At 39.6% G+C, this 243,793-nt stretch overlaps 1 protein-coding gene and 1 long non-coding RNA gene across 3 annotated transcripts; one reads left to right on the top strand and one right to left on the bottom strand.

The window, feature by feature from the left end:
* Positions 1–426: 426 nt before the first annotated feature.
* LOC140485157 (uncharacterized) lies at positions 427–20,924 on the bottom strand. Its single transcript, XR_011962335.1, has 3 exons — positions 20,776–20,924; positions 1,099–1,249; positions 427–989 (listed from the first exon to the last, which is right to left on the bottom strand). It is a non-coding gene; the product is annotated as an uncharacterized lncRNA (long non-coding RNA).
* Positions 20,925–21,141: 217 nt separating this feature from the next.
* Positions 21,142–234,074, top strand: LOC140485131 (ephrin-A5-like). Of its 2 annotated transcripts, XM_072583625.1 has the most exons (5): positions 21,142–21,293; positions 198,119–198,411; positions 226,386–226,451; positions 226,784–226,864; positions 231,401–234,074. In XM_072583625.1, exons 1-5 carry the CDS (start codon positions 21,175–21,177, stop codon positions 231,517–231,519), a joined length of 678 nt encoding a protein of 225 aa, XP_072439726.1. In that variant the 5' UTR covers positions 21,142–21,174; the 3' UTR covers positions 231,520–234,074. The 2 variants fall into 2 exon arrangements, with proteins under 2 accessions (XP_072439726.1, XP_072439727.1); XM_072583626.1 differs by lacking the exon at positions 226,784–226,864.
* The last annotated feature ends 9,719 nt before the right edge of the window (positions 234,075–243,793 follow it).

Genomic DNA, 243,793 nt, shown 5'->3' with positions numbered 1-243,793 from the left:
CAGAATTTGACCCATATCCCTCTAAACCCGTCCTAATCGTGTATCCATCCAGATACCTATTAAATGCTATAATTGACCCAGTCTCCGCCACCTCCTCTGGTAGCTCATTTCATACACAGACCATCCTTTGCCCCTCAGGTCCCTTTTATATCTTTCCCCTCTCACCCTAAACCTAAGCCCTCTAGTTCTGAACTCCCCCACCTTGGGGAAAAGACCTTGTCTAGTTATTCTATCCATGTCCCTTATGATTTTGTAAAGGTCACCTCTCAGCATCTGATGCTCCAGGGAAAACAGGCTAAGCCTATTCAGTCTCTCCCTACAGCTCAAATCCTCCAACCCTGGCAACACCCTTGTAAATATTTTCTGAACCCTTTCAGGTTTCACAACCTCTTTCCTATAGAAGGGAGACCAGAATTGAATGCTGTTATCAAAACCTGCAGTCCTCACTTACCTGGTGAAATTGGCTGGCCATATTATACATGTTAACTTGAGATGTGCATGAGTTAAGATCGAGTAAGCAGGTCACTACAAGAATTGTTTATGTGCCTTCATTATTTAATCGGCTGTTTCTCATGTAATCCTGCTTCATGAATGTCATTATTCACATTCATTATTTAGATTAGTTTTGTACAAAATGACTGAAATTTCAAAAAGAGTCTGGAAAACATACTAAATCAGAAATCAGCACTGATTTACACTGTCTTCAGCTCTTTAATCTTTCAGCTAATTCACCAGGCTGGGCTTCAGGGTAGAAAGTTGTCCAGTAAGAATAAACTTTCCAATTTCTTCCTGCTAATCTCTGGCTGTCCACTGTGACACGTGATTATGTATCAGTCAGTGGATTCAAGATTAAGTCGTCTTCTAGTCCACTCAAATTAAAAATGAGATTATTTTCTGTTTCTTTTTCCTTACGATTTTGCAGTAATTAAACTCCCAATGCGAGTGAAAGTCTGTCATGTTTTTCTCTGGAGCTTGCTGCAAGTGAATACCTAAAGAGTTAAAAAAAATGACAATCAGAGTCTTTAAACTTAAATTTATGTAGGTTATAATTCTGGCATTTAACTAGGATTGTACACATCAGTGACTTCCAGTACTGACCTTGTCAAAATCTGTGCAGTTAGTGAGAAGACAGATCATTTCTGAAAGTAACCATCATCCACATCACAATGTGCTCGTCTCATAGTTGGAAACATCAGTACTGACTGCCATCCATGAGAACCAAACAAATTTAGTCCCTTTTTTGTAGTTTCTAAATGAAGAAAAGGGAAGTAAGTTAATCCATTTTCTCTTTAGCCCAGGGATACCACAATTAAGCTAAAGCTCCTATAGCTGAGCTCAGTGAACGTAAAACATTTGTTTTAGAATCCAATTTTATTTGGCAGAAAATGTAAGATTTGAGGATTCACAGCAATACAGCTCTTGCCAATTAGATTTGTATCACTTTACTAACCATGAACTTTATTCTCTTAAAAATGAATGGTTTGGGTCAGATGACCTATAAAATTAAACTAAATCTCAAAACTGTTGTCAACCTACTTTTAATCTGCTCATTTTCAGCTTTAAAGTTCAAAGGGTTATTGTTTGGAGGCACCAGTTTCCTGGAAATATTTTTAGCAGCCCCTCCAAGTAATTGACTTTGTTTCAGTGCAGTGCAGAGGTTCGTAAGTGGAAACATGGAAGATACAACATGGATAAATACAATATTTATCATTTAAACTTTATAACATTTTAACACTGTTTCATCTTTCAGGTGTGGTTATTATTCTAACATCAGTTAAGACTAAAATTGGGCCCTTGAAGACAGAAACAGGGGAATATATTACGGGGAACAAAGAAACGGCAGAAGAGTTGAATTGGTACTTCAGATCTGTGTTCACTGGGGAAGACACAAGCAATCTCCCTGAGGTAACAGTAGCTGAAGGACCTGAACTGAAGGGAATTTATATTTGCCAGGAATTGGTGTTGGAGGGACTGTTAGGTCTGAACGCTGATAAGTCCCCGGGGCCTGATGGTCTACATCCCAGGGTACTGAAGGAGGTGGCTCTAGAAATCGTGGATGCGTTGGTGATTATTTTCCAGAGTTCAACAGATTCAGGATCAGTTCCTGTGGATTGGAGGGTGGCTAATGTTGTACCACTTTTTAAGAAAGGTGGGAGAGAGAAAGCAGGAAATTATAGACCAGTTAGTCTGACCTCAGTGGTGGGAAAGATGCTGGAGTCAATTATAAAGAATGAAATTACGACACATCTGGATAGCAGTAACAGGATAGGTCAGAGTCAGCATGGATTTATGAAGGGGAAATCATGCTTGACTAATCTTCTGGAATTTTTTGAGGATGTAACTCTGAAGATGGACAAGGGAGATCCAGCAGATGTAGTGTACCTGGACTTTCAGAAAGCCTTTGATAAAGTCCCACATAGGAGGTTAGTGAGCAAAAATAGGGCACATGGTACTAAGGGCGAAGTACTGACTTGGATTGAAAGTTGGTTGGCTGACAGGAAACAAAGAGTAGTGATAATCAACTCCCTTTTGGAATGGCAGGCGGTGACCAGTGGGGTACTGCAGGGATCAGTGCTGGGATTGCAGCTTTTTACAATATATATTAATAATATAGAAGATGGTATTAATAGTAACATTAGCAAATTTGCTGATGATACAAAGCTGGGTGGCAGGGTGAAATGTGAGGAGGATGTTAGGAGATTACAGGGTGACCTGGACAGGTTAGGTGAGTGGACAGATGCATGGTAGATGCAAGGTAAAAACAATGACTGCAAATGCTGGAAACCAGATTCTGGATTAGTGGTGCTGGAAGAGCACAGCAGTTCAGGCAGCATCCAAAATGTATGGTTATCCACTTTGGTGGCAAAAACAGGAAGGCAGATTACTACCGAAATGGAGTCAAGTTAGGTAAAGGGGCAGTACAAAGAGATCTGGGTGTTCTTGTACACCAGTCAATGAAGGCAAGCATGCAGGTACAGCAGGTAGTGAAGAAAGCTAATAGCATGCTGGCCTTCATAACAAGAGGGATTGAGTATAGAAGCAAAGAGGTTCTTCTGCAGCTGTACAGGGCCCTGGTGAGACCACACTGGAATATTGTGTGCAGTTCTGGTCTCCCAATTTGAGGAAAGACATTCTGGCTATTGAGGGAGTGCAGCGTAGGTTCACGAGGTCAATTCCTGGAATGGCGGGACTATCTTATGTTGAAAGATTGGAGCGACTGGGCTTGTATACCCTTGAGTTTAGAAGACTGAGAGGGGATCTGATTGAGACATATAAGATTATTAAAGGATTGGGCACTCTGGAGGCAGGAAACATGTTTCCGCTGATGGGAGAGTCCCAAACCAGAGGACACAGTTTAAAAATAAGGGGTAGGCCATTTAGGACAGAGATGAGGAGAAACCTCTTCACCCAGAGACTGGTGGCTGTGTCGAATGCTCTGCCTCAGAAGGCAGTGGAGGCCCAGTCTCTGGATTCGTTTAAGGAAGAGTTGGATAGAGCTCTCAAGGATAGTGGAATCAAGGGTTAGGGAATAAGGCAGGACCAGGATACTGATTGATGATGATCAGCCATGATCATAATGAATGGTGGTACAGGCTCGAAGGGCAGAATGGCCTACTCCTGCACCTATTGTCTATTGTCTATCATTCTAAAGTTCAAAAAAGCTTTGGAGTCCATAAATGACTTGGTTCCAAAAACTCTGGACTGGAGAAGTTACAGTACAATGTGTTTTCCAGTTTTAAACCTGACTCACTGAGTTTCTGAGGCCTCAGAAAGTATTATAAACATGTAAGGAGAGCACCCATTAAAGCGCATGCCTCCACCAGCCTGAGTTGGCTCAAAATTATGACAAATTTGCACATTTTTTGTAAGGATTTTCACTGCCTGTTTCATGTTTTGTCACTACAAGGCAGAAAAATGAAATATTTTATTGAGTTTTCATATCATTATGGAGGCTTCAGGCCAAAGCACATGCAACAAACTGCTCTGGAAACTCTGCTGAAGTATTCACTGCTGTGACAAATTGCAGTACAGAATTCAGAGGAATTCACCCTAACTCCCAATATCAAACATCAATGTTTTAAGAATTTCCAGGATCTAGATCCAGATTTGTATTTTTGCTGAATATTGTGGACTTCCACCGCTGCCAGAAAATACAGCAGTCACAAAATTAAAGCCAGAGACATGTCATCATGCAGTCCAAGCTCGTCAAAGAGTTCTGAAGAAGGGTCATCGGACCTGAAGCGTTAGCTTTGAATTCTCTTCACAGATGCTGCCAAGCCTCCTGAGCTTTTCCAGCAACTTCCATTTTTGTTTCTGATTTACTACATCCATGGTCTTTTAGTTTTTCTCTTTAAATACTACTTTTTTATTGTATTTGTTCTTAGGATGAGGGCATTGGTTGGCTAATTTAACGTATATTCCTAATTACTCAGAGAGTATTAAAGAATCAATCCATTACTGTGGATATGAAATCACATGAAGGCCAGATCAAATGAGGCTGATAAAGATCCTTCCCTAAAGGACAATTGGCACAGTTGCTATCAGTCTCTTCATTCTAGATTTTCTTGAATTCAAATTTCACCATCTGTTATTGTGGACTTCAAACCCATTCCCCAGAATATTAGCCAGGAGTTGTGGATTATTTATCCAGTGACAATACCATTATGCCAACACCTCTGCCCATATGGGTTGCAAGGGGTTATTACTGAAGAGCAAAGTAAGCACCACCCACAAAGATGAAGTCAAATGGACTTGTGGACAACATAGCTTTGGATTTAGAAGGAATAAGCCGTGACAACCAGATCCTCCTCATAGTTTCTGTACCACTGTCTAGCACATTACTGTTGTCTATAAGTAGCTACTAACATGCAATAAGCTACTCTTTGTTCAGTACAAGAGCCTCTCTTGGTTACACCAGTTGCTTTCCTCTATCACACATGAACTAGCAATCCATGTAGATCTCTACATTTAAAGAGGATGCTGGCAGAAACCCTACCACATGGTGAGGTCCAAACATGATTGGACTGTGTTTTTCCCTTTCTGACCAATTTCAAGTCTAGTTTTCTATCTTCCTTGAAGTCCTTACTGTTATTTTGTTGATGTCCACATTGAACCTCTTCAAAGGTTTTCCTACAATCCATTTACAATCTGTCCACTGTATTAGTTCAATGATTGATGTTGCTGATTGTTTGACTGGGTTGATAGTTCTGAGATTTTGACTGCCATCCTCAACTGGGTGATAGGCCCTGCAGCAACTTGTTAATTCACTGCTACCAGAAAATGACACCCAAGGTCCCACCACAGTCACCTCCCAATTTTGTTACCAACAGTGAGAATTCTCTACTTCTGTCATTTGTCAGTTCATAATCTTCAAAGTGGTTGCCATTTTCTGAATGAATTATATTGTTGGGCATTAATAGATTAACTTCTTTTATCTTCACTAATAAACATTACATTTTAATTTTGCGCTATCATAATATTGCTGTTTGCTCTCAACAACTTAGAAAATACATCCTCTCTGATATCCTTCTTTTTGGTAAAATGTAATACGAAGTACTTTTAACAAAGAACAGTACAGCACAGGAACAGGCCCTTTGGCCCACCTGCAATTTTTGAAGCCAACAGATGTGCAGAACTAGAAGAAAAGAAAACAGAAAGTGAGGCAGCAATAACCAAAAGCCCCTTCTGCCATCTGGAACTACTTGTCCTGAATGCAGAAGGAGTTTCAAAGCAAGATTCAAGATTGGACTCATAAGCCACCTGAGACCCCATAAATAGATCAACAGAGTGAAGACCATCATCCTCAAACTCGAGGGATAGCCAAGACGATGACTGTTCAAACCCATGATGCTCTTCTAAGCTTAAAACTTTTGCCTCTATGTGGTCTGTATCCTTCTACTTCCTGTCAATTCATATATCTTTCAAGATGCCTCTAAAACATTGCTGTTGCCTCCACCACCTCCTCTGACAGTGCATTCCAGTGAAACAGGTTGCCCTTCATATTTCCTTTAAACTTATGCCCTTTTACCTTAAATCTATGTGTCCCAGTTATTGATATGTCTGCACTGGAAGAAAGACTCTGACTAGCCAGTCTAACCATGCCGCTCATAATTTTGTAAACTTCTAACAAGTTGCCCCTCATCCTTCGATGTTTGAGTGAAACAGACTAAGTTTTTCCAATCTCTTCTCATTCCTAATAGTCTCCAAATCAAACATCATCCTACTAAACTATTTTTATTCCCTCTCCAAAGTCTTTAAATCCTTCTGGTAGTGTGTCAATATTCCAAATATGGTCTAACTAAAGTCTATGCAGCTGCAACTTCATTAGCCAATTTTTATACTCTATGCCCCAACTGATGAGGGCAAGTATGCCATATGCCTTCTTGACCATCTTATCCACTTATGTTGCCACTTTTGGGAAATTGTGGGTCTGTTTGCCTAGATCCCTCTGTATGTTGATGCTACTAAGGGTTTTGCCATTTACTGTACACTTCTCTCCTGCATTAGATCTTCCAAAATGCATCACCTCACATTTGGCAGGATTAATTTCTATTTGCCCATGTTTCCAGCCATTATTTCTATGTTTTCTGGCAATGCTAACTGTCTGCAGCTCTCCCAATCTATGTGTTGTCTGCAAATTTACTGATCAGGCCACCTATATTGACTTCCAAATCATTTATATGCACTATAAACAACTGGGGAACCAGGACTGATCAATTTGGAACACCACTGGTCACAGATTTCCAGTCAGAAAAACAACCTACTACGGCTACTTACTGTCTTCTGTGAGTAAGACAATTCTGCATCTATCTTACCAGATCACCATAGATTCCGTTTGACTTCACCTTTAAATCAGCCTGACATGAGGGACTTTGTCAAAGTCCATATAGACCACAACTATTACCTTGCCCTCATCAATCACTTTGGTGTACAGAAGAAAGACATATTCTGTTGAAGCTTGTTGTATTTCATGTTTATACGACATGGGCAGAATGTGCTGAATGATCAGCAAGTGGACTCTAAACATGAACAGGTGTTTCCATGGACAATGCACCAGTTCAATGATGACTGACAGTTAACTGTCAAACTTTGTTGACTATGATCGGTCAAGGCATTATCCTGAGGAGTACAGCATAGAAAAGCTGTGACTTTATTTCCATCTGTGAATTAATATTATAACAATTCTAGTATGTGCAAAAATGCCACACTGCAAGCCTGGCAAACAATATTAAATTGATTGTTAGCATAATTTTTAACACACTCAGGGTTATTTGGCAATTGTTATCTAGTTGCAGAATCACATCTAATGTTGGATATTGTGTGGCATGTTTTCAAGCATGGGCTTTTGGGCTTGGTCAGTACCATGTTTAAAGGGGCAAGCTTTAATATGATCTGCCAATATATACCTGGCATCATACTGCCATTGAAATTCATATACCATATTACTTATTTGTGTGATAGGCAGAATATCTTTTTGGCTTGATGGCAGCATCGCACAAGTGGGAAACACCACCTTATATTTCTACTACATAGAATATCTTAAAACAGCAAACTTCTCTTGTGGCTCAACGTTTTGAGACATCTTAGCCTTCATGTTTAGAAAAACCATGCAGATTGATAGCAACATTGCGTCCATGTACCATATTCACCTAATATGCCAACTAAGGAAACTATAGACATTTACTCGACAGCACAATATCACAATGGTCTAGTCCCTGCCACCATTATATAAGTCAGTAATCATTGAATTTATGAATTCAGAAAATCATGCAGTTAAACTCAGATTAAGTGAAACCATGAATGCTCAAATAGATGGTGTTGCCATGGAATCATCACTAGGCCTAGCTTTCACTAACATCTTTGTTAGGTTTTCATGAGAAACATGTCCTTAAGGAAATTACAGTAAACCTTCTATCAGTTGCATATTTTCAAAAAGTAGATGATTCACATTTGATTCGATGGTTGCTTGCACTTCTTAGTGGATTGCATCCTGTACTCAACTTCATTTTTGCAACGTAGTAGTCAAATTAGCTTCTTTTCTTGATGTGCCACTTGAGAAATCTATGAGGAGTCTTCTATTACTGTATACTGGAAGACTACTTCCATTGGGCAACATAAGCATTGACATTTCTTATATAATAATATTGGCTTTAATGGCAACCTCTTAAAAAAAAAGGTGAAAGCCATTTGCTCCCTATCCAAGAGGAAGTAATGGCCTAACAGTATTAGAACTAAAGTATTAGTACAGAAACCCAGGTAATGTTCTGAGGTCTTGGATTTAAATCCTCAAGACGGTGAAATTTGAATTCAATAGAAATCTAGAATTAAGTGCCCAGTGATGACTATTGTCAGTTGTCAGACAAATTCATCTGGTTCACAGATGTCCTTCAGGAAAGGGAACTACCATACATTCCTGGTCCTGCCTACATTTGGCTCCAGATTCACATCAATGTGGGTGACTCTTATCTGGGCAACTGGCATAGGTAATAAATGATGGCCTAACTGGTGACATCCATACCCAAGAATGAATTTTAAAAAAGCTTAATGCTGAAATAAGGCACATCAAAGCCATCCTGTGGAATAATGACTACCCTGATCAGATTGTTTCTTCCTGTATATAATGCAAAGTTATTAATGGGCTAAAGGTCACAACCTCCAATTGTGAAAGTGCTTAGTCTACTTTAGATTATCCTGGATCACCTCGTAAGAGTGCACTTACCGACCAATCAGCATGCAATATAAAAATATTGTTCCCCTTTATATTGGCATTCTTCTGAATTGTCCTGATTAATGCAAAATGAACAGTTTTGACAAAATGTGTCTTTTCAGCAAATGAATTATTTGATATCTCTGCCATATTTTTGTTTGTCAACAAATTGAAAAACTTCATCCCTCAGAGTTCTTATCTTTCTTTTCACAATTCAAACAATGTTGTTACACATATAAAATGCTGTACCAATCTTTCAGATATTTTGGTGTATCTAATAATATGCCTTTCTTACTTCTGGTTTCCTGCTTTTAACCTCTCATTTTCTCAAATTTTCCTTTAGGTTGTTCATTATTATTGTTCTTCAGTCATCAAAGGTTTCTTCTTCAACTTCTTTGGTTTTCTAATCTCTTTATTTATTCAGGGCATTCTAAAATTAATGGCCTATTCCCTTTTTAATAGAGGCATTTTTTTTCTTTTAAAACAACCCACATTACATTAAGTTTCCATGCTACATTCTCCTTCCATCTTGTCTAGCACACTTCTAATCCTCCAGTTAGGTTTCCCTTTATCTAGTTGGATCTTAAATCTTAAACATTAACACTATTCCCAAGGTGCTTACATAAATTAGTTCATCAACCTTATCTATGCTACTATTTATAACAAGATTTAGGAAAAGCCCCACTATTATAAATCTATATGCAATCCTTTGGAAATTTTTCATGTGTTCTAGGGAGTCAATTACTTTAATCTATTGCTTCCCCTATGATCAACTGCTAAATGGATAGCAGTTTCAAATACAAATTCACAACACAATATTTGTAAATCTTATTTATCTTTCTAAATGACTGCAAAGTTCCTCTTCCCTATTTTCTTCCTACAATTTGACAATGTGTAATATACTCTGGTAATGAAGCAGCACTTTTAATTTTGGGTTCCAATCGCTTTGACTCTGTTTGCTCTTCTTTCTTCTTGTTACAACCCTAATCCAATAAGACTATTAATATTTGACTACCATTATTGGATTTTAATTCCTAAGAGTTTCATGGACTAAAGGTGGTTTTAAAAAGGACACTAATGCTGTGATCATCTAATAAGCCCAAATAATTAACATATAATATAGGAAACCTCTGCATCAGAATTATTATTTTAATCAAAAGATACTGAAATTCTGTGAGGTATCAAGAAATTCACTTTTGTTTTACTAGCACTTACATGATAAATTTACATTTGAAAGATGAAAGGTCACCTCCAACTATCCAGCTTTAATTCAACAATGACACAGAAACCAGAACCCACAACCCACAAAAGACCTGCGTATCAATAATGACCGTTGTGCACAAAGAAGAGAGAAAGCGACTTGGACTAGTAACAGGAAGGATACTGAAAGCTTTTCTGTCCTTTTTTCTCTAATTTTTGGAAATGAGCTCTGGTGAAAAAGCAACTTGGAAAAAAGATACTGAGAAATCCAGGTAATCAACAGCTACTTGAGGAAACAGGACAACAGCTGCACAGTTGGGACTGGAGTTTTGCTCTCACAAATCAATGACTCTCAATACTCTAAACTGTAACTGCCTTTACTTTCTTCTCTGCACAGACAATCTTTCACTTTCCTTTTAAACCTATTACCTGTGCTTGTGTGTGATTGTTTGATGTCACATTTTATTATTATTTCAGGCAAAATGATTTCTCTACCTTTCAGTCAATAAAACCTTACAATTTACCATTCATTTAATCTAGTTAACTAAGTTTTAAATAAAGTGTAATAACTGCATTTGTTGTGACCAACTAAGAGAGGTTGAAAAGAGCTGCCTCAATTACCTTTCCTTCTTTGATTCCAACACTGTTTACGGCAACTCTTTGATGGATTTATTTTGGTAAAAGATAAAACACACTTCTGTGGAACACCCCAACTTTTGTCAAGCCTGTTTTCATGTCAGACAAGATAAACAGGGTTTCAGAAACTAAGAGTGTCCCAGGGACCTACTTTACAATTAGACAGCCTTTTAAATATAGTGATTAGAAGGAAGTAATCTAATCAAATGGTTCAGATGACATCACAAACCACAAGACTGGAGCTCCAAAGGTTAATGGCTGTCATCCAATTCTGGGATTTGATTACATCCTTGAAATCACTTTGCGGTATCTGCTACTGTTTGGAAAATATACTGTTTTGATTTCGGGTGGAAGTTTTATTCAGTTTTTGAGTCTGCACTGGCCTTCAGTTTAAATGCCAAAAGCCATTGTGCTCCATGTCCCTCATCCATGATGACATTTATTATGGACAGTGAAATAATCCTTACAGAGATGTCATGAATAGCCAAAAAGCACTATGCCTCATATCTATTGTCATTGGTTAAAATTATCCTGAGTAATATAATTACAGAAGACTGAAGCAAAACCTGTACTAGACACTTGCTTTAAATTGAAGACTTTGATCTGATTACTGCAATGTGAAAATGTTTGGAGTTTTGATACCTTATACTGACAGGGCTGCTGAATCTCCAGCCCAATATCTTTAATATTTCATGAAAGGAAATTATGCATTTTTTTAACCAGATCCTACCTCACAATACATCCAGTTATTTTTGTGCAGTAATTGTAAATACTGCTCTTTTCTGATGGTCACTCATCTACTGCTCCTTATTAGCTGCGGGTACCATCAATAGTGGTCTTATTGGTGGGTAGAAAGTTATGGGTTCAAGGCTGTGGGCTTCAGTTCAAAAACCAAGATTAACATTGCAGGATTTCACTTTCAGTGATGGTGTCTTTTGGATAATACGTTAAACTGGAATAGTATCTATCCTCCCAAGTAGAGTAAAAATCCCAAGTTACAGGTAGTTACAACACAAAAGCAGATTATTTGTTTACTTCTTTCATCTCCCTTTGTGGGACTTTGCTGCATGTAAATTTGCTACCATGTTCCCGACAAGGACTGAATTTCAAAAAAGTGCTTTGAGTTGTTAAGTGGCTATAATTAGAATGTTTTACTCTTCTTTATCCTACACATTCACTTAGCTTCAACTCAATAAAATGTAGAGCAATTAAAAAAAGAAGAAATGACAATAAGCATCAAATGGAACAGAGCCACTCAAATTTACATTACTAAGCATCAGCTTAGAGACTGACTCTATATATACAGCAAAGGATCAGCTCCAGGGATCTGCATTGGACGCTCAGCAAGAACTAGTGCATAGTTGCACTCTAGAGAGTGAAGGTGAGATACCCCAACAGCTTGCCAGAGAGCTGTGCTGTAGTTTCATACAAAGCATTAATAATTATTATACTGATTATTAGTAGGCATCATCAGTAATGTGAGACCACATGTAACTGGAATCTGAGGGACTACAAGCCCTGCTAAAATCTGTTTCTGTAAATCATCAATAAATGTTCACTAGCTGGCACTATTCTATATTCCAGCTCTCTTCTAGTCACGTAGACCCCAGATATTGTTTAAATGCAAAGGAGGCAAAGTGGACTATTTCAAGGATGAAACCTACATTCAAAGATTTATCCCTGTATGCCACTAACTTTAAGATGCAGTGAGCACCCTGCCTATGAAATTCTTTATAATGGCACATCCATATCGAATGTGTGTGGTAACACCAAGCATGGTGATGAGATCATGCAATGGGTGTCAGCTCTATGACAGCTGCAGTGGGAAGTGCCAGTATCTTTTCTCCTGAGCCATCTGCTTTCTGTTGCTGAGGAAATTCTTCCATGGACACGTGGCTTTAAAATGAGAAATGTAGTCAGCGGGATTTGAACCTACGTAGGGATTTAACCACTCAGCCAAAACTACATTTACATTGAAAGAGCAACATAATTAAGTCCCAGTGAAACTGGATACTTATTAGTTGACTCAGATAAACCCTTTGTTTGGAAACATAAAAAAGTAGCCAACTTAGTGAAACTGAGCCTTCGAATGCAAATTACAATAGACTGTTGGAGTAAAGTGATGAAAGCAGAAAGATTTGGGGTTTATTTTGCTCGAGGAAAGCAAGTGATTGGCAAGTATTTCTTGTCTTCAATGTGGAAGTTCTTCAGTTGATAATGGAAGAGAATCACAATAAAGTTAAGGGTAGTGATTCTTTATATGGAAAGATCAGGGATACTAGAGTGAATTATAATCTGATAAAAATGGATGGTGAGATGACGTGTTGCAGCTGAGGCAAGTGGGAGCTTCTGGACATAACTATAGTAAATGTTTGCAGTTGGTGTAACTTCAGATCTGAGTTGAAGAGATGGAGTCTGAGTTGAATATATTTTAGTGCACTAGGGAAGGCAAAAGTTACCTGTACACTTTGTTCCAAGACTTGATCATGCCCCTTAGATTAGGTAATTCAAATTTGACCTGTGATCAAGGACAGGAGGGTGTGATTGTAGATGCAGAAGGAACAAAGATCCAAAGGTAATGGAGGTATGAGGGATATGCTGGATCACAAGGTTACAGATTGTGGTTGTATACAATTGCAATGCTGCTGATGAGCCACATTTATGAGTACCCAGATTTGATTTGCCAGATCTGTTTGAAATCTGTTCTATCTAATATGGTGGCATGTAACATTGTGGAGCACACCCTCAATAAAGATGGGACTTTGTCTCCACAATGTTTATACAGTGGCTAGGTTAGGTCAAGTAAGTTTTTAACTTCTTGTCACTTCTCTCTTACCACCCTCTGTAGACCCAGTCTAACAGCTATATCTTTTAGACCTCAGTATGACGGAGATTGAAGTCCCACAACAAGAGTACAGTCTGTGCTATTGCTACCCTCAGTGCTTCTTTCCAATGGTGTTCAACATGGAAGGGCACTGATTCGCCAGTTAGGTGGAGTGGGGATGGGGAGAGTGGCATGGATTGTGATGTTGACATTGGTGGGAAACTGTGGTCAGCGAAAGGTTTCCTTCGCTTTGTATTTGAGAATGCCATGAGACATCATGGGATTCAAAGCCCAAATGAAACCAAATTTGAACAAACTATATAGGTAGAAGCCCCTTCAAGTGGTATTGCAGCAGAGGACAAAATCTCAAAGGAAAGTTGATAATCTTAATTAAAATGTCACTTGACGGGTTGATGATGCATGCTTTCCGTTGTAAGGTTCACTTGTCATGGAAGCCTTCAAGCACAGCAGCAAATGCTTCAATATATATGAACATAGATGAATCCCCAGTTAACCACCACCAAGTGTGTACCATTAAACACCCAATTAATAATGATTCACAAACAGTCCACTCAGAAATTCAGTGTGTGGAACACCTTCTTGTTGTAAAATTTGGTTGGGTCTTGAAGGTGACAGTGCAGATCAATGTTTAAACAGTCAACAAAATATTGTAGCAATGATGAGGGCAAATTCGATATTTCTCTTCTCCTGGTCAGAATCCTTTTCTGTCAACTACCTGATAGTTGCATGGTCTGCAAACTGACTGCTATTAATATTAAGTTTTACACCCTAAATTCAGACCAAAGTATAAATGCTGAGCAGCACAGTTATCTTAACAGTCACAGTTTTTATACAATCATATAGAGGCCCATTTCCCTCTCCACCGTTTCTATTCATATACTCATCCAAATGCCTTTTAAATTTTGTAATTGTACCAGCCTCCAACACATCCTCTGGCAGCTCATTCCATACACGCACCACCCTCTGTGTGAAAAAGTTACTCCTTAGCTCCCTTTCAAATTTCCCCCCCCCCTTACTTTAAACCTATGCCCTCTGGTTTTCTAGGACTCTCTCACCTGGGGAAAAGACCTCGACTATTCACCCTATCCATGACCCTCAAGATTTTGTAAATCTCCATAAGGTCACCCTTTAGCCTCCAGTGCCCAAAGAAAACAGCTCAAGCCTATTCAGATTCTTTGTATAGCTCAAACCCTCCAACCCTGGCAACATACTAGCAAATCTTTTCTTAACCCTTTCAAGTTTCATAACACTCTTTCTAAAGCAGTGAGTCCAGAACTGCACGCAATACTCCAAACGTGGCCGAACCAATGTATTGTAAAGCTGCAACATGATTTCCCAACCTCTATGCTCAATGCACTGACCAATAAGGGCAAGCATACCAAAAGCCTCCTTCACTATCCTATCTACCTGTGACTTCACTTTCAAAGAAATATGAACCTGCACTCTAAGGTTTGTTCAACAACCCTCTCCAGGACCTTACCATTAAGCGTATAAGGTAAAAATAATGACTGCAGATGCTGGAAACCAGATTCTGGATTGGTGGTGCTGGAAGAGCACAGCAGTTCAGGCAGCATCCGAGGAGCAGTAAAATCGACGTTTCGCGCACAAGCCCTTCATCAGGAATACAGGCAGAGAGCCTGAAGGGTGGAGAGATAAGTGAGAGGAGGGTGGGGTGGGCAGAAAGTAGCATAGAGTACAATAGGTGAGTGGGGGAGGGGATGAAGGTGATAGGTCGGGGGGGGGGGAGGGTGGAGTGGATAGGTGGAAAAGAAGATAGGCAGGTAGGACAAGTCATGGGGACAGTGCTGAGCTGGAAGTTTGGAACTGGGGTGAGGTGGGGGAAGGGGAAATGAAACTGTTGAAGTCCACATTGATGCCCTGGGGTTGAAGTGTTCCGAGGCGGAAGGTGAGGCGTTCTTCCGCCTCAACCTGTCTACCTCCTTCCCCCACTCCAACCTCTCACCCTCACAACGCGCAGCCCTCCAATCCCTCTACTCCAATCCTGACCTCACCATCAAGCCAGCGGATAAAGGGGGTGCAGTGGTAGTCTGGCGCACTGACCTCTACACCGCTGAAGCCAAATGCCAACTCGAGGACACCTCTTCCTACTGCTCCCTCGACCATGACCCCACCCCCCCATCACCAAACCATCATCTCCCAGACCATACAGAACCTCATCAGCTCAGGAGATCTCCCACCCACAGCTTCCAACCTCATAGTCCAGGAACCCCCCACTGCCCGGTTCTACCTCCTTTCCAAGATCCACAAGCCTGACCACCCTGGCTGACCCATTGTCTCAGCATGCTCCTGCCCCACTGAACTCATCTCTACCTACCTCGGCACTGACCTATTCCCCCCCTAGTCCAGGAACTCCCCACATACGTTCGAGACACCACCCACACCCTCCACCTCCTCCAAGACTTCCCCATGGATCTTCACCATGGATGTCCAATCCCTCTACACCTCCATCCGCCATGACCAGGGCCTCCAAGCCTTCTGTTTCTTCCTCTTCTGACATCCCCAACAGGACCTTTCCACTGACACTCTCATTCGTTTGGCTGAACTGGTCCTCACCCTTAACAATTTCTCCTTCGAATCCTCCCACTTCCTCCAGACCAAAGGGGTAGCCATGGGCACATATATGGGCCCCAGCTAAGCCTGTCTCTTTGTTGGCTACGTAGAACAGTTGATTTTCTGTAATTACACCAGCACCAATCCCCACCTCTTCCTCCGCTACATTGATGACTGCATTGGCGCCACCTCGTGCCTCTCGTGAGAGGTTGAGCAATTCATCAACTTCACCAACACATTCCACCCTGACCTTAAATTTACCTGGACCATCTCTGACACCTCCCTCCCCTTCCTGGACCTCTCCATCTCCATTAATGACGACCGAATTGATACCGACATTTTTTGCAAACTCCCACAGTTTCCTGGATTTCACCTCTTCCCACCCTACCTCCTGCAAAAATGCCATTCTGTATTCCCAATTCCTCCGCCTCCACCATATCTGCTCCCAGGAGGACCAGTTCCACCACAGAACACACCAGATGGCCTCCTTCTTTAGAGATCACAATTTCCCTTCCCACATGGTTAAAGATACCCTCCAATGCATCTCGTCCACATCCCGCACCTCCGCCCTCAGACCCCACCCCTCCAACCATAACAAGGACAGAACGCCCCTGGTGCTCACCTTCCACCCCACCAACCTTTGCATAAATCAAATCATCCGCCGACACTTCCTCCACCTCCAAACAGACCCCACCACCAGGGATATATTTCACTCCCCACCCCTTTCCGCCTTCCACAAAGACTGTTCCCTCTGTGACTACCTGGTCAGGTCCACGCCCACGCCCCCCTCCCATTGTGGTACCTTGCCCTGCCACTGCAGGAATTGCAAAACCTGTGCCCACACCTCCTCCCTCACCTCCATTCAAGGCCCTAAAGGAGCCTTCCACATCCATCAAAGTTTTACCTGCACATCCACCAATATCATTTATTGTATCCGTTGCTCCCAATGCAGTCTCCTCTACATTGGGGAGACTGGACGCCTCCTAGCAGAGCGCTTTAGGGAACATCTCCGGGACACCCGCAACAATCAACCACACCGCCCTGTGGCCCAACATTTCAACTTTCCCTCCCACTCTGCCGAGGACATGGAGGTCCTGGGCCTCCTTCACCGCCGCTCCCTCACCACCCAACGCCTGGACGAAGAACGCCTCATCTTCCGCCTCGGAAAACTTCAACCTCAGGGCATCAATGTGGACTTCAACAGTTTCCTCATTTCCCCTTCCTCCACCTCACCTCCGTTCCAAACTTCCAGCTCAGCACTGTCCCCATGACTTGTCCTACCTGCCTACCTTCTTTTCCACCTATCCACTCCACCCTCCCCCCCGACCTATCATCTTCATCCCCTCCCCCACTCACCTATTGTATTCTATGCTACTTTCTCCCCACCCACACCCTCCTCTCACTTATCTCTCCACCCTTCAGGCTCTCTGCCTGTATTCCTGATGAAGGGCTTTTGCCCGAAATGTTGATTTTACTGCTTCTCGAATGCTGCCTGAACTGCTGTGCTCTTCCAGCACCACCAATCCATTAAGTGCGTAAGTCCTGATCTGATTTACCTTTCTAAAATGTAGCACTTCACATTAATTAAATTAAACTCCCTCTGCTACTCCTTAGCCCTATTGGCTAATCTGATCAAGATCTCTTGGTACCTCTTTGCTCTCCACTACACCTCCAATTTTGGTGTCATCTGCAAACCTACCAACCATATCTCCTGAGTTCAAATCCAAATCATTTATATAAATGATAAAAAGCAATGGCACACCACTGGTTACCGGCCTCCAGTCTGAAAAGCAACCCTCCACCACTTCTCTCTTCTACTTTAGAGCCCATTTTGTTCTTGTTCTTAGCCTACAATTGTTGTTGAAACAAGAATCAAAGATCAGTGACTGTCTTTATAATAAAGCGTTGCCTCCTTACAACTCCAGTCCTGTTGTGAAATCCGGTTGCAGGATGCTCACTTGCTGAAACACCTTTTTGGTCCTTGCCTCCTTCACCACCTTCTTTGACGTTCCAGAAGACGTTACTGCCAGGTTTGCTGTTTACTGTTGCAACCTTATTAGGAATCCCAGCAACATGCCCATCATTTCCAGAACTCCTACAGTTAAGAATGTCAAATGATTGAGCTACAGCCAAAGTCAGCTCTCTAAAACCTCAGGTCCATATAATTTAGAGCACTGAAATTGAACTTTTGACCAAAAAGCTACATGTTGACATTTAGGTCCCCATGAGCTCTTTTCCACCTTTCTTTCTTGCTCGTGTCCTTTTCTAACCCCCTTAAATGAAATAAATATAAAGTGAAAACAACTAAAACTTGGTTCCAAAAGTCTGTGCAGCTTAAAGTCTCCCACCACCTATTGACTTCAATGGAAATAAAAATCAGGAGATGTGAAACAGATCTCTGCTGAATAAAGTCCAGATCTACCACAATGTAACCAGCTCTGCCTCATTTGTCACTTCAAACTTAGCAACAAAATGTCTGCTGACTTGCTTATTAAATCAATGGCTTTGCAAACATGAGGTTCTCTGTCTCATTGTTTCACCTACACTATCAATAAGAACTTTTAATGCATGACGCAGTTGATCTTGCTTATCCAATGGAAAGTACGGGATACAATTCAAAAATAGAAACATAGAAAATAGGAGCAGGACTATGCCATTCGACCCACTATATATGTTCATGGATTGTTTTCCTTAGAACAGAGGAGGCTGAAGTGTGATTTACTCGAACTGTACAAAATACTGAGGGTTTGCTTCCAGTGGATTTGGAATAGACCTGTTTTGTCGAATGAAAAGGTCAATGAGCAGCGATCACACAGACTGGGGGTCATTGGTAGAAGAATTACAGGGGACAAAAGGAAAAACGTTTTCATCCAAAGGGTGCTAGGTGTCTGGAATTTACCAGGAGACAGTGAGGACTGCAGATGCTGGAGATCAGAGAAAAGCACAGCGGGTCAGGCAGCATCGGAGGAGGAGTAGAGTCAACGTATCCAGCATAGGTTCTTCCGATGCTGCCTGACCTGCCGTGCTTTTCCAGCACTACACTTTTCGAATCTGAAATTTACTGCTCAGTTTGGTGATTGAGGTGAAAACCCTCAACTCACTTAAAATCAACTCGCATCTGCGCCAATAGTATTGTGACTTGCGAACCTACAAACTAAGTGCTGGAAAGTGGGATTAGAATAGAGAACTGGTTTATTCAGCCGTAGCGGACACATTGGGTTGAATGAGCTCTTTTCTGTGCAGTATATTTTCTATGGATCTATCTACAACATTTGAAGAAAACATACTAAGTATTAGAAATGCACAATATTTGATCGAAAACGCTAAACTGAGTAACAATATATTCATGTGGTGCTTGTGTGCCTGTAGGTAAGTGGTCGCGCCACCAGGAGGAGTATTGGAGCTGTGTGTAACAAGAGTTTCCGATCTGTGAACTAAATCCTGGGGAATGGCTGATTTCGCCAAACAGCCCGGAATAAAGTGGAAAGTAGGAAAAGCAGACACAGCCTGAGAAACACGGGCTACGAGTCATCTTTGGAGCAATTCGACAAACTGCAGATGGGGTGGGGAGCAAAGCTGAGTGTGACCTGATGAATGTTTTGGGTGAAAATCTTTGTATAGTTATGCAAATACTGCCTCGGAGCACTCCTGGGTTTGGTGCCGCTGCATTTGTAACCAATAGCCTGGGGCAGTGACACCAGGTCTCTTCCAGCAGGCGAAGGACTGACCATTTATTTTTACACATTACTCACGCCCGTTGACTTAATCTGATAATAAAGCCACATGACTGAATCGGGGGTATTATTTTCTTCCCTAGTTTATTTATTAGCAGATGGGTTCATCTGAAACATTAATCTATCATTTAAGACATTGTCAGTTCTGGGAGAACCAGAGGGTGAGGGGAGGCCTGCAATTATTTTCGACACAATGACTCGACTTGCTGAGAGATTCTGTTGAAAGTTAAGCCGAAGCTGTGAAGCGTGTTAAGACAGGGAGAAGGGATGTTGCAGGCGCCTGTACTTCTGGGGGAAGGCTGTGAGTAAATACGGCGATTGGTGGGAGGGAGCCAGAGGGCAGGGCGAGAGCAGCCTATCAGCCTTTGCGAGGGGACGGCTTCCATATGCCCCACCCCTTCAACATGTGGAGGGGGGTGAATTTCCAAACAGCCCCCACCCTCCCCAACAAAGGCTGGCAGATCCGCCTCCAAAACATCACCGAGCCGCCAGACTGTCAATGAAACGGCGGCGCTGCTGATCTGTCGGCTTTCCCCGCCCATCGGCACCACTCGCTCAGTTAGTCACCCGACCCGGATTTCTCTTTCGGATCCCGGCTGCTCGCTTTTCTCATCCCGAGAGGAGAGGAGAGGAGAGGGAGGGGCGCACACACAGCCCACCCCAAACAACAGCAGCAGCAGCAGCAGCACCACCCCCTCCCTAAACCTGGAGAGACTTGTTTTGCATTCGGCTGCTGTTGCCCGGACCGTGTTTGCAGAGCGCTAACCAGGACTGACTGACTGTGTGTGTGTCTGTGAGTGACTGAGTGCGGACTGCAGCGTCTACTTTGTGTTCCAGCTCCTCAAACCACATCTTTTCAAAGTCTGTCTTCACTGGGGGCGGAGAGGGGGGGATTTTATTTTGTCAGAGGGGGCTGGCCGGAGAGAGCAAGAGGAAAGGATGCTATGACTGACTGGCTGCCGCCTCAGGAATCTCCAGCTGCCCTTGTTCTCCCCCCGTCAGTAACTGAATATATAGATACATATATATAATTTAAACATATTGATCTCTCGCACACATTACCCGCAGCAGCAACAACGCACCTGGGCCCCTCGTTTCTGCTGCCAATTGCACACAGATTGCGGACTTAACCTCGTTTTAAAGAACCAGCCCAGAACTTTGCGCTGATCCCACTCTCCACAGCGGGCTGGGAGATTGACTTTTGAGTTCGCCGATCACATTTAGTGTTCAGATGCCTCTGTAATTCCTTCCCAAGACTCCGCAGTGTGTGAACAACACGAACTGCCGGCATTTCTGTCCTCACTTCTTGTTCGAGCTTGGACTTTGCCTCTCCGATTCCGGGACTTTGTCACTTCTTCCCCCCCCCCCCCCCCCCCCCCGCTCTTGCCCGGAGGACAGTGAATGAGAAGACGGGTCATCTGAAGCTGCAAACTTTGGAGAAAGAACGAGGCAGCCGAGTTGCTCTCTTCCTGTCTGCAGCGATGATCAACGTGGAGACGGTTGTCGTCTTGGTCGTCCTCTGGGTGTGTGTTTGGTCGCAGGAGCCCAGCAAAGTGGTTGCCGACCGGTACGCCGTCTACTGGAACAGCAGCAACCCGAGGTGAGGCGCGCCTGGAGCGGCGGCGGGGGGAGGCCGGTGGTGGGGGGAGTGAGCCCCGCTTTCCTGGTCCCGGCTGAGGGGGGGAAGACAGGATTCCACCTTTTACTGCTCTCGCTTTTTAAGTCAAAATACAATGAGAATTATCTTGGGTTTAGATCATCCTGACATTATGACTTCACCAATGCAAGAAATAAATGAAGAATGGAAGGGGTTGGGTGGGGGAGAGAAATAATTTAAAGCAGACGAGGCCGACTTGGGTAATGCATGATGTGGGCAAGAGGGTAATTTCAGGTGAACTGGTGACACTTGAACATATACTGGCTTGGTATTGGGAATGTATTGAAATGCAGCTCACTGTCCAAGTTACAGACACACAGGCAGCACATGGTCCAGTTGTTTGAGGTGGCCGCATTTTCCTGCCACATCTCCCCCCCCCCCCCCCGGTCTGTGCGCTGAAAGCTGCAGCCACTGAGTTTGAAAGCGGGCCCATGATCAGCCGATGTGCCGCCGAATTGAAAGCCGCCTTCCTGTGGCGCCGGGGGCCGCAGCTGAAATTCAGGAGGAGCCCCATCAAACTTAGCGAGGCAGCAGGCTCCTCCACATGGCTCCTTTGCATTTATGCAGCGAAGTTGGATTTTTATGGTTGTAAGATCGGATAACAATGTGGCTTCTCGCCGGACTGTCCGTTCTCCAGAAGCGTGTAAAATATTCCTTTTTTTAAAAAAAAATAACCGGGCGGTGATTACATTTGGGAGTTTTCTAAACGAACAACGTGCAATATTTAATGAAATAATCAGACTGTATGTAAATCCCGAGGTTGTGCGAGCTGGTTCCTAGGAGCGGGGTAGAAGAGTTAAAAGTTTGGGTAAACTTGGGAGTCTGCTTCAGTTCTGAGTCTGTGACCGGAGTCGGCACACGTCCAAACAACATCAGGTCAGGACGCTTGGAAACAGCTTCGCCTTGTTTTATTCCAAGTTTCACTCAGTGATCTGTACAGTTACAGTTACTTGCAAAGTTGACCATTTATCATTTCTTCAAATTTCCTTTGCCTTAAATGCACTGCCTCTCTGTTTTCCTCTTTCTGACACCGAAATTACAAAACATTTCTTTCGTTTGGGGAACAACATCTGGATTTGGAATAGCAGCTGCACCCGTTCACTAATCTCTTATTATTGAGAGGCTGAAAGTTTTAATTATAAACGTGAACTAGAAGTGCAAGTCGATGTGTTAGATAATTACTAAGCAATTCGAGGATTTAAAAACAAAAAAAAGTAACCTCTTTCTGTGAGGGAGACTTTAATTACAAATTATTAGGAATTACCACATTTTGAAGTCTGGTGCTGTGCCGCAACCTGGTCACCAATTGTCGCCATACATTTATTATCTACCGTTAATTTCTGTCACCCATTGTTTCTTTTTCAGAGATTTATATGACACATGGCGAATTTTGATTAAAATAACCAAATATTTCTCTAATTCAATATTGAGAGTTTGTTACTGAGCTTCCAAAACTGAAAATGTTTTGATGCTCAGTTTTACAATAGGATGCATAAAGACTTTTCACAAGAAACAAGAACTACTTGCTACAAACAAATGAGACACTGCGTTAAATTTAAATCTAGGTTGAATGATCATCCCTAAGTTCATTCATTTTATTTGAAAACACTTAAAGGATTTGGAGCGAGTACAATTTAAAAAAAAAGTTGCTTTATTGATTCATTAAACCTACAGTTAGTGGTTTGGGTTAGTATTCTTCTTTTGGTCTCTTTTTCTTGTACCATTATGTTGCTCCTTCTCTGTCTGTTGCTCCAATTGTATATGTAAGCCCTCTCCTGAATGATTTTACATGTGTTGTTCTCACATTTATATGTTTCTGTATTCTGTGTGTATCACGTTATTTCTCCACTTTGATTCTTTATTCCTGTTTCCTTGAATTAGTTTAGTAACTTTTTCCCTTCTTTGTGGCTACATCTCACTTTGACCTCACTCTGTCTTTTTCTTTGATTACATTTATATGTATGTTTCTCAATATTTTTAGTCTTTTTGCTTCTATATTCTCCATTGCATGTTCTCCCTTTTTTGGTACTATTATTTATAAATTTGTGCAAGTGTCTGTCTCTGTTTTCCTATAATTATCCCACTTTGTATATTCTTTCCTGAGTAATATTCTCCCTTGTTTTAAGTATATCGGTTTTTTTCTTGTAAAGAGGTGATGTCCCACTTTAAGCTGAGATGAACAAATGAATTTGGGTCACAGGGCATGTTTTTTATGAATTTATTACACTGTCAGGCAAAAACCTGTTTCTAATTTGCAAAGTGGATTTTAAACTATTGGGAGAATTTCCTCACCCGGGTTGAAATGATTGAAAAACCAGAATCTCTTTCGCGTGTCTAAATTTGATGAATTTAGAATTAAAAAAGCTAAATTTTGTTATGATTGCTAGATATTCTGTATATCGCTGGATTCAGTAATTATTTTTATCGAAGAAAATTATGTCTGCACTGACACAATACGTTATCGTCTTTTATGAGTTAGAATTATCTTTCAGCATTTCAAGTAATTGAACAGATTAACAATGTGGGATTCTGTTTTGAAGGCTGTTTATATAGAAATAAATTGAATGTAATATTCTACAGTGCTGATTTAAAAATCCATTGTTTCAGTCTTGCCAGTTGTGAGCAATGGAAAAGTGGGACTCCAGTTCTCTGGACTGTCGGGTTATGACAGTAGATAACCTTTACCTTCAGAAAACTGGCTCAGGATAATATTCCTTGTTAAAGAAAGGGTGCAGAATGGTAGCAGAGTTCAGGATTAGTAAAATTGCATGTTGCAAATCCAAATGCCATCTTTTCGGCAGAATAAACATTGCTGCATTTTAGGGCTTTCACAGACCCTAACATACCCCAATGGCATTGGTGAGTGCACAGTCAGTCATTATCAGCCATTTCCACTGACCTCTAAATGGCCGTAAATCTTCTATTTCCAGCTGAGCAAAAGTTGTGGATAAACGACAATGTAACCTTTCTTAAATAAAAATTAGGCAGCTTTTATTTGAGAAACATGATCAGGTTGTATGGATAATAACTGTAGTGTTTTAGTTTTAAGCAGTTTTGAAACCTGAAAATATAAAGAAAAAATTTATAAAATTTCATAGTATAGGATGATTGGAACACTCAAGTTCTTTATGATTGAATATAAGTTTTTTTGAATGCAGTAATTCCTCAGCATTCATTATTGAAAACAGATCTATTTTGCTACTTGTTGCCTCTGTTTCAATTTTATATTTCTGTCTCAAAAGATTTTTTTTAAAAAGTTGAAAATAAAAACACTGAGCAAGGAAAGAGCACACAATACAGCTCTCTAGGTTTAAATCACTCCATGCCTGAAGGGTTAATATTACTTATTAAGACTCAGTGGTTGCCAGAATTTTATTTGCAAGAGAAAGTTCGAGTTTACTATTTACATACTCTCTGCACTCACAGGGGGTGAGGGAAACTGCTGCTGCTCATAAATGTGTCCGGGTTTCGGTTGTAAAATTCAACAGAAAGGGGTTTTGCAGTTCATTATATAGTGCTTAGTGAAAGTTAATAGCATCACTGCATCCAGTGACTGCTTCAGCAGGAAACCCAGCTTTTCAATGTGGTCCCTTTGTGTGAGCTTGAGAGAAACCAGGATCCAGCAAGGGTTTCACAGACTGCTGCCTCATGAGGGAACGTACTAACAGGCTACTTATTAGAGGTTAATTACCCCACTCTCTTTTTTTAAAAAAAAGGATAAATTCTTCTCATTCAAAGCTGCAAATACCTATATTCCATCCCACCCAGATGCTACGTCTCTAGTCGGTGAGGTGCACCAAAAGATGAGTTTTATCGCCTATCTGTTGCTATGAATCTAGTAATCTAACAATACCATGCTGTGCTGAGTCAAAAATCGTACGACACCAGATTATAGTCCAACAGGTTTATTTGAATTCACAAGCTTTTGGGTGTAGCTCCTTCATCAGGTGATGAAAGTTGCCCTAGTATCAAACATTCAGGGAAATGAGCTTGTAAGTAAAGCAAAGTGCTAAATTGCCTGTAGTGTTAGGTAAGGGGTAGATGTAAATGTAGGGGTAATGGTGGGTTACGCTTCGGCGGGGCGGTGTGGACTTGTTGGGCCGAAGGGCCTGTTTCCACACTGTAAGTAATCTAAAAAAAAATCTAATTAATTCTGGAATGAGACACAAAACCTGAAAGCATTGTGCCTACTCAAAATTTAAAGTATTCTGGTGTTATCAGGTCACTTCACCTGATGAAGGGGCTATGCTCCGAAAGCTTGTGATTTCAAATAAACCTGTTGGACTATAACCTAATCTTGTGCAATTTCTGCCTTTGTCCACTCCAGTCCAACACTGGCACCTCCACATCATGCTGTGCTGAGTTGGTGAATATATGCAATTAGTCCTTCAGGAGTCCTGTGTTCACTGTGTGGGGGATGAAAGAGAAAATTAGGAGAGAAGAAAGGGAAATGGAGTGATTCATTGGAACACATAGCTTTAGTCATGCACACAGGATAGAGATCTTAGTAAAGCTCATACTCGTACCTCAGGAACTTGGAAAACATAAACTATTGTTTCACTTATCTGATATAAGGAAATTGACTAACTTCTCTAATTTCTGTTCATTAATAGTTGTGCAGCTCCCAATTAATGGTTAAGTCCAAATTTTGGGTATAATTTCTTTGAGTGACACCAGTACAAAATAAATAGAATTAAGATATGTTCACATGTTGCCCTGTAGAGTAGGTTCCCTACAGTGTGGAAACAGGCCCTTTGGCCAAACAAGTCCACACCGACCCTCCGAAGAGTAACCCACCCAGACCCATTTCCCTCTGACTAATGCAGCTAACACTGCGGGCAATTTAGCATGGCCAATTCACCTAACCTGCACATCTTTGGACTGTGGGAGGGAACCGGAGGAAAAACACACAGACACTGGGAGAATGTGCAGACTCCACACACACACAGTCACCCAAGGCTGGAATTGAACCTGGGACACTAGTGCGGTGAGGCAGCAGTTCTAACCGCTGAGCCATTGTGCTGCCTTTAGTTTCTAGACAATGAAATAATTTATATTGAAAAGAAACTGATTCCTTTGCTTCATGTTTGTGCATGTCTGCCTGCAAATACTGTATCAAAATGCGATTGAGCAAACATTTCTGCAACGTCTTGATTTTTTTGAGGAAATTTCAGTCCTGCAAAGGACAATGTCTGGGCTGACCCTCTGATGGAAGATTTCAGCTTTTTCTTGCAGTTGTGCAAAGGTTAAATATAAAGTAGTCAAAATGCAGTCATTCACATAAACACATATATTGTTTCCTAAAGAAAAACTTTAAATCCTGAGTAGGCACAATACTTTCAGGTTTTGCATCTAATCCCAGAATTAATTACTTTATTTACAAGCTCGTTTACCTGAACTTTTGATACTAGGGCAACTTTCGCGATACTCTTCACGTTTTGTGCTTTTCTCCTTATATTTAGCTATGATAAAAGTAGTTGCAATTGCCGAATGAAGCAATGACTGCTCAGAGCAACTGTAATAAAAGGAACATAAACTTATTTAGGTTCGTAGAAAGTTGCTTTATGTAAATCTATGCACCAGAGGTAGGAATAGAAATCTCCTCAGTAATCGCTATCCTTTTTATACAGTTTTACAGTTAACTTGCGCAGTCGGTTTTGGTAATCTCAGTTACTTTCGCAGGCTTCAGATATACATGCACCCAATTGTATTTCAAATAATAATTGCTTCCTAATTAGGAGCCAGACAGGTCAATAGAAAGAGGAGCGTTTAATGGCATTGTAAATGTAATGTTTCTTGGACATCTTTTTTCTCCAAAATTGCTGTCATGACCTTCAAGGCCACCACACCCCAAAGAAATACTGTTGATTCTTTTATTCTTGTTAATTACTAGCTCTGTGTCAACCTCCCTTTTCTTTCCAAAGTCAACAAACATATTTGTTGCTTCTCAGAGCTTTACCTATGTTTTCAGCAACTACCTATCAGAATCTGTATAGTTATATTTTGTTTTCCTCCTATAGTGCGGCAGTTCTATGGAAAAGCACAAGTAGCATTATAGACCCTTCTTTGAACTTCTCTGACCTATTGTGCTTCCTTCCCCACTTTACTTCCCCACTTTGACCACTGTGCCCTCAACTTCTTTGAATTTCCTGCCTAAACTTCTTTGCTTCTTCACAGCCTTCCACTTTTGACTTTCCTTAATACTAAGCTCTTTTACCAAGCTTTGATCCATTCCCTCATGTTATCTTTACCTCCGTTTTCTTTTAACACTGTGCACTCCAGAGCAGTACATGTTTCAATGCGACAAATACTGTAAATTCAAGATGATCATTCTGTATGGCTTCGTCAAAGACAGGAACAGCATTCCTGCCCATTGTTACTGTTTATGAAATGAATGTGGCAGTCAGTCTTTCCTTTGCACCCATCATGACCTGTCAGCACCATAGAGTAATTAAATACTTGTCAGTGGAGCATTTTCCACAATATTTAAAATAGCAGTGACAAAGTCCTTTTTTTGAGCAATGTCTGTCAAGGGAACAATGAAAACTAATTACACACATGGATGTCACTTTTGTTAAACTTGTCAATTGGAGGGAGAAAGAACATGACAAAGTGTGTAGTTTAGATGGCAGTTTATGACAAGGAAGCCAGAACCAATATTGCTTTTTTTAAAGTCTCAATCACTCCCTCATCCACATCTAAAGATTTGTTTTAAAATTGTATCATCACAGTCTAATCCAGCCTTCAGTTGTGTTTCCCATTTTGACTGCTTAATGTTTGCAGTGTTTTGCTCATAAGTGCCTGAGATTGCACAGGAGAATAGCTGGAAGTAGATTAGTTAAAATTAACCTGATTCTCAAATCTAGCCCCACACTTCAGCAAGTCTGCAGAATGACAGACACTAGCTCTACATGTTAGTAAATAAGATAAAGCTCAACATTCAGACAGTGGTCCCACACAAGAACATTGCTACTAATCAAAACCTCAAACAGTTTGTGCACGTTTCCTGACCTTATGGGTTTGACTATCTTGAATTGACCCCAGGCAATTCAATCACTCCTGCTTTAGTTAGCACATAAATTAGTACATTTATATTGCATCTTAAGTCAAACTTGACGGAATCAAGTTTGCATTAATCTAGTTTCCTAAAAATCAATTTATACTTGATGAGCATTCTTAATACAAAATATTTTAAACAGTGGTTCATTTCTTAATTGAATTATGGGTATATTTATTTTTATGAGAACTTCAGAACTTTTTAACTCGTGGACATTTCATTTCCTGTTTTGGTGCAAACAGGTGCCTCCTCATATATAACCAAAACCAACATAATAAGAGCATTTTTGTATTGTGAAGGAGATTGTGAATGCAAAAAGCTCATCAGCTTAGTTCCATTGGTTAAGTCCCAGAGGAAACCAGAGAGTTTTTATTTGATGACATGAGGAAGGGCAATGAAGAGAATGATATGGAGTCCAAAGTAAGATGTGGGGGCTGGCGGTGGGTGGGTGGAGGAGGAGGAGAGAGAAGAGAAAGGTGGGGTTAAGGAATTCAATTTAAAATTGAATAGATCTTTTAACAGTTGGATATCATATAAAATTACAATATTAATGTATTGAGGAAAGGATCTGCTCTCTTTGTTTTCAGACAGTGAAAATTTACAACACAATCTCAGAGTAGTTTCGTAGAACGATCTTTGAGATGCATTCATTCTCAGAGCTGGCTAGGGTAACTCTACATGTGAGTGCATATAGTTAATAAGATTTACCTTCAAAATGGATGTTGCTGGAAAGTCTTGAGAATAGCAGATTGAAACATTGAAGAATCCCTTTCCACCGGTTGGAATTGACTCTTGATAAGCTTAGCATCTCCCTTGTATGATGATTGAAGGTAATATCCCTCTAAGCCAATAAATAATCACTCTTGATTAAGTACAAGGATTAACATGAGTATTGAAAGGATGCTTGCTGCTGCTGACACAATTAAAACGATACAGATGGTCTGTCTCTGAAAACTGGACCCTTTTCAAAAGTTTATATTTGTTAATTTACAGGGTGTTACTCAGGATACACACTCTTGTGCGTTTACAAAATAGCTCTCAAGTTGCAACAACAAAGATTGCTCATTGCATTTTACAACTTAGAAATTAAGTATCACTTGCAGATGGGTGAAAACAGTGGATGACTATATTTCCAGGAAGAAGTGATGAGTGAGAACTGGCAAGTTGTAATTGAACATACCAAAAGAGCAAGCTGCAACTTGCAGTGGTATTTAATAGTTCTCGAGTGGTCAACATCATTGTAAGATGCCTGAGATTACATTGCTGTCACCCTTGGCTCAGATGGTAACAGTATTGCCTCTGAGTTAGAAGTTTGTGAATTCGTGCCCTGTTTCAAGATATAAATTATCAGATTGTTTTCTGACATCCAGTACAGGATGTGTAGACATTTCCTCCAGTTAAGTCTTGGGGAAGCTGGAGCAGTGGTACGTGGTCTCTGTTCCAAATTCCATTTGCCAGCTACCAAGTCCGGCCCCCACCCTGGCAATAATCTGAGTCTAAACCTGTCTTTAGTCACTTTACTACTGTATTTGGCTCCATGGGACAGCTGTCTCAGAGACTTGTCAAGCAACATCCTGTTACAGACAATGCCACAGACACCACCATCACCATACCAAGACAGACCCAGCAGAGGTGGCGGCACAGTGACATGCAATCAAGAAGAAGTTGCTCTCAACATTGTCCTCAACATTGATTCTGGACCTTATGAGGTCTTGTGGCTTCAGGTTAAACATGGGGAAGGAAACCTGACCTCCCTCAACTGATGAATCGGCGCTCCTCTATGTTGAACAACACTTGCAGGAAGCACTGAGGATGGTAAATGCACTAGGTGTACTCTGGGTGGGGGATTTTAATGTCCACCATGAAAGAGTGGCTGGGCAGCAGTACTATTGATTGAATTGTTTGGGTCCTAAAAGATGTAATTGCTAGACTGGGTCTGCGGCAGGAAGTGAGGGAAAAACTTACTTGACTTCATCTTTACCAACCTGCCAGCTGCAAATACATCTGTCCATGACAATATTGGTAAGAGTGACCACCGCTCAATACTTGTGGAGATGAAATCCTGCCTTCACAGTAGAGGTGAGAATAACCTCTATTGTGTTGTGTGGCACTATCATCATGCTAATTGGGACAGACTTTGAACAGATCAATTCAAGACTGGGCATCCATGAGACGCTTTGGGTCATCAACAGCGGCAGAATTGTACTCGAGCACAATCTCATGGCCTGGCATATCCCCCACTCAATCATTGCCAACAAGCCAGAGGATCAACCATGGTTGAATGGAGAGTGCCAGAGGCCATGCCAGGAGCAGCATCAGGCATACCTGAAGATGAAGTATCAACCTGGTGAAGCTACCAAATAGGACTACCTGCATGCCAAACAATATGAACAGCAAGTGTTAGACACAAGCGATTCCACAATCAAAGAGTCAGATGTAAGCTCTCAGTCCTGTTACATCCAGTCATGAATGGTGGTGGATGATTAAAAAGCTCACTGAAGGAGGAGGCTCTACAAATATCCGCATCCTCAATGATGGAAGAGCCCAGCACAAAAGATAAGATGAAAGCTTTCACAGCAATCTTCAGCCAGGACTGCCGAGTTGATGATCTGCCTTGACCTTCTTTCTTTGACCTTAATGCCCAGCATTAAGATACCAATCTTTAGCCAATTTGATTAACTCCACATCATATCAAGAAATGGCTGAAGACACTGGATACTGCAAAGGCTTTGGTCCCTGACAACATTTCGGCAATAGTACTGTGAAGACTTGCTGCTCTCCTCGCCAAGCTCTTCCAGTACAGTTACCACACTGGCATTACCCGACAATGCGGAAAATTGTCCATTGGTTGCGGTAAGTATAGTATAATAGGGTAGAGGAATGAGTCTGGGTGGGTTACTCTTCGGAGGGTTGGTGTGGACTTGTTGGGCTGAAGGACCTGTTTCCACACTGTAGGGATTCTAAATCAAGTATGCTGTGTACATAAGCAAGATAAATCCAACCCTGGCAATTGCCGCCCCATCAGTCTACTGTTGATCATCAGCGAAGTGATGGAAGGTGTCATCATCAGTGCTATCAAGCAGCACCTGCTCACCAATAACCTACTCAGTGGTGCCCAGTTTGGATTCCACCAGGCCCACTCAGCTCCTGACGGCATTACAGTATTGGTTCAAACATGGACAGAAGAGCTGAATTCCAGAGGTGAGGTGAGAGTGACAGCCCTTGACACATAGGCTGCATTTGACCGAGTGTGGCATCACAGAGTCCCAGCAAAACTGGAATCAATGGGTATCAGGGGAAAATTGTCCAGTGGTTAGTCATACCTGACACATAGGAAGATGGTTATGGTTGTTGGAGATCTCAGCTCCAGGACATATCTGCACTACCCGTTCCTCAGGGTAGTGTCCTAGGCCCAAAAAAACTTCAGCTGCTTCATCAATGACCTTCCCTCCATCATAAGGTCAGAATTAGGGATGTTCGCCGATGATTGCACAATGTTCAGCAACATTTGCGACTCTTCAGACAGTGAAGCAGTCTGTCTCCAAATACAACATGATGTGGATAATATCCAGGCTTGGGCTTGCCAGTGGCAAGCAATATTTGCACCACACAAATGCCAGACTATGACCATCACCAATAAGAGACAATCTAAGCACCACCTTGACACTCAGTAGTGTTACCGATACTGAATCCTCCACTTCCTGGGAGTTATCATTGATCAGAAACTCAACTGGGCTCACTACATAAACACAGTGGCTACAAGAGCAGGCCAGAAGCTAGGAATACTATGGCGAGTAACTCGCATCCTGACTCCCGAAAGCCTGTCCACCCTCCAGAAGGTACAAGTCAGGAGTGTGATGGAATACTTCCCATTTGCCTGGATGAGTGCAGACCCAACAACATTCAAGAAGTTTGACACCATCCAGGACAAAGCAGCCTGCTCGATTAGCACTGCACCCGCAAGCATCCACTTCCTCCACCTTAATGCTCAGTCACAGCAATGTGTACTATCTGTAAGATGCACTACAGAAATTTACCAAAGATCCTCAGCCAGCATCTTCTAAACTCACGACCACTTCCATTTAGAAGGACAAGGGCTGCAGATATATGGGAACACCACCACCTTCATGTTCCTCTCCATGCTGCTAACCCCCCGACTTGGAAATATATCACCATTTTTCCATTGTCGCTGGGTCAAAATCCTGGAATGCCCTCCCTAAAGTTATTGTGGGTCAACCCACAGCAGGTTCAAGAAGGTACCTCACCACCACCTTCTCAAGGGCAACTAGGGATGGGCGGTAAATGCTGGTCACATAAATAAAAAGTACTTCCAAACGCATTTTTGTGCTGTCACTAAGACCTCTTATCACCACCTCTGTTATATCATTTGACTTCACTCCTGTCTCCGTACGTTTATCCCTGAAGCTCACATTCATAACTTTGTAACTCAAGACTTGGCTATTCCACTATACTCCTGATTCATAGCCCATATTCTGCACTCCTTACATTTGTGGTCATCAAAATCTGTGTCAAGTTTTGTTCATGTATGTTATCATTGATCTGTCATATAATGTTAAAGGTTCGACATAGACATAAGTAAGTATTGTTAAACTTTCCAACTAAGACTGATATTCCATTGTAGTCTTGACAAAGTACTGTCTGTTGGAGGAGTTTATTTTACTGGATATTTAATTAAACCCTGCCTTCTTGAATAGATGAAAAAGATCCCATGGTACAGTTTTTAAGAACAACAGACAAGTTATCCTTGCCCTGGCCAATAACTATACCTCAACTGGCATGAAAAACATATTATCTGATCATTCTCCCCTTGTTGCACGTGAATTGGATGATGTGCTTTCCACATTACATGTGAATACATTTTAAAAGTACTTCCTTTGTGCCAGGTATGACTCCAACCAGCAGAGAGGTTTCCTTTTGATTCCCATTGACTGTAATTTACTTGGGTTCCTTGATACTGTCAAATGCAACCTTCATATCACTCTCACCTCACCTCTGCAGTTCAGCATTTTTTGATAATTTTGATCTAAGGCTATAATGAAATCAGAAGCTGAATGGCCTGGACAGATCTCAAACTGAATGTTAATGAGTTGGTTGTTGTTGATCCCATTACTTCATTGAGCAGATCGGTGGTAATTGCCTGGGTTGTTTTTGTCCTGCACTGTATCTGGGCAATGGTCTGCGTTGTTGGGTAAATACCAGTGTTGTACCTGTGCAGGAATGTTGTCAGGCAATATTGAGTGCCTGCAGCTGATTTGACATCATGTGGAGTGAATTGATTTGGCTGAAGACTGGTACTATGTGGTTGGGGATGTTTGGAGGAGACTGTGATGGATTATCTACTTGAGTACTTCTGGCTAAAGATCGTTGTACATGCTTCAGCTTTATCTTTAACACTGATGTGTGGGTCTCCCCCTTCACTGACAATGGAAATTTTTGTGGAGCTTCCTCTCGTGAGTTGTTTAATTGTTTCCTACCATTCAAATTTGGATGTGACAGGACTGCAGGGCTTAGGTCTGGTCCAGTGGCTGTAGAATTGTTTAACAGTGTATATTTATGTTGCTTGTTATATTTGGCATGGCAGGTAGTCCTGTTTTGTGGCTTTGGCTGGTAGATGTTTGATTAGATATGCCTGATGCTGTTCCTGGAGTGCTATCTTACAGTCTCTGGTCCCCTGGCTTGGTGGTAACAGTGGAATGGAGGATATGCTGGGCTACTACGATATGAGGTGGCAGTTTGTGTTGGAGAATAATTCGACTCCTGCTGATAGCCCACATGCTTCATGGGTGCCCAGCGTTTTGTTGCTAGATCTGTTTGAAATCTGTTCCATAATACAGCGGTAGTGCCGAGCAGTATGACGGATGGCATCCTCAATGTGATTGTGGGATAGATCATGTTCAGTAACATAAAATAAAACAAAGAATTATGGTTGATGGAAATATGAAACAAAAACAGAAAATGCAGGAGAAGCACAAAGGGTCTGGCAATATCTGTAGAAAGAAAAACAGAGTTAATGCTTCGAGTCCAGTGACCCTTCACCAGGTGTATTTGCAGAAGGTAGATTAGTGAGAATATGGTGAAGTCTATTTTCCCTCTGGTTTCTTCACCACCCACTGTGTCAGTAGTTTTTCTTTATTGGTCAGTGCATTGAGTACAGGAGTTGGGAGGCTATATTGTAGTTTTACAGGGCATTAGTTAGGCCACTTCTGGAATACTGCATTCAGTTATGATCTCCCTGCTAAAGGAAAGATGTTGTGAAACTTGAAAGGATTCAGAAACTATTAAAAAGGATGTTGCCAGGGTTGTAGGGTATGAGCTATAGGCAAAGGTTGACTAGGCTGGGGTTGTTTTCCTTGGAGCATCAGAGGCTGAGGGGTGACCGTATCGATATTTATAAAATCATGAGGGACATGGATAGGGTGAATAGACAAGGTCTTTTCCCTGTGTGAGTGGAGTCCGTAACTAGAGGTCATAGGTTTAGGGACTTGAGGGGCAACGTTTTTACACAGAGGATGGTGAATGTATGGAATGAGCTGTCAGAAGAGGTGGGTGGAGGCTGGTTTAATTACAACTTTTAAAAGGATAAGTATATGAGTAGGAGGGGTTTAGAGTGATATGAACAAATGTCTGCAAATAGGACCAGATTAATTTCTCGTCATATGGATGAGTTACCATGCTATACATCTCTTTCACTCTTTCTAGTGGTGTTACTGAACCATTCTTGGTGTTTGACATTGAACTCTCCCACCTAGATTACTCTGTGAGTCCTTGTCACTCTCAGTACCTCCTCCAAGTGGTGGTCAATATGGAAGAGTACTGATTCATCAGCTGAGAGAGTTGTAGGTAATAATCATCAGGGGTTTTTGTAGCCCATGTTTGGCCCTTTGCCGTGACACCTTATGGTGTCTGAAGTCAATATTAAGGACTCCTATTGTATTCCATTGTCTCAACACCTCTGCTGGGTTTATTCTGACAGTGGGACAGGACCTTCCTTGGGATGGTGATGGTGTTGTGTGGGAAAATTTCTGTAAGGTACAATTCCGTGAGTATGACTGTGTCAGGCATTTGTCTGTGAGACAGATCTTGCAATTTTGGGATTTCCTCCCAGATGTTGGGAAGGTGGACTTTTCAGGAATCACAGGGCACAGCTTGCCATTGCCATTTATGTTGGTGCCAAGTGGTTCATTTTCAGAGGGCAATAAAGAAGCAATCACTTTACTGAGGATCTGGAGGCACATGAGTCTGACCAATTAAGGATAGCAGTTTCTTTCTCGAAAGGACATTAGTGTAGTAGATAATTTTTAGGGCGACCATCAATGATTTCATTATCATTCTTAGACTTTTAATTCCAGGTTTTTAATTTAAATTCTACCATTTGTTGAGATTTGAACCCATATTCCCAGATCATTATCTGTGCCTCTATATTACTATTCCAGTAGCAGTACTTCCACATCATCACTTTCCTACTTTTTCTACTATTTGTTTATGAATTTCATCCAAAATACTCTAATTTTAGTTGATTTTGCTGGAGTTGGTTGATGGCACAAGACATGATTTCAATGGGTACCAACACTCAAATTGTTTAATTATTGATTAAAGGGCAGTATGTGAAAACTTTGGCTAACATCTATTATTCTTCCCTTTTAAGAGGAAACTCCAATTTGATAGTATAATAAGTACATTGTATAACTGAAAGAATCACATCACACATTGATTCATTCGAACATCAGAATCTTGGTTAGTTCCATGTTTGAAAGATAGACCACAAACTGCTGAACATCTCTACCAGAAATTACAGTATCGCAGTGTGGGAATCTTCGTAGAAACAAAGCTAACCTGTGATAAAGCTATATGTGAAAGAGTAATTCTGTTTACAAGTCTTCTCATAATTGGTGCACAGCAGAACATGCCTGTTCATATTTAGCGAAGCTGTCACAAAGCACTTTGAGAGCATTGCAAACAAAACAAAGTTTGTTCGGGCATCTGAAGGTAAAACAGATTTGCATTCATGAGATTAGTTTAAACATGTGAACTAACCTTGGCTTTTCATGCAGTCACTGTTAGCAGCCAGGAACTGAATTAGTTATTCTCTTTGATTGTAAAGAATTAGTAGCTGCAGGGGGTACATTGACAGATACTTACAGGTGAGTGAGGCCATTTGATTCATCGTGGTTCTCAGAAGATGTTTTCTTTATATGTTCTTGAAGTCAATGGAAGTAAAAATCTGGAGTAATGTAAAACTGGCTGCTGACTTGTCACTGTCCAATTGACGATACTGCACAATGTCAAAATCTAGCTGAAAGGGTTTTATTATCTTCCAACAAACCTCAGTTTATAAAATAAAAAACAATTTTGTGCATGAATTCTTCCTGAATTACGGTTCCAGAGATTGCACAGCGGTAAATTATTTCTAGAATGCTAAGATTTCTCAAATTGTCAGTGAATTACATTGAATATTTCACTGTGGCTAATGGGCTCCAACTTTTAGCAACAAATTATTGTTTTAAAAATGTTTATTGTCTCTTTCCATCTGCGGGAGGTGTTCACAGTTTATGTTTTGCAGCATTTTTCAAAATTGTTTCTGAAATGATTGTTTTAAAAGTAACAACTCCCCTTTTCAGATCCGCAGTCCTCTGAGAATTAAAATGACTGCAGTAGGCACGTAAAACTGTTCAGATGCCACTGATGTTTGATACTGGATTTGGCTCTCTTGTTAGAATGCTGCAATATAATAATTTGTTTTAACAGCTGACATTCCAATCCAGTAGATTTATTGAAGAAAATTATTTTGGTTTGTACAGAGTCACATGCATGAGAAGTTCCTGACAAGTCAGCACACAGTGTTTGTGATGTTTCTGCTGGGATACTAAATCCTTCAGCGTTTTTCTTCTCATTCTAGATTTTTTGATGGTGATGGGAGTATCACAGCAGTATTTCATTGAGATAGTATTTTATTTTTCGCATCTCTTTAAAAATTCTGTTTTAATGCTATAAGCTAATATTTCTGGAAGTCCAGGCCCCTTTCATGGCTCCCTGCTGCTGAGTTCCAGCTGGAAGGAGCCTTAAAATGGTACTGACAAATTCAGTAAATATTGACTGGGTGACCACTTTGAAAGTGGGAACCAGCAAATTAAAAGACTGCTGTTGTTCTGTCCTGAGTCAGTTCTCCATGACCAACACCAGAGCATTTTTGTGATAAAAGCTAAGAATCAACATAAGGAAGATAGAAGAAAAGAGGCAATGAGTGAGAGAATTAAAACAAGCATTCCAAACATTGGAATCTTGAAGAACTAGTGTGAAGGAAATTAACATACACAAAAGAGCACTGACTTGCGCTGAATTACAGACACTTCCACAAGAGCCAAAAGAAAACACTGTCTGCCTTTATGGAGAGGTTGGATTTATGATAGACGGAGCTAATTGACGCACTTAACATTTTGCCCTTTGTGTGCTATTGGGCAAGATCTTAACACATGATATATTCATGGTATATATAGATTCAGCTGAATTTAATATTTTCTATCTGTTCAGAAAGCAAATTCGAAAGCATCTCTGGACTAGTTTGTAGCAGAGAAAAGAGAGAATGGGGCTTTTCCAATATATTCAATAAAAGTTAACTTGTAGTTCTGAATTACATTAGTTATGAATTTACAAATAATTTGATACACAAATTGAACCCAGATCAACAGAGAATTATGAAGCCTAATTGCAATTTTGGTAGTGATCAAGTGGACAGATTTAAGAGTGATGTAAATTAAAGAATTCACTCAGCGTACGTACCAAGGTAAATGTATAACCCTGCCATTGATTCTAGGCAAAAACACTGTGCCTGCAGTGAATGCTAATTTAATACTGTCGGCCCAGTATTATGCTCTGAGCCGTGAAATAGTGTTTGTTGGGCTTACTGGCACAAACTGATTCAGTCTATCACATTTTATCTCTCATTGAATGAGTAACTATAATGGGTGTTACCCCATTTAGTTTAACAGATACCTCAAACGAATATTCTTAACAACGTCCAAGACTGTTGGATTGGAGCCGGTTAAGTGCTTTTAGCGAGAGGATCAATTGAGTTAACATTTGACTTCAGGGCATGTATACAAGTTTAGCAGTTATTTTAAAAACTGTTTAGGTATCATTAAGCTTTCAACATGCATACCAGTTTTATTCAACAGTCACAAAAATAATTTTCTGCACATTGTGCACACCAATTGCATGCAAGAGAACTTTACAACAACTAAAGAATAATGTCAGCTATGTTAAGATATACCACAGACAATTCCACAGGAAATTGCAATTTGATGGGTCATGGTTACAAGGAGATTGACGGACTGCATTGCTGTTTGCATTTGTGATTTTCATGCACTCCTGATGCCTTTGTATGTTATCATAGCCTGTGCTTAATGCTAGGAAATAGTCCTTTAAGGATATATGCTATTTTGGGATGCATACTTCCCACCTCATCTCACTTGCGTCTCTGCCTTTGCACAAATTACAGCTAATACCAAAAGATGGGTGAAGAAATGGTTCCACAACCATTGAAATTCTTGTCTTGTCAGTTTTGAAATCCTACTATTTCTGTTTGATCTTTTTGTGCTGCAGTCAGCAAGATAAGACAGTGTTATGGCCAGTCAGGATCAATGCCAACACACCAAGGCTCTGTAAAGACACCAAAAATTCCATTTCCTACAGCAGCAAAATGTATATTTGATGAATTCACAAATGTTCAATGCTGCTAACAATTATAAGTTACAAACAGATCTCTTTTGCTTTCCAGCTAAAGAAGTTACTGTAGCATAAACATAATTAACAGCACTGTAAATGGAATTCCATAAAGCAGTGGTTTGAATCTCAGTTGTTATTAATATTATTCATACAATAGTTACTCAAAGGTGAATACTTTCATTTTGACCTGGTGTATTGACTGCTAATTATGTTTTTCAATGTCTGGTTGTTAGATTGTTTTAAATACTTACCCACGCTCCTTTAAATTTACCTTGCTCAATTTTATGCAGTATCCTTTTGTCTAGATGTGAGATGTTTCCTGTACGAACGATTTCTGCCTTTGGAAATCAAGACCCATTTTAGTGATGGGGGAAACCAATAACATTTCGGGTTTGAGCATATTCCATAATTTGTCTTGAGTGTTTCTCTTTTTATTAGCATTTCAATACACTATGACATTTCCTCTTTTGTACCTCTGAAACTTCAGAATTGCCATTGAACATACATTTCCTCTTCGTACCACCAAAAAAATTTACAAATTGGTTCAAAACAGTTCTTCTAGAGTTTGAAACTGGTGCCGCACAGATGTGATCATCCACCCTCCCACTCTGACTTTTAGAACCTAAGCCTGTTGTCACATAATCACTACTTTCTAATTTTCCCCACCCACTGATTTATGACATTCAGCAGTGCCTTGCACGATAGGTCACCCTTTCCTGTTGGTTTCGACGATTGCATAGCAAAAGCACAGATACCTATTAATGAACATAGAACCCGGTGTAACTTACAAGTGCTGTGTTTCATCCTTTTTGGAGAAAGGTGTGCAGTAATCACTGACCGTTAAATACCGCATTCCTAATGCCATTGACTTTTTTTATGTTGGTCATTTGTTAATACTAAAGGTTAATCTGATAGTATTACCAGTATTTTCTTGGTTTCAGTGCTAGGATTTAATAAGTCACAGCTAATTCTAATTGATCTAATATTTTTATTAGACCCAGCACCTCAATTATGAAACAACTACAATTTGGTATTTGATGTCAATTCACAAATGAGTAATGATATTTTCTAATCAACTTGTTAAAGAATGTCATTACACATTTCTGAGGCATGTGTGACTTCTACTCAGGCCTCCTGGCTCAGAAGTAGGGCACTACCACTGCACTGCAAGTGGCCTCACACAGTTGGGGCCTTCATCAGAATTGGACTTGCTTTCTCACCACAAATGCTGCCAGGTCTGCTAAAGTATTTTCCCAGTAATTTCTGCTTTGTTTCAATAGTTGAACCGAGTTTGCTTTAAAATACCCTTGAAGTGAAATAGAATCTCATGGCTGATTTTTGACTTCCTTGTATCATCGAATAGTCACAGGTGAGGTGCTGGAAGACTGGAGGTTGGCTAAGGTAGTGTCACTGTTTAAAAATGGTGGTAAGGACAAGCTAGGGAACTATAGACCAGTGAGACTGACGTCGGTGGTCGGCAAGTTGTCGGAGGTAACTCTGAGGGACGGTGTATATGTATTTGGAAAGGCAAGGACTGATTAGGGATAGTCAACATGGCTTTGTGCGTGGGAAATCATGTCTCACAAACTTGGTTTGAGTTTTTTGAAGGAGTAACAAAAGATTGATGAGGGCAGAGCGGTAGATATGATCTTTATGGACTTCAGTAAGGTGTTCGACAAGGTTCCCCATGGGAGACTGATTAGCAAGATTAGATCTCATGGAATACAGGGAGAACTAGCCATTTGTATACAAAACTGGCTCAAAGGTAGAAGTAGGAGGGTAGTGGTGAAGGATGGTTTTTCAGACTGGAAGCCTGTGATCAGTGGAGTGCCACAAGGATCGGTGCTTGCTCCACTAGTTTTCATCATTTATATAGATGATTTGGAAGTGACATAAGAGTTACAGTTAGTAAGTTGCAGATGACACCAACATTGGAGGTGTAGCGGGCAATGAAGAAGGTTACCTCAGATTACAATGGGATCTTGATCAGATGGGCCAATGGGTTGAGAAGTGGCAGATGGAGTTTAATTTAGATAAATGTGAGGTGCTGCATTTTGGGAAAGCAAATTTTAGCAGGACTTATACACTTAATAGTAAGGTCCTAGAGAGTGTTGCTGAATAAAGAGATGTTGGAGTGCAGGTTCATAGCTCCTTGAAAGTAGAGTTGCAGGTAGATAGGATAGTGAAGAAGGTGTTTGGTATGCTTTCCTTTATTGGTCAGAGTATTGAGTATAGGAGTTGGGACGTCATGTTGCGGCTGTACAGGACATTGGTTAGGCCACTGTTGGAATATTGCGTGCAATTCTGGTCTCCTTCCTCTCAGAAAGATGTTGTGAAACTTGAAAGGGTTCAGAAAAGATTTTCAAGGATGTTGCCAGGGTTGGAGGATCTGAGCTATAGGGAGAGGCTGAACAGGCTGGCGCTGTTTTCCATGGAGCATCGGAGGCTGAGCGGTGACCTTGTAGAGGTTTATAAAATCATGAGGGACATGGATAGGATAAATAAACAGTCTTTTCTCTGGGGTGGGGGAGTCCAGAACTAGAGGGCATAGGTTTAGGGTAGAAGGGGAATGATGTAAAAGGGACCCAAGGGGCAACATTTTCACACAGAGGATGGTCTGTGTATGGAATGAGCTACCAGAGGAGGTGGCGGAGGCTGGTACAATCATAGCATTTAATAAGCATCTGGATGGATACATGAATAGAAAGGGTTTAGAGGGATATGGGCCAAATTCTGGCAAATGGGACTAGATTAATTTAGGATATCTTATCAGTATGGACGAGTTGCATGCTGAAAAAGGGACCTAAGGGGCAACGTTTTCATGCAGAGGGTGGTGCGTGTATGAGCTGCCAGAGGAAGTGGTGGAGGCTGGTACAATTGGAACATTTAAAAGGCATCTGGATGGGTATATGAAAAGGAAGGGTTTGGAGGGATATGGGCCAGGTGCTAGCAGGTGGGACTAGATTGGATTGGGATATCCGATTGGCATGGACAAGTTGGACTGAAGGGTCTGTTTCCGTGCTGTACACTTCTATGCCTCCTTGACTCTATCCCGATAGATCTCTACTCAGTGCTCATATGGAATCATATGAGCATATGGAAGCAGAATTAAGCTTCAATGCAGTTACCTCCTTGATATAACTGCTGACAGACAGTGTGTAAGTTCACACTAGTAAAATGGTGACTTAGGTGGAGGTGTTGATTCCACAGGCCTTGCTGCCACCCTTACAACCATGTGCTAGTACAAGGTAGTTTCTTCAGAAGATGAGAGTAAAAACCATGGTGGAAAAATTATATTCTGCTTCAGTCATCCATAGTTATATGAGGGTGGGTATCTCATAATATCAAATTTGACACTATTCATCAATGATGATGAAAATGAGATAGTTTCTGTAACATGAGATGGGAATAGATGAACTTTGTAGGTTGGTAATATAAGTGGCTCTAAAAGTCTTGCAAACTATTGTTGCACTGAATTTTCTGCAAAGCAGAAAGAAAAAGGTTTAACAAGTGCAGACCTCCAAATTTTTCGGAAATTATTGGAGGAAGTTAAGGCTTCCCTGATCAACTTCATTGCCGTAAATATCTTACACAATGTGTTTATTTTTCACTGTGCAATTGCTGAATTCTACAGTAATGTGAAAAATATGCTCTGCGACAAAAGTGCATCATATCCTTCCATGCAAATACAGCATTCTTTATGAATGATATTCTTGTCTTGGGAGATTTTGATTTTTCTGACTATACTTTTGGGAGTCTATCCACAAAATGATGTGAAATTTAGAAATTTGGTTGTATTGGCTTATCTGTTACTGCAGTCTTGTTGCAGCTCTTATTAATTGGTAGCTTTACATCTGTTGATCGGTCTCATTACTGGATATTGTGGCTAGGTGCCCAATATTTTTCTCATCCTTCCCCAGCACCAGAACATGTGCTGAACCTTTTACACAGGGTTCTGCATCTGAAAGCCTGCTGTGCAGTTTTACCCCTTTTTATTTGGAGTCTTTTGTACTATGCCACCAAACCATCCCCTCCTCATCCCACTCCCAAACAAACAATATCAAAAAACTTTCCAGTCTCGTGGGAGAAAAGTTTCAGTAAGGCTGGTGTTTGCGGGTTTATGTGAGAAGTTGTTTCATGCTGAGCACAATTTATATTTAAAGTACAAAAATTCAGAATCACAAAGTCTTATACTTAGAAAAAACATCTGAGAATACACAATAAATTGATTGCATAAAGAACTCAATTTGACCTGCTCCAGTTCATTTGAATGTAGACTCCCTATCCCAATAAGAGTGATGAAGGATTTTAAAAAAAAAAGCACCTTATCATTGTCCTGAACACAAAAGCCTTCCGTTGAGATCTTTCAGCTAGCTTCTTCACTTCTTAAATATCCAGAGGGCAAACTGGCCATTCTTATTAATCGGCTTAAAGCTAATGAGATGAATAGATCTTAAGCAGAACCTCAAATTGTCCTAAGCCCTCCATGTCAGCAGTATTGAAGGGAGTTTGAGGAGGGTGTCTGCATGTGCGGGGGCAGGGGGGGGGGGGGGGGTTGGGATGCAGAAGAAATAGATTGGACTTTAGAGAATAGATCGCTCTTGTTTTTCTATGATGTCAACACATTCTCAAGTTTTTCCTCGGGTATTAGTTTGCCCCCTCCCTGTTCAATCATATTCTGACGAGGCTTGCGAAACAATGAAGCAAGGAATTAGTTCGCTGTTTTTGGTGAAAAATACCATGGGAAAGGCAGGAAAGGCTGAGCTGGTTACTGGGGACTTAGCTACTGACTTGTTGTCAGTGAAGTCTATTTGAATAACCTGCCCCTTTAGCCTTCATTTTCCCCTCCTTTGTCCACTCCAGTTCATAAACGGTAGCAGCTGGAGATTTTTATTCATGTAAGCTGCTGCTTAATATCCATGAAGATTTCTAACTGGGTCAGAAGAGCAGAAGGATTTTTTTTTGTTGTTTTTCTTTCTGCCCCCACATCTAGTTAAGGCCAAAACTCCAAATGTCCCTTTATAATCCAGAAGTACTCACCTTTTGTGTGATCTGGGCTTTGTCTTTATCACATTCTTTCTTAACAGATGCTCGATACAAACCACATTTTCTTCAGCAGCAAAGTCCTCAAGCTCTCTCAGGATTAATAGGCTGGAGTGGTTGAAGTGCTTGTTCTGGTACAGTGTGAGAAGCTGGACACAGTACTGTGGAGGTGGTGGCAGCTGGGAGTCAGAAGCATTTTATCCAACCATATGCTTATGGGCTGAACAAGTCACAGTTGTCAGCAGTTGTAGAACACATCCTCACTCTGTGTAGATACAGCAGTTATGGATTTTATGTTGACAATGTGAAGTTAGAGAAGTTATGGAGCATACTTGCATACTGTGCAGTTACAGCAGGCACTTATTTTAACATTGTGTATACAATGTGAGGCTGTGATAGAATATGATATCAGATCGTGTAATGCCATTCTGATAGATTGTATATCATTGATATGAGGTAAAACAATGACTGCAGATGCTGGAAACCAGATTCTGGATTAGTGGTGCTGGAAGAGCACAGCAGTTCAGGCAACCTTCCAGCACCACTAATCCAGAATATCATTAATATTATACCATTGCACCATGTAGACCCATCAGTAATAGATTGTGATTTGGCGCCTTATAGACTGTAATGTCGTATTTTGTGGGTGCTTTAGTGATAAATTGCAATATTGTTCTGTGGAGGTGAACTATGACATCACATTGTACTGATGTGGTTATGGTTAGATTGCATGGTGCAGGATCATTGGTGCTCAATCATTATGTCACACATGCATGAGATATAGAGTATAATATCATACTGTAGTATGGAGTTAATGATGGACCCTAAAAGCACATTTCTGAATGTGCATTAAGAAATAAACAAATTGTACTTAGATTCCATCTTTTACCATCTCTGAATGTCCCAACATGTTTAATGTAGGACAAAATATTTTTTCACTGTGGTGTCTTTTGGGAAACTTGGTAGTCACCAATGTACAGTAAGGTTCCATAAGTAACAATGGGAGAAATCACAGAAGGGTCTGATTTTTGATGGCTTTGATTGATGAATAGTTACTCTCTAGGACACCATGAGAATGCCTCTCGTCCTCTTCAAGTAGTGCTATGGGATCTTTATGTCCACCTAAGAGGTCAAATGGGGCCTTTGCTTAATATCTCATTGCAAGGACAGAACCTCTGACCGTGCTACATTACCTTGGAGTGTCAGCTTGGATGATGTGCTCAAATGTCTCAGTGGAACATGGACACACAGAGCCTTCTGGCTCTGAAAAGTGTGCCACCACTTAACTAAGGCTGACAATACTGATCAATTGCTATCATTACACTTGTAGATGCAAAGTGTATTTTTTGGTATGTATGTGTATAGGAGTGACGTGTTATCACTCTACAGGTGCAGTAAAGGTTAGGCCCCAACCATACTGTGCAAAACTTTGAGTTGTGCAGACACAAAAATCATAGTTTATTCAGGATTCAAATAGAGGATTTGCAATTTGATCCGGAGCTCACTGAAGTAAAAAGGAAAGTATTGTGGATGTTGGAAATCTGAATTCAAGGTACAGGGGACCATGACGGCATGGATCCTTGGCATTAGATGGAAGGTTCCGAGCTGAGTTTTAACAATTGTTTAGCCTTTCCATTGTACACCAAGGAAACCTTGAAAATTTACATTTTGAATCGTTCTAATGTTAACTAATACCTCACATTCTCAGCAGAAGTTGAAGACTGCCTTTTGTTTACACAGCATCACTGAGGTTGGTGTAAGGCTCAAATGATATGTAATCAATGACTGATGAACTTTCGTCTTACTTTTCAGATTTTGATTTGAAACTGTAACTTATGTAGTGCCTTTAATTATCACATACAGTAAAATAGTGTAAAACAAATTTCAATTTACAAGGAAGATGTTTATTGTCCTTTGGATGATTCAATCTTAAGTTTTTTTTTAAAACATTCCAAGATGTACCAGCTGATTAGATTGTAATAGTTTGAGTAATATAAGTTATTTTATTAAATCTTGAAGTCATTTTCATGTCTGTTGGAAACTTTAGTTCATGCTCGCTTGAAAAGCTGGAGTTTAAACATTTCCTGCATTGTGCTTGTCTGTACCGTGCTAATAGTGGCAAGGGGGACATAGAAAATGATACCATTGTTGCTTGAAGAAAATATTCAGCGATAAACTTTCTATTGAAATATCTAGACTGGAGATTTTTCAGAACCTTGTTTTGCAATGTTGTATGTAATGGCGTGTTTAGTCAGGAATGGATATTATAATGTCTTGATTAAACTAATCAAAATGAATGCAGTGATACTTTATTAGAACGAAGTAGTTCCTTGTTGTCATTAATGTAAAGAACTCATGCTTGGGAAGTTGTTACATATTGTACAATAATGATGTAGCTTCTGAGGAAACAGGCAGTGTTTGGAGAATAATTATACAGTGACTTAGTTATTATTTAAATACAACTTTTTCTCTGCTTGAATATGTCATCTGGCTGTGGGATACATTCATAGATGTATAATATTATATATCTGGCCAATGACGACTCCGTGTTCTTGACAGACTTTTGTTTAGTTAACAATAAAATCTCTATCCGAAGCATTGAAGGTTTGGGTTCTCTGTTTATATGTTAGTAAAGTTGGGTTGGAAATTTAAACAATGCAGGTTGGCAGTTGTCTGTAAGTGCTTACTTTAAGTACAATGCTTTCCTGGTCTGTTTATAAAGTTTGAGGTCATTTTATTTAACATTAAAAACCTAAGGGAATAATATTTATTTCTTGTCTTTTCAGACCCAGATCCAGCAAAAACTTGCATTTTACCTAAGTCATTTTATTTGCTTGTTTAGTGGGGCTGTGTTTTGGGAATTGGCATTTTAAAATATATTTTAGAAAAAGCATTAAGATTTGTTCATCATTTCCTAAACATTTGCTGTGAATTATGTTTGGTTTAGAGTTCTGATGGATTATTAGTCTGTGAGGGAAGTGATAACGCATTTCCTTGTATTGAATTTCGGCACGCTCAAAACTTTGTGGCAAATGAACAATTAAAAGATGCCCGTGAATTAGTGGCATAGCAAAGCATGAAAATTTCGCACGCACATGAAAGGACATTTTGAGGAAATTGTACTTCCTATATTTAAACAATAATGTTTTGCACTTAGCATTTTGTACAAAATATATTTTCTTGTGTTTGCATAATGTTGATCTCCCTTCAATACATTTTTAAAAAATTATATTCAAGGTAACCAATTTTTAGAATATTGCGTCCTTTTCTGTTGCCTAGATCATTTTTTTCTGTCTGTACGATGATAGTCATGTGGGGAAAAAAAAATCGCCATCTTGCTTCAGACTACTTTAAATGCTTTGGACATAGTCACTGTGTATTGCTCCCACCTTTGTGAATTTTCCACATTCTCCACAGGTACAGTATTTTCCTGTATAGTGACTGAATTGCGATTGAAGGAATTGAAAATAGCCTTCAAAATCTATTTTTGTGCAGATAAAATTAGTATTCGCTGCCAAGAGACTACAGCTTGGGTGGAAGCAGAAAATGTCGGCATCTGTACATTAACGTTTTCGGTGCAGTCCCTTTAACAGAATGTTAGCTCCTATGATGGGTTTACATCCTAAATGCTACCCTATAGTTACTCTTTACACGTGCTGATTAACCTACAGTGTATTTCCAGAATAATCTTATTATTATCTCTATAGTAATAATTGTACAGAAAAATACAAAGCACATTTGAGTATTCTTCGATTTTCTTTAATACTCTGAAAATGAATTCTGGCTATTTTTGACCTGACATACAATTCTAATTGTTCATGGTGGCTTTACTTTCCTTTGATATATAACCATGAAGTAAGTGTCTGGTCATCTATTAAAGGACCTTGGAACTGTCATATTTATGTGAGTCTCACAGCAAAGGATCATCTGTGGGAGTTTTTGTGTTAAACTGAATGTACACAGAAGTAGGATATGATTTCTCTTGCAGTTGTTTTCTGTGTAGGAGATAGCTTGTCCTCATGAAATGGAAAGGTGATTGTTGATGTTATTTTGACCGCTTAATGTGCATATGATTTTACATCAGGATTAATAAACCTCAAACAGTCTAAATCTGTTATTTTTATATTTGAAGCACTCCTGCAAATGTACCCCTTCTTAAACAGTGTAACACTTAAAAGGCTGCTGGATGGATTCCAGTTTAGGTGGTTTTGGAATCTGTTTGAGATAGCGTGAGAAATACTGATATTAAAGTGATTTAACTACACGGTATGACCCCAGCTCTGAATTGAAAAAAAAACTGAGAGTTGATCAGTGGCACGCAAGTTTCCCATTAGCTTCAATGACGTGAGTGCAGCTGCGTTTCATAAGCCTGGGGAGACTTGAGGACCTTGCACAATGGGCATGAGGTTTTTTTTGCCCTGTTAACAAAGAAGGGTGCTGAATTTTTTAAATATAAATTGCAATAAAAATCACAAAGATCACCTTTGTTTTTGACTTCATTATTTTTTAGAAAAGATTTGTGCCAACCATTGTTTGCATCTTTGCCTCTAAACTTAGGGGAGGGAGGAACTGTGAAAAGAATATCCTAAAATTCATCAGTGACAAGAGACCGCTAGCTGAATAATGCAGTAACTTTCTACAGACTTCAGAGTAAACGGGGAGTTGTCAGTACATTAGGAGGAGGAACCTGCGCTGTCAGTACCTTACTTGCACTGGGCTAGTTTTGCTGGTAAAAGGAGCATGGCACGCAGGTGTCTAAATTATTTACAGTCATAATCGTCCTTTATGTTACATCTCTAAGCCATGGCTCTGTTATTCTTTTGCATAATTGATGGTGCTCAGAACTGGAAAAGTTAGAATAGCAGAAGTAATGTGATGCGAATGTGCATTGAGCCAGCAACTCAGTCAGCTGGCATTGCGCTGCAGTGATGTGTGGGTACAGTAATCACTGGTTTGCGTGTATAACCCAGTGCATGCACAGCTAGAAGCAGAGAAAGGGGCCATCTAAATATAACAGGACTTGACACTTAACAACGACTGGATGGCTGTCAGATCAGAAGGTATTGGTTTATAGTTATAAACCATCTGTACTGGGGCAACCGTTGATTGCAATAGCGGCTGTCTGAATGCCTCAGGGCACAAAATGAAACAAGACCAAAATTTATTATTTGTTTTTTATGCAAACCAGTTCCATTTTGCATTGGGGTGGGGGTGGGGGGGGTGGGTAATAATTATATAAGCAAGAATACATCATTGTGAATGAATCCACATTTTAAATTATTCGTTTTGTTTAAAAACATGATGGAATACTGTATCATCTTACAATTAAACAGACTTAAATTTGAGATAGCATAGCCAATTTTAAATTTTACTTTTCTGTTGTGTTTTGTCCAAGACTCAGCACAGTAAAATTCCATTAAAAAGTGACCATCAACAAATAATGAGAAAATATATTTGTCTAACAGGAATTTATAGAAGATAAGCAAATGAACCTAAAATAGTTGTAGATTAAAATCAATTTGTTTTCTATCTATTGGCACACATGGAGCTTGCTTATCAGCATTTCATTGTGTTTGAAACCTCCGCTACACTGGGATGCAAACACCTTTGTACAGATCTCTGTAGATTATTATTAACTGATACCACTTGGAGAAGGTAAAGAAGGATCGGAAACTACCAGAACAAGAAAAAACAGTTCCCTTGTTTTGTTTTTTAGTACGTTTTCCCTATTGCTGAACATCTTTTTTTTCTTCTGGCTGTATTTGCTAATTTTGAATGTACAAGGAGGAGAAAGATGCCTTTTTGTCCTCTGTATGTTTAATTTAATTGACATGAGCATTTGAAGCAGGAATACTGGATTGTCATGATATATCTTTCCTCTTACCTGAGATAATTAAATATAGGGCTATTTCCATTTTAGTGAGGTGTGGGTAGTGTGGTTGATTCTCATTCACTGACCCGAAACACTGGATTAAGCTGGAGAGGGCTCGATCTAGGGTTTGATTTGAAAAAGTCATATTGGCGTCATGTTAGACTTCAAATTTCAGTTTTATTTTTAAATATAAGGAGATAAGAAAAATATTGAAGCTTTGTCCTGCATTATCTTTACCAAATGCTGCAAATAGTACAGTGGAATATTTTGTCACTGCTCATAAGAGTATATTATATGTCAAATTGCTAATACAAAAATGCAATCCCATTTTTATTGGTAGCTAACTCTAATTGTTCAGTCTAATTGTTAGTTATTTTATTCTTGAGTTTCTGAACAAAATATTGTTTTAGTTACTCTTTGGAAAATGCCTGTGCAATTATCGTTATTATTACAATAATCTTATTGCGGTGGTTTGAAAGTGAGAAAGATGCTTGCAGTTATGCAGTTTCCAAAAACAGCATCTTATGTAAACCACCTTCACTATTTTAAATTATTTCTTGATTAGGAAGGAATCAATAACTACAGAGCAGACCTTTGCAAATCTCTGCATCTTTATCGCCATATTTGACAGTATAAAATGCAATTTGGAATGCGAGAGGTTGATATAGACAGCCAGGCAATAGCTAAACCAAGAACAAAAGAGCATCTTTTGCAAAGATCCTGTGATATGACCATCTGAGCCTTGAACTGCAGATGCATTTTCTAGCGTATTTCCAGTATGATCACTATTGTAACCACATACTCCAGTACCGTTTGGTAGGACAACTGCAGGAGGCAAGCAGCCAAGTAGCATGACTGTTAGTTGCTGAAATAGAGGTTTGTCTGCTTCACCATCTTGTTCAGCAGCATTGAATGAAGTCAATGCAATATAAAAAACTGCAGTACTTAAGAAGCTTGATACGATAAATAAAGAATAATCTAAACATATATTTGTTCAGATAAGATCATGCTCTCTGGTAAATACTAAGGATCTTCACAGCCTTTCTTATAAACAACATATAGCTTATTATTTTAGTTAATGAACTTCCAGTAGATGTATTTTTCTTTAGCAGAAGAAAAACCTTGATTTTGCTTCCATTCGTTTTCTTGATTTAAGAATGAAATTAATTAATGATATATGGTAGGCTTCCTGTTAATTTAAATCATTAGCATGGATTTAAGCAAATGATGATGAGTGAAAGTTGTAAAGTATTTCACTTCAACCAATCTTGTGTTATTTAATGAACCAATGCAGAAATATTAGTCCAGTACTTTGAGAATTAAATAGACCATAAAACAATTTTCCTCTGCTTTAAAATTACAATTGGCTGAAAAATCACTACAGCCTAGCAACCATCACAGACAAGCAGATAATTAAGTTTTGGGGAGGAGGATCTGAGTTGCTGCCATTAATGTGTCACTTTCTGTGTATTCATTTTCATTTTGCACTTCAAAACTGGACTGTATATGTTTGGTGAGTCAGTAGGGGGTTAATGAAAGCACTGATTAATGAATCATTATCTGCGCTCAGAGAATGACTCGAAATATGTTTTATAATCAAGTTTCTGTGCAATGGGAAATCAAAATCACTCATCTATCAGGGCAGATTAAGCCATTTTAAAATTTGTTTCAGACAGAGCGATCGATGCCCAAGTTGCCATTTCAACCCACTGAAGCGTTCACGTTTCTCGTGCTATAAATTCTTGCCGTGTGCACGCAAGTGGCGAAATGGGATGCATACTCAATCCTGACAGGCTTCAACCCTGAAATATCAATGAAATCAGCATTCATTCAACAATACCCCTAACTACAGTGAGAAGGGACTTACTACTAAATGAATTCCTATGTTCTTTTAGTGATGGGTGGAGTGGCACTTACAATTATCTTGTAGACTTGGTGTTATACAACGCTCTGAGGTAAACCTTTGAAAATTCCATATTACCAAAGTTAAAATGTGAATTTGCCATTATTTTGAAATATATTTTTGTTGACCTACAGTACATACTGTAAGAAAAAATGTTTTTTTCCAATTTACTTCATAATTTTTTGCATATTTAAACAAATTTTAAACATGAAATATTATTAGATTAGATTACTTACAGTGTGGAAACAAGCCCTTCGGCCCAACAAGTCCACACCGCCCCGCCGAAGCACAACTCCCCCATACCCATTCCCCCACATTTACCCCTGCCCCTAACACTGTGGGCAATTTAGCATGGCCAATTCACCTGACCTGCACATCTTTGGACTGTGGGAGGAAACCGGAGCACCCGGAGGAAACCCACGCAGACACAGGGAGAATGTGCAAACTCCACACAGTCAGTCGCCTGAGGCGGGAAATGAACCCGGGTCTCTGGTGCTGTGAGGCAGCAGTGCTACTGTGCCACCGTTACATTACATAAAGGCATCAAATTTTCAAAGAAATTAAAATAAAGGAAATCTTTGATCATTCTTGAACTCTAATTTCAAAAGCAAGAAAGAATGGCTGATTGTAAATTCAAGTCTATTTTTCGACTTGGTGTCAACCTCTGGATGTCTGAAAGTATCTTACTGTTCAACCTTTTGAAGAATAGTCACTCTTTTGTAATGTAGGAAATAAATATAATGTTTTCATGTAAGACGATGATACATAGAATGCTGCTGCTATTCATTATCCTTCTGCTGAAACCCATCTACAACTAATGTGTAAAATTCAGATGAATTGCGTATAATATAATTCTTTAATATATCTGTCAATAAACAAAATTCTGTATTAAAATATCATGCTGTATAAGTATGTTCTTAAAATATAACAATCTGAAGAAGAATAGCATGGTAGAAAAGCCTTATGTGCAATTTATTGAATGTGATTGCTGAACAAATCACTGAAATATTCAGATAACTCCAGAATTCAGAACTCTTAGCTTCAGCACTGATTTGTTGACTATAATTAATTACACAATTTTAAACTCCAGTTGCAGACCTTGTTTTGAGGATAATGAGATGATACACCGTTATGTCAAACATATTAATTTAATGGCTGAGGCAATAGCTTGGTTTTGAGCAGAGCTCAGGTAAATATGACTTACTGTCCATTAGAATGTATGGCCACCATACCCAAGTGCTGTATGTTGTACAATTAACATTGTATACTGTATACACATCATACTTTATTTCCTTTGAATATATTATGCTTTATGTATCAGTATTTTAATCCATCAATAAAAAGCAATAAAAAAAAGTAGAATGTTTTGGAGTGGCATTTGTGATTGGAGAGACTGCAGACACAGCAATGATCCATTAAGACAGTTTAACCTAAAGTACTATGTGGCTTGCTTGCTATTAGTACTGTAGCACACTGTGGAGTTTATTTAAGAAAAATGAATAGTCTGATTTAAAATGTGTCAGTTTTTCTCTTTTCTTTAGAATTCTATTTAAAATTTTCAAATTACTTCATCTTCAGAGTTTGTAACAACTCGTCTGTAGGACATTGTAACCAAATCATTAGTATCCCCTAATCGCTGTTTTTTTACATACTTAACTTCCTGTCCTACTCACTGCTATTCTCCATTTCACCTTTAAGCGTACATCTAGGTGTCTTAAGCTGAAAATAATTGTAACTTAAAGGTTGAAATAGAAAGCAGATGCTCATAATCGAATTTAATGATGATGCTGAATGAGAAGGGTGAGTTAACTGTGCAGGAATCAACATTTTGACAGTGGGTTAAGATTGAAAAAGTAAGTTGACAGTGTGGGAGGAGTGCATGGCAGGTTCCTGTCAATGCCATGAATACTCATTATCTTAAAATTTTTTGAAATTAAGTTCCACCTTTGAGTTTGAGTGAATAGTGTATAGGATTCTTCAAACATCCACTTGATATCTGTTTTAAAGGTGCTGTTCACGTCCTGTCTTGATATAGTAATATTTGAGATGTGCACTTCCCATCTTGGTGTAGTCATGTTTGAGATATGCATTTGTATTTGAAATCTGTGGCAACTTGGTTATAGGTTCACGACCAGGAATGAACTGTGGTGAGGAATATTGGAAGTTTCTGGGTGGTCTGTGGAGAACTGGAAGATAGCTTAGAGGGAAGTCGCTGGGTGGGGTCAGGGCAGAGATGTGTACAGTAGGAAGGAGCCTGATGTCTTGGGTGTGGTCAGTATTTGTTGGGGCCGTTGGTGGAGGTCCGAAAGGGCAGGATCAGTACTGACCAAAGTAGGGTCTTTTGGTTAAAATCAGGGTGTTGATTGGCAGGGGGAGCGTTCATACTGGCAAAGTGATTTGGATTCAGCAGGGTGTCAGCTTCCTATAGTTGCGTATGTTTTCAAGTGCCTGATACTGGCCCTTTTTGCTTTCACGTGAGTGATGTGGGCACAAACTCTCAACTTTATACCTCAAGTAGTGCCCGCTTCAGCTCACTTCAGAGGGGCCACTGATTAAATTTTGCTTTCAGTAAAACAAATTAAAGACTTGAAGAATAATTCTCCAGAGTTTACTATATTGCTTAAAAACTTTATTAATTTTAATGCTGTGTTTAATCCTTTCTTGTCAATATATCAAAATAGTAAGGATGTTGGAGTGGGGAAGAGATGTCTGCTACATAGCCCAAGTGAGACCCAACTAGAAGCACAAAGATATCTGTTCATTTAGCAACCTTGTTCTCATTATTTTCATTTTAAGATAAGGTTATATAGATCAATATAGATTATTTGAAAACTATTTTTCACTTATTTTATAACTACCCCTGTAATTAGAGTGAACTATATTTTTGCTTGAAGAAAATTAACGATTTGTTGAGTGATATTGAGAAATCTGTGAGGCAGTAGAAAACCGATAACTCCAGTAAGGTTGGAGATGTGATACTTAAAATTTTAAAAACCTCTCCAATCACTAAGAAAAACAACAGAGGACAGAAATGTTTATTTTTAGAGAGTCCTCTGCCTCAAAATTGAGCAATCTTTTACACACCTATTTGATTTTAGAACAATAACTGAATTTTAAACAAAATTGCATTTAAAAGGGTCTCTTTTTAAGTGAAGCTACGTTAGTTCAACAGTGAAGAAAATAAGAGTTATTTTTCTCATGGTAATTGTCAAATGATGACGGATGCCATTGTAATTTGCCACATAGGAGACTGATTTGAAACAGAGTTTAATATTGGCAGGGAATCGGAAACACAGAGACAATAAACTGCCGTGATCTTAATAAGTACTTTTCATTGCGAATTAATTTGAAACAGGCAGCACGACTGCAGGTGAGTTATTCGTCCTTAGTTTCTGACTGGAAAATATATCCTGTCTCTAAACAGACTGTAACCACAGCTGTTGTACTGTGTTAAATCTGGAATTTCAACCACTGCAACATTTCATAGAAGAGTTCCACTTTGTGGTTTCCACTAAATATATTACACAAAATAAATACTAAGAGAAGCAGCATTCTAGCTACAAAAGAAAAAGACTTTTTATACACCATAGTTATGTACAATGCTGAAGAGCAACAGTTTTATTAGATTTGCTGTGTCATTTGAATTCAGACTCTTGCCCAGTCATGTATCTCGAGAGCTGCATCCAATTGATTCTCAAAACTTTGTCTGTATTTTCCTGTGGAGTCCCCTATCTGTCATTTTTCTTTTATGCTTGTATGACTATGCAAAAGAATTTCAGAGAAAAAAATGTGTAGGAGTGGCCAAGTAGATCAGTTTTCCTGGGCTGTGACTCTGCATATGTAGCACCATTAAATTCAATTATTGCTCAGTTCTGATTTGCCGGTGACAGCCATGTTGACCAAATGTAATGCTAATATTTTCAGACTGTAAATATTTTTAAATCTCCAGAGACAAAATCCTGCCCTGTAACCTCAAGATATGCATTTTCCAATACCAGTGCAAAATGCATTTTGACATAATTGTGATTCTATTATAGCCTGCAAAAGAAGCTGTTTCACAAAGACTGTCTATTGGACAGGGAGCTGTAAGCAATGACCACTACACTGAAGAATGCATAATGAAGGCTGATCTCAAGTAGATTATTTTTTGCTTTCTATAATGAAGGCTGGAAAAGGATAGATTGTTAAATGTTGCAACAGTTATTGGATGTTAAATATTCTATTAATAGTCTGAGACATTCTGTGAACAACCAAGGAGCCAATTGATGGTATGAGGAAAAATTGATTAAACGTCACTTGAGGAAAAGAGGCTGGAATTACTCCCAAGCGCATCCTAATCACCTGACTTATCCCTCGGCTAAGTGACATATTCCATACCACATTTTTATTTAAAAAAATTCAATTCTTAAGCACAACTTTCCTTTCTATTTTGTTCCCGCTTTTCCCTAAAATAAATTGTGAACAGTCTCACCTTTCTTCATCTTGTAGTCTTTCAAGAGCCTGAGGGTTAACAGATATAGATACTGTTGATTCATTCCAGTACACGCTAGAAATGTAGTGCCTATGTAAAAGAGCTCCATGCTGTGTGGAAACTGAATTTTCTCTCCGAATTTGTCCACCCCTGTTAGATTCAGCAGTTTTATTCTTGCCATTAATGTTGATAAAATGGAGAACAGATGAAAGGGTTGTCTGTTTTCAAAGAGTGCAAGACACACGATTTGAGTAAAGAACTCTCTAAGAGACTGGGGCATCTGTTAGAACAGGTGTTTCTAAATTAGGGCTTCTCCTAGCTTGGTTTGTGTGAGGTGTGTCATTCAAAAAGATAATTTCTTTTTGTAATATACTGGCACATTATAGGACTTTTCAATAAAGCTGCTTTGTACCGCACAGAGTAATACATTCGCATGATACACTTCATTACCAGACTTACGTTATAGTTGCGTTTTGTTTTAAAACCTTTTAACTTTTGATCATTTCGTTGCTTTCAGGTTTAATTCCAGGCTCAATGACTTGAAACTGCTATCACAACAATTGAGGTTGAGTGTGGTTTTAAAGCAAGCTGTGCTTGAAAAGTCTTGCCTTAGCATGGAAAAAAATCGGAAAGCACCGACCCCCTGTTCTAAACCATACATATAAAAGCAGTTAAAATAAAAGCAATTCTCCAGCAATTTTGTGTTACATAAAATAGTAGCTTCATTCAGAGAGCTACTGGAATTGGTCCCTGATTTTCTCATGCTGTGGTGAATGTTAGTGTGGAACATCCAGTGTAGCACATGCCTCATTAAGGTACAAAAACACTTGAGACTTTAATTTCCTCTTGTGTGCTATTTTTTGGACTTTGCATTAAACTCCTGTACGCACTGTTTAATGCCATTTTAACCCATTTTGTTTTAAATGAGTTAACAATGATATTAAAACAAGCTCAGTATGGACTTTGCAACACATTATTTAAATTGTGAAAATAGCAATTGAAAATGATTAATAAAAGCAGAAATTGCTGGAAAAACCCAGCAGTTCTGGCAGCATCCAGAAAACAAAGTTAACATATGAAGTCTTATGATCCTTCCTCAGAACTGAGAATAGGTAGGAGAAGACAGGGGTGAGAGGATAGGAGAAGTGAGTGGCTAGGTGAAGGGTTAAGCCCAGAGGGAGAATGACAGTTTGGCAGACAAGGGCATGGATGATAGTATGCCAGTGACAAAGAAAATTTGGTAATGGTGGCCATAAGTACATGAAAATGGGTTGCTTATGCTGAAAGCAGCCCATGTGGGACACGGTCTGGAGTGCGTTTACATTTAAAATGCGTTATTTTTCATTCATATGAAATTCTGTACTTTGCTCATGTAATGAAATGTTAATTTATTTTAAATGCATTTGTTAATATAGTGGACAATAATTTCATACATTAGCGGGTGGTACTAATATCGCAATGCAATTTCAATCAGTTGATTCTGGAAAATAAATTTGATGTCAACAATTCAGTGTACCTATTATGTTTATTTTTGAACCGCAATTTTGACCTCAGTGACACATTCTCAATTACTCCGTGTCAATACAATATAAGTGATTGAATAGGTAATGGTGCTGTAGCTTGTACTGGCAGTGAGAACACCTGGAAGAGTTATCTTTTAGATAACTGTGCAGAATAATGCAGCTAGTATGAATTGGTCCACTAATGCAAGTTAAAGAACCAATCTGGTAACTCGCAATGTTACATTTCCAACCTGAATATTTGAAAAACGATGAGGATCCCATGAATTCTTTTCAGTTGATTAGAAAAAGCATTGGTTGGTAGAGGTTGGCAAACTGATGTCTATGTTTCAGTAGGTTAGTCATACACGTGTAGTCCCCACAACATTAGCTGATCACATTGCTTTTTAAATGCATCTGATGTTTAAAAAATGAAAAGTAGAAAAAAAATTTGAGGTTTTTGTGGAGAAGTAACAAATTTCAGAATATTGCATTTAAAAATTAAATCCCTTCTAAGTAGAATTGAGCCAAACAACAATTGGTCATTAAGAATCTAGGCACATCTTATGCGAACCATGCTACATCCTCTGTGACCTTGTCACGGACCCTTCCAAAGTTCACAGGATGAGTGGAAGGACTCCTGCTATGCAGGCCAACACCAACATATCAAAATTGGTTGCGAGGAGGACTCCTTGAGAGTGCAATTAAGTTCTGAAAAATGTATTTTGTATGAGCACTGAAAATTTTCTTCACTTAGCTTTTAAATGCTTTGTAGACAGCTTTTAAATTCTTCATAGACCAAGGCTCTATTCAGCCCTGGACTTTTACAATAATGGGATTGACAAATGTATTCAAAAACAAATCAAAGAAATCTTCATCCTTCGTCCTAAATCCTTATCAAGGAACTATCAAGTATCTACCATTTAATCTATACTTTGGAGTTAACAATGTCTAAACTTGGTGTTTCTTATAAAAAACAGTTCAAATTTTATTAATATGTACACTCCCAACTGCACTTCAAGATTCACACAACAGAATAACCCTTTCTTGCAAATAAACAAATAATTCAGATGGCAATAATGAAATGATCTTCATTAACTATAGAATCGTAAAGGTAAACACTGTGTGAGAAAATAATTAGGTAAAACATTAATATGTTGAAATAAGATTTTAGAGTTGAAGCATATGCCTGAGTTGTTTCTGGATGATGTTACATCATAATTAAATTATCAGAGGACACAGCTGGAGTGCAACTGCTACAAATTCTTGATATTCACTAAGTGTGGTCAATTTTACCTGTGCTGCTGCTCTTTTAAATATGAACTAACAGGACATTTGGAATCTACAGCATCCTTTCAAAGGAGACCATGCAGCTGCAATGAAACAGAACGTCCCTGAAGATTAGAAATATTTTAGAGAATGGGATTGAAAGACCTTGGAAGCTCAAGGTAGTGGCCTTGCAACAGTCTTTTGCTCCACTCCATTGCATAAATGTTGTGTATTTATGAGTAGATTCCTGGAGTGAAGATTTATCAAGCTTACACCAAAATGAAATTAGCTGCAAAAAGAGTGTGTTCGTGATATCTGGGCCTCAGTTTTCAGTGTTGTCACTTTTGAAATGGCTCCATATTATAAAACAACAGAAAAGATGGATCTGCTGCTTCCTGCCACCTTCCTGCTTGCTGGTTTATGGGCACTCACTTTTATAGGTCCACATGAATGAATTTGAATGAGTCCCACTTGAACCTGAAAGATAACATTTTATTTTAAAACAAAAATTACTTTTTTTTCAAATGCCCAGGAGGAGAATAAATCCGTTGCTTGTGCAATTTATTACAGCAGTATGTTTTTATGATGTCATAATAATGACAATTTATAATGTGATCCTACCAAGGGAGGAAAGGAAATATGCAACAAGCCATTATTACCTGTCCATTTTCTTCAAGAGTACAGAAATCTCCACTTGCTTCTAGTCAAAACCTCCCTCAGGAAGAAATCTGAACAAAATGGCATATAAAGGGAGCTAGCTTCCATGAATGATATGCAGAAGTTCTTCAACTGTGCAGTTTAATGTGAAAAGCAAATTTGTTTGCCCAGTATGGTGCCTGCCCATAATGGTGGAGAGAAAGGCAATAGCCCTGAAGTTAGTGGAGTGTTCCATATTGTGAATATTCACAAACTGTCAAGATGTGAGGAGTGCATTAATTTGTTATTAGTAGAATGAATTAAATTGCACTGAGTTAAGAATTTTTCTGATCAAGACAAATGTAAAGTAGTTAGTGAACAACTCTTTGGTTTTTCAAGGGAAATAGAAAAAATCAATTTATTGTAGTGTAATCCTGAGATGAGTTTTGATATAATTTATGACCTCCCTAAGACCAACTATTTCAACTTCTATTACATTGCTTGACGTTGCTCCTCTCTTAGCTTGTGGGCTACTGAACTGTGGTCCCTGCCTTCATTGTTTCTTGGCTACTTCCTATGGGCCCTTACTGAGTTTCCATATTCCACGCTTTGTCAACTTGAGATTGTCCAAACTCTGTCGGTGTTGCAAGACCATAAGGTATAGGAGTAAAAATAGGCCATTCGACCGACTGAGTCTGCTCTAACATTCAATGAAATCACAGTTGATTTGATAACCCTTAACTCCACTTTCCCTCCAGTTCTCCAAATTCCTTGATTCCCTTACTGATTTTAAAATGTCTATCTCAGCCTTGGATATACTCATACCTCAGCTTTGACAGACTTCTGTTATAAAGAATTCCACAGCCTTAGTACTCTGAGAAAAGAAAATTCTTCCTCATCTCTGTCTGGACTGAGATGGCCACTTACTCTGAGATTATACCCTTTGGTCTTAGACTCTCTCATAAGGAGAAGCAACCTTTCCTCATATAGCCTGTCAAGTACTCTAAAAGTCCTTTATGTTTAAATAAGGTTGCCTCTCATTCATCCAAACTTCAGTGAAACTACTCGATCTCTCCTCATAAGACAAACCTGCCTCCAATGGCAATATATTTTTCCTTGAACATGGCGTCCAGAGCTTTCTCCTATACCTTATGGTCTTGCAGGTGTGTTCTAACTAGTACCTTGTATAGTTTAAGTAAGACTTAGCTATTTTTGTACTCCATTCCATTTGAAATAAAGACCAGGAGCCCATTTGCCTGCTGAATTTGTATGCTAAGTTTTTGTGATGTATGAATGAAGACTTCTAACTATCTGCTGTATTTTTGCGCAGTTTTTCTTAATTTAAATAATTTTCAGCTCCTTTATTCTTCCTCCAAAGTGCATAACCTCACATATTCCCACATTGTATTCCATCTGCCAAGTTTGTACCTATTCAATTAACCCGAGTATATCCCTCTGCAGAATCTGTGTCATCTTCACCACTTACCCTTCCATCTACTTTGTAGCAAAGTTGGCTACAGCACATTCACTTTCCTCATCAAAGTCATTTAATTTATATTGTAAATAAAAGCAGGCCTAGCCTGAATCACTGTGGCACTCCACTAGTTGCAAGTTGCCATCCTGAAATTGCCCACGTTAGCCCAACTTTGTCTTCAGTTAGTCAGCCAATCCTTTATGCATTCTGATAGATATTTGTAATTAACCATTTCAGACATGTTATGACACATATCTGGAGTAGGTGGACTTGAATTGAGGCCTCCTAACCCAGAGGTAGGGAAACTACTACTGTGTCAAAAGCCCTTTTCTATCCATGCTAATATATGACCTCCAGCATCATGGATTCTTTATCATATGTGTAACTAAATGTGTGGTACCTTATTAAACTGCTTCTGGAAATCCAAATACATTTGCATCCAGGGTACTGCTTACCTTTTTTCAGTCCTGGTTGTTACCTTCTCAAAGAATTCTAATAAATTTGTCAGACCGGGCTGACTCTGCTTGATTATATTATGTATTTCTAAATGCTTTCCTGTACATCCTTTATAATGGACCACAATATTTTTGCAATAACAGGTGTTGAGCTAACTGGCCTACAGCTTGCAACTTATTCCATTCCCTTATCACCCTTTTGTTCATGACTTACTTTGGCTCCCAGTCAGATAGTGCCTTGATTTGAAAATCCTTCCATGGCCTTGACCCTCCTTATCTCTAATTTCGTGCAACCTCACAATCATAGGACCACAGAATGATAAAGTAGAAGAGGCCCTTTTGTCCATCAAGTCTGTACTATCCAAAATATAGTGCTGTCTACACCAGTCACACTTTACTGCAGCAGGTCTATAGCCTTGAATGTTAATGGCACTTCAAGTGCTCATCTAGTACTTTTTGTTGGGAGGTTTCCCATTTCAACTATTCTCCCAAGCAGTGTGTTCCAGACCTCCTCCACACTCTGGACAAAGTTTTTTCCTCAAATCCCCTACTGCCCCTTATTATTGGCCCTTTGATGAAGGGGAAACAGCTGCTTACTATTCACCCTGTCCATTCCCCTTGTAATCTTATACACCGCTATCAGGTTTCCCCCCTCAACCCTCTCTTTCCAAAGAAAACAACACAAGCTTGCTTCGGCTCTTTTCATAGCTGAAATGTTTCAACACAGACACCATCCTGATACATCTCCTTTGCACCACCCCCAGTGCAATCTCAGTTCTTTAACATATCTGTACTCTTGTAATTCTGATGTCTTGTGCCTCCCTGATACTAATTATTGCCCCTTTGGTGAGTGTGCCTTCAGTTGCCTAGGCTCCAGGCTCTGAAATTTACTTCCTAAACCTCCTTTGCCTCTCTGCTTTCCTCCTTTGAGACACTCCTTTACAGCTTTCTTTTTTGAACAAGCTTTTGGCATCTGACCTAGTATCTCCTTATGTGTTTCAGCATTATAATTTTATTTTCTAATGCTTCCATGAAGTACCTTGCTGAATTTAATTATTTTAAAAATACTGCAGGAACAAATCTTAAATATATGTTGTTTCAAATAGTGTCTGTGAAAGATATATAGGAAAACGAAAAAAACAATTATTTTCTGGGGGGAAAAAAAACAACTGCTAGCCTGAGTGTTGTAGAGAGAGCTCTTTGGTGAAGTGTCTTACCTAATGATCTACAAGGAAAAAAGTCCATGGAATTGTAAAATCATTTGTTATTCACAAAATAGACTTTGCTAATCACCTATTCATTATTCATCACAGTAGAAAATGCTGGACCTTGATGGATAGCACTTGATAATCCAGTTTGGATCTGTGTCTCATTCTCCATTTTGCAATTCAATGGAAATCTTGTTTTGTAATGACTTCCACATTCTTGCTTCAGTCTGCCTGGATTAAGAAGAGTTTTCCACTGTAAACTAGACTGTGTGACAGGTTTCATCTGTGGCTTTCATTGGAAGGGTAGGTGGCTGGGGAGGAGGGTTGGGAAAGGTCTACACCTAAATAATAGCAATTTGAATTGGGCCTATTCTTCAGTAACTGTTTAGTTTGCATCATGTTAAATTTGGAAGGAAATGGTGAACAGCACCTCAGGGAGTGGGAATCACGTGGGCTAAATTAGTAGTTGAAATGCTTTTCTTGTTTGAAATGTCTGACTGGTATTGGTGAAGAGTGGCTGCAAAGTAATTGTCACATCTAACAGAAGTCAGAGTTGTGAGGAGTGCAGCAGGGTGGGAAAGGAGGTGTGCAAATTATGAATATCCAGTTGTCTGTCACTGTTGTGCCATCAGGGCTACTTAGAATCTTAAATGCCTCACAGAAAGCCAGATCTGACCTTAATGACCTGAATATTGCTGTATTTTTCTCCACTTTGCAGTCATCTGTTGTCATTTCTGTTATAATTCCTATTTATTTGAAATAAATTGAGTCTTATGGTAACCTTAGTGAGTAGATTTGTAGAAAAGTCATTGCTGAGATTTACAGATGCACTTTTGGGAATCTCAGTATTTTTGTCCTTCGTGGGAGAACTAAACATCTGTTTAAATAGGTTTCGATCAGCTTCCTGTCCTTTAAGACAAAGAAGCACCTAGCTCTAGCCATACTTCAATTGTATCATAAGAAAGAGAACATCTCCAGATCTCTTCAGGTGAGCTTGTCAGATCACCTGATCAGAAGAATCTGGTTAAGCTAAGGAGTAGGCAATAATTTTGTTGTATGTACTCTTTTAGCTGGGCTGGCTAGGTCAGTTTTCTTAGTGAGAGGTGTACAGAACCCTGTGAATAGAGTCTTAATCACGTGTTGTTTTCTACTTGTATCTTTTCTACCCATGCTATCCAATTCTTCTCCCCTCCTGGAGCTTAGGGACCGAAGTTCAAGAGTTCTTGAGAATGAGTGCTGTGATCCTGATGCAGAACTAACCCATGACAGTTGCTTCCATTGAAGCTACATCAGCCAATTTGTGTTTCCTGGCAATGAACATGATTGTGTTCAGCCGTCACTGACTGGCTACTCACCTCAGCAGAAGCCAGAATGAAGTAAAGCTTAGCTGCAATACTTCACGCCAGAAGTAAAATAATTGTGGGTGAGAAGGGGAGGGAAAAGTGCATTCTGACTGGTGCAGGTAGTGGATGGCAGTGGGGAACCCATTTTAAAGTGGAAAAAGATGTAATCATGGCACAACATGAGACAACAGCTGCTCCAAGATTTTTTTGAAACTGCACTGAAAGCTTTTGTTGAAGGTAAAGTGTGCAACAGTTGATAAATGAGGAATTGGAGTTTCCAATTCAGTATTACCTACCTCCCCAATATACTATCTTGCACAATATCTAAAGCTTCCTATTACCCAAAAAGTGGGGACAGTTGATTAAGATTTGAGCTACCAGAGTTTGTTGTGACTGCATATGTAGTGATTAGTTTTTAATCATTCAATGCAATTTGTCTTTGTTCACATATGAATAATCCCTACCTATTTGGCTGCAGATTTCTTCACTGCCTGTTTTGGCTAGATGCCGAAACATTGTGGAGTTATTTGCTATTTTCCCTCTCCTTAACTCTGCTGCAGAAGTTACCACAATGCCAAGGTAAGCAGCCAGTCAGTGCTACGAATAAATTAAGATTGGAATGTTTATTTTGTGATGGCTTTTACTTCTGCAGTAATGTTTTGAGATGAACAAGCTCAGACATGTGATCAGTGCTCATTTACTCATTCCAAGCTAATCATTCCAATTTCCGACCTGCTGAGAAGTGAGCACATGCCTGATAATTTGCCTGTGATGAACCCTAAATTGACAGTTGAAGAAAGCGGTCATGCAGCTGGCAGCAGGCATGTTGTTTGGGGTGAACTATTCTAGAAATTCAAACTACGAACAAGAGATTTCAATCTAGATTGACTGAGAGCTACGGAAGTGGGGGTGGAGTGAGTGATGTTGGTACAGAGCGGATACAGCTACTTATACAGCTTCATGATTTATTACTGTCCTGCCATAAAATCTCAGATCTCTGAGAGTATGGTAATGAGATTGACAATAGTGCAGCAGAACTAGGCTTGAATCGTTATTTATGAGCAATCTCAAAAATACTTCCTGACCCTTTTTTTAAAAAAGGGAAGTAACACAGCCAGTCTGGAGGTTGGTAGACTTTTGCTTTACTGTTTCTTTCTATACTAGGAGTTTTGAAATTATCTTTGTAGTTTTATAAACCTGTTTGTTTAAGTCTGATTTGAAACCCAACCCTTAGAGACTCAGTGTCATGTGGGGAATTCAAAAGGTGAACCAGCTTTTACTTTGCATTTGTTACCTGGATGCTGTTTGTAATTTTCAATGATTGCATATTTCCCTAATTATAAATTATCATTCAAAGCTTTTAATTTCTTTCAAAATCCCTCATAACTGTGAGAAGCTCTATGAATACTCAAAGGTTTCTTCATTTTAAATGAATTATAGATTGTTCTGGTATAACACGAGATTCATCAACACATATTGGCTATAATGCAATTGACGAATTGTGGACACTGTTTGGATAACACAGACTTTCTGTTAAATGGGTGTAGTGATTTTTTTTTTAATAGCAATCTTCTGCAGTGCGATTTTCTGTAGCAATTTTCCATAGCGCCGTTTTCTATACCACGAGGTTGCAGAGGAACACAACCATTGCTTTATGCCAGAATTCCCTACATGTTTTGTGGTAGATTTGAAGCACCAGAGTGATTAAGATAATGCTATCTTCAGAATATAGTAAACAATGCATCTCCTGCCACTGCAGTGGAACAGGATTTCTGTACCACTGACATCATTGAAGAATACCTGGAACTGGAACTCAGTGCATGTGCGGTGCTATGGACTCCCAAGAAACCTCTGTGACCCTCATTCTATTTGCTGTTGCCATGAAGTAATGCTTTCTGACTCTTCACATATCACTCCATTTGCTGTCTCCTGCAGATGATGAGCAGGCAGGAATCAAGTAAGGGGTCAGGAGCACAGCATACTGTTGTTGGGAGTGGGGCAATGAGCAGATAATAATTTGAATTGATTTAAAATATTTGGAAACTGCTCAGTTTTGTTTTTGGCCCTGTTCTTTGGTGCAGATAACTAGCTGCAGCATTGTGTCAGGGACATCGCAGTCATTGTGACTACTAGGCTGTGAGTGCACCTTGAGCAGTGCCATTGGCAGCATATATTCAAGAAATCAACTGACCCAGGCATTATGTCTGCTTTTGGGCCTAACTGGGAAATAGGCATTTTAGCTGAGTCAGTTCCTTTGTAGGTAGGATTCAATGATATCAACATTAAGTATATTTTAATATTCCACAAGTCTGTTTAAGTGCTGGAAAACATTTGATCTTTATTATATTACCCATCACTATCCTGTTATAAAATTCAGTAAGTAAACATTCTTACAACTACTAGCCCAAAACTCCACCCCAGTAAAATGTTGTTTCTGCATAATTCATGGCTTACATTCGTCTATTAAGTTTTTATTTATATCGTGTAATATTATTCAATTATGTTCTTGCCTCTTCAGAAGAAATAACTTTAAATTTTTTGTCAAAGATATTCAAGCTTAAATCTGTTTTCTTCAAGATTTCATCTTTCTTAATCACTTCATCAACAAAATAATTTTTTAATTTGCCAAAGCCATTTCTATAAAACAAAAGAGTAGAAATTGGACTCTGAATGATTCCTGCCTGATATTAGGCCTGTTTGATATTAGGCTTGCTTGATATTAGGCCTACCTGATATTGAGGTCTGCTTGATATTAGACCTGGGACATTGGCTAGCTGTAGACACCTGCTCGGCCTCCTTTGTTCAATTTCTGAATCGTCTGGAGGTGAGTCAGGGTGAAGCATTTGAAATAGATGACCCCTGAGCATGGTATTAGAGATAGCCTTCAACGTTTCAGTGGATTTTGGAGGAGCATTGCTGTATATCCACATTCCTCAGACAAAGGTGTACCTTTTTTGTGGTGACTTCCAGTGGTCACTTTAAGGTATCCTAGTTATACTGCCTGTTTTGCTGAGTGCAGCTGTTCTGCACTCAGGGTGGCTGCATTTTACAAAGAGACCTCAATCAAAGCGTTGTGGGATTACTGACATCTGAGGAATTATATTCTTGAGTGTTTGACCTGGATAAAAAGGGACACTGTGCCAATCGAGGAGAGATAAAGAAGTGTGATTAAAAGATTTTCTCGAGGATCTGAAAGGAGGTAGGTTAGTGCAGGATTAGGGATCTTGGGAGGGAACTACAGAGCTTTGAGCTTTGGTGGATCATGATAAGATGTGTACAGTGTATGAGTAGTGGGAGCCACGTGCACTATCACCTAGCATGGGGGACTAATTGGAAGTGAAAGCTTACATAAAAATCCAGCATTTGTGAATGGTGGTGGAATACCATAGGTAGAGCCCTGAAACTATCTGCAGAAATAAATTAATACTTTTAACCAAGTTCTAATGGGCATAGTACCAAAGAATGCACTGCAATGATAGGATAATGACATAAACACAACATACTATTTATTAACCTGAAGATATTTCTTCATTCCAGCCTTCCCCATCACCGCTTTGAAAACAATTATTTTGATTGTTCAGTACAACTGAAGCAACGAGAATTTTATGCAAAAAATCCAGAACACTGCAATTTATAACAAAATTGGTGCACCCTGCACTGGTTGTGACATTAATATTCCTGATATTAGCTGGGAGTCTGTGCTTCTAAACATGCTTTTGTGTTAGAGTAATGCAGTTTTACAATGTCACCCGAACACTCGCTTGAAAACATGAAAAGTGACAATTTGCCCTTTTCTGGAGGCAGAAGATATCCACTTTCTGCCATTTTTATGAATGAGCCGCTGGATTCACTAGCTTCCGGTTGGACTGACATTTGATTTAGAATGCAGCTGGTGTAATGTCAGTGAGGAAAATGGTACTTGGAACTGACATCACAATGCTCTCTTGAACCCAGTGCAGCAATGTCAAAGTGCTATAATTTAGCTCTTGACCAGATTCTGCAGATTATAGCCATTAGTTTACTGCTGTTGTTTAGAAGGAGATTGCATGCTTTTATACAAGAAATACTAAAAGAGGATTAAAGAGAATAGCCTGGGGATGTAGAGGATCAATTTACACCATTGCTAAATGCTTACAAGTTGATTCCAAGCAATAGAGGCCGATGTTCATTGTTTGTGGAGTCTTTCCAGCTCTTTCTTTATGCCAGAGGCAGCCTACAATATTTTGCCCCAATTTCAAAAATAATGCACCCATCAATGAAAGCGTTGTATGACTGTCTGTGGGAAAGTGTCAACATGCCCTATTTTCTGTACACCCAATGTTGAAAGTGTTAAAAATCACACAACACCAGGTTACAGTCCAACAGGTTTATTTTGGAAGCACTACTTTCAAAAGCACTGCTCCTTCATCAGGTGGTTGTGAAACAGTACATAGAACATAGAAGTCATAGAACCATAACAGAATTTATAGCAAAAGATTAGTGATGCAATGATACATTGAACAAACCTAGATTGTTAAATCTTTCATCTTTTAGAATAGATCTGATGGTTTCAGTCCTTTAATATGTAAATCCCAGAACTACTTCTAAGTCACATTCTCAAGATAACTTAAGGTTTTATAACGAAAGGTGACATCTTGGCTCAGACAGCGCCTTAAAGGTGTGAGAGGTTAGAGAGAGAGAGAGAGAGTGAGTGAGTGAGTGAGTGTGTGTGTGAGAGAGAGAGTATAGTGCATTGGGGTCACCTGTAGTGTGACTTGAACCCAAGAACTCGGTTGAGGCCCTCCTCATTGCTAGCCAGTTCTGTACCCATGAGGAGGGCCTCAACCAGGACCTTGGGTTCATGTCACACTACAGGTGACCCCATTGCATTATACACATGCACACTCTTATCTTCTCACATACTCACGCAGACCCTCTCTCATAAGGACACACATGCACCTCCCACACTCACACCCACGGCGCACCCCCTCACAGGCTTATACCCCATCACACTCACTCATACACTTTACCAAGCTTGCACACATACAAGCACATACTCTCTTATGTGCACACACACACACATGCACACACTCACTCTGTCTCTCTCTCCTGCAAGCGCACACACATATAGGTTTATGGGATGAATTTGTATTTGCATAATTATTTTTGCAGATACATTCTATTTTGCTCAAAAAATACAGAACCCTCAGGCAGTCAATCCATATAATATTTGTAAATTTCACTTGGAAATAGAGCTCTAGACTCAAGATTGGGATACAGACAGACTCTAACCTTACACCTTTAAGGCGCTGTCTGAGCCGAGATGTCACCTTTCATTGTAAAGCCTTAAATTATCTTGAGAATGTGACTTAAAAGAAGTTCTGGGATTTACATATTAAAGGACTGAAACCATCAAATCCATTCTCGAAGATGAAAGACATAACAATCTAAGTTTGTTCAATGTATCATTGTATAGCTAATATTTTGCTACAAATTCTATGTCTTATGGTCCTGTTTCACAACCACCTGATGAAGGAGCAGCGCTTTGAAAGCTAGTGCTTCCAAATAAACCTGTTGGACTATAGCTCGTGTTGTGTGATTTTTAACTTTGAGATTGTGGTACTGGAAAAGCACAGCAGGTCAGGCAGCATCCAAGGAGCAGGAGAATCGATGTCTCAGGCAAAAGGCCTTCATCAGGAAAGGCCCCGATGAAGGGCTTTTGCCTGTAACATTGACTCTCCTGCTCCTTGGATACCGCCTGATCTGCTGTGTCTTTCCAGCTCCATACTCTTGACTCTAAACTCCAGCATCTGCAGTCCATACTTTTGCCTAATTGATTTTTAACTTTGTCCACCTCCGTGCAACACCAGCTCTTCCAAGTCAATGTTGAAAGTGGGAGACCAGAAGACATTGGCTGTTAATAGCTTTGTGCTTTAGGCTGCAAGCTGTAATCAGGACAGCGTGAATTTTGCTCTTAACTGTAGCTTGTACAATTGTAGTGACATGTGAATTCAGGAGCAAGACCCATTATTGTCTTGTTAGAAAGCCAACAAGCCCTTTCTGATCAATATCTTACCCATGTGACTGCAAGAACAAATTACTTATTTAAACTTGGTGAAGTTACTGTAGGGGCAGCCTACATTGAAGGTCTTGGGGACTCAAATTACTTTGCATGAATTTAGTATTAACTGCTTGAGAATCTTTTGTCAGAAATTCCTTTGTCTGCTATTTAAACAAAGATATTGACCCCCCCCCATTCAACGACAACACCTGAGTCTCGACCTAACCAAAATTTCAGAATGCATTACCTATCTAGTGTAATGACTGAATAGTAGCATGGTTTGAGAACATTAAATGGAAAACAACAGTTTTCATTTATATAGTTCTGCTCACTTGCCTTAAAACAGGGTGAGAAAAACAATTGCTGACCCTCGGGGTGATCCTGTGCTGTCACTCAACATGACCATGGATCACAGAATCAAGGCTGTCTTTGTTGTAGGCTGACCTCCCACCTGTGCTCTCCTCAAACTGGGCTTCCCCACTGAGACTGTGGGATCAAGGCATCTTGCATTATGGGTAAGGCAACTACTTGGCTACAGAAGAGTCTGCCATGATTGTTTCAGCATTTTCTTTGAAGAGATTAAATGGTAAAGCTTTCATATAGACCATTCTCATATTAAATACTTCATATGGGTTGTGGGAGAGATCACCGTGGGTTTGGTTTCTGGCGCCATGTTGGATTCTGCCGAGCAGGCAGTTTGTTTACTTCTCAATGTGACTGGCTGTTCTAATATTGAGAACACTGTCAGATCAGCAGTTAATTTGAATTGAGTTAGAAATTTCTTTTCTGGAGATCAATGGGTTCTCTCACAAGAAGCTGCTTAAAATGGCCACCTGCATTCACAGCACAAAGCACTGGATTCCCAGTCCACAGTTTGCTCCCAATAAACATATTGGCTGACAAGGCGTTAATTGTTTAACTTTTCAATGCTTTTGAGCTGCTATGTACAGACGTATGAGAGTTCTGTAAGGAAAGAAAAACATTTTAAATTGGTATAAATTTCGAGAACTTGAAAGAAACATTTTCAAACAAACTTGTCCAGCCTTTTGGATATCCCCTCATTAGAATGACACATTCATGAATGTCTAAATCAAACAAGTACTAAATGTCTGACTATAGAAATACATCCTTTCACCCGCTTTCAGCATTAATGGCCATTACCAACACAAACAATAAACAAGGCTCTAATAGAAGGTTCTGACCAGCCTTTCAAATGAAAACAAGCAACAATCTGTAACAAATTATAGAAGAGCAAAGGGCAACCTAAAGAGCCAGCACAGAAACACCTTAATGGAGAGAAAATCCCACCTTGAACTTTTTGGTTGCAGTTCAGTTGAGACTGAGCTCGGAGTAAATTAAACACACACATTGCTTTACTTTGATCAGTCTTTTCTTGCCTCTGAAATTTTTTTTCCTGTTAGTGTGAATTTCTGGCCTGTACATTCTACTATTTTCCCCGTCCATGTGGGATTTTCTCCATTGTATACTCTACCTAGACACAGCAGCCATTGTATTAAACAAATGTAATCCTCCTCCTTGTTAAAGTTATTTGGAAATGGTTAATAGGGTACTTAATATTTAAAGTGACTAGGAAACTGCACACTATTTCAACCAAAGAGACTTTGGATTAAAGTCAGGATTGGGACTGATTTTGGCAAGTACAAAGTCAACCAGGATGTTGATATAGTCAAGGGGTCAATCCAGAGAAGCAGTGGAATTCTAGTTGGCCTCTAATTTGCTTTGCTGACAATGCACATCTTTAAAGACTTTAATATATAGTTTACCAGTACAAGCAGATATTTTAAAAGATGGAGAATTATTTTTGAAATCTTTTGTGACATGATTAATTGAAATCTGAAACAAACGGACAAAACATGAATTAGCTTAACCAGCACTAGAGAAATGGCAACAGGTAGATGAAGGGGAGACTGATGTATGTAGGAAAGGAATCATATTTGTGTAACAAATTGAATTTAACTTCTTTTGGTGCAGATATTTTAGCCATTCCTTTACTCTCTTTAAACCTGTTTACAAATCTAACTCGGGAGAGGTAGAAGTCTTTGCACGGAAATACATTTGTTATTCTCATTAAATCATCTTCTGAACAATTAAGTTGCCCTCCACTTGCCTTCATACATATTCCAATATTATTTTTTAATCCAACATTTTTTGAACATTCTTAATCTTCAAGCTGTTGAAGGAGCTAATTCTAAATGTTTTGTTTTGTATGACACATTATATTGTCTAGCTAGAGCAGTTGTCTGGCTTTCATTTGCCTTTCTCCTCCTCAGCGGTTGCCTGCTGATCCTTGGCACCACAGATCCTGCTGCTGTTAGTCTAGTGGCTAGAAGCCAATCTATCTCTCAGCAAGTTGTTTATTTTCTGAATACACAGGGAGGAATCCCTGTAAATGAGTAAGTGTTACTTTTCACTTATTTCCCAGCCAGCAGGTGGGCTAAAACAATTTTGCCTTAACTACCCTAGCATCTGCAATGTGAACGAAGCCTAATCTGTCATTCCCTCCTGTCAGGCCTCTGTGAATTTGACTCCATTCCCCAGTTATTCTGAGACGGGAACTTAGAGTACAATTTTAGTTCCTCAAAAATAGTCAAAAATTGCTCAACACCGGGTTATAGTCCAACAGGTTTATTTGAAACCACAAGCTTTCGGAACCCCGTACCTCCTTCAGGTAGCTCGTGACAGACAATACATCGGACGCAGAATTTATAAGTAACCAGTCAAGGCAGTTCAAATGAACTGTACCTAAAATAACTCTGCACCTTCATGAGGGCAAAAGCAATATAATTATTTAATATTGGAATAAAGTTGCTCTGAATCTGGTATTTATCCCTTACAGTACTAAAACCATTGGTCTAGTAGATCTCTAACGGGGTGCCACTTTTTGGGACCACATCACACATTGAAAATTAAGATGACTGGATGGGAAATGAATCCTACCTGCACGCTACCTACCTTCTAAGTTGTGGAGCTGCAAGACGGGCTTATTTCCATGTTATTCACGATAAGATCCTTGAATAATGACATCAGATGCATTTGTGAAAATTTACGTGCAGTTGTCAATTTTGAATTGGTTTCGGGGAGCACAATTCAATTGGTCACTTAACTTGAAAAGACTGAGACAATTCTTCATTGTGTGTTAATAATTTTCGCTGTCTTTCAGAACAGTTGTTTCAAATCTCCTCCCAGTTAGCCAAGTGACAGTAGCTGAGGTAACACACAGTGTATGTAACTCTGGATCGTGGCCTGGAGTCCAGCTCAGACTGATGTGTTGAACAATTCCCCTCTCAGATGGTTGTGGCAGTTCAACTTTAAATGAGTTTGTGTTGTTCTGGCTTAGTTTCTGGTTGATACAAGAAACAGGATATGATGTTGACCATTTAAAAATTGCAGTACTATTTGGTGATGATTATCTGAATTGGAAAAATTCCTGCACCTATTGACTGGATACTACACTGAGTGTAGACTCAAACAGAAGTTTACCAGGCAGGCTACGTGGAGTTATATACTTCATCCAGCTATTCTTTGACTAAACTGGGAATGCTTGATATTAACAGTGAATGTCAAAGTTATGAAAGGTTTATTTCAATTTATGATTGCTTGGATCTATAACTATGATAAATGTGGCATTTTGTGGAAAAAAATCTCTTTAAAAATAGATGCATTTCAACAAAGATTTTGGCTCTGACTTTGAACTGAACCTCTGAGTCCATTACTGTCACTTTACTGAGGAAATTGAGTTGCAGGTAACGTCATGTCAGAAATCTTAATTTGTTGCTAACAGCATTATCAAAGAAGAAGGGATATATTGACTTCTAATAAGAATCTTTCAGTAATTATCTTTTTCCCATTCTTCAGGCCTGGCATCATTTATCAGCTAAGCCAGCAGGGAGGTAAACTCTTTCAGTGCCTTTGACCAAGCATTGTTTGTAAAGAAGCTCTTTTAAAGATTGCTCTCTCAATCTCAGTATTTTCACTCCTGTTTAGGAAAACCAATGTGCTTTTATTTCAAAATTTAGTGTGCTTTCCAGGCAGCTTAGCCAAGTTTTGAAAACTCACTGAGCTAGAGTTTGACTTCTTGCACTCGTGAAAAATGAGTGATGGTAGAACCACAGCCCTGTTTGGATCATTCCTGGTTTTAATTCCAGTTGCATCATTCATTTCATACTATTCCAAATTGTCCAGATCCACTCTCCCTGTTAAACTTAACAAGCCCAAACCTGCAGTCTGACAATTTCTCAAGTTTTAGCTGTATCGTCTTCACTCACAAATTCCTGTAGCTCTTTAGGTTGTTAAATATCGCATTATTTAAAAAGGTGGCAGTTTGATTTGAAAGGATACCAACTCCATAGCTATAAGCCTTGTTAACATATAAGAAAATCTGGCTTGCAAATAAGTGAATCCTGCCAACAATGCACCTGTTGTAGCTTTTCAATTTATTCTGCTAATCTGTAACATCTGTACACTTGTATACTTCCTTCTAAGTTGTGGAGCTGCAAGACGGGCTTATTTCCTTGTTATTCACGATAAGATCCTTGAATAATGACATCAGATGTACTTCTGAAAATTAACTGATACAGTTGTCAATAGGAACAGTTCAGACATGCTTTCCTTGCTCCTACTCTGAAATGTTGTTGCTTCTCTGTGAACACACAGGCTGTGTACCCTGCCTGCTGAATCCCAGGTATTTTAGGAGTGGCACTTAGTTGTGCAGTTTTAAAACATAAACTATCTCCATTCATCTGACTCTTAAACTAAAACATTCCTATGTTAATTTAAATGTGTTTGCAGTATCTCTTGCTCAATCTAAAATGTGGTATTCTTGGACATTCACTGGAATGTGGCTCGTCATCTGGTGTTTGAACCTAATGGTTTGATTCTTTAAGGGGAGTGTACGCCTGGTAATTTTGATATTTGAGAACTGTGCAACAAACCCTAGTTGATAGTCCTGTATGTGCATTAATAACAGGTTAACTTTGTTTTCAGAAAGTGGCTTTGAGCTAGATTTAAGCAGAATTTTTACCAAACAAATGGCAGAGCCTTTCAAAATTAGTCAGTTAATAATACTGATGGCATAGTCAAGGAAAACATCCATGCCCTTACTGCTTGTATATTATTCTTAGCATTAAAACGTATGCATTTTGTTCCTGTATTAAGAGAACTTTAAAACATCTATCGATATAAATGCCATTGATTGGTTTAGTGAATCAACACACTGCCTTCTGACATTAACTAGGAGACAGAGTACAGAGTGTAGTGCTGGAAAAGCACAGCAGGTCAGGCAGCATCTGAGGAGCAGGAGAATTGGCATTTCGGGCATAAGCCCTTCATCAGGAATGAGGCTTATGGGTCGGGGCTGAGAGATAAACGGGAGGGGGGTGGGGTTTGGGAAAAGGTAGCTGAGAAAGCAATAGGTGGATGAAAGTGAGGGGGCAGGTGATAGGTCAGGAGAGGGAGTGATGAACAGATCCGGAGGGCGGTGCTGAGTTGGAGGCTTGGGACTGGGATAATGTGGGGGGAGGGGAAATGAGGAAATCCATATTTATCCCATGTGGTTGCAGGATCCCAACGCAGAATATGAGGCATTCCTCCTCCAGGCGTTAGGTGGTATGAGTTTGGCAGTGGACGAGGCAGTGGACCTTCATGCCTTTGATGGAGTGGGGGGCGCGGGGGGGTGAAGTTGAAGTGTTCAGCTATGGAGCGGTGGGGATGGTGTGCGCGTGTGTCCCAGAGATGTTCTCTGAAATGATCTGCAAGAAGGCGTCCTGTCTCTCCGATGTAGAGGAGACCACACCGGGTGCAACGGATGCTGTAGATGACATTGGTGGAGATGCAGGTAAATTTCTGATGGATGTGGAAGGATCCCTTGGAGCCTTGGATGGAGGTGAGAGGAGTGGTGTGGGCGCAGGCTTTGCACTTCCTCCGGTGGCAAGAGAAAGATGTCAGGAGTGGGGTGTAGGCTGGTGGGGGAGTGTGGACCTGATGAGGGAGTCACGGAGGGAATGGGAATGGTGATGGGGTGGGAGGGAAATATAACTCTGATGGTGAGATCCGTTTCAAGGTGGCGGAGGATGGTGCATTGCATGCGGAGGTTGGTGGGATGGAAGGTGAGGACCAGAGGGGCTCTGCCCTTGTTGCGTTCAGAGGGATGGGGTTCAAGGGCATTGCAGTGTGAAGTGGAGGAGGTGTACTGGAGGGCATCGTCAACCACGTGGGAAGGCGAGTTGCAATTGTGGAAGGAGGAGGCAATCCAGGACTTTTTGAGGGGGAATTGCCTTCTGAGGTTAAAATTTCCAGATCATGAGATGCTCAGATTAATTCCCTGGACTGCACTGAATTAGTTGAACTCTGAAGGACCAAAGAATGGTTCTCCAAATGCTATTTTAAGTCATCCAGCATTTAAATGTTTTGACATCTTGCAATGTCTCCTTTCCAGTAAAATAAGGAAAAGGTACAATTTAGCAGTTAGAATGTGTGGAGTTGTTTCTAAGCAAGACCAGTTTCAGAAGAAACTTTAAAACGGGAAAAAAAGGAAGTATCTACAGTTTGCTGCACTTGGCTGATCTAAGCAAGCACTGGGTTTACAAGGAATTCATTAACTTGGGGAAGTGTCATTCAGTAGAGGTCTATGCCATTGCTGATCCCTGTACTTTGATCTATAACCTGCAGCCTTGTTTTTAAGTGTCCACTTACTAGGCGTGCATAGTGACCAAAGTTTTATAACCTAATGTAATGGCTTTCTTGCCTCATTTAAGCGCCTTGCTGTAGTGGGTAAATGGTTTGAGATATGGACTAGTTCTGAGCAGACAGCAAATGTGAGACTCAGTCTGAAGAAGATTTTCAACTTGATTTGAAGTTGTTGTTTCTAAATTTGGCAAAGCTAATTCAAGGTTATTGTGAGATCATTTCTTGTTTCTTTTTTGGAAGAGTTCTACTTCTTCAAGATTGAAGATGAAAACTTAATTAGCCATTCGGACCTGTGGATTGGATTTGTTTAAAGCTTCCTTAGACATCACACTGTCTTTGAAACAGTGGTTTGTTTTAATGTTGTTGGCAGTAGTTCTTATTAGTGACACCATTCTCTAGAACTAACTGTTAATGTTTGTACACTGCAGATGCTCTGCATAAACAAAAGCACGCATACATGGAAGTTCAGAAAATAGAATGTGGTGTATGTTATGTAGATAATTTTAAGGTGATTAGCAGTGAGCGAGGTTTTAGTTAGCTAAGATGCCTTCTGTGTGGAGTTGCCATAGAGATGGAAATAAAGTAAAAGATGAGGTAATTGCTCATGATGTGGAGGTGGTAAAATGCACAGCATTTTGCTATCGCTTTTCTAAAAACAGTAAATGGTGCTCATATTCTTTGCCCCCTCCCCGCACACACATTTTTTGTCTCTTTCTTTCTAATCTGATTATTCAGTTTATGACTGTGGGTAAAATGGGATATGTGCTTGCACAGTGTGCAGTCACCTTTTGGCCCCCCTTTGATTAGCCACCCATGTCTTTCGATTACCATTTCCTTTTTTGAGAAAGAATTCAGTGAAATCTCTCATGCCATTCTTTTTCTGGTACATTTTGGGGATTATTGTGAAATAGTTTCCCACCTTTTCTTTTGAGAGAAGAGGTTGGAGGAATCATTTCCATGTTAACTTCTAGGATGCATTGAATTGAACTAAATTCTACCGTCACCCTTTCACTTAAAGATTAACTTTTTTTTGTTTTTTTTAGAAGAGAGCTTTGTGAGGCCTAGACGTTAGCAGACAGTTGTGATGCATGCCTTTGTGCAAGTTATACAGTCATGAAGATCACTTTTTCCACCAGCTTTGCTATGCCAGAAGAAAAAGGCCCCTCCTGTTAAAGGATGAAAGCTGGAGACTAATCTGCTTCCATCTGGAAAATCAGAGAGCCAGGGGTTGCAGTCATGAGGTCACATCCCTTATGTAAACTGTCAGATTCTTTTTACATTAAAAACATATCACATAAATACCCTCTGAAGACCTGTCAGAAACACTCCTAAGAATGCAAAGCCAAGTTCAGTCCTAAAAATTACAGCATCTATTATAGGGGGAAAAATGAGTTAGTTTCTTGCCTGTCTGCATCATAGTTATTATTCTATTGGGAGCCAGCAGGAAGACAGAAACGAAGTTGCTGTAACAAAGCACTATGACCACTATGGCAAGATGTGTCCACACATGAACTCACATTGCACTTTTGCTATTATATTTCTCCATTGATTCCTAAACAGTTCATTTTCCTTCACTCTTTGAAGTCATTAGGTGGGAAGAAAATAAAGGACTTGAATCCCTGGGGATGTTATTTTTGTATGAATCAGACAGCAAGCTCTCCAGTGTGACTAAAATCAGGGTATTTGCTCAGGAAGCTGTTGATGTCAGCTGGGTACTGGGAAAGCAGGAATTCCTGCCTGAATGCAGCAAGATCAAAGGTCCACTGTTTGAGTCTGCACTGAATGTGTGCTTACGATAGAATAGTTTGCTCTGAGAGTGGATGCCTCAACAGAAGTAACTCGCCTGCTTTTTTTTTTGCATCTCCAATTGATAATGGTGGGAATGTATTAGGAGTCATGGTTATTGTCCCATGACATGGGGATTGTCTATCAACGCTTGAGTACAGCATACTGAGGAAAACAGACTGATTCCTGGACAGCATCTTGCACTCAATTGTGTACCTGCTGAATAGATAGCAGAACAAAGGGTAGGGAAAAAATAAATTAACTTCTTGTGTCAATCACAGCATTTATTCCCTTGCTTAGATCGCCCTGTTTAGCAGTGTAATTGTATTACTATTGCATGCAGCTTGCCTAGATTATACGGTTTAACACTGAGGAAGCTGGAACTGTTTCTCTTGTGATCCCAGTGCAATATTACTAGTGTCTTTTGATCAGTTATTGTGTCTGTAATACTTGTCACGTGTTAAATGCTTGTTAAGCCTTTCACCAATGTGAACTGTGAGCATTAGATTAAAGTTTCCAATATATCCTGCATTTGCGAGTTTAAAAAGAATATGGTGTAGTTAGGTCTTTGTTCTTCTGATTTAAACTGAGTGTTTAAATAGAGGCGGTTTGCCTCACTGGGTTTTCTGTTATTTCTGGAGTTATTAAGTGATGAAGAATGGATTCGTGTCAGAAAATACCTAGAGAGGGCCAATTTGTTTACCAAATGACTTGCATTTATTACAAAAAAAGTCTGTCAGCATTTTTTTCATAAAGATCAAATTCCTTGAATAAGTTGGTCTCATTCATTTGAGAGGAAAAAATAATGCAGACTATAAATGTCACAACACCTATCTTCAGGTGTGTTTTCCATTTTAAATATATTGCTTTCAGGCAGAGCATTCGGGCATGCTGGTAACTACAACATTCAATAGTTGGGTAAAATCTAACAACATATACTGCAAGTGGAAAGGCATCCATCTCAATGTTGTGAACCCCTCTGAGATTGAAGACTATGATCAGATAACTGATCGGCAGCTTATTTTGATGCCTTTAAGTGTGTATAAAATATGCTGGTAAGAACAACATAAGTTTAAGTTCTGTTTTCTGTGTTAAGGGGAAGAGGTGTAACATGGAGTATGAAAATAAAATGGCAGGCAACATCGAAAGTGCCTGTAAAAGTTTCTATAAATATGGGAAGAAGAAAGATTAGTAAACACAAAATCAGGTCAGTACAGTTGAAAACCAGAGAAACTATAATATAAAACAAGGAATTCAATGCCTTCTTTGGTTTTGTCTTCACCAGAGTCACAGGCTGACAATAAAAAGCTGGGCCTGTTTATCTACATCCAGAGTACTGCAGAAAGAGGTCCTGGAAATATTGGATGCATTGATGGTCATCTTCCAAAATTCTACAAATTTTGGTATAGCAGATCGAAGGATGGCAAATGTAACCAACTTGTTAAAAAGCAGGGAGAAAGGAAAAAGAACAAAAATGACTAATTAGCTTAACATTAGTAGTTATCATTAAAGAGATTGGGGGAAAAACATCAGCATGAGTTTATGAAAGGTAAATCATGCTTAACAAATATACTGGAGTCTTTTGAAGATGTATCTACGAGAATAGATCAGGGAGTACTAGTGGATTGGACTTTTCAGAAGAGTATTGATTAGATCCTTCAGAAGTGTTAGTTGGCAAAGTTTTAGCACATGGTATAAAGGGTAATATATTTGCAAGAATCAAGAATTGATTGATAGACAGAAAACAGAATTGGAATAAATGGACCTTTTTCAAGTGACTCATGGGATACCACAGACTAGGTGCTTATGCCTCAGCTATTCATAGTATATACAAATGACCTGGATGAGCAAACCAAATGCAACATGTCCTTGTTTACTGATGGCACATTACTGGGCAAGATTGTGAGATGCAAGGAGGCTTCATAGGATTATACGGTACTGAAGAAGCCCTTCAGCCCATTGAGTCTATACTGATTAAAGGCTACTCAAAACTTACACTCGTCCCACTTTCCATCACTTGGCCAATGTCCTTGAATGTTATGACATTTCAAGTGCTTATACAATATTTCATAGAATCATAGAATCACTACTTAATAAAGATTATAAAGTTTCCTGCCTCAGCTATCCTTCCTATCAGTGCAGTATCCAAACAAAGACGGAAGAAAAACATTTCCCATGAATTTCTTTTTGCTAATGATTGCAGTCTTCTGTCCCACAGTCAGTCAGAATTGCGATGCACGATTCTGAAGCATCACAACCTTGACTAAAGGTCAGTTTAAAGATGACTAAGTCCTACATCAGTCTGCACCCAAGAAGAGTATACATCAACAAGCATTGTCATCAAGGAACCTGAGCTGGAAGCTATCAATCTGTTTATTTGGAGATCACCATCTCATTTGATGCACCATTGCCAAGGAAGTAGATAATAGTTTTCTAAAGCAGTCAGATCATTTGGCAGACTCTCAAATGAGTGTCAAGCAATAGTCTCAGAACAAGGATCAAATTTAAAATGTATGAAGCCCTAGTCATGACTACCTCCTGTGTGGTGCTAAGTCATGGGTCCTGTATCGATAACTTGTAGAAACCTAGAGCACTTGCAGCAGTCCAGCCTTCATTGCATCTTTGAGATTCATTGGCAGGCATACATCACAGCCCCCACCTATCCGGGACTGATTACATTGCCTGGAATGGATGACAGAGGGGAGCTGATCAAATGGAACAGGGGTGTCCACACAAACATTTCAAGGACTTCCTACCATTGTCAGAGAAGGGGCAAAATGTTTTTCTGAAAGAGATGTGCATTGAACAACCCTCTTTTTGAAAAGGCATTGAAGTAGAATCTTTGAATATTTTTAAAGCAGAGATGGATTGATTGTTAATAAAGAAGAGTTGAAATGTTATCGGAGGTGGGTGTGAATGTGAATTTGAGGTTGCAATCTGATAAGCTATCATCTTATTTGATGGTGGAGCAGGCTTGTCAGGCTGAGTGTTTGATTTTATGTTCATAAATGCTGGCCATGAATGGTTATGCCAAGTTATGTTAAATTGGAAGTGCTCTTTTGAGATATAACAAGGGACTAGCGTGAAAGGAAAAGGGAGAGAAATTGGATCAAATAGTCCCCAGCAGCGACTATCCCTTCACTTTTATCTGTTGTTGGAGAATCTGCTCCCCATGGATAGTGTTGACTAACCATCCAGTGAATGCACACCAAAGAATACAAACCCTCCAAAACCTTTTGTCTGTGAAGACATACCAAAAGTTATTGGTGTTCATGTTCTTTGATTTTTATTTATGAAGGTCATTTTGATTTAAACTTTGTCTTTATCCTTTCAGTAAAAACCTGACCAGAATTCCACATTTTTAAAAAGTGATATTACTGGTCTGAACGAAGTTCATTATACACTTTAATGTGTCATTTGTTAAGAAAAATTAACATTGTTTATTGAAGAGAAAATTCAGAAGACACTCTTCAGGTGGTACTTTTGAAGGAGAGAGATTGAAGGGGAACTCAGCAAAGGGTAAACAAGGAAGGCCACTTTTAAAAGTCATGCATGTAAATGGACCATAAAGTTATCTGAACAGAATGTGCCTTTGAGGGATTGAAACAGTAATCTTCATGTTGCCTTTGCTTTAGAACAATTACTCCTGAAATGTTCTTGAGGTACACTTGTTGCAGGAACCAACCTGCAACTGGAACTATCCATCTCTGTTCCAAAATAGTCCAAAGTAAACTGCATAATTTTGCCAGTTTGTACTATCTTTATTGGGTAAAACTCCATTTAAAGGTTAAAGTCTGATAATTTCATGACAAATGCCATCTTTTGAACTTGAGATCTGTTAACTGATTCCATTGTTGCCTCAGCATGAGATGCATCATTTGTCCTGTGTTGCAGCTAGATATACTTAAATCATTCTGTTTTCAGACGTCTCCATTTTGAAAGCCTCCTGCTATTTACAGAAATTTACAGTGACATCTCAATAGATTTCAGCAGGGTATTTAGGCAGCAAACATTTAACAGCATGGGCTTCAACATCAAAATTCAAAACACAGAATGAAATACAAACAGCACCTGCTTTGAACATGGGTCATTTCTCAGGAAGAAATATTATTCAGAGATTTGGAGAATGGCAATAAGGTAGCTTTGAAGAATTGTAACCTTCATAACCTGAAACTCGGAAAGGGAGGATATCAAAGATGTTACCCGATTTTACCATATACACTTTTAAGTGTTTGTTGTAATGTTATCAACATTGTATTTGAATTCAATTTGCATAAGCTTTTAGTAATTCATTCCTGTATCTTTGTTCAGATAATTACCTGCATGGACTCTCTGAAGTCCAGTTCACAAATAACTACACATTCTGCCTGCTTTGAGTAGAAATTTGGAACACGACTTGCAGGTTTGAAAGTGGGTTGTCTGCTCCTCACCAGCTCCTGCCCCTGCTGTAAGTATACATGTGACAGGGGAGATGTTAATTTGCATGCCTGTCCTTGAATGTGTTGAGGTTTCCCATCCAGGAAAACAAATCACAACATAATGAAAAAAGGAAGTGGAAATTGCATTTCAGGTCGGTTTATCATATTGTGCAACTGGAAGACCTCACTCCATACATGAGAGAGTGGAGTGGGTGACTAAGAATATGAAAGGAGGCAAAGCATCTAAATTCACAGTTCTTGCTATCTAAAGTTTTGCTGGTTCTAAGAACTGTCACTGGAGGCAAAACAAAGCTGAAATCTGCTCACTGACCCTGCAGCAGATACAATCAAAAGTAAAAATGGGACAAGCATCAATCAACATTCTCCACTTGAGAACGGCTCTCCCATTATGCATGGAAGAATATAAAATTTCTGAAGGCACATATTCTGCTCAGCTACAAGCACTTGGGCTTAAACATTTGTCATGTTCAGCTGTTAGAGCAAGATAAAAACAAAACAGAGCTTAGCAAAAGTATGTAAGCCATTCCAGGTACCTGCCTTGACAAATATGTGCCACGTTGGGCCACTAAACAATCACAGTGTGGGTAGAAAGATTCTGTCACATCAACAAATAAAAGACTAGAGGCTGAGAAATGGACAGAGCAAACCAACCAACCAACCAACAGAGGTAGTCTGCAAGTTGACCAAATTCATGGTTTGTTGGTGAGTTCTTTGCATATTTGGAGTTGATGATTAATCAATGAGACCTAAAAATCTGTCAGCACCATCACAAAGCCTGGCTGACCTACGATGTTGGATGGTAGTGTAGGTTTGGCATGGGGAAAGAAAGCAAAGTGAAGCACAGCAACACTGTGCTTCGAAGTGGTTAATTTTGTTGGATATAAATGCTCTTGACACAATTAAAATTATTTGTTGACGTTTTGTTAGCAAGTAGGGCTTGTTCAACAAACTGACAAGAAGGTCACCCAGTACTTACTTGGAGATGACCAAAGGGATTTTAGGTTTATGGTCCTCCGTCAACAAATACCATCACACAGGTTAACAGGTATCCCAACTCTGTCATTGAGTTGGTTGCAGCACCTGCCACATACCAACAGTCATCAAATATTTGAGGTATTTCTGAAAATGTGATAAAGGACTTCAAGGAAGCAAGTCTTCCTGAAATTACGCAACAGAGAGGCAGTATTTTATTCTTTCTATGAAGTCCTGTGATGTATCATATCCTTGTATCACTGTTCTCAATTCATTGATGTGTAAAGATATGACAGATAATACAATTCCAAAGCATGTATCAGATGCATTTAAATCTCATGAAGCCATATCTCTGACAGATTGACAACCTTCAGAATAGTGCCTAAATAAAGTGCTCAAAGGACAGTCTAAAAGAGCAAAAACTGAAACAACCACTTTCACATGGATCACGTTCTTCAGTTAGCAAAGACTTCACATAATCATATTACTTTTCCCAGCATTGAAGTGATTTATTTAATTTGAATTTTGACATTCATTTGTTTCTTCATTTTATACATTTCTGCTAAATTTGTGAGTATTTGAATAAAGGATCCCAGCGACGTTTAAATGAAAGCTATCTCAATGATCAGCACAAAGTAATCATTGCTCTTTAATTGTTGCTTACAATAGCAAAAGAGATGGTAAAATACAGAAATGTAACATTTTTAGTTAAGTCCCTGAGCTTTCAAAGCAAGATCTCCTTGTCACAAATGCCATTAAGTGAACTTCCAGCATCTGCTGGTGGAAGTTTATTTTTCATCTCTGTCTCTGAATAGGCCACTGCCATCGTTAGAAAAGCAAACTTGTCAGCTGACACTCACTTCAACCTCTGACACCAGCTCAGCAAGAGGTTCGTTCATAGTCACAGCAGCATTAAGCGGGGTGGGGGAAATGTCTCCATGCGCAACCTACTGCCTTGTTCCCCATTCAATGGTGGCACACAGACTTGGTCAAGCAACACAATTCCACAGACTTAATAAACAAACCATTTTTTATGTGTATTTGACGGGTCCTTGCCCTCGTTTTAAGAAATGCTTTCACAAGCATTTAGCTGCTGAAAACCTTCTATTCTTGCCTTAAATTTGATTAATTTGTGCCATTCATGTGTCTACTTTTTGAACATAATGGAAATGAACTGGCTTTCAGTCAATGTACAAGCATTTTAAATCAGCAACTCTTGGTATTTTTGCAAAAACATTGCTAATGGCAGCAGTTAGTGGCTTATTAATACTTCACAGTAACAAAAAGTGAAACCTTTGTCCTGACAGTCAAATTCTACCTGTGCAAAGCAGAAAGAGTAGGACTGGAAGGAAGTAGCAGCTGCAAAATTTAAATAAGTGGCAACTTCCTATGGCATGTTCAGATGTAAGTAAACATTATATAGATGCAGACATGCTGCAGTAATATTTTGCCTCCTCCACCATCTGCTTGTTCTTTATATGCAAAGCTAATCAGCTCAAGTCAGTTATTCCCTCCTCCTTCTCTCAAAAATCACTTAAAGATGCCTACATGGTTTAGCAAGTGGTCCATGAAGATTCAGAAAATAGCACACGTATGAACCTAACATGAAGTTCGACTCTCAGCTGCACGTAAAGATTTATTTTACCAGTGGTTGGGAGCAAGGCATTTTATTTTACTACATGAGGGAAATTTTGTTCAGTTTCATTTTGAAATTCATGGATCTGTGCAAAATTTATGACCATCTGTTAACATGCCTAAAAATTAAATTTGTTTAAATCTTCCCATTCTAAAAATATCTAATGTCTTATCTCCAAAAAAAACTAATATATTTCACTATTTCTTGTAATACCGGTCAAAGTATTTTTCAGACCATCAAGTCATTCAGGTGTGTTTCAGCTTGCAGGACAGAGTCTTTCTCCTAATATTTCTTAACAAATTGTCATTTTAGATGACTGCTCCACATAAGCAGCACTTGCAAATCAAAACATCCACTGCAAGGCACTTCATTTTGCCTTTAAATCACCCAGAGTAGTTAGTTTTGCAACTGGCCTCTGGCATGTGTTGCACTATGTCACATAATTAATTGTGATTAATGCTCCATTTTAAATGTCAAACAACAATAATTTCATAAGTAACAGCATGTTTTAATACATTGAGAGAAGCAGGTGGCTCGCATCATTGCCTTTACATACACTGCCTGACAGCATGCAACAATGACCTGGCATGCACAGAGTCAATTAGTATGTGTAAACTGCAGTGTCTTGTGGGTAATTATCCCAATCTTTTCTGCTTTCTAATTAAGACATGGGAAAAGCACCCATCTGCATGACATGATGACTGATCCTTGGTGTACTCTGAGTTTTGCTTTTATTTAGAAAAATGAATTGAAGAACAAAAGTGGTCATAATCGCAGTTACACTTTGACATGCCAGATATATCCTTGACATCTTCTGGAAGGCCAAGGTCACCAACTCAGAGGTTCTAGAGTATACTGATTCCATCAGGATACAGTCATTTGCAAAGCCAATGCAAAGTACAGGCTCAGCCATGTTAATTGGATGGTTGATGACTGTATAGCCAAAGATCTTGTGTGCAGTTTATTGAGCACTGGTCCACAACTTCCTGGATGTCCATATCTCCACCACAAGAAACACCTGAAAGCAAGATATTGACACTGATAACTGGGAGACAAGTCACTGATGGCCATGAGCTGTGGACGCTGACGGTTTGGAAGGGCATTGGATGAGGTGAACAGAAATAAAAGCTCAGTTGGTCAAGAAGAGACCATAAGGCATAGGCCAAATGGCCTACTTTTGTACCTATCATGTATGCTCTCTCAATCGATGAGATCATGGCTAATCTGATAATCCTGAAATCCACTTTCCTGCCTTTAACCCGTAACCCTCAATTCCCTTACTGATTAAAAGTCCGTCTATCTCAGCCTTGAAGAAACTTAATATCCCAGCCTCAATAATCATCTATGCTAAATAATTCCACAGATTCAACATCTTCTGAGAGGAAATTCCTCCCCACCTCCAGCATTCTCTTTAATTTTTCATTCCTGTTCTGTGGGAAACTGAGATCCATGTACAGCAACAACTTTCATGACGGAAGTCAATGCTGCGATCAGTGTGCCAACACCTATTGGCACATGTAGAACTTTGGAACAGCTGTGCAAGCACAAAGCATTGAACTAATATTGCTAATTTCTGCCTTAAATGGGTGACCACTTACTCTGCAATTATACCTTCTGATCCTAAACTCTGTTATTAAGGAAGACATATTCTCTGCATCTACCCTGTCAAGACTCTTAACAATCTTGTGTGTTCAATAAGGTTGCCTCTCAGTCTTCTACTAACCATGTATACAGAGCCAACCAACTCAACATCTCCTAATAAGTCAGTCCTGTCATAATCTAGTGAACCATCGTTGTCTTGCCTCCAATGCCAATACATCCTTCTTTCAATAAGGACATCAAACTGTTCATGATATTCTAGGTGTGGTCTAACTAATACTTTATATCGTTTTAGCAAGACTTTCATATTTTTATACTCTATTCTCATTGAAGTAAAGTCCAACATTCCAGTACCTTCCCTATTAACTGCTGAACTTGTACACTAGCCTTTTCAGATTTATGCATGAGGACAAAGAGAAAATAGAAGCCAGCAAATTTTGCAACTTCTCAGTGCACCATCTTGCTTGACAGTGAATGCAGTAGAAATCACTATGCCAGAGAGAGATTGCAATCACACCCAACTTAATTCAGAGTTGATCATCACAGAGCATTGTTTTACAAGACAGAAAGCTGCCTTAGTTACACCAAAATAATGTGCTTTCTCAGGTCCAAGTTTCCCTTTATTGAATTTTTTACTTGTCAGAATAAAGGAGATTATCTTTCTGTATCTTTGTGTCAATCTCATTACAGACATGGTGCATTATATTATAGATTTATTGTTTGGGTTTTTCGATTTTTAAAACAGGTGGATTTTGGTTTCAGTTCTGTGGAGGGAATTTGTTTTTTTAAAAGGATGAGGAAGTCATTTAGAACAGTGACTGAAAAATGCATTTCTAAGAAAGCATGCAATTCACTCAAATACCTAGCAGGATACCTGTGGTGTTATTTGATGAAATATTTATACTGCTGACTTTAAAACAGACAGAGAAAACAGAAGCCACGAGCTAGTTTGACTTCAGTTTGGAAGAATCAAGTTCTCAGTTCAGGAGAATGATCACCCTAGCAGAAGGGCTTTAGTTTGTGAAGTCTTGTAACTATGAGAGTTTGTATGGAAGTTTTCAAGTCTTCTAAGCTGACAAGAAGTTGAGGTCATAAAAACCAGTAACACGTTGTAACACTATATTAGCAATCCAAAGAGGAGAACTGGTAATAGTTAAGCAATCATCTGCAAAAATAAATGTATAATCTACCAAGCCGGGTTTCATGCGAAGATCTGACTTCTCCAGTGTTACCTTAAATGGGTCATAACATCCATTATATTTAAAGTACTCTCAGCGCAAGTATAGGCGCGCTAAAGAAAAGTAATATCTTCAGATGCAGTGACTACGTGGGAATGACTACATGGGAATTAAATGTTTGATGGACAATTACCCTTCATCTGGGACTATCCAAAAAAAGTCCCCAACTCTGAGCTGGAGTCAAAGATTCAGAGGGTTGCAATTCACTTACTTGAATAATTACCCAGGAAGCATTGGATAAGTAGAGACCAGTCTTAACTCCAACTGCCTGCCCTGTCTCCCCACCTGATTAACTCCCACAATTTCAGCTACTGCTGAACTATATCTAGACTATTCACAGATCTAACCACCATTCCTATCCCATAACAACTCCCTGACCCGATCACACACTCCAACCACATACGAAAAGGTCCGATCATTTCACCAGCTCAACTCTTTTCCTACCTGACCCAACCACAATCCCCACTTAACCACCCCCGAACTGGGCCAGAGGTTTTGGGACAATGTTACTTCATTCCACTATGGCCTCATTCTCTTGAATTGTCACAGCAGGCACCTTTGTATTTTTTTTACATACAAACTTAATAATAGGTGCTGATTTGGGGGCAATTATTTTGTTACTGCCTCATATCTATCAACAGATGAACTAGGATATTTCAAAGTTCCATTGAGCCTTCCCAGCTAATGCAGAAATGTCCTACTCAACTCAACAGCTCAGTGGAAATGGAGTAGTTATTTAGTGAATTTTAATGTACAAACTACACCTTTATTTATCCACAGCTTCATATTTATTAGGATTTTCCATCGTCCTTCACAAGTCAAAATAGACTGAGGAGCTAGGGACCTCGCCATAATGTCTAGTCTAACATGGATCTCTTAATCAACATTACCAAAACCGATCATTGTATTCATTAGCACGTTGGCATAGGATCCTGCTGAGTGCTTTCTACATTACAGCTGTGACTACACTTCAAAAGCTCTTCAGTGGCTGTAACATGCTTTGGAGCAGCATTAAGTAATTGGAAGCAAGAATTTCTGCCCCTCTCTTAGAAGAAATCCCACCTCAGAGAGCTGGCAGCTGTGCAGTCTGAAAAGTAACAGTGCAAGGTGGTGGATGGACGATAATGACCACTCAGTGGTTGCAAGGAACCAGAAAAGCCAGATTCGCCCTTTGGCTGACACCGGCCTGCAGAGCTAAAGCTGCAGGGCTTCCCCCACTATCAACATCTTGGCGGTTACCACAGACCAGAAACTGAACAGAAACAATATAAATACTGCACCTACAGGACTAAATCAGTGGCTAAAAATCATGTCGTAGGTAACTTGCTATCTGACTCTCCTAAGCCTGTCCATCATCTACAAGGCACAAATCAGGAGTGCGTTAAAATGTTTCTGATTTGTCTGGATGAGTGCAGCTCCAAAAACACTCAAAGCTTGACACCGTGCAAATCAAAGCAAACTGCTTGATTAGCACCACATCACTTCACCACCATGGAACAGTGGCAGCAGTGTGTACCATCTATAGGATGCACTACAGTAACTCACCAAGTCTCTTTAGACATCATTGTCCTAACCTATGATCTCTATCAACTAAAAGGATAAGGGCAGCAGATCATGGGAATTCGGCCATCTGCAAGTTTCCCTCCAAGTCACAATCTTCATGACTTGGAAATATGTTGGCATTTGTTCCATGTTGTTGGACCAACATCCTGGAACTCCATCCCTAATAGCACTGTGCGTAACCTATACCTGAAGTATTGTGGCAAGTCAAGAAGGAAGCTCATCACCACCTCCTTCAGGACATTTCAGGAAGAATAATAAATACTGGCCTGCTCAGTTATATTCCCATCCTATTTTTAAAACATTAGAGTGTCACTTTGAATATTGCTGAAAAAAGAAACATTTTGTCTTAAGTTGTCTGTCTTGCATTCATTGGGACAATTTGCAAGAATACCTGCTCAGATAGAAAACCAATACATAGCCTGCATGGGTGGAGAGCACTGAATGGTTGGCCAGTGCACTCTGTTAGAGGCATCACCATGGAGAATCCTGACCAATAATGAACTGCCAGCTTTACTTAAATTTAAACCAGGCAGGTTGACTCTGATCCAGGCATTGCCCTGAGAAATGAACCAATGGATAGTTGTCACCTATTTTGTTGAAACTGGTACAATGCAAAAATATATTATTTATCTGAAAGAAGCAGTCTCTGGGTATTAAAATGTAGCTTCCAGTAAATGCAAGTGTGCTATATTGCAAATCTGACTAGTGATTGCAAATTGTCAGTGTAATTCTGTAAATGCTTAGAATTATCCATCAAATAACCTCCCTGTTTTAAAATGATGAATGTATTCTCCATAGGAATGCAAGAGTGCACTTGTCAACCAATTAGCGCTCTTGGAGTCATAGAGATGGACAGCACGGAAATAGACCCTTTGGACTAATTCGTTCATGCCGACCAGATGTCAGAACCTAATCTAGTCCTATTTGCCAGCACTTGACCCATATCCCTCTAAACCCTTCCTATTCATATACCCAACCAGATGCTTTTTAAATATTGTAATTGTTCCAGCTTGCACCACTTCCTCTGGTAGCTCATTCCATACATGCAACACCCTCTGCATGAAAAAGTTGCCCCTTAGATTCCAATTATATCTTTCCCCTCACCCCAAACCTATGCTATCTAGTTCTGGACTTCCCCAACCCAGGGAAAAGATCTTATCTATTTATCCTATCCATGCCTTTCATGATTTTATTAAGTTCTATTAGGTCACCCCTCAGCCTCTGACATTCCAGACAAAACAGCCCCAGCCTATTCAGCCTCTCCCTATAGCTCAAACCCTCTAATCCTGGCAAGAAACTTGTAAATCATTTCTGAACCCTTTATAAGTTTCGCGACATCCTTTCGATAGGAGGGAGGCCACAATTGCACACAATATTCCAAAAGTGGCCTAACCAATGCCCTATACAGCCACAGCATGACCTCCCAAATCCTGTACTCAATACTCTGACCAATAACGAAAAGTATACCAAACGCCTTCTTCACTGTCCCACCTACCTGCTACTCCACTTTCAAGGAACTATTAATCTGCACTCCAGGTTCTCTTTGTTCAGCATCACTTACCATTAAGTGTATAGGTCCTGCTCTGATTTGCTTGTCCAGAATGCAACACCTCACATTTATCTAAATTAAACTCCATCTGTCATTCCTTGGCCCATAGGCCCATCTGATCAAGATCCCATTGTATTATGAGGTAATCTTCTTTAATGTACAGTAAACCTCCAATTTTGGTGTCATCTGCAAACTTACTAACTATACCTTTTATGTTCACATCCAAATAATTTATATAAATGACGAAAAACAATGGACCCAACACTCTGCCTCTAGTCTGAAAGGCAACCCTCCACCACCACCCTCTGTCTTCTACCTTCGAGCCAGTTCTGTATCCAAATGACTCATTCTCCCTGTATTCCATGTGATCTAACCTTACTAACCAGTCCACCACGAGGAACCTTGTTGAACGCCTTACTGAAGTCCATTTGCATCACCTCCACTGCTCTGCCCTCATCAATCCTCTTCGTTACTACTTCAAAACTTCTTTCCTGTGGTATTGATGTTGGATTTTCCCCTTGATTTAATATTCTTGCAATTTGTCCAGATGAGTGCAAGATGAAAATCTTCAATTCTTGTTTTAAGCTACGTGCAAGTTCTGTACTATGAAACAAACATTTGTTTCTTCTTAGTTTTAGATGAACTTTTAATTTTCTTCCTTCCTGCCTTTCCCTACTGGACACAGAGACTGGAGAGGCTTAATAGTTTTCTCCATATTGTATGTCTCTGTTAATCCTGATAATGTGTGTCAATGTGTATTTTACCATAGTCCCATTTGATTTGAGGCAAATATTACCCTCAACAAAATGCATGGTGTTGCACATTCAGACAGGGATGCCATGATGCTGAGACTGAGTGAGATCAGAAACCTCCTCAAAGACTGGGAATTGAACTCAGTCCTGTGTTAGGCATTCTGTGAAAATGTGAGCCATCTGGTTTCTCATGTGAGCTTCGCCATATTTCCTAATGAGCCTGGTAAAAAATGCTTCTATTTTCACTGCCTGGGGGAAGAACTTGGAAAAGCATAATGAATTTTAAATGCCATAGCTTTAGTGGTTTCAGGCAGTGTCACTGGCACCAATTTAACGACTGCTGGTAAAACACTAACTGCTTCTGGTTGCAATGTTAAATAAATAGCCAGTTCAAGTTACCCTCACTACATCTCAGATTTATTACCTGATACTCTTGTCTGAGCCAGATGGAACTTGAAGGAGTCAGTGGAATTCCTCAAATTCTATTACTGAAGGAGTTGGTGAAATTGTTAAAGATGCTGTTATACTACAGCCGAAAATGGCCCTCTTTTGGATAAATTTTCTCTCTTCATTAATTTGTTGTTTTCATTATTAAACTAGTTAAAACACAAGGCTGAGTTCAAGTGAATAAAATGTGCAACAGTTTTTGGGAGGAGAAAAACTTAATTAAATATTTTGCACAACTTTTGGATGGATGTGGTGCAGTTTGAGTTGGTTTTCAGTGACCTAATCTTTTAAAAGGCGTTCAATTCAAAGTGTCACTTGCATTGCTGACTTTTGTTGAGGGTTATGGTCAACAGCACAGTCTTAGTTATGGCAATCTCACAAAACTGTGAGATGCTGCATTGCAGGATGGCATAAACTTAACCTAGTGTCTGATCTGATGTGGATATCAGCAAGTGAAGTTCCCAGAAAACATTCTCTCTCTAATTATGCTGATTTTAAAAATATTTTAATGATATAAGCTTAGATTGTTAAATTTCCCATTTAACATCTGTGTAGGAAATGTTATTTGTTTGCAATCAGCAAGAACATATCACAGTCCTTGTGTAAATGAAAGTGTCCTGGCACCCTGCCCTGAAACTGACTTACACAAACACCTGAGAGCCTTCATATCTTTAAATTGAATCTTGGCCAAAGTACACAACCTTCCTACAGCTGTTTCCAGAACAACATATTTAGAAATTTAAAATCTGGATTAGGTTAGGACATGATGTTTTGTTTTGTTCATTCACTATATGTGTGCCAGTCATTTTTTTGAAATCTTGCCTTGAGCAGTTAACTTGTTGCTGTTGGGCTATCTTCTGCTGTCCTTGTTCTTGTATTATTAGATTGGTCTGATTGCTATTTTGTGAACATCTTACACAGCTAAAGTAAGAAAATCCCTTTCAAGTTATTTATTACATCTCAAGTTGCTTTAAAACATATATTGTTTACAATATTGAAGGTCACATTATAACTTGAGCTGTAAGTTGAATGCTCTTATATTGTGAACTCAGTATTTGTAACATAATTGAAACACCAGCCCTAGAAGGTAACAAACCAATCCAGATGTATTGAGCACTGATTCCTTCAGGAGGTGTAGCTTTGCTTCAAGAATGTACAGTGGAAAATAAGTGGCACAAAGGAAGTGCACATACATGTATGTATAAACGGATACATACACGTATGTGATATCTGTTCAATGTTAGAGTCCAGTTTTGTTGCAAGATTTATATAAAATTATTTCCAATAACTCTGTAGCCATATCAAAAAAGAGATTAGATTGGTTATACATCAAGAGATTAAACGGTTTCTGCCCTGATTGTGACTATATTGGTAAACTAACTGGAGCTGATGGGACTCACCCAAGCTAGGAAAACAGATTTGTGCTACAAGCAGTGAGCTCCCTTTCGGAGATGAACGCTGACGTGAGCATGCTGCTTGACAATTTCCTAATTGTTCCAATAAATGGACAGCATGGCCTCATCTATAATGTCTGATTTTAAGCTGAATATATCATGTTCCAAGCAGCAGCCATTCCATTTCCTCTCACAGCATGGTTGCCACAGAAACTTGTACTGATGGGGACAAAGTCCATGGCTCCTCAATTACAGTACTTAATTTTGTGTGATATGATTGCACAAGGGCCAAAGATTTATCACAGTGACTTTAGAATCATATAAAACAGGGGATCACAGGTATTTTATCAATGAACATAACTCAAATTTGTAAAACATACAAAACATTGTCTGAAAGCCAAGCATGAATTAAAGCAAAAGGATTACATCTGACTAAAAATACAGATTCAGAAAATAGATGTGGACATTATTCTTGTTTTTGACTATTTTAAAGCTTATGCAAACATAATTTTACAGAACTAGCTTTCATCTGAAAATAAATCTATTCATCAACATGCAGGAGCACAATCTATTAAGTATTCTTCTACACATTAATATCAAAATGAGACTTTATATCAATGCATATTGAAGAATCAGCTGACTAGATAGAATTTATCAAGATTGCAAACATATTTCATTCAAATTAAGCCCCATCAAAAGTGGTTCATTCATTAAGAAGCTAATGAACCACAGAATTCTGTTTCGATGTCAATGTAATGTTTAAAGGTACTTGGACTGAGTGCTACAAATATAGAAAGGGTTATACCTGCATTGGGAAATGGACATTTGTAGATGTTGATTAGCACCCAGTAAAAGTTTTTAAATTGTGAAAAACGACATCAGTTGTAACCCTAAGCAAAAACCCAAAAGAACTGCAGATGCTGGAATCAGAAACAAAAGCAGTAATTACTGGAGAAACTCAGCAAGTGTCACAGCATCTGTGAAGAGAAATCAGAGTTAACAAGTTCTAAAGAAGAGTTACTGGACCCAAAATGTTACTTCTGATTTCTTTGCAGATGCTGCCAGATCTGAGTTTTTCCAGCAATTTCTGCTTTTCTTTCCAGTTGTAACCCTAATGGACATGTACAGAGGATTCTAATCCAGAAATGTGTTGCAAAGAAGTGCTTTCCTTAAAATTTTAGCCTGGCTTTCCTAATCTTCACATTTGTCAGAATCAACTGTAAATAGAAGTTTGAGGTTTACTTGCTGTATTGAAGAGAAGACTGATTTCATAGCTAGGAAAATCAAATTTCACTCCTGCTCTTAATTGAATGCTCCATTTTCATTTCGAGAGTGAAACTTGAACAAGTATTTGGAGTAGGGAAGAAAATATTGTTGGGATGGGATGTGTTTTCGGGGAGGAGTGAATTCAGATCCTTGCATTGCTAAAGATCAAATACAAAGCAGTATTGATAATACCAATCAACTTGCTTCTTGCTCTCTTCATCAAATGTCTGGCATGAATATAGAATTTAACATGTTGGGGGGAGCAGGGCAATACTGGAAAGGCTGGAAATGGTGTATCTGATTGAAACCTAATATCTCTTAAATTTTCAATTTAGAATTTTTAAACATTTGCAAGATATTCTTGTAATTTTGAGAACATTGATTTCTAATTCTGATGTTTTGTTTAAGATTAATGTGTTTTAGCTTTGATATATTGATTGAAGAATGTTCTAAATTTCGGAAAAAAATCATTGCACATTAACTTGGAATTGATGGAAGATTTTGTTAACTGATTAGAAGGTTCCAAGATGGATTTTAGGGTCACTGCCCTCCCATCTTGAACTCAAGACTTGACAGGAATGAGAAAAGCCTCTTTATTGTTACAAATCAAATCAACTGTGTTAAGGGTGCTTGGTCTGAATGATATTAATAATCGATAACCACGTAACTGGCCTAGTTTCACCAGCTAATGTGGATAGTCTCATTTTTTAAAAGAAAAACTTCTTCAAATATTTTGTGTTGGGGTCTTAAAATAATGAAGCACTTGTTCCTCAAAGCAACAAGCCTGCTGTTCGTTATTGAGTATATCATATTTGGACAGCGAAATTCTCAAATGTAATTCAATGAAACAAGTATGCTGTCATGTTCGCGTTACAGAAGTGGACAGTTTCTTTTCGTATTTAATCAGGAGAACTCATCATTGACAGCTAGGAACAGTCTTGAGTAAAAGAACTTCTCACTAAAAGAACATGATGCACATGGTTGCATAAATATTTCAGTTGATATGAACAGTCTCTCTTTATAATTCAAAGTACCTTCATATTGAATAGCAAGTGGGATTTATTTCCAGATGCAATTGAACCTGTCTTTGCTTTCCTGTAATATTTTTACTGCCATATTTCAATCAGAAGTAAACTAAGAAATGATAGAGGTACTCTGAAGATGACAACATGTTAGTCATTTTTCTCACTTTGCCCTTTCCACTGAAAGGTTGGAACATTCAGTTTGGAGACTTTACACAATAAGCTGGACAGAAAATATCTGCATATGTAGGCCACATTTTGTTATTTATTTTCTCACTTTCATTCTCCTTGCTGTGACGGTGCAGGGCAGGGCGATCTGCTGGTACCCACCTGAGTTAATTGATGGGATCTTGGTTTTGTTCTCTTTTATTTGAAAAAGGGGAACCAGGAATGCAATTTACCCTCTGTATTTGTAATTAACCTCCATAGTTTCAGGCTCAAATGGATCTTGAACCCAAAGCTTTCTGACTCCAAAGCAGAATTGCTGTCACTGAGCCATTCCTGATACTTAAAATAAGATTTGTGTCACATTCAAAAGAACAACAGTCTGGAACACTTCTGGACTCCCATTATGGAACGTCTTGTTTAAATCTTAAATTTGAAAATTATTAAAATTTGGCTTCTTTTGTGGAAATCTTTATATGTGCTCACAAGCCCCACCCAATCCCAAATTAATTCCAGAGAAACAGTCACTATTGTGCAATGTTACTGGTGAACCTCAGACATTGTAGAATGTAACAAATGCTGCCAAAATAAACGATCAAATCCACAAAAGAATCCTGAGGTAATGAAAAATGCCATTTTGAAAACATTAAGCAAAGGAACATAATTGACATAGTAGATTGACAGTAAAAGTACACATATTCTTTTCCCCTCCCCCACTTTGTGTTCCATTGATTGCTTTTTTATTTCATGAGTATTTGATTTGTTTTGCTTATCACTGATACATTAAATTACTTGTCATTAGCTGGATAACATTATGGTAGGAAAACATTTTCATTTTAAAGCAAGAGCTGTTGTAAAATAAAACCTCAGGAGACAGTTCGACTGGTCAGTATGAAATAATGTGGCTCTCCTTAATCTATTTTAGGGCCAATTTAACTTCACGCCAGTGAATATTTTATTATTCCATAGTTATCTGATCTCTGGCCAAGCTGTGATGTTGTTTATTGGAAGGAATAGGAGGCTCCTTTTCCATACTGCTATTTTATTTTGTTGGAGCGTGGAGTGTTGGTGTGGTTGCAGCTCTTAAGAATTTCCAAATAATTCTGTGTAGAATAGAAGCTGTGCTTCAGCTGCTGGCTGACCATTTGTTATTTAAAAGGGCCTCATGTGAACACTGGCATTATTTTCTTTATTATTAATATCTAAAGTTTTTTCCCCCTTAAGCTTGACTTCATAGAAAACACAGTCCTCAGCACTGAAACGTGATATGCACATTCACTGTTTTCCTACAGGTGATGGCCTCAGCCTTGAGCTTTATATTAGGTTGAAATTCACTGCAAAGCAAAAAAAAAAGAAAGATTTAGTGACTAATTTGTAGAATGTTACACACAAAGGTGCTGATATCTTGTCACTTCTCACAATGCATGTATTAGAAACTCTGGATGAGAACACAATCCACTATTTTACAGAAATCTCTCAATGTTTGAGATTTAATGGGATTTTAAAGTTAGCTTTGCAGTTGAGTTCTGAACATGCATGTAATTTGAAAAGGACAAGATGAACTTCTGAAGATATTCTCTGTTCACTACTGTGTACTGTTCTTCGTGTGACTTGACAACCTAGCGGGCATTTGTTTGATCTAGAAATTTAAAACCAGATAGTTTAACCAACTCAAATGTTCAACAAGAAAGTATGAACTAATGTTAAATTCATCTTCAACCTCTTAACTCTCTGAGATCCCATTTATTTACAACTTTACTCCATGCTGGAGGATTCATGGTTGTACTTGTAATCTTACCATTGCAAATGGTGGTAAGAGGTTTTATATACACTGCACATTGTTTTTGTTGCAATTAGCTAAGAGCCTCTCAGGCCAAATTTTGACCACTGAAGTGGGCTGCTTGAGTTGGGAAATTTCCTGACTCAGTGGATCTGACTCAGTTTAAGGGTTTTATTAAAGGCAGATTTTGGTCCAGGGTGTCAGGAACAGAAGAGATCATGACCAACCAACATTGACAGATGAGCACTGAGGTAGATTGATGAGGGGGTTGGCCTGTGTCCTCTTAGACTTTGACACTTGTATTGAAAGTGATTAGGCCCATTATCACTCACCCCTTACACACTTTCAACTTTCCACTATCTCTCTGTGCCAATTCCAGGGTTTCTCATGACCCTTATATGCCCACTCTGTTGGTTTGCACTATGTGCAGAGGAACTGAGCCATATAATACCATTGACAAATGTTGAAATGCTGAAGGGAGGAAAGCAATCATTCATAAATTTGTTCCACAAAAAAAAACTGCAACCCGATAAAAGTGTCAAGCAAAGTAAACACTCCAAATATTCCCCTGCTGAGCCAATACATTTGAGAGTCCTGGAGCTCAGCCAAACATTCATAATGAATCCCTTTGGGAGCTGTATCACCAAAACCAGATGGCTTGACATCTGTTCCTGTCTGAGCTCACTACAAATGCTTGGCTGAGCTCCAAAACACAAATAAGTGTCCTTTGGACAAAGTGGAGTTTTTGCTTGATTGACAGTTTGAGGGAAAATGAGAAATTTCTTCTGGGATTTATCTTAATCAATACTGTTTATTCAGGCAAGATTAAGAAGTGTGAAGCTTCATTTATTGATAATATACTTTTCCTGTTTGACCTTTTTAATAAAGTGTCTCACACGGCAGTTTTAATTTTCAAAACAGATTTCTGAATGGGTGTTATTTTTCTCCAGCATTCTAGTACTTGCCATGGTAATTTTATATGGCTCATTGCATGGTTCAGTACATTGTAGATGAATGGTGATTGAGGTGGTATGAGAGACATGAAAGGGACATCAGTATGACTATTAACCAAAATTTTCAAAAGGTTCCCATATCTAGACAAGGGTTCACAATTCCTCTGGGAGGCCATGGACAATGACATTGAGTCATGAAAAAGCTAGCCTGACTCCAAAAAACTTGTAGGGTGCCATAAGATGCCTAGCCAAGCAATGGGACTGATCACATCAGAAAAGGAGTGTGTAGGTTTGCTACCCATACCCTATCTCATGTGACTGCAAATTGCTGAAAATTGAATCCTGGGATTAGTTCCCACCCACCATTTTTAAATGGCTCTGGAGTTGACCTAATTCTGTGATCCGCCAGCCCTTTAAAGTCCTTGTATTGATGGCCACATCTCTTTTCTTGTGATTTTTTTTCTGTTCTAATTGTCTCCACTCAGTAGAATTGGCAAATCAGAATTCCATCGCCATCTTCCATTGCCCATTTGTAGAACTAAGTTTCCAAGTAGCTGAAACTAAAGCAGAAGTTGCTGGAAAAACTCATCAAATCTGGCAGCATCTGTGGAGAGAAAGCAGAGTTAACTTGTCGGGTCCAGTGGGTCTTCTTCAGAATATAAAACTTTGGTTTTTCCAAGATGGTTGGTTGTCCTCTGGCAATCTCCACATTCCTGATAAAGGGCTTATGCCCAAAACATCGATTCTCCTGCTCCTCAGATGCTGCCTGACCTGCTGTGCTTTTCCAGTGGTACACTTTTCAACTCCGAATTAATAAATGTGTCAATCATCTTGGGAAGCATCACAGTTAATGTTGCCATTTTAACAAGAGACAATAGATAATGATTAGAAGTAAGAGGTGCTGTTCACTTCCTCATTTCACCTCTGGGCTAGTGTGGACTGCAGATGCCGGAGAGTCAGAGTAGATGGAGCGTGGTGCTGGAAAAAACACCCTTCATCAGGAATGTGAAGGATCCTGCCTGCAATGTTGACTCTCCTGCATGTCAAATGCTGCCTGACCTGCTCTGCCTTTTCTAGCACCACACTCTATCTACTCATTTCATCTCCTCCAAGGGACAGTGAATTGTGGTGGATTACAAATTAATTCAACACAGACCAATAAACTCATTGAAGTGATACACGGTCTATATGGTTGAACTATTCAATGGATTATCAGGAAGCTGGCAGATATTATTAGACTGCCACGTCCTTATGCATTGCATGTGGCTTAATAAAGATGTACATGTATAATGTTGGTATTACTGAGATATGTAAGATATGCGAGATTTGTTCTTTCCCAAACATGCCTTCATAACATTGTGGGATTATTGTTTTCTTTGTTCAGTGAAGTAAGTACAAAATGTAGAAACTTTCCATGTCGAAGGAGTTGCTTTGTTTTCATCAATATTATTTATCATGAGGAGGCAGAAATAAGATGTCGGTTGTGTCTTGAATCCTCAAGCAAAATAAAAGATAGAAAAGGGGTTGTTATGTAATTTTGGATAATCACTTTTAAAAACCATCTGTACTGATTTCTCAGGAACGTTATTTGGTAGGGTTCTGCAATGGGTATGAGTCAGTTACTTACCATCTCTTCAGCTTGGAAATTCTTGAGAAATGCAGTTCAGTCACAGATGCCTTCAGGGCTCTGGACAAGAACCTCAAGATCCCTGAAGAGTGACAGAGCCTCACTGAAGAGCATTAGAAAGGAAGCATACAAGAAAATAATTCTATCTAAAGAAGTTGCACCAAAGCAAGTGTGATAAATTGTTACTTTTCTAGCAGTTCAATTCTATTCAGGGAGCCCCAGAAATGCAAATAATGCAGCTGCCAGTGTCCATTCCACCTGGTTGACCAAGCTGTGTAATTGCTGGAGCTGTTAAGATGCTGGTGTATCCTTTCTTGTCAACTTGTTAAGAGTTTAAGTTGAGGTAGGAGAAGATACCTAGCTTTAAAGTGATATCCAACTATTAGCCATTTTTAATTGTCCTTAAAGAGTCCTGTGTTTCTGAGACCCAGCCTCAAATCCCATGCACCCAAATCCAATGGCAGTTTCTTCACCCAAACGCCAAGTTTGGGTATTTAATGCCTTTCACAGTTTATACCATGTCAGAAAATGTATACCATGATTGTAAAATTGCGTGAACCTGAAAATATTTTGTGAAAGATAATTGATTTAATCACCTGTCAGAATGTATTTAAATATGTTACAAAATTCAGTGGAAAACACTTGTAGATTGTTAAACAGAGGTCTGTATGATGCAGTTGAATTGTAATTTTTAGAAAGAGAGACTAGTTTGTTTTTATAAATATAAAGAAGTTAAAGCTCATTTTGACTTTACAGTTAAAATATACTGGATATATTACAACATAGTGCATTGACCTTGATGTGAAACAATATCAGCCTTGAGAATAAAACTAACTCACACCAGACACAAAGTTCCAAGTATGGAAACATTTAACAGTCAATATCAAATAACGCACATATTTAAAGTAATGAATCAAACAGTGCTCTGAACAAATATACAACTCCAGGGTGGGAGCTGTATTAAGCTACTTGAAAAAAGGAATTGAGATTAAACACTGACACTAATTTTTGAATAAATTGTAATGAAGAATCTGTTTATTTTTGCTTTCTGCCTTATTATTTATGGTAATTTTTCATTGTCATGTTCTGAATCCAGTGTCTGCAAAAAACAATTGAGTACAATTGGTTTGATCTGTAGAATGAAAAAATTAACAATTACCTCAAGATTTGCAAGAATAACACTAGAAAATTAATGGATCCCAATAGCCTGTGTTGCTTGGTCTCTTTCTGTGTTGTTTCTTTTGTTGTGTTATTTTTATTTTCCTGCCTTTTAGTTATTGCCACAAAATTTCCAGATCAATAAAAAAAAGAATTTGATGCAGCCTGTTGGATTTCCCATGATATTAATATCACTTTTCCTCCTCTGATTTGAAGCATTTGACATAATGCAATTACTGGAGATGTCCCAGTGAGCAACTTCTCTTTGCCTTGGCCCTTCCAGAGTAAACCTTTGACCTTCCAGTTGGTGTTTGTCTAAGTCTGACTCTGAATGTGGGAAATCAGAGGTAGGTGATATTGATATTAGAGTTCTATTTGGATTGAGCTTATACTTATGTCTTAAAAATCAATCAAAACATCTAACAATGGTCTATAGAAATTTTAGGTTGTATGCAATATTTTATTTCCACATCTTTGATGGCTACATAATTGCTAATGCAGTGAGATCCAACAAATAGCCTGTACAGGCGACAGATGCTGCGTGTATTTCTATATATATTTGCATATTTTATGATGTCTTTTGACATAAATGGTAAAGAATCTGAAGCACAATCCTATGGAAAATTAATTCCCCTTTGAAGCACATGTCTCTTTGTCGGCCGTAGAGGGATTTTTTTCAAATACCATTTAACTCTGAAAGATGTGCTATAGTTTCAGTTGATTATTGAATATTTTCTTTTGGTGATGAAGCAGTGATGCCGGTTTACAATAGGCGCTGGGTCCTATTCTTGGGTAAGAGGCATTGATTCAAATTAAAATAATTGTACTTCATTTGGTTTGGGGCCAATATTCTCATTCTGGATTAGTGGTGCTGAAAGAGCACAGCAGTTCAGGCAGCACCCTTCCAGCACCACTAATCCAGAATGTGGTTTCCAGCATCTGCAATCATTGTTTTTACCAATGTCTTCATGCAAGTTCAAGGATGTGTTTTGACATAGTTTTGCACAAATTGGCAGAGAGAATGGATCCAATAAATGGAATTAGAAAAGAGAAATAAAATGCAGAATGGAGTGAGAACTCGAGCTAGAGAAAGAAGTAGTACCATATTACATCAGTGGGGACCAAGAAGGTCTACGAGGGCTATTAACATGCACATATATAAAGCCAAAAGAGGGGGTGGGATTGGGGGGGGGAGGTGGGAGTGAGGCTGGTGAACTACAAGCACAAATAGCCTTGTGGGAACATGATCTAATGGCAATAATGGAACCATGGTTTAAACATAGTGTGGACAGAATAGAATATAAAGCAGAAATGATAAGGAAAGGTTAAAAAAAAGGTCAAATAGCACCACTGATTTGGGAAGACAATGGAGTGGCACGGTGGCTCAGTGGTTAACACTGCTGTGCACCATGGATGCAGATTCGATTCCATCTTTGGGCAACTGTTTGTGTGGAGTTTGCGCGACTTCCCCATGTGAATGTGGGTTTCCTCCTGGTGCTCTGGTTTCCATTCACCATCTAAAGATGTGCAGGTTAGGTGAACTGGCCATGTTAAATTGGCATTGTGTTCAGGGATGTGTAGGTTAGATACATTAGTCAGGGGTAAATGTAGAGTAATAGGGTAGGGAAATGGGTCTGGACGGGTTACTCTTCAGAGGTCCAATATGGAGTTGTTGGGCCAAATGGCCTGAAAGATATCCTTGAGAGGAGGAGGTGAATGCTCCTGTAGTGAAGGATGTAAGAATGGAGAAACAAAGGAAAGTATGATCATGTGATTGAGTGAAATGTAATGAAGAAGAGGCTGGAAAGCATATTTGTGGGAAGGTCATAGAGATGTGCAAGGATTATAGAGTGGTAAGGTGTGAAAGTTTAATTACCCAAATATCAGTTGGGATAATATTAAAGGGGAAGCATTCCTGAAATCTGTTAAGGAGAACTTGTTTAACAAATATAATCTCAGTCCAAATAGCAAAGAGGCTTTGTTGCATCTGAGGAATCAGGTAGACCAAGTGGACCTGTGCTGCTGTTTTAATTCTATATAGTGTCCTTCACAAGTGAGGTAGTTTCCAAAACAATTTACAGCCAGTTAAGTACATTTTTGAAGTATAGTCACTGTATTAGTACACAAAAAAATCAGTAAATTTGCACACAGGAAACTCCTGCCAACAGAGATCTATTAATGATCAGGTAATCTATTTCTATGATTTTAGATTGGTGCTAATTATTGGCCAAGACACTAAGTACCTTTATTTGAAATTAGTGTCTGAAAAATGCCCTCAGTTTAACGTTTCATGAGAAAGACAGTTCCTGTAACAGTGCAGCACTCTCTTAACATTGCACAGAAGAGTCAACTTGGATATTTCATTGAAGTTCTTGGAGAGGGACTTGAGCTCACAACCATTCTGGTTCAGAGATGCGATGTTACTGACCCAAACTTAGCCTCCATTGCTCATTCTGATTATAATGACTCAAGAACCTGGCTTCTACTTAAGGATGATTTTCGTTCCTTGTCCTCACTCTTGCGGTGATTGGAAAATCCATATTTGAATATCTTGCATGTTATAGTACTGAATATTAGAAGATAATATCGTAGCAGTGGAACTTGTCTGTGGAAACAGTTGGGAATTGGCAAAAAGACATAGCGTTAAACAACAGCATATACATCAAATTGTATTTTAATTATTTTCAATTGCAGCAACAGCATCTGGTTTTGTCTGACCTACTCACAGGGTATAGTGTTTCTTATTGTGCTTTCCAAAGCTCCTCAGTTCTTCCTTTATGGCCATAACCATAACATTGCCCAGATAAAATTAGATCCATCAGACTTTGAATGGCTGCAAGTTTTATCTGTGGATTACTGTGACAGGCTAACATAGACTTGACAAATCTTAACTGCTCCATGAAAAGGTTCCCATTTGAAGTCATATCATAAGGAGCTGCTACAAAATGAAAACAGCAGCAAAAGAGGCAATTTAAGGTTTCATGAAAGCTAAAACAATCATTTGATTGATTGTTAATATATATTCAGTGTCTGGAGGTCCAACTTGAAGCTTGCCAAGACTGATTTATCATTTTGTATTTGGCCTGAAGATATTAAAAACAAACACTTTGCTTCTGCTAGTGATGATGGTCAATGCTAAATTGTCACTAAAATTTCAGTAAATAAGATGATAGCCATGTGAAATACTGATATTGATGATACTGATAACACTGTATTAAGCACAGTTTTAACAGTATGTTTTTAGATTTTGCCTATTCGATTTCAACACAAACAGAAATTGCTCGAGAAACTCAGCAGGTCTGACAGCATCTGTGGGGAGAAATCAGAGTTAACATTTCAGGTCTGGTGTCTCTTCATCAGAACCCTGATAATGTTTTGATAAAGAGTCACCAGACTCAAAACATGAACTCAGTTTTCTCTCCATAGGTGTTGTCAGACCTGCTAAATTTCTCTTATATTTTCTGTTTTTGTTTCAGATCTTTAGCATCTGAGTTATTTATTTTGTACTAAAGCTTAACTTAATGTGCTTTTCAGGGACATGACCTATGTAGAGCAGGGAAAAGTACTCACTATGGCAGATTTGTCAGTGGTTTATAGTCTGTTCTATAGTAACTGAGTTAATCAGTGAAATATTAAAAATAAAGCTGGAAAAATTCAGGTTTGACGTCATCTGTGGAGGGCGAAACAAATTTAATCTTTCAAATTTGATGCAACTTGAAGAGTCATACCGGACTTGAAGCATCAACTTTGTTTCTCTCTCCACAGTCGCTGTTATACCTGCTGAGTTTGTCCAGCACTTTCTGTTTTTGTTTGAGATCTCCAGCATCTGCTGTGCTAATCTTTTCTTTGAAATAATAGGTTATCCTGCCTGATCAATGACAGAATTCTTTTTATTTATAAACCATGCTTTATTTTGTAATGAAGTACAGTGAAGAAATGTTCCTGTTGTTCCTCTCAGAAGGTCAGAAAGGAGACAGGACACCAACAGCATCTCTTTCTCCATAGTTATTATTTCCAAAGTGTAGGATTTTATATTCTAGTGGATGCATTGTTATACCACAGGGATTTATTCACCTCTAAAGTTCTCATCACTTCAATCTGATTGTGCATGCATGGGCTTATAGTCATGGTACACTAGACAGGTGGAGACAAACTGAAATAGACTGTTTCTTTATAAAAAAATACACTGAGAGCCTGTAAGTTAACAGGGAGTATTTAGCAACTTTGAAGTGGTTTTGTGTGCTACTAAAGTGATTTGTTCAGTGGAAATGGAGTCCAGTGTTGAATTAAATCACAAGGCTACGAGTAGAATGGTGATAGCAACAGAATGAAGCTGCTGACAGCTGCATATTACTTTATCACTTTCACTAGATTTTTAGTCCATCAGGGCTTGGTGTGGAACTACAGTCCCTACTCAGTCACTTCAGCGGTGTTAATGACTAGAGTCACTGATGGGCAGGTAGTATTTGCTGAAAAATCAATTATCATGGAGATTAATGGAACAAGGAAGCATGTTCATTTTATAGTCCCTGCTAATGGCAGCTTACTCAGCACATGTCAGTGCCAAACCTTTCTTCTGGTATGAGGAAGTCTGGACTGAAGGTTCAGCTTATCTGTAGAGATCAGTACTTCATCAGTCTGGGGCCAGGGAGGTGTTAGCAAGAACGGAGACAAGTTACATGCCGTTTAATGTATATTTTCACATTCCTTTTTGCTCCTTCTACATTGGTTTGTGATACAGTTACTGTCAAACATCAATGTAACATTTTAATGGCCCACAGCCTACAGCTAGTGAACTATTTGCTGAAAATCCAAGTGTTCACATGGAATGACTAAAATGTCAACATCAGTTTCATGACTCAAGTTTTAAAGCCTGCATACTTTACAAATCTGTCATGACAGACTGCACTGCCAACAGGTGTGGGTGGTAAGCAAAATAAAGTAACTTCTTTAGCTGAAGTAAAAGAATATATGAATAATGATGGAATAAACTGAAGTAAAGGTGATGGTGTAGTGGATTGTGACTGGACTAGTAATCCAAACTCAGGTGACACATCAGTGAGTGATGGTTGAATTTGAATTTTGAAAAACTGTAATTAAAAGTCTATTGATGACCATGAAGCCATTATTGATATCAGAAAAATACAGTGTGGTTCACTGTTAAATGCTTACCCATGCACTAAACCCCACCTCCTATGAATTAGTCAGAAAAAAATAAATATTTGGAAGAAACTGGAATGGGCCCACTCAGGTTAAAGAAACATTACCATACATGGGAAAAATATTCCACTAAGAAAAGATCTTGTCAAAATTGCAGTTTTAAGAATTACATCTTCCTCTTGACTACCATAGCATATTAGTGAGCAAAGGTAACTGGAATGTTCCATTGGAGTTATGTTTCCCACAAGGGTATGCTATATGTTATGTTTTCCACAAGGGTATGCCATATGCCATGCATGTGGGCATTTGCATCATGGCAATGCTGTGTTCTTGGCATCTAGTTTTAATGAGGGTCAATTTTCTTTGCTACAGTTCAGTTTCTTTCTGACAATAGTGTAATAGATACACTTGTGTAAATGATTTGCATTGAATAAACTGAGATTATTGTCCCGGGGGTTGTTGGCCAAACTACTGTGAAATCCAAATCCTACAGCACTCATTACCTTTCCCCCAATCATGCCTTTTAACAAATAGTTGGTTGACCTCAGTTCTTGGAGTGGCAGACTTCGACCGTAGGGTTGTCATGTACCTGAGCAAGTAGATTCACACCCTGTAGATCTTTTGTGCCACTACTCTGCCTCATTCATATCACAGAGTCATACAACATAGAGGTTCTTCAGTCCATCAAATCTGTACCAACCTATCTATACTAATCCCACTTTCCATCACTTGACCCAGTCTTAATGTTCTGACATTTCAAGCACTCATTTTAAAGGTTGTAAATTTTCCACTGTCTACTCCTCTTCCAGGTGTTATTAAGACAGTGTTATGCAGCTTGATGGACCCACCATCCTCATTTTGAATGATTGATAACAAGCTCTGTCAAATGTATTTCAGAACTAATCATTTCAAGTAAATGGTTGGTGTAGAGTTCTCCGACCACTACTCCTTTTAATTCTGGGTCTGAGAACCTCTTTGGTTAACACTAGTATAAGATGAACCACTAGTAAGTCTTAACAAGAAGAGGCACTTGTCTGAATAAGTGTAGCTTCTTTCCAGGATGACAATATATACAAGTTATATTAACTTGTTAAACATAATTATGAAAACAATTGAAAGGCAGTGATAACATGTCTGACCCCATCAGAATCTTGAGCTGGACTTCTTTCCCACTCCAGAGTGACATCTTCGGATTAGTTGGAACCTAATGCAGTCATCAACATTTTATATTTCTAAGGCAGAAATCAAATACAATAAATTCCTCCTAGTCATTCATGCCAGTTTTGCCAGACTTACTTTGTTTCAGAAAGTCAAGTAGAACCTCAGTATAGATTTCAAGTGTATGCTGGTATCCTGCAACTAAAGAAAACCGTAGATTAGCCTGATCCTGTGAAATGTCTTGAACCAACACCAAGGCCCTGTAGTGGATACAAATCCCATTTATGTGAACATTAGAACACAGAACATAGAACAGTACAGCACAGAACAGGCCCTTCAGCCCACGATGTTGTGCCGACCATTGATCCTCATGTGAGGTTAACCTAATGTATGAACTCTCAAATTTCTGTGACCATATGCATGTCCAGCAGTCTGTTAAATATCCCCAATGACTTCGCTTCCACAACTGCTGCTGGCAACGCATTCCATGCTCTCACAACTCTCTGTGTAAAGAACCCGCCTCTGACATCCCCTCTATACTTTCCACCAAACAGCTTAAAACTATGACCCCTCGTGTTAACAATTTCTGCCCTGGGAAAAAGTTTCTGGCTATCAACTCTATCTATGCCTCTCATTATCTTGTACACCTCAATTAGGTCCCCTCTCCTTTCTTTTTTCCAATGAAAAACGTCGAGCTCAGTCAACCACTCTTCGTAAGATAAGCCCTCTATTCCAGCCAGCATCCTGGTAAACCTCCTCTGAACCCTCTTCAAAGCATCCACATCTTTCCTATAATAGGGCGACCAGAACTGGACACAGTATTCCAAGTGCAGTCTAACCAAAGTTTTATAGAGTTGCAACAAGATCTCACGGCTCTTAAACTCAATCCCCCTGTTAATGAAAGCCAAGACACCATATGCTTTCTTAACAACCCTGTCCACCTGGGTGGCAGTTTTAAGGGATCTATGTACCTGCACACCAAGATCCCGCTGTTCCTCCACACTGCCAAGAATCCTGTCTTTAATCCTGTACTCAACTTTCAAATTCGAACTTCCAAACTGCATTACCTCGCATTTATCCAGGTTGAACTCCATCTGCCACCTCTCAGCCCATCTCTGCATCCTGTCAATGTCACGCTGCAGCCTACAACAGTCCTCTATACTGTCAACGACACCTCCAACCTTTGTGTCATCTGCAAACCTGTTAACCCATCCTTCAATCTCCTCATCCAAGTCATTAATAAAAATTACAAAGAGTAGAGGCCCAAGAACAGAGCCCTACGAATACCACTCACCACTGACTTCCAGGCAGAATATTTTCCTTCCACTACCACTTGCTGTCTTCTGTCGACCAGCCAATTCTGTATCTAGACAGCTAAATTTCCCTGTATCCCATTCCTCCTGACCTTCTGAACAAGCCTACCATGGGGAACCTTATCAAATGACTTACTGAAGTCCATATACACAACATCCACCGCTCAACCCTCATCAACTTGTCTAGTAACATCCTCAAAGAACTCAATAAGATTTGTGAGGCATGACCTGCTCCTCACAAAGCCATGCTGAGTGCATTTAATCAAGCCATGCTCTTCCAGATGGTCATAAATCCTACCCCTCAGAATCCTTTCTAACACCTTGCAAACCACAGACGTGAGACTGACTGGTCTGTAATTGCCGGGGATTTCCCTATTTCCTTTCTTGAAGAGAGAAATTACATTTGCCTCCCTCCAGTCCTCCGGTACGACTCCGGTGGAGAGCGAGGATGCAAAGATCTTTGCAAGCGGCGAAGCAATCAGATTTCTCGCTTCCCAAAGCAGTCAAGGACAAATCTGGTCTGGCCCTGGCAACTTGTCAATCTTAATGTTTGTCAAAATTTTCAACACATCAGCTTCCTCAATCTCGATCTGTTCCAGCATGCTTACCTGCTCCTCATTCACTACAAGGTCCTTTTCTTTAGTAAAGACAGAAGTAAAAAACTAATTTAGGGCTTTCCCTACCTCCTCAGACTCTATACACAAATTCTCGAGCTATCTCTGATCGGCCCTACTCTTTCTTTGATCATTCTCTTATTCCTCACGTATGTGTAAAATGCCTTTGGATTCTCCCTAATCCTTCTGCCAAGCCTTTTTTGTGCCCCCTCCTGGCTCTCCTCAGACCATTTTTGAGCTCCTTCCTCGCCTGCCTGTAATCCTCTAGAGCTGAGCAAGACCCTTGCTTCCTCCACCTTGCGTAAGCTGCCTTCTTTCTTTTGACGAGAAGCTCCTCCGTTCTTGTCATCCAAGGTTCCTTTATCTTACCTCTTGCCTGTCTCAGAGGAACACATTTGTGCATCACTCGCAACAACTGTTCCTTAAACAGTCTCCACATGTCTATAGTGTCCCTTCCATGGAACAATTGCTCCCAGTCCATGCTTCCCAATGTACTTCTGATAGTATCATAGTTTCCTTTTCCCCAATTAAATATCCTCCCATTGTGCCTGCTTCTCTCCTTCTCCATAGCTATGTAGAATGTGAGGCAGTTGTGGTCACTATCCCCAAAATGCTCTCCCACCGCAAGATCTGACACCTGCGCCGGCTCATTGCCGAGCACCAAATCCAAAATGGCCTCTCCCCTCGTCGGCCTGTTAACGTACTGAGTTAGGAAACCCTCCTGAACACACCTTACAAAAACAGCTCCTTCCAAACCATCTGCTCGAAGGAGGTTCCAGTCAATATTGAGAAAGTTAAAGTAACCCATTACAACTACGCTTCTACATTCACACTTTTCCAAAAGAAAGCAAAAATGCTTTCTTCAATCTCCCTGCTGCTATTGGGGGGCCTGTAGTAAACCCCTAATGAGGTGACTGCTCCCTTACTGTTCCTAATTTCCACCCATATTGACTCAGTCGGCAGACCCTCCTCGACAATGGTAACTTCGGTAGCTGTGATACCCTCTCTGATTAGCAGTGCTACACTCCCTCCTTTTTTTCCCTCCTCCCTATTCTTTTTGAGTGTTCTAAACCCTGGAACGTCCAGCAACCATTCCTGCCCCTGAGAAACCCATGTCTCTATTATGGCCACAGCATCATAGCACCAGTTACTGATCCATACTCTAAGCTCATCACTTTTATTCCTGATATACCTTGCATTAAAGTAAACACACTTTAACCGATCCCTTGGTTCTTTCCCAGGAAATTCCTTCCCACTGGCTGCGCTACCTCTTGCTGTTGCGTCATCTCCATCGACTCTTACCTCCAGTATATAGCTCAGGTTCCCACCCGCCTGCCATACTAGTTTAAACCCTCCTGAACAACTCGAGCAAACCTTCCACCCAGGACATTGGTCCCTTTCCAGTTCAGGTGCAACTCATCCTTCATGTATCGGTCCCACCTTCCCCAGAAGACATCCCAATTATCTACATATCTGAAGCCCTCCCTCCTACACCAGCTGCGCAGCCACATGTTAAGCTACACCCACTCCCTGTTCCTCACCTCACTATCTCGTGGCACCAGTAGTAAACCTGAGAACACTACTCTGTTCGTCCTGCTCTGCAGCTTCCACCCAACTCCCTGAAATCACTTTTTATATTCTCGATCCTTTTCCTGGCTATATCATTGGTGCCAATATGTAACACGATTTCTGGCTGTTCGCCCTCCCCTTTCAGAATCTTGTACACCCGATCGGAGACGTCCTGGACCCTGGCACCAGGGAGTCAACAAACCTGATCCTGATCCTGACCACAAAATCTCCTGTCAATTTTCCTAACAATCGCGTCTCCTACCACTAGCGCTTTTCTGTTCTGCCCCCTTCCCTTCTGGGCCACAGTGTCAGGCTCAGTGCCAGAAAACTGACCACTATGGCTTCCCTCTGGTAGGTCATCCCCCTCCACCCCCCCTCCCCCCAGCAGTAATCAAAACGATATACTTACTGCTGAGGGGAATGTTCACTGGGGATCCCTGCACTGTCTGTCTGTCCCCTTTCCTTCCCCTGACTGTAACCCATCTATCCTTATCCTGAGCCTCAGGAGTGACCAACTGTCGGTAACTCCCCTCAATTACCCCCTCAACCTCGTGAATGATCCGCACTGTGAGGAAGAGTCATATTGAACTCAAAACATAAACTCTTTTCCTCTCCCAATAAATACTGTCTGACCTGCTGAGTTTCTCCCACATTTCTTCTTTTTATTTTAGATTTCCAGCATTGTAATATTTTGTCTTATTTGAAAGCTAGGAGAGACTAAGAAATGGAGAACAATCAGTTTCAAGAAGGTCAAGTGGAACTGAATCCCCATCAAACTAACCAATGCTATATTTCTTCCTTGAACCTGGTCCGCAGATATCACAGTGATAACTTTTCTCTATTTCCTGCATTTTTATTCCACCTTTTTTCTTTCCCTGCATATCACCATCCAGCTTCCCTTCATTATGATAAACTTATCTGTCTGCTTTACCTTTTTCCTAACTGCTGGTAGACACCATTTGTCCCTCAACACTTACCCAAGTGCATATCATCTGCTGCTGGTTCCTCATTGTGGCAATAGTCAAAGTAATCTGACAGTTACAAATCTTGGGATTATATTTGATGCTGAGATGACCTGAACACATCTGTTGTCATTGTGAAGACCAAGTATTTCCACCTCAATATCTTTACCCCAGCCTCAGTTTTTCTGCTGTTCATGTCAAGATAATAGGTAGCAAAGGCTATTTCAATTGATGGCTGGTTTTCCGTACCTACCCTGCATGACATCATTGAATACTGCTGTCCATGGCCTTTGTTGTGAAGCCTGTAGAGACTGGTAACTGTTAAAATGAGCTTTGAATTCCCAGTGACTGACTCAAATGATCACACAAGAATATTTCCTGTTTAAAAATGTTTTACTGTAACAAATGAGCTAAAATCAATGATGAAAAATTACTTTAGTAGGAACTGGTATTCGCCCCCTCCCATTTAACTTGCCAACATGAATGAAATCTCAATGATCCCTTTATATGTTAACACCGCACTACAGAATTCTAGTCTTTTTGAAAGCAGTGCCAAGTTATTTGCAGATTCTGTTATGGACCCCATAGAGGCCATTAAAGTTTAAATAGAAACTTGAACACCCGCTGATCAACCACAAGAAATTACACCACAAGATTTCATATTTAAATAGAAACAAGCGTTTACTGTATAGGAACATTTTCAAAAGCAAGTATTATTTTTAGATTATCTTAAGTAATTACTTGTACTTTTACAGTGAAATGTGCAATAAACACAAAAACAGAAACTTTAAACTAAAATCCTCAACTCAAAGTTTATTTGTTCTTTATTGCTTGCCCCAGAAAGTCTTTGATTACTTATCACATTCTTGAAAGCTCTCCCTTTTTTTAACACGAGCTCCCAACATTTCCATAGCTGCCTTATAAGAGTTGGGATCTTCAAGTTCAAGCCTCAGCTTCACTCATAATTCCTGTGCAGTATAACATTTCCTTCTTTTCTTTATCAAACTCTCAATATCCCTTGACATCTAGGGTTTCTATACCTGCTAACCTTGACCTTCACTCTTCGAGGAACTGAATTCTCACTATTACTACTTTTAAAAGGCTCCCACTTTCAAAACATTGACTTACCTGCAAGTAACTGCTTCCAGTCTTTGCTAGATCTTGTCCAATGATATTGAAATTGGCCTTCCTTCAGTTTAGCCATTTAATTTATGCACAATCCTCATTCCTTTGAATAATGACTTTGAAACTTTGAATTACAATCACTATCCCTAAAATGTATGCCCAGTTAAACTTCACCCAGTTGGCCAGCTTCATAGGATTGGGTCAAGTACTGCCCCATCTGTAGTAGGACTAGCTATGCTCCTCGGATGCTGCCTGACCTGCTGTGCTTTTCCAGCACCACACTCTTGATTCTGACCTCCAGTATCTGCAGTCCTCACTTTCTCACCTCATTCCTGATGAAGGGCTTATGCCCGAAATGTTGATTCTCCTGCTCCTTGGATGTTTCCTGACCTGCTGTGCTTTTTCAGCACCACACTCTCAACTAGGACTATCTATGCAATAGCACAAAAAGCTCTCCTGGATGCACTATAAAATTTCCATCCCATCTGATCCTTTCATGCTAAGGTAATTCCACTTAATGTTAGGAAAGTTGAAGTTCCCTTCAACTATGACCCATTTTCTCTCACACCTTTCTGTAATTTGCTTACATATCTTTCCTGTAACTCAGTCTGACTGTCAGGGGTGCGGTGTTATAATCCGATAAAGGTAATTGCTCTTTATTTCTAAGCTATATCTAGATGGCCTCATTTCAAGACCCTTCTACAACGGCCTCCCTCATTATTGTAATGATGGTTTCTTTAGCAATAATACAACACCCCATCTCTCTAGCTGCCCTCCTCCCAAAAAGAAAACTTCTGTACCCTGGGATGCTGAGCTGCCAGTCCTTTCATTCCTTCAACCGCGTCACAGTGATTGTAATAGTATCCTACACACTGATCAATGCTGTACTTTCATCTGCCTTACTAGATAGTCTTCTTGCATTAAAATAGATGCAATTTAGCTTTCCAAACTCCCCAGGTGCCTTAGCCTGTTCGTGTTTTCTCCATCTACTGACATTCTTTCTACCTTCAGTTGTACCTTGCTTCTGCCTTCACATCAACTATCTGCCACGTTCCCCTGTCAAATTAGTTTAAAACCTCCCCAGTGGCACAATCCAACCTCCCAGCAAGGGTATTGGACCTATTCCATTCAAGTGCAGCCCATTCAGTTTATACAGGTTCCAAGAATCCATCAAATGGTTCAAAAATCTAAAGCTCTCCGCTCTTACACCTTCCTTTTAGCCATGCGCTCATCTGACCTATCTTCCTGTTCCAATACTCAGTAGCGCTTGGCACATTGATGTGTTACATTTATGGAGGAGCACCTGCATTGTGGTATCTGCATCTGAACTTGTGAAATTTCCTGTCTCCGAGCTGGATTTTCTTCCTTGAGCATGAGAAGTATTATCTGGAGAATTTGCACTACCCTACTGGGCCCTGTTATGACTGAACCCCAGTAACAGTGCTAGGACTGTGGAAATGTGCTGCTTAACTTTACAGACACTATACAACTTCCTGTCTGAAAGTCATCCATAAGATCTTGATGTGCTGAATGGCCTTTTCTTTTTCTGTGTTTTATGTTGTTACATGGGGATCTTGGCAAACATGCAAGAAAAGCAGAAGGCTTCCCAGTTTAAATGGTTCCTTGCTATAATTTTGGATTCAAAAATAAGCCTGAACTCTCAGGTAGGAGTTATTTGAAACAATGACTTATGATATTAGTGTAAAGAAATTATGCAATGAATTTTAAACTCAAAATTAAAAGTCATCACATGAACTTGCATCTCAATTCCAACTTTTCCATTTAAATCTACAGGAGAGTTATATCACTGCTCATTCTAATTTGATATGAATTTTCTACTTCAAGAAATGGGTGGACTACTTTTACGGTGGGGGGGGGGGGGGGGGGGGGGGGTGGGGGTGGTGGGGGGGTGAAGAGTAGAGGGTAAGGAAGTAAATAAAGGCAATTGAGTTTTGGATTATTTTTAGTTTGTGAATCAGGGAGGCTTGCATTAAGGATATTGAAAACATTAGAAATTAGAAATATGCTTAGAATTAATATCTATTCTGTATTACTTATTGGTAAAAGGATAGATAAGTATTTTTGTTTCATTGGAAATTGCTTCACGTTTTATTTCTCTGAAACAGTACGGTGCAGACAGTTTTCCTGGGTGATGACAGCAGTAGCTAGCCTGAAAAAGGGCCAGGGTTAGATAAGCCCTCTGAAACCCTCTGAAAAAGTAGGAGAGCAATGGATAGATCTTCAAAGAACTATAATCACTACAAAACGATGCTAAGCTTTACATTTAACCTTGATATATTAAGATGCTTGCTTCAATGCAAAATTAGTGTGTTGAATTAGAATAGAAGTCACTTTCGCAAACTATAGTGCAATCTGATAGTCTGATGAAGAATAAACAGTTCATTAACAAACCAGCACAAGAAAACGAGCTCTGAAATGTAGTTAGAAGGCTGCAGATTATGTGGAAGACAATAATGAAACCAGTCGTGTAACTAGTTCCAGGTGAGATGCGAAAAGATGGTGTGAAGCTCTGGTGATGTGCAAGGTATGTGCAAAGGCTCAGGAACGTAACAGGAGGTGGCCAAATATTGGTCATTAGGTGAAGTTTTTACCCCTTAGTTTAGATAAAGAATACAATACATTTGTAATAAAGAACATGTGTGTGAGACAATAAACTCTTGTCAATAATCCATCCAGCTCTACTCTTGGAAAATAGTATAAAAGGCATTGGGAGACCTCTGTACAGTAGGCAATGAAGAGAAAGTCTTAATGGGAGATCAGTGCTAAAACTCTTGGGCAGTTCGTGAATTCATGAAGACATGAGGTTCTCGGAAGGAAATAAAAATGAGAAGAAAGATGAAGCTGTTCACACGTGCTCGACGAACATGCTCAAACTGGTCCATTACTTACTACTTATCATGGTCATATGTTTTTACTCGACAACTAGTGATGTTTTATACTCTAAATAAACATAGCATACTCATCATATTGACTGCAGTAAAGTGATAGAAAGGGTCAACAACAGTGCTATCAAGCAGCACTTGCCTGGAAATAACCTGCTCACCGACACTTTGTTTAGATTCTAACAGGGCCCCTCCACTCCTAACCTCATTACAGCCTTAGTTCAACATGGACAAAAGAGCTGAATTCCAGCATTTAGGTGAAAGTAATTGCCCTTGATTTCAAGGCTGCATTTGACTGATTGTGGCATCAAGGAGCCCTATTAAAACTAGAGTCCATCAGAATTGGAAGCAAGCTGTCCCCTGGTTGGAGTCATACTTAAAACAAGCAAGATGCTTCTAGTTGTTGGCTGTCAGAGGTCAGTTATCTTTGCTCTGGATATCTCTGCAGGAGCCCCTCAGTGTTGGCTCAAGCATCTTCATCTTCAATATCAGTTATCTTGCTTCTATCAAAAGAGCAGAGGAGGGATGTTTGTCAGTGATTGATTGCAAATAATTAGCAACCTTCAAAACTTCTCAGGTACTGAAGTAGGCCATGACCAATATGCAGGTTTGGGCTGAAAAGTGGCAAGTCACATATGCATTGCCCAAGTGCCAGAAAATGGCAAATTCCATCCTGAAACAATCGTATTGCCACTTGATGTTCAATGGCATTCATTGAATACCTTACTATCAGCACCAATATGGGGATTACCATTGACCATTAACAGAACTAAACTAGCCTATAGTTACTGTGCCTGCATAATAGGCCCATCTTCTGATTCTCCAAAACCTGTCCAGCAAATACAAGGCACAAATGAGAAGAGTGATGGAATATTACCCATTTGCTTGAGTGAGTGCAGCTCTAATGGCACTCAAGAGGCCTGACATCATCCAGGACAAAGCAACCCACTTGATTGGCATCACAATCACAAACGTTCACTCTCTTCACTGATGATTGAGACCAGCAGTGCAAACTGTATACAAGATGCATTGCAGGAACTTTACAAAGCTCCTTAGACATATGCTTCCAAACCCATTAGCATTGTCATCTAGAAGGACAAAGGTGACAAATGCTCAGGTTGCCTGCCATGTACAAGTTCTCCTCCAAGGCTCTCAGCATCCTGACCCAGAACTATATTGCCATTCTCTCAGGTTTGCTGAGTGGGATGATGCTGCTCCTTCAACACGGTGTTGTCCTTGCTTTTTTTTTCAGGAGGTTGTAAAAACACAGGTCCTGAAACATCTGGGCTTGGATGTGTTTTCGGGCCAGTTTGATTACACCTAACAGATACTGCCTCAAGTCTTTTTTAAAAACACACTTGTACAATGAAAGGGGAGTGGACAGTTCTCCCAGCTCAGCTTTTCTCTGGTTTGTTTTGGTTTTGACAATCTGGCTATTCAGTGAAAGCAATCAGACAGTTGTAAAAGCTGCTGGACCCAAAGAAGGAGGTCCGCGCTGATCCTCCTGTTTCTCTGACTTCTTTCTTGTAAGATCCTGTATTTGACTTTACCTTATGTGCCAAGGGTGTTTATGGGAATTGTTGCAATATTGGGAACAGCACATTAAGTTGGTATAATTTGTTGGGTTTTCGGATAGGTTATTTGGTATTCTGTTCTCTTTTGTTTGTGTTTCATTCGGTAATCTTGTAAATAAGTTCTGTTTTGTTTAAAACTATGTGGTTTGACCAACTGCATCCCTCCTGGAATATCTGCGTTACACGTACTAAAAACAATTGGCAAAGTTAGGGTCTGGGTTACGTTTTTGAAATGTTTTGAGGGGGTCTGCCCTGGTCCCTAACATGGGTCAAAATCTTGGAACTCCCTCTCTGCCAACTACACTTAATAAATTAATTTTAAAAACTGTTCTTGATGAATTAGGTTATTGAGAAGAAAACTGATATATATATTGAAATATTAACTAATTAGATTGATTTCCATTATTACCATAGAAATTATTATTTGAATTGATGCGAGCATAGATTAAGCTTTCATTAGCAGTGAGAGAGAGGCCCATTGGGAAATCTTTCAGATGTCAGTGAGTGTGATTTTGTAGCACATTGGATGTACGGCAGAAAAATCTTGCACAGGTTTCAACTGGATCCTGAGGTGATGCAATGTTGGATTTAGTTTGAGAGAAGTTGATGGGAATCAGTGCTATCAACTCGTTAATGCTGGTGGGAGCTGAAATAATAGTTTTTATCTTGCCAACAAACTGAAAAAAAGACCTTATGCATCTGGGGCATAAGTGTCAGGCAGGCAATAGAAAGTGCAGAAGAAGCTTTAGTCATGGCTGAGGTGAGATGTTACAGGTAAATGAGTTTTGAAGTGGCTATTGCAGTGCGTTAACATAATTGGAGAAATCATTTGATGGGGTGTTGTGGCTGCATTGGGAAATTTATGAATTACTTCATTGGATTTCTTTTAGGGTGGGAATGAGAGCAGGATGTGGTGGAGGTGTGGGGTTGCTGGTGGGGTGTGGGCTGAACCTCATATTAAAGGAAAGTGGGTGGTAATGAAGGAGAAAGGCACCAAGAATGAGTCAGCTGGGCAGTGGTGAGAATAGGGATTCAATCCTGTTACATCTTATCCCTACACAATATAACACTAGAAGGAAGGCTCTTTCTTCCCCTGCAAAGAACAAGAGGTTGATATAACAGATAAGCCTACTTAAATCCCTTCAGTATTACAGGAATCTTCCTTGTATCCAGTAAAGAAGATCACTTTAACACTTTTGAATTTCATCATATTGCATTGTGCACAATGCTGTATTTTTCTTTCCTGTATTCACTCAGTAATATCACCATTAAAGACTGGAAGAGCCTCCAGTTTAGTATGAGCTGCAAAAATACTTCATAGGCATGAGCTTGCTGCTGCACTTAATAGGATTACATTGCTGCATTGTTTAAAGAGGTGCACTTTACGTGACAATATAAAAATGTCTGTTATTTTTACCAAGTTAAAGCCTGATGTCTGCATCGCATGCTCCTGAAAATTGTAATGACACACTACCCCACCCCCAGTAACTCTGAACTCTCTGATACCAGCCTGTGGCAATTGGATGGCAAGGATCCTGAGTGGCGAGTGGAAAATCGCACGACAAATGGTAATATGATTCACTCTGCTTTGTCGCAATTATGCACACTTCATCAGTTCTGACACAGGCGTAATAGTACTTAAACTGTTTAATAGCTGAACCTTTTTGACCAAAAAGAAGCAGTGTTAATTTATCTTCATTTGCCTCCCTGCTCTGTCAGGCAAGTAACCAGGAACTCTAGGGAAACATTCTGAGAGTCATTGTCCTTTCCTTTGCTTCATATTTTCATAAGAAAGGCGAATGCCATTTTAGTGGTGACACAATGATACCAATAAAATCTGAGCTGCATTTGTCAGTGAGAGATTTGGATAGAAGGTGACTAGAACAAGGCTTCAGCTTTTACTGTAAGCTGTAAATGCATTTGAATTCACAAAAGCATAACAAATAAATTGTTATTGGAAAGCAATTTAGAATGAGGGCAAACTAAGACCTAGAATTTAATTCTTTTTTTATGAACAGTGACGAATTTGAATGCCTGTTGTTACCTCAGCAGAAAGGTTGAGTAACTTCATGTAAAAACTATTCTGGTGTTATTATTTGGAAACAAAACATGTGAAAATAAGGACTCCCTGGTATAAAATTATTAGAATTTATCTGGAACTTTATTTTCTGCAAAGTTTTTTCAGTCCTGCTGTAATTATTGCTCATTGTTTCCAACAGCAGTTTTACTACCACAAACATTTACTGATTACCGTGGCACACACTTATTCACTATAGAATGCTGTATGTGTGTTCCAGCTGATTTCACCAGATGGAGCTCGGTTTTATCAGTGGAGGAGCCTGTGTAAATGCTAGCTATGGCTCTGCTCTTAAGATAACACAGTAAAATGTGAAACCTCTGGAAGTCCAGAGGTCCTCTATAGCATTAGAAGGTTATTTGCACCTCTGCAGCATTTCATTTGCGATGGCTGTGCTTGCCAGAATTTCCACTTTTGTAAGGAATTTTTAACTCCGGAGCTGAGAAATGGGAAATCCTGAGAACACAAAATGTTTGCAATCTGTAAGTATTTATTTTAACTTAACAATTAATTTTCTGAAGTGTTAAACCTCAAGACAATATGCTATCTTCAGGTCCAAAATGATTTATTAGTAGGGACCACATGGAAAGAGGTTAAGAGGAGAAGAAAGGGAAAACATTTAGGGGGATTTAAGAACAAAAGTAGAAAGGGGGAATGGGAAATAGGGAAGAGCAAGAGAAGGGAAGAAGTCGGATGTGATGGAAGCACCAAATGGGTGAGGGAAATGGTAAGGTGGAGAGGGGAGGGGAAGAAACAATTAATGAAGGGTTTACCTTAACAGGGGATTGGTTATTGGATAGTAAACAAACAAGGGGTAGCTTGCCAAGTCCCTTGCAGGGAGTGCAGTGGAAAATTACTTTGGTTCCTCAGTAAGGAGAAACTCTTAGTTGTTCAATGAATAAGGAGGACTAGCTTTTCCAAGATTGAAGAAGCCCTTCTATTTCTTTCAAAAAAAAAGAGATGTCCACATTTACTGACCATACGTTTACTTTATATTATTTATTCATGGGCCATAGCATGGCTGGCTGGCTGGCCAACATTTATTGCCCAGTTGTAGTTGCCCTGGAGAAGGTGGTAATGAGCTGTCTTCTTGAACTGCCGTTGTTAACCTGGTGTAGGAAGATGTACAATGCCCTTAGGGAATGGATTCCAGGATATTGATCCAGTGACTGAAGGAACGACAATATATATTTCCAATTCAGGATGGTGAGTGACTTGGAGAGGTACTTTGTCAATGGGTGGTGTTCCCACATATCTGCTGCCCTTGCCCTTCTAGATGGTAGTGGTTGTGGGTTTGGAGGGTGCTGTCAAAGAATCTCTGGTGAATTTCTGCAGTGCATTTTGTAGATAGTACACACTGCTGCTACTGAATGCTGTTGGTGAAGGGACTGACGATTTGTGGATGTGGTGTCAATGAAGTTGGCTGTTTAGTCCTGGATGATGTCAAGTGTCATGAATGTTGTAGGGACTACATTCACGCAGCCATGTGGGAAGTATTTCATCACACTGCTAACTTGGGCCTTGTAGATGGTGAACTGGTGCTGGGGAGTCAGGATGTGAGTCACTCGCTGCAGTATTCCGAGCCTCTGACTTGCTCTCGTAGCCACTGTTTTTATGTATTGAGTCCAATTGAGTTTTTGGTCAATGATAACCCCCAGGATCTTGATGGTGCAGTTTTCAGTAATAGTAACATCATTGAATATCAAGGATGGTGATTAGACTATTCTTTATTGGAGATGCTCAATGCCTGGGATTTGTGTGGTGTGAATGTTTCTTGCCACTTGTCAGCCAAAGCCGAAACTAGTCCAGATCTTGTTGCTTTTGAACATGGACTGTTTCAGTGTCTGAGGAGTCACGAATACTGCTGTACATTGTGAAATCATCAGCAAACATCCCCACTTTAGACCTTCTGATGGTGGGAAGATCATTGATGAAGTAGCTGAAGATGGTTGGGCCGAGGACACTACTCTGAGAAACTCCTACAGACATATCCTGGCAACTCCAACAACCATAACCACCTTCCTCTGTGACAGGTATGACTCCAAACAGCGGACAGTTTGTTCCCTGATGCCCATTGATTCCAGTTTTGCGAGGGCTCCTTTATGCCACACTCAGTAAATGTGGCCTTGATATTTCGGGGAGTCACTCTCACCACCTCTGGAATTCAGCTGTTTTGTCCAAGGCTGTTGTGAGGTCAGGCCCTGGTGGAACCCAAATTGGGCTTCACTGAGCAGGTTATGATTAAATTAGATTACATTCCCTACAGATTGTAAACACTGACTCTCTGAAGAGTAACCCACCCAGATCCATTTCTGTACATTTACCACTGACTAATGCACCAAAGATTGTGGGACAATTTAGCATGGCCAAGTCATCTGATCTGCACATCTTTGGATTGTGGGAGGAAACCCATGCAGACACTGGGAGAATGTGCAAACTCCACACAGACAGTTATAGAATCATAGAGATGTACAGCATGAAAACAGACCCTTCGGTCCACCCCATCCATGCTGACCAGATATCCCAACCCAATCTAGTCCCACCTGCCAGCACCCAGCTCATATCCCTCCAAACCCTTCCTATTCATGTACCCATCCAAATGCACCTTAAATGTTGCAATTGTAACAGCCTCCACCACATCCTCTGGCAGCTCATTCCATACACGTACCACCCTCTGCGTGAAAAGGTTGCCCCTTAGGTCTCTTTTATATCTTTCCCCTCTCACCCTAAACTTATGGCCTTCTAGTTCTGAACTCCCCCACCCCAGGGAAAAGACCTTGTCTATTTATCCTATCCATGCCCCTCATAATTTTGTAAACCTCTATAAGGTCACCCCTCAGCCTCCGACGCTCCAGGGAAAACAGCCCCAGCCAGTTCAGCCTCTCCCTGTAGCTCAAATCCTTCAACCCTGGCAACATCCTTGTAAATCGTTTCTGAACCCTTTCAAGTTTCACAACATCTTTCTGATAGGAAGGAGACCAGAATTGCATGCAGTATTCCAATGGTGGCCTAACCAATGTCCTGTGCAGCTGCAACATGACGTCCCAACTCCTGTACTCAATACTCTGACCAAAAGCATATCAAACGCCACCTTCACTATCCTACCTACCTGCGACTCCACTTTCCAGGAGCTATGAACCTGCACTCTAAGGTCTCTTTGTTCAGCAACACTCCCGAGGACCTTGCCATTAAGTGTATAAGTCCTGCTAAGATTTGCCTTTCCAAAATGCAGCACCTTACATTTATCTGAATTAAACTCCATCTGCCACTTCTTGGCCCATTGGCCCATCTGATCAAGATCCTGTTGTAATCTGAGGTAACCTTCTTCGCTGTCCACTTCACCTCCAATTTTGGTGTCATCTGCAAACTTACGAACTATACCTCTTATGCTTGCATCCAAATCATTTTTATAAATGACAAAAAGTAGAGGGCCCAGCACTGATCCTTGTGGTACTCCACTGGTCACAGGCCTCCAGTCTGAAAAACAACCCTCCACCACCACCCTCTGTCTTCTCCTTTGAGCCAGTTCTGTATCCAAATGGCTAGTTTTCCCTGTATTCCACGAGATCTAACCTTGCTAACCAATCTCCCATTGGGAACCTTGTCGAATGCCTTACTAAAGTCCATATAGATCACACCTACTGCTCTGCCCTCATCAATTGTCTTTGTTACTTCTTCAAAAAACTCAATTAAGTTTGTGAGACATGATTTCCCACGCACAAAGCCATGTTGATTATCCCTAATCAGTCCTGGCCTTTCCAAATACATGTACATCCTGTCCCTCAGGATTCCGTCCAACAACCTGCCCATCACCGATGTCAGGCTCACTGGTCTATAGTTCACTGGCTTGTCCTTACTACCCTTCTTAAAGATTGGCACCACGCTAGCCAACCTCCAGTCTTCCAGCACCTCATCTGTGACTATCGATGATACAAATATCTCAGCAAGAGGCCAAACAATCATTTCCTGAGTTCTAGGGTACACCTGATCAGGTCCTGGGGATTTATCCACCTTTATGCATTTCAAGACATCCAGCACTTCCTCCTCTGTAATCTATACATTTTGCAAGGTGTCACCATCTATTTCCCCACTTACTATACCTTCCATATCCTTTTCCATATTAAATACTGATGCAAAATACTCATTTAGTATCTCCCCATTTTCTGCAGCCCCACACAAAGGCCGCCTTGTCGATCTTTGAGGGGCCCTATTCTCTCCCTAGTTACCCTTTTGTCCTTAATGTATTTGTAAAAACCCTTTGGATTCTCTTTAATTCTATTTGCCAAAGCTATCTCATGTCCCCTTTTTGCGTTCCTGATTTCCCTCTTCAGTATACTCCTACTTCCTTTATACTCTTCTAAGGATTCACTCGATCTATCCTGTCTATACCTTACATATGCTTCCTTCTTTTTCTTCCCAATTCCTGAATTTCTTTAGTCATCCAGCATTCCCTATACCTACCAGCCTTTCCTTTCACCCTGACAGGAATATACTTTCTCTGGATTCTCATTATCTCATTTCTGAAGGCTTCCCATTTTCCAGCTGTCCCTTTACCTGCAAACATCTGCCCCCAATTAGCTTTTGAAAGTTCTTGCCTAATACCATCAAAATTTAGAACTTCATGGGACATTGTCTATCCTTTTCCATCACTATTTTAAATCTCATGGAATTATGTTCGCTGGCCCCAAAATGCTCCCCCACTGAAACCTCAATCACCTGCCCTGCCTTATTTCCTAAAAGTAGGTCAAGTTTTGCACCTTCTCTAGTAGGTACATCCACATACTGAATCAGAAAATGTTCTTGTATACACTTCACAAATTCCTCTCCATCTCAACCCTTGCCACTATGGCAGTCCCAGTCTATGTTTGGAAAGTTAAAATCCCCTCCCATAACTACCCTATTATTCTTACAGATAGCTGAGACTTCCTTACAAGTTTGTTTCTCAATTTCCCTCTGACTATTAGGGGGTCTATAATACAACCCCAATAAGGTGATCATCCCTTTCTTATTTCAAAAACCTTCCCTGGATGTATTTCCTGGAATATCCACCATTAGTACAGCTGCAATGCTATCCCTTATCAAAAACGCCACTCCCCCTCCTCTCTTGCCTCTCTTTCTATCTTTCCTGTAGCATTTGTATCCTGGAACATTAAGCTGCCAGTCCTGCCCATCCCTGAGCCACGTTTCTGTAATTCCTATGAAATCCCAGTCCCATGTTCAGAACCATGCCCTGAGTTAGTCTGCCTTCCCTGTTAGGCACCTTGCATTGAAATACATGCAGTTTAATTTATTAGTCCTACCTTGTCCCTGCCTACCCTGACTGTTTGACTCTCTTCTGTTCTCAACATTACCAGTCTCCATTTGATCTCTTTCCTCACTATCTCTGGGTCCCACCCACCCCAACCTCCCCCCTCCCCACCTTACTAGTTTAAATCCTCCCGAGCAGCTCGAGCAAATTTCCCTGCCAGTATATTAGTCCCCATCCAATTTAGGTGCAATCCCTCCTTCTTGTACAGGTCACTTCTACCCCAAAAGAGTTCCAATAGTCCAAAAATGTGAATCCTTCTCCCATACACCAGCTCCTCAGCCATGTATTCATCTGCTCTATCGTCCTATTCCTGCCCTCACTAGCTCATGGCACTGGGAGTAATCCAGATATTACTTCTCTCGAGGATCTCCTTTTTAAATTTCTGCCTAACTCCCTGTAATCTCCCTTCAGAATCTCAACCTTTTCCCTTCCTATGTTATTGGTTCCAACATGGACAATGACCTCCTGCTGGCCCCTCTCCTCCTTGAGAACATTCTGCACCCTCTCTGAGACACCCTTGATCTTGGCACCAGGAAAGCAACACACCATTCTGATTTTTCACTGCTGGCCACAGAAACATCTGTCTGTACCTCAGACTGGAGAGTCCCCTAACACAATTGATCTCTTCGAACCCGACGTACCCTTCGTTGCATTAGAGCCAGTCTCAATACCGAAACTTGGCTGTTTTTGCTACGTTCCCCTGAGAATCCATCCCCTCTTACATTTTCCAAAACAGCATACTTGTTTGAAATGGGTACAGCCACAGAAGACTCCTGCACTAGCTGCCTATCTCTCTTACCTTTCCTGGAGTTACCCCATCTGTGTAACTGTATCTGAGACTTTTCCCCCTTCCTATAACTGCCATCCATCACATACTGTTCCTGCTGCAAATTCCTCTTTGCTTCTAACTGTATCTCCAACCCATCCATTTGATAAGATTCGCAACCAACAGCATTTATTGCAGATATAATCCACAATAACCCTTAAACTCTCTTTAAACTGCCACATCTGACAAGAAGCTGCCCGAGGCGGGAATCGAACCCGAGTCACTGGTGCTGTAAGGCATCAGTGCTAACCATTGAGCCACTGTGCCGTCCAAAAACTTAAAAAAATGAAATGGCACATTGCGGAGCAGGTGCTGCTTGATAGCACTGTTGATGACACCTACCATCACTTTACTGATGATCTGTAGTAGATTGATGGGACACTAAGTGGCTGGGTTCGATTTGTCCTACTTTTCATGTGAAGGACATATCTAAGCAATTTTCCACATTGTCAGGTAGATGCCAGTGTAGTACCTATACTGGAAAAGCTTGGCTAGGGAAGCAGCAAGTTCTGGAGCATAAGTCTTCAGTACTATTGCTGGAATGTTGTCAGTAGATTTTGCAGTATCCACTGTCTCCAACTGTTTATTGAAAACTCATGGAGTGAATCTGTGATGCTGGGGACCATTAGGGGAGGCAGAGATGGATCATCCACTCAGCAGTTGTGGCTGAAGATTGCTATGACTGCTTCAGCCTTCCCTTTTGTATTGATGTGCTGGATTCTTCCATCATTGAGAATGGAGATAGTTGTGGAACCTCCTCCTCCACTGAGTTGTTTAATTGTTCACCACCATTCACAACTGGATGTGGCAGGACTGCAGAACTTAGATCTGTTCCATTGCTTGTGGGATCACTTAGCTCTATCTGTCACTAGCTGCTTATGTTGTTTCGCACACAAGTAGTCCTGTTCAGTAGCTTCACCAGGTTGACACCTCTTTTTCAGGTATGCCAGGTGCTGCTCCTCGGCCTCCTGCACTCTCCAATGAACCAGGGTTGATCCCCTGGCTTGATGGTAATGGTTGACTAGGTGATATGCTGGGCCATAAAGTTCCAGATTGTGCTGGAGTACAATTCTGCTATTGATTGCTCACAATGCCTCGTGGATGCCCAGTCTTGAGATTTGGACAGTCATCCTGTATCTTGGGCATCTACGTTTGGACAGAATGGACACAGGGATGATTAGCCTCAATTTCCCCTTCACTATGTTTCTGTCTCACTTGTTGCTTGCAATGACCAGAAATAGCCTCCCCTTGAAGTCTCTTGGTCTTAATCTACAATCTGGTTCCTGGGAAAGTCTATATTATGATTGACTTGATAAGTCTGAATATGCAGAATACGACATTGTAACCTTTTCCTGCAGAGAAAGAATAGTGGAATTGAGTAATGTAACTTGGTGTGTACAAACACTACCAGCAAAGCTTGCCTAATGATCCTGTCAGTGGTGACGTTTAATAGTTTATCGCTGTCTTCGGAGTAAATACAGTGAAAACCACATATTTATGGTTCACATGTCAGTAACTCAGTGAGAATGCGTTGGTCTATGAAAAATTCCTATTAAGTTGTATTGTATGCTTTCTATAGATGTGCACCTGTCCTGTCATGTAGTGTATATAACAGGATTACACAGCTTTCATCCATACAAATTCAGCCCTTGTTTAAGATTTGCTGCTCAATTTTGATCTTCATTTTGGTCTCTCTGAAATGTCTATGTTTCGTTGGGCTAGAGAGCACATACAAATTCCATTGCTGAACTTCATGAATTCTCACTGAAATGATTGGACTGTACCGGGAAATTTGTCTAAGTGTTCTGTTCATATCAGCCATGATTATTTGGTTGAAGCCTAATTATTGTGCCCACGTATTTGACTTGAGCTTCCTTCTTGCATACCAACCCTATATAAAATATGACTGATTCCTTAATTGTTATCCACTGTACATAGTTGACAGAGCATCTATGAAATGAGAGAAAAGCCTTCTGATCACACTATGAAAAGAACAGACACAGCCTTCCTTGGGCAAATGTGTACATTATCTATCTCAATTCACATACCAACAGGACTGTCAGTCAAGTTGTTGAACAATATTAAACAAACTAGGCAGACACATTACTGAAATGACCGTTCTGAATGTGCGGAGAAGAAGAAGGTTTACTAATTGGCTGGAAGTATATGCAAACAGAGAGAATGAACAATAATCGGCAGCTCTTGGCCTTAGGCTTTTGCCAATGTCTGCTAATACTCTTAATTCAGTTGGAGCCCTTTATTTTTCCTAATTTTCTCCCATTCTTTCCTGTGAGTAGTTTGGTTCCATGGGTACTTGCTGCTCGTTGTCCTGTTTGGTTTTCTTTTTACCATGTCTTAAACTGAAGAGTGAATGTCAACACATTACAATTGTAGGAGTCATTGTAGCTGATTTCATCTTGTCTACAGCCATGGTTTTTCAAAATTCATTCATGGGATGATGCCATCACTGGCTAGGTCAGCATTTATTTCCCATTCCTAATTGTCCAGGGGGCAGTTAAGAGCCAGCCACATTACTGTCGGTCTGGAGTTAAATGTAGGCCAGACCAGGCAAGGATAACAGCTTTCTTCCCGAAAGGATATTCCTGAACTAGATATGTTTTTCTGACAATTGGTAATGGTTTCATGGTTATCATTCTTTATTGAATTGAAATTCCTGGATTAACAGTCCAGCAATACTGCCATTAGGCCATCGCCTCTCCATTATAATGTTTATGCACATCTTGTAACAGTGACAATTTAGCTTTGAAATAAGGAGAAAGTGAGGATTGCAGAATATGGAAGATCAGAGTCAAGAGTGTGGTGCTGGAAAAGCACATTGGTCAAAATGGCTTTTGCCCAAAATGTAAATTCTTCTGCTTCTTGGATGCAGCCTGATGTGTTGTGCTTTTCCAGCACCACACTCTCAATTCTTAGCTTTGAAATAAGTCAACTATCACTAACAATCACATGCAGAGTGCTGGGGTGTCAGTCTTAAGGCTGGGCTTTTTAAGGTTTTATAACATTGGGGAATTCAAATAGCTTAACCTTAAAGAAGCTTATGCCTGTAGACTGAATGCCACACATTGTTTAGAATCCATTGGTAGTCATTTCTTGAATGAATTTTACCATCTGTTGTCCTAGTCATAGGTAAAAAAGCAATAAAGCCAACAGAACTTTGCAGTATTATTACGTGCTTGTCCCTACCCTAATCTTAATTCCAGTAAAACTCTTGTAAAGTCCTTGTATGCTCAAGCACTCTTGCAGCCTTCACATTCTCTATAATGTCCAACTTACTTGAAACTCTACTACGTACATGCTGTTCCCCTGAGTATTATCTTGCTCATCTGAAATGGTTTCTCCAATATTGTACCCTTTTCATTTATTAGGCCTGCCCTGCATTGGTCACCCGAAATCTGCCCGTCTCACATGTCAACACTGTCTTGCACAACAACTACATTGTTCCCTTGCTCTCAATGAGCTAAATTTAAAATCATGTCCCTATCTTTAAATTCTTTGCACGATTCACTTAATTGTGCTGCGCTTGCGTGTCCTTTATCAATTCTCCGCTTCTGAAGTATTTTTGTGGTATGAATGCCTCTCCTTCATCCCATTGGGCAACTGGCTCATTTTTCTAGAAGTTCCTAACTCTCCACTGTTCCCCTTTAAAACCAGTTCAACACTCAGTTTTACAGCCTTGCTTTCGATGTCCATTCTAGATGGATAGGTTTTCTTGCTTTGCCATTTGTCCATCATGCATCTATCTGTGGAATGCTTTGAGGCATCGATTTTACATTAACGATGCTTTTTGTGAACTGAAACTATTGTTGAACCTTTATGGCATCTGTGTCACTTTAAAGTACTCTATAGTTTAATCACTTTTATTGTGAACAGTTACATTGTACAAAGATCAAATCACATCCACATCCCCACAGTTGATGGGAGCTTTATTGGCTGGGCTGTGGTTTGATCATTTCTCTGCAGTCAGATGCAGCTTTCTCAAAGTAATTGATATTGGAACAACAGTAATTAATGAAATTGTATGCAGTAAAATGATGATTGAGGTAAAACTGGGGAATCTAATATCTTGAGTGTTTCCTTATGATTAGATTTTTTCACCAGGAAAGGAAGTTTATTCGAGTTATAGAATAGTTATTCTATAAATGATGCAAAAACTAAATTACACTGACTGCTAATCCTGACCTCATTTCGTTTAAAGCTCCATTTGTTCCAGACAAATTTATTTTAAATTTAGAGTCAAAGAAAGCATGGACATAGTCCTCTGTTTCCTCTCTTGAACTTTCCATGAACGTTCCTCAAAATTGCACAGTATACTGCATCAGATACAGGACATTACACAGAAACATTTGTACTTCAGTATTTCCACTTCCAGTGGTTATTATCAGACTTTACATTGCTTATGGGGAGCTTTACCCAGCAGGAATGCAAATTGGAAATCCGGGCATGTATGGAGCACTCATTTCCAATCGTGTAGCGGTGCATGAATTTTCAATATATCTTCCTGCCAAGCAAGGCTGTCTGCTGGGAGTACAAAGTTGGAAAATTATTCTTCTAGCAGTGATGTTTACACCTATCTTGTTGACTTATTATTATAAAACATGAGGATCATGAAATCCCTGTGACAGCCTCTTGGATATGAATTTCCTCCCAATTCAGGAATGCATTCTTGCCACAATACAAAATCATCATGTCATCGTTATTAAGATCAACAATCTTTTCAACAATCTGTACTGTTTTGAGATGGGGGAGAATCATGTTGTAACATTATAAGTAGGGTTGCTGAAGACCTTAAAAATGTAAAGAAAGTAATTTAGTATTTGCCTCAACCTGCATGGCAGAACATTTGGTCTGCAGTTCATTACTGTGAGGAACCTGACAATGTGAGTAGCATGCCCTCCTTCAGAGGTGCTCAACCTCCCTGTCACTTTGTAGATCTGGAGGTATTGCCAGTGTTGCTCTTACATGCCATCCCAACCTGGCTACCTGTGGCAGCCTTTGACAAATTCCTCTCTGATTGCCCCACTGCACTGACTGATGATGAGTCAAAGCACTTATGAGCGACCTAAAATGTCTCCAGGGTGCTTTTGTTTTAATGCTTTTGGAACATTTGAGCATCACTAGCAAAATCTGCATTTGTTTCCCATCCCTAATTAACCATGAACTGAACAGCCTGTGAGGCCAGTTTCATTGACAACCACATTTTCATTAATGGGATGTGGGTGCATCGGTTGCCCATCCTTAACACTAAGTATGTAGAGTACTGTGTGCCAAAGACGTTAATCTGTATGTTGCCCATGGAAGACTCGGGCGATCCACTCCCTAATGAAGTCCAGGTATGAAGCATTCAAGTCGTGTAGCCCTGACTTACCCAGGAAATCTAGTTATGACCTTTGTAAGACCATCAGTGATGCCAAGAGACAATACCAGACTAAACCAGAATCCCAGTCTAACTGCACAAACTCATTTCAACTGTAGCAAGGCTTATATGGTATAACGGGCTACATAGTGAAGTCGAGTAAAATCATTGGCAACAATGCTTCCCTCCCCAAGGAGCTCAATGCATTCTATGCTCGATTTGAACAGAAGGTCAGTGAAATGATGTCACCCACCCCAACAGCCTCAGGTGTACCTATACCGAGTCACTGCTGCAGATGTCAGATCAGCCTTCTTGAGAGTGAACCGACAGAAAGTGACTGGCCAACATGAAGTCCCTGGCCGTGTACTCAGATCCTGCATGGACTAGCCGGTGGGAGCCATTTGCAGATGTCTTTAACCTCTCCTTATTATGATGTGATGTTCTCACCTGCTTCAAGAAAGCCACCATCAGCCCAGTGCCAATGAAAAATAAGACTATGTGCCTTAATGACTACTGCCCAGTGGCTCTGACATCCATATCACGAAGTGTTTGAGAGGTTAGTAATGGCACACGTCTCCCAGATTGCTTTAATCAGCTACAATTTGCCTACTATCACAATACTTCCAAAACAGATGCCAGCTCTCTGGCCCTCCACTAATCTCTGGAACATCTGAATAACAAGGACACCTACATCCGACTTCTCTTTATTGACTAGGTCCACTTTTAACATAGTAACCAAACACATCTCTAAAATCCGAGGCCTAGATCACTGTTCCCCTTTCTGCAACTGGATCCTCACCTTCCTGACCCATAGACTATAATCAGTAGGAATATGCAACAACACCTCCTCCACGATAATCCTCAACACCAGTGCCCCATAAGGCTGCATACTCAACCCCTTACTATACTCCTCATACACTCACATTGGTGGCCATTGGTGGTGCTGATAACAGTGCTGTAGTTGGTCAGATCACAAACAACGATGAGACACAGGAAAGAGATTGAAAGCTTGCTGGCATGGAGTAAAGACAGCAATTTCTCCCTCAGTGTCAGCAAATTGAAGGAGCTGGCCATTCAGAAAGTGGAGTGGAGGACAGGCCCCCGTCTGTATCATTGGTGCTGGGGTGGAGTAGGTTGACAGCTTCAAGATCCTCTGAGTAAATATCACCAACAATCTATCCTGGTCCATCCACATCGATGCTACAGTCAAGAAAGTGCATTAATGCCTCTACTTTTTCAAAAGGCTAAGGAAATTTGGCATGTCCACAATGACTCTTATCAAATTTTATAGATGCACCACAGAAAACATTGTATCTGGATGCATCACAGCTTGGTATGGCAACTGTTCTGCACAAGACCTCAAGAAATTACACAGAGTTGTGAATGAAGCCTCGTCCTTCCATTGATTCTGTCTATACTTCTTGCTGCCTTAGGAAAACAGCCAAAATAATCAAAGACCCCTCCCACCCCTCCCACCCCTCTTCTACCCTCTTCCACAGGGCAGGAGACGTAGAAGTTTGCAAACATGTACCAACAGATTTCAGAACAGCTTCTTCCTTGTTATTATCAGACTTATGGATGAATCTCAGACATTAGAATTGATCTTTCTCTGCAACTTCTCTGTAGTTGTGACGATATATTCTGCATTCTGTTCTGTTACCCTGATGTACTTATATAAGGTATGTTTTGTCTGATTAGGGCACAGAACAATACTTTTCACTGTATCTCATTACATGTGACAATAATAAATCAAATCAAATCAATATTCTGCCAGGCACATAATGCAGAAAATGATAGCCTGCTTTACTCATATCAGAAATATTCTTCACTAATAATAACGGCGTTGAATTTGCATGCTACATCATGGGATGGGAGAATTTCACATACTCTCCCTGATCTACTTTAGAAAGCTTTCTCCACTCAAATGGTGGAGCATATTGAAATTTATACACTCATGGTCAATATGCATCATGGTTTTTATTTTCTGTCATTAATATATTTGCATTACAGCTTCAACAAAAACAATAACTTATATTTATGTACAATCATAGAAGGTGCTTTAGAAGTGTCATTAAACAAATATCAATGCCAATCAGATAGGAAAGTTTTGTTGAAACCTTGGTGAAAAGTATTGAGCTAAAAGGAGGGGAGAGCGAAGATGTGGATGATAATTTATGACAGTGGACTGGTGGTCCATGTTAGCCAACAAGTACTTGATGCTGGCGAGAATATGGGCAGCAGACATTTTTCTGAAGAAGGGTCATTGGACTTGAAATGTTAACTTGCTTTTTCTCCACAGATGCTGCCAGATTTGCTGAGTTTCTGCAGCAATTTATTTTCTAGTTTTAGATTTCCAGCATCTGCAGTTCTTTGTTCTGTCCCAGCTTTCTATCTGCCTCACAGGCTTCCACTCACACTAGTGAGTGACACCTGTCATTGGCACTTTCTGTGTAAGTAAAGTCGTTATAGTCCTATTCGACCATAGGACTAGTCTATCATTAGACAGAGATGATTAGTGGTGACTTTAGCTCCACCTTTAAGAAAGAAAGATCAATTCCAGAAAATTCATCTACAAAATCTGAGACCTAGGATTCTACTCTACCCTCTGCAACTACTGCTTCATGGTAACCTCAGCCCAATGTGACTAGGAACTCACTGCAATGCCACCAGAATGATATAGATAATGGTTGCATGCAAATTAAGTAGAAACTTACCCAAAACAATCAGCCAGCAGAAAACAGAATGTTTTAAATTCTGAAATTATTCAGTATTAGTCAGTGAATGAGTAGGAAATTTTGATTTATTTTTATATTATTATTTTTATTATCATTATTGCTATTCTCTTAATTCATCAACTCTATTTGTTCCTATTGTAAATAACCACTGTCACATAATAAAAGGTAACTGTATTCTCCCCAATGTAATATGTAACACGCAATACAAAAGTCTATAATTATGCTACTGCATATTTTTCACAGTTTGCATGAACAAAGTTCACAGCAACCTGTCTGTTTCTTGTATCTTTTGATATTTGTAGCTCTCAAAAAACGAGCTTCATCTTGTAAATTACGGTTGGCTCAGCATGCACTAACATCACAAAATTCCTACAATTTGGCTGTGAAAATTTACAAAACTTCTGTGAACAGTATAAATCTGTTGATGTATAATGTATCTGTTGGTGTATGAACAGTAATTCAATCTATGAGTTTGATGTTGTTGACATAAGCAAATACCTTGAGTTACGTGGTGGTATTTTATAGCATCTGCAAGAGAGGGCTATCACATTACTATCTTGTGGTTCATTGGTGGCTTTTTAGTTCACATACCCAAGCAAACACTTTATATGTTCCATTATTTCCTGTTGAAGTAAGATGACACAGAGATTAATACTTACCTTAGAAAGTGTTAAAGACTGTAACAGAAGGAATTTGAATGACATCAAGCTCTTGAGGTTTATAAAGTCATCCAAATCAGAGATTGTGTGAAAATTTTGTGATCCTAGGCAGCTGTTGTAATTTGAATAAGCAACTTGTTTTCCATCTCTGTATTTAAATTTAAATCAGACTTACTCAAGAGGAGTGGCTGACACTTGGAATAATAATAGAACAAGTGCATCATGACAAACCGTGACAAGAAGAGCAAATGAATGCTTTTTTCTTCTCCAGCACATAATATATGAACATATGAAATAAAAATAGGAAATGTTGTCAGACAGCATCTGTTCTAGTTAACCCTGTAGGCTGTGTTTAGGGGTGTTAAGATTGATCTTTGCATCCCAGGAATAAGAAGAGAAAAATAGGCTAGATTGCCCAGAGATCCTGGCTTTGGTTTTATGTAAATATTGAGGGATGATAGGAGTGCATCTAAAAGTGATTAAATAATCTGTTGCTTAGACAGACAACAATAATGGCAACTTGGGCAATACAGTGAAGGATGACCAGCTTTTGTTGAAGCATACACCCAGAGGAAGTTCATGATTTTGGGCAAAGAATATGAAAAATCAGACTGAACAAAGAGCTGAGAAGGCTGTGCGGGAGCTGTTCACTTGAAATTAGCAAATGAAATTTGAAGGTACAAAAAACAGTCATCAAATCCAAGTGATATAAATGTTTCAAAGTAACATCTAGTTATAGGAATTGGTGAAAGTACTGGAGTATGGTAAATATCATAAATATTACAAATTGTGGGTACTTCCCTAGTTTTATCTTGGCTCTAGGCAAGATCTATCAAATTGCTGCCTTCTTTCCAGTGGAAACCTGCAAAAGGAGTGTTTGTCATTTAGTTGGTATGTTTATGGCCAGCCAACTGTGGGTGCAGAGAAGCTGAACATGACATCGGAGACAGAATTTGAAATATTTGCATAAGAATTCACAATAAACAGTTCTGTGCGTAGAACTTGAAGCTGAACAGTAACAGAGAAGAAAAGGTAAAAATAACTTCCTGAACTATGGGTCCCATTACCTCATGGAATGGCTGCTTCCTGTGCCCAATGATCTGCAGTCTATTCAGTCACACAGAGACCCACAGCAGAAACTTGCTCCTCTGAGTAGACTTCATCATTGAATTGAGGGACAGCTGGTACTAGCATTACCATTTACCATAATGGAAAAGTAAAACAGATAATCGATGTAAACTTACACAGAGAACAAAAATTAATGGAACTGTTGGAAACTTCTTTGTGGATTCATTTTTAGCTCTAGTGGCATTGGTTTTTGGTCAGTCTGAATGGTGATTCATCAGTTATTGAAGGCTGGCAGTCCAGAAAAAATTGGAGTTTCAATTTAAAAGAAGCAGAGATTTTTTTTTTCATTAAAAATATTGGCCTGAGTTACCTGGGCCAATGTTACTATTTTCCTATTCTCACTTACGTAGTTGGTTTAGTAGTCAAAGCTATAATTATGATTGTGCTGTGGGTAGATTATGCAACCTGCTCCTGATTATACTGTTCACTAAAGACTGTCTGCTAGAGATGATGGTATTTGGGTGTAGGTCCTTCTGCAGGCGAAGGTGAAGGGATGGAAGAAACCACTGTTGCTGATGCTTAGTTTCTTCGTGCCATTCAATCTGCAATTCCTAGCATAATGCTCTGCTGCATGCCTGCAAGTTATTCAGTTCATGGACAACAGAAACTATTCACTTTGGGCTTATTCATGAGACATTTCCAGAAGAGTGCAAAGGGAAAAGATTATTAGATAACTTTTTTTACTTCTATGGTTTAGGAAGCAAGGAAAATGTATGTGAAGAACTGAACCTCCATTAAGGCTAGTCTGAGTGAAAGGAAAATTTATTTTTAAACTACGTTGAATATGTTTAAATGCACATTATGGGAAGGAATGAAGAAATTAATTTGATCTTTTGATGAAGCTATAAGCTCTTTGCTTCAGCTGTAAATGAATCTCAGAGTATTTTGTCTTTTTTAAGGGATTATGCACAGTTGTATATGGAACAATAGTGTTTCATGAATCAGACAAAATGTTTACAGGGATGTCTTCACATGGTAAATATACATTCAAAGCTGTCTGTGCACTGTGAATGCTCAGCAAAACTCTTTTGTCTGCAGTTCCCTGCTTCTCCCAGTGAAATTCTGCATGCCAATCTGAAAAAAACAATGACTGACTGACTGCTTCAAAACAATTCACAACACAAGAGTGGATCTGGCAGAGTTAACTGAGCTTTGTCACTTAAGTTTTAGGCATACTTATAGTGAAAGAGAAAAGTGTATATGTATGAAAGTTTGAAGGAGAAGGCAAAATAAGGAAGGGATGGTTTTGAAATTCAGGTGGCAGTTCTCCAGAAGAAAAGGAATTTATACTTTACCGATTATGTAATCTGATTCATTTATAACTAAAGGTTTCTGAGAATATTGGGAGTGAAATTTGTCCTGGGTGGGATGTGGTTAGTACAAAACGGATCATGGGCCCATTTTACATTCTGCCAGATTTTATTTTCCATCATAGGCAAATAGAAAGAAAATAGGTCAAGATGCAAACTGTTACTGATTTGCCATTACTCATTTTCCATTAACCTTTTCCAGGCTAACTTCATACCATAGATTACAACAGAAGAAAAGCTGACCAATATGCTCACAATTCTGCAATATACCCTAACTGCCTGCTTAACCTTGTTAGAATCTTTCCAGCGTGGAAGCAGGCCATTCAGCCCATAAGCGGCCTTCCAAAAGCCATCCCACCCTGATCCCTATAACCCTGCAATTACCCATGGCTAACCACCTAGCCGAAACATCCCTGAACACTGTGCAATTTAGCATAGCCCAATCCACCTAACCTGCACATCTTTGGACTGTGGCAGGAAACTGGAGCACCCTTGGAAATCCACACAGAAATGGGGAAAATGTGCAAACTCCACACGGACAGTCGCCCAAGGATGGGATCGAACCCAGGTTCCTAGTGCTGTGAGGCAGTAGTGCTAACCAATGAGCCACCATGCCGCCCCACCTTGCTGATAGCATAAAGTCTCACAAAATGTTTTTATTTTTGTGCCTGTGTTAGTAGAGGTCTCAAAAAGATGAACATTTTTCAAATCAAGAAATAAGATGTTTTTGAAAAGCTGTATTTTCAAAGATGCCTCTTTGTAAGTTGATATCTAGTTGTAAATAGTCTACAGGTATCATTATAAAGCTCATGCTAGTCACATGACAGAGATCAGCGATTTCTGTCCTAAACATTTATTATAGCATTAACATTATGCAGTTTGTTGTAGAAACATGTTTATTCTGTGTGTGTGTGAGAAAATCATTAATGATTCATTCAGACATTGACATGTTTTGACAGAAATATAATTGTGAGCTTATACATTGGTGTCTGTCAAAATGTCTATGTAGGGCCCATTTTTACAGTTACATAATGTCAGACACTACTTTAAAGTTTTTGACAGTGTTCTACATCATGGCTACAAAGTTATACAACCAGCCCATTAACTACTTCTGATCCAAACATCCTGTATTAAAGCACACCAGAAAGGGTGAAGAGTTGAAAAATAATCCTTTGGAGAGCATGAGAAAAGTCCATTCAAGAACAAAATTAAAACTATCACAACTGAAAGTAACTAACACTGAGGTGGATACTGTGGAGACACTAAGCCCATTTTACATTGCTACCATCACACATCTGTAACACAAAATGATTTTCAAATTTTAAGTGTATGTTCTTTCATTCAGTAGTTCGCCCTATCCTCAGCTTATTGTTCACCATTCACTGCTAACCTAGAGGAATACCTAAGAGATGCTCCAAGCACTTATCCATCATACCTTTGGTGATCAAAGGGAATGCTACATCATCATTCAATAATATACCTTATGCTTCACATGGTTACAATGATTTTAAAGGTTTCAGACATGAAGGTGCTTTTCTAAGGTGAGTTATAAGACAATCCTGCATTATATACCATACTCTACCCTCCTGCTGTACAGTGAGAGATCACTGATGAATCCTGAATCACAAAAAGTTAACAGTGCTATACTGTTGCTAAATGATGCCAACTAGCTAACTTGACTGAACCACTGACTGATATAATGATCCAACAAGTTGACTAACAGCTACTGAAGCTTTATTAAACCTTTGATTCACATTTCAGACAAGTATAATTTTGGGAATGGGCAAAAGAACAATGAAGTGTGCAGCAGCTGCTATGACTTTGATGGACTAAGATCTAGGCAAGCCTCTCTGAATTAGATTCCAGTTCCAACTTTGCTGAGCCCCTTACTACTTCCAGTCATGGCCATGGCCCCAAGTGTCAATCATTTTACTATGGGTTGTAAAGGCTGAATAGTATCAGACAGTATCTTCCAATCCCCAGAGATGGTGGACCTGGAAACAGGAAGGCAGATGACTTAGGTTGATTGCTGGATTCTCAGAACCCCACACCTTCCCACCCCCATCCAATTTAAGCTCTAAGCTCTGAGCAGGGACACCCAAGATGGACAGTCCCACTTTACTGTCATTATTAGTCAAATAATTGATCAGTTATGTGCTTAATTCCACCAGGGTTACAATTATATCCATTTAATATCAATAAATGATTTGGCCCAACTGACTGGTAAACCACTCCTGGCAGACTGCTGGTCAGGAGATGGCCTCTCTATCTGTATTGTTCATGTCACTATTGTTCATGATTGGGGAACTGGATAGAGATTGGGGGTGCTTTGAGTGCTAACCCTGGCCCCTTCTCCCAGTGACTCCCAGAACGAAAAGAAGCACGTCCCTATCTCCGAAAGCACTCACCGAGATCATACTATCCTGTGTGTCGTAGTCCTATTGGCAACAGCCACAGTGGTCTTGGTGATGTAGCTGTCCAAGCTAAGTGGAATGCCCACCCCTTGAGATTAGATTTTGGGGGAAGGGTTCACTGCTGTCCTCCACACTGCTTGATGAGGGGAAGATATCAGTCTGCTCAGCAGTCTCACCATCTTTTGCAGCGACACAAGCAAGATAGCCAACAAAAATGTAAGAATCAATACAATTGAAGGCTGAGTTTGAAAACTGGGCCAGTTTAGAACCTATGGCTCAAAGCCAGGAAGTGGATCTAAGGTACTGAGAATAGGTGTGTCTAGGAAATAGTGATGAGGCCCAGAAGCAGGGATCCCAGTCCAAATATAATTTAGTAAGGAACAATAGGAAGTTAGAGATTTAAGAAAGGCAGTTCAATAGCATTAATTCCTCTTACATCATGGCCACATCAGCACATTGTGTCATAGTTTGTAGTAGAACAGTACAAATACACTGCAAATAATGCAGTGGAATCTTGGATAGAGTCATAGAGTTATGCAGTACAGAAACAGACCTCTTGGTCGAATATGTCCATGTTGACCAAATATCCTAACCTAATCTAGTCCCATTTGTCAGCATTTGGTGCTTATCCTTCTAAGCCCTTCTTATTCATTTACCCATCCAGATGCCTTTTAAATGTTGGAATTGTACCAGCCTCCACCACTTCCTCATTCCATACACCCACTACCCTATTGTATGAAAAGGTTGCCCCTTAGATCCCTTTTATATCTTTCCCCTCTCACCCTAAACCTATGTCCTCTAGTTCTGGTCACCCCCACCCCAGGGAAAAGACCTTGTCTATTTACCCTATCAATGCCCCTCATGATTTTATATACCTCTATGAGGTCACCCCTCAGCCTTCGCTCCAGGGAAAACAGCCACAGCCTTTTCAGTGTCTCACTATAGCACAAATCCTCCAACTCTGGCCACATCCTTGTAAATCTTGTTTGAACCTTTACAGCATCTTTCCAATAGGAAGGATACCAGGGACTAGGTTGGGATATCTGGTCGGCATGGACGGGTTGGATGAAGGGTCTGTTTCCATGCTGTACATCTCTATGACTCTATGACTCTAAAAGAGTTCTAACCACTGACCTGTACATCTGCAACATGACCTTCTGACTCCTGTACTCAGTGCTCTGACCAATAAAGGATAGCATATCAAATGCCTTCTTCACTATCCTATCTACCTGTAGCTCTACTTCCAAGGGACTTATGAAGCGGCACTCCAAGGTCTCTTTCTTTAGCAACATCCCTAGGTCCTTACCATTAAGTGTATAAGTCCTGCTAAGATTTGTTTTCCCAAAATGCGGCACCTCAGTTATCTAAATTAAGTTCCATCTGCCATTCCTCAGCCCATTGGCCCATCTGATCAAGATCCCATTGTAATCTGTGGTAACCTTCTGCGCTGTCCACTACACCTCCAATTTTGGAGTCATCTGCAAACTTACTAACTATACCTCCCCTATGTTCATATCCAAATCATTTATATAAATGACGAAAAGTAGTGGACCCAGCACCAATCCTTGTGGCACTCCACTGGTCACGGGTCTCCAGTCTGAAACTCAACCCTCCTTCACCACCCTCTGTTCTCTACCTTCAAGCCAGTTCTGTATCCAAAAGGCTAGTTCTCCCTTTTTTCATGAGATCTAACCTTGCCAACCAGTCTTCCATGGGGAACCTTGTCGAACGCCTTATTGAAGTCCATGATGAGTCTTTGCTGACTCCAATCACCAAGTGACAGGAAACCTCCTTCCTTTCACTTGTTCTCCTTAGTATTGTGCTCAGTCCTCTGACTGACTGCTCTGCTCTTCAATCATGCCCCCCCTGCACACACCCCCCCCCCCCCCCCCCCCCCCCCCTCACTCTGGGTCAGCTGTGTACCCCTGCTCATGTTCAATTCTATTCCTCATCCTTCCACAGGAAGAAAGATTGGCATTTTGTCGTGCAATCATGAAACAACAAAATATTTGGAAGGAAATGGACTGTTTTGACATTTGGCTCAACATCGGTGTATGCATAATTTGGATGTATATTTACGAACAGTTAAGGTTTAACAAGATTGTTATAAGTTTATATTAACTGACATATTAAAGGATCATTTGCTGGTGGCACACAGGGTCTCATATTGACTAGCTTTACTCCAATTTGTTATGTATAGTTATTCTTGACTAATTTGTTTATCTTGTCAAAGGAAAAATGTAGTTAAATCAGCGAGTGTAATGTCAAACAAAATAGTTCCACACACACTACAAGATCAGTTTTCTCCAAAATTGTATGTTGAGTTCTATATTTAAGGAAGGATATATTTGCCTCAGACAGAGTACAACAAAGTTTACTGGATTGATTGCTGAGCTAAGGGGAGAGACTGAGTTGATAGGAATTGTATTCTCTGGAGTTTGGAAGAATGAAAGATGAAGTCTTACCTGTCTGCACTGAACCAAGCTGGCAAATTCAGAAAGAAATCTTAATGAAAGGCTGTACCATGACCCCTCAAAACAAAATCATACAAGGTGACGAGTGGAAACCTTGGGCTTAATTGTGGTTACACTCCTTGAGCCACAGAGGCAAAACAACAACTGTGATGTCCAATGGTGCAGTTGTTTATGCATCATAGATGAGGGAAGGATCAGGGGCACAATGCTGCCGGTAGCTAAATGGTCACCACCTTCACTACATTCACAGATGAAGAAAAGTCAATTGGGTGAGGCATTGGAAGGTGCCCAGCATCTGCAAGGCTCTCATTAAAGGTATGTTTTTGTGGGTAGAAAGAAACAGGCCTTACAAGACAGAGGGTACTCTGTTAATAAGTATTCTCAGGGAATTACAGGCTTAGAGTCATAGAGGTGTACAGCACTGAAAAGGACCCTCTGGCCGATCAAGTCTGTGCCGGTCGAAAACAACCACATAACTATTCTAATCTCATTTTCTAGGACTTGGCCCGTTATCTTGTATGCCTTGGCATTGCAATTGAGCACCGAAGTACTACTTCAGTGAGGTTTCTGCCTCTACCATCCCATTGAATTCTATTCTAATCCTAGCTAATCTTTCAACTGTGTATTTCCAGATAGTTATTATGTTTCAACTAAGTTGTATTGCAATGATGCAGCTATAGCCCCAGAACAACACAAAAGAAGATTAGAATTTGCATCTTGAGCATTGTTGACATTTGTATCCAATTTTTGCAATCTCAGCTCTGTTGTCTGTCAGATGGAAACTGACTTCCCAAGAGGGGAATAGTGTCCCAACCTATGATGATCAAGCATCTTAGAAGCAGCTTGGCTGAACACTTTTGAATATTTGCAGGAAAAAAGTACTGTATGGGTGTAGAGTAGGTGCAGAGAAGAAGAGTAATTAGTGAAAGTAGGTGATGCCATGCAGTCAACTGAAAATGCACAAGGGCATGGCTTTCTTTCACTTCAGTTACAAAAAAAGAATCTGCACGTATGATGTTTTAAAGCGGCTAATGACTGAAGTTCAACATTACCTTGACTGCCACATTACAGTTCTGTATTTGTTGCAGTCCTTTTTCAGTTTTTTCTTACAGTTTTCAAATAATGAATATCAAGGTTTTGCATATTGCCATTTCCAATTACTTCATTGTTCTTAACTGTGTGTACACAAAATATCTCACAACACTCTTTCTGTTGGTGATGTTGCTTATTATTCTATGTTCTATTCTAAAGTTCTTTCCACCCGTTGTAAAGTGAGGGCTGGAGGTGGGGAGCAGAGGGTGGTGGGGGCGCAACCAATGATTCACCCAATTGACCTTTCTTCATCTGTGAATGTAGTGAAGGTGGTGACCATTTAGCTACCGGCAGCATTGTGCCCCTGATCCTTCCCTCATCTATGATGCATTCACAACTGCACCATTGGACATCACAGTTGCTTTTTTGCCTCTGTGGCTCAAGGAGTGTGACCACAGTTAAGCCCAAGGTTTCCACTCATCACCTTGTATGATTTTGCTTTGAGGATGAAATTCTGGCCTTCCATTAAGATTTTTTCCTGAATTTGCCAGCTTGTTCTGAACAGCTAAGATGTTTTCCTCGAAGTTTCCTTTGAAATGTAGAACAAAAGGCTGTGCTGCAAATGGCATTTCTCTGATTTGATAATGGAATGGGTATAACACAATGGGAAAGTCTGCCTAACCGCTGTAGCATTTGAGTTAGAACTCTGTATTGAATAGCTGGCAAGTGACAGCTGCATTGAATTGCTATTGACTGGGATCTTTTACCAGACGCAGTTGGCTGAGACAAAATTACCAAAATATATTTAAGAACAGGCAAACAATTCAGAGTTTAGCAAGAGCTTAACAGCCTGTCTTGACAGCTAAAATTAAGTACCAAACTGGTTACTCATGAACTATGTATCCAAACTTTCTAATTGCCTTGCAAACCTGAATAAACTTTCCATATTTTATGAATGGCCATCTCCAGGTCATTTTCAGGAATCTTCAGACTAAATGATATAGACGTCTCTGACATTACTCCAACCCGCCAATATCATGTTGCAGACTATTGGCTCTAAGAATGTGAGTGCTCCCATATTTATTGAACATCCCTGGTTGTTTCGAATTGATCCTCTCTATTCTATATGGTGTTCAACTTCTTTGCTGTTGTATGGATTCTTGCAAGTGCAGCGAGTTGAGCATTTCTTCATTCTCGTCCAGTAGATGTTGGATAGGCTTTGAAGGACTTATCACAGAGTACACAATCTCTGTTCATCGGTTTTGCCACCATATTCATAAGGTTGGCCAATTCCTAACTTCCACATGACCCTCAGAATAGTGTTGTTGCTACTTAGGATCCAAAGTTAAGACTCTTGATTTTTTCAAATGAGTATTACCTAGCATTTGCATGATTGAATATATCATGTTAGCCAAAGCCTGTAACCAACAACATTCCCCATTGTTTTCAGTTTCTCTAAGATTTCTATGGTGCTGTACTGGTCAAATGCTGCCTTGTTGAGGTTAGCTACTCTTAAACAAAAAAGGAAATTTCAGGTGAAACTCAGCGGGTCTGGTAGCATCTGTAAGAAGAAAGCAGAGTTAATGTTTCAAATCCAGTGGCTCTTCTTCATATGTCTTTCATCTTCATCATTAGCTGTTCTCATCTTTTCTCAGCCACTTAGCTCTTCGTCCATGTTAAAATTTAGGATGTAATGAGATTTTGAATTTAATAGTTCTTGTGCAATCCTAACTTGCCACCAGCAAACTGTTAGGTTTTTGAAGGCACATTAATAATTACTTTTATAATCTTACTGATGATTGAGAAGGTGCTAATTAAATAGTAAATGGCAGCATTGCATTTAGCCTATTTTTGTGAAAAGTAAGTAATTTTGCAATTGTCCTTATTGGCGTGAAGATGCCATTGTTATATCTGTAATGAAATAACTTGCTTAGCAAAGTGGCTAGTTCTTTTGCATAGGTCCTTGGCATTGCAGTAATGTGCCTATTTTCTGCGATTATGTTGTCAAAGGATCATAACTCCTGCACATAGGTGCATGTCTTTTGGCAGACTGTGGGACTGCTCCCTTGTTGCCTTTATTCAGATCATTAATAAGGATAGCAAAAGCAAATGCACCTACTATAGATTCATGTGAGACTTCGCCAGTCACCAGTCTGTTTTACTATTATTTTAATATTTGTTGGACCCAATGCATTATGTCACCACTTCAAAAAGTGAATGAAGTTTGAGGTGAAACTTTCTTTTCCAAAAGACATGCTGGGATTCTGGAGAATTTTTGGATAATCTTCAAACATATCTCAAATTATATTTCTTCACAATGTATATATGACTGAACTTTAGATCAGCAGACTGACTTATTGACTTTTTCAAGGGTAGGCAGCACACAGATATCCACCTTGTCAGTACGGATAAACAAAGACCTCAGTGGGTTGTTTAATATTTGTGCCAGTGGCTAACATAATATTCCCATGTCCATTTTTGGCTAGGTCACTCAAGAAAACTCCTGGCTCATTTTCAAAAGATTCCTGAAATTAAATTGTGTGTTTTGATTTCCTGTTGGCCGAATTTCAAATTGTCTAAATTGTCAAAATGAAAAGTGACATTGGATTATAGGTTTGTACCGTTGCTGCTGCTGCTGCTGCTTGCTGCCGCTGTCAGAGATGGAAGCCAAATTTGTCACATCCTTGTGGTGAAAAAGGATTGAGCATGTTTTTATCTTGAATATATTTACATCAGATAGCAGGGCAGATGAGTTAACAAAGATTATAAAAAGTAGTACTGCTATGAATGCATTTTAATCCATTAAGCGCAGAAATATTAGAGTTTTTGAAATATGCGTTTTCTATAGCCAACTGCTTGTAACACTAATTTTATGTAAATTATGCTTATGAATGAGGCACTAATAAATGGGAAGCCAAGGCTATGTGAAGCGTAGAGGAGAGATATCAATACAACACCAGATGTTTGGGTTCGCCACCCGGTCATGTCCACCTGTCTTTTTGTTTTTTTTAGAGAGACATTAGCTTCCACTGTTCCAACTAAAAATTCAGGTAAGACTGATAATTTACTGATCTAAAACTTTGAAGGTTAGATTCATAAATTGCCTTTAAATCTGCCAGTATTTTATTTCAAATCCTGGAATAGGTGTATACAGGACAAAATTAAACAATCTAAATGTGATGATCTGAATGTGTAAAACCTGCAATATTGTGATAAGGCACTGACAGCACTGATGTAATCTCGACATAATCTCACACTGCTGAGATTTGTGGGAGCTGTAGATCATTCCTTTAGTCAGATTGCCCTTGAAATAAACAGTCAGTAGTTGAAACTTCCTGTAGTTTGGATGCAAAGAACTTTGTATAATCCTCAAATTGTTAATTTGAATGTCTAGTGGCAAATTTGTTAGTTTATTTGCTGTACAATCCAATTTTAACAGATATATTGCTGAGGTGGAACAATGAACTGTACAGTGAAATGTACATATAACAAGTTTATGATAGAAACAGAAGAAAGATGCAATTAGCATCCCAGCATGCAGTGCTTCTGTCTGCCTGACCTTTTATTCTGCTCTCTACCACAGGATCGTAATCCCTGAGGCAGAGAGAGATCATAAAACCGAGCTCTGAAAGGACTGTATAGGTCTGATTACTGCAAATATTTTTAACAGGGCTAAAGCAAACGGATAGCACAATTGAAACTTAAGCCATCTATTGCTCAGTTAGATGTGACAGGCAAATGTATTTGTGTGTTTGACAGGGTAAATGATTGAATTCCTAAAATTATGGTTAATAGATTTGTCCGTTCATGAAATCATAAATTTATCCATTTTTTACAAAGTTCACTGGCATTTGCAGCATTCAGTTGGTGAACTGCATTATTGATACCCAGAGATAAAACTTGGATGCTACTGCATTTTTATTGCAGTGTGAATGAAACTGTATTTTGTTCTATATTTTTAAAGAATAATGTTTACGACAGTGAAGCTGTTGAAAGCTGATCAAGTCCAAAACAGAGATTTCTATGAACTCATGTCATGCTGAATTGTGTTCTTGTTTCTTTAAAGTTCTGTATCTTGAAAAATGTTTTACAACAAACTGAAGGTATGTTTTGGAGATGTACATCTCATTTTTATACATTTAAGCAGCAGATGTCTCACAAATTAGATCACCTTACCTATCTCTGCTGATGCATGTATTCTTGAGGATGTCAATGTCAGTTGGCTCACATCAGTGTAATGAAGCAGAGGACAAAGGCTTTACTGATCCATTATTACTGTGAGCGAAATTAGAAACAGCTAAATATCAAAACCGAATTAGGAACAGTTGTGAAAAATGAGAGAAACTACAAAATGTATTTAATTAATGCTATTGTTTATCTTATTTAATATGTACAGTAGACATATAAGATACTTTTTTTGTCCAGATCACAGTTGAAGGATTAATATGAAAAGTACATAAATGGAACATTCTTTCAATGAAACCTGATCTTGTGGGAATGAATTTAATTCTTAGCATGAAGAACCTAGTTAGGAAGTGAATTGACTGACTCTTTTACTCAAACCTGTAAAAGCACTTGTGCAATTGTATCTACAAAAAGCAGCTCGACTGTTTTTCTTGCATATTCACGTTCAAGATGAATAGTTCAATGTGACTGAAACAGTTTCTCACTACTGTTTGCTTAAGGGACTGAGATAATCATAATTTGGACTGAATTCACACTTGTTCACAACAGGACAACTCTGTTCCCAAATGACAGTACATAACGATAGGCAAGTGTAAGAGGGGTTTACTCAATGCAACTGCCATTGTCTTGATAGATCTTAGCTGTTTTAAAAAAAAGTCAGCTTATTGTTTGAGACTGCAACAATTTTATGTGATGGTGCCAATCATATCATCAGGAATCTAACCTTTAGAGAAGAAGTTCTTTCTGCTGAGGTGCCATAAAATACTTCCATTAATAATTTGTCTGTGCCAAATCCATGCAAAGCTGACAATGAAAGCTGTTTCTGCATTCATGCAGGTACATTGAGTTTCTGATGTATGAATCCTTGTCAGGATTGCCAGAGATGAACATTTTTTTGACTCTCAACAGCTGAGAAGCCAGTTTGTTGCCATCACTTATAGGGGATCATTGCATCTTTTGAAAAAAAATGGCAACCAACACAGATCCTTCAGTTGATCTGATCCAGAGCCAATCATGTCTTTTTCCAGCTCAATTCTGCTGACTGAGGTGACAATCTAACCCCTGGAAAAAAGTGCAGCCTTTCACAATATAACTGAGTTTCCCAGTAGGATGGCCACAGAGGGGTTAATCTCGCTTTCCGATTTCCATCTTGCAGTAATGATGCTTGTTTCACTGGATGTTTTCTCCTTCTACTACAGTATTGTCTTTCCCCTATGACATAAGTGCAGTTACACAAGTGGCAAACGTATGGGCAATAGTAGAAGTGAAGTTCAGAGTGCACCACTGGGCAAGTGACTTGTTCTTTTAGTCGTTGGTCTTAGTGCTGACCTACATGGACATTCATTACATAAATACAGAATAATTTTATGTACCTCAATCATGTTCTCCTCAATCTCCTCTGCTCCAAGGAAAACCACACCATTCTATCCAATCTCTCTTCTTAACTAAAATTCACCAGCCCAAGCAACATCTTGATAAAATGCGTCGACAAGGTAAAAGGTAAAGACGACTACCTGGTTCAGCTGATTACACATATCTGAGACTTGGCTTTATATTGAACCCAGGCTTTGCAGCCTTCTCTGCTTTCCACCTTCAGGGTTTTGAAGAAATGTGTTTTGACAATCACATTGTAGTTCCTTTGGGGCATGGACCTTCAGCAGAAAACAGCTTGCAATTTAGTAAGAATTGGCGTGAGATTGGTAATGTCACTCAGGGACTTGAGTATGACTGGTACAGGAAATGGAACAGAAATTCCAAATTTATGTGGTAAACTAAAAAGGGAAAGAATTGACTGTGTGCCTAATCCATTCTATGCATTAACTGAGATCTTGATGTTGACTCAGTGTACCTCAACTAAACTTTTCATCTTGAAGAGCACCAACATCAGAATAAGAGCCTTTAAAAGGTGCCCAGATTCAATTATACTTATTAATTTTATAAAATGAAAGTATTACAAAAAAAAGTGCATAGTCTATTACAGTTCTTCAAATCATGATTCTCCTATGTCAATTCCTAATCCAATCATTGAGTTTTATCATTGTTATTTTTGCTGCTTGTACTTGGTTTTGGAATAATAAAGTTCTGGCCCAGGTAAATTTGCACCAAGATTTGATAGGTTGAAATGCAGTGGAGCAAATGATTACTTTTAAAGAAGAGATCGTTTGGGCATTATTGTGGTGAATCCACATAAAGGCTAGATTAGATTCCCTACAGTGTGGAAACAAGCTCTTCGGTCCAACAAGTCCACACCCACCCTCCGAACCCACCCAAATTCCCCTATATTTACACCTGAGTAATGCACCTAACACTATGGCAATTTAGCATGGCCAATTCACCTGACCTACACATCTTTGGATTGTAGGAGGAAACCGGAGCACCCAGAGGAAACCCACACTGACACGGGCAGAATGTGCAAACGCCACACAGACAGTCGCCCGAGGCGGGAATCAAACCCGCGTCCCTGCCACTGTGAGGCAGCAGTGCCAACCACTGAGCCACCCCATAGGCTACATAGGGCATAACCTAAGGCTCGATGATGAAGAACTTGAAGGGTATGATGAAGCTTTAAAAAGAGTGGCACATCACAGATGCAACTTTATAATTCGAGGAAGAATTCTGCTGGCTATGAAAAGTGAGGGGTCAAGTAAAAAAGGAAAGGAAAAAGGGAATCAAAACAGTTCTGTAGGAACATTAACATTAAAAGAATTGTGGGAGGAGTTTTAAGGTTGGTTTAGGGACCAAATTGATGGGTTGTTGCTGGAGGTAAGAGGTGTGGATGATGTATTAAATAAACCATTTGTGTCAGTGTTTACCAGGGCAGGGGACTTTGCCAAAGCTATATTAACCGAGGAGGTTGCCAACATGTTGGATGAGATAAAAATCATGGAGCAGATTCTGATGAAGGTTTGGTAATGCTTAATACAGATGAGACAGCTAATCTTGATCTGAGACAAGTCAGGTAGGAATTGTGGATGCATTGACTTCGCTGTTGTAGACTTCCTTGGATAAAGGATCAGTGACAGAGGACTGGACTTTTGTAAATTTTGTACTCATGTTAAAAAACGATGGCAATGACAAGTTACTCAATTCAATGTTCGTGCCGTGGAGGCTTTCTGAAAGAATCCACGAGAAAATTAACAGCCCTTTGGACAAGTTCTGACTGGTAGAACAGAATTGTCAGGGATTTGATCATTTTTTTATTGAGATAACTGAAAAGGTGGATGAAGGAAGTACAGTTGGTTTGATCAGGTGTTTTTTTATTTTACTTATTAACAAGTTGGAGCATGTGGGATAAAAGGGGGAGCAGCATAGATACAAAATTGGCAAAGAGATAGAAAATAGAATTGTGGTGAATAGTTCAGTTGATAGAATTCATGTAATATAAGTTGGTTAGCAGTGAGGTATTCGATGATGGTTTTTTAAGAACCCTGGGTTGGCACCAAATGTTTATTTTGTTCTCTGCTTTGTGCAGATTGATCTAGATGAGATAAAAATTAACAGTAAAGACTTATTTGTTGTAGTTGAAGGCGTAGAGAGGGAGTATAGACCCTGTCGATAGTATATGCACTTCCCCATTTTCCACAGCAAACATGCTTTCTGAAATCATAATAGGCTTCCTTCATTGTACAACACAAGAAAAAGTAAAGATCAGAAACAAGGTGCTTTAAGCCTGTAAGCTAATTATTTTGCTGCATTATTTTCTTAGAAATCATAAGACATGAAACATCTCCATCATTCCTTGAAATGTACTCTGCCCGATTGCTTTTTCAGTTGAGATTTTGTTAGTATCGTGAGAAGCAGGTAAAATATAGAGCCTTGATCCTATCTTGTGACTGAACCTGACATCTTGTCATATTATGGCTGACATGGGAGCCCTTTATAATACCCATGTATAAATACCAGCTTCATTTTACACTATCCAAGGTTACATTGCAAAAATGATGTCATGACAAGACCCAAAGGAATTCCTTTTGTTGTAGAGCGCTGCTTGGCACAGATGATGGCTGCTCAGTGTTGGGGCTCGACTGAGCTGACAGAACATTAATTAGGTTGCCGGGTAACAGTGAAAAAGTGGGGACAGATGTTTGACATACCATAATTTTGAGATATTCTAATTTTTACCCTTCTGAGCCAAGCAGTTGCAGTTTGCTGCTAAAAAGCAGACTGCCAGCTATGACAGGTATCCTACATTCCAACAGGACCGTGGGAAACTAGAAAGTGCATTTGATTTCTGGCCAAGTGACAACATGGTGCACCATTTATAAATTAGCACACCTGTTTTCCAATATAAATACAACCTATGGAAATGTTTGCTGTGAGTTCACATATTTTATTAGTTTTCAGCACGAATTGATATTGGTCACCCATGTCCCATTTATTTCTTAAAAAAACTCATTTCCCATTCTGCAAATGGAAATCTCCAAGCCAAGACTGATGGAATCCACTTCCAGCATGGGAGAAAGCACATGCATATTACAAATGTTTTCTGTGCCCTTGAAGAATTAAATAAAGCTTTCTGCTGTTTAAGCCTATAGAATTTTTTTTGGAAACTTGTGCTCGTAGGGAATTTGGGACATGAGATGTGGATCCTTGAGTCTTCCATCAGAATAGTTCAATGCAACTAACCACATTCTGGCATTCTTTGTGTCAACCGAGATGAGTGTCAACTGTGCTCTCACACAGCTAAGCAACCATGGTGGGTCATCATAATGTTGTCTTATTCTTCCTTGCATTCATATATCTACCTGGAAAAGTCTATGGCTAATGTTTGGGAGTAGAATCATGATCACAAATTTGGCCTAATGTGTACCTTGTGTCAGACTAATTAACAGCACTAGCAAAGAATTGGAACCTGGGTGGACCTGGCCTTTGTGATAGTGCGTATACAAACTGATTCATCAGAGCTTTGGCTGAACAAAATACTTAATAGCTTCCCAGGGATACATGTAGGAACAGCATGAGCATTATCTGTGGAGATTAATACATCTTAACCACAATCTACACTATAACAAAAAGAGTTTTTGATTTTGCACTGCTGTGTTATATGTACTGAGATTGGATGATTCATTTCTAAACAGGAGCAGCAGCCAAATCTGCAAATCAGTATGATCTAGACATTGTTAATCATTATTTTTCAACCAGGCAAATGAAATTTTAATTAGTAGTAAATACTTGTAAGAATCACTGTCTCTCACCCTGGTTACTGCAAGAGTTGCTTCTTTGCAAATTGTTTTATTAAATTTCATTAGCTTATCAAGTGGATGTTTTCTGTAATGATTGCCTTGCCCATGTTCTACGTCCATACAGTGCTTGCAGATTCTTGTAATGTTCATCTCTGGTTAAATGAGTATCATTAAATTATTTTTTGGCAATTGAAACAGAAAAGAGTGCCACCAACACAGTTATATTATTTATAAGGAGGTAATTTAATGGTTGCACTTAAAGATGGCAAAAACATTTTTGGAATAAAATAAAGCACTTCACAACACTTACTTCACTCTCTTGCTCCTCACCAAAAGCAAGTGTGGAATAACTAGTGCACAACTGCCCATGTTAATGAGGCTAACTAAATAAAACCAAAAACTACAACAGCAGTAATGTCTGGAATTTCTTTACAGTCATTTTGTTTTAAGAGAGTCATTTCAGGTTAACGTTCCTCATTTCAAATTTCACTCGAAAATCATGCATTTGAAACTTCTTCGATCTCCTCATCATTTATAAAAAATCAATTTGTTTTGGTTTTTCGGTCAGGAGAAGGAGTCATTCTGCTTTTAAGCATGAATTTCTGGCTCACATGGTTATTATTGTTCAAACCTTTTTGAAGTGTTAGTCACAGCATTTATTGTGCTAAACAGATGGTAGTTGTGTTTATTCAGCAGGGTAAGGGCTGAAATAAAATAATTCCCAGGCAAACTGATTGTGCACTTTGTACTTGGCTTTCATAGGAAATTGTAACAACTGAAGCTCAAATATACTCATTTTGATTCTGGTGTACCTGGAATCTATTGGAATTTCATATGTCTGAAAACAAATCTAATCTGGTCAGTATCACTCCAGAATGTGATGTCATTTCTGTCAGGATTGTGTTCAAGATGATACTGAATCAGGCAACATGAACACAGAGATCCATTTCAGAGAAGCCTCAGCATACTGTCAATGGAGTGAAAGTATGCCACATCCTTTCCATTTAAATACATGAGTCATATACATTTTCACTTTAACAGCCAGAAAAGTATTTTAGGTAATGTGAGAAAATGCCAACATTGCACAACAGATCAGCGGAGCTGACTCATGAAAATGAGAGAACAGAAACTGCAGCACAATCTTTTATGAGAATCATTATGGAGTATTTGTGACCTCAAAATGGCTAATATTGCCAACTTCAGCTAATTTCCAAGACCTTTTCCTTGCCCCCATTTCTAATCCTTACATTGCATTTCTCTCCACATGGCTAGTTACTTCTGATAGCTAACTTGCATAAACTTCTTACTGAATATCAAACAAAGCACATTTTATAAAGCAGTCCAATTTTATTTGGTATCCTTTAGAGTGAGATACACTATATTCAAGGTGCATTAAATCCTCACTTATCTTCAGGATAAACAAGCTTGGCTGCATCATCTTCCTCCATGACCTATTCTCCCTTGTCCATCATCTTTGAACTGGGTCTCCATTCAAAACTATCTTACCTATCCTAATTATAGTTGCCTATGTCTGGCAGTATTTCTAGCTTTTCTCACCCTGCTCCATCACCTCTAGAGTACATGGGTAACCCACTATTGGCCCACTTCGCTTTCTCTTCTTTGTCTACACATGGCTTGGTGACATTTGCTGACACGGACTGCACTTACATGTGTACACTGGTGACAGGTCAACTGAACTTCTCCATCATCTCTCAATCCCTCTGCTGTCTTTTCGCTGTCAGGCTGCTTGATAAATGTTCAGTCTTGGATGAACCATAACTTCTGCCAGCTGACAATGGAAAGAGCAAACTCATCAACTTTGGACCTTGACACAAACAGTAGTTCCTTGCATTAACTCCATCCCTCTCCGTAGTCAATGTATCAGGCTGAAACAGAATATATGCAATATAAACAGAGAACTGCAGATTTTGGAAATCTGAAGCATGAACAGAAATTGCTAGAGTTTCAGATCTGACATTTCAAGTCCAGTGATCCTTCTTCAGTCACTGGATTTAAAACATTACATCTGCATTCACTCCACAGATGCTGCTGGATCTCACAGAGTCATTGTCTTGCAGCATAGAAACAGGCCCTACAGCCCATCATGTCTATGCTGACTAGTTTCTCCAACAATTTTTGTTTTTGTTTCAGAATGTCTACATGAGGTAGACTGAGCTTCCAAACCTATATCCTCTCTCGTGAATGTCATCTAGTTCTATGTGGCATCACCTGCCTTGGTCTTTCATATATGTGTTTGCCATTTTCCCAGATGATATCGTCACCTCCATGCTCTGTATAGTGATAATATTATGCCCAAACAAAGACTTTTATGGTCAGTTATTGGATTAATATTTCAGAGGATGTAAGTTCAAATCTCAACAGAACAGTTTAAATTCAGTTTATAACACCCGTATATAACAAACTGGTATCAGTAAAAGTGAAATTGGTGACTTGTTATAAAGCTGCAATTGGTTCACGAATATTCTTTCAGGAAAGAAATCTCTTACATTTACCATGTGACTCTTACCTTGCCTAGCCTGTCATTTCTAACACTAAACATTTGCAGTATTTATTCTGCATAACTCAAAATCCATCTTCTTAAGACATTTGTTCATGGAGGTGAGTCTCACTGGATAGGTCAGCATTTATGGCCCAGAAGGGAGGAAAGAGTCCAGTGCATTGCTGTCACATGGTCACTATTAGTCTAGTTTTTTAATCCCGATTTTACCATCTGCCATTTTGAAATTTGAACCCATGTCCACAGAACCTAAGCTTGGTGTTCTAGATTATAGCCCAGTGGCATCACTGTACCATCACCTTCCCAAAGATTTAATATATCTCAAAATAACATACATAATAGTATATAGATTATATATTTTGAAAATGCATGTATAGCTGAACTGAGGAGTGATACTTGACTTGTATAATTTAATATCATTTACTAGAGTTTGGATTTGAACTAGTGACATGTGGGTTTTAGATTAGATTCCCTACAGTGTGGAAACAGGCCCTTTGGCCCAACAAGTCCACACCAACTCTCCAAAGAGTGACCCACCCAGACCCAGACTAATGCACCTAACACTCTGGGCAATTTAAAATGGCCAATTCACCTGGCCTGCACATCTTTGGACTATGGGAGGAAACCAGAGCACCCGGAGGAAACCCACACAGACAAGGGGAGAATGTGCAAACTCCACACAGACAGTTGCCCAAGGCTGGAATTGAAGCTGGGACCCTGGTGCTGTGAGGCAGTAGTGCTAACCACTGAGCCACCGTGCCATCCTTTTGGTCCAAACGTATGAGTGGTTTTAAGTACTTGTCAGTATTTCTGGAGAAACTTTTTTTTTCAACAAGAATGAGCAATGATAAGATAATGGGAATTTGTGTGTATTTGAAAAATTTTGTGAGTGGACAGAGTAAACATTTAAGCATTAGCTTATTTTCTGTTTGGAAGAATAAGGAATTGATTCTTTTTGCTGAAGTGAGAAACTTCTAGCTTGGATAGCTTTTAGTTTTCTGTTTGCTAGGCCGTACTTGTATTAGATGTAAGAAAGGCGATCGTTTAGAAATGTTAGGAATAGATTACCTCATTGTAGGGATTTTGGTATGAAAGTTTCAAATCAGAAGTCTTTGATTAGAATCCTAAATAGATTCTAATGAGAAACTATCACACTCTGTAACCAGAACTGCTCAGGTATGGCATCCTGCAGTTATTAACTTGTGCCAAAGCTATTATGAAAGCAGGTTTTTTGGTAATTTTGCTGTTGACTTTGAAACCATTGTGTACCATTTGAAATCTTAAAGAATCTATGCCTTGTACACACAACTAGTTATATTGACTGGAATTTGTTTGATTTAGTGAACTTTTGGGTGACTGAAATATGCCTTACACATTTTCTGTAGTTCTACTTCTTTGAGAATTTAACTGTTTTATACTATTTGTGTGAGTCTTGTGTGTGTTTAGATAGTGCTTATGCCTGTGCAGCCATCATCACTGCTACTCTAGCATCCTCACTGTACTGTTCAAAAGTATGTTAACAAAGAGGGGAAGAAAGACTCCAATCAAACTCTTCAATAATGTCATGACTGAAGTGATGTCACCACAACTCGGCAACTGTTATTGTTCTTCTCATGACATAAAACCCTTAGTTGTCCTGCAAGCTGCTCTCCTTCAACTACATTTCCGAAGAATTATTGTTGAATGGCTTTAACTGTGTCTCATCAGACTACATGTATGGTTACTGCAAAGGAACCAGACACTACGTCTCCATGGGTTACCGACATGAACAAATATTTGAGTGTTGTGTGGGTAGTTAACAGCTACATCCTTATTCAAAGAGAAATGGAGAAAGGATGGCTGAAATGATGCGATTTCCACTTCATTAATGTCTTGTCAGACAGGCAGGACAAAAGCCTTGATCTAAATTAAGTCCAAGTTGAAATGTCTATCCTTAGCAAGGTGATAGAAAAAAGGAAGTTGGCCCTCTTCATTTGAGAGCCCTATAGTTAAATAGAGACTCAACAGAGCCTCTAGGTTTGGAAGATAATGAATTTAAAATACAATAAACTATATGTTGAGTACTGCTGGTAGTTAGATTCCTATTTGCATGTTTTGTTATGCAAAAGATAGTTACGTGGGAAAATGGATAGAAATATGCACTTCATTAAATCCTGTTGTACTTCATTTAAACTGTGCATTTAGAAAAACTCAATTGTAGGCATTGTTACAGGTTTGATTATGCGCTTATTTCTGATTCAGTTGGGTTTTTTTCAATGCATTGTCCATTTTCACAGAATATATATTTTTCAGTATTCTATGGAATAGTTTTGCATTTGTATTCTGATAAGGTTTTCTTTTAAAGTTATGCTGCATTTCTTGAAGGCCAGTATCATAAAATGCAGAAAAATAATAGATGCAGATAGTTGCATAGAATAATTTTTATTACATAGTTAATAAATCATGATTGCCTTTCAGATAGATGTGCAGTGAGAAGCATATTAGCATTGCCACCTGAACTTTCCATTTAAAGCAGGTTTCTTTAATTTTCTGTGCTGTCACCTGAGCTTTTTACCACACTTTCTGTTGTTAGAGTTAGTGTCATGTTAGTGACGAACAACTTTAATAAACATACTGTGTTAACTTAATGTCTTACAAGATAAATTAATCAACTGGCAAATATTGACCCCTGGAAAACTATAAAATCACAGATACAATCTTGAATGAGTTAAACTGATCTTAAACCTGCAGTATTTATTAGCAGTGAGGTGACATTTGGTTTCAGTGTTCTGGTGGGTGGTGTAACATAACTAATTCATTGGTAGAAGACTTCCAAATACATTAGAGGAATATACATTTTGGGCAGCCTCTCTGGTCAGCAACTGTTCCTATAAGAGTATTGAGAAGACTGGGAGCGAATTTTTCTGATACTAGTTGTTTGATCAATTTTTTCAGTGTACAATGTATGAACTATTAATGAATTAGCCAGGGTTTGCAGTTATTATGGGATCGAGATGCCTTGAGCAAGAGAAGAGTTCCAGCTGTGATAAGAATGCTCCTAAATTTTGGTCTCAGTGGCCTGCACCAGAAGATCCCCATGGCAGAGAAGGAGCAGAGAATATATGCAACAGGGTTTGGAGGCCTGCTGTGAGGTAGTTCGACTGGCAGCCACTGTGCTGCTGTTTACTTTTTCAAGTTAAAAAAATTAAAGCAAGCATTGGTTATTTGACTGCCCAGTAACTTCACAGGCTTTTTGCACTTTTCAAACTTCGCAAATTTTAAATGGCTGCTGCAACACATAGCGAGTGGAACCTAATGCCTTTTGTGTTGATACCATGACCTGAAGAGGTGTATTTTGTCCTGTTCTTAATGAAGAGAGATTGAGACAGAGGTGTTGAGTGGTTTGATCAAAGTCAATAAAGTAAACAGCCTGTAAGGTCTTGCTTTCCTTTTAAAAATGTTGGAACAATAGAAGCAGCCTGAATGCATGAGGTCAAGCTCCACAGAATCAGTATGTTTAGTTTATATTTCGGGAGCAATTGTTGGGCTCTTGAAGCTGGATGTGGAAGCTCTTTTTCCTTTTTTCCTTTCTGTGTTACAGCTAAGAGCTGGGGTTGTCTTCCCGCTGCTAGAATTGCATGTGAGACTGTCTATTTTACTGACTTTGCCTTTGCCAAGGATACGCTTATGTGACATTGCTATGTTGGAATAGTTCATGAGTAGTTTATTATTTTGTTAAGTATTTCAATAGAGTTACAATATTACCTTCTTTTTATTTTGTTTGTATTTTAACTGTAGTATCTGAATAAAGTTAAAAATCACACAGCACCAGGTTATAGTCGAACCGGTTATTTGGAAGCTCTAGCTTTCAGAGTGCTGCTCCTTCACCAGGTTTGGATCAGCGTTCTGAAAACTAGTGCTTCCAAAAAACCTGTTGAACTATAACCTGGCATTGTGTGATTTTTGACTTTGTACACTCCAGTCCAACACCAGCACCTCCAAATTATGTCTGAATAAAGTGTGTTTTGCTTCAAGCCTGATAGTTTGACCAATTGAATTGCATCCGGAATGCAATGCCTTTAAAGACACCTGCCTTTAAAATAAGAAAAACTGAGGGTCTCAGCTGTCTCTTTGATAAGTATTGATGGGGTTTGGTCTGAAGCCATAACAAGTTGGGGACTCTTGTCAGGATCGAAATCTCTAATTCCAATTTGGGTTTAGGATTATGGACTTGAAGGCAGTGTGTGGTGAGTGTTGGTGTTTGTAATTTCAAGTGTTGCATTTGGTTGGTTTAAACAGGGTATGCATTGTTTGCACATGATGAGTTTAATAGCAGGGGCAATTTCCAGTTGGGAGGGTGGTGGATAGGAACCCACCTTTTCCTACCTCTTCCCCAATTAAGCCTGTGAACAGGCAGTTAATGCCCACCTACGTTTTTAACACATGATGGGGAAGGATGTACCAGTCAGAGCCACACTCCTGCCTCTGTGTGCTGACCCTCTGTTCCCCCCACCATGACAATGCATCATACCTGTACCAAAGTCTAGTTCCGGTAAAGTATTAGCAGCAGATATATTGCCCATCCCCCGACACCTCCTCATTCGCACTATTGATCATTGAACATGTGCTGGCCTGTGGTGACAAGCAGCTCTTGGCAGTCAGAATTCCTTTTTTCTACTTCCCCAGACTGGGAAGGGTATCACTGAACCCTGGCAAGGCTTGTTGCTGTGCAGTTTGGTATGTGACAGGCCTTCCCCAACAGATGCAACATGCAATGGAAGGCACCCCTTGCTTCCATTACATACCACCTGTCGTAACACCAGCAATGTTAGTCACATGGTGACTTTTTTTTGCGTTATTATCTTGTAATTCATATAAGTTTGTATTTCCTTAGTATTGTAATATACCCATTGATATAACAGCAGACATCATCCATCGCCGATCATTATTGGTGAGAAACCCTAAAAGGTGCTGGGGAAGCATGAGAAACCAATAGAGTACTTAGAGAATTTTCCACTCAATTATTGCAGGCAATTTGTGTAATTCTGGAGCCTTCTGCCACTGCAATGGACAGATTCCTTTTCTTGTGAATAATGAAAGAAAGAAGCATTGAATTATGTTGCTGAACACACTGCAAATTCAAATTTAGTTTCTTGAGGAGAAGACGATCTACTTGCAGGACATTGCCGTAGACATTTCCTTAATACTGATTGGTCATTTGATTGCCTGTTCGATCCTCTATGGAGTGCTTATTTTCAGGAAAGACCCTTCCTGCCATGTTTCACTCCTTCATTCAGCTGATCTTTTCAAAATTGAAATACAACTCTTTCTGAGCGAATTCATTGGAATTAAACTCAATTCAAGTGCTGTGTTTGAACATTGTACTTACTGAGCAGCAGCTGTGATGTACTGGTATGAATATGATGTACAACTAGCTTGGCAGCTTGTAGGAATGTGACCATTTGCATACATTCTGCCGGTGCAGTTCATCTTAGAGTTTGGTGAGCTATTACCACAAACCAAGTATTCATCCAGCATACAGTTAGACATTAAATCCTTCAAGAGCAAATTGATCATCTATTGCTGATTGGTGAATCCAGATTATCTTTGTGTTTATTGTGTACAAGGCTGTTTCTTCCCCAGGTGGAATGAAATTTTTGTCCCAAAAGCTATTATTATCATTGGACAGCATCTAAGATTAAAACCCAGGTTCAGTACACAAGATATGAACAAGACTGAAACAAAACTTGGTGATTCTGTTGGGAACAGTTCTCCTCATTTCATGCAAAATCTGCCAGAATTACTGCATGGTTTGTGCAGCTTCTGCAAAATGTAAAAGGCTGGGAATTGGGGAGTAGCAGTTTATACCAGCCTGTGAGGTGACTCGCTCTTGATAGGTTATTGGGAAGAAGCCAATCCTTAGCAGCATGCTACTCTCTGGGTTTACAAGCTGTCAGTGCTGCTGAGTGTTGTGTCTTGTGACATTTTGCCAAAGCTCTGTCATAAAATCTCACAATCCAAAAAGGAAAGTGCCAATGGGAAATGTCAATCCTCTACCAAGGTTACAATCTGGCTCTGATGTCACAGTTGATGTGCGCAGACCTTGCCAATAACTATTTAAAATACTGTAAATTATTTTTGAGAAATAGTTTTTCCTAAAGAATTCATTGTTGCAGACTATCTTTGCTCTGCATTTTTGATGCAAATAAACAATGCAAATATGGGCATTTGTGCTGTGTCAGAGAGCATTATCAATCAGGTCAGCTTCCGTGGCTATGGTGAGGAGTTTTTTTTTTAAGTGCTCCAAATGTCATTTAATTTCCTCCTGTATCCAAGTGATGTGCAAACATCTCTGTATGTAGGATCTCAGGTAGTAATTGGAGTCAATCCAGATTGTGCTGCAGTTTTCAATGAACAAACCAAAGAAAGAATGCCACTGCCTTATCTGAAGTTGGTTCTATTAGATGGCAGAAAATTAGCTTAAATGCAGCATATAAGTTTTTGATTAAACATGATGTCTCATAAATATCATGGGATTGTAATAAGTAAATTAGGCTGAATGTATGTCAGCATTTACTCGTCTAAAAATGACATAGAATGTAAATGCTCTGTTATGTTATTATCAGAGAACTTAAAATATATTTAGGTTCATGTCTCAGTAGGTCAAGGAGGATTTAACCTATTACATTAATCACACAACATCAAGTTATAGTCCAACAGGTTTATTTGGAAGCACTAGCTTTCGGAGCACTGCTCCTTCATTAGGTAGCTGTGAAGCAGGATCATAAGAAAAAGAATTCCAAAAGCTAGCACAGGTGCAGATTCCTTTGTCCGAAATGCTCGGGACCAGCTAGTTTTCAGAATTCAGAATTTTTCAAATTTCAAAATAGGTGACAGTTTGATGGTGAAATTTTTAAAAATCTTACCAACAGCAGACTCACTGTGAGTAAAACAGGCCCTGGAACAGAATTGAGGCCTGCCAGTGCTGGGCCATGCCCCGCCCCCATGTCGCATCTGAGTGACACACATCAAGTGGGTGTGGAGTTGAGTTAACTGTTTGCATGCCAAACAACCTAGTTAATGAGAAAAAACACCTTCGGATTTCGGAGCTTTTCGGATTTCGGGATTTCAGATAAAAGATTGTCTACCTGTACTCCCAAATAAACCTGTTGGAATATAGCCTGATGTTGTGTGATTTTTAACTTTATCCAACACCGGCACCTCTACCTTATTGTATTAATACCTCAGCGAAGTTGCAGACAGGCGAACAAGTAAAGCATTTTTTACGATAACACTGCTGATGTCTAGGTTTGCTTTATTATATTCTTCTAATATAGAAGTGCTACATTATGATTGTTCCCTCCTTTTCAGCCATAAGATAGTATACACTGGAGTACAGTCTGTGTGTGACAGAATACACATTGGCCATTGGCCAGCCTTAATGTGTGATTTAGTTAGAGTTTGTTGCTGACTACTCATTTATGGGAGCTAGCACATTTGACATTGAACTTGTCTTAATATGACCATTTTCAACTGAAGTTTCGGGGTGGCAGTCAGAAATTGCTGATGCTTTTCTACCTTATTAATGTGGAGGCATTAAGGTTAACTGCAGTGACCCTACAGCTCTCAACCCAAAACAGGTAACAGGCCACTGATTGAACTTGAGGCTTTCTTGGTCTGTCTGACTCAAGAATATGTCACATTGCATTTATCCACTGAACTACTATGAGCATGAAGAGTGGCCGTGAAAGAAAAGTGTAGAAAGCTGTGCAACATTAGTCACACCGTAACACCTACAAGATTGCGAGAATAATTTGGTGCTGCAGGTGGCAAACATTTCCCAAGGAGAGTACAATTTTAGAAAAACAATTCCTGAGGTTGAAGATGATAAGATCCTTAAACATCCAGAAAGAGAACTGTGTACTTTTCTATAAGGCGATGAAATTTATCTTTCTTCAAAACAGATATCTTCACAGGATTGAGTAATACTTAAAATACCTTTGCTATTAATCATTCTATAGAATATTCCTCACTTACTTGTGTAACAACATAGACCAACATAAACTAATTCCAAGTTTGTGATGCTTTGAACAATTTACAAAACATAATTAATGAAATATATTATAATTTCTAGAGTATTGCATAAAATGTTACAGGCAGTTAAAAGTTATTGGAATATTTATCTATTTTCTAATCAATATGCTCAGTGAAATTATGACACAGGCAAGAATATAGAATATTATTGCGCAGTACAGGCCCTTTGGTCCTCGATGTTGTGCAGACCTGTAAAACCAATCTGAAGCCCATCTAAACTACATTATTCCATTATTATCCATATGGTTATCCAGTGGAGGCCCAGTCTCTGGATTCGTTTAAGAAAGAGTTGGATAGAGCTCTCAAGGATAGTGGAATCAAGGGTTATGGAGATAAGGCAGGATACTGATTGAGGATGATCAGCCATGATCATAATGAATGGTGGTGCAGGCTCGAAGGGCAGATTGGCCAATTTCTGCACCTATTGTCTATTGTCATTTAAATGCCCTTAAAGCTGGCGAGTCTTCAACTGTTGCAGGCAGGGCGTTCCAGGCCCTTACTATCCTCTGAGTAAAGACGTTATCTCTGACATCTGTCCTATATCTATCACCCTCAATTTAAAGCTATGTTCCCTCGTGCAAGCCATCACCATCTGAGGAAAAAGGCTCTAACTGTCTACCCTATCTAATCTTCTGATCATCTTCTATGTCTGTATTAAGTCAATTCTCAGCCTTCTTCTCTCTCACAAAAACAGCCTTAAGTCCCTTAGCCTTTCCTCATAAGACCTTCCCTCCTTACCAGGCAACATTCTGGTAAATCTTCTCTGCCCCCTTTCCAGTGCTTCCGCATTCTTCCTATAATGTGATGACCAGGACTGTACACAATATTCCAAGTGCGGCCGCACCAGAATTTTGTGCAGCTGCAACATAACCTCATGGCTGTGAAACTCAATCCCTCTACCGATAAAAACTAACACCCGGTATACCTTCCTAACAACCCTATTAACTTGGGTGACAACTTTCAAGGATCTATGCGCATAGACACCAAGATCTCTCTGCTCATCCACACTACCATGAATCTTACCATTAGCCCAGCACTCTGTATTCCTATTACTCCTTCCAAAGTTTTCCACATTAAACTCAATTTGCCACCTCCGCAGCTTATCTATGTTCATCTGTAACCTGCAACATCCCCTCACTGTCTACAACTCCACTGACCTTAGTGCCATCCGCAAATTTACCAACGCATCCTTCTATGCCCTCATCCAGGTCATTTATAAAAATGATGATCAGCAATGACCCCAAAACAGATCCTTGCGGTAAACATTTCCCAACGACCATCACCCTCTGTCTTCTTACAACTAGCTAATTTCTGATCCAAACCGCCAAATCACCCGCAATTCCATGCCTCCGTATTTCCTGCAATATCCTACCAAGGGGAGCCTTATCAATCACTTTACTGAAATCCGTATACACCACATCAAATGCTTTACCCTGATCCAACAGTTTGGTGACCTTCTCAAAGAACTCAATAAGGTTTGTGAGGCACGACCTACCCTTCACAAAACCGTGTTGACTATCCCTAATTAAAGTATTCCTTTCTCGGAGATTATAAATCCTAACCCTTATACTCCTTTCCAACACTTTACCCACAGCCGAAGTAGGGTTCAATGGTCTATAATTACCAGGATTGTCTCTACGCCCCTTCTTGAACAAGGGGAAAACCATTTGCTATCCTCGAATCTTCTGGTTGATGGGAAATGCTCACCCTGAAGTTTAGTTACTCATGGTTTACCGCAAGGATCTGTTTTTGGGTCATTGCTGTGACAATGACATAAAGATCTGCAATCTCCTCCCTAGCTTCCCAGAGAATTCTAGGATAAATCTCATCCGGCCCAGGAGACTATCTATTTTCATACTTTCCAGAATTGCTAACATCTCCTCCTTGTGAACCTCAATCCCATCTAGTCTAGTTGCCTGTATCTCAGTATTTTCCTAGACAACGTTGTCTTTTTCCTGTGTGAATACTGACAAAAAATACTCATTTAGCACTTCTCCTATCTCCTTGGATTCCATGCACAACTTACCACGACTGTCCTTGACTGGTCCTAATCTTACTCTCGTCATTCTTTTATTCCTGGCATTCCAATGGAAATCTTTAGGGTTTTCCTTGAGCCTACCTCCCAAAGACTTCTCATGTCCCCTCCTGGCTTTCCTTAGGTCTCTCTTTAGGTCCTTTCTGGCTAACTTGTGAATCTCAAGCACCGTAACTGACCTTCACATCTCATATTTACATAAGCCTCTTCTTCCTCTTGACAAGAGATTCAACTTTTTCTTTCGCTCAACCATTTTCTCCCTGCCTGACAGGTACATAATTATCAAGAACATGCAGTAGTTGTTCCTTGAACAAAATCCACATTTCAATTGTGCCCATCCCCTACAGTTTCCTTCCCAATCCTATGCATCCTACATCTTGCCTAATTGAATCATAATTGCCTTCTCACCAGCCATACCTCTTGCCCGGCAGTATATATCTATCCCTTTCCATCGCTGAAGTAGATGTAACTGAATTGTGGTCACTATCACCAAAGTACTCACCTACCTCCAAATCTAACACTTGGCCTGGTCTATTACCCAGTACCAAATCCAATGTGGCGTCGCCTCTTGTTGGCCTATCTACATACTGTGACAGGAAACCTTCCTTCACACATTGGCCAAAAACTGACCCATCTAAACTACTTAAACTTTAATGTTTCCAGTCAATATTTAGAAAGTTAAAGACCCCAAACAACTACCCTGTTACATTCACTCCTATCCAGAATCATCTTTGCAATCCTTTTTTCTGCATCTCTGGTCCTTTTCAGAAGCCTATAGAAAAGTCCCAGCAAGGTGACCTCTCCTTTCCTGTTTCCAGGCTTACCCCATACTACCTCAGTAGACGAGTCCTCATCAAACGTCATTACTGCCACCATAATATTGTTCTTGTCTAACAATGCCACACCTCCCCCTCTTTTGCCATCTTTCCTGTTCTTACTGAAACATCTAAACACCAGAACTTGCAACAACCATTCCTGTTCCTGCTCTATCCATGTCTCTGAAATGGCCACAACATCAAAGTCCCAGGTACCAACTCATGCTGCAAGTTCATCCTCCTTATTCCTGATGCTCCTGGCGTTTAAGTAGACACTCTTCAAACCACCTTCTTACCTGCTGGTACACTTTTACAACCTTGAAACCTTATTTATGACCTCACTGCTCTCAACCTCCTGTACACTGGAGCTGCAATTCAGATTGCCATTCCCCTGCTGAATTAGTTAAACCCTTTCAAAGAGCATTAGCAAATTTATCCCCCAGGATATTGGTACCCCTCTGGTTCAGGTATAGACCATCCCATTTGTAGTCCGACCTACCCCAGAATGATCCCCAATTATCCAGGTATCTGAATCAGTCCCTCCTGCACCATCCCTGTAGCAACGTGTTCAACTGCTCTCTTTCCCTATTCCTCGCCTTGGTAGCATGTGGCATTGGTAACAATCCAGAGATAACAACTCTGTTTGTTCTAGCTCTAGGAGAAAGTGAGGACTGCAGATGCTGGAGATCAGAGCTGAAAATGTGTTGCTGGAAAAGCGCAGCAGGTCAGGAAGCATCCAAGGAACAGGAGAATCGACGTTTCGGGCAATAAGCCCTTCTTCAGGATTCCTGAGAGGCAGGCAATCAGGACCTGCCAGTCCCTGACCTGCTGCGCTTTTCCAGCAACACATTTTCAGCTTTGTTCTAGCTCTAAGCTTCCACCCTAGCTCCATGAATTTCTGCGTTACATCCCCATCCCTTTTCCTACCTATGTCACTGGTGCCCATGTGGACCGCAACTTGAGGCTGCTCCCCCTCCCCCTTAAAGAACCCCGAAGACACGATCGGAGACATCACTGACCATGGCAGCTGGGCGGCTACAAACAAACCGTGAGTCTCTCTCATTCCCACAGAATCTCCTATCTGTTCCCCTAACGATGGAGTCCCCAGTGACTAATGCTCCACTCCTCTCCCTGCTTCCCTTCTGAGCAACAGGGACAGACTTTGCCAGAGACCTGTACCCCATGGCTTACCCCGGGTAAGTGGTCCTGCCAAACAGTATCTAAAATGTTATTGAGGGAAACAGCAACAGGAAATCCCTGCCGTTCCCTTTCCATTCCCTGACTGTAACCTAGCTACCTTTCCCTGTACCTGAGGTGTGAGTACCTCCCAATAACTCTTGTCAGTTACCCCCTCAGCCTCCCGAATGATCCAAAGTTAGTCCAGCTCCAGATCTAGTTCCCTAATGCAGTTTCCGAGGAGCTGGCGTTGGGTGCACTTCCCGCAGATGAAGTCAGTGTGGATACAAGTGGTGACCCTTACTTCCCACATTCTACAGGAGGAGCATTCAACTGCCCTAACATCCATTCCCTCTGTTCTGAATTCCCAAGGAGACAATTGAAAAAAAAACTAGTAACCTTACCAATCTGGCGCACAGAATCTTTTGTTTTTAGTTAGAGGAGGACAATGAGTGGGAGGCACTACCTAAGTCAATGTTTTGGGTAAAGCAACCGCCCAAATATATTATCTCGCACTCAGCCGTCCCGTGTTCGCTCGCGCACAGCATGTGCTCCGCCTATGAGTGAGGTAAGCTTTTAAAGGATTAATTTACCTTCCCAGCAGCCCCTTGGTCCTTGCTCACGCTGCACCAGTTGCTGCTGAAAATGGAGGTGGGACTTTAGACCAGGACTCCTGGCTCAGACATAGGAACACTACCTCTGCATCACAAAAATCCCTTATTTACCTTTCTTATATTTATGTTAACCAGAATCTCTCATACACCCTTCTTCTTAAACTCTGAACATAATGGAAAAAGCAGATGTAAATACATCACTGCCTATTAATGATTTATGACCAGGGACATTTGCCATTGAAACAGACTGTTTCATGCTAATGGGACGAAAATCACAGGCCAGAGCCTATGCAGAGCATGTGAAGACTGTTCACAATTTTTATGTGGACGTATTTCTTGGGAATGATAAAATCAGTGCTGGTTCTAGGGGCTACCACTTGCTGGACAGGAATTGTCAGAAAATAATGCTTTTTTTTAGGAACCCACAACTAAATCACCCATTTGGTTAGAAAAAGAACAAAGGGGCAGTGCAATAACAAAAATGAAGGATGGGTATTGAACTGAATCAAAATGGGCTGACATGGGGAAACCATATACTTTAGTCTCTTTGGTGCACTCCCGTCTCTATGAGGGGTCTGGTGAACAGTGCATGTTGCCTCTCCAGGGACATCAGAATGTAACCATGGAAGAGAGGCAGGCAATCAGGACCTGCCAGTCCCTACACAATCCTCTGCCTGAAACTGTTAATGGCTACCTTGGTCATGCCCAGGAGCAGGCCCATAAGAAGGTCCCTCACACCCTACATGGTAAAGAAGATCAGAAATATGGGCCTGAAGTGCAAACAAAAGAATGTTAATAAATTTTTTAAAATTACTAAAAGTGATGTAAATGCCCTCAACTGGTAAAACATGGTCCACACACTCCACAGTACACAAAGTAAACAATTGGACTCTGAGCCGATAAACCACCTTAATCTGCAGTTTTGTGGAACTGCTGTGTGCAACACTCCACCCTAGGGGCTTGGTCTCCCATGTGGAACCATGTAAACACACAGTCCATTGAGCATCAATGACTTATAACCAACTCTGGAGCTGTTCTGCTTGAACCTTATAGGAAGCTTTTATGGCACAGTGGTAGCATCCCTATGTCTGAACCAGGAGGCCTAGGTTCAAGTCCCACTTGCTTCAGAGATGAGTAATGGCATTTCTGCACAGGATGACTAGGAAATGTCTTCTGGTTGAACATTAAGGGGACCTTCATTTCTAATGCTTGTAGATTCTCTTGCTTTTAAGAAAAACAATTATTTATTTAAAGATATGTTGATATAAATAAAAACACAATTTCATATTCCCTCTGTTAAACAGTAAGATTCCTTCTTCTAGAACCTTCAGCAGTTTTTGTGTAGAGACATTCCTCTGGTTGAAACAGTCTAAATTTTGACTATTGATTACATGGAAGAAGGTTTCTAATGGAATTCCCGGGGAGTCATTAGTATTAGGGCCCTTGCTTTTCTGCATTTGGTGTGCAGGGATCAGTTTCAAAGTTTACAGATAATGCAAAACTTGGAAGAATTGTAAACTGAGAGGAGAACAGTATGGAACTCTGAAGGGACATTGATAAATTGATAGAGTTGGCAGATGGATGGCAGATGAGGTTCAATGCAGAGAAGTGTAAGGTGACGTACTCTGATTGGAAGAACAATGAAAGACAATACAAAATAGGGGGTACAATTCTAAAGGGAGTGCAGGAGCAGAGGAACTTGCGTGTATCAGTGTTCAGATCATTGAAAGTGGCAGGACAGGTGGGAAGAGGAATTAATAAAGCAAACAGTTTTCATAGCTTTATTAACAGAACAAAAAGGTTTGTAGATATTGTGAATCAGAAACTAAACCGAAATTGCTGGAAAAGCTCATCAGGTCTGGCAGCATCTATGGAGAGTTAACATTTCAGGTCGAGTGACCCTTCCTCAGAACTAATGGTAGCTGGGAAAAGGTTGGCTTATGTGTAGAAGGTAAGGGGGAGCAATGAAGGGTAATTTACTAATAGAGGCATAGAATACAAGAGCAAGGAGGTGGTGTTGAACATGTTACAAGAGACTTGTTAGGCCTCAGGTTCAGTATTGTGTACACTTGTGGGGCATTGCATTATTAGGAAAGATGTGAATGCATTGGAAAAAGTACAAAAGTGATTTACAATAATGGTTCCAGGGATGAGAAACTACAGTTATGAGGATAGATTCAAGAAACTGGGCCTGTTCTTCATGGAGAGATGGCAGCTGAAAGAGATTTGATTGAAGTTTTCAAAACCATGAGCTAGCTGGACAGAGTATATAAGGAGAACCTGTTCCTACTCATGAAAGGAAAAAAGAATGTGAGGGCATAGATTTAAAATGATTTACAAATGAAGCAATGGTGATGTGAGTAGTTAGCACATGGAATGCACTGCTTGGAAATGTCGATGAAGCAGATTAAATTTAGGCATTTGAGAAGAGCACTGTATGATTATGTGGATAGATATGGTGTGCAGGAATATGGCAAAAAGACAGGAGATTGGCGTGATGAAGTAGAATCGATGTAAGCATGATGGGCCAAATAGCCACCTGTGCCATAACAATTCTGAAATTCTGTGACTGATATCTACCCACTTAAGCATAAAGATTTTTCTCCTACATCCGATTTAAATTAGCCATATCTATCCTAAGAGTACTTTTGCTTACACTTTTTGTTGAACATGCATTATCCCACAAAGTCTGAATATATATGTAGCATTCGATTGATGTTGTACTTCCAGTCCCTTTTACAAACAATATTTGCTCTAATGTCTTGGACAAATAAAACACCATGTCAACAGCATTAGGAGCCAAAGTTTCAGTGGCTGATTTTTTTTTTGCTGTTTGCCTCCAATTACCAGAGCCAACTGTTCCCATTTGCTCCTACGTGGATGTCAACAATTCCCTTGCACTGGAAAATCCACCACCAAGATTTGCATATGAGGCATCATTAAATATATTAATGTCATATAATTGAGATCATCCAAAGCTGAGAGCTCAGCATTCACTTCTATATTTTCAGTTTTTTTTAGTTTTATTTGCTCTCAAGATGACTGGCTCCTCTAGATATTGTCGTGGCTAGACTAAGTTCCAGCACATGAAAACTTACATTAGGTCTGGGCTATGTGCCTAACGAGTCAAGCTTTCTGGCAAGACTCCTTAGTTGTTCCATCTTATCCTTGATAGCAGCATAATTTTTCTGTTTGGGTCTGGTATGACTAACTGCAGTAGAATTGATGTTTTCCAAGTAAGACCCATGATGTAGAATTACATTTGGCTTGCCCTGCTTAATGCCAATCCAACATATTTAAATACACCAGAAGCTTATCTCCTAATTTATTTAATAATATTTTCTTCAAAGTTATTGCTGTCCCTCCCATAACTAACAAAACAAATCATTGAAATTCATCATAAAGATGCCCAAAAGATTTCTGTTGTACTGCCAATAGAACACCTCCAGGTTTGCCTTGCGTTGTGAAGACCCTAACTGTTAACAGAATTGTCCTTACTGAAAAATACTACACTCAAGAAACATCATTCAATTCATTTGCACATTTTTGTTATTTCCAAAGCTTCCCCATTAATCTTGGTGCTTCTTTTAAGAAAACTTCCCTCTTGAACTGATTACCTTTAAGGTACACTGCTTTGATATCTAAAGTTATGTTTTCACCAAATATTGTTAACATAACTAAAATGATTTTCAAAATTACTTTCCCAAGCATAGGAGACCTTCTTTCACCCAAACATTCCTCATTGCCTCTCGCTACCAACCTAGCCATGGCTTTATAGATCCTATCTGGTAGGATCTTTTCCACAAATATCCACATCCATGTCTATACTCTGAATTCTTTCCAGTTTTATAACTCTTAGGGTAATAAAAGAGACCAAACTACCTTTCATTCTGTTAGTAGCCATAAATGCCTCCTGATCATTGGGGTTTCAACTTCTTTCCATTGTCCAAGAAAGCCCTTCATTGCCAATCCTAGATGGTTGTCTTGTCTACCTGTCCCCTCTTAATTCATGTTGAGATCTCTCTGAACGAGTCCTATCAAGGTGTCGGCTAGAAATTCACTCCATTGTACAAGACTGTTTGCTTCCGAAATGTATCCCTGAATCAGTTCTGGAACTATATTTTCTAGTTCTCCAATTTCATACCCTGTGCTCCTAATCTATGGCCCTCATGTCATGTCCTTCATCTTTGACATTCAGCCAGATTTTATAGTTTCCTGTAAACCTGCCTACCTTTCCCTATATCATGGTCACTCTTCAGCCATCTGACTCTGCAAATGATCCCCACATGAGATCAGCATGTATTTCCTGAGCTCTTAAGTGCTGACCCTCTGGTTCCAAATTGTCCAACTCATGGGTATGCAAAATAACAGATGCTTCACCATCAACACCTACTCCCATCTTTTCAGAGTTTGAAAATTCATAACCTATCCTTACTACTTGTGAAGAATGTGCCTTTCGAGTTTGATCCCTCTGTTGTGAATATTTTCCCATCATGCCCGGTAATCTTTCCTGACCCTTTCTATTGCCTATGTCCTTCTCTGTTATAGTAAACCATGTCGTCAGATCTGTAGACTCACTGGGATGGGAGTGTCTCTGTGGTGCTCCTTTAATGAATACTTTTCTACAAGCATGTAACACATTTCAATGGATGCAAAATCTTCAAGCTACGTGTAATTATTTTCCATCTAGTGCTGGAGGAGCATTGTACATTATTGAAGACAATTTTGCATTCCAACCATATACTCATCGGAATGGGCTACACTCTTTCTCCACAACCATTTTTAGGGAATATTTTCCATGTATTACATGTGTCAGTGTCATTTGTAACTTACAGTTTGGTTGATCTGACAGCATTTTCTGCACTTCATCAGTTACTGCATGGTTGCTTTCACACAAGCTATTATTGAACAGACTTTCTGAAGTTGTATGTATTACTGTAATATTTAAGATCTCACACATATCTTCATTATATCACAGATGAAAGGAACACTCTCAACTAAACATGGTAGTGCCTTTCAGTTTTAAGACATTTATCACATTGTAATGCGGTTTTATAAGGGGATTCATATTCTTAATCTATAACTATGACATTCTTTACCAGTAGCTTTAATTTTGAGAGGAGGAATGAGCAAATTATTTTTACAATTTCCACATAATCCTCTTCTTGTCAGCCAGACTCCTTTCTGCAAGGTCAATAATACTATGTTGACCCCTCAACAACAAATAACCAGGTTTCCTCTATGGAACCCAGTAATGCCTGGATCCTGTGAACTGCAAATTTACTGCTTTACCAATTGCAGACACACCAATATTTCTTGTTGTCCAAATGCATTTTCATACTTCTAGTCAAAGATTTACTCAGTAATAATGGTATGTCACTTTGGATGACGTCAGTGCTTATGAAATGGCACAATCCTGCATTTTCAGAGAGGAGAACCACACTCTTTAAAGATGGTAATGAATTATCATCCTGAAATCAAGGTAGAGCTTTCATATTCTTTGAGACTATTTTTATCTGCTTGTCCAGGGTTTTCAAATAGCAGTTAGCCAATCAACACCACATACTGTTGAGGTACAGCCTCTATCTTGTACAACTCATAATTGAATGAATGAGCAACTAAGATGGTCGTGGCCTGACATAAGCCTCCAGCCACAAACAGTAGTTTCTAGATCTTATCCTTACCATGCATCATCCTCAAAAACTACCTATTTCATTTGTTGTTTCAAATGCTTGATCCCTTATCCTTGGACAATTCCAGATATTGATATTTAAAGTCACACTGGAACCATTTATTAATTATTTTGTCTGAATTTCTGGGATCCATTCATTGATAGCTATCATTTCAATCCTGTATTTTTCCTTAACGCAGAAATCTATTACAGATACAACCTTCTTCAAAACATCTTTCATTGATTCCATCCTTATACGTACATTGCCATTTGCTTAAAAAAAATCACTGCCACAAAATTGGACACCTGTTAAAACCAGAAGTCCATCGATGTGCAAATGTCATGTGCAATCTAATAGTTTATACACCAGCACAGACTCCATAATATTTACATTGGATTTCTTTACCCTTTTATATAACCTTGCAAAATCCTTGATATATTCTTCCATGGACTCATTGTCCACCTTTTTAAATTTTTCAACTATTGACCAAACCTTGTAGCCTACCAACAAGTCTTTTCTTTTCATAACTTTGACCAGAATTGTATTAAAATCTGCAATCTCACCTCAATGTCTAGGCCAGTCAGGTCCAGTTGTGAATATGCAAATTCAGTACTGAGCGAAATAGTCTCCTCAGGACCCATAGCACCAGAGTAAAGGAAACCTTCTACATATCCAACAGAACTTTTTGTTATTGTGATTGAAACCTGAAACAGGATTCACTTAGAAATAGAAATTTAATCTTTCAAAATTGTTGTTTTTCATTGAGCTTTGTTTTCATATTGCAACCTGCAATATTGTAATATGTATAATACCACAAATCTATCCCTTTCAAATAGTCTGTGATTCACGATGACTTGAAAAGCTTGAAATAAGATTGTGTGTTGACAGTAGTTCAGCTCATTTAGAATATTTAAAGGAGCATCCACTGTCCACCCCACCAAGGCTAGTTTGGAAACAAGTAAAAGCATGAATTGGTCATGTGGAAATATAAGCTTCCAACTACATAGTGCCTTGGAGTTTAGTTAATCTATTGCCTGCAGCAGAGTGTCACCTCTTATGTTAAAATGCCTTTTTCCAAGAGAATGGAGAAATCTTTTGTTTGAGTTTGAGGGAGCAGCTGAGCATTGATTGACTTTTACGTGCTCAGCAGACCCCCGAATGAAATATCCTCTCCCTCTAGCCTAGTGCACTTGTTGGATATGATTGATTTTTGTCAGTTGAAATGAATAGGTCAATTAATAAGCTATGACCACTGAGGTATTTCCTCTTGAAAAGTTGAAAGAATGATACATGCTAATTGATTTTCACTTTAATTTAACACATGATACATTCAGTATAGGTTTAGTTGTGCATGAAAATTAATTTATACTGTACGGCTTCACTAACACAAGATCTGTGACAGGGATGGGTACTGCTGAAACAGACACTTATTACTGCACTATATCCATGCTATGTAACTCAGCCAATTGAAGCTGTATCTATTTTGCACTGTTTGATAGTTCATGCTCCTTCTGAACAGCAATACTCAAAAGGTAATAATGTGGGACATGGAGCAGAACTGCCGGGACCCAGAATGCTTTGCTGTGTAGCACTAGGTCATCTTTCATTCTCGCTCATCCGTTCTTTCTCTCTCATCTATATGTACAATGCATCTGCTCAGTCAAAAGCTGATACACTCTAGTTTTACACAAATCAATCTCCTTACAATTTAACAGGCACAGAGTTAAATCAGAAAAAAGAATGGCCCTACCATCGACTGATTGGCAGTAAGGGCACAGCCTGAATGTAATCACTCACTGAATATAATCCTATTCACTGAACTGAGTGATTTCTTCAGTTGGCCTTCTTGAATCCTCTACTTGACTAAAGTGATAGGTTAATGGCTGCATCTGGAGGGCACGGTTGTGTTTTAGTCACTTACAAGGGAAGCACTCTGTAATGAGAGGATAAACTACAGTGGATGAAGATGGGGAAGACTTCACTATCCCAAACTTGGGACTGAGTCTTCTTGTCTGTGCATACTAAAACAATCCCACAACTATCACTAATTTATTAGCTTCATGATGTTTCAGGAACATCAGCAGCATATAAGGTCATGAAATAAAAAATGAGGTTTCTAACGGAGGTGGATTCCTGAGAGTCACAGGGCACTGATAAGGCAGCCACAGATGTGACTCCTTTGTTCTTTGACAGTTTTCAGGTCAGGATCTTCAACCCTGAAGCAGTTTTCCCTGTCAGTCCTTTGTTATGTTGCATGACACTTTGCTGATGCACTTAATGAGCACTGTTTTGAAGGTGCTGACTTGCTTAGAAAGCACAGTACAGTAAAGCTCAATACATTTGTGTTTAATTCAGGAGGTCTGTTATTCTGTCTGTTCACCAATGCAGGCTGCCTTTGGGATTCTTTTCTTAAATTAACAGCATAATCCTGTTAGCTGTGTCTCAGTCATCATAATATAATTTTTGATGCATTTAGGAGGTATCTATTGTGATCTTGGCAAAATAAAATCTGATAAATTAACATTTTCATTTCTGTGTTTATTGTGAACTGTCAGCCAATTTCTAAGAAGATGATTACAGTGTTTTATGGAAGAGATGTAAATCATATTTGCTTGGTGAAGAGGTGATGCTTAATCTAAGATATAATGTATTTCATTGTTGTGCTCTTTGCCAGAAACAATTCTGTTTTCCCAAATCTAGTTTTCTCTGTTGGGTATAAGGAAACATCCATTAAATATTGGTTGAACTAAGTAAATTTTTGGACTGCTGTCCTTTTTATGTGACTTGCTATCACAAGAGCAGGGTTGTGCACGATTTATGATCAGAGCTAGCTGGAATTGTGCAAACTTCATTTGCATTCATGTCATTCTAGCTGATACTGTTTCATCACAGGCTCTTGTTGCTAAGATAGTGTAATTGCTGTTTGGCATTATGCTTCAGAACGTGCTTCCTGATCTCATCCTCAAAGTTTGAGCTTTTCATTACGGAAAGAATAAAATCTAAGAATAGGATTACGAAATGCTATATGAAGAGAGGAAAATGACACGATCACTGCAATAAGGCCCTCCCATTCATTATTCCAATTTAAGGTCAATTGCATCATGTTTTAAAGGGATGTAAGCATACCTATGTAGTCTACCATTTTATTTATTGGAATACTTATGTAAAATTGAAATGTCAAAATCTTCCCACTGGAATTAGTGCCCAGATGGTTTCTAAAGATAACTTTGGGAACTGGCCTTGTATAATACTGATGAGCCAGAATAATATTGGAAACCTATGTCAGATTTTTGTTTTGTGGTACTACTTTGGTGCTCCAGATTGTTTGAACAGTTGGTGTGTGGAAGAAAGGGGCATTACAACATGGTGTTACTCTGCTAGAAACTGACTTGCAATGTGAGCATGTTGGCACACAAACTCATTCATTCACATTTGCAGGTTTAACACACTTGGTCTTAGTCAAATGCTGGCAGTAGCAGTTAAAGGGCAATTATTAGTCCCAATACACAAAACAGAGCAAAAACATTTAGCGATTCCTAATTTGTTTTTGATCCACACATTGCTTTTGTAGGAAATTACTGCTTGCAAGAATGTACAGAACTTTAGGATGCATTTTTCTGCGCTCCCTTGGCGTCATTACGCTTTTATTATGATGTCCTCATAAACTGGAAGAGTTGATTAATCCATGTTTGTTCATTATCTTTTGCCAATTCTATTGAATTAACCATAAAGAAAAGGAACCCCTTTTCATTGTTTATAAGTGTCCTATTCTGTCAATGGGGCAAAAATGTAAACAGATGTTTGTGGCCAATTTCCACTGTGCATCATCAAACAGTTGGCATCCCTGCAAGTAGACTGTTGGGAGCTGATTATTTTTCTAATCAGTATAGTCACAATCAAGGGAGACAATTAGCTAGGTTAAGCCTTGAAAGCTTCCTTCTGCAGTTGACAACGTCACTTGTACCACATTCAGCACCTACATCATTGATAATTTACTGGTTTCTTGATTTTCCTGGAAACTGCTTGGCCTGGATCTACTTAGAGTTTTCCATTTATTGACTCTTGGATGTGATGAAAGTCCACCTTGTTGTCAAATGTTGCCATTTTAAGAAGAGAGAAGATGATCACAGACAATCCTTTATTCAAAAGCGAGATTTTGAAACAGAGATGTTGCAATTACAGTGAAAATAGTCAATAGGTGAAGCAGGTTAAAGTGACTTAACAAGATTTAGCAAAGATAGAAAAATATGTAATAAAATCTCTCTAGTGTACTGCTGTTTCAATTTCCATCATACTAGTCTGAATATGTAGCTGCATACTTTACTGTGTGGTTCCAAATAATCTACCTGTGGAGTTCATCTTACAAATTTGTAAAGACCCTTCTTTTCAGCCATGTCTAACTTGCTGGAAGAGAGAACTGAATGAACTTCTAATCAGCCGTGGTTAAAATTCTAATCATGTCTGCATTTTCCATCCCACTATCTGCCTTGTGTTGTACTCAACCGCTGCTCATTGACACCAAACTGCTTTTACAGCAGAAACAATTGATTAGTTAGTACTCTCTGATGTGGAGCCATCCGCTGGCACCTGTGCAAAATGAATAACAAGTGATATGAGCAAGATGTGGTATTTTGTCCCATAGCATCTGAACAAAAGTTGGCAAAATTAAAAGAAAATGATCTCCATCTGCACACCATATTGTGGAGAATATTGTGAAGGCCAAATTACGTTTGCTCATGGGAACTTGAGAACTATAATCATCTCAGCAAATTCCTGCTAATAATCTGACGTTTATCAGTGAGAGGAGGGATATACAGCTGTGCTATGTGGAGGTGAGTCTGCAGAGGACAGCAGGCAGAGAATTGCTTTGATTATTTTGGGCTGCATGCTAGAATCCCCAAACAGGAGCAGGTGATTTCAAAATCCTGACAAGATGTTACAGCAAGAGCCTACAGCCTTAGGGACCCAGAAAATCGACAGAGAAAGATGGCACAATAATGGTTTAGGTAAACAGGTGTTAGCCTGAGATCAATATTTTTATATAACTAGCAGAATTTCAGGAGACAGCTATAGAAGGCTGCTTGTTGCATGATTGTTTTCATTATTGTTCTGCATGCAGTTCAAATGTTTAGTTTTGTTTTCGAATTTCTAGTGTTTCGTTCTACTTCATCAATATCGACTGAGTGTTTATGAAACTGCAGGGTGCTATGGTACAAATTCCCAACTGATCTCTCGAAGGCACTGAAAGAGTCTCAGCTTGTGTTTCGGAGAGCCTGTGGAATGCAGTCCTGTGGCTGGCATTAGCTGACTCTGCCTGAGGCATGCAATGACATCTTTCAATGGATGCACTAGTGTCCCAGCTGCCAGAGAACTCATTATTCACATGCTGAGCATTTATGGAAAAGCACTATGAATAGAAGAAAGGGAGTACAAATACAAGAGGAGGACTAAAATGGGATGTCAATGATATGGGAAACCAGTAGCAGTTTCCACCCATAGCACTAAACATGACTTGTAGCGATTCGTTTAGCATTCCAGTTACCTGTCAGGTGACTGCACTGGGCCAGATTGTCAGTGCAGCCCATGAACAGTTTTAGAAGTGAGAAGATCAGCTCCAATTATTTTCATCACACATTACTGAGGCAAAACCGGTCAATTAAAGTTATCAAGCCAGAAAAATGCATAGGTCCTCATTAAGTTTCACGAATAATATTACTTTATCACATGTATGAAATATAACCTCCTTCTGATTGGTTATTTGAGATGTCACGTTATAACTTCAATAATTCACATGATTGTGTAGGAACTGTATTTAAATTTGACCCTCATCAAAAGCAAATTGTTTGAAGACATCCTGAATGCGAATATCCAAGTGATGCTCCAACATTCTGTGCTAAAATGATTCACGTACAGTTTTGGCATTGTAAAATAGTAGCTCTAAATTTCAAATGAATCAAAGAATTGCAGATGCTGGAGATCTGAAACAAAAACAGAGTGGACTGGAGAAACTTTCTGGGTCTGGCAGCATCTGAGAAGATGCTACCCCCATTTCACTTATGCTTTTTTTGCTGCCAAAAACTGTAAATTGCAGCCATGCTGTGACTGGGCAAGTCATGTGTGTTTCTTTTAAAGCACAGATCAGCAGACTTAAAAAAGCAGGAGCATCTCACCAATCCTGTCCCCACCCCCAGTTGTGAAAGGTTATCTGAGAAGGAGACTACAAAACATGAAATGACTTTTTAACAAGAGAAATCTAAAATATTGTTACTGAAGTTACTTAGTGAGCAACAAATAACCACATTGTTGCTACTTTAACCAACTGTTTAAAGTATATGTTTGCATTTCAGTTACTAGAGTGGAAGAGACATTTCAGATAAATGTATTAAACATTTGTCACTTGATCACCCCAAGGCTTACATTTTTAGAGCTGGAGAACTTTGAAGACATGTTTTCCCAAAACGCTAGTACTGTTTAAACTATTGTAAATTGAATGTTGTGTATTCTTTAACATCAAACAGTGTTGATTCATTCAACAGTGTTATTTTAATATTACTTACTGTAAATACAAGCTAGTCAAAGTGAGCATTAGTGAAAGAGTGATTCTTTCTGGACAGGACTTATTCCTTTTGCAGGCAATTATTCTCTTTATTACCTCTTCAGACTCCATCAGTATCTGTCATAGTTACTGTCCACTCTGAACCACTTGTGGATTTTGAGTTTAATGCTTTGGGCCTGTAATCTGTTTACTAAAAATAGAACCGTTTTACTTGTAGGAAATTGAGGCTGATTCAAGGCATATTACAGTAGATGGTACATGAGTGGTCAGCAAAACTTCTCTTAGTTCTCTAAACAAAGATTGTGAACACGCAAAATCCGAAGGCTGGAGAATGAATCATCCAGTTCTTCTGCATAAAGGGCGAACTCTGAATGATTAGCAGGAAGTAATGAATAATCCATTTTCTAACTTCTGGCATAAATTAAACATTAGTCATGTGATGCAATTAAATTTTCAGCTACTCCGTCCCTTTCATCAAGATGGCTTTATGTATGTGTTGAGTCTTCCCAATTCACAATCCTATTAAAGATGGCCACTAGAAGTTTGCACACATGTGAAACAGCCAGTGTGCTCTTGTGCATGCATAGGAGAGACAATACTCCAGCTGGAGCGGGGACAGTAAATCAAAAACTTTTGCACATCTTTTTTTTTTGCCTGCTTTTATATTTCAGTCCTCTTTCTGATTTCTAACATTGTGAGTGATCTTAACTTTGAGCCAGTGGACTGAATATTGTTAGCCAACAAAATGCTCACAGGTTATGTGACTGAACTGATCATGGGACAATAACGTTAGTAAAATAGTGAATTATAGCATCATAAATTCCAGTTTATGATTGAAACCCAGCTGGCTCATATAGAGAAGATTCCCTGGCTGGCAGGCTCTAATCTCACATTCAAGCAAAACACACTAACTCACCTCATGTGAGTACATTGTTCTGTCTGGAGGTAGCGTTGGCCTTAAACACAGCCTTTATCTCTCTTCCTGGAATTTAATAATTGACACAGCATTTATATTAATAAATGTTGACCTTTAGGTCATAATTAATCAAAATTAATAATAAAATAATTTTAACTTGCACTAATTCCCTCTTGAGATTTACTGTTTATCATAAATCTTCACCAAGTTTCCATTTTGCAGTTTTGGATGTCATTATAAATTGTTCAAATGTACTTATTGTATGTGCATTTTTCTTTCTTACCCAGAAGCACTTTATAAGGGTAGTTGCTTATCCTCTACTTGAATCCATCCTTCCTTTTAACTGTCAGGAATTACATTGCCGGTATCTCTTTCAATGAATTAGAATGGTCCCTATAGGCCTAATGGCCTCTCTTTGTGCTGTGAAGATTTTTGACTGTAACGTTTTCCAGGAGAAAACAAACATTGAATCAAAGCATGACATTGATTTTATTTTCATTAATGCCCTTGGTAATATATAGTTGGGATCCTTTAAACCAAGACTGCATGAGTGTAAAGGAAGAAAGCTTTTTTTTTAATTTTTGCCACTGTGCCAGTTTAGGATACTATTCTTTTCTGATTAGTTTGTCACATGGGACCATGCTAAAAGGCTGACAAAGTTTCAAGTAAATGGTAACAAATGTGATACCCTCATCAACCCTCCCTAATTACCTCTCAAAAGACTCGACCAATTTAGTCATACATGACCTTCCCTAATAGATTCTTGCTTCTTGCCCTTGATTAATCTGTCCCTTTCTATATGATGAATAATATGATCCCCAAGTGTTTTCCAACAATATGTCCAGTTAGGCTCATTGACTTATGCAATCTATTCCTTTTTAAACAACAGCACAATGTTAGTAGATCACAAATTCTCTGTCACTATGTTTGTAGCCACAGAAGATTGGAAAATGATGGTCGGAGTCTGTGTCAATTGTTCTTCCTTTTTTTAAGCAATTTAAGACACATTTTCATCAGGGCCTGGTGGATATATCTATTTTCAAAGCTGCTAACACCTTTAATATTTCCTGTTACATTACACTTCTCCCATTCACTGCTTCATATACCTCCCTTTTAATGCTGTCTTCATCCCCCAGGGGTATACAGAATGATTCAGGTATACAAAATTATAAGACATATAGACAGAGTAGATCATGAGAATCTCTTCCCTATCACTGTCTTAAGACCAAAAGAGGCCATAAATTTAAGGTGAGGAGTAAACAGTTTCAAGGAGATTGGAGTAAATTTTTCTTTCACCCAGAGAGTAGTACATATATGGAATGTGCTGCCTGAGAAGGTGGTGAAGGCAGATATTCTTGTAGCATTTAAGAAGCATTTGGATGAGCACTTAAAATGCCAGGGAACTGTCAGTTATGGACCAGGTGCAGGTAAATGAGATTAGTGTAGTGTGGTGTTTGTTGGTCGGCACAGACAAAGGGCCACGTCAAATTGAAAATACTATCAAAAAGTTCATTTGTGATGAACAAATCCACTGAAACTTTAATATGATTTATTTAGTTACCTTTTCCCCTTTCTTTAATTATTATGTCTGCTGCATTTGACCACTCCTGACTTGCTGTGGTTCAAGCTGTGTGAAGCTTGATTGTTGCTGACACTTAAGCAAAGCACTTGAGTTGCCCTTGCTTGCCCTCTCACTTCATGAACTGCAGAGCTGTGCACAATTCATTGAGTAGACTAAACTCAGTGGTTGCCTATGGAGGCATAGCCAAAATAAGATGATTACAACTTAAACTGTGTGGCTTTAACTTGCAGGAAGAACCAAATACTGACTAAAGGTCCACGTCTATCAGTCAAGAACATTTCCATTTGGTGGGGAAAAGAAATTCTATATATATTATTTGCTGCAGCATACCCTTATGTCAAATAAGATTCTTGCCTTGAGTCAATCGTGCTATTTTTAAATATGTTATGAGAGACTGTTTGTTTTTTAAAGTGCAGCTCTTCCTCTCTTCAAATATCTGCTGCTCCTTTCTCTAAAACTGACAGTATAGTACACCATTTGGTTCACTGACAGCATCTATTACCCCAATGGGGTACAGGTGATCCTTCTGACTTTAGTTCATCGATTGGTTGGACTTCACCAGATGAAGCAAATCTTGCAATTTTAAGAAAAGGTAATGTTTTCCCAAGAAATCTGGAAATTCACTTTATTGGCATTGTGGATATTTATCTGGTTTGTGGACAAAGTATTTTTCCGATATACTTAGATTCTTCTGTTACGATCCCTGTAGGGACTGGTAACTTTTGAAAATAAATTAAATTTCCAGCGAATGACTGAAAGGATCACATCTATACGTATTAATCTTTAAGATTCATACTGCAACACACAGATTAAAACCGAATTTCAGGAGGACACATGATAAAGTTTTACAGTTGACAGACTCAAAGCATATTGAGGTTGGAAAAGGCCTGGGCCACAGCAGAAAGTTTTTACATTTGTCCTCAAAGCATCCCTGAAGAGGTCAAGCCATCCTTGCTGGCTCATGGGAAAGCCTGACTTATGACAGACAAAAATGGAGAAGGATCACTGAACACATTGAGAGACATCATTGAGAGAACACAGAGGAAAAGTTAAGATATCGGAGGGAGCTCACAAACCTCTAAGCAACCCATCTATCCAAACCTCTAAGCACCTTTTGACCCACATGTAACAGAGTCTGCAGATTGTGCATTGGACCTAAACCACTTTCAAACCCATTGAATTGTATCGGAAACAAATCATCCTCAATTTCAAGGGAATGCCTATGAAAGAAGAAATGAAAAGCAGCATTGACTGAACATTATTTCATCGGCAAATTATATACAAACCTACAGAAAAGACATCTATTTAAAATTTTAAAAAGATCAAAAATCTCCTTCCATGGTAATATTTACCATCTCCCTTAAGTAAACACTAAGAGATTGTATTTCTATTTCCAGCTGGATACACTGCAATCCCAAACTGATTTTCACAACGTGAGTTAGCCTGGAGGTTGCTCTCTAAAGGCAGTGTGAGGTGAATCCTCCAGCTTTGTTTAAACTGGCATGGTGTTGATGTCCTCAGTCTAAGGACAAGCTCCCACCTTCATTTTTGCGCATAATAGAGACTTGTTGCTCTTCTCTCTGTCTGCTCCTCTCCTTCTCTGACCCCATCTTTCTCCCTCTGTCTATCTGTCTGTCTGTGTGTGTCTCTCTCTCTCTCTCTTGCTCTCTCTCGGTTCCTCTCTTTTACTGTATATGTCTTTGTCCCCTGTCTCTGACCTGCTCGTATTCATTGCCTCAGACTCATTGGTACATTTAGGAAAATCTACAAGCCGATCCTATGATGTCTTTCTATGGATCCTGTCCCTTTCAATGCCCAATATCATGGCAACATGAACTACATGGGCCTTGAATTTTGTTATGAATACCAACTAGCTATCCTCTAGCACTAATCAATTTCATGCTCTCTTGAAATTAAACAGACAGTTTAAACTATAATTTCTAACACCTCCTCAGTATTTGGAGACTAGCGGTCTATCTATGGATAGCAAAGCTGTTCTGGTCGTTGTTTACAGGTCTGGATATCTTACACCTTCTTTCCAGTAAAGCAACAGGGCCTGTAAGGGCTTTTGCCCGAAACGTCGATTTCGCTGCTCGTTGGATGCTGCCTGAACTGCTGTGCTCTTCCAGCACCACTAATCCAGTATTTAGTTTTCAGCATCTGCAGTCATTGTTTTTACCCTGTCCTTAACCGTTAACAAGCAATTTATCCAAGTTTATTGAGAGCAGGATTCAAAACCAGTCATTTGGCCTCTTTATTCCTCAATTTTATTCAAAGTTAAAAGAACAGTCCCAAAGTATAATTTTATCAAACCTTGCATTTATAACAATTTATATTCCTAGGCATGTAGTTTGAAATCTGTGTGCATCACAATTTGAGTAATCGCCATTCAGCTCTTATAAATGTAGGTAATCAGCAAGAAATGTATCAATAATAAAAACCAAGCATTGAAATATCATTTAATTCACAATCTTCTGCTACTAACTGAGCTAAGGCTGAAACCAGGAAGAATTTTCATCTGGACCTTAAAATGAGTCACTTAAAGTAACTAACAAGGCATTTATAACATGTATTTTATATGTGTTACAGAAAATCTTTATTCAATTGATGGTTTATTTTTGCACCAACTGTTGTCTGCTTCCTGTCACTGATGCATAATGACATGGACACTGCAAAGTGAACAATAGACGGGCATTCAAATAGCACCGTATTCTTCATCTCTCAGAAGGAGCCTGCAGCATTTCATTTGCAATGAAATGGCCTTGAAATGTAATGACTGTTATTATGTAGAAAAACATCAGTAGTTCTACTCACAAGGATCCAACAACCAAGGGTGAGATGAGAGAGTAGTTGATCTGTTTTGGTGATACTTCTTGTGCTGTTATTAACCATGTTATAAAGGAATGATAATTTATTGGTTAGTGATAATGCTGTTGTCATAATTAAGGTTTCTTAAAATTGCATAACAACAGCAACCTGCATTCATATGCACTGTTGACATGGTAAACAACCTAAAGCGCTTCACAGGCAAGAACTGGATGCAGAACAGCCGTAGCAGAGTTAGGAGAGATGATTAAATTTGTGGATGAAAAAAGCTTTGAAGAAGCTTTAGAGATGGAGAAAAAAAATTAGTAAGATGGCAGAGTTTCATGATGGAAATTTGGAGCTGAAGATGTTGCTCCAATTATGTTGAGTATGTTAGCTGATTAGTGGAATTGGAATGTGTAAATGCTGACAAAGATTTTGAATTTACCATATTGAATAGATCTAGAGTTTAGTACAAAGCTAGAATTAAGCATCACAAAGTGAATTTAGTACATTGTACAAATGTCTTGAAAACTGATGCAGTGTAAGTTTAAATCTATCTTTTCTTCAAATGTATCAAAATTAGGAATAGTTTGCAGTTCTGAGTCGGTGGAACACAATGTTAGTGTAGGAATACAGCAGGTGTGGATAGTAAATTGAAAGCCTTTCTTGGGTAGGTGTAATTAGAGTACAACAGTAATCTCAAGACTGATGAGCTCCATTTGACTTTGGGCCATTTTTACTCAACTGCATAATTATAATGGCAGTGGTCCAGTCAGGGTTGGTACTTCAAGTAAGGGAATTTTACTCCAGGAGATTGGGGGCAAAAGTAGACTTCAAGTGTTAAAGTTCTCTCTATTCTGTAATAAGCAAGTATAGCAGCACAGAATTCTTAGTGTGGAAGTAGGCCATTTGGCCCATCGAGTTCACACCACCCCTGTGAAGAGCATCCCACCCAGACCCATCACCGTAGCCTATCCCTGTAATCCTGCATTTCCCGTGGCTAATGCACGTAACCTGCATATCACTGGACACTATGGGCAATTTAGCACAGCCAGTCCACTTAGCCCGCACATCTCAGTAGGAGGAAACTGGATCACCCAGAGGAAACCTGTGCAAACATAGGGGGAATGTGCAAACTCTGCATAGACAGTCGCCTGAGGCTGAAAGCAGTGAGCACCCAAGTACAGTAGCAGCATCTAAGAGTTGTAAGCAGGTTTACTCCTCAGCCTTGCCTTCATGTGTCACTGCAGCTCTCTTTGAACATCTGTACCGTAATCAAGAACCACAATTAGCATAATTTAACGAGTTTGGCATTTCTCTTAAATTTTTAATTAACCCTGCAAATTACATTTGAAAACAGGATTCAACATCAAGATCAAATTTTCACTTTGTGAATGGACAGTATTTGCACCAGGGAGGAAACTTGAAAGTTTAGGGATCAATAATATTGCTTACGCACTGTGATGGATCTCCACATGCTGTCATTGTGTAAGCAGGATATATATTTATTAAAGCTGAGTTGTCTTTTATGGTTTGTAGCAAATAAGGAAGTAAAAATAGGGCTTTGGTTAATAATGTGAAATGCTATCACAGATAAAATGTTTATCTGAAAACAAAAGTATTCAGCACTCTTCCTTTTTTTAATCTTTTGCATAATTTGAAGTGAGGGTCTTCTGCATAGAAATTAGGCCATAGTAATGTTGTAGGCCTGGTGAACTTGGCTTCAATTACCATGTGTTACAGAGAGGAAATCAGGATTAGAATTAGCCTTTATTGTCTCATATACTCAATGAGTACAGTGAAAAGTGGATGGAGGTGGGGGTAATGGTGATAGGTCAGAGAGGAGGGTCCATCTTCCTTCCCACCTACCCACTCCATCTACTCCCTGCTACCTTCTCCCAAGCCCCAGCCCATTTATCTCACCACCCCCTCGGCTCACAGCCTCATTCCTGATGAAGGGCTGTTGCCTGAAATGTTGATTCTCCTGCTCCTTGGATGCTGCCTGACCGGCTGTGCTTTTCCGGCACCACACTCTCGACTCTGATCTCCAGCATCTGCAGTCCTCATTTTTTCTGAGTACAGTGAGAAGTTTATGTGCCGTCCCATACAGCACTGAATTAGGTACAAGGTACCTAGGTACAGATTCTTAGTTGTAAGGTTTTAGGCAATAAAGAAATAAAATGTCTGCCATTGTAGAGATTAAAGTTCAGAACAACAAACCACACTGACATCTAGCTTCCAGTTCACACCAGGCCCTGGCTCCAGATTGAACTTCACCTTGAGGATCATGAGGCTGGGAGATCACTTCAGGCCGCCATGTTGAGCTGAGGATGCTGGGTCGAGGACACTGTGCTGAGAGGCGGCTGCGCCAAGCTGGTAGATTGCCACGCTGTGCACAGAGTTGTCGCCCAAGGCTGGGAGTCATTAGTGGAGGGCCTGGAATCATTGCCAGAGGCCAGGAACTGTCACTTGCCGGAGGCCTAGAATCTTCACTGGAGACCGGGAATCATCAGACAGAAGAAAATAGAGCACTGAGGGCACAAAAAGAGAAGAAAGGAAGAACAGGGGAAGCAGGTGAGCTTCAGCTGGATCGCCAAACTCCGCTGCCACCCTGGCCAAAAAAAAACTGACTGAAGTCAGGATTCCTAATATCGACTAACTCCTGACTCTTGACCCTAACCTTAACTCGATCCTGCAGCATGGTACGTTTTGTGGGGTATGGGTGACTTCTTATTCCTGGTAAATATTTTTTTGACCTTTTGGGAGAGGAATTTCCCAGTCCTGACAGAGTGGACGAGGAGGCAAGGATATCAAATAATAAACAGGGAACAGTGGGAATTAATGAAAAGTGGCTACACCAAAGGGAAGCAAAAAGCAGCCAATATTGGGTCCACTAGTATGTTGTGGCAGGAGTAACGACTGTCATAGCTCCCCTACCCTCAGTCATCACCACATGTGGAGGCAGGAGCTTCTTGTTGCTGAAAAGGCATTGGCCCAAAGAGGGGCTCTCAAGGAAGATCATTTGGTCCCAGTGAGCCATTCTGCTTGGCTTCCCAAAATTTTAATTGAATGCACGCCTTGATCTCTAAGCAGCCTCACCACTGCCCAGGTCAGCCCAAAGCTAGCATCTGCAGCTCATCTGATAAAGATTAGAGCCTAGATTAGAGTGGTGCTGGAAAAGCACAGCAGGTCAGGCAGCATCCGAGGAGCAGGAAAATTGACGTTTCAGGCAAAAGCCTTCATCACCAATGAAATATGGCTTTTGAGAAGATACAATTGTTGTTCGTTAACTGTATCCCAGTCAAAGTCAGTGGAGCGGGAGGGAAATAAGGATCAATTGTAACAAAGAATTTTATCAGTTTAGTATCAAAGAGGTCTCTGTGTTCTTTATATTGACTTTGTTCCAGTTAAAGTAATATGAGGAGTTTGGGACTGTGCATTCACCTTAGCATTGGAGCACTGTAATTTATCTACCTTATTTTGCCATTTAGATGGGCGCACACAGAACTTTTGTTTTTTAAGATGCTGCACTTGAAATCTGGAAAAGGTTAGAGTGTGACAGCAGAAATTCTTTCTCTGACTCAACAAGTGAGATGCTGCTTGAAACTGCTAGGATCTTCACACTTAATGCAGTGTTCTGTAGCTGTGTTCTGCTCCTTCAAGAGAATATTGAACAGATCACTTGCACAGCATATGACCTATATGGATTGTGGTCACAACGCTAACATGAACTTCCTCTTTTTTCAGCAAGTCTAGAAGCATCTGTGTGTGTCTGCATGCTTGGTCAGTAAACCCAATTTGTGGCTTTGATCTGAGCACAGAGCATCTCTTACGGTACTCGCTTCATTACAGAAAGTCAATGTTTTCATTAATAGTAGGCCAACATGCTAAGATGTGAGAAAAGCCCAGAGTAAGCACAAGAATAGAGAGAAAATGTTGAGTAACCTAGCAGTGGCTTTGAATTAACTCTTTGAATAATTGGGCCGACTAAGGCAACTGAAACAGATCTGTTAGGGTTTAAATATCTGCCAAGTCTCACTTACAAGAATTGAAACTCATTCCGTTTAGTTGAAAAATGTCATCAACTCACTCAGTTTAGTTGAAAAATGTCACCTTTTCTGAGTATCTCACTTCTTAAAAAATAAACTCGACTCCGTGTTTAAATGGACTGTGATCAGTCTCGCTTTTTTCAAACATCAATCACACCTTTAACAGTCCCATGGTCTTGACAGCTGTATTCAAAGTTTTTTTTAACTGAGCTGGAGAGAACCATAAAGCACTGCCTGTATTCTAGTTCTTCCTTATTTCACTGTTTTTGCATGTGTTTGCAGGGGGAGTAGAGCTGAAATGGTACAGATGCATGCAGTGTATTTAAAACTTAATTATAGTATGAAAGAAAAACTTACAAATCTGTGTTCCTGCTGGCAACATTGATTTTTAAAGGTGCCATGTTTGAAGTTTTAGAGGAGATAATTTACTAATTTACTATTTAAAGGAAATGTTTTACCTAAATATCTAGATTTTGACTGTGAAGCTAGTAACAGTTTTTCTAGTGTTTGTCGATGAGATTCCTTTTAGCTCACATCCAGGGACTCTAGAATGTTGCGTCTTGGTGCATACTCCTTGTAAATAGACTCAAGCATATTGTTATGACAATATGGGTGTCCTGTACTTTTAAGAAAGCTAGCTTACACCTCCATCTTCATAACAATATGTACGTTATAGATATATGTAATACATGAATGCACCAAACACATTGATCACAAAATCAGGGGTCCGGTGTTTCATTTGTCATCAAAAGTAGCATGTTGCATTGAGCTCAGTCTCTTGAGGCATGACCTAGTTGAATACTGTCATGCTGAATGTGCCAGCATGGATATTGAGAGCATGATGCAGAGGTGAACTATACATAGAGGCTGAATAGGCTGTGGTTGTTTTCCTTGGACCGTCAGAGGCTGGGGGCTAACCTTATAGAGATTTATAAAATCATGAGGGGCATGGATAGGGTAAATAGGCAAGGTCCTTTTCATGGGGTGGGGAGTCCAAGATTAGAGGGCGTAGGTTTAAGGTGAGATGGAAAAGATATAAAAGGGACCAAAGAGGCAACCTTTTCACGTACAAGGTGGTATATGATTGGAATGACCTGCCGAGGAAATAGTGGAGGCTGTACAATTACAACATTAAAAGGCATCTGGGTGTGTATATGAATAGGAAGGTTTTGGAGGGATATGGCAAATGGGACTAGATTTATAGAGGGCATCTTTTTGGCATGAATGAGTTGTACTGAAAGGTCTGTTTCCATGCTGTACGTCTCTGACCTGTGACCAGCAACAGCACCATCACCTATCAGTGCAATTAGTAGAGTGCATCAGCTGCTTACAGATTACTTGTTGATTAATCTCGATTGGCTCTATTTAATATTGTAGAAGTGGTTTGAAGTGTTTTCACATTGATGAGGGGTGAGGGCATACATCTGTATCTGTTCGTCCCAGTTATAAGGTGAGACTGGGAAATGAATAAGAAGAAGCAGAGCAACAGCAGAAGTATCTTGTATTTGTTTGCACAATAGAGGACAAAATCCCAAGAACACTAACAAAAGAAACAACAAAAATGAAGAACTTAAAACAGTCATGATCACTAGAGGAAAATGTAATAGGAAAACTGAAGTGACCAAAGCCTGACAAGTCCAGAGATCTCCTGGCCTGCATCCTTGGGTCTTGAGTGTAGTGACTGTACAGAGAGAGAGTGTATTCGTTTGGCTATATTCCAAAATTCACTCGATTCTGGATTAAGAATCCGCAAATGCAATGCCAATATTCAAAAAGGAAGGAGACAGAAAGCTAGAAACTATAGGCTAGTTAATCTAACAAATGTCTTTTGGAAATGCTGGAGTTCATTATTAAAATGGCTTTTAAGGATATTTGTGACATAATACAGCAATCAGTGCCTGATTTTTATGAAACTGAATTATTTTTGGCAAATTTATTCAAGTTTGTTGAGAATGTAACACGCAGGATTGAATAAAGGGGAAATCACTAGATGTCATTTAGCTGGGTTCCCAAGAGGCATTTGATAAGATGCCACATACAAAGTTACTGCACAACAAGATATGAGCTGATGGTGTTGTGGTGAATTATTAACAAAGGTAAAGAATTGCTTTGTAAACAGGAAGCAGTTGGGAGAAATGGGTCACTTTCAGGCTTGCAAACTATAACTAGTGAAGTATTGTGGGGATCAGTGTTAACACCAAACAATTTATGGTGTATTTTATTGACTAGGATCCGGGGGATGACTGAGTTATAGTCATGCTGGAAGAGCACAGCAGTTCAGGCAGCTTCCAAGTAGCTTCGAAATCGACGTTTCAGGCAAAAGCCCTTCATCAGGAATAAAGGCAGTGAGCCTGAAGCGTGGAGAGATAAGCTAGAGGAGGGTGGGGGTGGGGAGAAAGTAGCATAGAGTACAATGGGTGAGTGGGGGAGGGGATGAAGGTGATAGGTCAGGGAGGAGAGGGTGAAGTGGATAGACGGAAAAGGAGATAGGCAGGTAGGACAAGTCCGGACAGTTACTGAGCTGGAAGTTTAGAACTAGGGTGAGGTGGGGGAAGGGGAAATGAGGAAACTGTTGAAGTCCACATTGATGCCCTGGGGTTGAAGTGTTCCGAGGCGGAAGATGAGGCGTTCTTCCTCCAGGCGTCTGGTGGTGAGGGAGCGGCGGTGAAGGAGGCCCAGGACCTCCATGTCCTCGGCAGAGTGGGAGGGGGAGTTGAAATGTTGGGCCACGGGGCGGTGTGGTTGATTGGTGCGGGTGTCCCGGAGATGTTCCCTAAAGCGCTCTGCTAGGAGGCGCCCAGTCTCCCCAATGTAGAGGAGACCGCATCGGGAGCAATGGAAACAATAAATGATATTAGTGGATGTGCAGGTAAAACTTTGATGGATGTGGAAGGCTCCTTTAGGGCCTTGGATAGAGGTGAGGGAGGAGGTGTGGGCGCAGGTTTTACAGTTCCTGCAAAAACCTGCGCCCACATCTCCTCCCTCACCTCCTATCCAAGGCCCTAAAGGAGCCTTCCACACCCATCAAAGTTTTACTTGCACATCCACTAATATCATTTATTGTATCCGTTGCTCCCGATGCGGTCTCCTCTACATTGGGGAGACTGGGCGCCTCCTAGCAGAGCGCTTTAGGGAAAATCTCCGGGACACCCACACCAATCAACACACCGCTCCGTGGCCCAACATTTCAACTCCCCCTCCCACTCTGCCGAAGACATGGAGGTCCTGGGCCTCCTTCATCTCCGCTCCCTCACACCAGACGCCTGGAGGAAGAACGCCTCATCTTCCGCCTCGGAACACTTCAACCCCAGGGCATCAATGTGGACTTCAACAGTTTCCTCATTTCCCCTTCCCCCACCTCACCCTAGTTCTAAACTTCCAGCTCAGTAACTGTCCCCATAACTTGTCTGGACTTGTCCTACCTGCCTATCTTCTTTTCCACCTATCCACTCCACCCTCTCCTCCTTGACCTATCACCTTCATCCCCTCCCCCACTCACCCATTGTACTCCATGCTACTTTCTCCCCACCCCCACCCTTCTCTAGCTTATCTCTCCACGCTTCAGGCTCACTGCCTTTATTCCTGATGTAGGGCTTTTGCCTGAAACGTCGATTTCGAAGCTACTTGGAAGCTGCCTGAACTGCTGTGCTCTTCCAGCACCACTAATCCAGAAATGAGTTATAGTCATGTTTGGTGCTGATACAAAGATAGGTTATTCCCATTTAAGAACTGAGATGAGGAGGAATTTCTCCTTTGGAATTTTCTTGCACAGAATATAATGGAGGTGGGATCATTAAATATTACTTCATACTGAGTTAGACTAGTACTGATCGACAAGGCTCTTATGGGTTATGGGAACTGGAAATTAGACTTAAGGTCACAATCAGATCAGCTTCGATCAGATCAACTGGGAGAGCAGGCCGAATGGCCTAGTCCTGTTCCTATTTTCTTATGATTCTTTTATTAAAACACGGGCTTGTTGACATTCATGCTGGGAACAAAGAGTGCTACTGAAAAGGGATTCAAAATAGAAGCACTCACAAAAGAGTCCCTGAAGATTAATAAAAATCCAGAACTGTGGGGGTAATCAGTGTATGGCCAATCCTTTCCACAGAATATGTTGGGCTGCCTTGTATCTCCCTGAAGTTTGCATTGTTCTGATGGACCTCTAATCTCCTGCTGAGAGGCTGCCTCTCTGAAGCATTGCCATAGTGGGTGACTCCGGGCACATCAGTAAACCTCTGCTGCTCTCGGGCTTCAATGTAAAGCTAGTTTTAATTTAGCATGATTGCCTACCCATTGCTGATCAGTAATGCGCAGTTTCATTGGCTAGCCTGAAGTGGGAATATATTGGGAGCTGACCCAAGATAATGACATGTAATTCCCCCACTGCTGCAACCTTCAATTGCCCTGCTTGGATCCAGGGCAATTCTGAGCAAAGTGAACACGTGAATGTATTTTGGTGCTATGGCTGACAGATGTTGGTGGAGAGCCCTTGTCCCAATGGGATCTTTGTGTTTTGAAAGTGAATGTATAATCTAGTCTAGTCTTTAAAATGACTGACCTTTAGAACATGGCCCACTTTCACGATGTTTGAGCATTGATGGAATTCTGAGCAAGCACCTGCATCTGCTATATTAATATATAGAAAAATCATTAGGAAGCAAGAGTATCATCAATTTTGAGCAGTTTCTGATCAGAAGTACCCCGGAAACATTGTGTTTTATATTTATAAGAAATTGTTAGATGTTGCTTTTTCTTGTTTTTACCTCGAGTAACCTACTGTATATTGAATATAATTCAGGAGATCTTCCTGATGATCTTGCTGCTCTGTGCCCTCATTGTTCCCTTTACTAGCTAACACATATTCCAAGTTGCTAGCTGAACATATTGCACATTCCTACATTCATAATCGTGCATAAATAGAATGTACAATGGAGAACTGTGAAATGCATGACTTTTGTATATCTTAAATATATTAAATGTAACAGACCTTAGATGTTTCTTAACCTCAAAAAGAACTGAGTATTTCCTTGTTTCCTTTTTTTAAAATAATTTCCTCAACCCCACCCATATATATGTATTGCACTTACAAAATATAAGGGAAAAATACGGTAAAAAAAGGTCAAAAGAATGTCCTTATTCTTATAAATAAAAGCAAAGCATGTCACTAAGGAAGCTTTAAAATCTTCAGCAAGAATTGCTGACCTGTTATCTTCATATTCAATATGCTTTGTATGTCTTGAGTAGTGGAAAGACATATGGTACATTTGTATAGCTATTAAAAATACATTTCTATACAGTTTTAAAATATACTTTATTAAAATCCTATTCACTTTTTTCACAGTACAGTGAACAGCAAATAATCTTTGTGTAGCCATTCCAACTTTAAAGTATTACTGTAATAGCTTCAAATATAACTGCAACCTTATACAAAATTATCCACAAAGATTATAACTAATAAAAATCGTTATCAGCAAGGGAGCAGAAAATCTATATGCCTTATGTGGACAGAAGAAAGGAAGTTGGTGTAATTATGTTCAGAATGAGTCTAGTGACTTCAATTTTTTTTAAATCTTGGCTGGTAGCCATCAAATTATTGAATGTGTAGACAATGCTGAGGGACTTCATCTTCCTGCTTAGAGCTCATGTCTTGGAGGACTGAAGATTATCAATCCGTTATTTCAAAATCATGTAGGTGTTTGAAACGTGACCTATTGTGTCTAATTGTCCCTAATGAGCTGTATCAGACAACAGGTACAAGTAGAAGTGTATGTCATCTTATTGGAGTATTGCTGGGAAAACCTCCTGCTGTGTGCATCTAAGAATCATTATTAGCTAACACAAGCAGTTGTGTCAGCATCTTAAGCCAAATTTCATGGCTGGCTTTCATTCAGTGGTCTCAAGTCAAGCAGTTACGGCAGTAATTAGTGTTGTGCCTTCCTGTAATAATGTATGACTTAGGTCTTGATGTTTGAATTAGAGATGGTACTAGTGCTGTGTCTTTCCTGTGAACTTCTACTTCCATACAAGAATACTGAATAGAAAGGCTCAGTATCTTTTTTTATTCATTTGTGGAATGTGGACGTCACTGGTTAGTCATAGGTTAATACCTATGTTGTGACTCTTTGCCAGCTATTGCATATTTTGTTCATTTTTATGTTGGAATTTGCATGGTCTTTTTTTTAACAAATAACATGTGAATCTGAATACTTGAAGCTTCTTACTGGACTTTTGGCAGTACACTTTGTAATTCAAACACACACTAATTTTTTAAGAATGCTGGGGCATACATATGTGCAGTTGGTATTTGGAATTTTGAATAAATAGTCTCACTATCAGATTTCTTTCCAAAATTCAAATATGCATCAATATTACGATTAGCCAATTATTCACATTATTATAATGTGTTTTTCTCAATAGTTTTGCATAAATTGTACCATTGGAATTCTTAGAAGGAGTTTCATTTAGAAGTAGGTTGTAGCATTTGACTAACTGAGATAATCCCGCAGACAAGGCTACATTTTGTCATCCCTTAGTAGGAGGCTGAGGGCCAGGAAGATTGACAAAGGTGTGCAGGAAGATGACAAGTGTCATGTCCAGCATCTACCTTTCCCCTGCATTTTGCCCTTGGCAAGAAAGATAACATTGAGCAGTCCACCCACAGTCCAGTTGAGCCACCAAGTGAACAATTAAGCCCATTAGGTTAGCAGCAAGGGGGGCCCAATGCCAGCTAGAGAGACAGTCCAGTGAAACTTCCCAGCAGGCTCCTAGTTGGGAATAACAAGCTGTCCTGAGGTCAAAGCTCTTTACAAATATTCAAAGAAGCTGAAACATTCCTCCTTTGTTACTAAGCATTGTTGGCTCTATGTCTCAGATCAGCTGACTAAATACAATTCTAAATTCTGTAATCTGTAGTAATCCTGTGGTCATTGTAACATAATCAGAGAAGCACGAAGACCAATGAAACGTATCTCCATCAGTGTTGATTAGTTACCTTTAACCCAGGGATTGTTGCAAACCTTGGTTCCAAATGATATTATCAATGCTTTGTATTAAAGATGTAGTCTTTTTTAAAAAAAAATCAGATAGTATAAACGAAAGAATTTTCAAATTAATTACAGCTCTAAAACTGATTTTGGAACTAGGTCCTGAACTAAATCTGCTGACGCAGAGGAAGATGGTGACATGTTCAAACCCTAATCTCTACAGATTCTTGATTGCATTGTTTTAGAAGGCTTCAAATGGAAATATGGAAGTTGTAATCATTTTTGAACTTGGGTTGAGGCAGTGGGGCAAAGTTGGTGGTTCAGGGTGGGACATGATGTTGGGAGCAATGTTCTAGTAAGTATGGGGGTGCCAGATGTGCAAAGGCTACATTGGGGTGAACCATGCTGTACCTTGGTGGTTGAAAAGGACTCATTGCACCTCTTCTTGAATTCAGAATTGTCAGTCTATGTAGTCAAATAAATATTTAAAAACATCATATAAAGAGGTTTTGGGGTTTGTGAGGTGGATCAGGGAGATTGGAATTGACATAGTGGTAAAACCTACTCACCAAATTAGAAAGATCCTGCTTTATATTTCAAATTAAATGATTGGTAAGGCCAGATGGAGTTATCTAGTCCTGCTGTGTGCATGCTATTATTTGGAGTTAGGTGAAAAATTCTAAATGCTGCATATTCTGAAGTTTACAGTGAAGTAATTTAATTGTTAAAATATGCAATTTTAAAGGAAATATTAATATGCAATAGTTAAAGCTCCTGTTTTTCTGCTAAAATTAATAGTGTTTGGTGTTTTGTTTACAGGTTTCTGAAAGGTGATTTCCACATTGAAGTCTGCATCAATGATTACCTAGATGTTTTCTGCCCTCATTATGATGTCTCTGTACCGGAAGACAAGACTGAGCGATATGTTCTCTACATGGTGAATTATGATGGCTACAGTTCATGCGATCACACCTCCAAAGGGTTCAAGAGATGGGAGTGTAACAGGCCTTACGCATCCAATGGTCCTTTAAAATTCTCTGAAAAGTTCCAGCTGTTTACTCCATTTTCATTAGGATTTGAATTTAGACCTGGACGAGAATATTTCTACATCTGTGAGTATTTTACCTTTTGCATTTTTTTGCCAACAGTTTGAAAGCAGTGCTGCATAGCATCATGTTTCATGATTGATCTTGCAAGGAAAATATTACTTATTATTTAGCTTTAAACCATTGTTTTTGCTCTTGCAAGATATAATCCTTTGAAAAGCAAGCATTTGATCAGTGTTTGTTTTACAAACGTATGTGTCACCGATTAATCATATTTCATATCTTACATATAACATCTCTTTGACAAAAGTGAATGATAACTGTTCTTTACTTTATGAATCTCCAAATCAATCATTTTTCCTCACTAATCTGGGCTACTTCAATGTGATTCTGTTTGGAACTTCTTGAATGGTAATGACCCCATGATGTAGAAATACTGAATTCAGTGAGAAAATATTGTATTCAACAACACTGGCAGTTGATGAGCATTAGCTTTAACATAATTCTGCCTTGAATCCGCAGTCCTAAAGTTCAGGCAACATTTCCTGAAAAGTGTAACTCACAAAACCACAAATCATGTTTACGACGCTCTTTGCACTTGGATCTTCCTTATTTTAAGAGCAGAAGTAGCAAAGTAGGCTATTTCTAACAAATACAGTTGGTTTTTCATCTATTCTAATTCACAAATTATGATTTTGCAAGAGATAAGATCACAGAGCACAAGTTTTCACAATTGATTTTGCAGAAGCTTTTTGGAAAAATTGTGTAGCACTTCAAAGGATAGTCAGTGCAGCTGCTGAATTGAACTATCAACTTCTGATGGTAATAAAAGTGTACTTCCCTTTTGTCAAACTTGGTTATTTTCCCCATTTTCCACATTCCACTGCTGCACCAGGTCTAATCACAAAATTAAACCTAATCTACAAGCCTTTTGCTCTGATATCTATGGACTCGAAACATTAAATAAATAAGTGCTACTGGGAAATTGTGTCAACCTTTAGACCATTGTGTGCAGGTAGACATATAGGTTACGACTGAGTTGAACACCCTGGACTGTTCCCTCTACTGCTTGTAGGATTAGACATCATGGGGCAAATGATTGACTGCACGGTATCAGATTCTAAGGGAATCTAGCCAACTTTCTAAATCGGTTGCAATTTTACATGCCTGGAAAGGTTAGGTTCGGTCTAAAGTCAGACAAGTTTGTCACTTGTATGGTCGTTTGTATTTTATCCCTAGCAATGTAATTCTGTCGGATATCCCGCAGGTAACCCAAAGGTCCTTGTTGCTTGGGTGCTGATGAAGAGGACAGTAGCATTTAGTTTTCTCTTTTTGCTGAGAAGACCTAATGTGACTGTCTGGATGTTTGAAATGCCCCAGTAACTAATCAGACTGGGAACCATGGAAACCATAAAGGCAGGAACAGCAGAAACCAGATACAGAAGCTTTGCTGGTGGATGTTTGAATAGTTTTGGCAATCTTTATTTTAATAACACTTGCTATTCATTATGATTTCATCCTAGTCTACATAGGATTGTTTTGTATTTCAGAAATAAAAGCCAAGTAGAAATTACTTTACTGACTAATATCATAGACTCCTGGAACAAGAAGTTATATCCATTGCAGGAAATGAAGTGTGTGTAACTGCTGAAGCAAAGTTTTTATTTTTAACAAAATTAAATGTATATGTGGCAATAACCAACAGGAGCACCATATTTGAAAATTATATAGTTTTAGACAGCAGGGAAAGAGAAAATTCATAACTGATTTAATCTTTCTATGAAATAAATGCAGGAGTTAGTAATTTTTTCGGAAGTGCAGTGTAACTAAGAGCTCTGGGAAATTAAAATGTCTTAGAAGTATCGAAGTGGTGTGAAATGGAAAGAATTCTTCCATTTGAATTCTCAGGAGCGCTAGTTAGACCTGCTACATCTCACCTTGACAAAATCTTAGAGTGGAGAGAGTAAAATTGCCCTCAGCAGCTTTTGTTTCTGCTTTTCCCCAGGCTGTTTGTAAAAGAAAGTCCTTGTTAAACACAGCAGCTAAGTTATGAAGGTTAAGCAAAGATCTCTGTAGATTGATCTGTGAGGATTCAGACATTCAGTATAATCAGCTGATGGAGAGAACAGCTGATGGAGAGAAAATAAACTTGTATCCACTAAACTTTACGTCATCCCCTTTGGCATAAGGAAGTCTGCATTAACACAATTTTAATGGTGCAGTTCAAGATGGTCCTCCGTTAGATAATTAGTTTCAAAACCCACACAATTCCTTCTTCAAAGAGACGGAGGTGTTGCTGCAGCTCATTGTTGGCATGGCTGATGGTGGACTTGGGCAGAAGCATGGGAACTGTTAAACTCTACCTTCTATTGTAATTAGACATAGACAAAGACAATAGGAACAGGAGAAGGCCATCCAGCCCTGCTCTAGCATTTAATATAATTGTGGCCGATCATCTAATCCAATACCCTGTTCCCACTCTCTCCCCAAACCATCTAATCCTTTAGCCTTAAGAGCTGTATATTTTGTAAAAATTATTAATTCATAGGATGAGGGCATCGTTGGCTCGGCCAGCATTTATAGCCCATCACTACCAGCATTTATAGCCCATCCCTACTTGCCTAGAGGACAATTAAGAGTCAACCACATTGCCGTGTTTTTGGAGTCAAGTGTAAGTCAGACCAGGTAAGGATGGCAGTTTCCTTCCCGAAAGGACACTATTGAACCAGATGTGTTTTTCCTTACAATCGACAATGGTTGTAGTCATCATTAGACTTCTAATTTCAGAGTTTTATTGAATTCAAAGTCCACCATTTGCTGTGGCAGGATTCGAGCCCAGAACATTTTCTGGGTCTCTGGATTAATGATCTAGTGATAACTAGTCCATTGCTTTCACTTATCTAACTCCTTGAAAACATTCAATGTTTTGGCCTCAATCACTTTCTGTGGCAGAGAATTCCACAGACTCACTACTCTCTGCCTGAAGAAATTTCTCATCTCAATCCTTGTATCCTTAGATTGTGACTCCTCTTCTGCACTCGTGATCATCAGGTACATCAGCATATGTTTACCTTGTCTAGACCTGTTCAAATTTTATGGGTTTCTATGCGATTCCCCATCATTCTTCTAACTTCTAGTGAATATAATCCTAACCATTCCAATCTCTCTTCATATGCCTGTCCTGGCATTCTAAGAATCAGTTTGGTAAACCTTTGTTGCATTCCGTCCCCAGCCAGAACATCCTTCCTCAGATGAGATTAAAACTGCACGCAGTGCTTCAAATGTGGTCTCACCAAGGCCCTGTAAAATTGTAGGAGAAAGTGAGGACTGCAGATGCTGGAGATCAGAGTCGAGAATGTGGTACTGGAAAAGCACAGCAGATCAAGCAGCATCTGAGGAGCAGGAGAATCGACGTTTCAGGCATAAGCCCTTCATCAGATTCCTGCACCTCAGATGCTGCCTGATCTGCTGTGCTTTTCTAGCACCACGCACTCAAGCATTTTTATTTTGCAACAAGACATCTATGTACTTGTACTCAAATCTTCTTGCAATGAGGACCAACATACCATTACCTCAATCACTACCTGCTGCACCTTCGTGCTTACTTCCAGTGACTGGTGTGCATAGATGTCCAGGTCTGGTTGCACTTCTCTCTATCCTGATCTGCTGCCATTCAGATAACCTATGGCTTTTCCATAATCATACTGGACTTGAAATATTAACTCTATTTCTCTCTCCATGGATGCTGCCAGACCTGCTGAGTGTCTCCAGCATTCTCTGTTTTTGATCCAGATACAGCATATGCAGTATTTTACTTTTATTCCAGCTTTCTACCCATATCAGTACACCATCCTAATAATCCTATGTACTTTAATATTACATGTTAATCTTTTATGTGGGACTTTATGAAAAGCATTCTGAACATCCAAATAAACCACATCCACTGGTTTCCCTTATCAACTATGCTAGACCTTTAAACTGCTTTGTTTTGAATGAAGCTGAAAAATTGAAGTCATTATGATAATTGCAGGCAATTCTCAATGTTTTTAAAAATTGGGACATCTTCTGTCTGCCAAGTTGCATACTCAAATCATTTTTAGCTGCCCCATTAACAAAATTTTTATAATAGTGCTTAGTTAAAGATTAATGGTTCTTGCAATTTATTTAAGAAAAATCCACTTTTACTTTAGCGTTCCAGTTCCATGTGAGGCATCACAATCAAGATGGCTTGTTGAACTGCTGATAAAATTAGATGACAAAGATAAAAGTTGGTATAGTTCTTTACAGCAACAGAAATTGTTCATCAACAAAACTTATGTGGGATAAAATCAAACTGAGGCAATATTTCTTAATTTTGGCACCTCAAACCTTTAGCCAGCAAATGTGTTTTCTCCCTCTTTCTTCTACCTAGCTTGAAAATCTGTACATTAAGAGGCATGAACTTCAAATGACTGCCATTGTACAATATAGGAAAACTTCTCAAATGCTGTACATCTGCAACTAATCCTTTAGAAGACTCGATAAACTGTTACTAAACACAGGAATTATGTTGTGAAAATGACCTGTTTCATAAAAATACAGTGCACAGGTCATGTATTAGTACTCCTGATTTTAGAAGCCACATGTAGATGATAATCTACTCCCTAGGGCCATTTAAAATTAGTTTCTTTAATGTGCAGTAAACCATACTCACAAATAATAGATACAAAGGCCCTAAAGCAATCACTTTAGATTGTATAGATTTCATTTTCCCTTCTTTCTCTTAACTCTTACCAGCATTGAAAATGCATAATGTTTTGCAGATGGAACATTGATTTGTTTTTTAATTTGTCTTAGTTGGGTTGCCTTAATACTTGGGAAGATTTGTGTTCACTGACACTTCCCACAAACATAAATGACGATAGTATTTTACCACTTGAGCCTGCATTATAAACTTGCATAATGAATAACTGGCAAATATTTTGGTTTTTATATTCCATTGCACAGCTGTGTCCTCCTACCCCTCTTGAGCAATTGAACACACTGACCATTTGTTGGCTAGTTCACATTTTACACTGTGGGGAATTGAGATTGTGGAATATTTAGCAAAGAGTTCCATTTGCAGCAGCTACTGCATGCTTGGGTTCTTCCTGGTCATTTAACATCTGCCTAATGAGGTGTTCCAAGGCCATTTCACTTGCGTTTTTGTGCAATGATTATGACTTTGGTCATTATTCCCTCCTGTATGAGGACACATGGAATTGCATAAGTGTACCAACCTCTAATTGCAGAGACGGTTCTGCAGTGGAATTTTTTTTTACATTAATTTATTTGTTGAAAACAATTTATTTACTGAATTAACGTTGATCATTTTTTAACTTAGTTTCTTCCATTTTTTTGTCATTTCATGAGGGTATTTAAGATGAGTACCCCATTGTGTGCTGTTTTATCCCCTCCTGCTTTCTGTTGTGACGGCTGATGCTGCTTACAGTAGCTGCTGCAGCCTCCAATATCCTTGGATTAGGTTCTGATTCTGTGGAGTGCCTTGAGGAACCTCAGACTTGTGTAACAATGCCCAGTCTCATTCCAGCACCTCCTGTGCCTTTCCCCTTCCACCCACAAACCCATCCTCTTTTGAACAGAGCTGCACATTAGCACTGTGTTCCTAAATCTCCCTTCGGAACTTATGCCTCACAACTTTTCTCAAGTATGGCTGAATAGAATGATACAGAATGATTTCTTGTGCATCTTGGTGTGACAAATGACGCTTTTCCTCATCCTAGCGCTCAATTACTTTGTGGCAGAACTTTTGAAGATTGGCAAGGAATGTCCGAGTGGAAAGCCCTGGATTTGGGAATCAATCCTGGCACCACTAAGACTTGAGATGGAGGATGTTGTATGGTACAGTGACTTCAAATCAGTTTTGAAGACCTCTGCAAACGTTAACCACTACATATTTTCTGTCAAAGTTTTGGTTTTCCACAACATAAATATAGTGATAAATATTTCTAGTCACATTTTGAAGGAGCTTTTGCTGCATTTCTGGTTGTGTGTTCTTGTCACACACACCCTTGATTTGTGCCTCCACATTTGCTTCAGTGGAGAAACTGAATGTAGCAGGACTTGAACCTGCTTCTGTCTTGCTGTGAAGAAAAAAAGGAAATGGGCAGAATTTTCCCTTTATTGAAGTGGCAAACTAGGTTGAGAAATAAAATGAAATTAGATTCTCAATCTCAAGAAACCTCTTCTGCCACCGTCTGTTGAGCTGCTGCTCCCATTATACTCTAGAGCTTCAGCCACAGTCAGGCCCGCACATCATGAGATTGCTGTCCGGGGACTACAGGTACATTGATTAGGGTGCTTTTGAGACATCTGCCTTGGGGAAAGGCCAGTTTTTCCTCTAATGAGATGAATGGAAGGTCTGAGTATGATGCCAATGGTTCAAAGAGCAGTTAGTAGTCATGCCTGACCAGGTGTTGTTCACTGTTCCCACTCACTGAATAGAAAGCGGAGAGTGCAGAACGAGGAATAGTTTGGGAGGATGAATTGAGCAAAAGTATTTAAGTAGACATGATGCACGCAATAGTGGAAGTTGTAGTCCATGAGCCTGTGTTATGTATGTAGTTCGACTGAGTGCAGGCCTTGTGTCTGTGTCTGTCTAGCAGAGAAGATAGTAGCACTTACTTTTGCTCAATGTGGAAAATCATTGACTTACTTGCAGCATTGCTGAATGTCCCTTCTTGCTCAGGATACAGTACTGAGCCATGCTACAATTTTTGTCTGGGCTTGCTGGGTCTGTGAGAATGGCCATTGTTGGTGGTCAGCAGGGGAAAGGACTGTCCTCCTGTTCACCAGTACTGACCGTGCTCTCTGAAGTGGGGAGTGAGCTTGGCTTTCCTCGGAAACATTTTCAAGGTTGAGCACTGCAGTTTGTGAGCTATTTCCTGCCTCATGGTATCTGAAGTGTCGTGCAGCCGGGCTTTAAATTCAGCACTAGAAGATGAAAGCCAGAAGGTCATGCCAGTGGCAAACAGTTCTGCCTTGCTCACTGCATGATTCCCTGAGAAACACGCTCAACAGCTCATCTGAATAATTGATGAGATAAAAAGCGGAAGATCACGTAAGAAAATTTGCCCCTGACCACTGTGGACGGGATGCCATGAAACTCTCTTTGACTGCAAGTGGGGAAATTCAGCCTAAATTTTTCAGTCAAAGCATCTGGTTTTACAGAAGACACATTATGTTGACGAAACATCATGGGATTACTTTGGAAATCGAGTGTGGTGAAGTTCTTTTGCCATTTAATGCAGTGAAACTAACTAAATCAAACCAATCATCATTTTAGGAGATTTGTATTTCGGTTTTGATAAAAGTCTCTCGCTAGGTTCTATAAATGGAAAAACTAGGCTACAGGTTTTGTTTTTAGTCTTCTCGAAAGATCTCACAGAAGGCCTATCTGTTACATATTCATTAATGCTGCTCTCACTTACAGGAGCTTAGTCTTCCCTGGAGTAACGTGGTAATGATATTTTCTGTGAGAGATTGGAAGGATCTGAGCATTTTCTGTTGTGCAATAAAAGACAGTAACAAGGCAGAAAGTAGATCCTGATGTTTGTTAGCACTAAAATATCTTCCAAAGTGCACTGCAGTGTTGACTTGAGAACTGTCCATATCTTTATGAATGAGTTAATACCAGCCAGTACGGAAGTTTAAATTGACAAGGGCTTTTCTGTTGTATTTATGGCTTTAAATAAATAGGGCAAATGTGTTTCTTCAAAGCTTAGTGTTTAATTATATATTCTATTAGAAATCCCCTTGACCAGTATGTACATTCAGACTCTGATTGATGCCATGCATTAATTGGTTGACCATTTAACTATTTGTTTCCTCCAGCAAAATTCATGAATGTCACCTTGTGAGATCAAAAGTGGTAGAACAGGGTGAAGGTTGAGCTCACAGCCCATATCACAAGTTGTGACTTAAAATAAGCAAGAATTTGTCACAGTTTGGTAACGAGTAGTTGTGATACTAGCTTAGAAAGCCAGAAATCCTAAGTTCAGATCTCACCTTTGGCAAGTTAAGAAAGTTAAATCTTGCAAATCTGGTCACATTGCGGGCTGACAAATAACCATGAAAGCCAATAGCATGATTTAAAAGTCCATTTGTTTTGCTTTTATCTTTAAGCAAGAGGAACCTGCCGACCCTATTCAGTCTGACCTAAACCATAAGACACAGGAGCAGAAGTAGAAATTCAGCCCTTCAGGTCTACTGCAATATTCAATGAGACCATGACTGATTTGATAATCCTCAGCTCCACTTTCCTACCTTTTCCCCAAAACCATTGATTCCCTTACTGATTAAAAATCAGTCCATCTCAGCCTTGGATCTATACTTAACGACTCACCCTTAACAGCATTCTATGGTAAAGAATTCCATTGATCCAGTACCCTCTGAGAGAAGAAATTCTTCCACACATCTGTCTTATGTGTCCCACCCCTCATTGCAGGATTATACCCTCAGGTCTGACATTATCCCACACAGGGAAACAACCTTTCTGCATCTACCCTGTGAAGTCCCCTAAGGATCTTGTATATTCAGTAAGGTCACCCCTTATTCCTCTAAACTCCAACTTACAACCTACTCAACTGCTCATAAAACAGGATCTCCAAACCTAGGACAAACCTAGTGAACTTTCTCTACACTAGCCCCAATGCTTTTCTTTCCAAAAGGAGTTCAAAGCTATTTACACTATTCCAGCTGTGATCTGCCTAAAGTTCCAAATTCCTATTATTGTGCCCCATAACCTTAGAAATAAAGGCCAACATTTCATTTGCTTACCATATTACTTGCTAAAATATATATTTTGTCATTTATGCACAAGGATTCCCAAATCCCTTTGTGCTGTAGCTGTCTTCAATCTTTCTCCATTTAAGTAATATTCAGCTCCTCTGTACTTTCTCCAAAGTCCATTTCCCCACATTATATTCCAACTGCCAAATTTGTGTCCACTCACTTAGCCTCTTCATATCCCTCTGCAGACTCTGTAATATCCTCACCACTTCCACCTATTTTGTGTTATCTACAAAATTGGTTATAGCACATTCACTTTGCTCATCCAAATCCTAATTTATATTATAAATATTTGTAACTCCAGTACTAATCCCTGTGGCACTCCACTAATTATTGGTTGCCATCCTGAAAATTCCGCCTTAACCGAACTTTTTAAAAATTATCCAATTATCTCTTTGTGCTAATATACTATATCCAAAGCCATGCTCACTCATTAAATAACCTAATTCTTTGAATCTTATTAAACACCATCTGAAAATTCAAATGTATTCCAAAAACAGAATCCATTTTATCTATCCTGCTTATGGCCTCCTCAATGAATTCCAATAAATTTTGGGCATGATTTCCTCTTCATCAATCCTACTTACCAATCAGCTTCTTTCCCTGTGGTTTGTGACTTCACTCTGCAGGTTGGCCTCTCTACACCCTTTATCCCCTCCTCACTCACATCTTGCTTTGAAAAGTTTAGTTCTTATAGTAAGCCTCAGCTACTGTCTCCTTTGCACTGAATTCCCACTTGAACCAAGGTTTCCTGCAGTCCACACAATTAGCCTATGTCTCACTCTGTTAAAGTCTCTTCACATTGACCATGTCCCTTACTAACTGTGTGATATAAATTCTACACCTGTGTGGCTTTGATGATTTCAGGGCAACTTGAAAGAAGTAAAAAATACAGCTTTGTCATATCTCAATTGCAACTGAGAATTAATAATGCATTTTGTTATGGTACACCCGTGATGATGCTGTGACTTTAAGAGGTGTATTTTATCCTGGTTTCTTTCAGAGAGAGACAGAGACTGGGATCTAGTGCCGAGCAGTATATGAGAAAATAAATAACTTGTGAAGCCTTGGGTGCTTTTCTATTAAAAGCTGGAATAATAGAAACAACATGAATGGGTGTGGTCATGCTCTCACCCACAGAAACAGGGATGTTTAGTTTTCAGGGGCAGTTGCTGTTGGGGTCTTGAAAGAATGGAAGTTATTTTTTCCCTCAAGGGATTCTATGCCTGCTACAGGAGTTGTATATGACACAGTCTATGTTTTGAATTTGCATTTTTCCAAGGGTACATTTATGGGATGTTGCTATAGTGGAACATTTAATTTGAAATAGGTACTGTTTAGTCATAAAATAATCTATTATTCTGTTAGGTTTTCCAGCAGAGTTGTTATTCCAAATTCTTTCTTTTGTGTGTTTTAACTATAGTGTTTGAATAACTTTGTGTTTTGTTTAACGTCGAATAATTTGACCAAATGGTTTGCATCTGGAACACAACACCTGACATTTATGTTTATAATAAGAAAAAGCTAGAGTCCAGGCTAATACCATATATTTTGAGAAGCTCTGGTTTTGTTTGTAAGACATCAAAATTTTATAGATTATGAACTGCTTTGCTTGCTGTTATGTGGATGAATAGTGTATCCATTGTATACAAAAATTAAATGAATAGGCACTTAATAGGTTTTTGATGGGGTTGTTAGGAGATAAGATGATCTGGACATCAAGAATTTTCTGAGATTTATTTTCCCATGTAAACAAACAGAACAAAGTTTAGCATTTCACTTCAAGAATAGCACCACCAATGTCAGGTTCATCTGTCTCTAGTTCCCTGGCTTTTCCTTAATACATTTCTTAAATAGTGGCACAACATTAGCCAACCTCCAGTTTTCTGGCACATTACCTGTAATTATCTATGATAAAAATATCTCAACAATGGGCCAAGCAATCACTTCCCTAGCTTCCCACAGAGTTTGTGGGTACACCTGATCAGGTTCCAGGGACTATTCCACTTTTATGCATTTTACGATGTTGAGCACGTCCTCCTTTGTAATATGGACATTTGTCAAGATGACACTATTTATTTCCCCACATTCTATATCTTTCAAATCCTTCTCCACAGTAAACGCTGATGCAAAATACTGCAGAAGTTTCTCAGAGTAGTGTCCTCGGCCCAACCACCTTCCTGTGACCTTCCCTCCATCAGAAGGTCGGAACTGGATGAGCACAGTTCTTATAGCTCTTGAAGTACAACAGCATCCAGGATAAAGCAGCCACTTGAATGGCACCCCATCAGCCATCTTCAGTTTTGACTCCCTTCACCACCAATGCACAGTAGCAATAGTGTGTGCTATATCTACAAGATGCACTGCTATAATTCTCAATGCTGTTCTGGCGGCATCATCCAAATCCATAATCTCGAAAACTAAGATAGAAAAGGGCAGCAAATACATGAGAACACCACTAACTCCAGCTTCCCTTCAGACCATGCACCATTCTGAGTTGAAACTATTTCATCACTCCTTGACTGTCACTGGATGACTATCCCAGAACTCCTTTGTTTACAGTACTGTTCATTCCCATCACAGGACTATAGGAGAACAAGAAAGCAGGTCACCACTAGCTTCTCCAGTGTAATTAGGGATGAACAGTAACTGCTGACCTGGGTAGCAACACCCACAGCCCATGAACCAATAAATAAAACTTATATCTCCCCACCGTAAGTTGTCCAGCCTGACAATGAATACAGACTTGTAGAATTCCCCAACTAAAGTCATCCCTTCCTAGCTAGCTTTGGGACCATTTCCAAGGAACTTCAATCTTCTCCCGACATCAATTTTGACTCATGCCCTCTGGCACTAGCGTCATTCCTGTCCACTCCAGTGGGGCTTGCAAATGACCAGATAATTCAATATCCGCAGCTAAAATTGTTCCTAACTTCTGGTATTGGTAGTGGTATTGGGAGCATGGAAGAAAACCTTGAAGGATTTTTTATTATTCTAGAAATTTTTAAGACTCTTCATGATTATCTTTATACATGATAAGCATCTTTCTTTAAACATGAAATGAAAATAACATCACAGAACAAAATAAAATATTGTATTTTAAAATGTCAAATTTCTGTTCCTCTTGCAAATTTTCATAAGTCAATTGTTATGTTGCATTGATTTGTTTTTATGAAATGATTTTCCAGTCTAATGGTGTTTTGCGCAGTGTTTTGAGGTGAGGCTAATCATTCCTGGTCCCATAAAGCACATATTTCAAGACTAAAATTGGTCATTTTGCTTATCCAGTGAGAAATTAATAATTGTGTATTAATTATAATTCAGTATCAGTAATTATTTCCTCTGGTTTGTACAATAACACCAAACAAAACTTTTAAAATATTCAAGTTTTTAGTCAAGTTCATCATTTTTATAATTTGCCATTTGGCTCATGGCCAGCAGTACAAATACCATTACAGGACAGATACAATGCAATTTTACATTTTGAAGCAGTGATATTCCTGTTCATATTCTGCACAGTTTATGTGTACATTGTGTAGAAATATAACATCAAGTCAAACCAAAAGCTGATGAACAGATCCTGCAGTTAAAAAAAAAAGCTGTGAACAGAATGGAATAGCAGTTGCCTGAAAGTCACTGGCATAAGTTGTTGTTATTATTGCTGCATAATCAATCCCTCCATTTTTTTTTCCATCCTGGCAGGTAATGGGGCATAGTTATTTCAGACCTTGAATTAATGTCGATATGCAGTGCAATTTCTTTCACAGTGCAGCTTTCAGATGGGTGGAAATAAGTCTGTATCCAAGTTAGGGGATTTTGAGACTGTTTTTAAAAGAAAGCTTAAACCAAAAACTGACATTGAGCAGTGGCTAAAAATAAAAAAAAATTCTGGTGGTCATTTTGAAGGAAAACCTCAGGTCCATCTGAAAGACAAAGCAAGGTTAATGTTTTGGAGGGGTCTTTTTTAAACAAATGTGTGTTTTTCAAGAATAGCGCAATGATGTAAATTGATGAATTGTGATCTAATTTCAGATTTTAAAAAAATATATCTAGTTGGTCCGAGATGATGGCAAGTAATGGGGTGTACTTGTTCACAGGCCTACCACAACCTTTTGATGCCTATGAGTATTACATTGGAATGGTCATGGTTATTTTCTCCACTTGAAAGTCAACGTGTCGGGCATAAGCCCTTCATCAGGAAGGGTTTATGCCCGAAATGTCAATTCTCCTGCTCTTCGGATGCTGCCTGACCTGCTGTGCTTTTGCAGCACCACAGTCTTCGACTCTGATCTCCAGCATCCACAAGTCCTCACTTTCTCCTTACTTTCTCCATTGTAGGACTCCAATTTCATTTATTATTTTTCATAGAAGACAAATTGTTACAAGTGGCAGTTACAAGTAACTGTGAGAAGTACATTTTCATTCCAGTAGCAAGATGAATTAGAATCAAAGATATGCCAATGACCAGGATTCAAATTAAACACCAGAAATAAAAGTTTATCAGTTCTCTAAATCAGTGAAATGTTCACTGGCAAAGCTGAAAAATTCACTTCAGGTTTACCAGTGAACTCAGCAGGGCTTAACGTTAAACTTCGACTTTCAAGTTATCTGTCATGCTTCTGCAATTAATCCGGGATCAGATGGGCCGGTGGGCTGAGGAGTGGCAGAATGAGTTTTAGATAAATGTGAGGTGCTGCAGTTTGGAAAGGCAAATCAGGGCAGGACTTATGCACTTAAAGATAAGGTCCTGGGGAATATTGCTGAACAAAGAGACCTTGAAGTGCAGGTTCATAATTCCATGAAAGTGGAGTCACAGATAGACAAGATAGTGAAGAAGTTGTTTGGTATGCTTGCCTTTATTGGTCAGTGCATTGAACATTGGAGTTGGGATATCATGTTGCCGCTCTATAGGATATTGGTTAGGTCACTTTTGGAATACTGCACACTGTTCTGGTCTCCCTGCTGTAGGAAGGCTGTTATGAAACTTGAAAGGGTTCAGAAAAGATTTACAAGGATGTTGCCAGGATTAGAGGGTTTGAGCAATAGGGAAAGGCTGAATCAACTGGGCATTGGAGACTGAGAGGTGACCTTATGGAGGTTTATAAAATTATGAGGGGCATGGATAGGGTCAAGGTATTTTCCCTGAGTGGGGAGTCCAAAAGTAGAGGCCATAGGTTTAAATTGAGAGGGGAAAGATTTTAAAGGGATCTAAGGGGTAACATTTTCATGCAGAGGGTGGTACATGTATGGAATGAGCTGCCAGAGTAAGTGGTGGAGGCTGGTACAATACAACATTTAAAGGCATCTGGATGGGTATATGAATAGGAAGGGTTTGGAGGGATATGGGTCATATGCTGGCAAATGGGACTAGATTTATATAAAATGTCTGGTCAGCATGGATGAGTTGGACTGAAGGGTCTGTTTGTGTGCTTTACATCTCTATGACTATGAAACCTATAAAAGCCCTGTTAAAGGGTACCATTGTAATTCATGAAGCATTGTTCAAGCTGAATGTGTCTCTTTTATAACAGTAACTCACTTTAAATAGTTGTACACTGGCTGTAAAATTTGACTTCCCAGGAGTTTGAAATGTACAATAAGAATACAAATATTCCTTCCATCGTATATATAGATGAAGATTGCTCAAGGACGCAACCAGTAAAACAATGACAATACTTTGTTGTCATCTAACATTTCAAAATTCTAAAATAATTTGTTTGAAAATCATTGTTGTGTAAGACTTTTTCAATGTGGCACAAATGTAAGTGACCATTGTCGTAAGTGTTCTTATGGTGAATTGGCTCCTGGCTTTTCATCCTGCCCAGTGGCAGATGTTTTAGTTCCTTCTCGCATACAGCTGTGTCTTTGTGCATTTTAAATGTGGTAAACTGATTTCATTAGAAATGGTAAGGCACCCATCACAAGGTTTTCTTGGGTTTTGAGAAAAAAACAATTTTATTAACTGCCAAGTTTGAGAAAAATAAACATACAAAGTCAAACACATGGCTTCTGCAAATTCATGTGAACCCCCTCACTCCCATTCATATTCCTTTACTCACATAGGCGCGGTCTCTCACACAGGCACTCTCTCTCTCACACGGGCACTCTCTCTCACACGGGCACTCTCTCTCTCACACGGGCACTCTCTCTCACACAGGCACTCTCTCTCTCACACGGGCACTCTCTCTCACACGGGCACTCTCTCTCTCACACGGGCACTCTCTCTCACACGGGCACTCTCTCTCACACGGGCACTCTCTCTCTCACATGGGCACTCTCTCTCTCACACGGGCACTCTCTCTCTCACATGGGCACTCTCTCTCACACGGGCACTCTCTCTCTCACATGGGCACTCTCTCTCTCTCACACAGGCACTCTCTCTCTCACACGGGCACTCTCTCTCTCACACGGGCACTCTCTCACACAGGCACTCTCTCTCTCACACGGGCACTCTCTCTCACACGGGCACTCTCTCTCACACGGGCACTCTCTCTCACACGGGCACTCTCTCTCTCACACGGGCACTCTCTCTCTCACACGGGCACTCTCTCTCACACGGGCACTCTCTCTCACACGGGCACTCTCTCTCTCACATGGGCACTCTCTCTCTCACACGGGCACTCTCTCTCTCACACGGGCACTCTCTCTCACACGGGCACTCTCTCTCTCACATGGGCACTCTCTCTCTCTCACACAGGCACTCTCTCTCTCACACAGGCACTCTCTCTCACACAGGCACTCTCTCTCTCACACGGGCACTCTCTCTCACAGGCACTCTCTCTCACAGGCACTCTCTCTCTCACATGGGCACTCTCTCTCACATGGGCACTCTCTCTCTCTCACACGGGCACTCTCTCACATGGGCACTCTCTCTCTCTCACACAGGCACTCTCTCACACGGGCACTCTCTCTCACACAGGCACTCTCTCTCACACAGGCACTCTCTCTCTCACACGGGCACTCTCTCTCTCACACGGGCACTCTCTCTCACAGGCACTCTCTCTCTCACATGGGCACTCTCTCTCTCTCACATGGGCACTCTCTCTCTCACACAGGCACTCTCTCTCTCACACGGGCACTCTCTCTCACAGGCACTCTCTCTCTCACATGGGCACTCTCTCTCTCACATGGGCACTCTCTCTCTCTCACACGGGCACTCTCTCTTTCTCACAGGCACTCTCTCTCACAGGCACTCTCTCTCTCACATGGGCACTCTCTCTCTCACATGGGCACTCTCTCTCTCTCACATGGGCACTCTCTCTCTCTCACACGGGCACTCTCTCTCTCTCACAGGCACTCTCTCTCACACGGGCACTCTCTCTCTCTCACACGGGCACTCTCTCTCTCACACGGGCACTCTCTCTCACACGGGCACTCTCTCTCGCACGGGCACTCTCTCTCTCACAGGCACTCTCTCTCTCTCACAGGCACTCTCTCTCACATGGGCACTCTCTCTCTCTCACAGGCACTCTCTCTCATATGGGCACTCTCTCTCTCTCACATGGGCACTCTCTCTCTCTCACAGGCACTCTCTCTCACACGGCACTCTCTCTCTCACAGGCACTCTCTCTCACAGGCACTTTCTCTCACTCAGTCTCACATACACGCGCTCTCTCACACAGGCACTCTCTGTCACACAGGCACTCTCTCTCACACAGGCACTCTCACACAGGCACTCTTTCCCACACATGCACTCTCTGTGACACAGGCACTCTCTCTCACACAGATGTGCTGTCTCACATAGGAACTCTCTCTCATACAGGCACTCTCTGATATAGGTGTGGTCTTTCAGACAGTTACTTGCTCACATGCACTGTTCACGCACACACTTGTTCACTCATACATACACACATACTCAGTGCAGCTTACTGCATTTTACAAGTACTACAGACCCTAATGCATGCATATTTAAAATAGAGTTGTTTCAGTGGATGTGATACTTCCATCCTGTAGAATATAAAGAGGTTTAATTGAGTGATGAAAAATTTGGCAGATGAAATATAATGTGGGAAGATGTGAGGTTGTCCAATATGGCAAGAAGAGTTTAAAAGTACTATATTATTTAAATGGAGAGAGATGGCAGAACTCTGTGATACAGAGGGATCTGAGTGTCCTGGTGTATGAATCACTCATGCTGGTATTCTGGGACAGAAGAATGTGGAGAGAATGCTATTTATTGTGAAAGGAATGAAATATGAAGTAGAGAGGCTTTGTTCAAATTATATGAGGCTGAAATGAAGCCACATCTAGAGTACTGTGCACAGTTTTGCTCTCTTAAAATAGGATATATTTAAATAAGCAATTCAGAGAAGCTTCATACAACTGATTTCAATAATGAAGAGTTTATCTTATGAGGAAACATTGAATAAGTTGGACCTGTTTCATTGTAGTTCAGTATAATGAGTGAGTGTTCTTCTTGAAATATACAAGTTCCTGAGTGGACCTGACAGCGTAGATGCTGAGAATATGTTTTCTTCCTCTGGAGAAAATAGAGCGAGGGAACACAGTTTGAAAATAAAGAGTTTGCTTTTTGAGATGGGGGATGAGGAAGGATTGTTTTTCTTCTGTGAGTCAGTGGTCTGCAGAATTCTCTTCCTCAGAGCAATGGAGACAGGACCATTGAATATTTTGAGGACTGAGTTGGACAGGTTCCTGATTGAAAAGGAGTCAAATGGTATAGAGGTTTGACAAGCAAACAGAGTTGAGGCCACAATTGGATCAGCCATGAGCTTATCAAATGCCAGAGTTGGCTTGAATGGTTTCATTCCTGCTCCTGGAAATAAATGGAGTTCGGCCAAGCGGTGGTGTTAGAATTCTGCATGCTTCTGCACACTACAAACTGGGAAAAATCACCTGAAGCCTATAAAATGGTATTGTAGTTCCTTAACCTTTTTACATGTCTGGATCTTCTTTGTATGAAAGTATCTTGTGTAAATTCCCCATGGTATTACATTAATATAAATGTTTAAGACTCAGATGTATAGTGACAGCTGCCAAGATACAATTATCTGATTGTGATTGTGGTTAAAAGGAGAGTTCTTTGCAGAAGCAGGCAAAATACATGGGTAATGTGCTTGTTGATGTACTTATTTCCACATGCTTCTGCATTATTTGGTACTTCAGGGTTTGTGTTTACTCCAGCTTTGCACTAAATTTAGGCTATGCAGACAATTAACACAATTAATACAATTCTCACTTATATTCATAGAACATAGAACATAGAAAAATACAGCGCAGTACAGGCCCTTCGGCCCTCGATGTTGCGCCGACCGAAGCCTACCTAACCTACACTAGCCCAATAACCTCCATATGCTTATCCAATGCCCGCTTGAATGACCATAAAGAGGGAGAGTCCACCACTGATACTGGCAGGGCATTCCATGAACTCACAACCTGCTGAGTAAAGAATCTACCCCTAACATCTGTCCTATACCAACCTCCCCTTAATTTAAAGTTGTGTCCCCTAGTAACAGCTGACTCCATATGCAGAAAAAGGTTCTCACTGTCAACCCTATCTAAACCCCTAATCATCTTGTACACCTCTATCAAATCTCCCCTAAACCTTCTTTTCTCCAATGAGAACAGCCCCAAGTGCCTCAGCCTTTCCTCATACGATCTTCCTACCATGCCAGGCAACATCCTGGTAAACCTCCTCTGCACCCGTTCCAGTGCCTCCACATCCTTCCTATAGTATGGCGACCAAAACTGTACACAATACTCCAGATAAGGCCGCACCAGAGTCTTATACAACTGCAACATGACCTCAGGACTCCGGAACTCAATTCCTCTACCAATAAAGCCCAGTATGCCATATGCCACCTTCACAGCACTATTTACCTGGGTGGCAACTTTCAGAGATCTGTGTACATGGACACCAAGATCCCTCTGCTCATCCACACTGCCAAGTAGCCTACCATTTGCCCAGTAATCCATCTTCTTGTTACTCCTACCAAAGTGAATGACTTCACACTTAGCTACATTGAACTCCATTTGCCACCTTTCTGCCCAGCTCTGCAACTTATCTATATCCCGCTGTAACCTGCCACATCCTTCTTCACTGTCCACCACTCCACCGACTTTCGTATCATCCGCAAACTTGCTCACCCAGCCTTCAAGCCCCTCCTCCAGGTCATTTATAAAAATGACAAACAGCAATGGTCCCAAAACAGATCCTTGTGGAACACCGCTAGTAACTGCACTCCAAGATGAACCTTTACCATCAACTACTACCCTCTGTCTCCTTCCAGCCAGCCAATTCCTAATCCAAACCTCTAATGCACCCTCAATGCCATACCGCCGTAATTTTTGCAGTAGCCTACCATGGGGTACCTTATCGAACGCCTTGCTAAAATCCATATACACCACATCTACTGCTTTACCCTCGTCCACTTCCTTAGTCACCTTCTCAAATAACTCAATAAGGTTTGTGAGGCACGACCTGCCCTTCACAAAACCATGCTGACTATCCTTGATCACATTATTCCTATCCAGATGTTCATAAATCCTATCCCTTACAATTCTCTCTAAGACTTTGCCCACAACAGAAGTGAGACTCACTGGCCTATAGTTACTAGGGCTGTCCCTACTCCCCTTCTTGAACAAGGGGACCACATTCGCTATCCTCCAGTCTTCTGGCACTATTCCTGTAGACAACAACGACATAAAAATCAAGGCCAATGGCTCCGCTATCTCCTCCCTAGCTTCCCAGAGGATCCTAGGATAAATGCCATCAGGCCGAGGGGACTTATCTATTTTCACCCTTTCCAGTATTCCCCGGACCTCTTCCCTACATACCTCAAAGCCATCCATTCTAATCACTTGTGACTCAATGTTCACATCAGCAACAACGTCCTGTTCCTGAGTGAATACTGACGAAAAGTATTGATTTAGTGTCTCTCCAATCTCCTCTGCCTCCACGCACAACTTCCCACTACTACTATTCCTTTTAAGTTCAAGTCCTTTCAGTGTACTTTCCTGAAACAACAAAACAGCAGTAAAGCAGGGGACTGAAAAATCTCCCAGGATCCAATTGTGCTAGCCCCTGTGTAACAGTGCAGAGCCACTACCAGGGCCTCCAACAAAATTGAAAGGAGAGTGTCATTAACATATTTAGGATGGCTCATTCACACTTGGAAGCTGGAGCTGAATCTTCTGGCCCAAACTGGTCAAGCATAAAGAATTCTTCAAGATCTTCATCTCCAGCTGGAGAAGGCATTCACCTTCTCCAGGACTGAATCTCATACTCCAGAAAAAGTTGGATGCCTTTCCAGGCCTCAGTGGGACATGCAACATATCTTGATTGGCCTCTGTTCAGCTGAAGACTTTGAAGAACATAATAAGATGAATTCCCTGAACAGGTTGTGAAACAACTCCCATCTTCCACCAGCTTTCTACCCTTACCTGTCTGTCCCATCACTTTTAGAGATGGGAATTAGATAGAATAGCACCATGTCATCTGTCCAGAACCTGAAGCCAGAGATCAGGCTCTATATTCTAGCCTCCCTCATGACCCAGTTCCCCAACCCTGCCACTCTAAACTCCTGTTCTTTTCTTGCTTTCCACCCAAATCAAGTTTGCAGCCTTAGGTTATAACTAACTTGTAAATGCAATTCAAGCAGGCTCCATTGGTTCCGGGTCAGGAGCGAAAGCAATAGTATGTTTTCCGCTACCTAGCCCAAGGTATTAATAGCAAGTGTACAGATTCTATTATTGCTCTGGCTAAGGTCATATAACTTGTTAAGGGGTAATGGCTGGTTGGGGACCCCGGGGGGAAGAATCCCGTACGATTATGGGTTTTATTATGACTTAATGTTAATTCGTTCTGAGCATGTACCTCATTATTTAGTTATTATGTTTTTTTTCCTTTTAAGTAATGTAAGATATTTTATTATACGTTCTGGTTAGTTATAGGTTAGATTAGTAGTTAGTTGAGTGTTTTGGCCATTATTTATTTAATATCTAATTGTATAGATAATTGTAATAATATGTTATTAAAAAATGTATTTTTCTTCAATAAAAATACCTATCAAAAAAAAGGTTAAGAGATCAACATTAGGACCTTACTGGCTTGTTTAGCTTAGTTTCTCACTGTGAATTATCTGGAGTAGACTATTTGTTTGCAAATTTATGTGTGTATTTGGGATGTGAGAGTTTGCGTGTATACTTGCATATGTAGTATACATTGGCATTCCTGTTTTTGTGTCTAAATCTGTACCAGTGTGATTTAAGAAGTAGATTAGTTATGACAATATGCATCTGTCTTTGATAATTACCATGTGAATTAAGGAAATTAGATATTCTGCTCTTAGTTGTGACCAAGATTCAAAATGTTTGGTTATCAGATTTTAGATCCTCCCTGAAAGTCAGAGCACTTCCTAATCTTTGCAGATTTCGTTTGTTTTAAAAGTATACTATCACTGGATTAATTTATTGCTAAATTTATCTTGAGATTTACCCAGGTTCCTGTGTGAAAATGGAGATTTTTTTTAACCATTTGTGACCAATGAATCTGGAAAATTAAACGTCAGTGCATTCCAGCCACATTGTAGCATTTCAACTACAATAACGAGAAAAGGCGAGTCTGAGTGTGCTACATGTTAATACATTGTCCTTTTATCTTAAAACCTTGATTTGAATTCAGCCCAGTCTCTCTGCCTTGCCAAAGTTGCAAAGTCCAAATCAATTGGGTTTCTGTAATGTGAAACAGATACAAAACCCACAGTCCTACTACCCATTGCCCATTTAATTTACCATGAATTACTTATCTCATTCAGATGGAACATAAGGTTAGCTTGTGTGAGAGGTGGAAAAAAAATTACATTGATGCAGTAGAGGTTAGGGTTAGGGTTAGTGAAATTGGAGTTGTGGTTTCTTCTGTGGTTGAAGTTGAGGTTTGGAAGAATTTTGCAAACATACCAAACTGCAAAATCATGAAAACTGCAAAGCTTGTTGTAAAAACTAGCAACATCTCATAAAAGGCAACGATAAGCAGTCTGAACATCAGACATTTAAATGCAATGCTTGTCATATAATTTGCATAAAGTAATGTGTGAAGCTCTAGCCCTTGCTACCATCTATACAGTATGACATTCCATTGTTTTGTATGCTGTAGTTGTGAGGGTAGAAGTATATGTTGGAGCTTTGGCTTGCAAAATTACTTTTCAACTCAGCCCTCAGTTCACATAGGCTTTCTGGTTTTGCACCCCACTCCCGGTTCAAGTAGCTAAGGTTACCTCTCTAGGGACACAAAGCTCTGCTCCATGCTGCTGTCAAGGTTGTGGTGTGCTAGATCAGTTCCAGGCCATGGTGAATAAATGGGGAATCACAAATATTTTCTGTAAAAAAGGGAGGACAGATACCACATAGAGATGTACAGCATGGAAACAGACCCGTCAATCCAACTCATCCATGCCGACCAGATATCCTGACCTAATCTAGTCCCAAGTAAAAAAATTACACAACACCAAGTTATATTCCAACAGGCTTACTTGGAAGCACTAGCTTTCGGAGCACTGCTCCTTCATCAGGTGGTTGTAGAGTATAAGATCGTAAGACACAGAATTTATAGCAAAAGTTTGCAGTGTGATGTAACTGAAATTATATATTGAAAAAGACCTGGATTGTTTGTTAAGTCTCTCATCTTTTAGAATAACTGTGTTGGTTTCAGTTCTTTAATATGTAAATCCCAGAACTTTTTTTAAAGTTACATTCTCAAATGAACTTTAACAATAGTTAACATGTCAGCTCAGATAATGTATTGAAGGTCTGAGGTGCCCCAATGTTCAGACTGATTCTATTTCTAAAAAATGGATTTACAGAATCTTACATGGATTCATGCAGTTTTTGAGCAAAATAAAATGTAATTCTGCAAGTACAAATTCACCCCACAAACTTATATGTGTATGTATATGTGTGAGAGTGAATGTAAAGGGGTATAAGTCTGTGAGAGGGTGCGTATGAGTGTGAGAGCGAGCTTGTGTATGAGAGTGAGTCTGCATGAGTGTACGGGTCTGTAGAGTGTGTGTGTATGTGTCAACACAGACATCAGGTTTCTGCAGAAATGCAGGAAAGATCCTAAACGTGTGCACACACCCCTACAGCCCTCAGCTTGATAACCATAAAATAAACAGCAACATCATAGAATGTATGAAGGTGCTAAGGGAGAAAAAGTATTTGAAGGCATTTCACAAAGAAGAGAAGGATTTGAATGTGAAACAGTTTCATGGTAGGCTCTGAGAAGGTCTTTGAACATACATACATTGAAGTTAGGAGTAGAAGTAGGTAGTTTGTCCCCTCGAACCTGCTTCACCGTTCAATAGGATTGTGGCTGGCCTGTTTGTATTTCAAGTTCCACATTTTCATTTACTCCTGATAATATTTGATTCTTCTGCATAACAAGAATCTATCCACCTCGGTTTTAAAAATATTCAGTGACCCTGTTTCCAGCGACATCTGGGACAGAGTTCCAAAGTCACAAGTCCTCAGACAAAATATTTTCTCCTCATCCCTGTTCATAAAGGGCGACTGTTAATTTTTATAAAGAGCCTTCTTATTCTGGATTCACTGTCAAGAGGAAAGATCCTTTCCACATCCACCTAGTTAAGACCATTTAGGATCTTGTATGCTTCAATCAAGACCACCCTCATTCTTCTAAACTCTAGTGGAAACTAATCCAGTCTGTCCACTCTTCCCTCGTAAGACAATTTGTTCATTCCAGGAATCAATGTAGTAAGCTTTCTTTGACAGGTCAGGCAGCATCCAAGGAGCAGGAGAATCGACATTTTGGATGTTTCCTGAAGAAGGGTTCATACCCGAAAAGTCAAATTCTCCTGCTCCTTGGATGCTGCCTGACCTGCTGCGCTTTTCCAGCAACACATTTTCAGCTCTGATCTCCAGCATCTGCAGCCCTCACTTTCTCCTAGCTTTCTTTGACAACACATTTACAGCTTTCCATAAATAAGGAAACAAAAATTGCGCTCATTTCTCAAGATATGGTCTCACTAATGCCTTTTATAACTGACGCATAACATTCTTACTTTTATGTTCTATCTATTTCATAATAAAAAAAATTCCTGTAGTCGTCTTAACTACTTGCTGTACATGAAAACTAACCTTTTGTGACTTATGCACTCGGACACCTCGATCCCCGTGCATCTTGGAACTCTACTGTTATTTGTTGTTTAATGCATACTCTAACTTCATATTTTCCCATATTATATTCCATTTGACAGATTTTGCCCACTTAACCTATCCTTTTTTGTCTGCAACTTTCTGCTGCAGGCAAATTTTATTCTCCAGAGCCAGTCAAAATGATTCTACACTTAAATAAACCCATAAATAAGAGCCAAGGCAGCTATCAATATGTAGTGTTTCTTGTTGTCACAGGAACATTTAATACCTGCGAATACTAATTGGAGATTGCGTCATACATATTTCTAATATTACAACACAGTCAAACTGTCAGTTTGAACAATGTTGTTTTCACTCTAGTCATAATGCACTGCGGTAACTCCCACCACCTGAAGCTAGTTTAAAATTGCCAGTGTGACTTAAATTATTCTGGCAAATAACCAGTCCGTTCTTTCCCTGAGGAAAGGCACAGTTGATATGAATGATGGGGGACAGTGAATGGTATGGGTGATAGTCTTCATTGCACATGCAATGGTATATTACTAAGGCATAGGTGATTGTGATTTTTTTTTCAAAGTTATGTGAATTCATGTTTTCAAGTTTGGTAATTGCTGTTCTTGTTCTCTGACTTGGGGAATAGTTATACTACTCTCTACCTAAGTAATACTCTGACACCTATTCTGGAAGTTTCACTGGAAACATGACAGCCTTTACTGTGTTTCTGACGATGGACAAACAGGTTAAGCTGCGTGGAGCCCTGGTTTGCTGTGCCTTGAGGAACACCTATGTATTGCAAGATAAGTCAGTAAATGCTCATAGAGTTTCCAAGTGATTTTGATTGTCATTATGTTTTTGGCAGAATACTACCATAATCAAAAGAACATTATCCTCAAAGCTTCAAATTATGCACTGCTGTCATTGTATTCATTCACTTTGCTTGGTTAATCAGATCCTTGGTGACTTGCTGCTTGAATATTAAATATATTTGCTTTTCTAAATGCCCATTGGAACCAAGCCTATGTATTTACACTGCCTCCAGAGCACTTTGTAACTTGCTTTTAAAAACACTGTTGTAGTTGCAAAACTTACAGTTGGCTAATCAGTACCAAATTGAAGGAAACATTTAAGGTCATGACTAGCATGGTTAGTCCTCAAAGGTGAGACAGGAATTAAAAAGAATTGAGGGCAAAACTTTCATTTGGATTTTTATTGTTCAGAGTTGATATTGACGACTTGTGCTTCTTTCTGTGCAAAGTCTAATCTCTCCACAGACCAAGTTAATGGGTCCTTACAAAATCAGTTGATCCATTCTCTCATCAAAAGCATTTAGAAATGTAGCTGCTTCCTTTCAAATACAGCCCACTGTGACATCATTATGATTATAACTTTCAGCTTCTACACTCTTTTTGTGATTGTATTCTGCAATCTGTATTTATGTTCTGTGTGAAAGCAGCCAAGATTTTAGCAACTTCTGACTCTTCAGCATTGGTGATGTGACTAATTTATGAATGGTTTAACTGTATTATTTTAACTACTTTAATCTGTATGTCTGGCTAGTTTAGTTACAATGTCTTTTGGTGTCATTCTTGCCCACAGCACCACAGTAACAGCTGTGTTTGCTTCATCCCAGCCCTTAACATAAGACTAACTGTTTCATGCATGCACTTTTATTTTGCTTCTGATTTGCTTTTTTTTAAATTCTCATAGCCCAAAACGTTTTGAGTGTTTCTGTTGCATGGTTGTCTTGCAGTTTCTCGCTAACTGACATTGCTCTTTTGAGAAAAGGAAATAACCAGGAGTATTTTGCTGCTTGAAAACAGAGTGGCCAATTTGGACTACTTGAGATAGCAGAACAGTCTTCAAGTTTTACAGTGATATTTTTGGACATGTCCAGCTGTGTGTTCTTCACACAGAAGCTACTGTGTAAATTAAATTGTCATAAAATATAATTGTTAACTTTTTTTGCTTATTAAGTTGCTGCAAACTGTTCAGGCAACAGCTTGGCCTGGTTTAATTACCACCATTGAGTCAGGAAATGCTGGAAACACCTAGCAGGTGAGGCTGTATTTGTCAACAAGCTGAGTTGGATATTACATGCCACCTGCTGGTGATGTTTTTGACATGGGGCATGTAATATTGGTTTGACAGTGACCCCCACCACCTTCCTATCACCTTGAACTGGCCCCTTTCATAGAGGATAAGTAGGTGGTGGGGTCACTAGCCCATCAACAATCTGTCACCAGGTAATAACAGGTTAATTGAGCTTATTAAAATTGCAATTAGTCTTGATAATACGCTGCCCATGCCAAAATGGGACTGGCATTAACTAGAGTGGGAAAGGGTACACGTAAAAGATGGGAAGGAAGGAAAGTATTTCATTCAGGAGGTGCTGTGCATTCACTGGATGCACACATGCACGCACAGACACACACATGCACACACATGCATGCACAGGCACGCACAGGCACACACAGACACACTGGGCTCCAAACTTTAACTTTTCCTTCTCTGCTATCTGTCAACCAATCCAAACTTGGACACCCTCTATTGACTCTGGGAGTCCTTCCAACCCTAAAGTCCTGTAATTTACTTTCTTAGGTTAACTGTGATGTTTAATCCTCTGTCTGGAGTCCCAACAGCGCTCATAGCTGAGCTTTGGCTCTTCTAGGGCTGATAGAATTTTAGGCTAACCTAATTATCCAGCTGTTCCCTAGGGTGAAGGATAGAAGTCCAACAATGAAGCAGTGTAAAACAAAACCAAGAACTGTGGACGTAGGAAACTGCTGGATAAACTCAGCAAGTTAGACAGCATCTGTGGAGAGTAATCAGGATTAACGTTTCAGGTCCAGTGACCCTTCTTCAGACTGGACTTGAAACATTAATTCTGCTTTTTCCTGACAGATGCTGTCAGACCTGCTAAGTTTCTCCGGCAATGTCTGTTTCAATTAAACATATAGCCTGCTAATAACGTGCTACAACTGTAGGTCAACTTCTTTCTGGTCTGTCAACTTGCTGCTGACTTTCCTTCCAGGGAGTGAGTAGTCTTCTTCCACCCCTTAATTTCCTGCCCAGTGTTCCAGATCAATTGGCTGGGGTGTTTCCAGAATTTGCTGTTTTAACTTCAAATTTCCTAACACCCACAGAGAATTTTGCCTTTGTACTACTGCCAACATGATAGCCTCTTCACTATCACTTTATTATGGTATATTTTAACTTAATTTTTCTGCCTGCATTTCTTTCTATTTTGTTTTCTTTTTATTAACTTGTTTTGTTTTCTCCTGGTTCATTCTTCTCAAACTGATTTATAAGTTAACTTTTCTCAAGGGAAGCTAGACAAGGGCTGTATGAATGATACAGAAAACATCATGCCTTGTCTAGCTTGTGCCCAGGATTTGTGAAAGTTCTCTTTTATTAGATTTCCTGTGGACAAGTAAATAGTCTCAGTGCTTTACACAGCATCACTTGTAACATAGCGACAGTGGGACCCGCAGGAAAGTACAAAAGTGGTCATTTCCTGCCTGTGACCACAGACCTCAAGCTTTGACCTAATAGCATGTTCTATGCTTTAATTTAGTGATAGGGGAGGCAGCTCTTAGCTGTGATTTAGCGGGAGCTTTCAACCAGACTGTTATGCTCCAGCAGATTTGTTACACATTTCAAAGTGTTTAGGTGGACTGGCTGACAATTGTAGGGAGGAGGAAAATCAAAACGTAATCAAACAACCTCACCCCGAATCCTTTTTTGAAATTGTACCATTAAGATAATGATCAATTTTGTGGTTTAGACCTGGCAAAATATTCAATATTATCTTTGTCTGTAATGGCACGACATTAAATTTTTGCCTTCAAGTTGAAAATATTTTTAAGTACTTTACATATTGCCTTCAGCAATATGTTAGATTCAGTACTGGTGTAAAATGACACTTACAAATGTGAAATCCTCTTCTCAGACCACAGTGCACTAATTTATTTTTATATTGGCTCCACATCAGGTTTCAGAAATGTTTTTACTTGTTACTAACAAAAAGATGCTGTTTATTAATATTGCAGAGTCTTAAAATGATTTCTCTTCACACTTCACAGCTTCAGCTATCCCAGATAATGGAAAGAAGACTTGTTTAAAATTGAAAGTTCTCGTGCGACAATCAAGTAAGTTCCTTTGACAAGGTTGCAAAGGGTGGCTTTAGCGCATGCCTTCTCATAAACACTGGTTTTAAAAAAAAATCTTTCTGTGTTTATTTTGTGCGGTACCTGTTCTGTACATTGCATTTTGTTTTCATTTTTCTTCTTACATTTCTTCACCAAGCTTTTATGGCAGTTGCTAACTTGTTGTTTCTGCAAATTTTCCATGGTTAAAACAAATGGACAAGTTCAACAGCACTTTTGACATGTGCACAATGTGCAACAATTTGAAAAAAAAAGAAAAAGCAGGGAAAAATGTCACACTAACATATTGGCTATTATTTCTATTTTTGTTATAGACAGCTGTTCGAAAACTGTAGGTGTACATGAAAGTGTTTTCGGTGCTAACGACAGAGTAGACAGTTCATTAGAACCAGCAGGTTAGTATGCTTAGAGAATCTTCTAACAAGTGCGTCTGTTCCCATCCCACCTTTCTTATTGACCCTCCATCACAGTTTGCATGCCCTGCATGGGTTCAATGTTGAAAGCTTGTTCACCCTGCTTTTTTTTTGGTGGTGGCCTCATTGCTAATTTTCTTCTGTATATATTGCAACAGAATGATGCAAAAACTTTTGCATGGTGTGCCAGATTTTTATCATTGCCGTCAGCTAAAGGCATGTGAGATAAAATGAAGGTCAGTTGATTCCATGCAGTGCTGGATATTCTGCTTAATACAAATTTAGTGAGACAGTATATCCAGGAGATGTATTGTCCCATTGTCTTTATAACTGCTTTGTTGCAATTGCTTTGCAAAAAAGCTTGCCTTAATAAGAAATTAGTTAAATTAATCAATCTTTTTAGTGCTACAATAAAACTGCCTAACGATTAACGAAAATAGAAGCATGCAATTAACTAATTATGTAATTAATAAATGGGAGGGAAAGGATTATTCCAAATTTGAAAGGGGTTGCAGTTCTCATGTATTGCAAGAGTTCTGTCCATGACATTTGAAAATAGTCACTTTGTGACAAATGGCTCCCTCAATTTGGTAGAACCTAGGCTGTTGTCTGCCAGCATTACTGCCTTGAACAGCAATGTCCAGACATGTGTCTCTCTGTATTTTTAATGTTGTCCTTTTCATTAAACTCTGCCACCACCATTTGTGTCTCTGAGTATTTTTAGTCATGTTAGTAACTCACTGCTGCTGCCAATATTTTAACAAGCCTAACGTGAAAATTGATGCAACTCAATATTGCTGTTCATTTCATTATTGTGAAAGTCTGAGCGGCACAGTGAATTAGAACATTCACCTTTCACCCTTGGATTCTAGGTTTGGATTCAGTCCAGATCAATGGAAGCACATTCTGCATTAACTCACATGATTTTCCTGTCAAAGGAAAAGATTGTATTAACATAATGCAGTTCATGATTTACAGTCAAATAAGTACTTCTTGTAATGTGCGCCCTGTTCTGATGAAGAAAATTGACTCTCAAATTTGCGCACAGCAGAATCTCAAAAAACAGCAATGATATAAACATCCAGATTATCTGTTTCAGCAAAGATGCTAACCTAGAATCTAGGAGCACTCGCCTGATTTTCTTAGAATCATGCTATATTTTCTTTAATGCCCATCCAACCACATGGGCCCTCAATTTAACATTCACTCTGCAAGACAACATCTTCTACTATCCAGCAATCACCCAATACCAAACTGATATGATGGCTAGTATATGTGACAACATTTATTCTGCAGCTTTAGCCAATAACCAAACATCTCAGAGACAAGTGGGCTACCAATTGAGCAAAGGCTGACTCCTAAGTATCATTACCTATGGTTTCACTTATCTTCTGAGAGTTATGATTCTAAGGAAATTTATTTTGGAAAGTTTGAGATCTATATCTATTGGCAATTTGTGTCCATTGCACTTTAGCGATACCAAAAGAAGACATCCTAAGGGAACAGAGATTCTTGCCTGATTATACAATCAAAGCAATGCTAATTGGAAACCATGAAATTTGATTTTGCAACAACATCTATTAGTCATTGTTCTGAGAAAGTCAGTGAAGGGGCTGTCGCTATTTGTATCTCATTGCAATTTCTACTTTCCATAGTTTCTGTTGTCTTCAATTCTCCGACTGTGCTGTAGAGGTGCCCTTTTCATATCTCAACAAGATAATGTATTTGTGTGTGATCTCAACACTGAGTGCTAGTGGACTGTCCAAATCTGGAAAATGTAACAGCCAAATCCAACTTGTTCTCATTTAGAATTCAAGCATCCACAAATTAGACACAATTGTTGAATTATGATCAGAACAGCAAACCCGGCTAATATTTTCATTCTTTCCTTTCTACTCGTTTTACTTCACACCAGAATGATAGCCAATTAATGCTATTTCTGCATTCACCATCTGAGATTGGCTAAGTCAACATTACGGTGCTCAAATTTTTATGATCTTTACACTGGACCGATTTAGACATTTTTAAATTTTCTTTATTTCGTTCTTCTTTACGTTTAATTTTTCACATCAATTGTTTGTTACTTAAAACTTAACTCCATCCTCAAAATAGAGGGCACCCAGGCAAAATAGTTAAAAGTAACAATTCTGCAAGGATCACAGGGACATCAAAGTTGTAACCTTATTTAGATCCATGCACTTTTCAACAATGGGCTTTCACCCCAGTAATGTGGCCTATTTCCATGAAGAGATTATAAAATCAAAATGCAGAAGAATCTGCATTTCTTAGGGAAATAACTGGTGTGCCAAATAGACACACAATTCCTCCTAAGTCTGCAGAGGCTGGAAAGTCCCCTTAAATTAAAAGTGGGCAGTAAATTAATTTGATTCAATGCTACAAAAAGCAAATAGAACTTTTTCACTGAGCTTGCACATCAGTGACAGATTTAGTGCTTAAATTTACTTTGATATTACAGAAAGAAAATCAACACATTTATTAGGGATTCCTTGGCAAAGCTTTCTATCCCCAGCAATTGGTCTAATTTGAATAGAAAGTCCTTGTGTCTGTTACTACCACTGCAACCACTTGGATGTATACAGTGCAATTGAATATCTAAGTGTATTTTCTTGAGGATGGATGGATGTTCAGCATGAGTGAGGGGATGTAGGGAAAGGATGTCAAAAGCTTGGGCAGGTTTTGAAAGCAGAAGGTAAAGTAGTAAGACAAAATGATTTTTGAAAGAAGTTCCAGGGAGCAAGGACAACATGGATGAAAAATCAACCTCAGCTAATAAATCAGAGAATGAGGAACAAACAATAGTGAGAGGAACAATGAGGGGAATCTGAAAATAGGCATGTCGGAATATTTTCCAGATAGACTGAAGTTAATTTATGGAGGTTTTGAAGATCATTTTGAAAATAATTTGGTGGATAGAAAAAAAATGATGGACATTGGGAAAATGGGATGTGAAAATATTAGATGTCAAGTAAGAGAGAGTTTTGACTTCACAGTTCTGCAGTAAAGAAATTCTGTCACATTTTGGTCAAAAGCAAAGAGAGTGCCAAGGTTACACACTACTCAGAGTGAAAAGGTGTTCCTTATAATAGCAAATATGTAGCATTTCCTGTACAAAGTAGAAAAGACAGAAGTAGATTCCTAAATTCAAAGCCTTATACACCAAAAGTTGACCTGTTGAATTGTGGTCACCTGGTTAATGGTTTGAAAAAGGTGACAGTGGATTTCTCCTCCTAGCTTTTGTTAGTAACATCATAAATGGTAGGAGAAAACATTTTCTGTTTGCTATTTCTGAAACAAAAAAAAAGAAAGAATGTGTTTACAGTGTTGCTAGCACTAGAAATCATAGAAAATGACTTGCAAGTATCTCTCCACTCAAATGTAGAAACAATTTTACCCAGAAAGGGTAATATTTTAAAATTATGCAGCTTGGAAGTATTCTGTGTGTTTTTACTGTTGGGCAAATGCAAGATACTAATTATAATAAACAGACTTAAAGACCAGTGACTTTCATAAAGATTTCATTACTCAGGGAATGGAAAGGTACTACATTTCTGTATCTAAAGGTTTTCAATGACCATTTTTATAAATGGGAGAATGAAAACAGTCCTTCGTCTTCGATATATAAAAAAATTATAACTCAGAGACAAAACAGTGAATAGATCACATGCTAACTTTGTGGGTTACAGTTCCAGAGACAGCAATGGAATCAGATTTTTGAAATAATCAAAAACCAGCAATTTAACTTTTGTATTCTGTGGATCAAGTGGAAAATATTTACATTATTCCCTCATTTCTCCATTCAATCTGAGCTTGTAGATATACTCACTGTGCCATTCAGTTGTCACTTTGTCTGGATACCAAATAAAGTTAATTATGAATGTTAATTGATGACCTGTTCTGTTGGTTTTCTCATGCGGTTGAATAAATATTTTTGCAAAGTAAAAAAATTCATAAGTGGCTGGATCTGAATTATTTTAATGCCTTCAAATTGTTTTAATCTAAAATCTTCCTGAGTGGTCATATTTCATTTCATTTTTCAGGAAAATGTACTCCAGTCAATACTAAAATCTTTCCAAATATTTTAATGAGAAAGCCAACAGTAGATGTGGTGCATGAAATTGCTTAATTTAAATTGAACAAACTGCTTAGAAATTGACAGAACAGCTCCCAGGCATTAAAAATCTCAGCTCATGATTTTGTAGACTGAAATGTATGTTTTATTTAAAATATTAAAAGTTCATCAGTGCTTCTTACCTACCATTGCTTTTGTTTTTCATTGATTTTCTACTAAGCATAGTTAATGAAAATCTTTCCAAATTAAAAGAAATTAGAAATTTGAAACGCAGTGTAGATTGTCACACTAGCATGGAATGTGCAATGAAATGTATTTGCCTGAGGAGCTTGGCTGATGTATAATTGTAACTAAAGTACTGCGGATCATTCTTTCTGTTGTCTTTTTCTGTAACAGCATTGCTTCCTGTGTTTGTTCTCTCTGAATAGATGACACCATACATGAAGCTGAGCCATCGCGTGGTGAGAACAACGCTCAAATACCCAGGATATCCCCGCTAATTTTGGCAACTGTGCTGATCCTTATCATGGCACTTTCTACATTGTAGTGCTCAAAAATCCAAGGAACCTCTGACACAGCATGGCTGGATCAGGAAACAACACGGATTCTGTAACTGCACTGTTGAGGAGGGGGAGCGTTCAGTTTATTCCAGACACAAGATTTATTTTACATGAGGAGAGTAGAGAATGATTGGAGAGGGAAGATGTATCCAAACTGATAAGCCCCCAAAAATGCCAAATTATATTTTGAGACTAATGATTCTTATTTTCCTGTACATTTGTCTTTCAAAATACCCCTAGATGGTTTAGCTCTTGTCATCCAAGTACGGATGCGAAACAGTAGTGGCAGATGCAGTCACTGAAGAATAAGAATATTGAGCAGAAGCCCAAGAGGGTTTATACCTCCATGCAATATTTATACCTTCTCACTCAATACCGTAAGATGATCATGCAAAGCATCAAGTCACCATGTCAGGACTTGAGGGGTGATATTCTGAATAGATATAACCCCATCCCTCTCAGGAGTTATAATTCAACATGTGTCTGAAGCGACACTGCTCATGCAGCCGCTAACATTGTCTGTAATATTTTGTATTTTTGACACATTTCCTGTTTCATGAGCCCTCATTCAGGTTCAGTATTTTTGTAGGTTGTGTGTGTAGACAGAATAACCTTTGAAGAAATTGGGAAGCAATACAGAACTGAGGGATGGTGCAGTTAGCCATAGGCTACTTCCATTCTGCAGAACTATTTGAGAAACAAAAAATAAAGGTTAAATGATAGGTTAGAAATGCTAATGTCATTTGTAATATGGATAGTTTTCATGTGAACAAGGATAGATATTGGGCTTAACTGATAATTTTGCAGTTTATTTTAACACTATGTTCTATAATTGAAAAAGCTAATGAACTGAGAATGTAAAAATACTGCATTTTCTCCTGATAAACTGAATTACAATCCAACTCTATTAGTGATGTAACCATTGCATTATTTTGTTCTGAGCAGCTGTAGACTACAGTTCACTATTGGACGTTATTAATTTCTGACAGTTTAATCTGTTCCACAGTGACTGTTGCCAATATATTTTAGTCAAGAATGGATTCCATATTAAATGATTACTTTTACACTCCTGGAGAATTATAACAAGAAATGGATGCCCCTAATATAATGGAGGACATTTACAACCAACCACTTTCTTGCTTCTTCACTTTTGGTTGCCTTTTTGTAAGCAGGGAAATAAGGATCAATCTGTTCAGTGGATACTATGTATCCTGTAATAGTCTATAACATTAGTGTTAGCTTAGTACATTGGTTTGTACCTTCTTCGAGGGCAAAAGGAAAAAAAACTTGTTTAAATCCTGTATTATTAGCAACCTATGTTGTAAATAGTGTTTGATAAAGTATTAATTCCAATTCTTACATCTTTTATAATTGAATACAATAGAATTTCTGGATTTGACTGAGCAGGTTAAGCAAACATCTATGTTGGAATGGACGATGTATTGCTACAATACTGCGAGCTGCTTTGGCGAATAAGTGCAAACGCTACATACAGAAAGCTGCAAGAACAGGAACGGGAGCAGCTTGCAAATTGCTTGTTATGTGTGAGGAGAGTGAAGCAAAAAAAAAATTAACATTCAACGTATTGGTCCTAAATGTTTGAGACGGTGTAGAATTCTGGTCACAAAACCCTTTGTGAAGAGGCCTGGTAATTCTGAAAGTTGATCTGTTTGTGTTCCTGGTTTTCTTTCTCTCCCAGAGATGAAGTGAATGTTTTATGGGAAGATCTTGCCTTTATCTTTGTAGCATGCGTATGGACTGGAGTTAAAAAAAACAAACGTTTGTCGATATACTTTTGTAAATTTCGTCTACTGTTCCTTTTTCCCCCCTTTTGTGTGGAAGCAGTTCATGACAAGGCCCCAAATAGGGGTGTATGATACCTGTCAACCACAACCACACTTCACTGACCTACCTTGCAATGTGGAATGGAAATGGTTCTATAAATTTTAGAAGCATAGAAATTAATCCACTCCCCCTTTATTCACTCCACGTAGATCCGCTGTTCCCTGCTTTCATCGGAGCCTTCATTGAGCGGTGAATGGGTAAATCTGTTCTATTTGGCAACTCCAAGTTTTTCCCATGCATTAGCCCCCAGACCGCTCTGATGCGAGACGAATCTTCTTACAATAGCGTTGCTGCCATTGTCTGTACAGTTTAATAAATGCTGGCATGCTGAAGGTTACTCATGGAGTCCGCTAAATCTATTTTAGATGCTTACTCTTGACACTCCGTTAGAGCCACTCATTGTGTGTGCGTCTGGATATTAGAGCCCAGTTCATTGTTGTCCTGTGCCTGTACTGCCCTGCTCAAGAACCGCTTGAAAAGCAGATTCTTTGCACTTATTGACGAGTGCATTTTGACTTGCTTATGAGGGAGAATAAACAAACCTGTGGCGTACTGCCATCTGGAACCACTCTATACATCTGTTTTGTATATACACGTGTCTGAGCAACTATACATAAATAAAACTGAAGGTGTTCATTATAAATAGTATGGATGTTCAATGTCTTTGGCTATTAAACGTTTGAAAATATGTTTTAAAGAGCACACTGCGTCTTTTTCTTGACACTGCATTTATAAATGTTTTATTTATTCCGAGATCTGGTGGAATTATTCCATTCCAGTCCCGGACGAAGGAAATCTGAACTCAAAATGCGACATTTTCACAGCAAGTTGGGTTTTTGCCCGTAGTGTTAGGGGCAGGGGTAAATGTGGGGGAATGGGTCTGGGTGGGTTGCGCTTCGGCGGGTCGGTGTGGACTTGTTGGGCCGAAGGGCCTGTTTCCACACTGTAAGTAATCTAATCTAATTAACAACGGCAGCACAATATAACACACAAATATAAACAGAAGGAATATGGTTGGTTATACAATTTAATGAGCCTGCATTTAATAATAATCAGGCCGCCAGCTTATTCTACTTTTAAAAGTGATGTTTCATATGATGTCATGGTGAATTTGCCGATTCTGCCATTATAACTTGTTCGAAAATTGGAACATCAGTATTTCGGAAGAAGAAGCTAGGGGACAAAACTGAGTGCTCAGAGTCCTGTGTTTGAATTCAATTGGGACCATGAAGGTAGAAGTATCCTTTCTGCTTCCGTTGGGTAATGGTTGTCGATGCGAAATCGTTCTGGTCTCGGTGACCATGGATTCACAGCACAAAACTGATCGCACTTCAACCCAAAGGTCAGGTTTGACGGGGAAGCCAGCTGGTAGAGAGGCAATGGGCTAATCGCTCTGGAACAATGCAGGCTCTTCTCTGATTAGAAGAAAGGGAGAGTAGAGGGGAATCGATACTTAACCCAGTTTAAATCATCATTTCCTACTGCTTGATATCTCAGTAGGTGAATAAAGCAGAAAATGCTCCATTCCTAGGAACCAATCTTCCTCTCAGTTTGATGAGTAGGACAATAAGTGAAACCTCTTTTGAACATTCTCTTGAATGTATTAACTTCGTGCATTCCAAATTCATCCATCAGATATATGTTATGATTTACAATAGCGATTACACTGAGTTGCTGAGATTGTATCCTGTTATAACTGTAATACATTAAAATATAAAATTAATCTCCGGCAGCTGACTTGCCTCTCACGGAAAATCTATGGTTGTTTAATAGTCTCGGGCATTGCCGTTTCATTGTTTTCTGAAGTGGTTGAAAATCCAGGGGAGGAAGTCTGTCCCTTTCAATTTACCAATAAAAGACCAGAAGCACTAACTATTCATCTTTATTAAACAAGCTGTTCTTTGGCATTTAGAATAGCACTTGGCTGTTAAAAAGTATTGAAATAAAATAAAATTCAGAAACCTGGAAAATGGACACAGTTGAAAGTTGCTCTTTAAATGTTACAATGTAGAGCTGACACTTTTTTTTTCAAAGACCCCTTGACGTTAGCACAAACTCGCACACAAGCCCTTTGAGATCACAGGACGAATGTGTGAGCTGTATCGAGGTCAGAAAAGTCATTCAAAAGAATCCATTGCTTTCAGTCTGATACTCAGAACAAGGACAGTATGACAAGCCAAAAATGTGAATAGCACAGAGCTGAGAAAAAAAATGCAATCCTCTGTTCCTGCCTATTTACCAAAAATAGAACTTGGTGCAACCTACTTTGAACATTATTGATTTACAGATAGTCAAACATACTTAGAATCTCCGCCGTTTTGGGTTTTGAAGAACAGATCTATTTTTATGTTTGTGTTAATCTTTACCGCCTCCTGCATCTCCAGCAAAATTAAACGATGCAGACATAAATATTGAAAAGCCCGCTGTTATCTTTTAGTGGTGTGTCCCACACATACAAGCACCTAAGATGCCTGTTTGATCAGCCAGATCATTGACGTTAGATCGGAACTTATTCATATTCCTGCTGCATAGACAGAAATAAAGTGTACATTTCATTTCCTGTCACGTATAGCAGCATAATGAATATATGTTTAAAGAACATAGACCGTGATTAATTTTAGATGACACTGAAGGAATCCTTACTTTGTACAAATCCGGCAATTTTCATACTGCTCTCCAAATCCAATCGAACATGTCCCAATGTAAATTGACATCGTTAAATTGAACTTTTCTCACGAAGTACAAATTTAGAGACGTTTCCCCATCAGAAACTATACTTCGTAAACTGCAGTTATCAATGAGGTTAAAGGCTATCCTTTCACAACGAAATGGGAACTGCACACATGGGTTTGTAATTTTTCTCTGGTTCTGATAGCTGCTGATTTGATCAACGCTGTGAAGTTGCAATCTCCACAGCTAGTCTCGCATGCGCCACTGTATCGATTATCAAAAATGTTGGAGTAAGAATAATAAACTCTCTACTGTGCGGAAAGAAGCCATTTGGCCCATCGAATTTGCACTGACCCTCAGGAATTTGACAGAATGACCTATAAAACGTTCAAAAGGGAAAGCCTTTTATATGATTTGCACACGTGATTTGGGGGCGAGAGAATGTTTCCAATGTTGCGCCACTCTCCTACGTATCTAATTATATTGATGAAGGTGCCCTGGAGTGACTACCTAGAAAACCCGATCCAGTACGTTATTCCAGAGACCCGCGGCTGTCGGTGTATTTCAGATGTTGTAAGGGAAAAGTGAAAGGGCAGAAACAGTGAAAATATAAGATAGAAGCACTTTATTTAAGAAACTTCAGTGTTCAATAAATAGAATTATAAATATAGCGAGGATATGATGATTTAAATGTGAAAAAAAAATACAACAAAGTACATCCGAAAAATTTACGATAAGGTCAACAATTTCTGATGGTTCATCTAAGCGGATGTTCACTATTATAGGGACTGTGATCACAATTGATTAAGTATTTGTTCAGATGAACTAAAAGACCACCGTATCTTGTCAATTCCTTGTCATTTCCGAAGGAGGTCCAACCCCCTGCAGAACCTTCAGTGTAATTTCGTGTTATAGTCTGTGTAGGATCAAATGTGGAAATTGCATATAATCATGGCATCCGCAAGGACATAATCCCATTTCAAATCGAAATCCGATCTGAAACCGTGCCTGTGCAAAAATTTGAACCAGTCGGAGGCGTAATGCCAAAACATTAAATTAGCTGAAGCTCCTGAGCATCACTTGTAGGGAAAGGTAATACAGGAAGATATCCGCAAAGCAAACACCGCAGGGGTGGAAGGCAAATAAATCACTTGATACATACGCCTTTGGAGGAGTTGACAGCAATCCGGACGGAATGAAAGCCGCCACTGGCGAGGAAGTGTCTCACAGGTCGCCTCTGAGTTCTTTTAGTGTGATATGGCAAAGCAAAAGAATGAAGTGGCTGCAGAGTGGATTTCCTGCTGAGCCTCTGTGATAGCGATCCCTGACCCCATGCAAGCACACTAGACAGAGCAAAAGGCATTTGTCGCGCCAAAGTTATAACACTCTGGACAATCAAACACTTGGAATAATATTTAAAGATGCCTGTTAAAAACAAATTGTCGAATATTGAAACAATGAACGTGTTGGAAATTTTTTTAGATCAATGATTCCATTACTGTCCATTCATGCAAATAAAGTTGTCGAGGGCAGTCATATTAGTCTCATCCTTCAAGTTAATACAAAAAAGAACTTTCTGAAGTACATTTAACACGTGACAAACTCCAGTGCCAATGACATCCATCGTTAGTGATAAGAGGGGTTGACAGTTCTCCTATACCCAGTGCTGATGGTTGGCAATCTGTGCTCATAGATTGCCCGAAACAGTTGGCACTTGTTGAACCCTCATTGCCCGCCAAGTTGTTTTGAAGCGTGCAAGGGGGAAATGAGCGTCAGGCAAGGTCACGACATTATTACCATCCCTAATAGTCCTGAAGAAGTGAGAAAGCATCAAATCCTCACGGTTCATCTTCTCCCCTCACCCCTTTAAACCATTGAATATTGAGATTTAGACCGAAGTAAAAACAAACATTTTGTTTTTTTTTCAAAAGCAAGATTGATATTTTACCGGAGGGATGTGCTTCAAGAATGAAGTTTCCAAAGTATAAGTCGAGCTAAAATGTATGACTCTAACATAAAATAAAACATATTTATTTTAATTTCCTGTAAGACGCATGTGTATTTTGTGAACTAGTTATCATTAACTATTAAAGTATCTTTATGTATATAGGAATCCGCAAGATTGTGTGTTGTCTATTAATTTGATATTTCTTTGTGGAGCAGAAATCTCAATGATGACATGTATCAGACACATTGTTTTCTGAACAGGGTATGATCCTTGAATGAGACTCGTTTCCTTCCATATAGACATTTGCAGTAGTGTTAAGGAGACTTGTTTAGAAATCAGATATGGAGTCTCAAGGTCAGTGATTTATGTATTTAATATCGCGTGGCAGCAGAGACACCAAACACAACTTCTATATTAAGGAAATGGAAAACCACCACCACCCATCTTCCCCGCCCCCAAACAAGGTCATCTCGTTTATTGCCAACGGTAAAATATTCATGCATCTTGCTGTAAGGGATACACGGATAGAATGCGCCGTTTTAAATACATATTTGACTTTTATGATTTAACGGCTCCAGGAAATTAGTGGGTAGATAAGACGCATAGATTTTACAGGTTTTCAGTTCATCTGTCAGATCAGAAAATCAGTTCATACCATAATTGATAAAATCACAAAGCTATCACGTTGATTACCACGCACTTAATTACATGCAAATAATAGCCACAATTAAAACAAAAAAAAATCCTTTTTAAATTAAATTTTAATGTGACTTCATGTGTTCAGTCTGAGTTTATTGTGTTTAAACATTTGGGAAAAATCCTTAAATTCAAACTACTCTTGCCACACATTGCATAAAACCCCTTTTTGTGTGCTTTTTAAAAACTTTTGTTTTCATTAATTGAAATCAACTTCCAGCAAGGTATTAGGCAAGAACTTTTAAAAGCTAATTGGGGACAGACGTTCGCAGGTGAAGAGACAGATGGAAGATGGGAAGCCTTCAGAAATGAGACTATATTCCTGTAAGTGTGAAAGGAAAGGCTGGTAGGTATAGGGAATGCTGGATGACTAAAGTAATTCAGGGTTTGGTTAAGAAAAAGAAGGAAGGATATATAAGGTATAGACAGGATAGAGCGAGCAAATCCTTAGAAGAGTATAAAGGCTGTAGGAGTATACTTGAGAGGGAAATCAGGAGGGCAAAAAGGGGACATGAGATAGTTTTGGCAAATAGAGTTAAAGAGAATCCCAAAAGATTTTACAAATACATTAAGGACAAAAAGGTGACTAGGGAGAAAATAGAGCCCCTCAAAGATCAGCAAGGCGGCCTTGGTGTGGAGCCGCAGGAAATGGTGGAGATACTAAATGAGTATTTTGCATCAGTGTTTACTGTGGAAAAGGATATGTAAGATATAGAATGCAGGAATTAGCTGGTGACATCTTGAAAAATGTCCATATTACAGAGGAGGAAGTGCTGCATGTCTTGAAATGCATAAAGTTGGATAAATCCCCAGGACCTGATTAGGTGTACCCAAGAACTCTGTGGGAAGTTAGAGAAGTGATTGCTGGGCCTCTTACTGAGATATTTGTATCATTGATAGTAACAAGTGAGGTGCCGGAAGACTGGAGGTTGGCTAACGTGGTGTCACTGTTTAAGAAGGGTGGTAAGGACAAGCCAGGGAACTATAGACCAGTGAGCCTGATGTCGGTGGTGGGCAAGTTGTTGGAGGGAACCTGAGGGACAGGATGTTCATGTATTTGGAAAGGCAAGGACTAATTAGAGATAGTCAACAGGGCTTTGTGCATGGGAAATCATGTCTCACAAATTTGATTGAGTTTTTTGAAGAAGTAACAAAGAGGATTGATGAGGGCAGAGTGATAGATGTGATTTATATGGACTTCAGTAAAGCATTCGACAAGGTTCCCAGTGAGAGACTAATTAGCAAGGTTAGATCTCATGGAATACAGGAAGAACTAGCCATTTGGATACAGAACTGGCTCAAAGGTAGAAGACAGAGGGTGGTGGTGGAGGGTTGTTTTTCAGACTGTGACCAGTGGAGTGTCACAAGGATCGGAGCTGGGTCCACTACATTTCATCATTTATATAAATGATTTGGATGTGAGCATAAGAGATATAGTTAGTAAGTTTGCAGATGACACCAAAATTGGAGGTGTAGTGGACAACGAAGAAGGTTACCTCAGATTGCAACAGGATCTTGAACCAGATGGGCCAATGGGCTGAGAAGTGGCAGATGGAGTTTAATTCAGATAAATGCGAGGTGTTGCATTTTGGGAAAGCAAATCTTAGCAGGACCTATATACTGAATGGTAAGGTCCTAGGGAGTGTTGCTGAACAAAGAGACCTTGGAGTGCAGGTTCATAGCTCCTTTAAAGTAGAGTCGCAGGCCGATAGAATAGTGAAGGTGGTATTTGGTATGCTTTTATTTATTAGTCCGAGTATTGAGTATAGGAGTTGGGAGGTCATGTTGTGGCTGTACAGGACATTGGTTAGACCACTGTTGGAATATTGTGTGCAATTCTGGTCTCCTTCCTATTGGAAAGAAGTTGTGAAACTTGAAAGGGTTCAGAAAAGATTTACAAGGATGTTGCCAGGGTTGGAGGATTTGAGCTGTAGGGAGAGGTTTAACAGGCTAGGGCTGTTTTCCCTGGAGCGTCGCAGGCTGAGGGGTGACCTTGTAGAGGTTTTATAAAATCATGAGTGGCATGGATAGGATAAATAGACAAAGTCTTTTCCCTGGGGTGGGAGAGTCCAGAACTAGAGGGCATAAGTTTAGAATGAGAGGGGAAAGACATAAAAGAGACCTAAGGGGTAACTTTTTCACACTGAGGACGGTATGTGTATGGAATGAGCTGCCAGAGTAAGTGGCAGAGACTAGTACAATTGCAACATTTAAAAGGCATCTGGATGGGTATATGAATATGATGGGTTTGGCTGATATGGACCAGGTACTGGCAGGTTGGACTAGATTGGGTTGGGTTATCTGGTCGGCATGTACAAGTTAGACTGAAGGATCTGTTTCCATATTGTATATCTCTATGACTCTATGACTATGACTCTCAGACCAATCTCTGAAATTGGATTCCCAAGTCAGACCCTAAATGAGAACTTGAAGTCAGCTCCCAACTAGTCCTCAAACCAGCATCAAAACCAATCTCCAAATCAGCGTCAAAACTGGTCTCTATACCAACACCAAAACTGGTCCCTAAACTAACATTAAAGCCAGTCTCCAAACCAATACCAAAACCCAACCCGAACAAGGGAAAAACTGGTCCCTAAACAAACCCTTATATCCATTGCCCTCACTAGAACCAAACCCAATCACCTGACTAGCACCAAGCAATCCCTAAACACTGCACCAATATCAGTTGGAAGAGTGTGGTGCTGGAAAGGCATCCAAGGAGCAAGAGAATTAACTCCTCAGATGCTGCCTGACCAGCTGTGTTTTTCTAGCACCACACTCTTTGACTCTGATCTCCAGCAGCTACAGTCCTCACTTTCAAATAGTCAATATCAATCCCCAAAACTAACCTCAAAACCAGTCTACAAGACAGCATGGAAACCAGTCTCCAAACTGTTCACCTAAACTGTTTCCCAAATCAGATCACAAACCATCACAAACTAATTTTCCAATCACAGCACAGAAGTAATCTTCCAAACCTTGTTAAGTGAAATTGAGTTTGTTGTAAAGTTATTTCAAAGGCTAATGACAAACAAAACAACAATTCTTGAGCTGCCGGATCAAGAAGGTTAAAAGCAGACAATGTTTAGATGTAGAAAGTTAACAATTTGAAATTTGTAACATATTAGTTACTCCATAGACAGCACATATGTGTAAGGATAAAGCTTCACTTATTTCTTTATGTTTGTGAACACATAGAACAGGAAGTTTCAAAAGTCACTGTTATAGATTACTGAAATTTTAATGATAACTGTTACCTTAGGCTCATAGACTACCTTCATTTGTTTGTTCTCTGGGTGTGGTGACATAGTTGCCTAGTTGCTTTGAGTACTGATTACACAACCCAATAGCATAGGTCATTGAACATGTATTAAACCACATAATGAGAAGTATAGTCAGTATTGCCTGACAAAATAAAGGTAGTTAGACCCCTTTCATTTTCCTTTCCTCTCTCTGATCCAAACTAGCAGTTGACCAGATATATTGGATTCAGTTTTATAACTTGCTATGGTAGGAATTAAAACTGTTCACCACAGGGTTTCTTGTCTACCATGGTGGTTATTCTCTTTTAAGTTCGTACTTTGCTCAGAAAATACAGATGGACAAATGATCCTAATCACAAGATTACCCTGGGATATTTTGAGATTCTGTAATTTCATTCTTGTATAATTAAATCTCCTTTTTATGATTCTATTTCCTTTTCCACATTGATATTTGATTTTTTTTGGGCTATGCACTTGCTGCTCTCATCTTTCTCCCCCACCTCCCCCCTGCACCCCACCCCCATGTCTATGATTTTTTTAGCCATAGTCTCCCCCCCCCCCATATATTATTGTTTCATTAGTCTCAGGGTTAGAACTCTCTTACGAACCATTTGTTGCAGTCACTAGATTTTGGATTTTTCCACTACTGAGGAGATTGCACTATGACCAGTTCATTTCTAAACATTTAATCCTACACAATTGAAACTGAACAAACAAATGGGTAAGAAATAAAGTTCAAATAGAATGGAATTGCTTGTATTTCATATACACTTGGCAGTGTTTGATAGAGTAGCATATCATTGCCATCCATAACCTGTACATCTCTAAAGAATACACCAAGGCCCTTTGTGCCTTCATGTCTTGCCCTCCTTTCCCCCATTTCCCTCCCCTTGCCATTGCACTTTCTCACATTTAAAATCATCCCCAATCTCAGATCATTCATACTCCTGGCCTCCCTCCTGTTTGAGACAAATGTCATCATTTTCTGGTGAATTTCTCTTTGGTCAGAAAACTCTCTTAATCTCCCTTTCAGTTTGCATTGGTGTTGCAAGACTATAACTGACACTTCATCTTATCTCCTTCATTGACATGCTGGACACCTGAACACCCGTAAAGTCAGTTCAGTAGTCATTATAAGGGAGGGTACGGGGAGTTTTGGGGTGCTGTGTTAGTGTTCCTGCTTCTGAGCAAGAAATTCTGGGATTCAAATCCTACTCCTTGTCATGAAAACCATGGTGTATCACAGTGCTTGCCACATGGGTGTCTAGGCACAGCTCAACCAGTTTCCACTTGTTTGTTAAACATGCCATAACGGGAAATAAATCCTTTCCATGTACAAAGGAAAGTAGCATTGCTTCTGTGAGGGAGGTATCCTGAACCTTTGTGATCTCAAAGTCCTCTCTTTATAGGGAGGAAGGTGAGTTCACTGGCAGATTTTATTAATTTTAGTTTAAGGTCACACATCCAAATACCGAGTGATAGGCACTTAGTGAGAACTATACAAATAACAGTAGGATTATTAGAAACCTTCCTAGAATCTGGGATTAGTATAATCTAAAGTTTATTTTCAATTTACGGTTCTGACTTTCTGTTGGAGTTGGGAACTAAATGCTAATTTGGAATGTGGCTCAGAATGATGCTCCTATTGTCTTACCAATAGTTTTGAGCTTTGGGCTGATCTTACTTTAGCTCCATTCATTGCTTTCTCCTCTTCATATTCAAGTTTTCCAACCACTCCCTCCGAACTCCCTTCGCACCCCCACTCCCCACCACCCCCAGCCTTAGTGATTACTGGAGTTCCATGCCTGGCTCACAGGATTTAGAGCCGTGCGCTTTGAA

Source organism: Chiloscyllium punctatum, chromosome 2 (assembly GCF_047496795.1).
Source record: "Chiloscyllium punctatum isolate Juve2018m chromosome 2, sChiPun1.3, whole genome shotgun sequence".
Lineage (NCBI taxonomy): Eukaryota > Metazoa > Chordata > Chondrichthyes > Orectolobiformes > Hemiscylliidae > Chiloscyllium > Chiloscyllium punctatum.
Note: the sequence above shows the minus strand (reverse complement) of the source record. Positions and strands in the feature narration are given on the sequence as shown.

Bases quoted from the DNA above. Each gene is read 5' to 3' on its own strand.
- LOC140485131 (XM_072583625.1), top strand. From the start codon at position 21,175: ATGATCAACGTGGAGACGGTTGTCGTCTTGGTCGTCCTCTGGGTGTGT. The intron at 198,412-226,385 runs GTGAGTATTTTA...CACACTTCACAG, and splicing joins ACGAGAATATTTCTACATCT to CTTCAGCTATCCCAGATAAT. The intron at 226,865-231,400 runs GTTAGTATGCTT...CTCTCTGAATAG, and splicing joins CAGTTCATTAGAACCAGCAG to ATGACACCATACATGAAGCT.